This window comes from Ranitomeya variabilis, chromosome 7, assembly GCF_051348905.1.
Source record: "Ranitomeya variabilis isolate aRanVar5 chromosome 7, aRanVar5.hap1, whole genome shotgun sequence".
NCBI lineage: Eukaryota > Metazoa > Chordata > Amphibia > Anura > Dendrobatidae > Ranitomeya > Ranitomeya variabilis.
The window spans coordinates 155,370,754-155,659,111 of record NC_135238.1 but is presented as its reverse complement, the minus strand read 5'-3'; the positions used below and the strand labels follow the sequence as shown (position 1 = coordinate 155,659,111).

The 288,358-nt window shown below is 44.6% G+C and overlaps 1 protein-coding gene and 1 long non-coding RNA gene across 4 annotated transcripts; both read left to right on the top strand.

Moving 5' to 3' along the window:
• Positions 1-12,926: 12,926 nt before the first annotated feature.
• LOC143785700 (uncharacterized) lies at positions 12,927-66,803 on the top strand. The gene is made up of 3 exons (XR_013218053.1): positions 12,927-12,957; positions 20,641-20,723; positions 66,509-66,803. It is a non-coding gene; the product is annotated as an uncharacterized LOC143785700 (long non-coding RNA).
• Positions 66,804-163,363: 96,560 nt separating this feature from the next.
• Positions 163,364-286,458, top strand: C7H3orf70 (chromosome 7 C3orf70 homolog). Of its 3 annotated transcripts, XM_077272123.1 has the most exons (4): positions 163,370-163,667; positions 169,129-169,188; positions 173,640-173,893; positions 279,268-286,458. In XM_077272123.1, exons 3-4 carry the CDS (start codon positions 173,710-173,712, stop codon positions 279,840-279,842), a joined length of 759 nt encoding a protein of 252 aa, XP_077128238.1. In that variant the 5' UTR covers positions 163,370-163,667; positions 169,129-169,188; positions 173,640-173,709; the 3' UTR covers positions 279,843-286,458. The 3 variants fall into 3 exon arrangements, with proteins under 3 accessions (XP_077128239.1, XP_077128238.1, XP_077128237.1); XM_077272124.1 differs by lacking the exon at positions 169,129-169,188 and having other exon boundaries at positions 163,364-163,416; XM_077272122.1 differs by lacking the exon at positions 169,129-169,188 and having other exon boundaries at positions 163,371-163,667.
• Positions 286,459-288,358: the final 1,900 nt, after the last annotated feature.

Genomic DNA, 288,358 nt, shown 5'->3' with positions numbered 1-288,358 from the left:
TAAAGGCCTCATGTACACCCTCACTGGTACATGCTTCTTGCACCTCTTCTGGTACCTCTATCCCACACTTGAAGAATGAAGTCTCATTTTCTTCTTGGACGGAAGGCTCTCGTTTTGCGTCGGACATTTCCATCAAGACATCTGTCACAACTGTGTGACTGTCTTAGTCTGCTAAGAAGACCTTTGGCACTCAACAAGTCCACAATTCTTTGCTTTTGAATTCAAATTTATTTTGGCAGCCAGCAGAAGTATATAACAGACAAATCCGACGTTTCAGCATACATTGCCTTTTTCAAGGTAGTCTATAATAACAACATAGAAAGAAATTTTTCATAATTTACAACAATTTATTTTTGCAAGGGAAAAAAAATAAGCTGACCGCACAATAGGCTGAATAAGCTTCACCAAAAGTAGGTGCAAGATTGGAAAGAATCCTTTTCTATGGAGCAGTGTGTAACCCAGAAAAAACCATGAAAAAGTGATGGTTAATATTAGGAAAAAACCTTAGTTACCAAACTGTTCCAGGGTACAAGTAGGTGAGATGCACAAAAAGAATAGGTGAGATGCACAAAAAGAAATGTGAATAGAGAAAACCACCTATCCAGGAATTGTATAAAAAATGTGACTAAAGGAAGAAGGCGTAAGCCAATAGATGATATAAATGTACACATATATGTATACATATACATACACACATATATACATATACATACACAAGAAGGTGCATACAGCCATATGTCCGCTAACATCCATATAAAAGAAAGAAGAGATACGGTCTGGTAATGTAGAAAATACCTGCACATAGTATATAGCGCTCCTAATGGGTTAATTAGTCAAACATGACTGGGAGACAGGGCGCATACTGCAAAAATAAGGCACATAGCTGTAAAATTAACATATTGGTAAATACAGCACCCAAATGTCAAAAGTAAATCAAAAAAAGTCCACGAGGCAGGAAATATAAAGCATCGGGCATATCCACCCCGCATATACAAGGAAGGCATATGGAGAAACCCGGTCTCCCATTGAAAGAAACAGAACCAACAATACAGTAAAAATAGGGAACCGCCGATACCTGAAGAGGATGAGAGGCTGGCGTGTGTCCAGTGGCCCAGAGCAAGATGTCATGTGAGTGCCGTACTTCAAGCATAAATATCGTAAAGTGTATGATGTAACTTCCGGTAATACGAGTGAGAACTCGTGTCAGGTCCGGAAAAAGCCGAATATGGAAGTCGGCGCAGGCGCACCACATAAGCTGTACAACGCAAGGTGCGTTTGAGACAATCCACATGAAAGTAATATACGTTGAATTAGCACAACATTATTACGGCGCATGCGCACTAGAGCCGCATATTTAAACTACTGAAAAATAAAAAACAAGAGAAAAAAAACAAGTTTCTATGCATAATAAATCATGCCCGGTACGTTAAATAGAAAAAAAGAGAGGTTTGAATAAAAATATAATAAACTGAAGAGGCATATTATCATGACGCATGCGTACTTGATTCAAGTAAATATTCAAGCCCGCTCGGACTAAATGGTAGGAAATATAGAAGAAAAAAGACAAATAACTATAATTACTCAAAAAATAACTACTCTATACGGGTGCCTATCTAAATAAAGAAAGTAAATAGTATAAATCTATGGACAATATGGCATACACCGTAATGAGAAAAAAAACAACATCCATACCACATATACATATATATATATATACATACATATGTCAAAGAGAAGGTATAGTCAGTATGTAAATTAGTAGAGATTCATGCTCAAGAAGATCACAAAATAGGTATACTCATGATATAGAAAATAGAGAGAGTGGGAAAAGGCATACCACCGCAAGAGAACCAGATTGGAAAGAAAGATGAAGTCACGTTGGCACCTAGAAAAAAAGGGAATCAAAGAGGTACCGTAAGTACATAAAATAATATCATATATTTAGTATATTAAATATTGCAACATATATCAATAGTATACAGCCTCATATTCCTTATTCATGCCTCGTGGATGAAGCGTCTGGAGAGTAAAAATCCAGAACGCTTCTCTCTCTTTTAATTTCTGGATCCTGTCCCCACCACGACTGGAAGAAGAAATACTCTCAAGTACTTGAAACTTTAATTGAGAAATCGAGTGTCCCGCTGAGATGAAATGAAATGGGACCGGTAGCATGGTGCGCTTGCACCTAATAGTGGATTTGTGTTGAGAAATACGGTCTCGGATATGTTGGGTAGTTTCCCCAACATATCCGAGACCGCAAGGGCACTTAATCAAATAAATGACATATGTAGAGTCACACGTAAAGAAACCCTTTATCGGGAATAACTTGCCCGACCTAGGGTGGGAGAATGTACTGCCCCTGGTTATATTTGAACACTGTGAGCAATGTAAACAGGGGAATGTGCCCTGTCTCTGTGTGGCCAAGAGAGTTTGCCGGTGCTCTGCTCTAGCAGAACCAACATCGGCTCTTACGAGCATGTTCTTGATGTTCTGTGGTCTCTTATAACAAATTAGCGGTCGATTTGTAAATTCTGGTATGGAAGGGTAAGACTTGCCCAAAAGTGGCCAATGCTCTAATATACATTTTTTAAACAAATTGGTATAAGGATGGTACGTGGTAACAAAAGTTACTCTCTTCTGTTTCTCCCTCCGCACACCATCTGATGAAGTAGCTTTCTCTAGAATCGACGATGGATACCCCCTTTCAGAAAATTTTCTATTCATCTCACTCACACGTTGAGTTATTGTACAGGGATTCGTAACTATGCGTTTGACTCGTTGTATTTGAGATTTTGGTAGTGATAATTTCACGTGAGATGGATGACAACTAGAGTATAATAACAGGCCATTACGGTCTGTTGGCTTCGTGTATAAGTCAATCTCAAGTGAACCATCTTCCTTAACTATCACTAGTGTATCGAGAAAGTTTACACTATGATGGTCCTTTGAAATAGAAAATGTTAAATTAGGAATGCATGAGTTCATATCTTGAAAAAACTCTGACAATGATGTTTCGTCGCCACTCCACAGCTTGAATATTTACTTGAATCAAGTACGCATGCGTCATGATAATATGCCTCTTCAGTTTATTATATTTTTATTCAAACCTCTCTTTTTTTCTATTTAACGTACCGGGCATGATTTATTATGCATAGAAACTTGTTTTTTTTCTCTTGTTTTTTATTTTTCAGTAGTTTAAATATGCGGCTCTAGTGCGCATGCGCCGTAATAATGTTGTGCTAATTCAACTTATATTACTTTCATGTGGATTGTCTCAAACGCACCTTGCGTTGTACAGCTTATGTGGTGCGCCTGCGCCGACTTCCATATTCGGCTTTTTCCGGACCTGACACGAGTTCTCACTCGTATTACCGGAAGTTACATCATACACTTTACGATATTTATGCTTGAAGTACGGCACTCACATGACGTCTTGCTCTGGGCCACTGGACACATGCCAGCCTCTCATCCTCTTCAGGTATCGGCGGTTCCCTATTTTTACTGTATTGTTGGTTCTGTTTCTTTCAATGGGAGACCGGGTTTCTCCATATGCCTTCCTTGTATATGCGGGGTGGATATGCCCGATGCTTTATATTTCCTGCCTCGTGGACTTTTTTTGATTTACTTTTGACATTTGGGTGCTGTATTTACCAATATGTTAATTTTACAGCTATGTGCCTTATTTTTGCAGTATGCGCCCTGTCTCCCAGTCATGTTTGACTAATTAACCCATTAGGAGCGCTATATACTATGTGCAGGTATTTTCTACATTACCAGACCGTATCTCTTCTTTCTTTTATATGGATGTTAGCGGACATATGGCTGTATGCACCTTCTTGTGTATGTATATGTATATATGTGTGTATGTATATGTGCACATATATGTGTACATTTATATCATCTATTACGCATTCTTCCTTTAGTCACATTTTTTATACGATTCCTGGATAGGTGGTTTTCTCTATTCACATTTCTTTTTGTGCATCTCACCTACTTGTACCCTGGAACAGTTTGGTAACTAAGGTTTTTTCCTAATATTAACCATCACTTTTTCATGGTTTTTTCTGGGTTACACACTACTCCATAGAAAAGGATTCTTTCCAATCTTGCACCTACTTTTGGTGAAGCTTATTCAGCCTATTGTGCGGTCAGCTTATTTTTTTTCCCTTGCAAAAATAAATTGTTGTAAATTATGAAACATTTCTTTCTATGTTGTTATTATAGACTACCTTGAAAAAGGCAATGTATGCCGAAACGTCGGATTTGTCTGTTATATACTTCTGCTGGCTGCCAAAATAAATTTGAATTCAAAAGCAAAGAATTGTGGACTTGTTGAGTGCCAAAGGTCTTCTTGACTATATTTTGCTTTTTTCCTTTGAGCACCACGGAACAATTTAGAGTGCACCACTCCTGACCTGATCATTTGTCTTAGTCTGCTTTTAGTGCCAACTCTTCGGCACGAGCCTTCGCCAAGATGGGCATTGGCAGCTCTGCCTCATTACCACTCTGGCACTGCCGCTGTAAGTCTACGACCACCATCTTCTCCTCTGACAGAGGACCTCTTAATGCTTCTCTGAGCACTTTCACATCTTCCCTTAGGGCCTTTTACACACTTTGCCACGTGGACAGGTGACCTTTGAGCTCAGAGACTTCCTTCTCCAGCTCATCCACCCTGTGCTCAGCCACTTGTCTCAGGACCCTTTCTCGTTCGACATGGTCTTTCATGGTCTCTTTAATCATCTCTATTTCGTGATCCTGTTCTCTTTTGGCTAGCACGTGTCGCACCATCACTTCTTTACATATAGTTTGAGATGGGCCAGCTTGCTCACCCACACTCTGCCGATTCAGAGTTTTACCAATTTCTTCATCAACAGGTTCAGCTTTCTCTTGGGTATCTGAGTACCCCAGCTCCCCCGCATCAATCTTCTCAGCGGGCGCAATTTGTACAGCCCCTTTGCCTCTTTTTCATCTCCAGCGATGGGAGGATGACTTGCCACTTGTACCCGAGTCAGGTTTACTGCACTCTTCTCCGCTTTGGTCATCGTCTGAATGGGAGTCACCACCACCTGATCGATCACTCTGAAACCGGCAGTCCCCATATCTTATGGTGTTGGACCCCATTCCTGGAGCTTCCCCGTCTTCCACGGTCACTTCTGCCAAGTCCCAGAGTTGCTCAGACCCACACTTCCGTCTGGTCATACGTGCTGGGATGGCTACCACCGTCACCCTGACTTCACCTTGTGGAGCACTGTCGTTCCACTGCGTCAGTGCTTCTGTCAGCACACCATTATACTCAGCCCTAGTGGTTGCCACTGGCAATGACACGTCACAGTCACCCCCGGAGTCTATGTCACATCCCACAGTATGGTGCACCCTCAAGTCACTCTCTAACTGGGTGTCAGCTCCACTTGTTTTATCCACCACACCACTATCAGTCATATTGTGGCACACGTCAGGTGACATCATGTCTGTAAGTTGGGCAGACGCACCCTTCCCGCTGGTCAACCTGACGTCTGACCCATCAGTTTTGGAAGGTATTAATGCTTTTAAGTATGACCCCATCAGCCGAGAGCCCTCCATTCTCCTGCTGTAGAGAAGCTCCCCTTTCCCACAAGTCTGCAAACAGCCCAGAGTCCCAGCCTATTATCACTGGACAGGGTAAGTTTGAGACTATTGCAACATCATGGATTGCACTGTCCCTGGCCATCTCGAGGACCACCCTGGCCACTGGATAGTCCTTAGTGCGCCCATGGATGCAGGTGACCCTGACCCTCCTATTGGGAATTTCAAATCCCTAGGGTGCAACCATCACTAGAGTCACCGGGCTCCCAGAATCTATCAGTCTGCACATTTTTTTCTCGTGCATCCACAGGGCACCCCCCCGTAAACTCTCGTCGGGTTGATAGTTCACATAGCAGACTGGACACACATAATTCACATGCCCCTGGCAATAGTTTGTCTGTGGCACCCCCTTTTGGGAAACTGCCATTCCCTGGGACTCCACCCCATTTTGGGCAACTATCCCTGTTTGGGTTACCGCCCCCTTTTGCGATTCCACTCCTTTTTGGGCAACTATCCCTGTTCGAGTTACATCCCCTTTTAGGGACACCACCCCTTCCCTGGGGTACACCCCGTGGACTCCCCACGGTACTCTCAGCCACCAGTTCGCACAGTACACACACAAAAAAAGTCTCTTTGGGTCGGCACTGGCCCTTTAAGGGTCTGCATGATATGGACAAATGTCTTTTCACGACAACTCTCCAGCTCCTGCTGGTGCTACCACAGCTCCTGCTGTAGTCACGGACCACCGGCACCTCCGCCTGCCGATCACAAGCCGCTGCTGCTGCCACTGTAGCTCAGGCTGCTGCGGAACCCCTTGCTGCAACTGCAGCTCCTTTCTACAAGGCTCTGCACGGCTCTGCACCGCAGACTTCATGGACCGCTGATCCACAGCAACTCTTCATAACCCCCGCCGAGTTACAGCCAGATGCTTGTAAGCTTCATGGACCCGCAAATCCACAGCAATCTTCGTAACCCCGCTGATTTACAGCCAGATGCTGGCAATCTTTGTGGCCCCGCCAAGCCACAGCAATCAACTCCACTCTTGCTTCTTGGACTGTTGCCCGCATTCTCCACCATATGTGAGATAGCGCTTACTGCATGTGTTTGGGGACACTCGCTTAGCAACGGGAGTCAGTCACACAGGCACGTTTTTCTCACAAAAACAGTCCATGCAGTTTATTATGGCATCATAAACTGGGTCATGCACAGTCCATTAAACTTAATGTAACACAATAGGCACCAACAATAGGCATATAACGCACACGACATTGATTCGTCGTCTCTAAACACGCTAGACCTTACTTTGTCCAGTTACCGTGGGAGACCACACAGTTCATTACTGACCCCCTATCAGTGCACACAGTTCCCCATACTCTGGGTTACCTTCCAGGAGCTCCTGCTCCACACACTGACTCTTGTCAGTCCTCTCTCCTCCAGGGAAACTGCCGAACAGGGATCACCAACTTGCCTGGCAGGCACATATCAGTTAGTCCAGATCCTCAGATGGACTGTAGCTCCCCCAGTGCAGTACCATTGCAGACTCTGTATCCACTCCTTCCCATGTGGTCTTCAGAAGGTCCCACTCCTAGGACTTCCAACACAGGTTGTGCTATTCAGGAAGGTCCTACTCCCAGGACTTCCAACACAGGCCACTGCGTGTGCTGTTCAGGACGTCCATCCCCACCTGGGACCATCCAACACACAAGTCTCTAAGTGCGCTGTTCAGGGATCCGATCCTACTCCCAGGATCTCCCAACACACCAGTCTTCAGATCCACGGCCTTAGAGTGCGCTATTCAGGGATTCAGTCCACACACAGGACCTACCAACACACCAGCCGTCCAGAATCTACACACTCTCCATTACAGAGAGCACAGAGACCATTTCAGTCTCCATTGCAGATCCATACACAGGAATCACTTCAGACTCTATTGCAGGAACCCACTACAGACCATGTGACCCACACCCTGGTCACATTATGTAGTTGTAACCACTCCCATAGATGGGTAGTGAGTGTGTTTGGCTAGTTCAACCCACCCAGATCTTGAACTAGCCCAGTAAGCCTCCATTGACTATTATACAAACACTTGTGGGACTACAGGTCCCAGAACAACAACATTGCTTCAGGCTTACAGCGCAGACTCCCTCTGCGACACATATCAGTCATTTACAACTCTGCCAGTCACTGTTTCACCATCATTATAACCATAGATACGTCTCCATGCATATCCTGAGGAGCACACACAGCGCCCCCTAGCTGTAACAAGGGTCACTGCATTGCAAAATATAGAAATATTTTTGTTAGTTGCTTTCTACAGACTTAAAAACACCATCTGTACTGTACAAAAAAATATATATATATATTTATTACAGATATAGTTCAAAAGAAAATTAAGAAACACAATGCCTAGCGCAATGCCAGGGAAAGCAGCACAGGGCATTGTAATTCACAGCTCACCAAAGAGAGAATACCTGTCATATACCATCTCCTCAGGCCTTGAACTAGGAATGTTTTGATATAAAGGTTCACCTTTCAACTCAGTAGTGTGTTAGATCCAAGAATCTCTGCTGAATAACTTCTTAATGCTGTATATATTTCCAATGATTAAAGCTGACTGTATAACACTGACTGTACATATATTGCATTAAATCACATTAAGGGAACCTGTCACTTGGTTTTTGCTAACCCATATGAGAGCAGCATTAGGAAGAGGGAAGAGACTCTAATTCCAGCACTTATAGGGTTACCTGGTGCAGTTTTGATAAAGGAAACGTGTATATTTTGTAGCGGTGCTAATGTTGGTGCATAGAGTCAGCTGCATGTATAATCCCAAACCACATAGGGAAGTAATAAAGCTAAAAAGAGAGATATAATATAATACCTGTGCTCCAAGTCAATATGCACTTGTAGGACACCAATAAAAAATTAATTGATTACCTGTTAGATATAGAGATGGCTGTCTAGCGCTGTATGCTGAAGGTGGATCAAATGGGTGTATGTTGACTCAAACTAGAGTGAGAGGGAGAAGGGGTGATTACTAATCCACACACACCAACTATCCAAATGCTACGTGGCAACTAGGAGATGCTGGAGTAAAAATAAATTTATCTATGTATAAACCGTACCCTGCTTTTGCTGGCCAATATGAGAGGACTTAAACAACAAGAATGTAATAAAACTTAGTGAGGGATGCACCTCCTGGATATAAATGCAATAAAACGGTGGGACTTCTGGTATTTAAAAGAGCGGTAACTGTGTTGGAGTTACACGCTGTTTCCGGAGGAGGTGTCCTTATTAATAGAAATAATGGAGAGATACTTAGCTCCTTTTTCCTAGACAGTCTGCTTGTAATGAAGTTCTGAGCGCACTGCCCCGGCCGGTGACAGGCGCTCGTTCAGTAGGAGATGTATCGCTCGTAGTGCTTTGCTGTGCTAGGGATATCTCTAACACTCTCCCGTGTTTCTAATAGGTGCCAAATACAGGACCGTTCTTGAAGAAAACCTGTTGGAGTCTGCAAAAGACCTGAGACTGGGATGGAGATTTGTCTTCCAACAAGACAATGATCCCAAATATAAAGCAAAATCTACAATGGAATGGTTCACAAATAAGGTGTTAGAATGGCCAAGTCAAAGTCCAGACCTCAATCCAATCGAGAATCTGTGGAAAGAGCTGAAAACTGCTGTTCACAAAAGATCTGCACCAAACCTCACTGAGCTCGAGCTGTTTGCCAAGGAAAAATGGGCAAGAATTTCAGTCTCTCGATGTACAAAACTGATAGAGACATACCCCAAGCGACTTGCAGCTGTAATCGCAGCAAAAGCCGGCGCAACAAAGTATTAAGTTAAAGGCAGTGGCGTATCTAGGGGGGCAGCCGGGGCATGTGGCCCGGGCACAGCCGGCAGGGGGGCGCAGTTGGGCCGCCTAATGTGGAGGTCTGCAGTGTCTCCCCCGGCGGCTGCATTCTGCCACCCCCAGTCTGGGAGTCAGCTGTTCTCTATGCCGACTGTCAAGCTGACAGCCGGCACAGAGAAGCTGCAGAGCGCCGGCTCCCAACGTGTGTGGAGATGGAGGGGGGCCCCTGCAGGGCGGCTGCGGCAGGCACAGAGAGATCCCTGCAGCTCTGCTGTCTACAAGACAAAATAGCAGCGGAGCTGCAGGGATTTGTCTTCCTGCCAGCACTTCCTCTCACACAGACACGCTGCTGGATGATGTCATCATTCAGCGGCCGGCTGTGTCAGAGAAAGGCGATGGAGATGCTGCGGTAGAGCGCGAGGAGAGGTGAGAGGAGTGTGTGTGTGTGTGTGTGTGGTGCGCTGCAGGGGAATGTGCAGAAAAGTAAATGGTGTGTGTGTGGTGCGCTGCAGGGGAATGTGCAGAAAAGTAAATGGTGTGTGTTTGTGTGTAGGGGGAGGAGAGGGCAATGATGGAGATGGTGGGGAAGGAGAGGACAATGATGGGGCTGATGGGGAGAGGGCAATGATGGGGATGGTGGAGGAGGATAGGGCAATGATGGGGCTGACGGGGAGAGGGCAATGATGGGGATGGTGGAAGAGGAGAGGGCAATGATGGGGCTGACGGGGAGAGGGCAATGATGGGGATGGTGGAGGAGGAAAGAGCAATGATAGGGCTGATGAGAGAGAGCAATGATGGGGATGGTGGAGGAGGAGAGGGCAATGATGGGGCTGACGGGGAGAGAGCAATGGTGGGGGAGGAGAGGGCAATGATGGGGCTGATGGGGAGAGAGCAATGATGGGGATGCTGGAGGAGGAGAGGGCAATGATGGGGCTGATGGGGAGAGAGCAATGGTGGGGGAGGAGAGGGTGATGATTGGGATGGTGGGAGAGGAGAGGACAATGATGGGACTGACGGGGAGAGGGCAATGATGGGGATGGTGGAGGAGGAGAGGGCAATGATGGGGCTGATGGGAAGAGAGCAATGGTGGGGGAGGAGAGGGCAATGATGGGGCTGACGGGGAGAGAGCAATGATAGGGATGGTGGGGGAGGAGAGGGCAATGATGGGGCTGACGGGGAGAGAGCAATGATGGGGATGGTAGGGGAGGAGAGGGCAATGATGGGGCTGACGGGGAAAGAGCAATGGTGGGGAGGAGAGGGCAATGATGGGGCTGACGGGGAGAGAGCAATGATGGGGCTGGTGGGGGAGGAGAGGGCAATGATGTGGCTGATGGGGTAGAGCAATGGTGGGGGAGGAGAGGGCAATGATGGGGCTGACGGGGAGAGAGCAATGATGGGGATGGTGGGGGAGGAGAGGGCAATGATGGGGCTGACGGGGAGAGGGCAATGATGTGGATGGTGGAGGAGGAGAGGGCAATGATAGGGCTGATGAGAGAGAGCAATGATGGGGATGGTGGAGGAGGAGAGGGCAATGATGGGGCTGACGGGGAGAGAGCAATGGTGGGGGAGGAGAGGGCAATGATGGGGCTGACGGGGAGAGAGCAATGATGGGGATGCTGGAGGAGGAGGAGAGGGCAATGATGGGGCTGACGGGGAGAGAGCAATGGTGGGGGAGGAGAGGGCAATGATGGGGATGGTGGGGGAGGAGAGGACAATGATGGGACTGACAAGGAGAGGGCAATGATGGGGATGGTGGAGGAGGAGAGGGCAATGATGGGGCTGATGGGGAGAGAGCAATGATGGTGATGGTGGAGGAGAAGAGGGCAATGATGGGGCTGACGGGGAAAGAGCAATGGTGGGGAGGAGAGGGCAATGATGGGGCTGACGGGGAGAGAGCAATGATGGGGCTGGTGGGGGAGGAGAGGGCAATGATGTGGCTGATGGGGTAGAGCAATGGTGGGGGAGGAGAGGGCAATGATGGGGCTGACGGGAGGGAGCAATGATGGGAAGGTGGAGGAGGAGAGGGCAATGATGGGGCTGATGGGGAGAGAGCAATGGTGGGGAGGAGAGGGCAATGATGGGGCTGACAGGGAGAGAGCAATGATGGGGCTGACAGGAAGAGAGCATTGATGGGGATGGTGGGGGAGGAGAGGGCAATGATGGGGCTGACGGGGAGAGAGCAATGATGGGGATGGTAGGGGAGGAGGAAATGATGGAAGTGTAGAATGGGCAATGATGGGGATGGTAGAGGAGGAAATGATGGAAGTGGTGGAATGGGCAAAGATGGGGATTTTGAGGGAGGAGGAAACGATGGATGATGTGAAAAGGGCAATGATGGGATTGGTGGAGGAAATGCTGGAGGTGGTGAAATGGGAAATGATGGGCGTGACGGAGAAGGCAATTATGGAGGTGGTGAAGAGAGCAATGATGGGGTGGGGTAGAGGACAATAATATGTGTGTGGACAATTTGAGTGGGGATAGGGGGATTTATTATGTGTGGGGAGAATTTGGGGATGGGGCAATTTTTTATTCAGGGGCACTTTAATGACACTTGTATCTTTAAGGGCATCATGTGGAGATTTTCTGCAAAAGAGCGGAGAAGATGGAAGTCTGCAGCGACGAGTGTTGTGAATTCCGTTCTCGGACTCCCTCCTGTGGTCATGAATGGTACTTCGGTGAGTTCTGTCCGTGGACTCCCTCTGGTGGCTTTGAGTGGAACTGCTGGTTCTTGAGGTTGGCTTCCTCAGCTGCCCTCGTTTATTGCTAGGCTGGCTTCTCTATTTAACTCCACTCAGATCGTTACTTCATGCCAGCTGTCAATGTCTCAGTACTGGTTCAGATCTCTCTTGGATCTTTCTGATGACCTGTCTACTCCAGCAGAAGCTAAGTCCCTGCTAGTTCATTTGTTGTTCATTGCGTACTGAATATGTTTCTTAGTACTTGCTAAGTTCTAGTCCAGCTTGCTATCATGATATTGCCTTGCTAGCTGGAAGCTCTGGGGTGCAGAGTGGCACCTCCACACCGTGAGTCGGTGCGGGGGTCTTTTTGCACACTCTGTGTGTTTTTTTGTAGTTTTTTGTGCTGACCGCATAGATCCCTTTTCTATCCTCTGTCTATTTAGTGAAGACTGGCCTCCTTTGCTAAAACCTGTTTCATTCCTGTGTTTGTGACTTTCCACTTAACTCACAGTCAATATTTGTGGGGGGCTGCCTTTTCCTTTGGGGAATTTCTCTGAGGCAAGGTAAGGCTTTATTTCCTATCTTTAGGGGTAGTTAGCTCTTAGGCTGTGAAGAGGCGTCTAGGGAGAGTTAGGTACGCTCCACGGCTATTTCTAGTGTGTGTGATAGGATTAGGGTTTGCGGTCAGCAGAGCTCCCACTTCCCAGAGCTTGTCCTGTCTTCTAGTCTAACCATCAGGTCATTCCAGGTGCTCCTAACCACCAGGTCCATAACAGACGAGCTGTGGATGAGAAAACGCATCATGCGATCTGGACAAGATGAAGAAAACAAGGAGAACGACTCCAGAGGCGACGTCATCTATAAGGTACCTGGATGAAAATTTTATTTGTGATACTGACTAATTCTCATGTTTTTATTTATGTTAGGAGCATTAAAGGGGATGTCCAGGTTTGTGATGAGTCTGCAGTCATTCTTTGTGACTGCAGACTTCTGAGTTCTCACAGTACGCACTGCACACTGTCAGGATTCTCTCGTGCTGGCGATTTACATACATGCGGTCATGTGCTGACTAGACATGTGTGGCCTCACTCAATGATAATGAACTGAGCGAGGCCGGGCACGCCTAGTTGGAATGTGGTCAGAAGTATACAAATCTCATGCTTGTGCTGACATGACCGTCTACCAGCAAGGGAGAATCCTAAAAGTGTGCAGTGCATTCGTTGTGAGAATTCAGAAGTTTGTGATGTCAGGATTCAGCTCTGCAGGTTCCAGTAGTCGTCACATGGACACTTCGCTCATATGCGATTTTCATACTTATGGTCCTGTGACAACAAGCTTCTCTTTCTGCTTCTCTGTTTTTCACTGATCATTGAGAGCATTAGGGAGAGGAGTTCGTCAGTACATGACTAAGTGTGCAAATCGCATATGTCCTTGGTTGGGGGGAGGGGGCGCCAAAATGAATTCTTGCCTCGGGTGCCAGAAACCCTAGATACACCTCTGGTTAAAGGGGCCGAATAATATTGCACGCCCCACTTTTCAGTTTTTGAATTTCCCCAAAAATGTAAAATAGCCAATAAATTTCGTTCAACTTCACAATTGTGTTCCACTTGTTGTTGATTCTTCACCAAAAATAATTTACATTTGGTATCTTTATGTTAGAAGCATGATATGTGGGAAAAGGTTGAAAAGTTCCAGGGGGCCGAATACTTTCGCAAGGCACTGTACATGTGTATTTCAAAAGAAAATCAGAATTTAGTTACTAGTAAACAATGAAATTAGGCTGATTCAGCTACAATTATTATATAATTAAATATATATATTATTTATTTTTTTTAAATAAACATATTCAATATCACCGAGAATTCCAACCTTAACATAAACTTATTTAATCCATTCCGTAAATTTTGTGTAATGAAAAAAATTTAAATTCCAAAAATTTAGTATTTTCCCAGAAGTGTTATACAAAAAAAGCAATCATTCCCAGCAAAAAGCAATCTTAATTGGTGAAAAATACTCGCCAACCTAAACCCCCCCCCCCCTCCCGGTGTGAGTATAATAAAAGTTATTTTTCTTCTCTTACAGGTCGGATTGGCAGCTTTTCTACAGCATTATAGAATGCTGTATATAATCCCTGAAAAGAGGTGGCCGTAACTCGTATCGGCCAAACCTGGTGACAGGTTCATTTTAAATTATTTATAATAGGGGAAAAGGAAAATAATTTGAATTTTAAGAAACTTTTTTTTTCTTTTTACTTTCTTTTAGCACCCTTTAGGTTACTTGCAATCATTTGATCGCTTGTTCTATATAATTCAATACAAATGTATTGGAATATACAGTGAAAGCAGTCTTTTAGTAAGACCAAACACAAGTTTGTCTTAACAGGAGCACTGTCATGGCAGGTATGGAAACTTCTGTAGTCTCCCCCATCAGCACCCCGCCACCATATTATGGGTGGGTCAACTGGCACATGGAATGGCGTAATCCCTGTACCACGAGTCTTAAATGCTGCTGTTAGACATTGACAGAGGCACTTAAGGAGTTACGAGCAGTGACTGGAGATCATCTATTGCTGCTATTAGAAGCAGCGGCTGTCACATAACCCAAGGGCGTACTGGACACACCATTGGTGCCACCTGTGCAGCAGCACAAGGGCCCAAGAATAAGGGCCCACTTCTACCTCCAAAGCAGTAAACCACTTCTGTTGCAGGCATACTGCACTAGAAAGGACCTATATGGTGTTCCTGCACAGCAACCGTCTCCTGTCTGTGTCTCCCCCTAACACAGCATATTTTAGTTATGGTGTGAGCTCAGTTCATGAGCCCGTTCCAAATACCCACACCTCACATGCTTCATACATGTATGGTGCTTGTCACAAGGGGTGAAAAAAATACCACATAACATAGTTAATAAATCACATTTCTCTTATACATTTTTATTAGTTTTTATTAGTGATGATCACTCACTAAAGTATTCGAGTCCTAAGTACTCAAATTAAAGAGGTCAAACACTCGGACGGGCTTGATTGAGTACCGAGTATTATGAAAGACAATGGGAAACTCAAGCATTTTTCCGGAAGTAAAGAAAAAGGGGACTGAGGAGGCAGGAAAATTGTGAAATGAATGGAAACAGCTCTCAAATGGAATGTAACAGCATGGGGAGGGCGCATTTCTGACTCCCAGGTCGCTGTTGGGAACAATATTGTTAGAGAATTACACCATTTTTACTGACTGACAATAAAACATACAAAACCAAAGATAAAATTAATGTTATAGGAAAAAATGTTAGGAAACAGTATTTCCTGTATAATGTATTGTATATAAGGCAAAACTAAAAATAGAAAAAAACCATCTCCTCCACCCCTTAGGCTGCCTGCCCTTGATCATCAATACTAGCCTTCTCGGCACAGTGTATTTTTGCTGTGTCCAAAATGCTGCATTGTACAATACAAGCTCAGTGGATGGGATTGATAGAATCCACAGTTTAACAAAGCACGGGCGTTTACGCCAGTTGTTTTTAGTCTGTGTCACGGGAAGCCTAGGTAGGCAAGAGCTAATAACCCAGGCCCCTGCGATTTCCCTCAACTCTGGGAAACCCTGACTGACCCTCTCCCAGAGTTTACACTGATGGTGTGCATGTCTGGGCCTCCACCCTCTCCCTGTCTCCTGTTTCAACCCTAGGCTGAAACCACCACCCACCACCCAGTGAAGAGACCACACACCAATACCCACAGTTAGCACAGACAAGGATAACGGAAAATATGCACCACGCCGCAGTCACACAGGAATACACTATAAGTGCACAGGGCAAAACAATACAAATAAAGGAAGGAGAAAATATGACAAAGGGAAATACACCACCGGATATGAAACTCCTACTCCTAGACCACCACTCCAGACCAAGATAACCCAGCACACGACAGAAGCTATAATCGGCGACGCCCAAAGCCCAGCAAAACTATTTAAAGGCAGTGGGCGTGACTCAGCCCTCAACCCGAGTACCAGCCAGATTAACCCCGGATAATCTGGATCAAATCTTACCGGCACCACTGAGCATATAGTGAACAAATGAGGAATTACTGCTGTCTGTCGGACGCCCTAGTGTGAACAGCGTCCGACATGACAGTCTGGCTTTAATAAATGAGTAATTTAAAAAATGACGTAGGGCCCCCCTATTTTTGATAACCAGCTAAGATAAAGCAGAAAGCTGGGACTGATATTATCAGGCTGGGAAGGATATTGGGCCATTCCCAGCCTACAAATACAAGCCCACAGTCACCCAAGAATTGATGCATCTATTGGCATCTAATGGCAATAAGGGTAATGTTAATTAGTGTAACGAATGGAAACGGAGGCACAGATATTGCAGTGTACATTCGTTTATTGCAATTTTGTGGAACCACGGGACCACTGTCCAGGGGGCTCCGAAGGGGGCGTGACTATGCGAGCCCAAGACACCCATAATAAGACCCCTCAAACAAGGTCGGATTGGGATGCCCGAGGGACGCCGGTGCTACCTTCAGTTAGACCCCGAACATGTGGAAGCTTACCCAGCAGAACAGGTGAAGTGGCAGGTATTGCGGGTAGCGAAGCTCTCAGGGGGAGGGACACATGGGACCAGAGCCGGAAACCCCGGAGAAGACCTCTGACAGGTAGCAGGGAGCGGACCGGGAGCAGGAACCGGACCTGAGCTGGGGTGCTGATGCTACAGTACCCCCCCGTATGCCCCTTTTCTTCAAGCCTGCAAAAAATCTCTCCAGAAGGAGAGGGTCCTGGATATTCTCTTTGGGCTCCCACAACCTATCCTCAGGACCGAAGCCTTTCCAATCTACTAAGAAAAAGATCTTTCCTCTTACCCTTTTGGTGGCCAAAATATTCTCTATCTCAAAGACTTCCTCCTCACTGACAAGATCGGGAGTGGTACCCAGGTCCTTAAAGAAAGAGCTGAAGATTACTGGTTTGAGGAGGGAAACATGGAATTAGGCACACGCAAAGAAGCAGGCAATTTCAATTTGTAAGATACAGCATTAATTTGCTTTAAGACGTCAAAGGTACCAATGAAGCGAGGTTCCAATTTGTAGGATGGCATCTTCATATGGATGTACTTGGAGGAGAGCCACACTTTATCCCCAGGCTGAAAGGTCAGAGCATCCAGGCATCTCTTGTCAGTATGTTTCTTCAAACGCTGCGATGTCTTCTCTAGAATGGTCTTGGTGTCTCTCCATACTTTAGAGAATTCCTCCAAAAAGGTGTCAGTGGATACCAAAGTCTTTCTAGGAGGAACCTGAGACAGATTGATTGAGGCTACTGACACCATCCTGAATGGCTCGATGATGTGTTGAGGCTCTTCCTCCAAGTCGGGAGGCAGAAAGGCCCTAGAGAGTGCATCAGCCTTGACATTCTTGCTGACAGGGCGGAAGTGAAGAAGGAAGTCGAATCGAGCAAAGAACAAGGAACACCTGGCCTGGCATAGATTCAGCCTCTGTGCAGACTGGAGGTAGGCTAGGTATTTATGGTTGGTGAATATGACGACTTGGTGGACTGCTCACTCGAGGAGATCACGCCACTCTTGCAGAGCCAGGCAGGGTCCCTGAGGAAGCTGAAGTGAAACGCGCATTGGGGCGTGTGCTTTCATTCACAGACATGGACATAGACATGGGTAAGAGCCACTAAGGGATTACTCTGCCTTTTTTTTGCTATGTAGATAGGGTGCTTGAGCAGTCACTGACTTTTACTTAAAAAGAGATGTTATGATGTTGTATCTAGCGCTACCTATGTGGCAATAGGGTTTTTGTTACCCCCTAATGATACCCCAAAAAAAATTCTGACATTGTAATTGTACATAATTTAGTGGGGTTTTCTGATTATACGATTGGTTATACTATGGCCCTTATGTCCGTGATGTAACACCATTTTTTTGGTGCACCCTGATCTGTACTCAGATAGCTCTGATGTGCTTTGTGTTTTATGTGATTTACTGTTTGTCATTATTTATTGTTGCTATTAAACTTCTAATTTTTAATTATTACTCAAGTGTTTTGCGGTTGATATGCTCCATATTTCTCTGTGTATTGATGCTATTTAGGAGCTCCATTGGGTATTTACCCACATTAATCCTGGTTGAAAAACCCAGGATTACATTTTCTTTATATTATGATATCTGTATCTGAGATTCTGTATTGTACCTGCGTGCTGGGTCAGGAACTGAAAAGGGTGCATCTCCTGTTCCAGTGAGAAGCAATAGTGAGCGGGACCTTCGTCCTGACAGTGGGGGGGAATAAGAGGAGAAAGTGTGAGCAGCAGAGCAGTTTGGAGCAAATGGAGGGCAGTGCGCAGTCAGGCGAGCGGCGCACTCCGCTTCCCCTCCCCACTGAGCACCGGCGCTGCAACAGGGCCCCACCATCTACAGAGAGACCGCTGCCAGGAAAGAAGCCGGCCATTCTGCAGCAGTCCAGAGAGAGGGACCGCTGCGCTGAGGAGAGCCGTGGACCCAGCAGCAACTCTGAGAAAGACTTGGCAAGAACAGATAATGCACAGCAGGGACCAGTGAGTGCTGCGACCACGGAGCATCCGTACAGCGCAGGCCCATGCTTTATTATCCCTGCTGCCACTTACAGAGACTGTGAGGAGAGTCGTTCCGGGTGCCCGTTGGTCACCACGGAGTGAGGTGTGAAACGTTTCGGGCAGGTGAGTACTATGATCGTGCTGCCAGAGAGAGATTGGGTGCAACACCCTGCCGGAGAAGCAGCGCGCCAGTGGTTGTCAGTGCTTCAGTCTCAGTAGGAACAGGCAGCGCACATCATAGAGAGAAGAGAGCAGCGCGCAGCATAGAGAGAAGAGTGCAGCGTGCAGCATAGAGAGAAGAGTGCAGCGCGCCCAGTAGCTGACAGAGATCAAGGTGCCATGTGCTTCATGACCGTGAGTACACCGCACGTGCCGCAAAGAGAGAACCGAGTACTGGATAGACTTGCGCAACCCACCTTACCAGCTCATACTTTCCCGCTCACGGGAGACCATGACTTCAGCTGTGTATATTTGCAGAGCCACGTTGCGCTCGTATAGGACTGTGGCCCGTACCCTTGTCAGCCACTGCAGTACATAGACTAGGCTCAGCGGAAGGTACCGGAGACCAACTGCTGCTGCCAGAAGACGGGGCAGTGATGCCCATAGGACCCCATAGGAAAAGAAACCGCGTCAGCCGTTGCCGATGCCATTGACTTCCCAGCAGGAGTCACAGTTTGTGGAACTTCTGATACAAGTGTTTCACAAGAACTGGCGTTAATTGATCCTTTCTTTTTGAACTCTGCATATATTTTGCAAATTGAACCGTTTGTTCCCCTGTTTAACCCATTGCCCCCTGCGTGGAATATTCCCCTGTTATTAAACTTGTTAACCCTTGCTCTGCCTCCGATCTGTTACTGCATCCCACAACCTGCTCACGTGTACATACTTTGGTATTGTCCAAACCCTGCTGACAGCAATAGACTATGTAGGGACACACCTATTTGACAACAGAAATGCTTACACTCATTTGCCAGTTAATTCATACATTTCTAGGATGAATAAGAGTGGAACGGCACAATGTAAGAAAAGATGTTCCAGAATTGATCTTTCATGGAGAAAACAAGTATTTATGAAAATAGACATGTCTCTGCTGTGTGCTGTGTGCAGGGCTCACACAAATAACTGCAAAATGTGTGTAAAATAATTTGGCTACATGATAAAGATAGGCTCAGAGCATCATTTGGCTTTAGTTTCAAAGACACGTTTACATTATCCTAGGAACGTTGCCAAGTTTGAGGATTTTGCCCCCTCAATGACCACCTTCCAGATCCCTTGCTTTGCCTCTCCATAATGTAACTTACAATTATTAATCAAACTCTGGAAGTAGTCCAAGCGCACAGCCAGCTGTAGTTAAGGTTTCTGCATATTCTAAATGTTTTGTGTATTTAATAATCAAACCACAGGGGACTGGGGAACAAGTAAAGGTCTAGATAAGCCAAAGATGTCTGTTTCCACATGAGTAATGTTTAGATCTCAGAGCTTATGTTAAAAAAAAACACCTTTCCAATTAGACTGAATACTATGTAAAGATGTATAATCTGACTCCTAGAACAGAAATGGATAAAACCACGTATTATAAAACATCTCCCTTACCCAATTCACACTTTGTATGGAATAAAGATTTAGTTTTACAATCTAACAGCAATTGAAAACCAAGAATTTACTATATAGGACACAAATCTTAGTCATCAATGATAAAGAAGGCATTTGTAAACTATTGTAAATTCTCATATTTTTTTGTAGGTTACATTTTGTAGGAAAACTATAGGACACAATACATTTTTAAGGATGTTACTTTTTGTAGGAAATTAACACAACCAACAATAAAGGAGGGCCTCTGCCCTTGAATGACACATGATACATTGGGTAAGAAATCTTCATTTTGCTTTGGAAGGCAGGAAAGTAAAAGTCAATCTATAAAAATGTCTATAATAATACTGGCCTATCTCGTTATGACGTGTATTCAATATTTTTTGTGCCATACACAGATGGATATGTTATCACTAACCTCAGTGAGCAAGAAAAAGTGAGCCAAGATGGTACTGATGACTGTACCAGACAGTGAGCCATGGTAATAAACTTTATGGATAACATACAATAGATTGAAAGATTTTAACTGGCGTGTGAGGATGTGACCACATGAAATGTGCGATGGGGCAGCGGGAGCACCTTTACTATACCCTGTACTATTATGTTTGTCCTACTACCATTATTATATTGTACTGTACATGCACCCTATTAAGCAGCACTTTATACTATATGCACTATTTTGTACTTAGGCTGGTTTCACACTTGCGTTTTGATCTGCAGCGTTTTAGCGCTAAAAAACGCATGCGTTTTTTTTTCTATACTTAACATTAAAAAACGCATGCGTTTTTTAGCGTGCGTTTTCGGCAACGCATGCGTTTTTTGACGCGTGCATTCATTTGCAGAAATGCAACATGTAGTAATTTCTAGCGGCGTTTTTTTGCCGCAAAAAACGCATGCGTTTATTTGCGGCAAAAAAATGCATTGCTGTCTATGTAAACGCATGCGTTTTTAAGCACATGCGTTTGCTTGCGTTAAAAACGCATGCGTTTTTATAGAAAAACACAAGAAAAAACAAGAAAAAACAAGAAAACCCTAACCCTAACCCTAAACACAAGAAAAAACAAGAAAACCCTAACCCTAACCCTAAACACAAGAAAAAACAAGAAAACCCTAAACCTAACCCTAACCCTAGGGTTACTAGGGATCCTAACCCTAACCCTAACCCTTAGGTTAGGATCCCTAGTAACCCTAGGGATCCTAAACCTAACCCTAACCCTAGGGATCCTAACCCTAACCCTTAGGGTTAGGGTTACGATCCTAACCCTTAGGGTTAGGGTTAGGGTTAGGATCCCTAGGGTTAGGGTTAGGGTTAGGATCCCTAGGGTTAGGGTTAGGGTTAGGATCCCTAGGGTTAGGGTTAGGGTTAGGGTTAGGATCCCTAGGGTTAGGGTTAGAGTTAGGGGTAGGGTTAGGGTTAGGGTTAGAATCCCTAGGGTTCATAGGGATCCTAACCCTAACCCTAACCCTAGCTATTTCTGTTTTTAGTGGGTTTTCTAGTTGATTTTGATGATTGGCAGCTGTCACACACTTCTCAGCATGCGTTTAAAAACCGCAAACGCAGGAAAAACGCATGTAAACGCCGCAAAACGCCGCGTTTTTTTTTCTGCATTTAAAAACGCATGCATCTAAAAAACGCTGCTTTTGCCACGTTTACATGCGTTTTTTCACCACATGCGTTTTTTTTTAAAACGCTGCAGATCAAAACGCAAGTGTGAAACCAGCCTTAGATTAATGTTCAACCTACACGTATTCCAGTATGATGGACATATAATAGGATTTTAAACAGAGCAAAATAAGTAACATGCTCTCCTGCAACTAATATATGGCATTTCAGCCTCTGATATTACATTTGTATATTCTATATGGTTTCTTTTTTTAATATTTACTAAATAAAGATCAAAATATGTTTTATACGGTACTTATACTCTTTCTTCCACAAAGAGTTTCAAACATAAACAATGCCAGAGTCTGGAGTCATCAGAATATCAGTTGCAGGGTGTGAGAATTAATTTTATGAATACTTCCTATAGTCCTTTACTGCTGGCAGTGGGTGTGATGTCAGTACTAGTGTTGAGCGATACCGTCCGATACTTGAAAGTATCGGTATCGGATAGTATCGGCCGATACCTGTTATGAACTGTACTTTTGGGCTCCCTCTTTTGGTCACTCGCGGTATGGCTCTTGATTCTCTTTCCTCAGTTTGGTAGTCACCTGTTCGTTAAGACTCTGGGTGTTTCTATTTAAACTTCCTGGAATCTTAGTTCAGTGCCTGGCACCCATGTAATCAGTCCTAGTCTGTTTGCTCTTGTCTGCTGGTCCTGATTTTTGCAACATAAGCTAAGTCCTGCTTTCTTGTTTTTTGTTTGTTTATATTACACTGTTTTTTGTCCAGCTTGTTCATAATGTGATTCCTGATTTTGCTGGAAGCTCTTGGGGTGCTGATATTCTCCCCCCGTGCCGTTAGTCGGTACGGGGGTTCTTGGATACTCAGCGTGGATATTTTTGCAGGGTTTTTCGCTGACCACATAAGTCCTCTTTCGATATTTCTGCTATTATTTAGTGGGCCTCTCTTTGCTGAATCTAGTTCATACTTACGTTTGTCCCTTCCTCTTACCTCACCGTTATTATTTGTTGGGGCTTGTATCTACTTTGGGGTATTTCTCTGGAGGCAAGCGAGGTCTGTATTTTCTCTGAAAGGGTTAGTTAGATCTCCGGCTGGCGCAAGACGTCTAGAACCAACGTAGGCACGTTCCCCGGCTGCTATTATTTGTGGGCTAGGATCAGGTATGTGGTCAGCTCAGTTACCACCTCCCTAAGAGCTAGTTGTTATGTTTGCAGACTTTTGCTTAAGACCCTGAGATCCTTTTGCCATTAGGATCACAACAGATACCCGAAAAGTATCGGATATCGCCGATACCGATACTCAATACCAATACAAGTCAATGGGACACCAAGTATTGGAAGGTATCCTGATGGTTCCCAGGGTCTGAAGGAGAGGAAACTCTCTTTCAGGCCCTGGGATCCATATTACTGTGTAAAATAAAGAATTAAAATAAAAAATATTGATATACTCACCTCTCCGGATGAGGAGTTTAGGGCCTGAGAATGACGTCACGGCTTGTGATTGGTCACGTGGCGGTCACATGAGCGGCACGCGACCAATCAGAAGCCGTGACATCATGGAAGGCCCTAAACGCGCTCATTTTAAGCAAAGAAGGCTGCCGGTTACCAGCGGTGATGTCCAGGGGCCTCCGGAGAGGTGAGTATATCAATATTTTTTATTTTAATTCTTTATTTTACACAGTAATATGGATCCGATACCGATTCCCGATACCACAAAAGTATCGGATCTCGGTATCGGAATTCCGATACCGCAAGTATCGGCCGATACCCGATACTTGCGGTATCGGAATGCTCAACACTAGTCAGTACCCTTTGATGTACAGTTGATCTCTCCTGAACCTGTAATTGCCCTCGCTGATAAATTTTCAGGAGAGAAAGACCAGTTTTTAGGGTATTCAGTGAGAGCTGGAGGTCATTTTTTACCCTGCATTCCCTGTTGTCATGGGATGAGTTCCAGTGAGTGGGAATAATCATGTCCTTACTGCAGGGGGGCCCTCAGACCTGGGAATTTTGCTTGTCCCCACAAGCGCCAGAACGGTCTTTGGTTGACGCCTTGTTTGACAGTTTAGGTCTCATCCAAGATGAACCCAACAGGATCCAGGTCGCAGAGGCTAAGATCATGAACCTAGCACAGGGGGGTCGCACAGCTGAGGACTACTGCACTGAGTTCTAGCAGTGGTCCACTGAAGTTCTGTGGAATGATGAAGCTCTCAGGTGCCAGTTCCACAAAGGCCTTTCCGAAATTCTTAAGGATGCTCTGGTCCTTCAAAATGCACCTTGTTCTCTGGGGGAGCCATGATCAAGGCACCATACAAATTGACTGCAGAATCCATAAGAGCAGGTGCATTTACCGGAGGTGGAGCCAATGGAAGTTAGAGTTGCCAGTCTTCATGTTAAGGAGTAAACAATGTAGGCAAGATGTTGGACTCTTTTTATTACAATTTTGTGCATTTGACACTTTAATAAGAATTATTTCACTGTCTTTGATACCTCTATCGCTCTGTTGTGGATCTTTGGTTAAACCAATATTCCTGATGGTCATTGGATCTATTGACATCTGTCTGCTCCATAACTTAGTGTGACTTTATAGGTTTTCATGTTTTTGGCTTAGAGGTATGCCCTCTGCTGGCCGAGAGGGCATTTTCTGTTTAGGTGTAAGATGTTGGACTCTGTCTGTACTGTGGTCTCTCTGGGCATTTTCTCAAGGATTGCCCAAATTGTCAAACCATCGGGAGAACTTCGGGGTCTGGGTAACAGCCCAGGAGGTCACCCAGACTCTCAGGTACCTTTTTCTTCATCTGAATAAAGTACTGATAAATGTGGAGTTATCCTTCAAGAGCCAGAAGTTATAAACATTGATGCTTATTGACTGTGGGTCTGCTGCTAACTTTATTGATTTGAGACTTGTTCTGAAGATAGGATTAGGGACAATTAATTTAGAAAGACCCATTCAAATTTTCGCCCTTGACAGGACACCGTTAGCGCAGAATTTAGACAAAAGGGCAACGGTGGATTTCACGCTCCAAGTGGGAGCACTCCACTCTGAATTCATCTCTTGTTTTGGATAGTTTACCCGCTGAGTTGATTCTAGGGCATATACATGGTGGCATATTCACAAACCAGTTATTGATTGATGTCAAAAGGAGATTGCTAAATGGAGCCCCAATTGTTACAGGAAATGTCTGAAATCTGTACAAATATGCTCCGCTAGTCTGACAGGTCAGCTGGGGTACCTGAAAGACTTTGGAGATGTGTTCTTGGAAAAAGAGGAGAAGATACTACCTCCCCATAACCTTTATGATTGTGCTATTAATCTTGTCCCTAATGCCAAATTACCTAAAGCACACCTTTACAATTTGTCTGGGCCTAAAAAGTTGAAATCCCAAAAACTTTGTCTGGGCCATGAAAGAGTATGTTAAATTAAGTTACAGAAGGCTCATATCCATCCTTCCTCCTCCCCTGTAGCTGCCAGATTGCTCTTTGTAAACAAGAAAAATGTGGGTCTCCGTCTTTGCCTCGATTTCCAAGAACCAAACAAAATCACAGTTAAAAATAATTACCCGCTTCCTCTCATCCTTGACCTACATATTCAGCTTCTGGGGACCAGAGCGTTTTCCAAACTTGATCTTAGAGGGACTTACAATTTGATACGCTTCTGCAAGGATGATGAGTGGAAGACAGCGTTCTTAACGTCTGAGGGTCTATTTGAAAATCTTGTCATGCCGATTGGATTACCCAATGTACCGGCTGTTTTTCAAAATTTTACGAATTATATTTTCACTGATTACATTGGAAGATATGTTGTGATTTATCTAGATGATATTATAATTTTCTCACACGATTTGGACTTTCACCAGGAACATGTGCATATTATATTATGAAGGTTGAGGAAGAACTCTTTGTGAAATTAGAAAAATGTGTTTTTTTCTGTTCAGAAAATGTCATTATTGGAGTTAATTTTGTCAGCAGAAGGGTTTAAGATGGACCCTGGGAAAGTGGGTCCAGGCCATAATTGATTGGGTTCAACCTCAAGATCTTAAAGCTTTGCAATGTTTTCTGAGATTCACCAACTATTGTAGGAAATATATCAAGGGTTTTCCTCAGATTGCAAAACCTCTCATTGACGTTACACGTAAGAGGGCGAATCTCAAGATTTCAGGGCTTTCGAAAAATTAAAAGAATATTTCATGCCTGTTCCCATGGGGTAGGACAGGTTTTGGTAAGCAATATAAGTATGATGTGTGTTGATAAGAGGAAAATGTAATGCATAGTGTAGTATAGTGACCTATGTTGTAGGTAGGGGGCGCTGTATGAGCTTCCCAGAGTGTGCATAGAGGCATATGGAGGCCATAAGAATGCATGATAATCGCAGATATAAGTGTGGTGGTGAGTCAAAGTCCGGCATTATGGTGAATGGCCGGTGTGTGTGTTGCAGAGGGTGCCACTCTGCACTGTCAGCCTGAAGCAATGGTGTTCTGGGACCTGTAGTCCTACATGTGAATGGTGTTGTTTAGCTAGGGAGGCTGGCAGCGCTAGTTCTGAGAGATGGGAGGGTCAGACTAGCCAAACACACTCCCATCTAGGGGAGTGGTTAGTTCCATATAATGTGACTGAGGTCTGGTCACATGGGCTCTGAGTGTGGACCTGAATGGTCTGTGCTGGAAGGTCCTGGAGAGCCCCACGTGTTGGGAGTGTCGGCTCCCTGAAGAGCACATGGCGGGGCTCTGGACCTCGCACAGACCAGACTGTGGAACGGATGGAGATCCGTGTTGTACTGACCGGGGTCAGAGTGAGAATGTCTGAAGGATACCTCTGCGGAAGAGAGGTATCCGAGAACCTGTGCGGCAATGGCAGGTAACGAATGGAGATTCGTGTTATGCTGACCGGGGTCAGAGACGAACTGTGGTAAAGTTGAATATGTCCAGATACTGTTCAAGCTGTTACTAAGTTCCTGTGGATGTGGTTTATGTTGTGCGAAATAAACCTAAGAGACTGTGTTTTTGATAGAAAACCGTGCCTGAGTGCATTAATCCCGTGCCAAGCGAGTGTTCCCCAAGACACGTAGTAGGCGCTATGTTACAATAGCAAATAGTGTAAGATAAGTGATACAGTTGTGCTCAAAAGTTTACATTCCCTGCAGAATTTTTACTTTCTTGGCTTTTTTTCTGGGAATATGAATGATAACACCAAAACTTTTTTTCCACTCATGGTTAGTGGTTGGGTGAAGCCATTTATTGTCTAACTACTGTGTTTTCTCTTTTTAAATCATAATGACAACCCAATGTTTCTGGAAACCAAGAGCCGGATAGCCCAGTAATTTTATTCATAATTTTATTAATTCTATTAATTCTAAAATTGATAAATTAAAATTTTATTACAATTATTATTCCATTTTTTTACCTTTTTAAATTATTCATTTTTGTTTTTATTTTATACTTTTTTAATAAATCATGTTTATATATAAATAACTTTCCTTTATTATTATTCTTTCTTCTTCTTTTCTTGTCCATCGGTGAAATTAGCTCAACAGGTAAGACAAGCTGTGGGGATTTCTATCCTTGGTTTTTTTCAGCGTGGGTTCTCCTCCAGTATTGCCAAAACACTTTTTTTTTCTCTCCCTCCATTCTCTCTTTTTTCTTTAATATGTGGTCTGGTCATGTTGTGGCAGTATTTCTCTCCTGTATGTGGTATTATTCGATCACTATGTGGTAGTAATATGTGGTCCGGCCATGTTGTGGCGGTATTTCTCCCTTGTATGTGGTATTATTCAGTCATTATGTGGTGGTATTATGTGGTCTGTCCATGGCGTGGCGGTATTTCTCCCTTGTTTGTGGTATTATTGTTCATATTAAAAAAATGTATGTGACTCATTCCCTTAAAGAAAAATAAATAGAACCATACCTAAAAATAGTACAGGATATTTTAACAAATGTTTAATAGGTTATAGTAGGGCCCTGCCAAAAGTCTGCTAGAGTCTACCTTGTTGTGGTGGCAGCTTAAGAAATCTTTTGGCCAAAACAGAACCTGCTGGCTTTGTATGTGATCTGTGGTCTATGGGAAATGTGAATGTGTGATTGATGAGGATGTAGTGCAGAAGTGGAGATTTCCCAAGATTAGGCGGTGGGACTGTTGAATGTTCAAGGGGTAGAGGCAGAGCTAGGGTGGAGCCTGGGCGTAGTCTCCAGGCGGCTCGAAAAATGTTGCCACTATGTGGCCCTGAAATTCCTAGTGGCAGCCCTGATCGGGTGACAGAGGTTTTTGAAACACCTTTAACACTTCCAACCTCTGCTGCTTTAACTGCAACTGAAACTGTCAAATCAGTCACTACAGATTTAGGGCACTTTTACGTGGCGATATTTTGCATCGGTTTTTTATATCAGACGCCAGGAGTGAATTCAAAACACAGAAGAGGTTTCAGTGATTCCATTATTATTTTTCTCTGTTTGTTCCTCTCTGGTTTTTAGAGGACAAATATAATGTAAATTACTGCCCAAATACTCACTGTGTGAATGAGGCGAGGAAGCTGCTTGAAATCCTGTAATATAAGTCCGTCCTTATTCTGAGGATGAGTGCACACTCGCATGTGCTGTGCTGTAATGCTTGTCTTCTCTGATCCATCATACTCCCCAGAGTAAGGGCAACCCCTGGGGTAAAACTACAGCTGGCAAATGTCCAGACATCAGACTCAGTGATGTGTGATGGACCCCGACTTCCAAACAAACTGAATCAGACAAAAGCACAAAATAAATACACGAAGCGTTGCAATTAGGTGTCAAACATTCTCAACTTTATTTAAATTTACATGACACCAAAAATAGCACAAGCCCCAACTCACGAAAAGTCTCCAGCACTCAGGAGAGGAAAACCCCCTGTGGAGGAAACCTCTAGGGAACCAAGGCTGGAGGATCGTCCTTCCCTTTGGCTTAGAGAGTTAGTGTGATATAACAGATGGACTGGCAGAATTTTACAATTTTTATATTTTACCAGATTTAAAGAGAATGACATAACAAATATAGACTATAAATGTGATAAACCAGATGTGGGAGAGATCCGGCTGCGATATCTGTCACCACATCGGCGGCTAGACCCAATTTGCCTTATCTGATTCCCAGGTGGATGAATCATTTCTCCCTTACAGATCCAGGTCCAAGTCTCAAGAATTTGGACACTCGGTTACAAGGATTGGTCAATATGAACAACCCCTAATAGTATAAATACCACCTCTACCCATCCTCCTTCCCATCCCAACACAGCACCCATGAAAGTCATAGGTCTGTCCATGAACTAACAAAGGAGAGCAGCTCTTTGTAGAGGGTAACAGAAGGGGATCCTGCTCTGGGGACCGCCATGCTCTGTTACTTTCACATGCTCTGGACATGTCTAAAGAAGACATCCCCTTTCCCTGCTAGAACCTCCAAATTATACCAATGTCAGCATATTACACGGGGTGGATAAGCTCAACATCCTCAGGCGCATTAGTAATGGCGCTGATCGTGGCAGCAAGCCCTTCTGTTATGGAATCTTGTTTATCACACATGTTTATGACCTTTTAACAGTTGTCATGGTTACTACAGGGGCTATTACTGATACCGGGCTCAGGTATTAACCCTTTCATTATTGGAAATTCACCTTATCATTATGGCTTCCCTTAGGCACCATAAGAAATGCAGATTACAGATTAAACGTGCATGTGTTTCAGGAGGGTTTTTTACTTTTTAGATCCAGAGATTGGGCTTATATCTAGCATTTTACAAGGAAAAAGAAAGAGGAAATTACTTGCAAAATAATATTATAGGGAATTGCATTTCAGGCATTTTCTTTCTCAAAAGTATACATTTTCTATTGCTAGATTATTTATAACTCACAATGTAATGTTTTGTTAAAAAAGTATCCAGACATTTTTTAAATGCTGCCATAGCGTCTGCCATTACTTCTTATGGTCGGGCATTCCACAGTCTGACTGCTCTAACTGTAAAGAACCCTTTCTTATTTATCTGACAGAATTGACTTTTCTCCATGTGTAACAAATGTTCCATTGCCCTTTGTAAAGTCTTGGAAAGTGATGTCATGTGCCAGTGCTATACATTGACCACATATGTATTTATACCTATAATGTAACAATAGATTTTCCACCTTTAAACTGACTCTAAATTCCAAATATCTTTTTTAAAATGTGGAGCCAAAATTGGATCCAGTATCCAAGTTGTGGCCTTACAACGGATTTATAGAGGGCAGCAGAAAAAAGGCAGAGATGTTTACCTGCCCAGGCCCCCAAAACATGCACCATCAGGATGCAGTGGCCCCATGTAGTTAAGATGGCGGCAACACAGGTGCAGTAATACTGATGAGACAACCAATCTCAGCCTGCCAATCCATGGAGGGGGTGGTTGCTTGGTACATTAATGCACAACAGAGGTTTGTATGCGGTGCTGTACACATACAGGGGATGCACAGCATCTGGCTTACAGCCTATTAGTGACGCCCATATTATTAGATCAGGCGGGCTACCCCATGCTAACCAAATGCATCCCGTGAGAACAGACACCACAGCTTACAAGACCAAATGGTCCCAGCTGCACCCTGAAAAAATAAAGTGCAGAAAGCACATACAAAAATATGTGAGATATTAGTCGATATTTTGGCCAAGATATGCAAGCTCGCAACCCACGTCAAGGGTCCTAACGCTTGCGAGTCCTATCACTAAATAGCAAACCCACAAAAAAAGGACTTAAAAATACTCCAAAAATTCAAAAAACAGCAAAAAAAAGGATTTACAGAGGGGTAACAATACATTGAGATCACATGATTTTATTTATCTTTTTATACACTCTAAAATCTTGTTTGTTTTTGCAGCTGCTGATTCACATTGCGTACCGCTGCTCATCTTACTTGTAACCTCAATACCGAAGTCCTTCTCATGTTCTGTAATCTCTAATATATTTACATTTAAGATTACTCCTGTTGCAGTTCATTACTCTACATATATTAACATTAAACTTCATCTGTGTTTGCCCTTGCAGGGATCTTCTACAGATCCTTTTGTAATTTTATGTCAGACGTTAATAATCGACATATGCAGTTTGGAGAGTGCCTTGATCCATTGAAAAAGGTAGGAATATCCATCTGTTTTGGGATAAAAAAAATTTGAAAAAATGTTATTAGTAGAATTTAATAAAAACAGAACATTTTGGAAAAGGTCTCACGTTTTTTTCTATAATACTGGGAATGTTCTGTTTTTATTGAATTACAAATAAAATTGTTTTGATTTTTTTATCCAAAAAACAGTTGGATATCCCCATATTTTTGTAGCACTATTGCCGGCGCCCTTGCATGGTGTCCCATTCTCCTTCCATGCAGGGATGCTGGCTTACTCACCGCCCCGGCCCTTCCATGTGGTCCTTGGCATGCTTCCTGGTTGTGTGTTGCCGCAACTCCAGGCAGTGCATCTAGTGCGCACACTCATACTTCCCTGCTCTTAAATAGAGATGAGCATACATCGTCAGCTCCTCCTTATTTGGCAAGCTATAGCACTTACCAAAGAAGCTGCATTGGGAACCCAGATACCTGGAGAGCTCCCGATAACCAGCTGTTCGGCACCGCAGCTGCATGTGTTGTAGCTGTGTGACAGTCACAACACATGCATGGAGAGCCTGTGTGTTGTGACTGTCACACAGATGCAACACATGCAGCAGAGGCGCCGAAAAGCTGATTATTTGGAGCGCTCCAAGTATCTGGGTTCCCGATGCAGCTTCTTCGGTAAACACTATAGCTAGCTGAATATGGAGGGAGCCAATGATGTTTGCTCATCTCTACTCTTAAAGGGGAAGCATGCTCATTTTGCTGAATGCCCTTAGCCTGTTGCTGTTAGGCATTTAGCATAATAAGTTCACCTGCAAGATGGCTCCCAGTCAATAGCTGGGAAGCATCTTATATAAAAGACTTCCTGTTCCGTAGGGAGTCACCAAGTAATGAGTTGAGTCTTTAGGTAGTTGGTGTTCTACCAGTTCAGTTGTGAGGTCCCCTGGTCCTGATGCGGCCAGTGTGCTGAACCTGAATTCCTGCTCCTGATGTGGCCACTGCCTTGAACCTTATCACCTGGTCTTAGTGTGACTAGTGTCTGAACGTTGTTCCCTGGTCCAGGAGTGGTCAGTCCTGTTCCCAAAGTCCCCTGGTCCTGGAGTGGCCAGTCCTGTTTCTGAAGTCCCCTGGTCCCGGTGTGGCCAATCCTAGACCAGTGTGCCTGAACATAGCCCTAACCAATGTTAACGATCTTCACCAGCTACAGTATCGGGTTCTGCCTAGGAGTGGTACCTGGTGGATACCTGCTGCCCAGTCTGTCTCCACCATCGGGAGCTCCAGTGAACACCTGGTAGCCGCTTAGCTAAGCCCCTTCCTAGGCAGACCCGGCCCTGTGGAAGAGTGGGTCCACAAACTCATATGCGCCACCGTTGGGTGTAACACTTTTACCATTGCTACAACTGAGTATGAGTGGGTTTTCATCCAAGCTGAGGATTCACTGGCTACCTCAACTTGGAGGAGTTGGATCACTCTCTCTTATTTATTGTTTTGATCCATTACTTTTTGATTCAGAGCAGCTGAGAAGTTAAAATCATTTTTACTTAAAGGGAATCTGTCAGCAGTTTTGTGCTATTTCATCTGAGAACGATATAATGTAGGAAAATAGATCCTGAAGGCCACGATGTATCACTCAGTTTATTGGATTCTGACACAATCAGAGTTTTTAGATTTAGCAATACAGCAGAGCTGAGAAAGCTAACCCTGCCCACACCACATCTAACCCAGCCCACACCAGGCTCTCAGTGTACATAGCTATAGACAGTGAAGTGCTTATCACAAAAGGGGGTGAGGTCGAACCAGGACTCACAAGGCCAGCTAGTCACAACAATGTCAATCACAAGGTGATTAAAGCTTCAGTCTAAGTAAACAACAACACACAGCTGAGTTCAGTGTTTTAACCCCTACCTCATGGTGTCCTCAGATTACATAGCAAAAACTTGCTGACAGATTCCCTTTAATGCATACTTCTCTGCCGCTGTAGCCCACACTTTCCAGACAGACTATAAAAGGGAACCTGCCAGCCTGATTGTGCTGAGTAGCCTACAGACAGGGTCAGATCGGTGCCATTATACTGATTACAATGATACCTGGATGATGAAATCCGTCTTGTGGTTTTTGTTTAATCTTTATTTGTAGTTTTCAGTTAATAAGATTCTTGTACTCCGAGGCAGCCTGTGGGGGAGGGGGTCTTCATGTGGTGGTCTGCTTAGGTACTCATCTGTATGGCTTCTGACAGGTCACTGATCCCTCAGTGTCCTGCCCCCTATTTTATATACTGTATATCTTATTGTTTGGGAAAAAAATTACATTCATTCGGCAGATCGCCGATAGATGCTACCGCGCAGGCGTGGTCAGAGCCATCTTGGTGGAGATACATTTTTAACTCTAGAAAAATGGTACCGACGGTGGCGCCTGTGCAGTAGCATCTATCATGTTCCGGATTATGCTACTGCGCAGGCGTGGCTGGAGCCATTTTGAGGAAGACTTTTTTTTCTTTCTCCAGAAATTAATAATACTAAATAAAATAAAAATATGGTTCTTATAGATCCGGTCATGGTACAGCTGAGGCGCTGCTGCCGGCGCCTGCATGATGAATGTAATTTTTTTTTCTCATGTGGTGATGACAAGGTGATATCATAGTTAGTGGTTCAGGACCATTAATTTCCAAGCACAGGGATAACAAACACAACATCACAAAGTAATAATAATAATAATAATAATAATAACAACAACAAATCATTAGGTGTAAAGGAGGTTCTGATTGGGGTCTAAACCATGGACCCCCTTCCTACACAATGTATTTTTGAATTCTGACTGCCAGTGAAGTAACTGATATCTATGCACGACATGACAAAAGCTCCTTTTATGTTATACTTGTGGCATGTGCCATCTAGCACCTTCTAATGGTGGCATTACACCAAAATGATTTAAATAGAGACCTCTTAAAAAACAGGCAGTAACTGTATTATGTCTTTGATATGGCCCTTTATAAAAATACCAGGTCCACAACATTATTCATACTGTGTTTAATAAAAATATACCCATATTTAATTTTGTACTTGATGCATTTAAGGTGGAAAAACATGTACCGGTGTGATTGCAAGTTGGCAGGGTCAGAATATAAGAACATGTGGAAGCCAAGCATTGTGCCGTAAAGGGTTTTTGTAAGGTGGGACCAGAAAATCGAATTGCAAGCTGTTAATGTGCTCCTGTCCTGAGTTAGAGCAGTGAGGTGACTTGCCAAGAAGAGTGGTGCCCAGAATATCTAACAGGGCGGTTATTCACAGTAGAGAATTGCCGCCAATGCCATGAACTTGTTCTAGACTTCTGGTACACTTGATGGAGTCAGTGTTCCTAGAATATGAATGACCCTAGCTATTGCATGTGTTTTTGGACCACTTACTAGCGATATTCATTATTATGGTATGGTTTACACTAAGATGCCCTGAATTGTGAGAGTAACCTGCTTGCCCAACAACTACTAATGGGAGATAAGATTATCGGCCAGAGTGAGTTACAGTAAGTACTGTATTATGAGACTTTTCCTATTTCTATTAGAAACTACCAAGCTCTGTGCTTCAACACTGAGTGTAACTATCAAGTTTATGCTTGAAGTAAGAAACTTTAACCACCATGCAAGTTTTCTACTATATAAATGGTGTTCCAGGTAAACCTTGCTGTATATGGTGTCAGTCACTCTGGTATTCTTCAATGTGATGCTAAAGGTCCTAAGCTGCACATCTAAAACTTACCCTGTCACATAAGTGTTGGGCTCCTCTGTCCTTAAGATCTGTGCAACTTCTATCGTACCCAATATGGCTCCATCTTGATGTCAAAGATGACGGTTGCATACTAGTGTTGTGGAGTCGTGTGGTTTGTATTCTGACCAATAAAAAGTAAACAATAATTCAATCAGAGATGTAACTGAAGGTTACTGTTCGTGCTTCAAAGGAAATATACAAATCAATAATAATAGCTAACCTTTGGCACTCAATTATCACAGTCCGTTGTTGATTAAGCAAAATTAACAGCCGAAATATGAACAAAACATAAAAAAGTATCCCAACTTTTGGGCCTTTATGGCCTTTTTCATGGATTTTCTATAAAACAGAAACAAAAACAAAACCACTATCTCATGAATAATGAATACTAATGCTTAGTCAAGTATGTAACTCAAACATTTATAACAAAACTATAGAATCAAAAACCAATACATCTACAATCAGTAGAAACAGCTAATGTGAATTCACCTAGAAGAAAAAATAAAGAAAAGAAAAAGAAAAAAGTTTGGGGACAAACACAGGCCAATATGAAATTTAAAGCCAGTCATGTGTTCAAACAGAGGTATTTATCTCTAGCAATGGCACAGATAAAGGAATAATATTAATTTATATAATATATATATATAAAAATACATACATACTTATATGTATCTTCATGTAAGACCGTATCCATAACCCATTGGGGAGAGAGGTTAAAGGGAACCTGTCACCTCCCCCCCCCAGGCGTTTTTAACTAAAAGAGCCACCTTGTGCAGCACTAATGCTGCATTCTGTCAAGGTGGCTCTTTTAGTCCGGGTCCCTGTGAACGCTGAAATAATCGTTTTTAGAATTTGCCCCTCATACCTGCAGTTTGTCAGGGGGGCATGTCTTTTCCCCCCTGACACAAACACCTCCCAGCCGTCACTCAGGGCCTCCGTGCGCCGCCTCCATTTCCTTCCTGAACGTCCCCGGCGCCTGCTCTGTAAGTTACCATCATGTGATGGGAGTCGAAGGGCAGCACAAACTGCGCATGCCATAAAAAAAAACTTAGAGCGCAGGCGCCGGTGACATCAAGGAAGGAAGTGGAGCTGGCGCATGGAGGCCCTGAATGATGGCTGGGAGGCGTTTGTGTCAGGGGGGAAAAGACATGCCCCCCTGACCCGAACTAAAAGAGCCACCTTGACAGAATGCAGCATTAGTGCTGCACAAGGTGTCTCTTTTAGTTAAAAACGCCTGGGGTGACAGGCTCCCTTTAAGAGATAAGTCAGTCTTGAGTTGAAAAGTAAAAACATTTTAAAGGCAATAAACAACCATTTATACATAGACAGCATAATAACCAACATCTCTGCTGGACAAATATGGGTGTTGATCCCCAGGAGTGCCCCAACCAGAGCAAAAATAGTCACTTTTATAGTCATGGCAGATAAAGCCAGGATTGTTTTTGAAAAGTCAGGACTATGGGCAACTATGTGACTAGTTCGACCTGGTATACTGCGTATTAGTGTAGGGAGATAGCCTGGGCTAGTAATATCTCTCTCGTGTCAGGGCCGGAACTGTCGGGGATGTCACCATTGTTGCCGGGGGAAGCACTTTTTGACTGGAAGAGACCTTTGCACCTGACTTTAGGGGCGGGTCTGAGATAAAAGGGACGGGGCGCGTCAAGACGAGGTCTTTGGTGGGAAGACAGCATGTGTTACAGGAGAAGGTTGACTCCCTCTCCACAGACCGACTCCAATGAGCAGGCCTGCGTTGCACTTTTTTATCCCCCATGCATATAGACTGTGTACCTTCAGAGTCCATTACTCCTATTGCATCCGACGTTACTATTATAAACCGGACTGTACCGCTGACTGCTGCGACACAGTACCCTCCAGACAGTGCACGCTGAAGTAAGTAGCGTGACTGCAGCCTCCTCTCTGGGCCTTCGTTCATCAATCGCGGTGCCACAGACAACCACTCGTGCAGTTCCTTGTTCCAGGACCACAAGACTATGCGTGGAAAGGCCAGGATACATCGCTGCCGTAAAGAGACAGTGCTTCACCTTTCTCCGGGATCAGTTCAGAGACTTCTCACGTCACCTACGGCGCCATTGTGGGATTTTCCAGCCTCCTCCGTCCGGGAACCACAGACTGATAAGTTAACCCGTTATTTAAATCCATATTATTGCTTTATAATTGTATATGCTTTGTTCACCTATATTACTTCACTATCTCTCTCCCTGCGTGGAGTATTAACTGTTATAATAACTCTTTATTATTATTATTATTATTATTTATATAGCACCATTGATTCCATGATTCTGTACATGACAAGGAGTTACACACAAATAACAGATATCACTTACAGTAAGCAAACTGACAATTACAGACTGGTACAGAGGGGAGAGGACCCTGTCCTTGCGGGCTTATGCAGCGCCCCAGAGTCCTGGTCGTTGCAGTACTGATGCTCCGCTGCAAAGGGGAGTGATGGTACGCCTGATGGCACTGAAAGAGTTCACCTGACCAGGTATCACAGACACCAATACACTTCATAGTCTGGCCTCCAGGGGGAGCTAAGGGCGCTATGTATTAGGCCACTCCTCAAAATCTGGTAAAACTGGGGGTTAGATAGAAAGTTAGACAGAAAGCTGACTGGGTTGGAACCAAGCAACATGGCAGAGGGTGTTGCAGGGGAAGATTCAGGGGGGTCCCTGTCAGGGGTGGGATCCTGACAGAGGCCTAGCGAACAGGAAAGAACGTTAAGGAACCGCGCCTGCACTACATCGCGGCGGTATCTCAAGAAAGGACAAGAAGCGAGGTTTATTGTGGAGAGTGAGAAACGAGATCAAAGCAAAAAGGAGATAACACCAGTAGGAGTCGTGCTGTAAGATCGAGGCAACATCCTATTGAGGCGCGTAGCCGGTGGCCAGAACGGCGAGGAAGTATTAGACTCCGAGCAATGCTTCAAACAGAGGCAGGACAGTTGATTTTAGGTTGGCTGTCTCACCAAAATCACCTAAGAAGACATAGGGGGCAACTGTGGGAGAGGGGCGACGCTAGGGTCCCGGAAGAACTCCAGGCCTTCCCGTCATACGGGTGCATCCTATCCATATCATCTGGGGGACGGAGAAGAACTTCAGAACAGACATAAGTTGTGGGAAATAACATCAGAAACAGACACAACAGTTGTGAGGACTATCCCGTGGTGCTCAGCAGGGAAGTACTACAACACACAGGCGCTAGAAGGTAGGCACGGATTTCCACCTGCAAAGGGAACTCTGGAGGTGCCATCGGACCGGCCGGTCTCTTGCAGCCCTGTTAACCGTACTCTGGATTGAGGACCTTGAAGCCTTCAGTAAAGAGGTAAAGAGACTGCAACCCTGTGTCCTCGTTATTCATCGCGACTTGCACCACGCACCACCACTTACAACTTTCATTGGACGCCCCTTAGCAGGGTCACGGACCGGGCCAGGCACCGTGACCACCCCAGAACTGAGACAGAGAGGCCCGGTGCCGAGTGTCCTGCGGCCCTGCGTCTGGGGGCGCTCCACTTACATTCTACAGGATGGTGGGGAAGGAGACAATAGGTTGGGGGGTTGCAGCAGCTCTGGTGTTGGTGAGGCGGTAGCTCTGGTAGTGATGAGGAGGCAGCAGGGTCAGTGCAGGCTGTAAGCTTTCCTGAAGAGGTGGGTTTTCAGGTTCCGTCTGAAGGATCTGAATGTGGTTGATAGTCAGATGTGTTGGGGCAAAGAATTCCAGAGGATAGGGGATAAAAAACTCGTTAACTCGTCACTGCATCCCGTGTACCTTCTAGAACCTTACACTAGCACTGCAAAAAGTATTAGAGCAAATATAAAAGGAGGCAAATATTTCTTGAGCAATTATCACATCGTTAACTGCACAGAACCGCTTGTGAAGTGTGTAATAATTTTGTGACAAGATGCTAATTGTGTAAAAGCTCACAATAAGAATCTGGCAGGGTGCATTGTGATACTGAATGATGTTTTGTGAAAGAATAAAACATAATTACCCCATATTTCTCAATGTATATGCAGTCACAATGTTACTTTAGAAGATAAGTGTTTTTGTATGGACTTTAGAGCAGGGTTATTATTGCAGATTTTCCCTGAGGATTTGAGTCCCCGGCGCCTTTAATCAGTCTCCATTCAAGCACTCCATTAATTGCAGCAGTTTGAAAATCCTTCCACGTTCACAGCTGCAGAATAATTAGAGGGAAGGGTTTCACCCCAGTCTATGAATTAGAGCAGAGCTGTATTTACACAACACGCAGACACACACACACTTCTTGTCCTTTTCTTTCAGCATCATAAGGTTGTCACTTGATGTTATTGCCTCTCCAAATACCAGAGAAGGCAACGTTTTACAATATCAGTTTATTCGCATCTAGGGCATAACGAGAATCATGGGAAACAAGTAGTCGAAGGTTAAAAGACTGAGTTAAGTGTCTAATGTGTAGCTATGTTTAAAGGGGTTAGAGACTTTTCAGTTAAATTTGTAAAATACTATGGACCCTAGCCATCAAAGTTCTTGAATTATGGTGCAAATCACTTCAAAAAGTAGAAAAATTTAGTTTTGTCCAGCTCCCCCTAAATGGGTGGGAATGAGGTGGGGAGGAACACAGGAGTGACACCACAGCTCATCTAATTAATGACGAGCTGTGGCATACTTTATACCAGAAATCTATCCATTGCAAATGGTGAAGATAACTTGCACACACTGGAAGTGTCGGCTCTACAGGCTAGAAGCCTTGACTGTGTCTATTACACCTTATTTAAATGATATAATATATAATGTTTAATAAACTTAACACATGAGTTGAATCAACCCTTTTTTCTCCCTCCACTCTGAAAGCCCCAATATATGTAGATGAAATACATGAATGCTCAGTCAAGCAATTATGTTTAAGGGGAAGTCACTGCCCAAACGATTTATATGTATTTATATGTAGCTCTTTCAAACACAAGTCCAGCAATAGCTTTATCTAGACAGGCCGTTCCCCCACTACTGAGAAATCAGTATTTGAACCAATAAACAGGCTGAAGAAACATGGATCTGAAGCCTCTGTCACTCCAGTTCTATTCCCCACTCAGCTGTCATGTCGGACGCTATTCACACTAGGGCGTCCGACAGACAGCGGTAATTCCACATTCGTCCACTATACGCTCAGTGGCGCCGGCTAGACTTTATCCAGGTTGTCCGGGGTTAATCTAGCTTGTAATCGGGTTGGAGGCTGGGTCACGCCCGTGGCCTTTAAATAGTCATTCTGGACTGGGCGTCGCCGATTATAGCTTGTGTCTTGTGCCTGGTGATCTTGGTCTGGAGTGGTGGTCTAGGAGAAGAAATATCGTATCTGGTGGTGTATTATCCTTTGTCATATTTCTCCTTCCTATATTTGTATTTGTTTTGCCCTGTGCACATTATAGTATCTTCCTGTGTATCTGCGGCGTGGTGCGTTTTTAGTTTTCCCTGTCTGTGCTTTCTGTAGGGGTTGGTGTGTGGTCTAATCACTGGGTGGCGGGTGGAGGTTTCAGCATAGGACTGAAACAGGAGTCAGGGTCAGGCCTGGCGGCCCAGACAAGCGCACCATCAGTGTAAATTCTGGGAGAGGGACAGACAGGGTTTTCCCTAGTCTGAGGGATATCGCAGGGGCCCGGGTAATCAGCTGTAGTCTACCCAGTACCCGCATGACATTATAATCAGCCAAAATAAATTTTGGATGCCATGGATCCCATGACTTCCATAACCCGCCAGTTGGAGGCGCTGTCCTTACAGGTCACTGAGTTGAAGGGGGCAGTTCAGCAACAGGGTCTTGTAGTATCTAATGTGCAAGCTGAAAATGCAGCTAGAGTTGCAGAGCCAAAGGTTCCTTTACCTGAGAGGTTTGCTGGGGAATGCAGTAAATTTGTTGTTTTTCGTGAAGCTTGCAAATTATATTTTTGTTTGCGTCCGGTTTCCTCAGGCAATGAGGCTCAGCGTGTGGGCCTGGTATTGTCTTTACTGAACGGAGACCCCCAAGCATTGGCATTTTCATTACCATCTGATTCAGCTGCATTTAACTCAGTGGAGTTTTTTTTTCTGCTCTTGGGCTCATATATGATGATCCTGACAGATTGGCTCTAGCAGAATCTAAAATACGCACTCTCCACCAGGGGGAGCGAATGGCGGAGGATTACTGTTCTGAATTTCACACAATGGACACACAATGGACACACAATGGAATGACCCGGCGCTGCGGAGTCAGTTTGTACATGGGGTTTTGAGAAGGGTTAAACAAGCCCTCCTGATGTATGAGACTCCTGCTTCTCTACAGTCTGCCATGAGTCTTGTTGTTCGCATTGATCGCCGTTTGCGTCAGGGGGTGCAAGAGACACCGCCTATGGGGGAGGGCGTAGGTGCACGTGAGGTTGCTGCAGGTGAGCCCACAGAGCCTATGCAAATCGCAGGGGTGTTACATCATTGAGCCCCCTCGCTCAGGAAGCAGGGAGCCTGTTTTTGCTGTGGTAAAAAAGGGCATTATGTTACTGCTTGTCCTCTGTTTTCTAAGAAAAGCGCAACGGCGGAAAACTACTAAGCTCAGAGGGTGTGGAGGAGGCCAATCTGAGCTTATGCATATCCTCCATGGTGGCCTCTCAATGTATGCTTCCTGCCAGAGTTATGGTCGCTGGCAGAGAGCTGCCAATCACTGTTTTTGTGGATAGTGGGTCGGCCACTAATCTCATTGATGAGGAGTTTGCACGTACGGCCAGGTTCACGGTCGAAAAACTGCCTCATCCTATCCGGGTGGTCACCATCAATGCTACTCCACTCCCACAGGGGGATAATACTGAGTTTGTGACTGAGGTTAAACTCCACATTGGAGTCCTACATTCTGAGCAAGTTACATGTAGGTGTCAGGACTCTGAACATTTTTTACCTTTTGTGCATTACTGCCCTTTTCCAACATGGCGTCTTTGGTCTCATGTGCACTTGTCTTCCTGCTATAAAACTCCACCCCAGCCTTCAGTCTGTGCTAGATTATTCTGCTTTGCATCCAGCTCCTGATTACTCCCTGGTCTTGCACCTGCACCTGCTCCTGTGAACCTGTGTTGGAGATCCTGCCACTCTGCTCTGAGTTCCTGCTGCATACACCAGTGTTCAGTAATCCTCCTTCATCTGCTGCTCGTGTTACTTCCATCTGCATTTGCTGGACATGTAAGCTGTTTGCTGCTCTGCAAAACCTGAGACTATTAACCAGGCCTCCCTGGTTGAGCTAAGATATGATTTGAACTGCCTTATAGCATATCTATCTGTGTCTGGACTAAGTCAAGGATCTATTTGTGTCAAGTTTCCTCAAGAATAGCTGTGATTCATAGACTTTCTGTTTGTTTGCATCTACCTCTGAAGTTTCCTATTGACTGCTAAGCTGCATTTATTATTTGCACCAAGTGTTGTGGACTTGAGTTTCTCTCTGCACTCGTTTGAATCACCGTGTGATAATATAAACTTTACCACTTATAAAACTGTGTCCTGTTGTCTTGTTCCATGCAAAGAGTCTCCTGAATTATCCCCTATAATTATTACAGGATAATCTAGCCATAAAAAAAAGGAGACTGCTGGAACAATGACTGCAGAGAGCAGATTAGAGCAGGTGTTTTCCATAATTAGATCACTGCAGAAAGATGTGGAAGGTCTGCAAAAGAAGTTTGGAAGCTTTGAACTCAAGCAACAAGTGTTTGGACAGACTTTGCAGGACTTGAACAACCGCATGGCAGCCCAGGAAAACAAACTTGCTGGCATAGAGTCCCAGTATGGACGGGCTTTTCAGGACATAAGCACGCAAATAGCTGCACAAGTGACTTTACCCTCTGGGCAACCGCCACCAGCTAGCCCACCTAAGTTGCCCCCATTCAGATTTAATTGTGATCGCGACAAATTTCGTGGCTTTGTGAATCAATGTATGCTATATTTTGATGTGCATGCTGACCGTTTTCCTAATGATAGATCCAAAGTATTGTGTGTAATAATGCTACTGATCTCACGAGCGCTCGCCTGGGTGAATCCGATGATTGAGTCTCGTGACCCACGGTTAAATGACTTGGATGATTTCTTGGCCGCTATGGCATTAATGTTTGATGACCCTAATCGCTGTGCAACCGCTGAATCTGCTTTGTTGTCTTTACGCCAGGCTAAACGTTCTGTTATTGAGTATGCCACTAAATTCAGGAGATTGGCGGTAGATACCAATTGAGACAGTTATGCACAATTGCCTATTTTTAAAAGGGGTCTGTCTAGTATTATAAAAGATGAACTAGCTCGCTCGGAGTCACCACAAGAACTAGAGACATTTATACAGCATTGTGTGCGCATAGACATTCGCCTTACTGAGCGTAGGCAGGAGAAATTTGCTGCATATAACCGTATTTCTAACTTTTCCCTTCCTTCCAAAGAGCCTGCAGGTAAAACATCTCGGGAAGTGGAGGAGGTGCCCATGCAAATTGATTCCGTTCAGAGACACGAGATCAATGAGCGCCAGGAGCATCGCCTTCGTGAAAGTCTATGTTTCTACTGCGGAAAGTCTGACCACTTCTTGATCAATTGCCCGAAGTGTCCTAGACGGCCTAACAAGGTGCTAGCAGCAATAGGGGAGTATGACAACTGTGATGATGAATCTGACATCTCTGAATGTAGCCTGCCTTTAAACTCTGTATTCCATTCATTTTCTATGACTTCACCCCCCAAGGAGCTGAAGGAAAAGAACTCTCACTGTTCTCTCCCTATTAAGATCCTGTGTTCAGGACAGTGGATTTCCAGTTCAGCTATGATTGACTCTGGTGCAGATGGCAATTTCATGGATATCGCATTTGCCAAGGAACATGGTATTAAAATTCAGCAAAGAGCCTCTCCAATTACCATGGAAACAGTGGATGGGTCACCTTTAATCTCTGGGCCTGTGGATCAGGAGACCGTACCCCTTGAAATTTTGTTGGAGCCTAATCATCAGGAGCAACTTTCTTTCTTGCTAATTTCTTCACCTCATTTTCCTGTGATTTTAGGCATTCCTTGGTTGCGTTCTCAGAACCCAATTATCAACTGGGAGACAAAGGAGATAATCTTTCCAACAAGGAGCAACTCAGCGTTAACAGAAGCTGTCTCTGAGTCCACGGCTACGGAACCACATGTACAGGTATTTTCTTTACCTCCAGCATATAAAGAGTTCTCTGACCTCTGTGACAAGAAGAATGCAGATCAGCTTCCTCCACACAGGCACTATGACTGTTCCATTGAGTTGCTTCCTGGGGCAGATATTCCTTTTGGTCATGTATACCCTTTGGCGGCACCTGAGCTTCAAGCCTTAAAGGAGTATATTGATGAAAATCTGGGCAAAGGCTTCATACGTCCTTCTTCCTCACCAGCAGGGGCACCCTTTTTTTGTAAAGAAGAAGGATGGGACACTGAGACCCTGTGTTGACTATCGGGAACTCAATAAGGTAACCGTACGAAACCGTTACCCTTTGCCTCTGATTCCCGAATTACTGGAAAGAGTCCGCCATGCTAAGGTGTTCTCTAAGCTGGATCTTCGTGGGGCTTATAATTTGGTGCGTATTCGTCCAGAGGATGAGTGGAAGACAGCATTCAGATGCCGTTATGCACACTTTGAATCTCTTGTGATGCCCTTCGGGCTTTGTAACGCCCCTGCAGCATTTCAACACCTTGTTAATGACATCTTCAGAGATTTGTTGGACCAGTTTGTGGTGATCTATTTGGATGATATACTAATCTTTTCTGACTCTCTACAGGAACATGAAGAACATGTCAAAACTGTTTTAAGACGTCTGAAAGAGAACCAACTGTATATCAAGCTGGAGAAATGTGAGTTCCATCGTTCTGAGATACAGTTCTTGGGTTATATCATCTCTTCCCAGGGGCTGAACATGGAATCTGGTAAGATTCAGGCTATCCTTGACTGGCCGGCACCCAAGAACCTTAAGGAGGTCCAACGTTTTATTGGTTTTGCAAATTTCTACAGACGCTTCATTCGAAATTTTTCTGATATTGTCCGTCCCATTACTTCCTTGACAAAGAAGGAAAAGCCCTTTAAGTGGTCATCACAGGCTCAAGAAGCTTTTGATCGGCTGAAGATCTGTTTCACATCAGCACCGCTGTTGATACACCCAGATCCAACACATCCTTTCATTGTGGAGGTGGACGCTTCTGATAATGCTTTGGGGGCTATTCTCTCCCAAAGAACTGGAGAGAAGGGTCTGCTACATCCTTGTGCTTTCTTTTCCCATAGACTAACCTCAGCAGAGAAGAATTACGACGTGGGAGACAAGGAATTGCTGGCTATTTTTGCGGCTTTCAAAGAATGGAGGCATCATCTGCAAGGAGCTGCACAACAGATCATAGTGCTAACTGACCATCGCAATCTAGAGTTCTTTAGATCCGCTAGATGTCTTTCTCCTCATCAGGCTCGTTGGAACTTATTTCTAAATCAATTTAACTTTGTTATCTCGTACTGTCCAGGTTCTCGTAATGGGAAGGCTGATGCTTTATCCCGAATCCATGCTGCGGATTCCGTACCTGGAGCCCCGTCCAAGACCATTCTATCTGATGCCAATTTCATCGGAGTTATCCACGATCAGGACTTGTGGAAGGAGAGCAGGGAGGCCTATGACGGTGATGTATTTCTGGCCAACCCACCTGTGGATATTAATCTTGTCTTTAAGGGTGGCATGTGGTTCAGAGATCGAGGTATCTATGTCCCGGAGGTCGTCCGTCTGCAGATCCTCAAGTTGGTACATGACTCCAAGTTGGCTGGTCACAGGGGGTACAGAAGACACAAGACACAAGAGTTCCTGAGCCGATTCTTCTGGTGGCCAACTTGCCTGAAGGATACCAAGGACTATGTTCTCTCTTGCGAGGTATGTGCCCGTTACAAGACTCCTCATGTGGCACCTACGGGTCTTCTACAACCATTACCTGTTCCATCCCGCCCTTGGGGGTCTATATCAATGGATTTTATTGTGGAGCTGCCTACATCGGGGGGCATGAATACAATCATGGTCGTAGTTGATCGCCTGACTAAAGCTGCTCATTTTGTTCTGTGCACCAGCCTCCCCTCAGCTAAAGATACAGTGAACTTGGTTATACAGAATGTCTTTCGGTTGCATGGGGTGCTGGATGAGATCATCGCTGACCGTGGAGTACAGTTCACTTCAAGATTCTGGAAGGGGTTTGCTCTGCACTCAATATTAATGTCTGTCTCTCTTCTGCTTACCATCCCCAGACAAATGGTCAGACTGAGCGTACCAACCAGACGCTGGAACAATATCTAAGATGCTATGTCAGCCATCTCCAGGATGATTGGTTGGAGTTGTTGCCGTTAGCCGAATTTTCATATAATAATTCTCACTCCACTAAATTCACACCTTTCTTTGCCAATCTAGGTTATCATCCGTGTATTTTACCTAGGTCTCCAATTAATTCTCCGGTTCCAGCAGTGGAGGAAAGGCTGACTGCGATGAGACAAAATCTGGAGGTTCTGAAGGAATCCCTGACCACGGCTCAAGAACGTTATAAGAGATCGGCTGATAGATTCCATAAACCTGCACCCATGTTCAAGGTAGGAGATTCCGTGTGGTTAGCAACTAAGAATCTGAAGTTAAACGTTCCTTCACAAAAACTTGGACAGAAATTCATTGGCCCTTTCAAGATCAACGGTATTGTGAGCTCTGTGGTCTGCCGGCTGAAGCTACCTAGGACAATGAAGGTACACCCAGTTTTTCATGTATCTTTACTAAAGCCTGTATCTCCTAATACCTTCCAGGGACGTGTTGTGCCACCTCCGCAGCCTGTGTTGATTGATGGGCAAGAACAATTTGTGGTGGAGGAAATTATTGATTCCAGGATTCGCAGGAATTGGCTCCAATATCTGATAAGATGGCAGGGATATCCCCCTGAGGAAGACTCTTGGGAACCTGTGGAAAACATCAATGCCCAACAGAAGATTTCTCCTTTTCATCAGAGTATCCCTGAGAAACCAGGTCCAGGATCGTCCTGAGGCCACTTCTAAGGAGGGAGTAATGTCAGGAGTCTGAACATTTTTTACCTTTTGTGCATTACTGCCCTTTTCCAACATGGCGTCTTTGGTCTCATGTGCACTTGTCTTCCTGCTATAAAACTCCACCCCAGCCTTCAGTCTGTGCTAGATTATTCTGCTTTGCATCCAGCTCCTGATTACTCCCTGGTCTTGCACCTGCACCTGCTCCTGTGAACCTGTGTTGGAGATCCTGCCACTCTGCTCTGAGTTCCTGCTGCATACACCAGTGTTCAGTAATCCTCCTTCATCTGCTGCTCGTGATACTTCCATCTGCATTTGCTGGACATGTAAGCTGTTTGCTGCTCTGCAAAACCTGAGACTATTAACCAGGCCTTCCTGGTTGAGCTAAGATATGATTTGAACTGCCTTATAGCATATCTATCTGTGTCTGCACTACGTCAAGGATCTATTCGTGTCAAGTTTCCTCAAGAATAACTGTGCTTCATAGACTTTCTGTTTGTTTGCATCTACCTCTGAAGTTTCTTATTGACTGCTAAGCTGCGTTTATTATTTGCACCAAGTGTTTTGGACTTGAGTTTCTCTCTGCACCCGTTTGAATCACCGTGTGATAATATAAACTTTACCACTTATAAAACTGTGTCCTGTTGTCTTGTTCCACGCAAAGAGTCTCCTGAATTATCCCCTATAATTATTACAGTAGGGTGCTCAGTAATCTTCCTGCACAAATGGTTCTGGGTTTTACAAGGTTGTCTATGCACAACCCAGTGATTGACTGGATATCTCAGGACATAATTCAGTGGAGCGGATTCTACCAGGAGAATTGCCTGGCCACATGTGTGTCCGCTGTGACTCCTAGCATTCCTGAGTCACTGCTGGATTTCGCAGATGTGTTCTCTGAGAAGGGTTGGTCAGAATTAACACCACATCGACCCTATGACTGTACTATTAGGTTTAAACCAGGGGCCAAATTGCCGAAAGCTAGGATGTTTAACATCTCTGGTCCTGAGAGACAAGCTTTAAATGACTACATTGCTGAGAGTTTGAGCAAAGGGCACATCAGGCCTTCGTCCTCGCCGGTGGCAGCAGGGTTCTTCTTCGTTAAGAAGAAAGATGGCGGACTACGCCCGTGTCTGGATTTCAGGGAGTTAAACCAGATTACGGTTCGTGATCCATACCCTATGCCACTGATACCTGATTTGTTCAACCAGGTGGCTGGTGCTAAGTTGTTTTCCAAGCTTGACCTCGGGGGGGGGGGGGGGGGGAAACAACATCAGAGTAGTCCGTCAAGGTGATGAGTGGGAGACGGCTTTTAATACTCCTGAGGGTTATTTTGAAAATTTGGTGATGCCATTTGGGTTGACAAACGCGCCTGCTGTATTTCAACATTTCATAAATGATGTGTTCTCGCATGTACTGGGGAAATTCGTTATTGTGTACCTAGATGACATTCTCATTTATTCATGCGACTGTGATACTTATTTAGAGCATGTGAGGCAGGTGTTACAGCTACTCAGAGAAAATAAGCTCTATGCAAAACTGGAGAAATGTGTTTTTTCGGTTCAGGAGTTGCCTTTCTTGGGTTATATTGTGTCTGCTTCAGGGTTTAAAATGGACGCCGCTAAGGTGCAAGCGGTGCTGCATTGGGAACGGCCTGATAACCTAAAAGCACTCCAGCGGTTCCTTGGATTTTCTAATTATTATACAAAATTTATCAAAGATTTTTCTACCATTGCTAAACCGCTTACGGACATGACGAAAAAGGGTACCAATTTCTCCGCCTGGCCTGAGGCTGCTGTGCGCGCGTTCGAATTTCTGAAGAACAGTTTTGCTTCGGCCCCCATTCTGGTGCAACCGGACGTATCAAAACCGTTTACCATGGAAGTTGATGCGTCTGAGGTTGGAGTGGGGGCGGTGCTGTCACAAGGCTCATCCTTGGGCGAGTTGCGTCCAGCACTTTATTCTGCACTAATTTTGCACTTTGTATGTCTGTGTCTCTCACCCTATCAAAAAAACATATATATTTGTTTGCCCTACTTACCAGTGGGTAATTCTGATTACTGATATCTAGTTACCCTAATCTTATTTCCTGTTGGATATTTGGTTGCCCGGCTGTTACACATCTATATATAGGGCAGCAATAGGAGATTTAGGGTAAGTCGTCGTTGAGTGGGGGCGCCAATCTCGTTATATGTAGGGTGCCAACCTCCACTGCTAGGCAGTAGGCATCCAGTGTCCCCAGGATAGGATATAGTCAGAGAGCACGGTTGTTTAGTGTTGGTATGTCTGTGGTTGTGTTTTATGGTTTTAATTAATAAAGTATTGTTTTATATAGTTTATTGAGAGTTATAGGTTATTTGGTTATACTTTGATTCTCTCTTGACCTATAGGCATTATTTATTTCTGGTTTATAATATACTTTGAGGTGGCATGGCAAGTTTTTTGTCAGGTCCCGTGAACACAGAAGCATGGGTAGAGGAAGCCAATCAGGCCTTTAGCACTAATAGTGATTTGGGGCCGAACAGCAACAGTCAGTCACTTAAATCATTATTTGGAGACCTATACGGAGATTACAAAGAACACATTAAATCTTGGTGGGAGATAAAAGCCCTGGAAAACTACATTAAAAATAGAGTGATACCCAGAGGCCTGAGAATTAATCTAAATCCATCTCCCAGGACAGCTTCATCTGAACTACTGACCAAGTGGCTAAAAGAGTCTATTGAGTCATCAATTAGATTTATGTGTTTACTCCTTGAGGAGGAAAGGAAGCTATTTGAGCTTTCCTCCAAGCAGTTGAATAAATCAATTGACAACATTTTGAAACATAAGGCAGATCCCGATTTTAATAGAAGGGAGGGCCTTTTACAAACTTCGGTTGAGAAATACCAATCTTTCATCAAAGATAGAAAGCAACAGCAGTTTCAAAGAGACTTGAGGGCGTTCAGTGATAATCAGGCATACAGCTTCAGTTGCAATAGTATCTCTGACATTTCTTCATCTGATATTGAGACATCTGACACAGAACGCCCTCAAGGGAATTTCATCCCGAGAGTAAACAGACGCTTTAGACAGGGATGGAGAGGCAGAGGAAAATATCATCCCAGAGGGCACCAAAGAGGGGGTCAATCACAACAGCCAGGGAGAGGCCCTCCCAATGGCAACAATGTGTCCTCATCCTCAGCATCCTCATCGGTCTCTTTTTTAGAGAGGAATGCACGGACAGGCTATTACCTACGACCCAAGGTCTAAATAGGGGCCAGATAATTAACCTCTCCAAATATGTCCTAACTAGAGATGATTATAGTCTCCTTTTGAAGGGGCTCAACTTTGTACCTACAAACAGATATGATTGTTTTAGCTGGCTGAAAGACATCAATCTGTTTTGTAGAAAACTAAAGTGGAAAAAATTCTTTGCAGCCAATAATAGACTTGAATGTGAGAGACTAGGTCTGGCTAATGAGGACTTAGAGGGGTACATGGCTCTGATGGGCCTATTGGAAGAAAATAGCCAGGAAAATGATCTATGTCCTTTCACCAAACTTAAAAACAAAAGTAAGAAAATGCCACCACAAGGAGACGTAACCAGTATTGATATTTTTTTAAAACTGGTAGAGAGGGATCTACGGAAAATTCCCACGGGGCCATATGGTTCAAATTTGACACAGAGGGAACATGAAGCACTGTCCAGGCTTATGAAAAGTAATGATCTAGTCATCAAGCCCTCCGACAAAGGAGGTAACTTGGTGATTATGACAATAGAGGACTATTTACACATGTGCTACACTATATTGAGAGATACTGGCACATATGAAATAGTACCTAAAGACCCATCTCTCATTTATAAGCATGAGTTAGAGAATCTGTTGACAACAGCTAAAATGAGTAACTTGATATCTAAGAGTGAATTTGAATTCTTGTTACCAACTTATCCTCTTACTGCCACCTTTTACACAACACCTAAGGTGCATAAAGGGTTGAACCCAATTAAAGGACGGCCAATAGTATCAGGCTCTGACTCTTTAACACAAAACTGTGGTGTGTACATAGATGAAATTTTGAGACCATTTGTTCAAGCCCTTCCGTCCTACATTCGAGACACCTCAGATCTGCTACTTAAATTGGATGGCATACATGTAGCTGAGGGCTCCTTTTTGGCCTCGATAGACGTGGAGGCTCTCTATAGTAACATCCCACATGACTTAGGCCTAGCGGCAGTGAACCACTTCTTAAAGACAAGAGCAACCCAGTGTATGGCACACAATCGCTTTGTACTGGATCTCCTACACTTCACACTCACGAGAAATTATTTTATGTTTGACAGGAAGTACTTCCACCAGCTCAGGGGCACAGCGATGGGGAGTCCCTGCGCCCCATCGTATGCTAATTTGTTCCTGGGCTGGTGGGAGGAAACGATTGTCTTTCCTGACGATGTGAGATGGTGGAATCAACATGTGGGGGTCTGGTACAGATTTATTGACGATGTCTTCATTATATGGCAGGGGACGCAGGAAGCCTTTGGTAATTTTATTCAACAACTAAATGATAATGCCATAGGTATGCTTTTTACCTGCGAAATTAATTCACAAGCACTGTCATTCCTGGATGTGTCTGTTCAGATAAATGGTGATGGCTCACTTAAAACACAGATCTTTCGTAAACCTACAAGTAGCAATAGCCTACTAAGATGGGAGAGCCACCATCCGCAAGCTCTCAAACGAGGTATTCCGAAAGGTCAGTTCTTAAGATTAAGAAGAAATTGCTCAGATACCAACACGTTTATAGACCAATCAGGGGATATGAAAAATCGCTTTAGGGAAAAGGGATACCCCAGAGGTGTTGTAGAGGCAGCTTTCAATCATGCCCTTGTGCAGGACAGGAATGCTCTGTTACAAACTCAGAGCAAGAGACGAACTACTGATTTGGAGACCATCAGGATCATTGGTACCTATGATTGTCAGCATACAAGAGTGGCCAAGATCCTGGAAAAACACTGGGATGTTTTATCTGCTGACCCAGATTTGACCCATATGATTGGAGTAAAGCCCCAAATAACATACAGAAAGGGCCTCTCCCTAAAAGATAACTTAGTGCATAGTCATTTTAAAAGACCTGCTATTGAGGGCACATGGCTTGACAGAAAAATCTGTGGCTTTTTCAAATGTGGCAACTGTGTCAATTGTAGACATATGAAACCATGTAAATCCATCACTAGTTCATCTACTGGCAAAGAATATTATCTTCGTGATTTTTCAAACTGTAAGACCAAAGGCGTGGTTTATATTGCTACCTGTGGGTGCCCTAAAGATTACGTGGGCAAAACGAAGAGGGAATTTAGGAGAAGAGTTGGTGAACACATAGGCGATATAAAACATGGACGTGATACACCTATCGCCAAACATATGAATGACACACATCGGGGCAATTTGCAGGAGATTGCTTTTAGTGTAATAGAGGTCTATACGCCAAATCCAAGAGGTGGCGACTTTGATAAACTGCTGTTACAGAAAGAATGTGCATGGATCCATCGTATAAATTGTATAGCACCAGCTGGACTGAATGAAAACCAGTCCTTTGCATGCTTCCTATAATAATCTATCTATCCTCTTCGTGGCTTATTTCTATTTTGTTCATTCATTTATTTATTATTCTCTGATTGATTTACCTTTTACTTATCTTGTCCCTTCTCGTGCTAATTAGGCCACTAGATACAAAAAACTTACTGAGTGTCCCTACTATGCGACTGTTGTTTCATGAAGGGCTACCTGGACTACTGTATCTATATATATATTTGCTACGTTACTTCTACTGACCCATGTTTATAGAGGGTACACGGTATTTACCGTGAATATCAATATTTATTATTTTGTGTATACGTTATTCTTCCTCACAAACTATTTATATAGTAATATAATTGTAGCACTAGAAATATATGGTGCTTCATAGCGCTATGAATAAATTGGGTGTAGTGGGTGCCTTATTATTAATATATTAGACCTTCTACAACAAAGTATTTACATGACAAACTATAGTGCGCTTGTATAAGCTTTAGAACAGGTTTCCCTATGATTAGCATTATATTTATTAACATGATCGCTGCTATTTTATGAACCTCTCGTTACTTAGCAACCATAGACGCTGTGCAGTGAAGCCGATGAGTCCGGCGCAGTGCTGCTGACGCGGATATGTGCGTCCTAGTGGGATCTTCCGGCTGTAGCAGAGGTTTGTTTGAAGCATTAATACACACCATGTGGGCATGCGCAATCATGGTCCTGGGTAGCGCTGACCACTTCCGGTCATGCGCTCTATGGAAGGCGCGGCTATGTGCGTTCCAGCTGTAAAGTACGCCTAGTAAATACATACCATCGGGCATGCGCAATTACGGTCCTGGGCAGCGCTGACCATTTCCGGTCATGCGCCCCATTGAAAGCGCGGTCATATGCGCTCCAGCTGAGACGCACGCCAAGCACAGCGAGGCCCAACTGGCGCACAAGAGATAACAGGAATCGGTATGGAGTACATTGAATGTATATACCAGAGGGGCCACAACAACATGGCGGCTAGTATATGCACAACATATACCTTTCAATAGACTCCCGTGTTATAAAAGGTTCGATATAGCAGACATGTTAAAGATAGGGGGAGTCATGCCTCTAGTAGCTACTACTATCTATTAACTTCAGAATCTATATAAGTATGAGTGAGCTGGTTATTCCATGACACATCCATACATCAAAGCCTCCTGATGATCCGTAAGGTGAAACGCGTAGAGGCGCACCATGACATCTTTTGAACTACGATGAGTACCCTTTCTAGTCTACTGCTCCATTGCACTGTTATTCATATATATGTGCCAAAATAATCTTGATAAGAACTATAAATGAGGCAGATAGTCCCATATAAGAGTGTTATATGATTGTTCTCTTGGGATAACAGCCTCTTTGAGAGAACTGCCTCTCTAAAATAATTCATATGGAATTATATATATGAGTGTTATGATATCTTTGATTTGGTTATACACTCTATAGGTGCATTGTCAGCCTGTGGCATGTGGTACTGACTATTTAATCAGTGTGTTCATCTATTTCTGCCTTTCCTGATATAAATCTATCAAATATATCTATATTAGTTTGTGGGACTGCTTAGAGCTACCCATAGGGTATCCAAGGGACAGCCGTCGCAGAGTGGGGGCGCCAATTCCGCTGTACAGTAGGGTGCCAACCTCCACAGCAAGGCAGATACTGAGGCTAGGGAGCAGGTTAGCTAGGAATATTTGTTCACTTTTTCAGCACTTTATTCTGCACTAATTTTGCACTTTGTATGTCTGTGTCTCTCACCCTATCAAAAAAACATATATATTTGTTTGCCCTACTTACCAGTGGGTAATTCTGATTACTGATATCTAGTTACCCTAATCTTATTTCCTGTTGGATATTTGGTTGCCCGGCTGTTACACATCTATATATAGGGCAGCAATAGGAGATTTAGGGTAAGTCGTCGTTGAGTGGGGGCGCCAATCTCGTTATATGTAGGGTGCCAACCTCCACTGCTAGGCAGTAGGCATCCAGTGTCCCCAGGATAGGATATAGTCAGAGAGCACGGTTGTTTAGTGTTGGTATGTCTGTGGTTGTGTTTTATGGTTTTAATTAATAAAGTATTGTTTTATATAGTTTATTGAGAGTTATAGGTTATTTGGTTATACGAGTTGCGTCCATGCGCCTACTTTTCCAAGAAGCTGTCGCCCGCCGAACGTAACTACGATATCGGCAACAGGGAGTTGTTGGCTATCAAGTTGGCTTTTGAGGAATGGCGACACTTCTTGGAAGGGTCGGTCCACCAGGTTACAGTTATCACCGACCATAAAAATCTGCTTTATTTAGAGTCAGCTAAGCGTCTGTCCCCCAGGCAGGCTCGCTGGGCATTGTTTTTCACGCGATTCAACTTTTTTGTTACGTACCGACCGGGGTCTAAGAACACTAAGGCAGATGCTTTATCCAGGTGTTTTCCGGGGGGAGAACCTTGGGAAGATCCGGTACCCATCCTCCAAAAGGGTGTAGTGGTCTCGGCTCTCACGACAGAGGTTGAGGCTGAGATTGCCGAGGCTCAGGAGGAAGTACCACCAGAGCTTCCCATTAACAAATCATTTGTACCACTCCATCTTCGCCTAAAGGTGTTGGGTGAGCATCATGATACTGTTCTGGCTGGCCATCCAGGGGTTAGGGGTACCTTGGAGTTGGTGTCGCGTCGGTTTTGGTGGCCCAAAATCCGACAGGATGTGGTCTCGTACGTATCAGCATGTACCACGTGTGCTAGGGCAAAGACACCTCGTTCCCGTCCTGCTGGCTCATTACATCCTCTAGGGGTACCCAGTAGGCCATGGACGGAGATCTCCATGGATTTTATTACAGACCTACCCTCCTCAGCTGGGAACACGGTCATCTTGGTGGTTGTTGATCGGTTCTCAAAGATGTCGCACTTTGTGTCCTTGCCTTCGTTGCCTAACGCGAAGACTCTGGCTCGGGTTTTTGTGTAGGAGGTGGTCAGACTTCACGGGGTTCCATCTGACATAGTGTCTGATAGGGGTACTCAGTTTGTGGCAAAGTTTTGGAAAGCATTTTGCTCACGGCTGGGGATCAAGTTGTCGCATTCTTCGGCATTTCATCCTCAGTCAAATGGTCAGACCGAGCGTATGAACCAGAATTTGGAGCAGTACTTACGCTGCTTTGTTTCTGACAACCAGGAGGAGTGGTCGACGTTCCTTCCTTTGGCTGAGTTTGCCATTAATAATCACCGCCAGGAATCGTCTGGGGAGTCCCCGTTCTTTTGTGTTTACGGGCACCATCCTCAATTTTGTACTCTGTGTCAGGTTGGCTCTGCTGGCGTTCTGGTGGAGGACCAGCTAGGAGCACAACTGTCATCCGTTTGGAAGAGAGTGAAACAGCGCTTGCTGTTGTGAATTTGGATTCTGGGCTCCCCCGGTGGCTACTGGTGGAATTGAACTTGTGACATCATCTTCCCTGTTCACCTGTTCTGATTAGATCTGGGTGTCGCTATATAACCTGGCTTCTCTGTTAGATGCTTGCCGGTCAACAATGTTATCAGAAGCCTCTCTGTGCTTGTTCCTGCTCCCAGACATCTACTAGATAAGTTGGACATTCGTCCATGTTTTGTTTTTGTATTTTGGTTCCAGTTCACAGCTGCAGTTTCGTTACTGTGTCTGGAAAGCTCTTGTTGATCAGGAATTGCCACTCTGGTATTATGAGTTAATGCCAGAGTCCTAAAGTAATTTCTGGATGTGTTTTGTTAGGGTTTTCTACTGACCATGAAAGTATGCTTTCTGTCTTCTGCTATCTAGAAAGCGGACCTCAAATTTGCTAAAACTATTTTCCTGCTGCGTTTGTTGTTTCATCTCATATCACCGCCAATATATGTGGGGGGCTTCTGTCTCCTTTTTGGGCATTTCTCTAGAGGTGAGTCAGGTCTTATATTTTCCTCTGCTAGCATTATTTAGTTCTCCGGCCGGCGCTGGGCATATAGGGATAAAAAGTAGGACATGCTACCTGGCTACTTCTAGATGATGCGGTAGGTTTAGTTCATGGTCAGTACAGTTACATCTTCCAAGAGCTTGTTCCTATAGAGGCTTATGCTAGTTCTCTGGCCATGGAGATCATGACAGTTTGACCGGCCCACTAAAGGGTTAAAATCCTTGGCTGAGAAAGGAGAGAAATAAGAAGTCTGCTGAGAGTTTTTTTTTTTTTTTTTTTTTCTCTGTGCTCTTAATTGGATCACTTGCCAGTCTGTCTATGCTGCAGTCTTTCTTTTTTTTCTCTCTCCTTATAATCTTTGAATGGCTTTGTGTTCACCTGTTAATAATGGATCTTCAGAGTGTAACTGCAGGTTTGAATAATCTCACCACGAAAGTACAAAATTTGCAAGATTTTATTATTCATGCTCCGGTATCTGAGCCGAGAATTCCTTTGCCGGAATTCTTCTCAGGGAATAGATCTAGCTTTCAGAATTTTAGAAATAATTGTAAGCTATTTTTGTCCCTGAAATCTCGTTCTGCTGGAGACCCTGCACAGCAGGTTGGGATTGTGATTTCCTTGCTCCGCGGCGACCCTCAAGACTGGGCTTTTGCATTGGCACCAGGGGATCCTGCGTTGCGCAATGTGGATGCGTTTTTTTTGGCCTTGGGCTTGCTGTATGAGGAACCTCATTTGGAACTTCAGGCAGAAAAAACTTTGATGTCCCTATCGCAGGGGCAAGATGAAGCTGAAATTTACTGCCAAAGATTCCGTAAATGGTCTGTGCTTACTCAGTGGAATGAGTGTGCCTTGGCGGCTACTTTCAGAGAGGGTCTCTCTGATGCCATTAAGGATGTTATGGTGGGGTTCCCTGTGCCTGCGGGTCTGAATGAGTCCATGACAATGGCCATTCAGATCGATAGGCGTCTGCGGGAGCGCAAACCTGTGCACTATCTGGCTGTGTCCACTGAGAAGACGCCAGAAAGCATGCAGTGTGATAGAATTCTGTCCAGAAGCGAGCGGCAGAATTTTAGACGGAAAAATGGGTTGTGTTTCTATTGTGGGGATTCTACTCATGTTATATCAGCATGCTCTAAGCGTACTAAAAAGCTTGATAAATCCGTTTCCATTGGCACTTTACAGTCTAAATTTATTTTGTCTGTGACCCTGATTTGCTCTTTGTCATCTATTACTACTGACGCCTATATCGACTCTGGCGCCGCTTTGAGTCTTATGGATTGGTCCTTTGCCAATCGTTGTGGGTATGATTTAGAGCCTTTGGAAACTCTTATTCCTCTGAAGGGGATTGACTCCACCCCATTGGCTAATAATAAACCACAATACTGGACACAAGTGACTATGTGTATTAATCCGGATCACCAGGAGACTATTCGTTTTCTAGTGCTGTATAATCTACATGAGGATTTGGTGCTGGGATTGCCATGGCTGCAGTCTCACAACCCAGTCCTTGACTGGAGAGCTATGTCTGTGTTGAGCTGGGGATGTAAGGGGACTCATGGGGACGTACCTTTGGTGTCCATTTCATCATCTATTCCCTCTGAAATCCCTGAGTTCCTGTCTGATTATCGTGACGTCTTTGAAGAACCCAAGCTGGGTTCACTACCTCCGCACCGTGAGTGCGATTGTGCTATAGATTTAATTCCGGGTAGTAAATACCCAAAGGGTCGTTTATTTAATCTGTCTGTGCCTGAACATACTGCTATGCGAGAATATATAAAGGAGTCCTTGGAAAAGGGACATATTCGTCCATCGTCATCTCCCTTAGGAGCCGGTTTTTTCTTTGTGTCAAAAAAAGACGGCTCTTTGAGACCATGTATTGATTATCGGCTTTTGAATAAAATCACGGTTAAATATCAATACCCATTGCCGTTGCTGACTGATTTGTTTGCTCGCATAAAGGGGGCCAAGTGGTTCTCTAAGATTGATCTCCGTGGGGCGTATAATTTGGTGCGGATCAGGCAGGGGGATGAGTGGAAAACCGCATTTAATACGCCCGAGGGCCACTTTGAGTATTTGGTGATGCCTTTTGGTCTTTCTAATGCCCCTTCAGTCTTCCAGTCCTTTATGCATGATATTTTCCGCGATTTTTTGGATAAATTTATGATAGTGTATCTGGATGATATTCTGATTTTTTCGGATGACTGGGACTCTCATGTCCGGCAAGTTAAGAGGGTTTTTCAGGTTTTGCGGTCTAATTCTCTGTGTGTCAAGGGTTCTAAGTGCGTTTTTGGGGTTCAGAGAATTTCCTTTTTGGGATATATTTTTTCTCCCTCTTCCATTGAGATGGATCCTGTTAAGGTTCAAGCTATTTGTGATTGGACGCAGCCCTCTTCTCTTAAAAGTCTTCAGAAATTTTTGGGCTTTGCCAACTTTTATCGTCGATTTATTTCTGGTTTTTCGGATGTCGTTAAGCCATTGACCGATTTGACTAGACAGGGTGCTGATGTTGCTAATTGGTCCCCTGATGCTGTGGAGGCCTTTCAGGAGCTTAAGCGCCGTTTTTCTTCTGCCCCTGTGTTGCGTCAGCCTGATGTGACTCTTCCTTTTCAGGTTGAGGTCGACGCTTCTGAGATCGGAGCTGGGGCAGTGTTGTCGCAGAAAAGTTCTGACTGCGCCGTGATGAGGCCTTGTGCCTTCTTTTCCCGTAAATTTTCGCCCGCTGAGCGGAATTATGATGTTGGGAATCGGGAGCTTTTGGCCATGAAGTGGGCGTTTGAGGAGTGGCGCCATTGGCTCGAGGGGGCCAGACATCAGGTGGTGGTATTGACTGACCACAAAAATTTGATTTATCTTGAGACCGCCAGGCGCCTGAATCCTAGACAGGCGCGCTGGTCATTATTTTTTTCTCGGTTTAATTTTGTGGTATCGTACCTACCAGGTTCTAAGAATGTTAAGGCGGATGCCCTTTCTAGGAGTTTTGAGCCTGATTCACCTGGCAACTCTGACCCCACAGGTATTCTTAAGGAGGGAGTTATCTTGTCAGCCGTTTCTCCAGACCTGCGGCGGGCCTTGCAGGAGTTTCAGGCGGATAGACCGGATCGTTGTCCGCCTGATAGGCTGTTTGTTCCTGATGATTGGACCAGTAAAGTCATCTCTGAGGTGCATTCTTCTGCGTTGGCAGGTCATCCTGGAATTTTTGGTACCAGGGATTTGGTGGCAAGATCCTTCTGGTGGCCTTCCCTGTCACGAGATGTGCGAGGCTTTGTGCAGTCTTGTGACGTTTGTGCTCGGGCCAAGCCTTGTTGTTCTCGGGCTAGTGGATTATTGTTGCCCTTGCCTATTCCTAAGAGGCCTTGGACACACATCTCGATGGATTTTATTTCAGATCTGCCTGTTTCTCAGAAGATGTCTGTCATCTGGGTGGTGTGTGACCGTTTTTCTAAGATGGTTCATTTGGTTCCCCTGCCCAAATTGCCTTCTTCTTCCGAGTTGGTGCCCCTGTTTTTTCAAAATGTTGTTCGTTTGCATGGTATTCCTGAGAATATCGTTTCTGACAGAGGAACCCAATTTGTGTCTAGATTTTGGCGGGCATTTTGTGCTAGGATGGGCATAGATTTGTCTTTTTCGTCTGCTTTTCACCCTCAGACTAATGGCCAGACCGAGCGGACTAATCAGACCCTGGAGACATATCTGAGGTGTTTTGTGTCTGCTGACCAGGATGATTGGGTTGCTTTTTTGCCATTGGCGGAGTTCGCCCTCAATAATCGGGCCAGCTCTGCCACCTTGGTTTCCCCGTTTTTCTGTAATTCGGGGTTCCATCCTCGATTTTCCTCCGGTCAGATGGAATCCTCGGATTGTCCTGGAGTGGATGCGGTGGTGGAGAGATTGCATCATATCTGGGGGCAGGTGATGGACAATTTAAAGTTGTCCCAGGAGAAGACTCAGCTTTTTGCCAACCGTCACCGTCGTGTTGGTCCTCGGCTTTGTGTTGGAGATCTGGTGTGGTTGTCTTCTCGTTTTGTCCCTATGAGGGTCTCATCTCCTAAGTTTAAGCCTCGGTTCATCGGTCCGTATAAAATATTGGAGATTCTTAACCCTGTTTCCTTCCGTTTGGACCTCCCTGCATCCTTTTCTATTCATAACGTTTTTCATCGGTCGTTATTGCGCAGGTATGAGGCACCGGTTGTGCCTTCCGTTGAGCCTCCTGCTCCGGTGTTGGTTGAGGGTGAGTTGGAGTACGTTGTGGAAAAAATCCTAGACTCCCGTGTTTCCAGACGGAGACTCCAGTATCTGGTCAAGTGGAAGGGATACGGCCAGGAGGATAATTCTTGGGTCACTGCATCTGATGTTCATGCCTCTGATCTGGTTCGTGCCTTTCATAGGGCCCATCCTGATCGCCCTGGTGGTTCTGGTGAGGGTTCGGTGCCCCCTCCTTGAGGGGGGGGTACTGTTGTGAATTTGGATTCTGGGCTCCCCCGGTGGCTACTGGTGGAATTGAACTTGTGACATCATCTTCCCTGTTCACCTGTTCTGATTAGATCTGGGTGTCGCTATATAACCTGGCTTCTCTGTTAGATGCTTGCCGGTCAACAATGTTATCAGAAGCCTCTCTGTGCTTGTTCCTGCTCCCAGACATCTACTAGATAAGTTGGACATTCGTCCATGTTTTGTTTTTGTATTTTGGTTCCAGTTCACAGCTGCAGTTTCGTTACTGTGTCTGGAAAGCTCTTGTTGATCAGGAATTGCCACTCTGGTATTATGAGTTAATGCCAGAGTCCTAAAGTAATTTCTGGATGTGTTTTGTTAGGGTTTTCTACTGACCATGAAAGTATGCTTTCTGTCTTCTGCTATCTAGAAAGCGGACCTCAAATTTGCTAAAACTATTTTCCTGCTGCGTTTGTTGTTTCATCTCATATCACCGCCAATATATGTGGGGGGCTTCTGTCTCCTTTTTGGGCATTTCTCTAGAGGTGAGTCAGGTCTTATATTTTCCTCTGCTAGCATTATTTAGTTCTCCGGCCGGCGCTGGGCATATAGGGATAAAAAGTAGGACATGCTACCTGGCTACTTCTAGATGATGCGGTAGGTTTAGTTCATGGTCAGTACAGTTACATCTTCCAAGAGCTTGTTCCTATAGAGGCTTATGCTAGTTCTCTGGCCATGGAGATCATGACAGCTTGCTGAGCGTGGGTGCAAGGTACAAACGAGTGGCTGACAGTAGACGTGTGCCAGGTCCGGACCTGAGTGTGGGTGATTGGGTGTGGTTGTCCACAAAAAACATAAAACTCAATGTACCATCCCTGAAATTGGGTCCAAGGTTTATTGGTCCATTTAGGGTCGCCGCCATCATTAACCCGGTAGTCTACCGATTGGAGCTTCCTACGGTATATAAGATACACAACGTGTTTCACAGATCTCTTTTAAAGAAGGTGGTGGGTTCCGTGGACACGGCACCGATGCCACCTCCAGTCTTGGTGGATGGCAATTTGGAGTTTGAAGTCTCCAAGGTGGTTGACTCTCGTATAGTGCGCCGTAAATTACAGTACCTGGTACACTGGCGTGGTTATGGGCCGGAGGAGAGGTCTTGGGTACCAGATTCGGACATACATGCGGATCGGCTGGTCAGTATGTTTCACCGTCGCCATCTGGACAAGCCGGGTCCTATAAGTCGTGAGGGCCCTGGGGTCCCTCGTAGAAGGCGGGGTACTGTCATGTCGGACGCTATTCACACTAGGGCGTCCGACAGACAGCGATAATTCCACATTCGTCCACTATACGCTCACTGGCGCCGGCTAGACTTTATCCAGGTTGTCCGGGGTTAATCTAGCTGGTAATCGGGTTGGAGGCTGGGTCACGCCCGTGGCCTTTAAATAGTCATTCTGGACTTTGGGCATCGCCGATTATAGCTTGTGTCTTGTGCCTGGTGATCTCGGTCTGGAGTTGTGGTCTAGGAGAAGAAATATCGTATCTGGTGGTGTATTATCCTTTGTCATATTTCTCCTTCCTATATTTGTATTTGTTTTGCCCTGTACACATTATAGTATTTTCCTGTGTGTCTGCGGCGTGGTGCGTTTTTAGTTTTCCCTGTCTGTGCTTTCTGTAGGGGTTGGTGTGTGGTCTAATCACTGGGTGGCGGGTGGAAGTTTCAGCATAGGACTGAAACAGGAGTCAGGGTCAGGCCTGGCGGCCCAGACAAGCACACCATCAGTGTAAATTCTGGGAGAGGGACAGACAGGGTTTTCCCTAGTCTGAGGGATATCGCAGGGGCCCGGGTAATCAGCTGTAGTCTACCCAGTACCCGCATGACATCAGCACCACATCTTCCTGCTTCCATGACAGCTCGTTTGCCTGAAGTAACTTAGCATAGAGGCTGGCAGTCAAGCAGAAAGAGGCCCTAGGTGGGAAATAGAGCTGGAGTGACAGAGACTGCAGATCTAAAAATAGTTATTCATCATCATTTCTATAGATAGAATATTTCCTCTATCCAAATGTATTATTATTGGTAACAATTAAAATAGTCTGAATGTCATCAATGTTTTTATCAGAGTCTCATCACCAGCTGTGATCTTTGTGTCAAACAGCTCTCTGCTGCCCCCTATCGTCCAGACAATTACTCGATTGACCGACAATTAACAAAGGAGGCCACAGGCTGCTTCCACTAATAGGCTGGTTATTGAGGAACTTACAGTGAGTGTTTGGTATATACCCATCTGATTCTAAAGCATGCAATATGTTTATACCTCCATTACGGTCACTGTGACCTCTACAATAACCTAAGACAGATTATTAGACGCACCAGCTGTCTTTTTTTTATATTCAGGCCAACTGGATGCCTGGTAGGTAGCATATGGCAAGAGTTTTTAAAAAGGAATAAAACAATCCAGCATGTACAGTTACATAAAATAAAATAGGTAAAATAAAGGAAAATTACTACATCGATCATAGACATGATTCGGCCTAGAGAGTACTTCTTTTGAAGAATGTCCAGCAGACAGGAATCATGCATACATGATGTCTATTTCTCTACAGGAATCAAGATCATAATTCGGCTTGACCTTTTATGAGTACCTGAGTTAGGCTAGATTGACATTTGCGGTCTGGAGGGCTGCGGATGGCGGCTTAGTTCCTCCCTTCTTCCTCCTTGAAGCCCCGCCTACTCTCCTCCTACTTCTCCATGCATCCTGCGTTACCCTGAGTACCTATCTTTAACATTGGGTACGCAGGGACATGCATTGTATGAGGATGCGGTCGCTGCACACGTCAAATCATTGCATGCTGATGCATCCGCATACAACGCATACAAAGCATGTCCTTGCGTACCCAATGTTAAAGATAGGCGTGCAGAGTAGGCGGAGCGGAGACGAGGCTTCAAGGAGGAAGAAGGGAGGAAGTACGCTGCCATCCGCAGCCCTCCCGACTGCAAATGTGAAACCAGCCTAACACCGACACCCTCCTTGATAACTTCCCATGGGCCGGGTTGTGGGTTCTTCTCAGCCCCTCAGGATTTTAGGAAATTCTTGATTTATGTAACTCCTGATGATCACAGAAGTTTGAGATTGTCACCATATTTTTCAGCGAGTTTTTACCTTTCCCTATAGATTAAGCATGACATGGCTGTTGTCAGTTATCTGGCCACTATGAATTTGGGGCTTAAAGGCATGGGTTACAGTTATGAAAAAACATGCATCTTCTTCCCCAATTAGTCATGAAACTGAAAATGTATGTCCCATTCATACTTTTCTAAGATGTTTGGATGACAAGAATTTGCATCTCTGAAGAACAATAACTATCTTTAAAGGGTGTGAGATATTCGTTTCAATCCTCTCAAAACTTAAGAGGCTTTTCCTGTCTTAACTCTTTGCCCATGCACAATAGACATCCTCGTTCAGTCACCTGGGTGCTATCGGGGTCCCTCACTTCACAAAGTAGCTGCCTGCATGTTAATTAGGATGGTTCACTTCCCTTTGTCTATTGCACAAGCCTATCTCTAGGAGACTTAACCTGTCAGCTCACATTGCAATCTCTTGTCCTGTGCTGCAATTCTGTGTGACAGAGGAGGAGGGGGGTTAAATGTCTCCTGTCTAATGTGGCTTACAGATTTTAATATTTTCTATGACAGTCAGTTCATGTATCTAAAAATCAATAAATACTGCACATTACAAAGCTTCTCCTATTCTTTACAATCTTAATTACAGACAGCATACGGATTGCACGCTGACAATATCTATGTGATTTTCACGGACTTATTGACTGGTATTGGTAATTGTGATTTTAATCCACAGTGCAAATAAAACATGGACATATTTCCATAATTTTATTTGCAGTCATACTGTCCACAAAAGACACGCACATGTGAACAGCCCCGTAGACTATAATGGTTACATGTTCTACCTGTGAAAACCATGGATAGAACACATATATGTATAACAGACGCCTGAATGAGGCCTTAGTAAGTATGCTGCTAATGTCATGTCAATTGACATTATGTGCAGCTGCAGTAAAAATTATTCAACCCCCAATGAAAATTCAGTTTATTAGCAAACTTTTTATTGTTTTCAATAAACCAATCAAATAGCAACAATGTAAATAGATCAACACACATAATAAGTGGTTTCTCCAACTTCAACTCAAAATAACGACTAATCCAGACAGAGAATTATTTACCACTTCATGACAAGGGACTTTAGCACTTAGTTGAGGCCTTTGGCTCAAGGGCAGACATAAGGTGGGTTTATATCACCCAGTTTTGAAGCATTAAACAATCGTAGATCAGTAATTATTTGCTTCTCTGTGGCTGTTTAACCCTTTCACGACGCATACCATTTTTGTTTTTTCGTTTCCGATTTTTCATCCCTTCTTCCCAGAGCCATAACTTATTTTTTGTCCACATAGACATATGTGGGCTTGTTATTTGCAGGACAAGTTATACTTTTGACTGACACCGTTCGTTTTATCACACAGTGTACTTCGAAAACGGGAAAACAATTCCAAGTGCGGTGAAGTTGTGAAAAAAAACAATTCTGACATTCTGACATTGTTTTGGAGAATTGTTTTTATGGTAAAAATTACCATGCAATATGATTTTCCAATACCATGACGGCGATAGCAAATATGTCCAGTTTTTTTTAATCATTTTAGCGTTGACAAAAAAATAAAATTTGGAGTTCTGACTCCATTTTCTGCCACCTTAACATTTTTATTTTTGTCCTACGAAGCTGTATGATAGCTTATTTGTTATGGGGTGAGATGACGTTTTTATTAGTATCATTTGGGGACAGATGTTACTTTTTGATCGCTTGTTACAGCACTCTTTGTAGAATTGTGGCCACAAGAAAAATTTAATTTTGGCGTTCTTGAATTTTTTCCATTTGCGGTGTTTACTGGTCGGGTTAATTGTTTTTATATTTTGATAGATCATACTTTTCTGAATGCGGTGATCTCATATATGTGTATTTTTTTAATATCTTTATTTTCACTGGGGGGAAAGGAGGGTGATATGAACTTTTTTTCATATTTTTTCAAACATTTTTTTTTAATTTTCACTGATTTTGTTAACCCCTAAGGGTATGTGCACACGTAGGTAGGATCTCTGTGGATTTTTCCGCACCTGTTTTTGTAAATCCGCAGGTAAAACGCACTGCGGATTTACTGCGGAATTACCATGGATTTACCGCGTTTTTTGTGCGGATTCCGACTGCGGTTTTACACCTGCGGATTCCTATTATGGAGCAGGTGTAAACCGCAGTGGAATCCGCACAAAGAATTGACATGCTGCGGAATAAACAACGCAGCATTTCCGCATGGTTTTTTCCGCATATGGGCACTGCGGATTTTGTTTTCCATAGGTTTACATGGTACTGTAAACTCATGGAAAACAGCTGCAAATCCGCAGCGTCAAAAACGCTGCGGATCCACAGCAAAATCCACAACGTGAGCACATACCCTTAGGCTTGAAGATACGATCATGCAACCACTTGTACTATATGCCGCAATCCTTTTTTTGGTCACACACTGAGTTAAATTAAAGCATGCTGCCAATTTTTCCTCATGCCGAATATTGTTGAGGAAAAGAAAATGCAGATCTGCTCTGCCTCATTGAAGAAAATTGATCCAAGTGCAATCCCTTTTTTATCAGATTGCACTCGTCAAATTTATACGCTCATGTGAGCGAGCCCTAGGTGTGCCCGTTATATAAAATATGAAGGAAAATGCTTATATAATGACCTTTGTATGGCCACTTTATGTTAAACCAGGGGATTTTCACCTGATTTTGTCTTTACAGAATTCAGATACAGAGAGGGAGATACAACTACAAGACTTCTTCACTGTCGTGCAGTCATCATCCGAATCCAATCTAACACCTATGGGGAATTCTAAAGAGACAAGTTGAGCGTCACTCTCCATCCAGAATCCAAGCTCTAAGAGAGGTCATTCTTGAAAAGCAGAAAGATAGATGTTGCAATATGTTGTCAACTTGTTGATTCCATGCCTAGAAGACTTTGTGCTGTCCTTAAAAATCATGGAGGTCATATAAAATACCAGATGTAGATGTTTTTGATGTGGGATGTATTCATTTATGCTTCAACTAATTTGAGTAAAACTGAACATTTCTAATAAAAGTTATATTATTCAGCTTACTGTCATGTTATGAGTTAAACAATGTTCTATGAAATTCAATATTATCAAAATGTAGAAAATTGTTCTTGTATTCAGTGAGATATTGATTAAATTCTCTCTCATCAAAGGGGTTGTATTCATTTATGCTTAGCACTGCATATGGAAAATAAATTGTTATCACCTATCTTTATAGACAAATTCACAATTTGTATGTATAAAATATATTTCTAAAGATGATTTTTATATTTACTTTGATATTCATGACCTAGTCTTAGGATAGGTGATTAATGTCAGAACTGTAAAGTTCCGATTCCCTACATGCCCACAATCAACTGATTGGTCTGCCTTAGGCCTCTTTCACACGTCCAGATAATTCCGGTACCGGAGAAATTGGTACCGAAGTTATCCGTGTACGTGTGTCAGTGTGCTCACGTGGCACATCAGTGTGGCACAAGTGCGGCATCCGTGTGCCGCCCATGTGCCGCCTGAGGACCACATGGACCGTGCAGGAGAGACAGCGCTACACTAAGCGCTGTCCCCCCTGTGTGGTGCTGAAGGCGGCATTCATCTCTTCTCCCCCGCAGGAGAGAAGAGATGAAAGATCAAGTTTTTGTTATTTTTTGTGAAAAATAAAGTTTGCATGTGACCCAAACCCAGTGCGCCGCCCGGCCCCTTGCAGAAGAAATACTAACCCAGCTCCCGCGATGTCTCCACTCTCTTCTCAGCGCCGGCAGCCTGTCCTGTGTGAGCGGTCACGTGGGACCGCTCATGACAGTGAGAAATATGCGCATATTCATCACTGTAATGTTGCAGTCCGGGTACAATCCAACACATTGGATCACACTCAGACCAATGTTATTCTATGGGGCTGTGCACATGTCATAGTTTTAATTTGAACAGGGCCTGGCCAAAGGAAAAAAATTTTTAAAAATCACTGAATGCCCAAGTTTGATGCAATATTTGGATCGCACTTGGCCATGCAAGTCAATAAGTCTATGTAAAACATTGGACTGCACCTGAATGACATGTGAGTGAAGTCCGATTTCCATGGACTCACACATTGGAGAAGATGGAGACATTTTTTTCTCCATCTTCTCGTCATTTGAGAGAATGGGATTATACTCTGATCAGAGTTTGATCAGAGGGGGATTTGCATAATTGACCAGATTCTCTCGGATGAGAGAATATACAGTTGTCTGCACCTAGCCTTACTCTGACAAGCACTATGTCCTCTTTATTGTTTACCAGGCACAGCTCACATCATATAAAGGCTGCGTCTGGTTGCAGCAGTCTGCAGTTTAGTCCCAGTTAAGTGTTTTGGAGTGAGTTGTAATACTAAATGTACGTGCTGTGCCTAGTAAACAACCGATGGGATGATGCACGTGGCGGAGCACCACAGCTCCGTCAGGCTGCTGATTTGTGGAACTGCCAGAAGACCTTTACTAATCTTACAATGATGACATCCTAAAGTTCATCAATATCAGTGTCCCAGTAAACCCCTTTACAGGTAGTCCTCAACTTACGACGTTGATCTGTTCTTACTCGGCGTCGTAAACCGAATTTTGACGTAAGTCGGAATATACATTCATACAGTACTGTACTGTACCATAATAACAGTACAGTACTGCAAACACTTAGCCTATCCAAACACCTATCCTAACACAGTACCCTACATAATTATCAATAAACATAGGTACAGTAAAATATTGTGCAGTACAGTACATTTAGTAATTAAATACTGTACTGTAAGTGCACTGGTATCAGATGAGTCTAGCTTACGTTTGGGAGGCATAATGTTATGGCGTGCAGGAGTCTCGCTTTCCTCGTGTAACAGGGTACAGTACTGGAATCTAGTTTTCCGCCGCTGCACGTAGTTCGACTTACGCGGTTTTGCATCGGATAAAGCGTCGTGACCACGAAACTACTTAACTCGAGATTGTCGAAACCCGAGGACTAACTGTAATTGTGAGCACAAATAAAGTGAAGAAATAAGATTTTCAGTAGTGTTGAGCGATACCGTCCGATACTTGAAAGTATCGGTATCGGAAAGTATCGGCCGATACCGGCAAAGTATCGGATCTAATCCGATACCGATACCCGATACCAATACAAGTCAATGGGACACCAAGTGTCGGACGGTATCCTGTATGGTTCCCAGGGTCTGAAGGAGAGGAAACTCTCCTTCAGGCCCTGGGATCCATATCAATGTGTAAAAGAAAGAATTAAAATAAAAAATAGGGATATACTCACCCTCTGACGCGCCCTGGACTTTACCGCCGTAACCGGGAGCCGTTGTACCTAAGAATGCGCGCTTGAAGGGCCTTAGATGATGTCACAGCGCTCTGATTGGTCCGTAGCGGTCGCGTGACCGCTACGCGACCAATCACAAAGCAGTGACGTCACCTAAGGTCTTTCAAGCGCTTGAAATACCTTAGAAGACGTCCGCAGCTTCTGATTGGTCGCGTAGCGGTCGCGTGACCGCTAGGCGACCAATCACAAAGCCGTGACGTCACCTAAGGTCGTTCAAGCGCTTGAAACACCTTAGGTGATGTCACGGCTTTGTGATTGGTCGCCTAGCGGTCACGCGACCGCTACGGACCAATCAGAGCGCCGTGACGTCATCTACGGCCCTTCAAGCGCGCATTCTTAGGTACAACGGCTCCCGGTTATGGCGGTAAAGTCCAGGGGCCGCCGGAGAGGTGAGTATATCCCTATTTTTTATTTTAATTCTTTCTTTTACACATTGATATTAATCCCGATACCGATTCCCGATACAACAAAAGTATCGGATCTCGGTATCGGAATTCCGATACCGCAAGTATCGGCCGATACCCGATACTTGCGGTATCGGAATGCTCAACACTAATTATCAGGCAAATCTAAATACTGAATCGTGTCAGCAGGAAGCGTGCGTAAAATGTATAATATTTTAAAGGACAATACAGGTAATAATAAAAATGAATAGATGAGTGTAAATCCTTTCAAAAATACCAGACTTGAAAATGCTCCATAGAGGAGCTGAAATGTAGTCCTGTGAACAACGGCCCGCCAGTAACATTGATTCTTGGGGTACCTTGTTCAGCTACATGCAAAATGAACCTGACCCTAATACCCAAATTAACTTTCGCTTATACATAATATTGCTTGTTTAATGAATGATTAGATGACACCTTTTTTTCAGCAAATTGTGAATCAAGTGTAACAGCACTGCTCCTCAGCACTCCTTCACAAGGGCCTACCGGAGGATTCTCCTGCTCTCCTGTGGGCCAGTCTGAGCCTGTATCTACACAATTGGGCCACATGCACATGGTATCTGGTGAGCTATTTACCTAAGTATTTGTAAGCCAAAATCAGGAGTGGGACAGTCAGAGGAAAAATATAATAGAAACACTTCACCACTTCTGTATTTATCACCCACTCCTGGTTTTGGCATACAGATACTGAGGTAAAAATGTCACCGAATACTCAGCATGTGCACGTGGCCTTACTCTTTAGACACATATTTGGTCTGGGACATCATCACTGCTTCCACTGGACTCCAGTGCCTAGTGGTTAATACGACTCTGTCAGTGAGCTAGCTATGACGGTAGAATTGATACCTCTTGTCTTTTACTGAGCTGATTTATCACTATAAACCGCATCAAGGGGGAGCTGAACCTTCATGTGATCATTCATGATAGATTCTTAGTTAACTCTTTCTGCAGCCAGCATTGGATACTGTAGAACAGAGGTTATAGAATGCAAATGGCACTATTTTTTAAATAAAAGCCTAATTGCAAAAATTAATTTTAGCCCAAAATATATGCATTCAGGTAAAGAAAAATGCCCTGAAGATGTTCATATCCTTATCCAGTGTTCAATTAAAAAAAAAAAGACACAAATGAAAATTAAAAAAAAAAAAACAGTACTCAGTCACCTAGCCAACCAGGTGGGGCAGTGGTCATGTGCCATACTGCTGACATCACCTCTCAGCAATGGGAGCCATGATTCCAATAGTGTTGGACATGACAGCTACAGCCACTGATTGGCAGCAGTAGTCACGTCAGAATCATTTAAATGAAGACTGGCTGTCCCATTAAAGGCTTCACATTGGATTGCCGGGGAGTGATCAGGAAGGAGTGTGTTTTTTGTTTTTTACATCATTTTTTAAAAAATCTTTAAGTAGGATAACCCCTGTAAAATATGTAAAATAATAAAACATGTGTAAACATGATGATGTCTCGATCTTTTCATATCAGATGGACATAAGGAATATTCGACTTAGCCGTGGTTTTTAACATCATCTAGCAAATAATAGGTTAAATCAATTTTTCCATAATGGGTGAGATTGAAAGATCAATTAGTGAGCCCAAAGCAGTCATATGGCTGTCAGATGATCAAAGACAGCAGCAAAGGAGAGACACCACTTCAGACAAAGAACGCTAATGTTCTTCCCGGTTCAGAACGAGGTATGAAGCCAGAGAGGGTTCGGATCAATATTTTACATCACCTCATTGTGTATTGTTTGATATGGTATTGATGGAATAGCTGGAGACGCCGTAATGTTTGTGCATACGCTAGTTACTATAAAAGGCTGTCTTCTTTTACCGGCACTATTCAGGATATTGCTTTGTAATCTCTTTAAGGTCATACAAACCATTCATGATTTTTTTTCAACATACCGGTATATAGGAAACAAGTATTGACATTACCTACAGCCAACAAAGAAAAGCAGCAATTTTCCCTTTTTATATATTTTCTAGTATTTGGCTAACAAAGAGCAAAAGGACTTGAATTTACAAAAAGCAATAATTGCCAATGTTTAAAGGACTAATAATAATAATGAAATAATAATAATAATAATAATGATAATAATAAATGGGGGTCCTATATGAATATTGTTAACTGCATAATTTATTTAAATTCATTGAATAATAAGAACATATACGTGTTCTCATCCAATAAAGTGATTGTATAATCACTTCAATATTTCTGGAACCCTCATCAATCCTTAAAGGGGTTGTCCAGGATTACGGCTCAAGTATACAGTCACTCTATGTGACTGCAGACTTGTGAATCCTCACAGCATGCAATCTGCGTGCTGTCAGAGTTTTCCAGTGCCAATGCAGGAGTGTGACCGCCAGCATGCAATTTGCATACATGCGGTTCCATGCCGACTAAACGTACACGACCTTACTCAATACAAGAGCGAAGCTGGACCTGTCTAGTTGGAATGTGGCTGAAGTATAAAAATCGCATACTTGAGGTCACATGACCGCCTTTCCCCGGCACTAGAGGATCCTGACAGTGTGCGCTGTTGGGATTCTTATGTCTGCAGTCACATAGAGTGACTGCAAACTTGAGCTCCAAACCTGCACAATCCCTTACCTTTTTTAATACACACAGCAGTGCTTGGTGCTGAGTTCAGTTCTTGATGCAATCAGGGGCTCTAGGAGCACAGCTGTGCAGTAACAAGTGCAGCACTAGGAGCGGAATCAGCACAGTGGTCCTTATATTTTCATGATAGGTGGGTGGTCGCAGCAAAATGCCATCTTGTGATAAGATGGGAATAACTTCTTAATAAGATCTGGAAACTCTGTATACTTTCTACCAGGCTTTCATACCAATGTTTGGAGTTTGAGGCTATGTGCACACGTTGCAGATTTCCTGCAGATCTGCAGCTTTTTTTTCCGCACAGAAACGCTGCAGTTCCGCAAGTGATTTACAGTACAATCAATAGCAAAAACAAAATGCTGTGCTAATGGTGTGGAAAAATCTGCACGGAAAACGCAGCAGATTCAAAAAAGGAGCATGTCAATTCTTTTTGCAGATCTGCTGCGTTTCTGCACTCATTCCATAATAGAAATCTGCAGGGGCAAAAAAAGGAAGAAATCCGCACAAAAATCTGCAATGTGAGTGCAGCGCCCCAGAGTCCTGGTCGTTGCAGTACTGTGGCTCCGCCGCTAAGGGGGGCTATGGTACGTCTGATGGCACTGAAGGAGTTCATCTGACCAGGTATCACAGACACCAATACATTTCACAGTCTGGCCTCCAGGGGGAGCTAAGGGTACTATTCATTAGGCCACTCCTCACAGTCTGGTAAAACTGGGGGTTAGGCAGGAAGTTAGAGAGAACGCTGACTGGGTTGGAACCAGGCAACATCTTGTGGCAGAGGGTGTTGTAGGGGAAGATTCGGTAGGGTCCCTGTCAGGGGTGGGATCCTGACAGAGGCCTGGCAATCAGAGAGAAGGCTACGGGACCGCGCCTGCACTTCATAGCGGCGGTGCCCTAAGAAAGGACAAGAAGCGAGATTTATTGTGCTGAGTGAGAAACGAGATCAAAGCAAGGAGGAGAATACCAGTAGGAGTCGTGCTGTAAGATCGAGGCAACATCCTACTGAGGTGCAAACAACCGGCGGCCGGAACGCCGAGGAGGTACAGAGCTCTAAGCCATACTTCAAACCAACGGCAGGACAGTCAGTCACAGGCAGGCTGTCTCACCTAAATCACCTACGCAGACATAGGGGGCAACCTTTGGAGAGGGGCGACTCTAGGGTCCCGGAAGAGCTCCGAGCCTACCCGTCATACGGGTGCGTCCCAAACATAACACCAGGGAGGGACGGAGGATTAGCAGAAGATCATCTAATCGAGTTGTGAGGGAACACGAGAAATAGACACAACAGTTGTGGGGACTATCCCGTAAGCACAGCAGGGGAGGACCACAACACACAAGCGCTAGTAGGAAGGCACAGATTTCCACCTGCAAAGGGAACTCTGGAGGTGCCATCGGAACGGCCGGACTTGCGCAGCCTGGTTAACCGTATTCCGGATTGAGGACTTTGAGACCTTCAGTAAAGAGGTAAAGAGACTGCAACCTGGTGTCCTCGTTATTAACTGCAACCGGCACTACACCGCACTACCAACACCATCCACACCTATTATTTATTTGGAGCGCCCCTCAGCAGGGTCACGGACCGGGCCTAGCCACCGTGACAACCCCAGAGCAGAGACTAAGAGGCCCAGTACCGGGTACCCCTCGGCCCTGCGGCAGTGGGGGCGCTGCATGTGCACATACCAAAGGAAGGCGCAGATTCTGACCTGCGTTTTCTGCCAATAAATTCAAAATCTGCACAGAAAATTCCACAGTCAAATCTGCAATGTGTGCACATAGCCTAAAGGGAACCTGTCAGCAGGATTGTGCACAGTAACCTACAGACAGTGTCAGGTCACCCTTATACTGATTCAAATGATACCTGGGTGATGAAATCTGTCTTGTGGTTGTTGTTTAATCTTTGTTTTCAGTCTTGAGTTAATGAGATTCTTGTGCTCTTGGGCGGCCTATTTTTTAAAGAAAACACCTTCCGCAGGCAAGCGCCGGCGGTGGCGCCTGTGCTGTATCATGATCGCATCTATAATGTGTGTTAATTTTTTTATGGTATACATAAATTAAAAAAAAAAAAAACAGTCACAATAGCAGCGATCCGATAGCTGCTACTGTACAGGCACCGGCAGCGCCATCTTGCTAGAGAATAAAAATTGTCTCCTCCAAGATGGCGCCTCTGGCGCCCGCACTGTAGCATCTATTGGATCTCTGATAGCTGCTACTGCGCAGGTGCCGGCGGCCCCATCTTGCTAGAGAAAAAAAAATCTGACTTTTTTCTTTATTATTTATGTATACCATCAAAAGAAATAATTAAATAAACATTATAGATGTGATCATGCTGCAGTGCTGGCCCTGCCTGCAGAAGGTGATTTTTTTTTTTAAATATATGTATATAATATTCATTATGTAAACTAGGGGGCAGGTCAGTGAGCGATCAGTGACCTGTCAGATGCCATACTGGTGAATACCTAGTCAGAGCACCACATGAAGACCCCCCTACAGGCCGTCCTGGAGCACGGGAACCTCATTAACTCAAAACTGAAAATAAGGATTAAACAAGAACCACAAGACGGATTTTATCACCCAAGGTATCATTTTAATCAGTATAATGGCGCCGACCTGACACTGTCTGTAGGTTACTCAGCACAATCCTGGTGACAGGTTACCTTTAAGAACACCCATTTGCCATATCGACTGATTTAAACTGATATTTGTACAAGTGATCCAAGGGTGAGGGAGAGATAGCACGATTATAATGTCACTTTCCAGCACTGTGGAATATACGAGATACATAAAATAAACATGTTCTACTCATGTCAGAAAAAAACCTTCTAATATCTTCTCACACTTAGCTGCATAATTTTTGTCATTACTTTCTTGACGTGAATTCCAAAACACCATAGCGGGATATTGTAACCCACATACTGCCCATCTCACCCATGACTGCATGTGTGGTTATGTAGGATATGTTCATTACAATCAAGCATTACAGTGTTAGACATAAACACAAGGACCTGGTGAGTGGACTGAAGTGGTTTTCTGCCATAAACAGCTGTGTATGCTCTCATTACGGTGACATAAATCCACTCACAGAGGCTCCAGATGACCCCTTCTAAGTACATTACCGTGTTGTATTGCTTGGTTTTATCCTTTGCTGGTTCACTGCGCTGCAGCATCAATTTCATTGTTAATTATGGGCTAGCAGTGACAGTCTCCTCTCTGGATTACTAAGACTCATTTCGGATGGCATGTATAATAAGCAAGTGTCATGGGCCACCTTAGTCATAGCTAACCCCTTCACTGCACATCTGGACATGCTTTCTATGGATGCAATGCGTAAAGATCTTCATTTTTGGTATGGGACTTTTAAAATGTTTTATTACTACATTTTCTGACATATTTAATAGAACTTTATTGGCGACAATGAGACCACACTAAAGGGAATTTATCAGCAGGACTTCACAGCCCCCTTCCCCAAAAAATATTTATATGAGTATGTAGCTCTTTTAATCTTTTAAAGACAAGTCAAGCAATACCTTACAGTCCGTTCCTCCATTGCTGAGAAATCAGAGTTTGAATTGATTTGCAAATTAAGCTAAAGAGCTATTTGTAGATTTGAAGCCTCTGTCACTCCAGCTCTATTCCCCACCCAGTGCCACCTCCTCCTGCTTCACTGACAGCCTCCATGCTGTGTGACTCCAGGCAACGGAGCCATCATTCACGCGAAAGGAGGCGGCACTAGGAAGGAATAGAGCTGGAGTGACAGAGGCATCAGATCTGCCACAGTTTTTCCAGCCTCATTTGTATAACATTGACAAAATTGCACTTAAGAAAACTATAGCTCATCTCACAAAAAAGACCACATTTAACAAGGCTTATGTAAAAAAAGAAGTTACTATGTATATGTGTGTGTAATGTGTAAATGCACATGTGTAACATCTTAGCATATGACATTTTCACCACTGACAGCAGAAAAGCCAGATTCGCTCCCACCTGTGGCATGCGACTGAGAATCCAACAGTGTCGCATTTTTGCTGCGATAGTCATGCTGCTGTCAAGTCGATATATGATAAATTCTGATTATTGGCCAACCCATATAAGATTGAAGATCAATGGCTTGGCTCAGATGATAATCTATCATTACCTTTCACATTTTTCACAAAAAAACTTTTGTGTAAATGACATCAAGTGGTTTATAGAAGACCAGCACAATCCACTATCACTCGAAACTCTGCTGCCGCATGAATTTCTGTAATAGATATTGATCAGCAAGACTCAAAAGCTCACTTGGGCATCTGGGGAAGGGAATAAAGAATCTTAAAACACTAATTCAAGCAACGTTTTCAGTAGCAGGAAAATGGTTTCACTGTAGGGTGCTTTTAGCAGGCTGCATGTCCTGCTGCTATTCTGCCTGGATAGTTGCTGTTCCTATTTACAGCTACGGTACATTATACAGTACAATCTAAGATTATTACAGAACCCACACAGGCACTCCTGAACATGTATTATTTTACTGTGTGAGAATATTATTTATATATATACTGTATATATATATATACACTCACTGGCCACTTTATTAGGTACACCTGTCCAACTTCTTGTTAACACTTAATTTCTAATCAGCCAATCACATGGCGGCAGCTCAGTGCATTTAGGCATGTAGACATGGTCAAGACAATCTCCTGCAGTTCAAACCGAGAATCAGTATGGGGAAGAAAGGTGATTTGAGTGCCTTTGAACGTGGCATGGTTGTTGGTGCCAGAAGGGCTGGTCTGAGTATTTCAGAAACTGCTGATCTACTGGGATTTTCACGCACAACCATCTCTAGGGTTTACAGAGAATGGTCCGAAAAAGAAAAAAAATCCAGTGAGCGGCAGTTCTGTGGGCGGAAATGCCTTGTTGATGCCAGAGGTCAGAGGAGAATGGGCAGACTGGTTCGAGCTGATAGAAAGGCAACAGTGACTCAAATCGCCACCCGTTACAACCAAGGTAGGCCTAAGAGCATCTCTGAACGCACAGTGCGTCGAACTTTGAGGCAGATGGGCTACAGCAGCAGAAGACCACACCGGGTACCACTCCTTTCAGCTAAGAACAGGAAACTGAGGCTACAATTTGTACAAGCTCATCGAAATTGGACAGTAGAAGATTGGAAAAACGTTGCTTGGTCTGATGAGTCTCGATTTCTGCTGCGACATTCGGATGGTAGGGTCAGAATTTGGCGTAAACAACATGAAAGCATGGATCCATCCTGCCTTGTATGGAGCATCTTTGGGATGTGCAGCCGACAAATCTGCGGCAACTGTGTGATGCCATCATGTCAATATGGACCAAAATCTCTGAGGAATGCTTCCAGCACCTTGTTGAATCTATGCCACGAAGAATTGAGGCAGTTCTGAAGGCAAAAGGGGGTCCAACCCGTTACTAGCATGGTGTACCTAATAAAGTGGCCGGTGAGTGTACATGCTCCTGCTGGCCCATAGGGGAATAGGGGAATCCCCAGTGGGCCCCTGTGCAAATATGGGCCCCATCCCCACTATATGGAAAGTACTTGGCATAATTCACATGATTTACTGTGTAGAGAAAAAAGCAGCATCTCACTACCTAGTTTATTATTATATAGCGATAAAGGTAAATTTGTGAATGAGGGTAGTGTAATATTTGCATGCAGGTGAAAAGTGGGCCCCCAAAGTCATTGTTACTGGTGGGCCCTTGGCACCCCAGTCCAACACTGTATATATATATACACTACTGTTCAAAAGTTTAGGGTCACCCAGACAATTTTGTGTTTTCCATGAAAACTCATACTTTTATTAATGAAATGAGTTGCCAAATTAATTTAAAATGTAGTCCAGACATTGACAAGGTTTGAAAAAAAGATTTTCATTTGAAACTAGATGGTGGCCCGAATCTATCGCATCGGGTATTCTAGAACATGTATTGAAAACACACAAAAAAGTAAGTGATTTTTTGGGTTTTCAAGTCTCTTGGTGGTGCGAACATGTCTCTACGGGCTTGTTCACTGTGCGCGCAGCTCATGTGTTCTGGTTTTACATAATTGTTTTCTTGTGTCCACAAGACTGGGGAGGCCTCCACTACTCTTTCTTTGAGATGTGCGCACAGTAGCCGTTCTGTCCAGCGTGTCCACATGGACATTCCTTTTCTGAATCCTGCTCATACAGGTATTGTACATATTACCAGGTTTTAAATACATAAGATAGGGATAACATACATTAGTTAGGACTGCTCTGATATGGGTATACCTTGACGTTTGGTAGAGCGGCTTAATATACATTTTTTGCAAAAAACGTATCAACCAAATACTCTGTTTTTTCCATCTTTTTACTAGCAATTGCTGTCCACTGTGATTTTTATGGAAACAGAGTGTTTTTGGTTTTACTCTGCTTTTTTGTGTTTTCAAGTCTCTTGGTGGTCTGAACATGTCTCTACGGGCTTGTTCACTGTGCGCGCAGCTCGTGTGTTCTGGTTTTACATTCTAGAATATGTATGTAGTTTATTTAGGAAGATTTAAGAATAATGCAATGAATACACAGGATTTTCCAGGTAAAATATATACATTATCATTAAATCATTAAATTTTATTGCTCATAGAGCCCACGTAGTATATTGCACAGCCCACGTAGCATATAGCACAGCCACGTAGCATATAACACAGCCACATAGTATATTGCACAGCCCACGTAGCATATAACACAGCCCAAGTAGTATATAGCACAGCCCACGTAATATATAACACAGCCCACGTAGTATATAACACAGCCTAGCGTAGTAAATAGCACAGCCACATAGTATATAAAACAGACATGTAGTATAAAGCACAGCCATGTAGTATATTGCACAGCCATGTAGTATATAGCACAGCCCACGTAGTGTATATAACACAGCCCACGTAGTTTATAACACAGCCCATGTAGCATATGGAGCGCCCCCACGTGTAAGGACAATGGGGTACTCGGTACCGGGTCTATCTCTCTCGGTTCTGGGGATGTCACTGTGGCCCGACCCGGTCCGTGGCCCTTCTGAGGGGCATCCACTTAAAGGAGTAGTTGTTTGTACGGTGTTCGTGACGCCACCTCTGGTATTCGGTCAGGGTGACCGACGCTGCTAAGGGTCCGCTGGTGTGATGGAATGGCAGCTAGATGATATACCTTCCCACAGGTGAAGTATGTCCCCAGGGCTTCGCAGTTGTCTAGGTGGTGATGATGGACGTTGTAAGGCGCAATGAATAACGAGGACACAAAGGTTGCAGTCTCTTTACCTTTTACTGAAGACTTCAGAGTCCACAGTCCAGAGTACCGTTCACAGGGCAGGCAGAGTCCTGCCGGTCCAAAGGCACATCCAGAGGTCCCTTATCCAGGTGGAAATCAGTAGCCTTCCTACTAGCGCCTGTGTGTTGTAGTACCTCCCTGCTGAGCACCACGGGATAGTCCTCACAACTTTCGTGGATGTTTCTGATGTTCTCTCTCTCTCTCTCTGTCCCCCAGATGATATGGATAGGACAACCCGTATGACGGGGTAGGCCTGGAACTGTCCTGCCGGTCTCTGAAGTAATGCATAGAGCCTATTACTTCCTCGGTGTTCCGGCCACCGGCTACGCGCCTCAGAAGGAGGCTGCCGATCTTGGGGCAGAACTCCTCCCGGTATTATCTCCTTGTGCTGTGACTTTGTTTCTCACTCTCCACAATATACTTCACTTCGTGTCCTTTCTTAGGATGCTGCCGCAATGAAGTGCAGGCGCAGCTCCGTAACGTTCTATCTCGTGCTTGGCCTCTGTCAGGATCCCACCCCTGACAGGGACCCTCTGTCTGCAGCTCAGATGTTCCTCCTTTCCCCCTGTCTGCCTGACAGGTCCTCTCTGGGTCTAACCCAGGCAGCTTCTGACTGACTTCCTAACCAACCCACCAGTTTTACCCGTGTGTGAGGAGTGGCCTAGTAGATAGAACCTTTGCTCCCCCTGGTGGCCTGGAGTGTGAAGTGTAGTGTGTTGTGAATTTACTTTTTGGCTCCCTCTAGTGGCTACTAGTGATTTGACTCTGGGTTTGTCAGTCATTCATTTTATGCTCACCTGGGTCGTTAGGTCAGGGGTGTTGCTATATAAGCTCCCTGGACCTTCAGTTCAATGCCTGGCAACGTTGATATCAGAGCTAATCTGTAGTGCTCTTGTCTACTGATCCTGGTTCCTGCTTGATTAAGCTAAGTCTGCTTTTTTGCTTTTTGCAATTCGTTATTGTTTGCATTTTTTGTCCAGCTTGTATATTATCTGTATCCTGACCTTGCTGGAAGCTCTAGGGCGGCTGGTGTTCTCCCCCCGGGCCGTTAGACGGTTCGGGGGTTCTTGAATTTCCAGCGTGGATTTTTTGATAGGGTTTTTGTTGACCATATAAGTTATCTTACTATATTCTTCTATTAGTAAGTGGGCCTCTCTGTGCTAAACCTAGTTAATCTCTGTGTTTGTCATTTCCTCTTACCTCACCGTTATTATTTGTGGGGGGCTTGTATCCTACTTTTGGGGTCCTTTCTCTGGAGGCAAGAGAGGTCTTTGTTTTCCTCTTCTAGGGGTAGTTAGCTCTCCGGCTGGCGCGAGACATCTAGCGACCAACGTAGGCATGTTCCCCGGCTACTTCTAGGGTTGGCGTTAGGAGTAGATATATGGTCAACCCAGTTACCACTGCCCTATGAGCTGGATTTTTGTACTTTGCAGACTTGCTGATATCTCTGAGACCCTCGCCATTGGGGTCATAACAGTTTGCCAGGCCAGTACTAAATGTTAAATGCATTGCAGAAGTGGGATTATAAGAAAGAAAGTTCTGAGGTTTTTTTTTTCTCTCTCTCTCATTTTTTTTTTTTTTCTTTTCCCCTTTACCTTTGAGTGGCTTGTGATTGCTGCAGACATGAATGTCCAGACCTTGATTACATGTGTGGACCAGCTTGCTGCTCGTGTGCAGGGCATACAAGATTATGTTACCAGAAATCCTATGTCAGAACCTAAGATACCGATTCCTGAACTGTTTTCCGGAGACCGATTTAAGTTTAGAAATTTCAGGAATAATTGTAAATTGTTTTTGTCCCTGAGACCCTGTTCCTCTGGAGACTCCGCTCAGCAAGTGAAAATTGTTATTTCTTTTTTACGGGGCGACCCTCAGGATTGGGCTTTCTCGCTGGCGCCAGGAGATCCGGCATTGGCTGATATTGATGCGTTTTTTCTGGCGCTTGGTTTGCTTTATGAGGAACCCAATCTTGAGATTCAGGCAGAAAAAGCCTTGCTGGCTATGTCTCAGGGCCAGGACGAGGCTGAGGTGTATTGCCAAAAATTTTAGAAATGGCCTTTCTGAAGCCATTAAGAATGTGATGGTGGGTTTTCCCATTCCCACAGGTCTGAATGATTCCATGGCCCTGGCGATTCAAATTGACCGGCGGTTGCGGGAGCGCAAAACCGCAAATTCCCTCATGGTGTTATCTGAACAGGCACCTGATTTAATGCAATGTGATAGAATCCTGACTAGAAATGAGCGGAAAATTCATAGACGCCAGAATGGCTTGTGTTACTACTGTGGTGATTCTGCACATGTTATCTCAGCATGCTCTAAGAGTCTTACTAAGGTTGTTAGTCCTGTCGCCATTGGTAATTTGCAACCTAAGTTCATTCTATCTGTAACTTTGATTTGCTCACTGTCATCGTATCCTGTCGTGGCGTTTGTAGATTCAGGTGCTGCCCTGAGTCTTATGGATCTGTCATTTGCCAAGCGTTGCGGTTTTGTTCTTGAGCCATTAGAAAATCCTATCCCTCTTAGGGGTATTGACGCTACGCCATTGGCAGAAAATAAGCCGCAGTTTTGGACACAGGTTACCATGTGCATGACTCCTGAACATCGGGAGGTGATACGTTTTCTTGTTCTGCATAAGATGCATGATTTGGTTGTTTTGGGGTTGCCATGGTTACAGACCCATAATCCAGTCTTGGACTGGAAGGCAATGTCAGTGTCAAGTTGGGGCTGTCATGGAATTCATGGAGATTCCCTGCCCGTGTCTATTGCTACTTCTACGCCTTCGGAAGTTCCGGCGTATTTGTCTGATTATCAGGATGTCTTCAGCGAGTCTAGGTCAAGTGCATTGCCTCCTCATAGGGAATGTGACTGTGCAATAGATTTGATTCCAGGCAGTAAGTTTCCTAAGGGAAGACTGTTTAATCTGTCGGTACCTGAACATACCGCGATGCGTTCATATATCAAGGAGTCTCTGGAGAAGGGGCATATCCGTCCTTCTTCTTCCCCTCTTGGTGCGGGATTCTTTTTTGTGGCTAAAAAGGACGGATCTTTGAGGCCTTGTATTGACTATCGGCTTTTGAATAAGATCACTGTCAAATTTCAGTATCCTTTGCCGTTGTTGTCAGACTTGTTTGCCCGGATTAAAGGTGCCAAGTGGTTCACCAAGATAGACCTTCGTGGTGCGTACAACCTTGTGCGCATTAAGCAAGGAGATGAATGGAAAACCGCATTCAATACGCCCGAAGGTCATTTTGAGTACTTGGTGATGCCATTTGGGCTCTCTAGTGCACCTTCAGTTTTTCAGTCCTTTATGCATGACATTTTCCGGAAGTATCTGGATAAATTTTTGATCGTTTATCTGGATGATATTCTGTTTTTTTCTGATGATTGGGACTCGCATGTGGAACAGGTCAGGATGGTTTTCAAGATTTTGTGTGAAAATTCTTTGTTTGTTAAAGGCTCAAAGTGTCTCTTTGGTGTACAGAAGGTTCCCTTTTTAGGGTTCATTTTTTTCCCCTTCTGCTGTGGAGATGGACCCAGTCAAGGTTCGAGCTATTCATGATTGGACTCAACCCTCGTCAGTTAAGAGTCTTCAGAAGTTCTTGGGTTTTGCTAACTTCTACCGTCGTTTTATCGCTAATTTTTCTAGCGTTGTTAAACCGTTGACGGATATGACCAAGAAAGGCTCTGATGTGGCTAACTGGGCTCCTGCTGCCGTGGAGGCTTTCCAGGAGTTGAAGCGCCGGTTTACTTCAGCGCCTGTTTTGTGCCAGCCTGATGTCTCACTTCCCTTTCAGGTTGAAGTGGATGCTTCGGAGATTGGGGCAGGGGCCGTTTTGTCGCAGAGAGGCCCTGGTTGCTCTACTATGAGACCTTGTGCCTTTTTCTCTAGGAAGTTTTCGCCGGCAGAGCGAAATTATGATGTGGGCAATCGGGAGTTGTTGGCCATGAAGTGGGCATTTGAGGAGTGGCGTCATTGGCTCGAGGGTGCTAAGCATCGTGTGGTGGTCTTGACTGATCACAAAAATCTGATGTACCTCGAGTCTGCTAAACGCCTGAATCCTAGACAGGCCCGCTGGTCATTGTTTTTCTCCCGTTTTGACTTTGTGGTTTCGTATTTACCAGGTTCTAAGAATGTGAAGGCCGATGCTCTGTCTAGGAGCTTTGTGCCTGATGCTCCTGGAGTCGCTGAACCTGTGGGTATTCTTAAGGAAGGAGTTATCCTGTCAGCTATTTCTCCAGATCTGCGACGTGTGTTGCAGAGATTTCAGGCTGGTAGGCCTGACTCTTGTCCACCTGACAGATTGTTTGTGCCTGCTAAATGGACCAGCAGAGTCATTTCCGAGGTTCATTCCTCAGTGTTGGCAGGGCACCCGGGAATTTTTGGCACCAGAGATCTGGTGGCCAGGTCCTTTTGGTGGCCTTCCTTGTCAAGAGATGTGCGGTCATTTGTGCAGTCCTGTGGTACTTGTGCTCGAGCTAAGCCTTGCTGTTCTCGTGCCAGCGGGTTGCTCTTGCCCTTGCCTGTCCCGAAGAGACCTTGGACACACATCTCTATGGATTTCATTTCGGATCTTCCGGTGTCTCGGGGCATGTCTGTCGTCTGGGTGATATGTGATCGTTTCTCCAAGATGGTCCATCTGGTTCCTTTGCCCAAACTGCCTTCCTCTTCTGATCTGGTTCCTGTGTTCTTCCAGAACGTGGTTCGTTTGCACGGCATTCCTGAGAATATTGTGTCGGACAGAGGATCCCAGTTTGTTTCCAGGTTCTGGCGATCCTTTTGTGGTAGGATGGGCATAGATTTGTCGTTTTCGTCCGCTTTTCATCCACAGACTAACGGACAAACGGAACGAACTAATCAGACTCTGGAGGCGTATTTGAGGTGTTTTGTCTCTTCTGATCAGGATGATTGGGTGACCTTCTTGCCGTTGGCTGAATTTGCCCTTAATAATCGGGCTAGTTCTGCCACCTTGGTTTCGCCATTTTTCTGCAACTCTGGTTTCCACCCTCGTTTTTCCTCGGGACATGTGGAGCCTTCTGACTGTCCTGGGATGGATTCTGTGGTGGATAGGTTGCAGCGGATCTGGAGTCATGTGGTGGACAACTTGAAGTTGTCACAGGAGAAGGCTCAGCGTTTTGCCAACCGCCGCCGCGGTGTGGGTCCCCGACTTCGTGTTGGGGATTTGGTATGGCTGTCTTCTCGATTTTTTCCTATGAAGGTCTCCTCTCCCAAATTTAAGCCTCGATTCATTGGTCCTTACAAGATATTGGAGATCCTTAATCCTGTATCCTTTCGCCTGGATCTTCCGGTGTCGTTTGCCATTCACAATGTATTTCATAGGTCCTTGTTGCGGCGGTACATTGTGCCTGTGGTTCCTTCTGCTGAGCCTCCTGCTCCGGTGTTGGTTGAGGGCGAGTTGGAGTACGTGGTGGAGAAGATCTTAGATTCTCGTCTCTCCAGGCGGAGGCTTCAGTACCTGGTCAAGTGGAAGGGCTATGGTCAGGAGGATAATTCCTGGGTGGTCGCCTCTGATGTGCATGCGGCCGATTTAGTTCGTGCCTTTCACGACGCTCATCCTGATCGCCCTGGTGGTCTTGGTGAGGGTTCGGTGACCCCTCACTAAGGGGGGGGTACTGTTGTGAATTTACTTTTTGGCTCCCTCTAGTGGCTACTAGTGATTTGACTCTGGGTTTGTCAGTCATTCATTTTATGCTCACCTGGGTCGTTAGGTCAGGGGTGTTGCTATATAAGCTCCCTGGACCTTCAGTTCAATGCCTGGCAACGTTGATATCAGAGCTAATCTGTAGTGCTCTTGTCTACTGATCCTGGTTCCTGCTTGATTAAGCTAAGTCTGCTTTTTTGCTTTTTGCAATTCGTTATTGTTTGCATTTTTTGTCCAGCTTGTATATTATCTGTATCCTGACCTTGCTGGAAGCTCTAGGGCGGCTGGTGTTCTCCCCCCGGGCCGTTAGACGGTTCGGGGGTTCTTGAATTTCCAGCGTGGATTTTTGATAGGGTTTTTGTTGACCATATAAGTTATCTTACTATATTCTTCTATTAGTAAGTGGGCCTCTCTGTGCTAAACCTAGTTCATCTCTGTGTTTGTCATTTCCTCTTACCTCACCGTTATTATTTGTGGGGGGCTTGTATCCTACTTTTGGGGTCCTTTCTCTGGAGGCAAGAGAGGTCTTTGTTTTCCTCTTCTAGGGGTAGTTAGCTCTCCGGCTGGCGCGAGACATCTAGCGACCAACGTAGGCATGTTCCCCGGCTACTTCTAGGGTTGGCGTTAGGAGTAGATATATGGTCAACCCAGTTACCACTGCCCTATGAGCTGGATTTTTGTACTTTGCAGACTTGCTGATATCTCTGAGACCCTCGCCATTGGGGTCATAACAGTAGTGTGTGACTGTGATACCTGGTCAGGTGAACTCCTTCAGTACCTTCAGACGTAACATCACTCCCCCTGGTGGAAGAGCGGCGTTACTGCAACGACCAGGACTCTGGGGTGCTGCACTCCCCCCCCCCCCCCCCCGTTACATCCAGTACTCCCATACTGGGAAAAGAAGAACAACAATACATGTTAGCAAAAGACATACAAAATTTTTGGAATGCTGTAAACAAGTAAATATAACAATGCTTCCCTTTATGGGAGGTGAGAACACTTGAATGTTGCAAACAAAAACATATTTACATTGTGCAAAAGCAAATTGAAAACAATTATTATCTTTCTATAGAACCAAGTACCCATACAGGTATTCTATCTATTAAATACTAAGTGCAAGGGCCCTTTGAGGGTGTATTATAAAGCGTCTTTCACTTTCACGTATGCAGGACTACCTGTCTACCCCTACGGGCTTACTGCATTTCTCTTTCCAAGAGCTTAGCGTATTATTCTCAGCATTATCACTATCTAACCTTTTAGCTACATACTATCACTATGTAAAACATTATCACTATCTATCTATTCAAGGCAACATTATCATGTTTTAACTAAGTGCAACAAGTAAACATTCCCTTTAAGAGGAAATCTCAAGTCTCTTCTGAGGTAGTGCAAACAATCAACAAGTCAGTTATTAACTTTCAAGCAAAAACTTTCGCGCTGTATTCAGAAACAGTCTCTTCAAAAATCTCTTCTTTGTAAAACCAGTAGAGAGCACCTTTAAGAAGGTGCAAACTATTTACAGCAACAGTTTGTGACCCATTCACCGTCCATGATTCGGCAGTCTTTTAGAAAAAGTGGAAAAACTTAACTTGAAACAATAGGGATCCCGGGTAAACTAAGGGATCCCTGTTAGAAGAATAACCCTAGATGGGTTTTAGCAGCAGAAAACGAGAAAACAAACAGTTTTAAACGAAACTATGTACATTATTCGGTTCTCCGAGGTTTATTCTGGTGGTCTCCACCAGGGCTTTACCTGACAGGTAGCCCTCTGCGGCTTAGGAAGACTCAAATCCAAGTCCACTCCCGGTGCCAGGTGCACTCCATGCATTCGTTCTCTCTGCACGGTCAGGTCGTGCGCGGCAATGAAGGTCTGCGTGGTCCGGTGGATGATGCCAGGGACGGTAGGGATTGTTGCGGCTGCGTCAGCGGTAAGTTCTTCCTCCAGGGTCCTGGATACCGCCAAGAGGGCTGTGCATCTCTGTACGTCCCGGGCCCACCAGCCGTTCCCTTTTTGGTACCGGCGGTAGGTTAACGCGTCTCCAGGTTTCAGGACGGGATCTTCACCATTTCCACACAAGCAGGACTCTACCTCCTCCCGGGTGATGTGGACCCTCACCGACGACCCGATCTCTTGTACAAATCCCTTCCCTTTCTGAGCTTGGTAGACTATCACAACACCCCCCTTCGGCAAAGAGCCATCCAGCAACTCGCCTCGAACTTCCCCCTCCACTTCTCTTGCGTACGCGGCAATCAGGTGCCTCCGGTATTCCCCCCATGGGAAGGGCCCAAGGTCATGCCCCCCGGTGGTCTGGGGTCAGGCGACGGGTACGCTGTGTCTCCAGCAGTCGCGGTGATGAACGGATCAGGTGCGGAGGGAAGACGATCCCCCTGGTAACCGCGGCAACGGGTACCTGCGCTGGAAACGACTCCTTCAGCGCCACTACACTCCTCCGAGGAAGGCACCAGGGCTGATGACGGTGCAGGCAGCGGACTCCCCATAGGCAGCTCCCAGGGGTCGAGGCTCTCCAGCAGTGGCATGTTGGAGTAGTCCTCCGGTGACGGGGGTCTGTGCGGGGCCATTCTTTTTCGGAGTCCCCTCTGGTCTCCAGCTCCATTCCTTCTGAATCATGGTTTCGTTTCTTCGGTTTCCGCCCGCCATAGAGAATTAGGAGGCGGACCTCGGCTGTTGACGGACACGTCCTCAGGATGCAGAAATATTTAGACTGGGCGGCCATTATTTTTCACCCTTCTCAGTTCGTTCACGCCCACAGCTCCACACCCTTCTTCTTCTCCTGCGCTCCTCGTGGCGCGGTAATGGCGGCAATTTTTGGCGGCAAATGGCAATACACAGTCTTTCAACAAATCACAGTTCCAATACAGTTCTGACACAGTTCTTAGGCACACATGACCCGATTTTCAGGCTTAAGTAGATCCTGTTCGTGACGCCAAAAAGATGGAGCGCCCCCACGTGTAAGGACAATGGGGTACTCGGTACTGGGTCTATCTCTCTCGGTTCTGGGGATGTCATGGTGGCCCGACCCGGTCCGTGGCCCTTCTGAGGGGCATCCACTTAAAGGAGTAGTTGTTTGTACGGTGTTCGTGACACCACCTGTGGTATTCGGTCAGGGTGACCGACGCTGCTAGGTGTCCGCTGGGGTGATGAAATGGCAGCTAGATGATATACCTTCCCACAGGTGAAATATGTCCCCAGGGCTTCCCAGTTGTATAGGTGGTGATGATGGACGTCGTAAGGCGTAATGAATAACGAGGACACAAAGGTTGCAGTCTCTTTACCTTTTACTGAAGACTTCAGAGTCCACAGTCCAGAGTACCGTTCACAGGGCAGGCAGAGTCCGACCGGTCCGAAGGCACATCCAGAGTTCCCTTATCCAGGTGGAAATCAGTAGCATTCCTACTAGCGCCTGTGTGTTGTAGTACCTCCCTGCTGAGCACCACGGGATAGTCCTCACAACTTTCGTGGATGTTTCTGATGTTCTCTCTCTCTCTGTCCCCCAGATGATATGGATAGGACAACCCGTATGACAGGGTAGGCCTGGAGCTATTTTATAGGGACCCTAGAGACACCCCTCTCCCACAATTTGCCTCCATGTCTTCATAGGTATTAAGGTTGGGCAGCCAACTTGGAATCAACTGTCCTGCCGGTCTCTGAAGTAATGCATAGAGCCTATTACTCCCTCGGTGTTCCGGCCACCGGCTACGCGCCTCAGAAGGAGGCTGCCGATCTTGGGGCAGAACTCCTCCCGGTATTATCTCCTTGTGCTGTGACTTCGTTTCTCACTCTCCACAATATACTTTGCTTCGTGTCCTTTCTTAGGATGCTGCCGCAATGAAGTGCAGGCGCAGCTCCGTAACGTTCTATCTCGTGCTTGGCCTCTGTCAGGATCCCACCCCTGACAGGGACCCTCTGTCTGCAGCTCAGATGTTCCTCCTTTCCCCCTGTCTGCCTGACAGGTCCTCTCTGGGTCTAACCCAGGCAGCTTCTGACTGACTTCCTATCCAACCCACCAGTTTTACCCGTGTGTGAGGAGTGGCCTAGTAGATGGAACCGTTGCTCCCCCTGGTGGACTGTAGTGTGAAGTGTAGTGTGTGACTGTGATACCTGGTCAGGTGAACTCCTTTAGTACCATCAGACGTAACATCACTCCCCCTGGTGGAAGAACGGCATTACTGCAATGACCAGGACTCTGGGGCGCTGCACATAAGGCACAGCCACATAGCATATAACACAGCCACATAATATATAACACAGCCACGTAGCATATTGCACAGCCAAGTAGTATACTGCACAGCCCACATAGCATATAACACAGCCCACATAGTATATGGCACAGCCACGTTGTATATCGCACAGCCACGTAGTATATAGCACAGCCACGTAGGATATAACAGCCCACGTAGCATATAACACAGCCCATGAAGCATATAGCACAGCCACATAATATATAGCACAGCCAGGTAGTATATAACACAGCCACATAGTATATAGCACAGCCACATAGTATATTGAACAGCCACATAGTATATTGCACAGCCCACTGTTGTGAATTCCGTTCTGGAGCTCCCTCCTGTGGTTGCTAATGGTATTTTGTGAGTTCTGCCCTTGGGCTCCCTCTGGTGGTTTCGAGTGGAACTGCTGCTCCTTTAGGTGGCTGTAGCAGCTGCCTTCACTAATCGCCTTGCCTGGGTTTGTTATTTAAACCTGCTCTGGGCTTTAGTTCATGCCAGCTGTCAATGTTCTTGGTTGGATTTGGTTCTCTCCTTGGATTTCTCATATGGCCTGTCCTTGTCAGCAAAAGATAAGTTTTTGCTAGTCCTTGTTTGTCCATTTGTTTTGGACTTTATTGCTCTGCAAATATGTCTCTTTTTGTCCAGATTGTCACTATGTCATATTCAGGCTAGCTGGAAGCTCTGGGAAAGCAGATTTGCCCCTCCACACCGTGAGTCGGTGTGGAGTTCATTTTTGTAAACTCCGCGTGGATTTTGTAGTTTTTAATACTGACCGCACAGTATCCTTTTCTCTCTGTCTATCAAGTTTAGTATTGGCCTCCTTTGCTGAAACCTGATTTCATTTCTGTGTACGTCATTTCCCTCTCCACTCACAGTCAATATTTGTGGGGGGCTGTCTTTCCTTTTAGGGTTTTCTCTGAGGCAAGATAGCTTTCTATTTCCTTCTTTAGGGGTAGTTAGTTCTTAGGCTGTGAAGAGGTGTCTAGGGAGAGTCAGGAACATCCCACGGCTATTACTAGTGTTGTTGTTAGGATTAGGGACTGCGGTCAGTAGAGATACCACCTTCTCAGAGCTCGTCCCATGTTGCGTTTTAGCCACCAGGTCATATCAGTGCGGCCTCTTAATCACCAGGTCATAACAGTACAGCTGGCCCACAATGTGTTAAATGCATCTCAAAAGAGGGAAAAGAAAGTTCTGAGTCATTTTTTTTCCATTGTAGCTTGTTTTGTCTTTTTTTTCCCCTTAATCTCTGGGTGGTTCACGATTTTGGTGCTGATATGGAGGTTCAGGGTCTGTCCTTGCGTGTGGATCAACTCGCTGCAAGGGTACAGAGTATCCAAGATTATGTTGTCCAGACTCCTGTATTAGAGCCTAGAATTCCTATTCCTGATATATTTTCTGGGGATAGATCGAAATTTTTGAACTTTAAAAATAATTGCAGATTGTTTTTTGCTCTGAGACCCCGTTCCTCTGGTGACCCTATTCAGCAGGTGAAGATTGTTATTTCCTTGCTGCGTGGCGACCCGCAGGACTGGGCATTCTCCCTTGAGCCAGGAAACCCTGCATTGCTCAATATTAACGCATTTTTTCAAGCGCTCGGATTGCTGTATGACGAGCCTAATTCTGTGGATCTGGCAGAAAAAACTTTGCTGGCTCTGTGTCAGGGTCAGGAAGCAGTAGAAGTATACTGCCAGAAATTTAGAAAGTGGTCTGTGCTCACAAAATGGAATGAGTATGCCCTGGCAGCGATTTTCAGAAAGGGTCTTTCTGAAGCCCTTAAAGATGTTATGGTGGGGTTTCCCACGCCTGCTGGTCTGAATGAATGAGTCAATGTCTTCGGCCATTCAGATTGATCGGCGCCTGCGTGAGCACAAGGTGGTGCACCATATGGCAGTGTCCACTGAGCAGAGTCCTGAGCCTATGCAATGTGATAGGATTTTGACTAGAGCAGAAAGGCAGAAATTCAGACGTCAGAATGGCCTGTGTTTTTACTGTGGTGATTCTGCTCATGCTATTTCTGATTGCCCTAAGCGTACTAAGAGGGCCCCTAGGTCTGTTACCATTAGTACTGTACAGCCTAAATTTCTCTTGTCTGTTACCCTGATTTGCTCATTGCCGTCCTTTTCTGTTATGGCATTTGTGCATTCTGGCGCTGCCCTGAACTTAATGGACTTAGAATTTGCCAAGCGCTGTGGTTTTTCCTTGGAGCCTTTGCAGAGTCCTATTCCCTTAAGGGGGATTGATGCTACGCCATTGGCCAAGAATAAACCTCAGTACTGGACACAGTTGACCATGTACATGGCTCCAGCACATCAAGAAAATATTCGCTTTTTGGTGTTGCATAATTTGCATGATGTTGTTGTGCTGGGTTTTCCATGGTTACAGGTACATAATCCAGTGCTGGATTGGCGATCTATGTCTGTAACTGGTTGGGGTTGTCAGGGGATACATAGTGATATTCCTTTGATGTCCATTTCCTCATCCCCCTCTTCTGAAGTTCCTGAGTTTTTGTCGGATTTCCAGGATATATTTGATGAGCCCAAGTCCAGTTCCCTGCCTCCTCATAGGGACTGCGATTGTGCTATAAATTTGATTCCTGGCAGTAAGTTCCCTAAGGGCCGACTTTTCAATCTGTCTGTGGCAGAGCATGCCGCTATGCAGAGTTATGTAAAGGAATCCTTGGAGAAGGGGCATATTCGCCCGTCTTCGTCACCGCTGGGAGCGGGATTTTTTTTTGTTGCCAAGAAGGATGGCTGCTTGAGACCCTGTAAAGATTATCGCCTTCTCAATAAGATCACGGTCAAATTCCCGTACCCTTTACCTTTACTTTCTGATTGGTTTGCTCGGATTAAGGGTGCCAGTTGGTTTACTAAAATCGACCTTCGAGGGGCATATAATCTCGTGCGTATTAAACAAGGTGATGAATGGAAAACAGCATTTAATACGCCCGAAGGCCACTTTGAATATCTTGTGATGCCATTCGGGCTCTCTAATGCTCCATCGGTATTTCAGTCCTTTATGCACGATATCTTCCGGAATTATCTGGATAAATTCATGATTGTGTATTTGGATGATATTTTGGTGCTTTCCGATGATTGGGAGTCTCATGTGAAGCAGGTTAGGATAGTATTTCAGGTCCTTCGTGCTAATGCGTTGTTTGTGAAGGGGTCTAAGTGCCTCTTTGGAGTTCAGAAGGTTTCTTTTTTGGGTTTCATTTTTTCTCCCTCGGCTATTGAAATGGACCCTGTTAAAGTCCAGGCCATTCATGATTGGACTCAACCCACATCTGTAAAGAGCCTTCAGAAATTTTTGGGCTTTGCTAATTTTTATCGCCGCTTTATTGCTAATTTTTCTAGTGTGGTGAAGCCTCTGACCGATTTGACGAGGAAGGGCGCTGATGTGATGAATTTGTCCTCTGCGGCTGTTGAGGCCTTTCAGGAGCTTAAACGTCGTTTTACTTCTGCCCCTGTGTTGCGTCAGCCAGATGTTTCTCTCCCTTTTCAGGTTGAGGTTGATGCTTCTGAGATTGGGGCAGGGGCCGTTTTTTCTCAGAGAAATTCTGATGGCTCTTTGATGAAACCATGTGCTTTCTTCTCCAGAAAGTTTTCGCCTGCTGAGCGTAATTATGATGTCGGCAATCGGGAGTTGTTGGCTATGAAGTGTGCATTTGAGGAGTGGCGACATTGGCTTGAGGGAGCCAAGCATCGCGTGGTGGTCTTGACTGATCATAAGAATCTGATTTACCTCAAGTCTGCTAAGCGGTTGAATCCTAGACAAGCTCGGTGGTCTCTGTTTTTCTCCCGTTTTGATTTTGTGGTCTTGTATATTCCGGGATCTAAGAATGTAAAGGCTGATGCCCTTTCTAGGAGTTTTTTGCCTGATTCTCCAGTAGTTCTTGAGCCGGCTGGGATCCTCAAGGAGGGGGTGATTCTTTCTGCCATCTCTCCTGATTTGCGGCGGGTACTTCAGGAGTTTCAGGCTGATAAACCTGAATGCTGTCAAGTGGGGAAACTGTTTGTTCCTGATAGATGGACTAGCAGGGTAATTTCTGAGGTTCATTGTTCGGTGTTGGCTGGTCACCCTGGGATTTTCAGTACCAGAGATTTGGTGGCTAGGTCCTTTTGATGGCCTTCCTTGTCACTGGATATGCGTTCGTTTGTGCAGTCCTGTGGGACCTGTGCTCGGGCTAAGCCTTGCTGTTCCCGTGCCAGTGGGTTGCTTTTGCCTTTGCCTATTCCTGAGAGGCCCTGGACGCATATTTCCATGGATTTTATTTCTGATCTTCCTGTTTCTCAGAAGATGTCTGTCATCTGGGTGGTTTGTGACCGGTTTTCTAAGATGGTCCATTTGGTACCGTTGCCTAAGTTGCCTTCCTCCTCTGATTTGGTTCCATTATTTTTTCAGCATGTGGTTCGTTTGCATGGTATTCCGGAGAATATTGTGTCTGACAGAGGTTCCCAGTTCGTTTCTAGGTTTTGGCGGTCCTTTTGTGCTAGAATGGGCATTGATTTGTCTTTTTCTTCAGCATTCCATCCTCAGACAAATGGCCAAACGGAGCGAACCAATCAGACCTTGAAAACCTATTTGAGATGCTTCGTGTCTGCTGATCAGGATGATTGGGTGACCTTTTTGCCGTTGGCCGAGTTTGCCCTTAATAATTGGGCTAGTTCGGCTACCTTGGTTTCGCCTTTCTTTTGTAACTTTGGTTTTCATCCTCGTTTTTCTTCGGGGCAGCTTGAGCCTTCTGACTGTCCTGGTGTGGATTCTGTGGTGGACAGGTTGCAGCACATTTGGACTTATGTGGTGGACAATTTGACGTTGTCTCAGGAAAAGGCTTAACGTTTTGCTAACCGTCGTCGGTGTGTTGGTCCCCGGCTTCGTGTTGGGGATTTGGTCTGGTTGTCCTCTCGTCATGTTCCTATGAAGGTTTCTTTCCCTAAGTTCAAGCCTCGCTTTATTGGGCCTTATAAGATTTCTGAAATTATCAATCCGGTGTCTTTTCGTTTGGCCCTTCCAGCTTCTTTTTCCATTCATAATGTGTTCCATAGATCCTTGTTGCGGAGATATGTGGTACCTATAGTTCCCTCCGTTGATCCTCCTGCTCCGGTGTTGGTTGAGGGGGAATTGGAATATGTGGTGGAGAAGATTTTGGATTCTCGTTTTTCGAGGCGGAAGCTTCAGTATCTGGTCAAGTGGAAGGGTTATGGCCAGGAGGATAATTCTTGGGTTGTTGCCTCCGATGTTCATGCTGCCGATTTGGTTCGTGCTTTCCATTTGGCTCGTCCTGATCGGCCTGGGAGCTCTGGTGAGGGTTCGGTGACCCCTCCTCAAGGGGGGGGGTACTGTTGTGAATTCCATTCTGGAGCTCCCTCCTGTGGTTGCTAATGGTATTTTTGTGAGTTCTGCCCTTGGGCTCCCTCTGGTGGTTTCGAGTGGAACTGCTGCTCCTTTAGGTGGCTGTAGCAGCTGCCTTCACTAATCGCCTTGCCTGGGTTTGTTATTTAAACCTGCTCTGGGCTTTAGTTCATGCCAGCTGTCAATGTTCTTGGTTGGATTTGGTTCTCTCCTTGGATTTCTCATATGGCCTGTCCTTGTCAGCAAAAGATAAGTTTTTGCTAGTCCTTGTTTGTCCATTTGTTTTGGACTTTATTGCTCTGCAAATATGTCTCTTTTTGTCCAGCTTGTCACTATGTCATATTCAGGCTAGCTGGAAGCTCTGGGAAAGCAGATTTGCCCCTCCACACCGTGAGTCGGTGTGGAGTTCATTTTTGTAAACTCTGCATGGATTTTGTAGTTTTTAATACTGACCGCACAGTATCCTTTTCTCTCTGTCTATCAAGTTTAGTATTGGCCTCCTTTGCTGAAAACTGATTTCATTTCTGTGTATGTCATTTCCCTCTCCACTCACAGTCAATATTTGTGGGGGGCTGTCTTTCCTTTTGGGGTTTTATCTGAGGCAAGATAGCTTTCTATTTCCTTCTTTAGGGGTAGTTAGTTCTTAGGCTGTGAAGAGGTGTCTAGGGAGAGTCAGGAACATCCCACGGCTATTACTAGTGTTGTTGTTAGGATTAGGGACTGGGGTCAGTAGAGATACCACCTTCTCAGAGCTCGTCCCATGTTGCGTTTTAGCCACCAGGTCATATCAGTGCGGCCTCTTAACCACCAGGTCATAACAGCCCACGTAGTATATAACACGGCCCACGTAGTTTATAACACAGTCCACGTAGTACATAGCACAGCCCACGTAGTATATAACGCAGCCCACATAGTATATAGCACAGCCACGTAGTATATAACACAGCCACATAGTATATAGCACAGCCACGTACTATATTGCTCTGCCACGTAGTATATTGCACAGCCATGTAGCATATAGCACAGCCACATAGCATATAACACCGCCACGTAGTATATAACACAGCCACGTAGCATATTGCACAGCCAAGTATTATATAACACAGCCACTTAGAATATTGCACAGCCATGTAGTATATTGTGCAGCCACATAGTATACAGCACAGCCCACGTAGTACATAGCACAGCCCACATAGTATATCGCACAGCCCATGTAGTATATAGCACAGCCATGTAGTATATAGCACAGCCCACGCAGTATATAACACAGCCCACATAGTATATAGCACAGCCATGTAGTATATAGCACAGCCACATAGTATATTACACAGCCAAATAGCATATAGCACAGCCCATGTAGTATATAACACAGCCCACGTAGTCAATAACACAGCCCACATAGTATATAACACAGCCCACGTAGTATATAGCACAGCCCCGCAGTATATAGCACAGCCCACGTAGTATATCGCACAGCCCACGTAGTATATAGCACAGCCCACGTAGTATATAGCACATCCCATGCAGTATATAATACAGCCACGTAGTATATAGCAGTGTGGGCACCATATCCCTGTTAAAAAAAAAGAATTAAAATAAAAAATAGTTATATACTCACCTTCCGGCGGCCCCCGGATCCAGCCCAGGCCTTTAGCAATGCTCCTGCCAGCTCCGTTCCCAGTGATGCTTTGCGGCAATAACCCGTGATGATGTAGCGGTCTCGCGAGACCGCTACGTCATCTGGGGTCATTACCGCAAAGAATTACTGGGACCGGAGCATTGCAAGGAGTGGGAAAAGCTGCCGGGGATGCCGGAAGGTGAGAATATCACAATTTTTTTTTTTAATTATTATTTTTAACATTATTTCTTTTTACTATTGATGCTGCATATGCAGCATCAATAATAAAAAGTGAAGCGGTGTTTAAATCCCACCCCAATATCGCTGATTGGTCGCGGCCGGACACCAGACAAACAGACAAACAGATCGAAGTGGACCTTAGACAATTATATATATAGATAATAATTTTCTGCTTCAAACTTTGCTTACGTCAAAGAATGCTCCGTTTGCAGCAATTACAGCACTGCAGACCTTTGGCATTCTAGCAGTTAATTTGCTGAGGTAATCTGGATGGAGAAATTTCACCCCATGCGTCCAGAAGCCCCTTCCACAAGTTGGTTTGGCGTGATGGCCACTTTTTGCATATCATACGGTCAAGCTGCTCCCACAACAGCTCAATGGAGTTGAGATCTGGTGACTGTGCTGGCCACTCCATTACAGATAGAATACCAGCTGCCTGCTTCTTTCCTAAATAGTTCTTGCATAATTTGGAGGTGTGCTTTGGGTAATTTTCCTGTTGTAGGATGAAATTGGCTCCAATCAAGCGCTGTACACAGGGTATGGCATGGAGTTGCAAAATGGAGTGATAGCCTTCCTTATTCAAAATCCCTTTTACCTTGTACAAATCTCCCACTTTAAAAGCACCAAAGCAACCACAGACTATCACATTACCTCCACCATGCTTGACAGATGGCGTCAGGCACTCTTCCAGCATCTTTTCAGTTGTTCTGCATCTCACAAATGTTCTTCTGTGTGATCCAAACACCTCAAACTTGGATTCGTCTGTCCATAACACGTTTTTCCAATCTTCCTCTGTCCAATGTCAATCTTCCTCTGTCCAATTTGCCCATATTAATCTTTTTCCTTTTATTAGCCAGTCTCAGATATGACTTTTTCTTTGCCACTGTTCTAAAGGCCAGCATCCCGGAGTCGCCTCTTCACTGTAGACGTTGACACTGGTATTTTGCGTGTACTATTTAATGAAGCTGCCAGTTGAGGACATGTAAGGCGTCAATTTCTCAAACTACAGACTCTAATGTGCTTGTCTTGTTGCTCAGTTTTGCAGCGGGGCCTCCCACTTCTCTTTGTACTTTGGTTATAGCCTGTTTGTGCTCTCCTCTGAAGGGAGTAGTACACACCGATTTAGGAAATCTTCAGTTTCTTGGCAATCTCTCGCATGGAATAGCCTTCATTTCTAAGAGCAAGAATAGACTGTCGAATTTCACATGAAATTTCTTATTTTTCTGGCCATTTTGAGAGTTTAATGGAACCAACAATTGTAATGCTCCAGATTCTCAACTAGCTCAAAGGAAGGTCGGGTTTATAGGTTCTCTAATCAGCCAAACTGTTTTCAGCTGTGCTGACATGCAAGGGTTTTCAAGGTTATTTTAACCATCCATTAGCCTTCTTACGCAATTAGCAAACACAAAGTACCATAAGAACACTGGAGTGATGGTTGTTGGAAATGGGCCTCTATACACCTATGAAGATATTGCATTACAAACCAGACGTTTGCAGCTAGAATAGTCATTTACCACATTAACAAAGTATAGAGTGTATTTCTGAATCATTTAATGTTAGCTTCATTGGAAAAAACAGTGCTTTTCTTTAAAAAATTAGGAAATTTGACCCTAAACTTTTGAACGGTAGTGTATATATATAATATCTTAATATGTCAATGTCTTAAGTATATAAAGTGAGCCTTCCTTGCATCTTGAATTACCTTTTATGTTTTTTCTGTATATATAGGATTTACATACAGAAGAAAATATAATAGTATTGATATACAGTATGTGCATATATTAGGCAGGTGTGGAAATAATATTTCAAAATAAGAATGCTTTAAATAATGTGTTAATATTTTTTTTAGCAATCAACAAAATACGTAGTCAATGAACAAAAATAAATATAAATTAAATCAATATTTGGTGTTACAACTCTTTGGCTTCAAAACAGCATCAAGGTGTCCACTCTTCTAAATACATTTGCACACAGATTTTGAAGGCACTCTGCAGAGAGGTTGTGCTGTACATCTTGGAGAACTAAACAAAGATCTTCTGTGGATGTAAGCTTGCTCCAATCCTTTTTTTTCTTTCATGTAAGCCTAAATAGGCTCAATAATGTTGAGATTAGGGCTATTTGATGGAAATATCACCAATTTCAGACTCCTTTTTCTTCTTTATGCTAAAGATAATTCTTAGGCCGGAGTCACACTAGAGAGTTTTACGGACAAGGGAGAGGCGCAAAAACAACGCATTGCACACAGACCAATGTTTCTCTATGGGGCAGCTTCCATCAGCCATATATTTCTCGGGCTGAAAAAATCGCAGCATGGTGCATTTGTCAGCGTATTGCGCAAAAAAGCCGCCAATGAAAGTCTATGGGGGGGGGAGAAAAATACAGATTACACACAGACCACGCGTGTGACTTGCGAGAAATACTCACCGGTGTTTTATAGAAAAACAGGTAATTCAGTGCGGGGTATAGTAAAATCATACTGACAGGTTAGAATCAAATAGCTAAAATAAATGTCTACACATAGAATAGGTATATGTATATATATATATATATATATATATATATATATATATATATATATATATATGTCATTGACACCTGTTGTGAATTCTGCTCTTGGGCTCCCTCCGGTGGTTATAAGTGGTAGCGCTGCTGTCTTTGGATCGCAGCATTCATCAGGTGTGTCCACTTATTGCAATTCTGACTGGGCTATTTAGTCTTGCTTGACCCTTTAGTTAGTGCCAGTTGTCCATTGTTTCCTGGAGGATTCACTTCCCTGCCTGGTCTCTCTTGCTTGCTGTTCATTTCAACAAAGATAAGTTCTGGCTTTGTTTCTTGCAGTCCACATGCTGTGGGCCTGATCGTTCAAGTTATTTTCCATGTTTTGTTTTGTCCAGCTTGGTCTGTATAAGGATTTGTTCAGCCAAGCTGGTATCTCTGGAGATGCAGATATACCCTCCATGTCTTTAGTTAGATGTGGAGATTTTGTATTTTCTGTGGTGGATATTTTCTAGTGTTTTAATACTGACCACATAGTACTCTGTCCTATCCTTTCTATTTAGCTAGAAGTGGCCTCCTTTGCTAAATTCTGATTTCAGTCTGCGTATGTTATTTCCCTCTCCTCTCACAGTCAATATTTGTGGGGGGCTGTCTATCCTTTGGGGATTTTCTCTGAGGCAAGATAGTTTTCCCTTTTCTATCTCTAGGGGTAATTAGTCCTCCGGCTGTGTCGAGATGTCCAGGGAGTGTTAGGTGCATTCCACGGCTACTTCTAGTTGCGGTGTTAAGTTCAGGGTCTGCGGTCAGTACAGGTACCACCTTCTCCAGAGTACATCCCATGCTGCTCCTAGGCCAACAGATCATAACAGACACCCAAATATATATATTTATATTTAATACAGAGCTAGATAGCAGAAAAGCCGGTAATTCAGTTGCCGCCTTTTGCTATCTCCTTATCAAACCTGACAGGATATGAGACATGGTTTACATACAGTAAACCATTGCATATCCATTATATTTTTACAAATTCTTCACCACTAATGTTAGAAGTGTCTGTGTGCTAAATTTGGGCTCTAGGTGTTAAAATAAAGGGTTAAATCATGGAAAAAACTGGCATGGGCTCCCGCGCAATTTTCTCCGCCAGAGTGGGAAAGCCAGTGACTGAGGGCAGATATTAATAGCCTAGAGAGGGACCATGGTTATTGCCCCCCCCTGGCTAAAAACATCTGCCCCCAACCACCCCAGATAAGGCACATCTGTAAGATGCGCCTATTCTGGCACTTAGCCACTCTCTTCCCCGTCCCGAGTAGGGGTGGTGTTATGATCCAGTGACCTTGGAGCCGCATGAGACTTCCTCAGGAGTAGGTGGAACCTATACTGACCGCAATCCCAAAACTGACACCGCAACTAGAAGTAGCCGTGGGATGTACCTAACAATCCTAGACACCTCGACACAGCCGCAGGACTAAATACCCCTATAGATGGAAACGGGAATCCTATCTTGCCCTCAGAGCAGAACCCCAAAGGATAGACAGCCCCCCACAAATATTGACTGTGAGTATGAGGAAAGACACACACAGGCAGAAAACAGGGTTTAGCAAAAGAGGCCACTCTAGCTAAACAGGAAAGGATAGGACAGAATGCTAAGCGGTCAGTAATAAAACCCTGAAAATATCCACAGCAGATAATACAAAAATTCCACCATCTAACTAAAGACATGGAACGTATATCTGCATCTCCTGAGAATCCAACTTGACTGGAAAAATCCTGGCACAGTCTAAGCTGGACAAGAAAAAACAATGAATAGCACTGATCTGTAAAGCACACAGCATGCGTGCTGCAGAAACAAAAACCAGACACTTATCTTTGCTGAATTGGCAGCAGGGCAGGAGGAACCAGACTGAGATCCAAACCTTCCAAGAACAATGGACAACTGGCAAGGACTAATGAATCCTGCAACCTTAAATACCCCAGTCAGCACTGCAATCAGCAAGGACACCTGCCCAGGATTGCAACCCAGGGACAACTGTATTACCACCAACAACCACCGGAGTGAACCTAAGAGCAGAATTCACAACAGTACCCCCCCCTTGAGGAGGGGTCACCGAACCCTCACCAGAGCCCCCAGGCCGATCAGGACAAGCCAGATGAAAGGCATGAACCAAATCAGCAGCATGGACATCAGATGCAAAAACCCAAGAAATATCCTCCTGGCCATAACCCTTCCATTTGACAAGGTACTGAAGCCTCCGCTTCGAAAAGCGAGAATCCAAAATCTTCTCAACCACATACTCCAACTCCCCATCAACCAACACCAGGGCCGGAGGATCAACAGAGGGAACAACGGGCACCACATATTTCCGCAATAAACATCTATGGAAGACATTATGGATAGCAAAAGAGGCTGGAAGCGCCAATCGAAAAGACACCGGATTAATAATCTCAGAAATCCTATAAGGACCAATAAACCGAGGCTTAAACTTAGGGGAAGAAACCTTCATAGGAACATGACGGGCAAACAACCAAACCAGATCCCCAACCCGAAGCCGGGAACCAACACACCGACGACGGTTAGCAAAACGTTGAGCCTCCTCCTGAGACAACACCAAATTGTCCACCACATGAGCCCAAATCTGCTGCAACCTGTCAACCACAGAATCCACACCGGGACAGTCAGAAGGCTCAACCTGCCCTGAAGAAAAACGAGGATGAAAACCAAAATTACAAAAGAAGGGCAAAACCAAAGTAGCCGAACTAGCCCGATTATTAAGGGCAAACTCGGCCAATGGCAAGAAAGCCACCCAATCATACTGATCAGCAGACACAAAGCATCTCAAATAAGTCTCCAGGGTCTGATTAGTTCGCTCGGTTTGGCCATTTGTCTGAGGATGAAATGCAGTAGAAAAAGACAAATCAATGCCCAGCCTAGCACAAAAGGCCCGCCAAAACCTAGAAACAAACTGGGAACCTCTGTCGGACACAATATTCTCCGGAATACCATGCAAATGAACTACATGCTGAAAAAACAACGGAACCAAATCTGAAGAGGAAGGCAATTTAGGCAAAGGCACCAAATGAACCATCTTAGAGAACCGGTCACAAACCACCCAGATAACCGACATCCTCTGGGAAACCGGAAGATCAGAAATAAAATCCATAGAAATATGCGTCCAGGGCCTCTCAGGGACCAGCAATGGCAAAAGCAACCCACTAGCACGGGAACAACAAGGCTTGGCCCGCGCACACGTCCCACAGGACTGCACAAAAGGAAGCACATCACGTGACAAAGAAGGCCACCAAAATGACCTACCAACCAAATCTCTGGTACCAAAAATACCAGGATGGCCAGCCAACACAGAACAATGAACCTTAGAAATCACTCTACTAGTCCATTTGTCAGGAAGAAACAGTTTCCCCACCGGACAGCGGTCAGGTTTGTCAGCCTGAAATTCCTGAAGAACCCGTCGTAAATCGGGAAATGGCAGAGAGGACCACCCCTTCGTTCAGAATGCCGACCGGTTCAAGGACCTCAGGAGAATCAGGCAAAAAACTCCTAGAGAGGGCATCAGCCTTAATATTCTTAGAACCCGGAAGATACGAGACCACGAAATCAAAACGGGAAAAAAACAAGGACCATCGAGCCTGTCTAGGATTCAGCCGTCTGGCAGACTCGAGGTAAATCAGATTCTTATGATCGGTCAAGACCACAATACGGTGCTTAGCTCCCTCAAGCCAATGTCGCCACTCCTCAAACGCCCACTTCATAGCCAACAATTCCCGATTGCCGACATCATAATTGCGTTCGGCAGGCGAAAACTTACGGGAAAAGAAGGCACATGGTTTCATCAAGGAACCAACAGGATCCCTCTGGGACAAAACGGCCCCTGCGCCAATCTCAGAAGCGTCAACCTCAACCTGAAACGGAAGAGAAACATCCGGTTGACGCAACACCGGGGCAGAAGTAAATTGGCGTTTAAGCTCCTGAAAGGCAGAGACAGCAGCAGAGGACCAATTCGCCACATCAGCGCCTTTCTTCATCAAATCGGTCAAGGGTTTAACCACGCTGGAGAAGTTAGCAATGAAACGGCGATAAAAATTAGCAAAGCCAAAAAATTTCTGAAGGCTCTTCATGGATGTGGGTTGAATCCAATCATGAATGGCCTGAACCTTAACCGGATCCATCTCGATAGATGAGGGAAAAAAAAATGAAGCCCAAAAAAGAAACCTTCTGCACTCCAAAGAGACACTTAGACCCCTTCACAAACAAAGCATTATCACGAAGGATCTGAAATACCATCCTGACCTGCTTCACATGAGACTCCCAAACATCGGAAAAGATCAAAATGTCATCCAAATATATAATCAAGAATTTATCAAGATAAATCCGGAAGATATCATGCATGAAGGACTGAAAAACAGATGGAGCATTAGAGAGCCTGAATGGCATCACAAGGTATTCAAAATGGCCTTCGGGTGTATTAAACGCAGTTTTCCATTCATCACCCTGCTTAATACGAACAAGATTATATGCCCCCCCCCCCCCCCGAAGGTCAATTTTAGTAAACCAACTAGCCCCCTTAATCCTAGCAAACAAATCGCAAAGCAGAGGCAAAGGGTATTGAAACTTGAAAGTGATCTTATTCAAGAGGCGGTAATCAATACAGGGTCTCAAGGAGCCATGCTTCTTAGCAACAAAAAAAAATCCCGCTCCCAACGGTGAAGAAGATGGCCAAATATGCCCTTTCTCCAAAGACTCCTTAACATAACTCCGAATAGCGGTATGTTCAGGCACAGACAGGTTGAAAAGTCGGCCCTTAGGAAACTTACAGCCTGGAATCAAGTCAATAGCACAATCACAGTCCCTATGCGGTGGAAGGGAACTGGACTTGGGCTCATCGAATACATCCTGAAAATCAGACAAAAACTCAGGAATTTCAGAAGAGGAAGAAGAGGAGATTGACATCAAAGGAACGTCATTGTGAACCCCTGACAACCCCAACTAGTCACAGACATAGACTTCCAATCCAACACAGGATTATGTACCTGCAACCACGGAAAACCCAGCACGATAACATCATGCAAATTATGCAACACCAGGAATCGACAATCTTCCTGATGGGCTGGCGCCATGTGCATGGTCACCTGTGTCCAAAACTGAGGCTTATTTTTAGCCAAAGGTGTAGCACCAATCCCCCTTAAAGGAATAGGATTCTGCAAAGGCTGCAAGGGAAAACCACAACGCCTGGCAAACTCAAAGTCCATTAAGTTCAAGGCGGCGCCTGAATCCACAAACGCCATGACAGAAAATGAAGACAATGAGCAGATCAAGGACACAGATAACAGAAATTTAGGTTGTACAGTACTGATGGTAACTGAACTAGCGATCCTCTTTGTACGCTTAGGGCAGACTGAAATGACATGAGAAGCATCACCACAATAAAAACACAACCTATTCTGATGTCTGAATCCTTGTTGTTCCGTTCTAGACAGAATCCTATCACATTGCATTGGCTCAGGCATCTGCTCTGAGGACAACGCCACAGCGCGCACAGTTCTGCGCTCTCGCAAATGCCGATCAATCTGAATGGCCAGAGACATAGAATCACTCAGACCGGAAGGCGTGGGAAACCCCACCATAACATCTTTAACGGATTCAGAAAGACCCTTTCTGAAAATTGCCGCCAAAGCATCATCATTCCATTTAGTCAACACAGACCATTTTCTAAATTTCTGACAATACAATTCTGCCGCTTATTGACCCTGAGACAGGGCCAACAAGGTCTTCTCTGCTTGATCCACAGAGTTTGGTTCATCATATAATAATCCTAAAGCCTGAAAAAAGGCATCTACATTAAGCAAGGCCGGATTCCCAGATTCCAGGGAAAATGCCCAATCCTGAGGATCGCCACGCAGCAGGGAGATGACAATTTTAACCTGCTGAATGGAATCACCAGAGGATCGAGGTCTCAGAGCAAAAAACAGTTTACAGTTATTTTTAAAACTCAGAAATTTGGACCTGTCACCAAAAAACAAATCAGGAATAGGAATCTTAGGCTCTAAAGCCGGAGTCTGAACAATATAATCAGAAATACCCTGTACCCTAGCAGCAAGCTGGTCTACACGAGAAGCTAATCCCTGAATATCCATGCTAGCACCAGACTCCTCAGCCACCCAGAGAAAAAGAGGGAAGAAAAGACAAAGCAGGCTACAGAAAAAAAAATGGCTCAACACCTTTCTTCCCTTCTTCTGAGATGCATTTAACTCATTGTTGGCCAGTTGTACTGTTATGATCCGGTGACCTTGGAGCCACATGAGACTTCCTCAGGAGTAGGTGGAACCTATACTGACCGCAATCCCTAAACTGACACCGCAACTAGAAGTAGCCGTGGGATGTACCTAACAATCCTAGACACCTCGACACAGCCGGAGGACTAAATACCCCTATAGATGGAAACGGGAATCCTATCTTGCCTCAGAGCAGAACCCCAAAGGATAGACAGCCCCCCACAAATATTGACTGTGAGTATAAGAGGAAAGACAGACGCAGGCAGAAAACAGGGTTTAGCAAAAGAGGCCACTCTAGCTAAACAGGAAAGGATAGGACAGAATGCTAAGCGGTCAGTAATAAAACCCTGAAAATATCCACAGCAGATAATACAAAAATTCCACCATCTAACTAAAGACATGGAACGTATATCTGCATCTCCTGAGAATCCAACTTGACTGGAAAAATCCTGGCACAGTCTAAGCTGGACAAGAAAAAACAATGAATAGCACTGATCTGTAAAGCACACAGCATGCGTGCTGCAGAAACAAAAACCAGACACTTATCTTTGCTGAATTGGCAGCAGGGCAGGAGGAACCAGACTGAGATCCAAACCTTCCAAGAACAATGGACAACTGGCAAGGACTAATGAATCCTGCAACCTTAAATACCCCAGTCAGCACTGCAATTAGCAGGGACACCTGCCCAGGATTGCAACCCAGGGACAACTGTATTACCACCAACAACCACCGGAGGGAACCCAAGAGCAGAATTCACAACAGGGTGGGATATGGGGTAATAAGGGGTTAATGTCATCTTTCTAATGTAATTTTAACACCTAGAACTCCCATATTTTTCACACACACACTACTAACATTATTAGTGAGGAATATGTAAAAAATAAGGGATATGAAATGGTTTACTGTATGTAAACCATGTCTCATATCCTGTCGGGTTTGATAAGGAGATAGCAAAAGCCGGCAATTGAATTACCTACTTTTCTGCTATCTAGCTCTCTATGAAATATAAATATATATATATGTGTGTGTGTGTGTGTCTCACTGATATATACATTCACCGGCAACTTTATTAGGTACACCATGCTAGTAACGGGTTGGACCCCCTTTTGCCTTCAGAACTGCCTCAATTCTTCGTGGCATAGATTCAACAAGGTGCTGGAAGCATTCCTCAGAGATTTTGGTCCATATTGACATGATGGCATCACACAGTTGCCGCAGATTTGTCGGCTGCACATCCCAAAGATGCTCCATACAAGGCAGGATGGATCCATGCTTTCATGTTGTTTACGCCAAATTCTGACCCTACCATCCGAATGTCGCAGCAGAAATCGAGACTCATCAGACCAAGCAACGTTTTTCCAATCTTCTACTGTCCAATTTCGATGAGCTTGTACAAATTGCAGCCTCAGTTTCCTGTTCTTAGCTGAAAGGAGTGGTACCCGGTGTGGTCTTCTGCTGCTGTAGCCCATCTGCCTCAAAGTTCGACGCACTGTGCGTTCAGAGATGCTCTTAGGCCTACCTTGGTTGTAACGGGTGGCGATTTGAGTCACTGTTGCCTTTCTATCAGCTCGAACCAGTCTGCCCATTCTCCTCTGACCTCTGGCATCAACAAGGCATTTCCGCCCACAGAACTGCCGCTCACTGGATTTTTTTTCTTTTTCGGACCATTCTCTGTAAACCCTAGAGATGGTTGTGCGTGAAAATCCCAGTAGATCAGCAGTTTCTGAAATACTCAGACCAGCCCTTCTGGCACCAACAACCATGCCACATTCAAAGGCACTCAAATCACCTTTCTTCCCCATACTGATGCTCGGTTTGAACTGCAGGAGATTGTCTTGACCATGTCTACATGCCTAAATGCACTGAGTTGCCGCCATGTGATTGGCTGATTAGAAATTAAGTGTTAACAAGAAGTTGGACAGGTGTACCTAATAAAGTGGCCAGTGAGTGTATATATATAGAGAGAGAGAGAGCGAGAGATTGTATATATGTTTTCACGAATATTTGAGCCCATGGATCCATTCTATGTCCGTTTTGCAAGCCAGCGAGAAAATCTCGCAAAAACGGATGACACACGGATAATTTTTGGAGAAAAAATCACATCCTCGCATTGAATACGGATCACTGTTCAGGAACTTTTCTGCGTATTTCGGCCGAAAAAAATGGACCATATTTTGATACGTTAGGTCTGACCCCGGCCTTAATAAGGACACCAAGAATTGGGCAATGATGTGGACCACAGCCGCACTGGTTGGAAAGTTAGTGCAGCAGATGAAAGATATATCTTAGTTATTTCCCTTTGAAATTGGAAGATGTTCAGCAGTGAATCAGCTCAGAATGGGCAGCAAACAGTGGGACCCAGCTACACCCATTTACTGTTCCGGCAAGAAGTGTTATTAGTCCTCTCTCCCATTAACGTATAAATACGCCAAGTGCAATAAGAGAAAAAATTGCATTGCACTCGCACCAATGTTATTCAATGAGGCAGTGTTCATCTTAGAGTATTTCCTCAGCTGTAATAGGGCTGAGGAAAAAATTGCAGCATGCTGTGAGTGGCCGATTATATCGAATGAGACTCGCCAATGTAAGTGAATGGGTGTGAGAAAAAAAACAGACGGCACACGGACCATGTATGTGCCGCCCGATTTTTATGCACACATCTCAAAGGAAACACAAAATTTCATCAACCAAGTAAAATAAGTTAACAGCCAGAACCCTCAGAATAGATGTATACAATAGATACAGTTGTAAATTATGATTTAAAAAGAGTAGTAGTTTGACAATAAATGACTTCACCCAACTACTAATCATGAATGGATAAAAAGTTTTAGTGTTACCATTGATATTCTCTGAAAAAAGGCCAAAAAAGCAAACATTCTGCCGGGGTATGTAAACTTTTGAGCACAACTGTAGAATAGAATAGAATTTCTGATCCCAGGGACCCCAGAGGAAGTAGATGTAGAATGCCCTGTGGACTAGCTGTTAGAGGGATAGTGGTCCCCACCTGGCTTACCTACCTTCCAGCTCCATCCCGATGTCTTCCAGGCGTCTGGCATCATATTAGCCACTTGAGTAAGCAATCTTTGCATCCTGATCAGCAGGCTTTGGCTCTCGATTGCAGACACATTGTCGTACATCCGTAGGACAGACATGGAGGAATTGATCCTTGACCATAAGTTCCTCTAGTTCCTCAAAGCTGGTAACAGAAAGTCTTCGGATCCATTGGCGTAACATGGTCCTCAAGGTGCTCATGACATCCACATAGCTGTCAGTTGATCCCCGCTGTAGATTCTGGGACTTTCTCCAATACACGTCTGGGGTGAGGTTGTATCTCCTGACCAAGGCCTCTTTTATAGAGTGATAATCCCCATCTAGCTGTGGTGAAAGGTCAGCAAAAACTTCCAAAGCTTTGCAATTCATCCCTGGAGTTAAGTATTGTGCTGATCACAGGGGAGATTGTACTGCCTGCATGCTTTTTTCAAACTCCCGAAGAAAGAAATCTAATTCTCTATCTTTCTCTATCACAGGTGAGTTTTCCAAGCACGGTCTCCTTGGATTTATATCCTGGGAATAGGGTAGCTGAGAACTGTTACCCCTTGGTAGTTGGGCCATCCGAAGCTGGAAATCCCTCTCAGCCTGATGCTCTGCAACAACAACAGTGGCTCTCTTAGACTGTTGGTACTGTAGAATAAGCTGCAGGCACAAACTGGCATCACATTCTCCCAGCTGTTATAAGGCATCTTGCAAAAAAGGTCCATGCTCTGCCCAGAGCCCAGATATTGTTCCTGGGACAAGGTCTTTTGCTTGGCGCAACTGAGTCGGGCTTTCTCTTTGTTCAGGGGCCACGGTACTCTGCTCTGAGTCCAGCTCCATCAGGGAACCAATCAGCAGATCTTTGGATTTGTCTGTTGTCTCTATTCCTCTGTGCTCACAGAGGTTAATCAGAGCCTTCTTACTCTACTTCTTGTATATGGCTGCCATATAGGTAAACAGCCTTTCACCAAATAAAAGATAGAAAAGAAAAACAGAAAGGGGAAACTGTTTGCAAGTATGTCTACATAAGCACTGAGTTGAACCTTGTAGAACTGGTGCACTCCCCACAAGGATACCACTAAGAATCTTTTGCCCAGGGCCCTGAAAACCTGGAGCTTGCCCTGGAAATAGGGACAAATTGTGCAGCAATAGGTTTATAATTGGGAGCAGGGCTGCCACCAGGAATTTCGGGGCCCCACACTGGCAAAATTTTCGGACGACCTTGAGACTCCACCCCAGCTCCGCTTTCAAACCTCTAATGTACCCCATAGTCATACCTAGTAGTATATGCACCCCCATAGTCATATATAATAGTATAATGCACCCCATAGTCATCCATAGTAAAATAATGCACACCCATAGTCATACATAAAGTATAATCCACCCCCATAGTTATATATACTAGTATAATGCACTCCCATAGTCATATATAACAGTGTAATACACCCCATAGTTATATATAGTAGTATAATGCACCCCTAAAGTAGTATAATGCAACCCCATAGCAGTATAATGCACACCCATAGTAGTATTATGCACCCCCATAGCAGTATAATGCACCCCTATAGAAGTATAATGCACCCCTATAGAAGTATAATGTGCCCCCATAGCAGTATAATGCACCCCCCTAGGAGTATAATGTACCCCCATAGGAGTATAATGCACCCCCATAGTAGTATAATGCACCCCAGAGAAGTAAAATGTATCTCCATAGTAGTAATGCAGCCCCATTGTAGTAAATGCACCCCCATATCAGTATAATGCACCCCCATAGTAGTATAATGCACCCCTATAGTATTATAATGCACCCCTATAGCAGTACAATGCGCCCCATAGAAGTAGAATGCACCCCATAGCAGTATAATGCATCCAATTGTAGAATAATGCACCCCAATAGGAGTAAAATGCACCACCATAGGAGAATAATGCATCCAAATAGGCGTATAACGCACCACCATAGCAGTATAATGCACCCCATAATAGTATAATGCAATCCCTTAGCAGTATAATGCACCCCCATAAAAGTATAAAGCACCCTATAGTAGTATAATGCACCCCATAGCAGTATAATGCACCCCCATAGGAGTATAATGCACCCCCCATAGAAGTATAATGCACCCCAATAGCAGTATAGTGCACTCCCATAGTAGTATAATGCACCCCTATAGTATGATGCACCCCAATAGGAGTATAATGCACCCCCATAGTAGTATAGTGCACCCCATAGTAGTATAATTCAATCCCTTAGCAGTATAACGCACCCCCATAGAAGTATAATGCACCCCATACTAGTATAATGCACCTCATAGGATAATGCACCCCCATAGTAGTATAATGCACCCCATAGCAGTATAATGCACCCCCATAGGCGTATAACGCACCACCATAGCAGTATAATGCACCCCAATAGCAGTATAGTGCACTCCCATTGTAGTATAATGCACCTTTGGGAGTTGTTGTGCGGTCTTTTTTGACATTTTGGATGAGTCGTCGCTGCTCTCTTGGGGTAATTTTGATGGCCAGCCACTCCTGGGAGAAGGTTAACCACTGTTAAATGTTTTTGCCATTTGTGGATAATGACTCTCACTGTGGTTTGCTTCAGTCCCAAAGTTTTAGAAATGGCTTTATAGCCTTTTCCAGACTGATAGATCTCAATTATTTTCTCATTTGTTCCAGAATTTCTTTGGATGGCGGTATGATGACTAGTTTTTGAGGTCTTTTGGTCTGCTTCAGTTTGTCAGGCAGGTCTTATTTAAGTGATTTCTTGATTAAAAACAAAAGTTTGAATTTCTTTTCCCCTTAGTAATAAAGACCTTCATTTAAAAACTGCATTTTGTTTTTTCTTGTGTTATATCTGTCTATTATTTAAATTTGACTGGTGAACTGAAACATTTAAGTGTGACAAACGTACAAAAGAATAAGAAGTCAGGAAGGGGGCAAACACTTTTCACACAACTGTATATAATATGATGATTGCAATATATTAGGAGGGTATAAATTTTGATGGAAGTGCTTCTTTAAAGGGGTTGACAGGGACTTTAATATTGTCTATCCTTAGGATAGGTCATCAATGTATGATCCCTGGGGGTGCAATACCGGCACCCCGCCAGTCAGCTGTTCCCTGTCTTGGCGGCAGCCAAAACTGCTCAATTGCGGAGCTTCACAGTACAGCTCCGTCAACTGTATAGTGGTCATAGTTGGGTACTGCACATCCGCCCCTATTCAAATCAATAGAGGGTGGATGTGCAATACCCGAACGCGGCTACTAATCAGTCAATGGAGCAGTCAGCAGATACACAGTAAATATATAATTTACATAACAGGTACAACATGCGTTGAACCAATGATATGTCTGGCCCTGGAGACCGGACGGTCACATGACCACAGGCATACTTACGGCTACATTCCAACTAACCGGACTCAGCTTCTCTCAATACTTTGCTGCCAAAGGCCGCCACAATAAATGTAGTAAAGTCAGAATCAGGAGAATATTTCTGAACATTTAGAAAGAGACAGCAAAGCCCTGTATAATTAGCAGAACTTCTCTATTGCATTTTTTCGAGATCCAAAAGGACACACCTGCATTTAGGAATACACTTTCTTGTTAGTGCAATGTTTCAGATCACAGACCTTTCATCAGCCAAGAGTGAGCGGCAGGATACCAAAGGATCACGGTGGTTGTAGTGAGATCCAACGGTGTCCGCTGCTCAATTCATCTGAGGCACAGACTGACATATAGAATAGAATAATGAGTAACTTCACTTTAAGTCTCAGGCCACGTAGAAGTATAGCCAGAGGGGTGGAGCAGTGTGCAGCCTCTATACTACTACACGGTTTAGAAGGAAATGTCTCCATCATACTTTGCAAAACGCAAGGATGTCATCAGCTCCTCAGACCATAATAGTTACGTGTTCAATCTGAGAAAAACTTGCAACTACCTGTCAGTTCTTACCCTCATGTGAAAAAAAAAAAAAAATAGTCCCGAATAACCCCTTTACCAAATGCTGTGCCCAGCGCTGGCTCAGAGCGATCTCTGACCGCTCCTGTTGGTGATTCTGCTGCTTTACATCAACAGAGCAGCTCTTCCTCTTCCAGGCTGCTCTCTCAAAGGGGTGTGACTAACATCATGCTGATTGTCAGCTGTTCCCCGCTGCCTAAATGTGGGAGGCGGGCTGTCAATCAGGATGACACTGGCCTTTAACAGAGCAGAGTGGAAGAGAAGCAGCTGCCCTGCGATGTGATGTCACTGGAGGCCACAAAATTGCTGTTAGGAGTAGTCCGTGACTGTTCTGTGCCAGCAGAGATCGGACAGGTTAGCAACTACCTGTAAGTTCTTAGGCTCATAAAAAAAAAAAATAATATTCTGGATAACCTATTTAAATATAATGGTCTACATGCTTCTTGAGGAGCAGGCAGAACGTTTATTCTTTGTCTCTCTATATTACCCCCAGCAATGTCTTTCTTACTACAACATCATATAAGACGTCTGGCATAAGACTGAGTAGAATGTGATGGAAAGAAACTGCCTGAAAAACCAATACCTGCTAAAGACGAGCAGCCATGAGAAGAGCTGCCTTGAAGTCTGTGGTAAATGGGGCGTTAAATCAAATTAAGTACAAGGCATGAAGGTGGTTTTAGAAAAAAACTAAAGCAATGAGCTAGAATAAAAAAAAAAAGAGAAAATGGAGAATTCTTCATGGATGAAATTGTGACTATTTGTATACATTTGCATTTAAAGGGAATCTGTCCCCAGAGTTTTTGATGCTCCCACCTGATAGCATTATATAAGGGAAGAGACCCTGATTCCAGCAATGTATCACTTACTAGGCTTCTTCCTGTAGTTTTGATAAAACACTAGCTCTTTTTGCCCACTCAGTGATGAACTCCTGATATGTAGTCTTCTCTATACATGGGTTACACCAGGGTCAGATAAGCATGAAAAATCGTCCAAGTTTCATCCAAAAAACTCAGATTTTCATTCATAATGTCATCCACGTGCCCTGGGTTCTCAGCCGTCCAGAAATTCCAGCACAGTCCATAAAAATACTGCACTTTTTTGCCCTGACCGTAAAAAAAAAATTAAGGGTCCTTGATTTTTTTGGAAGCTGAAGAAACTTATACATATTATTTTGACAGCAATTATCATAATTTTACAGTTCACAGTGAATGCAGCTGATGTCTTCATATAATTATGAGCTGTAGATGTGGATCACTTCTAATCATAATGATTTATTGTGGTTTTCCAATGTGCCCATAAAAAATATTGTCTGTCTGTGATTTTCGATAAGCGGTCCAGGAAAAATAAAAAGTCAAGTTGGCAACTCTGCATGTGCCATCCAAATTTTTTCACACACCCATAGACATGAATAGGTGAGTCTCATCCGAGCCTAAGTAAAGAATAGTGCATGCTGTTATTTTTGTCACACGGACACTCGATCTATGTGATAAACAGTCTTGTGGTCGGCTCGGTGAAGGTACATTGCTCAGTGAGCTGTCCAGTTTTTACTTGGTCAGCACTAGTGATGAGCGAGTATGCTCGTTACTAGAGATTTCCGAGCATGCTCAGGTGGTCTCCGAATATTTCGGTGTGCTCGGAGATTTAGTTTGTGTCAACGCAGCTGCATGATTTGCGGCTGCTAGACAGCCTGAATACATGTGGGGATTTCCTAACAAACGGGCAATCCCCACATGTATTCAGCCTGTCCAGCAGCCGTAAATCATGCAGCTGCGGTGACACAAACTAAATCTCCGAGCACACCGAAATACTCGGAGACCAACCGAGTAACGAGCATACTCGCTCTTCACTAGTCAGCACGCTTCAGTATAATACGCAGGTATGAACAAGCTCTATGCCAGCGCTCATCATTGTGAGAACCAGCAGAACTGCAGCAGGTAGAAACTGTGACTTTAGTAAAACTACAGCAAGTAGCCCAGTAAGTGATAAATTGCTCCAAACAGAGTCTCTACCCCTACTTATGTTGAATCAGTTTGAGAAACATAAACCTGGTGACATGTCCTTTTTACAGATATTTGAGAATTTAATGCCATGCTGTAAGTTTAATTTTTAATTTCCCCCTTTAAAATAATTTAAGAAACTACCAAGAAAGCTTCAATGGTTGTTGTGATCAGTGATCACCCAGTAATTTTACAATATTACTGGAGTCCTGGACTCAAATCTCACCAAGAATAATGCTTGCAAAGAGTTTGTATGTTCTCGCCATAGAGAATAGATGGAGTATTGTCAAGAGGAAGATGAGAGACACCAGACACAACAATGCAGACAAGCTGAAGGCTGCTATCAAAGCAACCTGGGCTTCCATAACCCCTCAGCAGTGCCACAGGCTGATCACCTCCATGCCACGCCACATTGATGCAGTAATTGATACAAAAGGAGCCCTGACCAAGTATTGAGTGCATTTACTGAACATACATTTCAGTAGATCAACATTTCAGATTTTAAAATAATTTTTCAAGCTGGTGTTGTAAACTATTCTAATTTACTGAGATAATGACTTTTGGGTTTCATTGGCTGTAAGCCATAATCATCAACATTAACAGAAATAAACATATGTAATAGATCGGTCTGTTTGTAATGACTCTATATAATATATGTGTTTCACTTTTTGTATTGAAGAACTGAAATAAATTAACTTTTTGATGATATTCTAATTTTGTGAGAAGCTCCTGTACATGAAAATGGCCCAATTAATCATTGCCTTTGTGTTTGTTTTGTTCCTTTTTTATTATACAATGTGTGTCTTTTTGAAGTCTATTTTATATGTGCTTGCCTATTTTTTCTCCACTTTGTGAGTTGACATTAGCTATTCCAGATGTTTTTCACCTGATTCATTAATTGCAAATTTTTTAAAAGTTGAAAAGTTTACGCAACTCTACTCCAGTCACCCCTGATATATTTTTGAGTAGACCAGAATTTTGGCACAAAAAAGGAAAGTGACTTGAAAAAAACGTGAAATAATGAATTGAGGCCAATGTCTGTAGAATGTCTTGGCGCTATATAAACGAGCATAATAATTAAATAAATGATCAAATAGCAGATCTGCTTACTTTAGCAGTGATATATTATCATGGGATGCATTGCTGTAGAATTAAACAGGTTCATCACTACATAGAGCTATAATTGAACCACTTTAGTTGCCTGTGGCTTTCCCAAAAAAGATTTTCTTTTATAAATTAATAGGTCATCAATTTATATTTACAGATACTCTCAATGTGTACATTCTAATAATATAAGATATGGACACATCAATTTTTTTTATCTAAGTAATGCTGAATAAGCAGTTATCAGGTGCAGAACAATTTCCTTCTGTTTTTCTGGCATGACTTCTCTTTAAATTGGCCTATTTAGTTGTTTCACTTTACATCTTGCCTCTATTAGAGTGAAAACAAGATGTAAAATATGTCATTCTTAAAGGGGTGGTAAAAAACGCAAATTAATTTTTATCCTAAATCCCTGTCTATTTGATGTCATCATAATCTAATCTTTTTTCTAATACACTTTAATTAAAAATTCCTTATCCTTCCCTAACTACTCTATCTAACTGCTTAATTTGTTTTCTACTTCCTCATTGATGATTCTTCATTTGAGAATCAAAGTACATGCTGGGATACTCAAACACGTACTTTGGGGACGAAGGCTGTGGTCACTGCTGCAGCCTCTGCTCCCTCCCTGACATGAAGCGTCATCAGTAACCTCTGTTTCAGGGGCTGAGCTAGTCCCTGCTCTACTGAGTATGTGTTGTCTGTCAATTCCAATGTATGCGCAGTAGATTCTTGTCACTGTGCACTATTCTCAGTGCACAGTGACAACTTGCTCTCTCACCGGCTCTGATCAGAAGTGAAGAGTCGGTAACAGAGCGCACTGTCAGTGCACATTGTAAGAATACTCGGTGTGCAGAGACCTGTGCCGTGCTCGCAAGTGATGTCACTTATGGGACCGGCATTAATCTCTGCTGCCTGTTCTCTGTGCTGATCTCTGCCACTCCACTGCCGCAGCCCCTGCCCCCTTACTGAAAAAAGGGTCATCAGTGACCTTCTTTTAAGGGGCTTGGCTACTCCCAGCTCTGTCACTGTGCAATGTGCACAATGTCACTGCGTTCTGTCACTGGTGCAGATCAGATCATTAGAAGATGAATATCCAACTTGCAGAGACCAGCACCACCACAGCAAGTGACTTCACTTGTGGGGGCAGCGTTGGTCTGTGCACGCCAAGTATTCTGACAATGCACACTGACACTGCGCTCTGTTGCCAGCTCGTTACTGCTGATCTAAGCTGGCAAGAGAATGCAGTGTCGATGTGCACATTGTACAGTGACAGAGTAGGGAATAGTTGAGCCCCTGAAATGAAGGTCACTGATGACACAAGCCTCTGCCCCCCGATGATGATGCTTTGCTGAGTATGCCAGCATGCACAAAGTGTCATCAAAAAATAAGTTGTAAAAAAGAAAAGAAAAATAAATCAGTTAGTGTAGTTTTTGAAGAATAGTGAATTTTTAGCTAAAGTACTGTATATTAGAAAAAAATTGTATACATTATAGTGTAAGGAGGTGCCTTCTCTCTCCCGGGCGCTGTTCACACAGTCATCTGCGGCACCTTGTGGCTTATTAATACAAATGTAGTTTTCCAATGTTATTGATGTAATATGTGATGTTTACTTATTGTGATGTTATGTACTCTTTATAGGATTGGGGCTAGAATAGGATCTTAGGTAATATAGGACAGTAGTGGAATAGAATAGAGGGAGGCACAATAGAGATAGAAAATAGAATAGAGTAGGAGATAGGCAGGGGGTTAACTAGATGGGAGGGGCAACACAGAGCAGGGACTTGTAGTGGGGTTGCTTCCTGGTTGGGGTCAGTCTGTTGTGAATTCTGCTCTTGGGCTCCCTCCGGTGGTTGTAAGTGGTAGCGCTGCTGTCTCTGAATCGCAGCATTTATCAGGTGTGTTCACTTTTTGCAATTTTGACTGGGCTATTTAGTCTTGCTTCACCCTTTAGTCAGTGCCAGTTATCCATTGTTCCTGGAGGATTCACATCCCTGCCTGGTCTCTTCTGCTTTGCAGTTCATTTCAACAAAGATAAGTTCTGGCCTTGATTTTGCTGTCCACATGCTGTGGCCTTATTGTTCAGTTCTTTTCCATGTTTTTGTCTTGTCCAGCTTGGTCTGTATAAGGATTTGTTTAGCCAAGCTGGTATCTCTGGAGATGCAGATATACCCTCCATATCTTTAGTTAGCTGTGGAGATTTTGTATTTTCTGTGGTGGATATTTTCTAGTGTTTTAATACTGACCGCATAGTACTCTGTCCTATCCTTTCTATTTAGCTAGAAGTGGCCTCCTTTGCTAAATTCTCATTTCAGTCTGTGTATGTTTTTTCCCTCTCCTCTCACAGTCAATATTTGTGGGGGGCTGTCTATCCTTTGGGGATTTTCTCTGAGGCAAGATAGTTTTCCCTTTTCTATCTCTAGGGTAATTAGTCCTCCGGCTGTGTCGAGATGTCTAGGGAGCGCTAGGTACATTCCACGGCTACTTCTAGTTGCGGTGTTAAGTTCAGGGTCTGCGGTCAGTACAGGTACCACCTTCTCCAGAGTACGTCTCATGCTGCTCTTAGGCCACCAGATCATAACAGTACAACTGGCCAACAATGAGTTAACCGCATCTCAGAAGAAGGGAAGGAAAGTGCTGAGCCATTTTTTTTTCTGTAGTCTGTTGTGTTTTTTTTTTTTCTTCCCTCTTTACCTCTGGGTGGCTCAGTAGTTCGGCGCTGGTATGGATGTTCAGGGATTGGCTTCTCGTGTGGATCAACTTGCTGCTAGAGTACAGGATATTTCCGATTATATCGTTCAGACTCCGGTTTTAGAGCCTAGAATTCCAACTCCTGATTTGTTTTTTGGGGATAGGTCCAAATTTCTGAGCTTTAAAAATAACTGTAAACTGTTTTTTGCTCTGAAACCCCGTTCCTCTGGTGATCCCATCCAGCAGGTTAAAATTGTTATATCTCTGCTGCGTTGTGACCCCCAGGATTGGGCATTTGTCCTGGAACCTGGGAATCCGGCGTTGCTTAATGTAGACACCTTTTTTCAGGTGCTTGGGTTATTGTATGACGAACCTAATTCAGTGGATCATGCTGAGAAGACCTTGTTGGCCCTGTCTCAGGGTCAAGAAGCGGCAGAATCATATTGCCAGAAGTTTAGAAAATGGTCTGTACTGACTAAATGGAATGAGGATGCCTGGCGGCAATCTTCAGAAAGGGTCTTTCTGAATCCGTTAAAGATGTTATGGTGGGGTTCCCCACGCCTGCTAGTCTGAGTGATTCTATGTCTCTGGCCATTCAGATTGATCGGCGCTTGCGCGAGCGCAGAGTTGTGCACACTATGGCATTGTCTTCCGAGCGGAGTCCTGAGCCTATGCAGTGTGATAGGATTGTGTCTAGAGCTGAACGACAAGGATTCAGACGTCAGAATAGGTTGTGTTTTTACTGCGGCGATTCTGCTCATGTTATTTCTGATTGCCCTAAGCATACCAAGAGAATCGCTAGTTCTGTTACTATCAGTACTGTACAACCTAAATTTCTGTTATCTGTGACCCTGATCTGCTCATTATCGTCATTTTCTGTCATGGCATTTGTGGATTCAGGCGCCGCTCTAAACTTAATGGACTTAGAATTTGCCAGACGTTGTGGTTTCCCCTTGCAGCCTTTGCAGAGTCCTATTCCTTTGAGGGGCATTGATGCTACACCGTTGGCTAAAAATAAACCTCAGTTTTGGACACAGCTGACCATGTGCATGGCGCCAGCCCATCAGGAAGATTGTCGTTTTCTGGTGTTGCATAATTTGCATGATGCTATTGTGCTGGGTTTCCCATGGTTACAGGTGCATAGTCCGGTATTAGATTGGAAATCTATGTCTGTGACTAGTTGGGATTGTCAGGGGGTTCATGGTGACGTTCCTTTGATGTCAATTGCCTCCTTCCCCTCTTCTGAAATTCCTGAGTTTTTGTCAGATTTCCAGGATGTATTCAATGAGCCCAAGTCCAGTGCCCTTCCACCGCATAGAGACTGTGATTGTGCTATTGACTTGATTCCAGGCTGTAAGTTCCCTAAGGGCCGACTTTTCAACCTGTCTGTGCCAGAACATACCGCCATGCGGAGCTATGTTAAGGAGTCCTTGGAGAAGGGGCATATTCGGCCATCTTCTTCACCATTGGGAGCAGGTTTTTTTTTTGTTGCCAAAAAAGATGGCTCCTTGAGACCCTGTATTGATTATCGCCTCTTGAATAAGATCACGGTCAAATTCCAATACCCTTTGCCTTTGCTTTCTGATCTGTTTGCTAGGATTAAGGGGGCTAGTTGGTTTACTAAGATTGGCCTTCGAGGGGCATATAATCTTGTTCGTATTAAGCAGGGTGACGAATGGAAAACTGCGTTTAATGCGCCCGAAGGCCATTTTGAATATCTTGTGATGCCATTCAGACTCTCTAATGCTCCATCTGTGTTTCAGTCCTTCATGCATGATATATTTCGGAATTATCTTGATAAATTCATGATTGTATATTTGGATGATATTTTGATTTTTTCGGATGATTGGGAGTCTCATGTGAAACAAGTCAGGATGGTATTTCAGATCCTTCGTGATAATGCCTTGTTTGTGAAGGGGTCTAAGTGCCTCTTTGGACTACAGAAGATTTCTTTTTTGGGCTTCATTTTTTCTCCCTCATCTATAGAAATGGATCCGGTTAAGGTTCAGGCCATTCATGATTGGATCCAGCCCACATCCGTGAAGAGCCTTCAGAAATTTTTGGGCTTTGCTAATTTCTATAGCCGTTTCATTGCCAACTTCTCCAGTGTGGTTAAACCCCTGACCGATTTGACGAAGAAAGGCGCTGATGTGACGAATCGGTCCTCTGCGGCTGTTTCTGCCTTTCAGGAGCTTAAACGCCGATTTACTTCTGCCCCTGTGTTGTGTCAGCCGGATGTTTCTCTTCCTTTTCAGGTTGAGGTTGACGCTTCTGAGATTGGGGCAGGGGCCGTTTTGTCTCAGAGGAATTCTGGTGGTTCCTTGATGAAACCGTGTGCCTTCTTTTCTCGAAAGTTTTCGCCTGCGGAACGCAATTATGATGTCGGCAATCGTGAGTTGTTGGCCATGAAGTGGGCATTTGAGGAGTGGCGACATTGGCTTGAGGGGGCCAAGCACGTATTGTGGTCTTGACTAGTGTTGAGCATTCCGATACTGCAAGTATCGGGTATCGGCCGATACTTGCTGTATCGGAATTCCGATACCGAGATCCGATATTTTTGTGATATCGGGTATCGGTATCGAAACAACATTAATGTAAAAATGTGTAAAAGAGAGAATTAAAATAAAAAATATTGCTATACTCACCGCTCCGACGCAGCCTGCACCTTACCGAGGGAAGCGGCAGCGTTCTTTGTTTAAAATTCGCGCTTTTCTTTCCTTTACGTGAGTCCCGGCTTGTGATTGGTTGCGTGCCGCCCATGTGACCGGGACGCAACCAATCACAGCAAGCCGTGACGTAATTTCAGGTCCTTCAGGATTTTAAAATTACGTTCCGGCGTTGTGATTGTTTGCGTCGCAGTCACATGGGAGACGCAACCAATCACAGCAAGCCGTGACGTAATTTCAGGTCCTTAAGGATTTTAAAATTACGTCCCGGCTTTGTGATTGGTCCGCGTCCCGGCAACATGGCCGCCATTAACCAATCACAAGCCGTGACGTCACGGGAGGCTGGACACGCGCGCTTTTTAAAATGGGCGCGTGTCCAGCCTCCCGTGACGTCCCGGCTTGTGATTGGTTGCGCCCATTTTAAAATGTTAAAATGCGCGCGTGTCCAGCCTCCCGGCTTGTGATTGGTTGACCGCGGCGCAACCAATCACAAGCCGGGACGTCACGGGAGGCTGGACACGCGCCCATTTTAAAAATCGCGCGTGTCCAGCCTCCCGTGACGTCACGGCTTGTGATTGGTTAATGGCGGCCATGTTGCCGGGACGCGGACCAATCACAGCAAGCCGTGACGTAATTTCGTCACGGCTTGCTGTGATTGGTCCGCGTCCCGGCAACATGGCGCCGTGACCAATCATAAGCCGGGACGTCACTGGAGGCTGGACACGCGCGCTTTTTAAAATGGGCGCGTGTCCAGCCTCCCGTGACGTCCCGGCTTGTGATTGGTTAATGGCGGCCATGTTGCCGGGACGCGGACCAATCACAGCAAGCCGTGACGTAATTTCGTCACGGCTTGCTGTGATTGGTCCGCGTCCCGGCAACATGGCCGCCCTGACCAATCACAAGCCGGGACTTCACGTAACCAAGTAAAAGCGCGAATTTTAAACAAACAACGCTGCCGGTTCCCTCGCTGAGGTCCAGGCTGCGTCGGAGGGTGAGTATAGCGATATTTTTTATTTTAATTCTTTCTTTTACACATTTATATGGATCCCAGGGCCTGAAGGAGAGTTTCCTCTCCTTCAGACCCTGGGAACCATCAGGAATACCGTCCGATACTTGAGTCCCATTGACTTGTATTGGTATCGGGTATCGGATTGGATCCGATACTTTGCCGGTATCGGCCGATACTTTCCGATACCGATACTTTCAAGTATCGGACGGTATCGCTCAACACTAGTCTTGACCGATCATAAGAATCTGATTTATCTCGAGTCTGCCAAACGGCTGAATCCTAGACAGGCCCGATGGTCCCTGTTTTTCTCCCGTTTTGATTTTGTGGTCTCGTATCTTCCGGGTTCTAAGAATGTTAAGGCTGATGCCCTCTCTAGGAGCTTTTTGCCTGATTCTCCTGGGGTCCTTGAGCCGGTCGGTATTCTGAAGGAAGGGGTGATTCTTTCTGCCATCTCCCCTGATTTACGACGGGTTCTTCAGGAATTTCAGGCTGATAAACCTGACCGCTGTCCAGTGGGGAAATTGTTTGTTCCTGACAGATGGACTAGTAAAGTGATTTCGGAGGTTCATTGTTCTGTGTTAGCTGGTCATCCTGGGATTTTTGGTACCAGAGATTTGGTTGGTAGGTCCTTTTGGTGGCCTTCTTTGTCACAGGATGTGCGTTCTTTTGTGCAGTCCTGTGGGACTTGTGCGCGGGCCAAGCCTTGCTGTTCCCGCGCTAGTGGGTTGCTTTTGCCTTTGCTGGTCCCTGTGAGGCCTTGGACGCATATTTCTATGGATTTTATTTCGGATCTTCCGGTTTCCCAGAGGATGTCAGTTATCTGGGTGGTTTGTGACCGGTTTTCTAAGATGGTTCATTTGGTACCTTTGCCTAAATTGCCTTCCTCTTCTGATTTGGTTTTGTTGTTTTTTCAGCATGTGGTTCGTTTGTATGGCATTCCGGAGAATATTGTGTCCGATAGACGTTCCCAGTTTGTTTCTAGGTTTTGGCGGGCCTTTTGTGCTAGGCTGGGCATTGATTTGTCTTTTTCTTCCGCATTTCATCCTCAGACAAATGGCCAAACCGAGCGAACTAATCAGACTTTGGAAACTTATTTGAGATGCTTTGTGTCTGCTGATCAGGATGATTGGGTGGCTTTCTTGCCATTGGCCGAGTTTGCCCTTAATAATCGGGCTAGTTCTGCTACCTTGGTTTCACCCTTCTTTTGTAACTCTGGTTTTCATCCTCGTTTTTCTTCGGGGCAGGTTGAGCCTTCTGATTGTCCTGGGGTGGACTCTGTGGTTGACAGGTTGCAGCAAATTTGGGCTCATGTTGTTGACAATTTGGTGTTGTTTCAGGAGGGGGCTCAGCGTTTTGCTAACCGTCGTCGGTGTGTTGGTTCCCGGCTTCGGGTTGGGGATTTGGTCTGGTTGTCTTCCCGTCATGTCCCTATGAAGGTTTCTTCCCCTAAGTTTAAGCCTCGGTTTATTGGCCCTTATAGGATTTCTGAGATTATCAATCCAGTGTCTTTTCGTTTGGCCCTTCCAGCCTCTTTTTCCATCCATAATGTTTTTCATAGATCTTTGTTGCGGAAATATGTGGTGCCCGTTGTTCCCTCTGCTGATCCTCCTGCCCCGGTGTTGATTGATGGGGAGTTGGAGTATGTGGTTGAGAAGATTTTGATTTCTCATTTTTCGAGGCGGAAGCTTCAGTATCTTGTCAAATGGAAGGGTTATGGCCAGGAGGATAATTCTTGGGTTGTTGCCTCCGATGTTCATGCTGATGATTTGGTTCGTGCCTTTCATTTGGCTCGTCCGGATCGGCCTGGGGGCTCTGGTGAGGGTTCGGTGACCCCTCCTCAAGGGGGGGGTACTGTTGTGAATTCTGCTCTTGGGCTCCCTCCGGTGGTTGTAAAAGGTAGCGCTGCTGTCTCTGAATCGCAGCATTTATCAGGTGTGTTCACTTTTTGCAATTTTGACTGGGCTATTTAGTCTTGCTTCACCCTTTAGTCAGTGCCAGTTGTCCATTGTTCCTGGAGGATTCACATCCCTGCCTGGTCTCTTCTGCTTTGCAGTTCATTTCAACAAAGATAAGTTCTGGCCTTGATTTTTGCTGTCCACATGCTGTGGCCTTATTGTTCAGTTCTTTTCCATGTTTTTGTCTTGTCCAGCTTGGTCTGTGTAAGGATTTGTTTAGCCAAGCTGGTATCTCTGGAGATGCAGATATACCCACCATATCTTTAGTTAGCTGTGGAGATTTTGTATTTTCTGTGGTGGATATTTTCTAGTGTTTTAATACTGACCGCATAGTACTCTGTCCTATCCTTTCTATTTAGCTAGAAGTGGCCTCCTTTGCTAAATTCTCATTTCAGTCTGTGTATGTTTTTTCCCTCTCCTCTCACAGTCAATATTTGTGGGGGGCTGTCTATCCTTTGGGGATTTTCTCTGAGGCAAGATAGTTTTCCCTTTTCTATCTCTAGGGGTAATTAGTCCTCCGGCTGTGTCGAGATGTCTAGGGAGCGCTAGGTACATTCCACGGCTACTTCTAGTTGCGGTGTTAAGTTCAGGGTCTGCGGTCAGTACAGGTACCACCTTCTCCAGAGTACGTCTCATGCTGCTCTTAGGCCACCAGATCATAACACAGTCACCCAGGCAACCTGCCCACGGGCAGGATGTGTGAGCAGTGATAGAGCAGAGGATTGTAGCCGTGTGGATAAAGCTGTTGTAGCAGTAAGGGTACCCAGGCAGAGAACAGTGCAGACGGGCACCAGCTCGATAAGACCATCCCCAATCAAGATCTGGGGTCCATGACCGGCGCAGGAGCTGCAGTGGAAGCGTACCTGGCACCTCTTCCCACTGGAGCCGGACAAGGGGCTGATAGGGAGCTGGTGATGGCAGAGAACAGGAGGGACACAGACTGTCCAAAAGATATGGCCGAGATTGCCAGGCAGACAAAGCTGCTAGTAAGAACAGGGCCTGTCCGGATGACAGGGAAAGAAAGGAAGATGACTCTGTATGTGATGTGTGCTGCCAAAGTAAAGACTGTTTTAATGTTCAGTAAAGTTTCACTGTTGAGCAAGAATATGGAGTACAGAGTGATTTATGGGACTCCTGCATCAGAGGCTGAAGTAACGAGGTCGCAGAGACTCCAGCAGCTGAAGTGAGTACAGTATTGTGTGCAGAGCTGACAGGACTTGGTTGATCTGTGAGGCGCCAGTGTGTGGGGACAGTACAGCCAGTTGCCACAACTACCACCCTGGCCGCCTTACAATAGCATTACGTAGATAGGAATTTAGGATGAAAATTAATTTGTATTTCCGACCACCCCTTTAAAAAGGTTTTTTCAGTTTCAGAAAATCTTTAGCTCCAGTCACATAAAACATTGCATAGCACTCGGACCAGTATTCATCTATGGGACAGCTCCCATCACCGTTTTTTTCCTTGGCCGTATTGTACGTGCGAGTGAAATCGCAGCATGCTGCGATTGTCACCGACACTTGGCCGAGTCTCGGCTCACTCGCACCCATATAAGCCTATGGGTGGGAGTGAGACAACGCACATCACTCAGATATCATGAGTGATGTGCGATATACGCTGACCCGGCAATGGAGGAGATGGAGAAATTCATTTTTCCGCCTCCTCTACAGCTGTGCTCCGATTCTCTCTGTGCGAGAGGCTTGGAGCACAGACACATGACACTTGGCTCCCACTCGCAGCAGAGCAGGAGCAGAGGGTCATTAGCATATCGCATCAGATGCCATACTGTTGTGAATTTGGATTCTGGGCTCCCCCGGTGGCCGCTTGTGGAATTGGACTTGTCATCCTCTTTCCTGTTTCACCTGATTCCATCAGTAGTGGGTGTCGCTATTTAAGCTCATTTCTCTGGTGGTTTCTTGCCGGTCAACAATGTTATCTGATGCCTCTCAGTGCTTGTTCCTGCTTCTAGACTACTACTAGATAAGTTGGACTTTTGTCCATGTTTTGTTTTGCCTATTTGTTCCAGTTCACAGCTGAAGTTTTGTTACTGTGTCTGGAAAGCTCTCGTTGATCAGGGATTGCTACTCTGGCGTTATGAGTTAATGCCAGAGTTTAAGGTACTGTTGTGAATTTGGATTCTGGGCTCCCCCGGTGGCCGCTTGTGGAATTGGACTTGTCATCCTCTTTCCTGTTTCACCTGATTCCATCAGTAGTGGGTGTCGCTATTTAAGCTCATTTCTCTGGTGGTTTCTTGCCGGTCAACAATGTTATCTGATGCCTCTCAGTGCTTGTTCCTGCTTCTAGACTACTACTAGATAAGTTGGACTTTTGTCCATGTTTTGTTTTGCCTATTTGTTCCAGTTCACAGCTGAAGTTTTGTTACTGTGTCTGGAAAGCTCTCGTTGATCAGGGATTGCTACTCTGGCGTTATGAGTTAATGCCAGAGTTTAAGGTAATCTCTGGATGGTGTTTTGTTAGTGTTTTTCTGCTGACCATGAAAGTATACTATCTGTCTTCTGCTATCTAGTAAGCGGACCTCAAATTTGCTAAGACTATTTTCCTGCTGCGTTTGTTGTTTCATCTGAACTCACCGTCATTATATGTGGGGGGCTACTGTCTTCTTTGGAATATTTCTCTAGAGGTGAGCCAGGTCTTATATTTCCCTCTGCTAGCTATTTAGGTCTTAGGCCAGAGCTGGGCATCTAGCGTTAAATAGGAAATGCTACCTGGCTATTTCTAGTTGCGCGGCAGGCTTAGTTCATGGTCAGTATAGTTCCATCTTCCGAGAGCTTGTCCCTCTATAGGCTTGCTATGATCTCTGCCTGCAGAGATCATGACAGTACTAATCAGACCCTTGAGACATATCTGAGGTGTTTTGTCTCTGCTGACCAGGATGATTGGGTTGCTTTTTTGCCATTGGCAGAGTTCGCCCTCAATAATCGGGCCAGTTCTTCCACCTTGGTGTCCCCGTTTTTCTGTAATTCGGGGTTTCACCCTCGATTTTCCTCCGGTCAGGTGGAATCCTCGGATTGTCCTGGAGTGGATGCGGTGGTAGAGAGATTGCATCACATTTGGGGGCAGGTTATGGACAATTTGAAGTTGTCCCAGGAGAAGACTCAGCGTTTTGCCAACCGTCATCGTCGTGTTGGTTCTCGGCTTTGTGTTGGAGATTTAGTGTGGTTGTCTTCTCGTTTTGTTCCTATGAGGGTCTCTTCTCCTAAGTTTAAACCTCGGTTCATCGGCCCTTATAGAATATTGGAGATTCTTAATCCTGTTTCTTTCCGTTTGGACCTCCCTGCGTCCTTTTCCATTCATAACGTTTTTCATCGGTCGTTATTGCGCAGGTATGAGGTACCTGTTGTACCTTCAGTTGAGCCTCCTGCTCCGGTGTTGGTTGAGGGTGAGTTGGAGTACGATGTGGAGAAAATTTTGGACTCTCGTGTTTCCAGACGGAAACTCCAGTATCTGGTCAACTGGAAGGGTTACGGCCAGGAGGATAATTCTTGGGTCAATGCATCTGATGTTCATGCTTCTGATCTTGTTCGTGCCTTCCATAGGGCTCATCCTGGTCGCCCTGGTGGATCTGGTGAGGGTTCGGTGCCCCCTCCTTGAGGGGGGGGTACTGTTGTGAATTTGGATTCTGGGCTCCCCCGGTGGCCGCTTGTGGAATTGGACTTGTCATCCTCTTTCCTGTTTCACCTGATTCCATCAGTAGTGGGTGTCGCTATTTAAGCTCATTTCTCTGGTGGTTTCTTGCCGGTCAACAATGTTATCTGATGCCTCTCAGTGCTTGTTCCTGCTTCTAGACTACTACTAGATAAGTTGGACTTTTGTCCATGTTTTGTTTTGCCTATTTGTTCCAGTTCACAGCTGAAGTTTTGTTACTGTGTCTGGAAAGCTCTCGTTGATCAGGGATTGCTACTCTGGCGTTATGAGTTAATGCCAGAGTTTAAGGTAATCTCTGGATGGTGTTTTGTTAGTGTTTTTCTGCTGACCATGAAAGTATACTATCTGTCTTCTGCTATCTAGTAAGCGGACCTCAAATTTGCTAAGACTATTTTCCTGCTGCGTTTGTTGTTTCATCTGAACTCACCGTCATTATATGTGGGGGGCTACTGTCTTCTTTGGAATATTTCTCTAGAGGTGAGCCAGGTCTTATATTTCCCTCTGCTAGCTATTTAGGTCTTAGGCCAGAGCTGGGCATCTAGCGTTAAATAGGAAATGCTACCTGGCTATTTCTAGTTGCGCGGCAGGCTTAGTTCATGGTCAGTATAGTTCCATCTTCCGAGAGCTTGTCCCTCTATAGGCTTGCTATGATCTCTGCCTGCAGAGATCATGACACCATACACTCATCTGACCCCGGGCTTAATCACATCCCCTTTGCTTAGACATTTAGATAGTGTTCACTTGTCGCTTAAATGCTGCAGGGTTTTTGCAGATTTTTTTTTCACAGAAATTTTGCTGTGTTCATAGCTCCCAACCATCCCTCATACTGCGGGACTGTCCCGATTTTGAGGCTGTGCCCCGCAGTCCCGCACGGGACTCTACTTCTACCGCACAGCCAGCAGGAGAAGCAGCCCACACGCCCTCTCCATATCTTCTTCTTCCGGGACAGTGGTAATATATGTATCCTTTATATACTACAGCAGTTATGGAGTGGAGCCAATAGATAGTGGTGTTGTCTGAGTGCATGCAGAGTTTGCAGATCTGGGCTACATTGCAACGTGCAGGATCTGTGAGGCAGCAGTGTGGACAGTGACAGGTGATGAAATCTTTGCCTGCATAGTAAGCAGAGCTGCTGGGACATCTACAGCCCTGACTGTACACTGGCATCGTCATGTGGGGCCATTATACTGTATGGAGCATCATGTGTTGTCATTATACTGTACACAGCATCATGTGGGGCCATTAAACAGTATGGAGCACTGTGTGGCCATTATACAGTATGGAGCACTGTATGTCGATTAGACAGTATTGAGCATCATGTGGGGCCATTATACAGTATAGAGCACTGTGTGGCCATTACACAGTATTGAGCATCATGTGTGGCCATTATACAGTATGGAGCATTATGTGGGGCCATTACACAGTATTGAGCATCATGTGGGGCCATTATACAGTATGGAGCATCATGTGTGTCCATTATACAGTATTGAGCATCATGTGGGGCCATTATACAGTATGGAGCATCATGTGGGGCCATTATACAGTATGGAACACTGTGTGGCCATTATACAGTATTAAGCATCATGTGTGGCCACTATACAGTATGGAGCACTGTGTGGCCATATTTTTTTCTGTTTATAATTACTGTTTATGAAACATTGTGATCAGTAGTGCTAAATGGGTGTGGTTGGGGTGTGGATATGGGTGTGGTCAGGGGCGTAGCCTAAATTTTGCCATGGCGCACTGAGCGCACCGCTGCCTTTGTCCCTCTTGGCCTTCTTCAAAGGTTGGGAGGTATGCTGTGTTTAACTGTCCAAGTAAAGTGGATGTGATTTCATGAAAACTGCGCCCACTGTGGTCTAAGGGTATGTGCATACGTTGCGGATTTACTACGGATCCGCAGCATTTTTTTCCGTGCAGAAATGCTGCAGATCCGCAAGTGATTTACAGTACAATGTAAATCAAGGGGAAAAAAATTGCTGTGCTAGTGGTGCGGAAAATTCTTTATGGAAAACGCTGCGGATCAAAAGAAGGAGCATGTCATTTATTTGTGCGGATCTGCAGCGTTTTTGTACCCATTCCATTATAGAAATTTATAAAACCAGAACACATGAGCTGCGCGCACAGTGAACAAGCCTGTAGAGACATGTTCACACCACCAAGAGACTTGAAAAAACAAAAAAGCACAGTAAAACCAAAAACACTCTGTTGCAAAAAAATCACAGTGGACAGCAAGTGCTAGTAAAAGGATGGAAAAAACAGGGTATTTGGTTGATACGTTTTTTGCAAAAAATGTATATTAAGCCGCTCTACCAATCGGTTTTAAATACATCAGATAGGGATTACATACATTAGTTAGGACTGCTCTGATATGGGTATACCTTGGCGATTGGTAGAGCGGCTTAATATACATTTTTTGCAAAAAAAAGTATCAACCAAATACCCTGTTTTTTCCATCTTTTTACTAGCACTTGCTGTCCACTGTGATTTTTTTGCAACAGAGTGTTTTTGGTTTTACTGTGCTTTTTTGTTTTTTCATTATAGAAATTTGCAGGGGTAAATACGCAGTAAATCCGCATAAAATCCACAGTAAATCTGCACAAAATCAGCACAAAATCCGCATAAAAAAAGCATCATATCCGCACCTGCGTTTTCTGCCAAGAGATGCAGAATCCGCACAAAAAATTCCAGAGGCAAATTCACAACGTGGGCATATAGCCTAAGAACTCTGCTGAACAGTGACGTTTTGATGCTTTTTTTCTCTAGCGGCTTCTATGTGGAGCCTAAAAAAATGCATGTGATCAGATGTTACAGCATAGCGAATGGGATTTCGAGAAATCACATGTCCACTATGCGACTCTGTGCGCATGCGGATGACCTGCGAAAACTGACATGACAATTCTGGAGCTTTGCCTGGCTCATCCCCATTGCCATGGTGAGGTGGTAATTGGGGTAATATATGGATTTGATGACAGCGATGATTTGTCAAAAATCACAGCTGCCATCAAGCCCTGGAGTTTGTAATGGAGCGGTGTCAGTCAGACACCCCCATTACTAAGGCTACGTCCCCACGGTCAGTAATCAGCAGCACTTTGGATGCAGCACATGTCCGCTCCATCCAAAGCGCTGCCAGCTTTTGAACGCAGGTGATTCCACATGTGTTCATTGAACCAGGCGGAATCACCGCGCCCAATATATTGGACAGGTGATATTTATCTTGCGGAGACTGAGCATCTCCGCAAGATAAATAGACATGCTGCGGTCTGGAAAGACGCACTGCATGTCCGTCTCTGCAGGGAAGCCGGAGGGTTCCGTGCACGCATAGTGGAGATGGGATTTCTTGAAATCCTATCCACTATGCTGTAACATAGTGATTTTGATTTTGCCTTACAAATACTGATATAAAATAGTGACCAAATACTGAAAGTGTGAACATGGCGTAATTCTGTCCCTACACTAATGCCAACACCTCCTCGTGCAAACTGGCAGTCAGTAAACTAGGGCAAGAGATCAAAACATGTAAGCAGTACCAAGCCTGCAATTTTTGGACTTCTTGATTTAAATTGTGTTACTAATAAAATAGGACTTTTTTCTTCCCTATGCTGGACTTGGCTTTCTATTTTTTTAAGTCAGGAAACTATGATTTCTGCTGCACAGCAACTCTGAAAGGGAATGTCCATTTCTTACCACTTAAAAAGCTATTTTGTTCTACTTGTTTTTTTAACATGTTGGAATTACAAGGACTCTGTCCATAGGATCAACCCTCCTAAGCCATCTATATGGTTATGTGGGTAATAAGGAGTTGAATAAAAGGAAACTTTGATATCTGGTGTTAAAACAATCATTGCATGTAAACAAAACCACTAAACTTGATAAAAGACACATCACTGAATTCTGAATTTTAACCCCTACATCATGTTATCTTTAGGCTACATAGCAAAAACCTGCTGACAGATTCCCATTAAATCTTATGAAATTAGGAATTCAGATATTTTTTTATCTTTAAAGACAAGTTCTGGAACTTAGTGGTTACTCTCCTAACTGCTTCTTACCACTACCTGCCAGCCCATCACTATGTGCTACCATAAATACACAATAAATACATAATAATCTCATCATATGTACATATTTAGAAGGCATAGATATTCAACATTTACAGTAATATGTTCACAATCCGTGCTCTTAATAGGACATACAGCAGCATGCTTTAACACAAGTGGGAAGGATAATATTTGCTTCCTTACAAATTGCAACTTACCAACAAGTATACAATATTATATTTATATTTTATGCCTTTTTCCCAACAGGTTTAGTTATAAAAAATCATCTATGTAAAAACTTATACAAAAAGAACAAATAGATTAAAACGGTTGAGCCTCTATTAAAAATGCCCTTTTCCATTTCTAAAAAAATAGAATAACTGCTATTAAAACAGGTTTAATATGAAACTAGAGATAGGGAACAAATCAACAAACTATAGTCATCAGTATAGGCTGGAGCACTAAGATAATTCATGCATTTTGCAACCATGGTAGATAGATAGTAGCCTATGGGGGGGTGAATAAACCACATGTACACATTACTGTGACTCCCCAGCTGATATTAGCAGTGATTGCGGAGCCTAATAACTCCTTGGACCCTCAAGTCTTGGCTTGAAGGGCAGATGTGGTGTATGTACTATTCCTGCAGCAGGCAATGAAATATCTTAGGGACTGAAAGAAAATGTATTTCCCTAATCTGTCTATATGATTATCTTCAAACTGGAAGAACACTTCAGATTTTAAACGTTAATTAAATATAATGGATGTGATTCCTTAGCTTTGGAGAAATAATATTATTATTGCTCTTTAAACACAGAGTTATATCAAAGAAGAATATTACAATTCAGGGACACTTCATATTGAAATTCATGCATTCCAATAAACAGAATGCGCTTCATCATTTTAGATGGGCTTGAATATAAATAAGACTTTAAAGACAAGATGGAATATTCACTGAATATAATAACCTTGAAAATATTTCCGTGTGTCTCTTACAACGGGTTCTTCAAAGAGGCATGAAATCAGAGCTCACACAAATGACACCATTTAATGCAATACTTTAGATACAAAGTAGATGCTATTTCTTCGCACTTACACATTTTAGGGAGTTTTATCAGAATCCAGAGGGCATAATAGGACTGTGACTTGCATTCTTGCCTAGGACTTTGTAGGGCTTTTTCTAGGGTTGACAAAATCCATTATGCTGTGGATCTGAGTTACGGTAACGTATACTAGCTTAGGTTAATTTGATCTCATTTCATAATGTGCTAAATAGACAATCTTAGTATATCGTTACTTGAAAATGTGGCTGTTTGCAATGTCCTGGCTATGACGTGTCTTCCTTTTTGTGTCATTTTCTTCCTCTTCCTGTTTTCGAGTCCATCGACTTGGCTGCCGAATGAAGCTTTGGCCAAACAATCGACTGGTGGCCATCTTGGCTTTCTCTTCCACACACAGGAGACCTCATTTCGCTCACCGCTACTGTGTTTCTTATAAGAAAGCTGCCAGCTGACATGTCGGTGGTGGCTTATCTCTTGGAGAACAAATCTATCAGCAGTCTGAAATGGGACAAGTGCAATCAACATCTCTCCCGACAATCAGTTGGCCCGCGTTCCCATACATATTAGGCTGTCATCTGAACCAATCAATATCAACGGGTCAGGCCAACATTAATCTAATGTGTATGGGGGCTTTTGCCTCTATGTTCCTGCTCTCCGGTCAGACTGCATACAGGTATTACAGAAACAACCATGTTCAGTTCAGAGAAGACAAGCTATTGGGCCGCAAGGTAACTCAATGGTTAGCACAACCACATCTTCAAGGAGTTTGTATGTTCTCCTCATGTTTGCGTGGGTTTCCTCTAGGTTCTCCAGTTCCCTCCCACACTCCAAAGACATACTGATAGGGAATTTAGATTGTGAGCCCCAATGGGGACAGCAATGATAATGTCTGTAAAGCGCTGCGGAATAAAATAGCGTTAAATAAGCAAAGCATAATAAATAAATAATATTGGACAATGGTGGCAGAAGCAATGCATGCTCGGAAGTGAGTGCAAGAAAGCTCCAGCACCTATAGCACTGGCAGAATGGTGATAAATAGAAACTGCCCACTTAAAAAAGAGTAAATACATAACATGAGAATTCCTGGAGATATTAACCAGGTATAGCCTTCAATTAAAGTTGTAATAAGGAGTAGAAAAAGAAGGCAGCAAAATTATAACTTTCTACAGGTTTTGTGTGAATCAACATGTAGACCTTTTGGGTAAAAGCTATAAATCCATAGATATTTTACACCTGTAAAGTTACTCTTACATAATTGATTCTGGAGCTTTTTCAAGACCTTTCTGCATGCATAAGGTTTTCTTTTACAAAGTTTTGGCCACCTACTGCTAACAGAAGTGACCTACATGAACACCAATCAATAGGGACAAGGTATTACTTTAGAGGTGTATAGTAGACCCTTACTCCAGCGGTCACTTTAGTATAGTGGACTCCTGCTTCAGAGGTCACTTTAGTATATGTGGACCCCAACTCCAGAGGTCCTTTTAGTATAGTGGACCCCTACTCCATAGGTCCCTTTAGTATAGTGGACCCCTGCTCCACAGGTCACTTTAGTATAGTGGACCCCTGTTCCAGAGGTCACTTTAGTATAGTGGACCCCTGCTCCAGAGGTCACTTTAGTATAGTGGACCCCTACTCCAAAGGTTACTTTAGTATATGTGAACCCCTACTCCAGAGGTCACTTTAGTATAGTGGACCCCTACTTCAGAGTTCACTTTAGTATAGTGGACCCCTGCTCCAGAGGTTACTTTAGTATATGTGAACCCCTACTCCAAAGGTTACTTTAGTATATGTGAACCCCTACTCCAGAGGTCACTTTAGTATAGTGGACCCCTACTTCAGAGGTCACTTTAGTATAGTGGAGCCCTGCTCCAGAGGTTACTTTAGTATATGTGAACCCCTACTCCAAAGGTTACTTTAGTATATGTGAACCCCTACTTCAGAGGTCACTTTAGTATAGTGGACCCCTACTTCAGAGGTCACTTTAGTATAGTGGACCCCTGCTCCAGAGGTTACTTTAGTATAGGTGAACCCCTACTCCAAAGGTCACTTTAGTATATGTGAACCCCTACTTCAGAGGTCACTTTAGTATAGTGGACCCCTGCTCCACAGGTCACTTTAGTATAGTGGACCCCTGCTCCACAGGTCACTTTAGTATAGTGGACCCCTGCTCCACAGGTCACTATAGTATAGTAGACCCCTGCTCCAGAGGTTACTTTAGTATAGTGGACCCCTGCTCCAGAAGTCACTTTAGTATAGTGGACCCCTGCTCCAGAGGTCACTTTAGTATAGTGGACCCCTGCTCCAGAGGTCACTTTAGTATAGTGGACCCCTGCTCCAGAAGTCACTTTAGTATAGTGGACCCCTGCTCCACAGGTCACTTTAGTATAGTGGACCCCTGCTCCAGAAGTCACTTTAGTATAGTGGACCCCTGCTCCAGAGGTCACTTTAGTATAGTGGACCCCTGCTCCAGAGGTCACTTCAGTATAGTGGACCCCTGCTCCAGAGGTCACTTTAGCATAGTGGACCCCTGCTCCAGAAGTCACTTTAGTATATGTGAACCCCTACTCCAGAGGTCCCTTTAGTATAGTGGACCCCTGCTCCAGAAGTCACTTTAGTATAGTGGACCCCTGCTCCAGAAGTCACTTTAGTATAGTGGACCCCTGCTCCAGAAGTCACTTTAGTACAGTATATGAGAACCTATCTAGAATAAGCAACAATACTGTACGTTTTCTATCATAAAATTCCATTTAGCGCACACAACAGTAATATGTTATAATTCACACATACAGAAGTGGCAACAGATTTTGCGGCAACATTGATAAAGAGTATTTTTTCTGCTGTATGTCAGCCACAATTTTCTGCTCAGTCATTTGAAACAGGAATCTTACAATTACCTAGCTCCCTCAGCACAAGATTGACATAGATGAGAATTTGGTTCATTTGCATAGCAGGTGCCAACTGTACCGGTGATGATCTCTCTGGATAAGCATGAGTAAGACAATAAATGGATACTCAAACTGATGCTTAAATGTTACCTAACATTTTGCTATTTTTAAAAATGATATTTCCTCTTAAGCGTGCTGCACATTGACGGGGGTCAGAGTAGTTATATTCCTACCAATTGATCAAAATAATTCTCACAATTTTTCACTTCTCCAAAGCAGTGTATGTACCCATAGACTTACCCAAGAAGACTTTGCAGGTGTTTTTGTTAACTTACTGAGATAAGGACTTTTGGGTTTTCATTGGCTGTAAGCCATAATCATCAACATTAACAGAAATAGATCACTCTGTTTGTAATGACTCTATATAATATAGGAGTTTTGTATTGAAGAACTGAAATTATTTAACTTTTTGATGATGTACAATAACAAATTGTATTGTGGTACCGTGTTAGCCAGAAAAATCGATGTGAACACTTTTCTGCCCAATGATGACAGAAGTATTCTAGGAGTGATACCTTTATTGGCTAACCAGAAAATAATATGTTTGCAAGCTTTCAGAGCACAGTGGCTCCTTCTTCAGGCAAGATTACAAATAGATTATTAAGAAAAGAACAACTTTTAAAGAATATTACAGGAGGACATTTGCTATGGGGTGGGAAGTCTGATGAGTCAATAGATAAGCCATGGTAATCCAATTAGGCATTTTCTTACAAATGGAGAGGCAGTGGGAAAAATGTTCTTAAGGCTGAGTCACACATAACGATATCGTTAACGATATCGTTGCAACGTCACGCTTTTGGTGACGTAGCAACGATCCCGCTAACGATCTCGTTATGTGTGACAGCGACCAACGATCAGGCCCCTGCTGGGAGATCGTTGGTCGATGGGAATGATCAGGACCTTTTGGTCACTGATCACCCGCTGTCATCGCTGGATCGGCATGTGTGACGCCGATCCAGCGATGTGTTCACTTGTAACCAGGGTAAATATCGGGTTACTAAGCGCAGGGCCGCGCTTAGTAACCCGATATTTACCCTGGTTACCATTGTAAAAGTTAAAAAAAAAAACAGTACATACTCACATTCTGATGTCTGTCACGTCCCCCGGCATCCACAGGGTTAAAACTGCTTTCGTCAGGAGCGCTGCTAATATGCACGCGCTGCTGCTGAGAGCTTCCTGCACTGACTGTGTCAGCGCCGGCCGTAAAGCAGAGCACAGCGGTGACGTCACCGCTGTTACTGCCGGCGTTGACACATTCAGTGCAGGGAAGCTCTCGGCAGCAGCGCGTGCATTAGCAGCGCTCTTGCCGAAAGCAGTTTTAACCCTGTGGACGCCGGGGGACGTGACAGACATCAGAATGTGAGTATGTAGTGTTTTTTTTTACTTTTACAATGGTAACCAGGGTAAATATCGGGTTACTAAGCGCGGCCCTGCACTTAGTAACCCGATGTTTACCCTGGTTACCCGGGTGCTGCAGGGGGACTTTGGCATCGTTGAAGACAGTTTCAACGATGCCGAAGTTGTTCCCCTGATCGTTGGTCACTGGAGAGAGCTGTCTGTGTGACAGCTCCCCAGCGACCACACAACGACTTACCAACGATCGCGGCCAGGTCGTATCGCTGGTCGTGATCGTTGGTAAGTCGTTTAGTGCAGAGGTCCCCAACCGCCGGTCCGCGGACCAGGACCGGGCCGTTGGGGTTTTTCAGCCGGTCCGCGGCGCCCCTGTTCAGCGGTCACGTGGGACCGCTCATTAGAGAAATTAATAGGCTGCTCCACCTCCCATAGGGGCGGAGCCGCATAATTCATTTCTCTAATCAGCGGTGCCGGTGACCGCTGACAGAGGAAGAGGCTGCGGCACCGAAGACCCGCTGTCCGGGGGAAGGAGCGGGACGCCGGGAGCAGGTAAGTATGACATATTCACCTATCCTCGTTCCACACGCCGGGCGCTGTCTCCATCTTCCCGGCGTCTCTCCGCACTGACTGCAGGCAGAGGGCGCGATGACGCATATAGTGTGCGCGGCGCCCTCTGCCTGATCAGTCAGTGCGGAGAGACGCCGGGAAGATGGCGCCGAGGAGCTGCAAGCAAGACAGGTGAGTATGTGTTTTATTATTTTTATTGCAGCAGCAGCACAGCTATGGGGCAATAATGGACGGTGCAGAGCACTATATGGCACAGCTATGGGGCAATGGTGCAGAGCACTATATGGCACAGCTATGGGGCAATAATGGTGCAGAGCACTGTATGGCACAGCTATGGGGCAATAATGGTGCAGAGCACTATATGGCACAGCTATGGGGCAATAATAAACGGTGCAGAGCACTATATGGCACAGCTATGGGGCAATAATGGTGCAGAGCACTATATGGCACAGCTATGGGGCAATAATGGTGCAGAGCACTATATGGCACAGCTATGGGGCAATAATGGTGCAGAGCACTATATGGCACAGCTATGGGGCAATAATGGTGCAGAGCACTGTATGGCACAGCTATGGGGCAATAATGGTGCAGAGCACTATATGGCACAGCTATGGGGCAATAATGGTGCAGAGCACTGTATGGCACAGCTATGGGGCAATAATGGTGCAGAGCACTATACGGCACAGCTATGGGGCAATAATGAATGGTGCAGAGCACTACATGGCACAGCTATGGGGCAATAATGAACGGTGCAGAGCACTGTATAGCACAGCTATGGGGCAATAATGGTGCAGAGCACTATACGGCACAGCTATGGGGCAATAATGGTGCAGAGCACTGTATGGCACAGCTATGGGGCAATTATGAACGGTGCAGAGCACTATATGGCACAGCTATGGGGCAATTATGAACGGTGCAGAGCACTGTATGGCACAGCTATGGGGCAATAATAAACGGTGCAGAGCACTGTATGGCACAGCTATGGGGCAATAATAAACAGTGCAGAGCACTGAAGGCACAGCTCTGGGGCAATAATAAACGGTGCAGAGCACTGTATGGCACAGCTATGGGGCAATAATGGTGCAGAGCACTATATGGCACAGCTATGGGGCAATAATGGTGCAGAGCACCAGGGAAACAAGCATGGTGCTCCCACTCATTCTGAACCTATGGTAAGTTGAATCACATTCTCATTATAAATGTCATAATTATATGATAAGTATGCACTAAGCTCCATCCCTCCATAACCCCACCCCCATATGACCAAAGCCCCGCCCCTGCCCCACCCCCACCGGGCCATGGAAAACTGGTCTTGCTTCAAGCCGGTCCCTGGTGCAAAAAAGGTTGGGGACCTCTGGTTTAGTGTAACGGTACCTTTAGTTATCTGGAGTCCTTCTGGTGGAGGTGTGAATTGTATCCATGTAATGACTCATAAATCCAGGTGTTAAATTGAGTCCTGGTGTCAACAAATTAAACATATTCATTAGTTTGTATTCCCAAATTTTTCTTTCCCTGTGGTCCTTAAAATTACCTTTTAGTATTAAGATTTTAAGTCTATCATACTGTGTCCAGGTCCAGATAAATGTTTTCCCACCGGTGTGTCCATTTCATTCCTGATTGTATGTCTGTGTAGATTCATCCTAGTTTGTAGTCTTTGCATAGTTTCCCCAATATAGATACTTCCAGGGCACCTCGTACATTGTATCATGTACACCACGTTGGAGGATGTACAAGAAAAGGAACCCATGACCTTATAGTCCTGATTTGTGTTTGGTACACGGACTATATCGGTTGGTAATATGTGGGTACACGTTTTGCATTTTTTATTGTAAAAAGGGGAATGTGTCAGTCACTGATGGTGATGACAGGACACTTCTGACAAGCAGCTTCCTTAAGTTAGGGGGCTGTTTATAGGAGAGAAGTGGTAGTTCTGGGAATATGTATTTCAATTTGTGATCTCTATGGAATATGGGTTGGAGGTCAGCACCAATTTTCCTTAGGATGCTCATGTGGGGGTTGTATGTTATCCTCTCTCAGTTTGTAATCCAGGAGGCTGTTTCTTGGGATCCTTGTAGCCCTGTGGATCTGCTCATCTATTACCAGTGGATGGTATTGCAGCGCCCCAGAGTCCTGGTCGTTGCAGTTCTGATGCTCCGCCGCTAAGGGGGGCTATGGTACGTCTGATGGCACTGAAGGAGTTCACCTGACCAAGTATCACAGACACCAATACACTTCACAGTCTGGCCTCCAGGGGGAGCTAAGGGTGCTATGTATTAGGCCACTCCTCACAATCTGGTAAAACTGGGGGTTAGATAGGAAGTTAGTGAGAAGCTGACTGGGTTGGAACCAGGCAACATCCTGTGGCAGAGGGTGTTGCAGGGGAAGATTCAGGGGGTCCCTGTCAGGGGTGGGATCCTGACAGAGGCCTAGCGAACAGGAAAGAACGTTACGGGACCGCGCCTGCATTTCATCGCGGCGGTACCCCAAGAAAGGACAAGAAGCGAGGTATATTGTGCTGAGTGAGAAACGAGATCAACGCAACAAGGAGAAACACCAGTAGGATTCGTGCTGTAAGACGAGGCAACATCCTACTGAGGCGCGTAGCCGGTGGCCGGAAACGCCGAGGAAGTATTGAGCTCCAGGCCTTACTTCAAACCTACGGCAGGACAGTCAGTTATAGGCGGGCTGTCTCACTCAAATCACCTAAGAAGACATAGGGGGCAACAGTTGGAGAGGGGCGACACTAGGGTCCCGGAAGAGCTCCGAGCCTACCCGTCATACGGGTGCGTCCTAGCCATATCATCTGGGGGGATGAAGAAGAACATCAAAATCGAGTTGTGAGGGAACTTCAGAAACAGACACAACAGTTGTGGGGACTATCCTGTAAGCACAGCAGGGGAGGACCACAACACACAAGCGCTAGAAGGTAGGCACAGATTTCCACCTGCAAAGGGAACTCTGGAGGTGCCATCGGACCGGCCGGACTCCCGCAGCCCGGTTAACCGTATTCCGGACTGAGGATCCTGAAGCCTTCAGTAAAGAGGTAAAGAGACTGCAACCTGGTGTCCTCGTTATTTACTGCGACCTGCACCGCACCACAACAGCATCACTCTCCACCTTCATTGGACGCCCCTCAGCAGGGTCACGGACCGGGCCTAGCCACCGTGACAACCCCAGAACTGAGACAGAGAGGCCCAGTACCGGGTGCCCCTCAGCCCTGCGACAGTGGGGGCGCTCCAACTTGGCGTCACGAACAGGATCTACTTAAGCCTTAAGAATCAGGTCATGTGTGCCTTGGAACTGTGATTTATTCTGCTTGGACTGTGACTTATTGCAAAGGCTGTGTGTTGCCACTTGCCGCCAAAAGTTCCTGCCAAAAGCCGCCGCCATTGCAGCGCCACAGGGAGCGCAGAGGAAGTAGAAGGGCGTGCCATGGGAGGAGACTACCAAAGTGGCGCCAAAAGTAGCGACCGCCCCCTCCGACTTCTGCTGCGAGATGATGACCTGCCCAGCAGCAGAGGAGAACCGCCCCCTGATTTGCAACGGCGGGAACGAGGTGAAGGGGGAGCTTGGAGAAATGGCGGAGCCAGGTGCATGCGTTGCCTCCGAATGCCGGACAGCGATGATGATCAGCAAGTGCCCGAGCGACGGCGAAGTGATCCCGGCTTGCCCTCACCCACCAGAGGCGGATCCGCATCTACTGCAGCTGAAGGATCTGAACTCCTTGGAGCCGCCGGCAGAGGATCCGAGCCTGCCTATCCCGACCACGGAGCCATGGCGAGCGGAGCCACATTGGGAGGCCGCCTTGGAGGAGCCGCGGTCCGGGCTGCAGCCGACTCCAGTGTCCTTGTCAACGGAACAGATCGACATCGGTGGAATCACATCAGGCGCAGGTATGGAAGGCGCCCCTACTCCCCCGACCGATCCTGTTCCCCCGACCGATCCTGCTCCCCTGACCGGTCCTGCTCCCGCGACCGCTCCTCACCCTGTTGTGAATTTGGATTCTGGGCTCCCCCGGTGGCCGCTTGTGGAATTGGACTTGTCATCCTCTTTCCTGTTTCACCTGGTTCCATCAGTAGTGGGTGTCGCTATTTAAGCTCATTTCTCTGGTGGTTTCTTGCCGGTCAACAATGTTATCTGATGCCTCTCAGTGCTTGTTCCTGCTTCTAGACAACTTCTAGATAAGTTGGACTTTTGTCCATGTTTTGTTTTGCCTATTTGTTCCAGTTCACAGCTGAAGTTTTGTTACTGTGTCTGGAAAGCTCTCGTTGATCAGGGATTGCTACTCTGGCGTTATGAGTTAATGCCAGAGTTTAAGGTAATCTCTGGATGGTGTTTTGTTAGTGTTTTTCTGCTGACCATGAAAGTATACTATCTGTCTTCTGCTATCTAGTAAGCGGACCTCAAATTTGCTAAGACTATTTTCCTGCTGCGTTTGTTGTTTCATCTGAACTCACCGTCATTATATGTGGGGGGCTACTGTCTTCTTTGGAATATTTCTCTAGAGGTGAGCCAGGTCTTATATTTCCCTCTGCTAGCTATTTAGGTCTTAGGCCAGAGCTGGGCATCTAGCGATAAATAGGAAATGCTACCTGGCTATTTCTAGTTGCGCGGCAGGCTTAGTTCATGGTCAGTATAGTTCCATCTTCCGAGAGCTTGTCCCTCTATAGGCTTGCTATGATCTCTGCCTGCAGAGATCATGACAGTTTGACCGGCCAATAAAGTGTTAAAGACCCAGGTCGAGAAAGGAGAGTTATAAGAAGTCTGCTGGAATATTTTTTTTTTTTTTTTTTTTTTTTTTTTTCCTCCAGTCTGCCTTGCTGCAGTCTTTTTTTCTCTCTCTCCTCCTAATCTCTGTATGCTCTGTGTGCACCTGACAATAATGGATCTCCAGAGTGTAACTGCGGGTTTGAATAATCTCATCACGAAAGTACAAAATTTACAAGATTTTGTGGTACATGCTCCGGTATCTGAGCCGAGAATTCCTTTGCCGGAGTTCTTCACAGGGAATAGAGCTAGCTTCCAGAATTTCCGAAATAATTGTAAGCTTTATTTGTCCCTGAAGTCTCGTTCAGCTGGAGACCCTGCTCAGCAGGTTAGGATTGTGATTTCCTTGCTCAGGGGTGACCCTCAAGATTGGGCCTTCTCATTGCCAGCAGGGGATCCTGCGTTACGCGATGTGGATGCGTTTTTTCTGGCCTTGGGCTTGCTTTATGAGGAACCTCATTTGGAACTTCAGGCAGAAAAAACTTTGATGGCACTATCTCAGGGGCAAGACGAAGCTGAAGTTTTCTGCCAAAAATTCCGTAAATGGTCTGTGCTTACTCAGTGGAATGAGTGCGCCTTGGCGGCAACTTTCAGAGAAGGTCTCTCTGATGCCGTTAAGGATGTTATGGTGGGGTTCCCTTTGCCTGCAGGTCTGAATGAGTCCATGACAATGGCTATTCAGATTGATAGGCGTCTGCGGGAGCGCAAACCGGTGCACCATCTGGCGGTGTCTATGGAAAAGACGCCAGAAAGTATGCAGTGTGATAGAATTCTGTCCAGGAGCGAGCGACAGAATTTTAGACGGAAGAATGGATTGTGTTTCTATTGTGGGGATTCTACTCATGTTATATCAGCATGCTCTAGGCGTACAAAGAAGCTTGATAAGTCTGTTTCCATTGGCACCATTCAGTCTAAGTTTATTTTGTCTGTAACCCTGATTTGCTCTTTGTCATCAATTGCCACGGACGCCTATGTTGACTCTGGCGCCGCTCTGAGTCTTATGGATTGGTCCTTTGCCAATCGTTGTGGTTTTGATTTAGAGCCTTTGGAGACTCTTATTCCTCTGAAGGGGATTGACTCCACCCCATTGGCTAATAATAAACCACAGTACTGGACACAAGTAACCATGCGTATCAATCCGGATCACCAGGAGATTATTCGTTTCCTGGTGCTGTATAATTTACATGACGATTTGGTACTGGGATTGCCATGGTTGCAGTCTCACAACCCAGTCTTGGACTGGAGAGCAATGTCTGTGTTGAGCTGGGGATGTAAGGGTATTCATGGGGACGTACCTTTGGTTTCTATTTCGTCGTCCATTCCCTCTGAAGTCCCTGAGTTCCTCTCTGATTATCAAGACGTCTTTGACGAACCCAAGCTTGGGTCGTTACCTCCGCACCGTGAGTGCGATTGTGCCATAGATTTGATACCGGGTTGTAAATATCCAAAGGGTCGTTTGTTTAATTTGTCTGTGCCGGAACATGCTGCTATGCGGGAATATATAAAGGAGTCTTTGGAAAAGGGACTTATTCGTCCATCTTCTTCTCCCTTGGGAGCTGGGTTTTTCTTTGTCTCAAAAAAAGACGGCTCTTTGAGACCATGTATTGATTATCGGCTTCTGAATAAGATCACTGTTAAGTATCAATACCCATTGCCATTGCTTACTGATTTGTTTGCTCGTATAGAGGGTGCTAAGTGGTTCTCTAAAATTGATCTTCGTGGGGCGTATAATTTGGTGCGGATCAGGCAGGGGGATGAGTGGAAGACCGCATTTAATACGCCCGAGGGCCACTTTGAGTATTTGGTCATGCCTTTTGGTCTTTCTAATGCCCCTTCAGTTTTCCAGTCTTTTATGCATGATATTTTCCGCGATTTTCTGGATAAATTTATGATAATATATCTGGATGATATTCTGATTTTTTCTGATGACTGGGACTCTCATGTCCAGCAGGTCAGGAGAGTTTTTCAGGTTCTGCGGTCTAATTCTTTATGTGTGAAGGGGTCTAAGTGCGTTTTTGGGGTCCAGAAAATTTCCTTTTTGGGGTATATTTTTTCTCCCTCTTCTATTGAGATGGATCCCGTCAAGGTGCAAGCTATTTGTGACTGGACTCAGCCCTCCTCTCTTAAGGGTCTTCAGAGATTTTTGGGCTTTGCCAACTTTTACCGCCGATTTATTGCTGGTTTTTCGGATGTCGTTAAACCACTGACTGATTTGACCAGACAAGGCGCTGATGTTGCTAATTGGTCCCCTCATGCTGTAGAGGCCTTTCAGGAGCTTAAGCGCCGTTTTGCCTCTGCCCCTGTGTTGCGTCAGCCTGATGTGAATCTGCCTTTTCAGGTTGAGGTTGACGCTTCGGAGATCGGAGCTGGGGCAGTGTTGTCGCAGAAAGGTTCCGACTGCTCCGTCATTAGGCCTTGTGCCTTCTTTTCTCGCAAATTTTCGCCCGCAGAGCGGAATTATGATGTTGGGAATCGGGAGCTTTTGGCCATGAAGTGGGCGTTTGAGGAGTGGCGCCATTGGCTCGAGGGGGCTAGGCATCAGGTGGTGGTATTGACTGACCACAAAAATTTGATTTATCTTGAGACTGCCAGACGCCTGAATCCTAGACAGGCGCGCTGGTCTTTATTTTTTTCTCGCTTTAATTTTGTGGTGTCATACCTACCGGGTTCTAAGAATGTTAAGGCAGATGCCCTTTCTAGGAGTTTTGACCCGGACTCTCCTGGTAATTCGGAACCCACAGGTATCCTTAGGGAGGGAGTAATTTTGTCGGCCGTTTCTCCTGATCTGCGGCGGTCCTTGCAAGAGTTTCAGGCGGATAGACCGGATCGTTGTCCGCCTGATAGACTGTTTGTTCCGGAGGATTGGACCAGCAGAGTCATCTCTGAGGTACATTCTTCTGCATTGGCAGGTCATCCCGGAATTTTTGGTACCAGGGATTTGGTGGCAAGATCCTTCTGGTGGCCTTCCCTGTCACGAGATGTGCGAGTCTTTGTGCAGTCATGTGACGTTTGTGCTCGGGCCAAGTCTTGTAGTTCTCGGGCTAGCGGACTGCTGTTGCCCTTGCCTGTTCCTAAGAGGCCTTGGACACACATCTCGATGGATTTTATTTCAGATCTGCCTGTTTTCCAGAAGATGTCTGTCATCTGGGTGGTCTGTGACCGTTTCTCTAAAATGGTCCATTTGGTTCCTCTGCCCAAGTTGCCTTCTTCTTCTGAGTTGGTTCCTCTGTTTTTTCAGAATGTTGTCCGATTGCACGGTATTCCTGAGAATATTGTTTCTGATAGAGGTACCCAATTTGTGTCTAGATTTTGGCGGGCATTCTGTGCTAGGATGGGCATAGATTTGTCTTTTTCATCTGCTTTTCACCCGCAGACTAATGGCCAGACCGAGCGGACTAATCAGACCCTTGAGACATATCTGAGATGTTTTGTCTCTGCTGACCAGGATGATTGGGTTGCTTTTTTGCCATTGGCAGAGTTCGCCCTCAATAATCGGGCCAGTTCTTCCACCTTGGTGTCCCCGTTTTTCTGTAATTCGGGGTTTCACCCTCGATTTTCCTCCGGTCAGGTGGAATCCTCGGATTGTCCTGGAGTGGATGCGGTGGTGGAGAGATTGCATCACATCTGGGGGCAGGTTATGGACAATTTGAAGTTGTCCCAGGAGAAGACTCAGCGTTTTGCCAACCGTCATCGTCGTGTTGGTTCTCGGCTTTGTGTTGGAGATTTAGTGTGGTTGTCTTCTCGTTTTGTCCCTATGAGGGTCTCTTCTCCTAAGTTTAAACCTCGGTTCATCGGCCCTTATAGAATATTGGAGATTCTTAATCCTGTTTCTTTCCGTTTGGACCTCCCTGCGTCCTTTTCCATTCATAACGTTTTTCATCGGTCGTTATTGCGCAGGTATGAGGTACCGGTTGTGCCTTCCGTTGAGCCTCCTGCTCCGGTGTTGGTTGAGGGTGAGTTGGAGTACGTTGTGGAGAAAATCTTAGACTCTCGTGTTTCCAGACGGAGACTCCAGTATCTGGTCAAGTGGAAGGGATACGGCCAGGAGGATAATTCTTGGGTGAATGCATCTGATGTTCATGCCTCTGATTTGGTTCGTGCCTTTCATAGGGCCCATCCTGATCGCCCTGGTGGTTCTGGTGAGGGTTCGGTGCCCCCTCCTTGAGGGGGGGGTACTGTTGTGAATTTGGATTCTGGGCTCCCCCGGTGGCCGCTTGTGGAATTGGACTTGTCATCCTCTTTCCTGTTTCACCTGGTTCCATCAGTAGTGGGTGTCGCTATTTAAGCTCATTTCTCTGGTGGTTTCTTGCCGGTCAACAATGTTATCTGATGCCTCTCAGTGCTTGTTCCTGCTTCTAGACAACTTCTAGATAAGTTGGACTTTTGTCCATGTTTTGTTTTGCCTATTTGTTCCAGTTCACAGCTGAAGTTTTGTTACTGTGTCTGGAAAGCTCTCGTTGATCAGGGATTGCTACTCTGGCGTTATGAGTTAATGCCAGAGTTTAAGGTAATCTCTGGATGGTGTTTTGTTAGTGTTTTTCTGCTGACCATGAAAGTATACTATCTGTCTTCTGCTATCTAGTAAGCGGACCTCAAATTTGCTAAGACTATTTTCCTGCTGCGTTTGTTGTTTCATCTGAACTCACCGTCATTATATGTGGGGGGCTACTGTCTTCTTTGGAATATTTCTCTAGAGGTGAGCCAGGTCTTATATTTCCCTCTGCTAGCTATTTAGGTCTTAGGCCAGAGCTGGGCATCTAGCGATAAATAGGAAATGCTACCTGGCTATTTCTAGTTGCGCGGCAGGCTTAGTTCATGGTCAGTATAGTTCCATCTTCCGAGAGCTTGTCCCTCTATAGGCTTGCTATGATCTCTGCCTGCAGAGATCATGACATCACCCCGACAATAACCATTTCCTCTCAGTGGAGCGGGTGGTGCTGACTCCAGATACGATGGGGAAACTGGTGCCTCCACTACCGACCAAGATGGGGGAACCCCTAGACGTGAGCTCAGACGGGGTGATCCTCCAGTGGGACACCCCCTGGATCGGGCCAGATGGGGCTCGGGAGGAAGGCCTCACCCTTGCTGTGCTCACTTGGGAACAATATAAACAATGCCTGATCCTACATTGGAAAAACCGAAAAGAGACAGAACAGACTGATGCGCCGAAAGTACAACACCCAAAGCCTGCGCGCGGCAGGAAAGACGTGGTAAAGCGGGGAACTGTGCTGGCCTTTCACCCAAAGCGGGGTTGGGGCTCCATACAGGAACCGGGACTACCGACTGACGTCTTCGTTACTAGTCACGATGTGAAGACTCCTTTCCGCAACCGATATGGTGACCCACTATTGCAAAGGGGGGATCAGGTGACCTACACCCGCCACCAGAGTGCACAAGGATGGTGCGCTCGGAACGTCCAACGATGTGGGCCTGAGGGGGCGTCACCTGTTGCCTCGACCATGATTGAACCAGACTTGACAGCTCTTGCTACTATTGCCACCGTACGCCTTGTTGTGGCTACTGAGCTCGCAGCTAGGGTTAGCCTTCGAATCCAGACACCGGGTGACCTGACTGCACCCGAGAGACCAATCACCGATACTGACACCGCATCAGCCGGAGACCAGGGACTGAAGCCGCCACGGTCAGGAGATGTCCACTACCGGCTGATGTCTTGTAACATACTATGAAGCCCTAACGTTCGACAAAACTGTATATAGTTAACTGTTCGTTAGTGTTGAGCATTCCGATACCGCAAGTATCGGGTATCGGCCGATACTTGCGGGTATCGGAATTCCGATACCGAGATCCGATACTTTTGTTGTATCAGGAATCGGTATCGGGATTAATATCAATGTGTAAAAGAAAGAATTAAAATAAAAAATAGGGATATACTCACCTCTCCGGCGGCCCCTGGACTTTACCGCCGTAACCGGGAGCCGTTGTACCTAAGAATGCGCGCTTGAAGGGCCTTAGATGACGTCACGGCGCTCTGATTGGTCCGTAGCGGTCGCGTGACTGCTAGGCGACCAATCACAAAGCCGTGACGTCACCCTAAGGTCTTTCAAGCGCTCGAAAGACCTTAGGTGACGTCACGGCTTTGTGATTGGTCGCGTAGCGGTCACGCGACCGCTACGCGACCAATCAGAAGCTGCGGACGTCATCTAAGGCCCTTCAAGCGCGCATTCTTAGGTACAACGGCTCCCGGTTACGGCGGTAAAGTCCAGGACGCGTCAGAGGGTGAGTATATCCCTATTTTTTATTTTAATTCTTTCTTTTACACATTGATATGGATCCCAGGGCCTGAAGGAGAGTTTCCTCTCCTTCAGACCCTGGGAACCATACAGGATACCGTCCGATACTTGGTGTCCCATTGACTTGTATTGGTATCGGGTATCGGTATCGGATTAGATCCGATACTTTGCAGGTATCGGCCGATACTTTCCGATACCGATACTTTCAAGTATCGGACGGTATCGCTCAACACTACTGTTCGTCCTTTTATGTGTCTTCTTGCTGCTACAACCCGTACGGGGTTAGTCGGTGAGTCCTCCTAGGAGCCATACAGAGATGGCTCAGTGATCTTGAACTGAGAGAAGGTTGATAAGTTCTATACTGTGTATAGTAGCAGAAAGGCAGTAGGCCTGGGCGGAAAGGGGCGGTCCTGCAACAGAACGAGAGGCAGTAGGCCTGGGGCAGATAGACAGGCGGTCCTGCAGATGTAAAGGTGGAAAATGAAGAAAAGTTGATTAGCCTTATAGTGTTTTATAAGAGGGTCTTTAGTGGATTCAGTGTGTACATCCTTAAAGGCAATGTTAAATTATTGTTCAGAAATTGCACTAAGTAGAATACCCGGTTGGGTAAGAGAAGTTATTTATAGTGTGTTATTTAAAATATTTAACCATGTTTGTAACGTTCAAGTGTCCTCACCTCCCATAAAGGGAAGCTCTGTTCAAGTTTACTTGTTATTGCATTTCAAAATTGTATGTCTTTTTGCTGACATGTATTGTTGTTTTCTTCCCAGTCCAGGAGTACTGGGTTTAACCGGGGGGGAGTGCAGCGCCCCAGAGTCCTGGTCGTTGCAGTACTGATGCTCTGCCGCTAAGGAGGGCTATGGTACGTCTGATGGCACTGAAGGAGTTCACCTGACCAGGTATCACAGACACCAATACACTTCACAGTCTGGCCTCCAGGGGGAGCTAAGGGTGCTATGTATTAGGCCACTCCTCACAATCTGGTAAAACTGGAGGTTAGATAGGAAGTTAGTGAGAAGCTGACTGGGTTGGAACCAGGCAACATACTGTGGCAGAGGGTGTTGCAGGGGAAGATTCAGGGGGGTCCCTGTCAGGGGTGGGATCCTGACAGAGGCCTAGCGAACAGGAAAGAACGTTACGGGACCGCGCCTGCACTTCATCGCGGCGGTACCCCAAGAAAGGACAAGAAGCGAGGTTTATTGTGCTGAGTGAGAAACGAGATCAACGCAACAAGGAGAAACACCAGTAGGAGTCATGCTGTAAGACGAGGCAACATCCTACTGAGGCGCGTAGCCGGTGGCCGGAAACGCCAAGGAAGTATTGAGCTCCAGGCCTTACTTCAAACCTACGGCAGGACAGTCAGTTATAGGCGGGCTGTCTCACTCAAATCACCTAAGAAGACATAGGGGGCAACAGTTGGAGAGGGGTGACACTAGGGTCCCGGAAGAGCCATGTCAGTACATGCCCATGTGTGTGTACTATTGTGTATATTATTGTGTGTACATGCCTTTGCTGTGTACTATTGTGCGTATTATTGTGTGTACATGCCCGACTGTGTGTATTATTGTGTTTATATGCCCTTGTGTGTGTGTGTACTATTGTGTGTACATGCCTGTGTGTGTGTACTATTGTGTGTACATGCCTGTGTGTGTGCATTATTGTATGTACAGGCCTGTGTGTGTATTATTCTGTGTACATGCCTGAGTGAGTGTACTATTATGTGTACATGCCTGTTGTGAATTCTGCTCTTGGGGTCCCTCCGGTGGTTATAAGTGGTAGCGCTGCTGTCTTTGGATCGCTGCATTTGTCAGGTGTGTTCACTTATTGCAATTCTGACTGGGCTATTTAGTCTTGCTTGACCCTTTAGTCCGTGCCAGTTGTCCATTGTTCCTGGAGGATTCACATCCCTGCCTGGTCTCTCCTGCTTTGCAGTTCATTTCAACAAAGATAAGTTCTGGCTTTGTTTTTTGCAGTCCACATGCTGTGGGCTTTATTGTTCAGTTATTTTCCATGTTTTTGTCTTGTCCAGCTTGGTCTACATAAGGATTTGTTCAGCCAAGCTGGTATCTCTGGAGATGCAGATATACCCTCCATATCTTTAGTTAGACGTGGAGATTTTGTATTTTCTGTGGTGGATATTTTCTAGTGTGTTAATACTGACATCATAGTACTCTGTCCTATCCTTTCTATTTAGCTAGAGTGGCCTCCTTTGCTAAATCCTGATTTCAGTCTGCGTATGTTATTTCCCTCTCCTCTCACAGTCAATATTTGTGGGGGGCTTTCTATCCTTTGGGGATTTTCTCTGAGGCAAGATAGTTTTCCCTTTTCTATCTCTAGGGGTATTTAGTCCTCCGACTGTGTCGAGATGTCCAAGGAGCGCTAGGTACATTCCACGGCTACTTCTAGTTGCGGTGTTAAGTTCAGGGTCTGCGGTCAGTACAGGTACCACCTTCTCCAGAGTCTCATACTGCTCCTAGGCCACCAGATCATAACAGTACAACTGGCCAACAATGAGTTAATCGCATCTCAGAAGAAGGGAAGGAAAGTGCTGAGCCATTTTTTTTTCTGTAGTCTGTTGTGTCTTTTCTTCCCTCTTTACCTCTGGGTGGCTCAGGAGTTTGGCGCTGGCATGGATGTTCAGGGATTGGCTTCTCGTGTGGATCAACTTGCTGCTAGAGTACAGGATATTTCCGATTATATCGTTCAGATTCCGGTTTTAGAGCCTAGAATTCCAACTCCTGATTTGTTTTTTGGGGACAGGTCCAAATTTTTGAGCTTTAAAAATAACTGTAAACTGTTTTTTGCTCTGAAACCCCGTTCCTCTGGTGATCCCACCCAGCAGGTTAAAACAGTCATCTCTCTGCTGCGTGGCGATCCTCAGGATTGGGCATTTTCCCTGGAATCTGGGAATCCTGCTTTGCTTAATGTAGACACCTTTTTTCAAGCGCTAGGGTTATTGTATGATGAACCTAATTCAGTGGATAATGCTGAGAAGACCTTGTTGGCCCTGTGTCAGGGTCAAGAAGCGGCAGAATCGTATTGCCAGAAATTTAGAAAATGGTCTGTGCTGACTAAATGGAATGAGGATGCCTTGGCGGCAATTTTCAGAAAGGGTCTTTCTGAATCCATTAAAGATGTTATGGTGGGGTTCCCCACGCCTGCTGGTCTGAGTGATTCTATGTCTCTGGCCATTCAGATTGATCGGCGCTTGCGTGAGCGCAGATTTGTGCACACTATGGCGTTGTCTTCCGAGCGGAGTCCTGAGCCTATGCAGTGTGATAGGATTGTGTCTAGAGCTGAACGACAAGGATTCAGACGTCAGAATAGGTTGTGTTTTTATTGCGGCGATTCTGCTCATGTTATTTCTGATTGTCCTAAGCGTACCAAGAGAATCGCAAGTTCCGTTACCATCAGTACTGTACAACCCAAATTTCTGTTATCTGTGACCCTGATCTGCTCATTATCGTCATTTTCTGTCATGGCATTTGTGGATTCAGGCGCCGCTTTAAACTTAATGGACTTAGAATTTGCCAGACGTTGTGGTTTCCCCTTGCAGCCTTTGCAGAATCCTATTCCTTTGAGGGGCATTGATGCTACACCATTGACTAAAAATAAACCTCAGTTTTGGACACAGCTGACCATGTGCATGGCGCCAGCCCATCAGGAAGATTGTCGTTTTCTGGTGTTGCATAATTTGCATGATGCTATTGTGCTGGGTTTCCCATGGTTACAGGTGCATAATCCGGTATTGGATTGGAAATCTATGTCTGTGACTAGTTGGGGTTGTCAGGGGGTTCATGGTGACTTTCCTTTGATGTCAATTTCCTCCTCCCCCTCTTCTGAAATTCCTGAGTTTTTGTCAGATTTCCAGGATGTATTCGATGAGCCCAAATCCAGTTCCCTTCCACCGCATAGGGACTGTGATTGTGCTATTGACTTGATTCCAGGCTGTAAGTTCCCTAAGGGCTGACTTTTCAACCTGTCTGTGCCAGAAAATGCCGCCATGCGGAGTTATGCTAAGGAGTCTTTGGAGAAGGGGCATATTCGGCCATCTTCTTCACCATTGGGAGCAGGTTTTTTTTTTGTTGCCAAGAAGGATGGCTCCTTGAGACCCTGTATTGATTATCGCCTCTTGAATAAGATCACGGTCAAATTCCAAAACCCTTTGCCTTTGCTTTCTGATTTGTTTGCTAGGATTAAGGGGGCTAGCTGCTTTACTAAGATTGACCTTCGAGGGGCATATAATCTTGTTCGTATTAAGCAGGGTGACGAATGGAAAACTGCTTTAATACGCCCGAAGGCCATTTTGAATACCTTGTGATGCCATTCGGACTCTCTAATGCTCCATCTGTGTTTCAGTCCTTCATGCATGATATATTTCGGAATTATCTTGATAAATTCATGATTGTATATTTGGATGATATTTTGATTTTTTCAGATAATTGGGAGTCTCATGTGAAACAAGTCAGGATGGTATTTCAGATCCTTAGTGATAATGCCTTGTTTGTGAAGGGGTCCAAGTGCCTCTTTGGAGTACAGAAGGTTTCTTTTTTGGGCTTCATTTTTTCTCCCTCATCTATAGAAATGGATCCGGTTAAGGTTCAGGCCATTCATGATTGGATCCAGCCCACATCTGTGAAGAGCCTTCAGAAATTTTTGGGCTTTGCTAATTTTTATCGCCGTTTCATTGCCAACTTCTCCAGTGTGGTTAAACCCCTGACCGATTTGACGAAGAAAGGCGCTGATGTGACAAATTGGTCCTCTGCGGCTGTTTCTGCCTTTCAGGAGCTTAAACGCCGATTTACTTCTGCCCCTATGTTGCGCCAGCCGGATGTCTCTCTTCCTTTTCAGGTGGAGGTTGACGCTTCTGAGCAGGGCCGGACTGGGACTAAAATTCAGCCCTGGCATTTGAAGTTACACAGGCCCACTTGTCACATGGTGACTGTATAATACCTTTGTACACTTGTAGGCAGGGCCGGTTTTAGGCAAAGTGGGGCCCTAGGCAAAGTTTAAAATGGGTCCCCAAATGCTAACATATTGCACATCACACAGAAGCCTTTCTGTTGTATTTACGTGCGCTGAGTTCAGGCCGCTAAACAAGTTTGATCGACAATACTGAAGTTGTTCAACGCTTGTTTCCCGGCCTCTTTCCACCAGCTGAGGAATAATGATGAGACAGAACGATCACTAATAGATCACTAACAGATCACCATACAGTATCATGTTTTCAGCAGCACATCTACAGTTTACACTGGCAATGTGCTGCTGACAACAAGGCTTTTAGTTCCAGCAAAAACAATCCGAATATGCAGCATTTTACTTGTTTAGTAAAATACACCCCATAGTCCTCCATATATTATAATGTGCTCCATAGTCCTCCATATAGTATAATACACTCCCTATAGTCCTCCATATATTAAAATACACTGCTCAGTCCTCCACATAGTATAATACACTCCTCATAGTCCTCCATATAGCATAATACAATCCTCATAGTCCTCCATATAGCATAATACAATCCTCATAGTGCTCCATATAGTATAATGCACCGCCACAGTCATCCATTTAGTACAATTCACTTCCCATAGTATAATGCACCCCATAGTTCTTCATATAGTATAACGTATTCCCCATAGTCCTCGATACAGTATAATGCAGCCCACATATAGTATAATGCAGCCACCCCAGAGTATAATGCAGCCACCCCAGAGTATAATGCAGCCACCCCAGAGTATAATGCAGCCACCCCACAGAGTATAATGCAGCCACCCCAGAGTATGTAACCCCCATAGAATATAATACAGCCCACCTCCCCATAATATATAATGTAGCCCCCCATAGAATATAATGCAGCCCCCCATAGTATATAACGCAGCCTCCCCCATAGAATATAATATACCCCCACAATAGTATATAACACAGCCACATAGTACATAACATGGCCTCCCCCATAGAATATAATATACTCCCCATAGTATATAGCAAAGCCCGCATATTATATAGCACAAACCGCATAGTATACAGCACAGCCTGCATACTATAGCACAGCTCGCGTAGTAGATCACACAGCAGTATTCAGCACAGACCACACAGTAGTATACAGCACAGACCACACAGTAGTATACAGCACAGCCCACGTAGAAGTATACAGCACAGTCCACACAGTAGTATACAGCACAGCCCACAGAGTAATATATACAGCACAGCCCACAAAGTAATATATACAGCACAGCCCACAAAGTAATATATACAGCACAGCCCACAGAGAACTATATACAGCACAGCCCACAGATAACTATATACAGCCCACAGTAGTATACAGCACAGAGCACAGCCCACAGAGTACTATATACAGCCCACAGTAGTATACAGCACAGAGCACAGCCCATAGAGTACTATATACAGCCCACAGTAGTATACAGCACAGCCCAGAGAACTATATATAGCACACAGTAGTATACAGCACAGAGCACAGCCCACAGAGTACTATATATAGCACAGAGCACACAGTAGTATACAGCACAGAGCACAGCCCACAGAGAGCTATATACAGCCCACAGTAGTATACAGCACAGAGCACAGCCCACAGAGAGCTATATACAGCCCACAGCAGTATACAGCACAGAGCACAGCCCACAGAGTACTATATACAGCCCACAGTAGTATACAGCACAGAGCACAGCCCACAGAGTACTATATACAGCCCACAGTAGTATACAGCACAGAGCACAGCCCACAGAGTACTATATACAGCCCACAGTAGTATACAGCACAGAGCACAGCCCAGAGAACTATATATAGCACACAGTAGTATACAGCACAGAGCACAGCCCACAGAGTACTATATATAGCACAGAGCACACAGCAGTATACAGCACAGAGCACAGCCCACAGAGAGCTATATACAGCCCACAGTAGTATACAGCACAGAGCACAGCCCACAGAGAACTATATACAGCCCACAGCAGTATACAGCACAGAGCACAGCCCACAGAGAACTATATATAGCACAGAGCACACAGTAGTATACAGCACAGAGCACAGCCCACAGAGAGCTATATACAGCCCACAGTAGTATACAGCACAGAGCACAGCCCAGAGAACTATATATAGCACACAGTAGTATACAGCACAGAGCACAGCCCACAGAGTACTATATACAGCCCACAGCAGTATACAGCACAGAGCACAGCCCACAGAGTACTATATACAGCCCACAGCAGTATACAGCACAGAGCACAGCCCACAGAGTACTATATACAGCCCACAGCAGTATACAGCACAGAGCACAGCCCACAGAGTACTATATACAGCCCACAGCAGTATACAGCACAGAGCACAGCCCACAGAGTACTATATACAGCCCACAGTAGTATACAGCACAGAGCACAGCCCAGAGAACTATATATAGCACACAGTAGTATACAGCACAGAGCACAGCCCAGAGTACTATATATAGCACAGAGCACACAGTAGTATACAGCACAGAGCACAGCCCACAGAGAGCTATATACAGCCCACAGCAGTATACAGCACAGAGCACAGCCCACAGAGAGCTATATATAGCACAGAGCACACAGTAGTATACAGCACAGAGCACAGCCCACAGAGTACTATATACAGCCCACAGTGGTATACAGCACAGAGCACAGCCCACAGAGAACTATATACAGCCCACAGTAGTATACAGCACAGAGCACAGCCCACAGAGAACTATATACAGCCCACAGCAGTATACAGCACAGAGCACAGCCCACAGAGTACTATATATAGCACAGAGCACAGCCCAGAGAACTGTATATAGCACACAGTAGTATACAGCACAGAGCACAGCCCACAGAGTACTATATATAGCACAGAGCACACAGTAGTATACAGCACAGAGCACAGCCCACAGAGAACTATATACAGCCCACAGTAGTATACAGCACAGAGCACAGCCCACAGAGAGCTATATACAGCCCACAGCAGTATACAGCACAGAGCACAGCCCACAGAGAGCTATATATAGCACAGAGCACACAGTAGTATACAGCACAGAGCACAGCCCACAGAGTACTATATACAGCCCACAGTGGTATACAGCACAGAGCACAGCCCACAGAGAACTATATACAGCCCACAGCAGTATACAGCACAGAGCACAGCCCACAGAGTACTATATACAGCCCACAGCAGTATACAGCACAGAGCACAGCCCACAGAGTACTATATACAGCCCACAGTAGTATACAGCACAGAGCACAGCCCAGAGAACTATATATAGCACACAGTAGTATACAGCACAGAGCACAGCCCAGAGTACTATAGATAGCACAGAGCACACAGTAGTATACAGCACAGAGCACAGCCCACAGAGAGCTATATACAGCCCACAGCAGTATACAGCACAGAGCACAGCCCACAGAGAGCTATATATAGCACAGAGCACACAGTAGTATACAGCACAGAGCACAGCCCACAGAGTACTATATACAGCCCATAGTGGTATACAGCACAGAGCACAGCCCACAGAGAACTATATACAGCCCACAGTAGTATACAGCACAGAGCACAGCCCACAGAGAACTATATACAGCCCACAGCAGTATACAGCACAGAGCACAGCCCACAGAGTACTATATATAGCACAGAGCACAGCCCAGAGAACTGTATATAGCACACAGTAGTATACAGCACAGAGCACAGCCCACAGAGTACTATATATAGCACAGAGCACACAGTAGTATACAGCGCAGAGCACAGCCCACAGAGAACTATATACAGCCCACAGTAGTATACAGCACAGAGCACAGCCCACAGAGAGCTATATACAGCCCACAGCAGTATACAGCACAGAGCACAGCCCACAGAGAGCTATATATAGCACAGAGCACACAGTAGTATACAGCACAGAGCACAGCCCACAGAGTACTATATACAGCCCACAGTGGTATACAGCACAGAGCACAGCCCACAGAGAACTATATACAGCCCACAGCAGTATACAGCACAGAGCACAGCCCACAGATAACTATATACAGCCCACAGCAGTATACAGCACAGAGCACAGCCCAGAGAGAACTATATACAGCCCACAGTGGTATACAGCACAGAGCACAGCCCACAGAGAACTATATACAGCCCACAGCAGTATACAGCACAGAGCACAGCCCACATCTCTTCTCTTCCTCCCCTCACCTCCTCCGAGAATGGCCCCACAGTCCAGAAAAAAAAAAAACTCTCCTCACCTCTCCTCGTGCCCAGCGTTGCTTCCTGGTTCCTGCTCCTGTCTCAGCAGCTGCAGTCTGCCCGGGACACAGCAGGTGCGCGATGATATGACATCATCGCGCACCCGCAGTGTCAGAGGCAGAGCGGGGAATGATGGGAGAGGAGCGTCTGTAGACGCTCTCCTCCATCATTGCATTCAACTGTACCGGCGTCTATACGCCGGTGTAGTTGAATGCGACGGCGGGGGCGGCGGATTGAGCGGCCCTCCACTGGCACCGGCCCTTCTGGCATTTGCCAGAAGTGCCCTATGGCCAGTCCGGCCCTGCTTCTGAGATTGGGGCAGGGGCCGTTTTGTCTCAGAGGAATTCTGATGGTTCCTTGATGAAACCGTGTGCCTTCTTTTCTCGAAAGTTTTCGCCTGCGGAACGCAATTATGATGTCGGCAATCGTGAGTTGTTGGCTATGAAGTGGGCATTTGAGGAGTGGCGACATAGGCTTGAGGGGGCCAAGCACCGTATTGTGGTCTTGACCGATCATAAGAATCTGATTTACCTCGAGTCTGCCAAACGGCTGAATCCTAGACAGGCTCGATGGTCCCTGTTTTTCTCCCGTTTTGATTTTGTGGTCTCGTATCTTCCGGGTTCTAAGAATGTTAAGGCTGATGCCCTCTCTAGGAGCTTTTTGCCTGACTCCCCTGGGGTCCTTGAGCCGGTCGGCATTCTGAAGGAAGGGGTGATTCTTTCTGCCATCTCCCCTGATTTACAACGGGTTCTTCAGGAATTTCAGGCTGATAAACCTGACCGCTGTCCAGTGGGGAAACTGTTTGTTCCTGACAGATGGACTAATAAAGTGATTTCTTAGGTTCATTGTTCTGTTTTGGCTGGCCATCCTGGGATATTTGGTACCAGAGATTTGGTTGGTAGGTCCTTTTGGTGGCCTTCCTTGTCACGGGATGTGCGTTCTTTTGTGCAGTCCTGTGGGACTTGTGCGCGGGCCAAGCCTTGCTGTTCCCGCGCTAGTGGGTTGCTTTTGCCTTTGCCGGTCCCTGAGAGGCCTTGGACGCATATTTCTATGGATTTTATTTCAGATCTTCCGGTTTCCCAGAGGATGTCGGTTATCTGGGTGGTTTGTGACCGGTTTTCTAAGATGGTTCATTTGGTACCTTTGCCTAAATTGCCTTCCTCTTCTGATTTGGTTCCGTTGTTTTTCCAGCATGTGGTTCGTTTGCATGGCATTCCGGAGAATATTGTGTCCAATAGAGGTTCCCAGTTTGTTTCTAGGTTTTGGCGGGCCTTTTGTGCTAGGCTGGGCATTGATTTGTCTTTTTCTTCCGCATTTCATCCTCAGACAAATGGCCAAACCGAGCGAACTAACCAGACTTTGGAAACTTATTTGAGATGCTTTGTGTCTGCTGATCAGGATGATTGGGTGGCTTTCTTGCCATTGGCCGAGTTTGCCCTTAATAATCGGGCTAGTTCTGCTACCTTGGTTTCACCCTTCTTTTGTAATTCTGGTTTTCGTCCTCGTTTTTCTTCAGGGCAGGTTGAGCCTTCTGATTGTCCTGGGGTGGACTCTGTGGTTGACAGGTTGCAGCAAATTTGGGCTCATGTTGTGGACAATTTGGTGTTGTCTCAGGAGGAGGCTCAGCGTTTTGCTAACCGTCGTCGGTGTGTTGGTTCCCGGCTTCGGGTTGGGGATTTGGTCTGGTTGTCTTCCCGTCATGTTCCTATGAAGGTTTCTTCCCCTAAGTTCAAGCCTTGGTTTATTGGTCCTAATAGGATTTCTGAGATTATCAATCCTGTGTCTTTTTGTTTGGCCCTTCCACCATCTTTTTCCATCCATAATGTTTTTCATAGATCTTTGTTGCGGAAATATGTGGTGCCCGTTGTTCCCTCTGTTGATCCTCCTGCCCCGGTGTTGATTGATGGGGAGTTGGAGTATGTGGTTGAGAAGATTTTGGATTCTCGTATTTCGAGGCGGAAGCTTCAGTATCTTGGCAAATGGAAGGGTTATGGCCAGGAGGATAATTCTTGGGTTGTTGCCTCCGATGTTCATGCTGACGATTTGGTTCGTGCCTTTCATTTGGCTCGTCCTGATCGGCCTGGGGGCTTTGGTGAGGGTTCGGTGAATTCTGCTCTTGGGCTCCCTCCGGTGGTTATAAGTGGTAGCGCTGCTGTCTTTGGATCGCTGCATTTATCAGGTGTGTTCACTTATTGCAATTCTGACTGGGCTATTTAGTCTTGCTTGACCCTTTAGTCAGTGCCAGTTGTCCATTGTTCCTGGAGGATTCACATCCCTGCCTGGTCTCTCCTGCTTTGCTGTTCTTTTCAACAAAGATAAGTTCTGGCTTTGTTTTTTGCAGTCCACATGCTGTGGGCTTTATTGTTCAGTTCTTTTCCATGTTTTTGTCTTGTCCAGCTTGGTCTGTATAAGGATTTGTTCAGCCAAGCTGGTATCTCTGGAGATGCAGATATACCCTCCATATCTTTAGTTAGATGTGGAGATTTTGTATTTTCTGTGGTGGATATTTTCTAGTGTGTTAATACTGACTGCATAGTACTCTGTCCTATCCTTTCTATTTAGCTAGAGTGGCCTCCTTTGCTAAATCCTGATTTCAGTCTGCGTATGTTATTTCCCTCTCCTCTCACAGTCAATATTTGTGGGGGGCTGTCTATCCTTTGGGGATTTTCTCTGAGGCAAGATAGTTTTCCCTTTTCTATCTCTAGGGGTATTTAGTCCTCCGGCTGTGTCGAGATGTCCAGGGAGTGTTAGGTACATTCCACGGCTACTTCTAGTTGCGGTGTTAAGTTCAGGGTCTGCGGTCAGTACAGGTATCACCTTCTCCAGAGTACGTCTCATGCTGCTCCTAGGCCACCAGATCATAACACATGCCCGTGTGTACTATTGTGTGTACATGCATGTGTGTATTATTGTGTGCACATGCCCGTGTGTGTACTATTGTGTGTATTATTGTGTATACATGCCAATGTGTGTGTAGTATTGTGTGTACATGCCTGTGTGTGTACTATTGTGTGTATATGCATGTGTGTGTATTATTGTGTGTACATGCCCATGTGCAGGGCCAGCGTCAGCACTCGGCACACCCGGGCAAGTGCCAGGGCCCTAGCGAGACGGGGGGGGCCCATTCACGGTACAGTACACTGAGGCTTCGGGGGGCCCTGCAGGCAGGGCCGGCGTTAGGGGCAGGCAGCTGCCTAGGGCCCCCACTCTCCCAGGGGCCCTCAGCTAGCGGCACATCACGCAGCCTCTATGGGGCCCGTGAGGCAGGGGGGCCTGCCTGCCGCCAGCGCCGACTCCTCCTCCGCCGCATTGAACTAGACGCCGGTACAGTTCAACGCAATGATCTAGGAGAGTACGTCAGCTGACGCTCCCTATTCCATCATTTCCCACTCTGCCTCTGACATTGTGGGTACGCGATGACGTCATCGCACACTCACTGTGTGCCAGGCAGTGCAGCCGCTGAGACAGGAGGGAGCAGCGCGGGCACGAGGAGAGGTAAGGAGTGTGTTTTTTTTTTTTGCTTTTTTAACTATAACAGTGAGTACTGGACTGTGGGGCCAGGCTCGTGGGGGGAGGGGAGATGCGGGCTGTGTTATATACTACGTGGCTGTGTTATATACTACGTGGCTGTGCTATATACTATGTGGCTGTGCTATATACTATGTGGCTGTGCTATATACTACATGGGCTGTGTTATATACTGCGTGGCTGTGCTATATACTACGTGTCTGTGCTATATGCTACGTGGGCTGTGTTATATACTACATGGGCTGTTTATATGCTACCCATTTTGCACTTTTACAAATGTTCTATGTTAATACTTTCTAATGTTTACTTTTAAAAGTTTTCCATTAAAAAATGTCATATTCAATGTATGCAGTTTTTTCTTAGCAGCAAGTTCAGCTAACAATAAAATGCCTACTGGTAACTGAGGAAGAGGAAGTAGGTCACAAAAATTGGCATATAAGGGGTTGACTTATATAAAGCCCCTCTGCTGTATGGTATTGTAGAATTTACAATAGCTATCACTTGTGTAAGAAGTGAAATCTGGCATTGTACTCTACCTATATTTCTCTACTGTATCTGTGCATCATGAATCGTGGTATGTGTTACAGGGGGCCCACTGAGACTCTTTCGCCCGGGGCCCTCAAAAACCTGGAGCCGGCCCTGCCCATGTCTGTGTGTACTATTGTGTGTACATGCCCGTGTGTGTGGATTATTGTGTGTACATGCCTGTGTGTGTACTGTTGTGTGTACATGCCCGTGTGTGTGTACTATTGTGTGTATTATTGGGTGTACATGCCTGGGTGTGTGTATTATTGTGTTTACATGCCCGTGTGTGTATACTATTGTGTGTACATGCCTGTATGTGTATTATTGTGTGCACATGCCTGAGTGTGTGTATTATTGTGTGTATATGCGTGTTTGTGTATTATTGTGTGTGCATGATCGTGTGTGTACTAGTGTGTGTACATGCCCGTGTGTGTAGTATTATTGTGTACATGCCCGTGTGTGTAGTATTGTGTGTACATGCCCGTGTGTGTACTAGTGTGTGTACATGCCCGTGTGTGTGTAGTATTGTGTGTACATGCCCGTGTGTGTACTAGTGTGTGTACATGCCCGTGTGTGTGTAGTATTGTGTGTACATGCCCGTGTGTGTTGTATTATTGTGTACATGCCCGTGTGTGTGTAGTATTGTGTGTACATGCCCGTGTGTGTACTAGTGTGTGTACATGCCCGTGTGTGTGTACTAGTGTGTGTACATGCCCGTGTGTGTAGTATTATTGTGTACATGCCCGTGTGTGTGTAGTATTGTGTGTACATGCCCGTGTGTGTACTAGTGTGTGTACATGCCCGTGTGTGTGTAGTATTGTGTGTACATGCCCGTGTGTGTACTAGTGTGTGTACATGCCCGTGTGTGTGTAGTATTGTGTGTACATGCCCGTGTGTGTGTAGTATTGTGTGTACATGCCCGTGTGTGTACTAGTGTGTGTACATGCCCGTGTGTGTGTAGTATTGTGTGTACATGCCCGTGTGTGTGTAGTATTGTGTGTACATGCCCGTGTGTGTAGTATTGTGTGTACATGCCTGTGTGTGTAGTATTGTGTGTACATGCCCGTGTGTGTACTAGTGTGTGTACATGCCCGTGTGTGTGTAGTGTTGTATGTACATTCCTGTGTGTGTGTATTATTGTGTGTACATGCCCGTGTGTGTGTAGTATTGTGTGTACATGCCCGTGTGTGTAGTATTGTGTGTACATGCCCGTGTGTGTGTACATGCCCGTGTGTGTGTAGTATTGTGTACATGCCCGTGTGTGTGTGGTATTGTGTGTACTAGTGTGTGTACATGCCCGTGTGTGTGTGTAGTACTGTGTGTGTACATGCCCGTGTGTGTGTAGTATTGTGTGTACATGCCCGTGTGTGTAGTATTGTGTGTACATGCCCGTGTGTGTAGTATTGTGTGTACATGCCCGTGTGTGTAGTATTGTGTGTACATGCCCGTGTGTGTAGTATTGTGTGTACATGCCCGTGTGTGTAGTATTGTGTGTACATGCCCGTGTGTGTAGTATTGTGTGTATGTACATGCCGGGTGGCAGCCGCCAGTGCTTTGTGCCCGTCGGCTGCTCCTGTCACTTTGTGAGTGGAGGGGAATGCCGCGCCTGCGCAGTGCCGCCTCTCCCCGCACACTGAGCTGGGTACAGGGAGAGGAGCGGCCGGAACTTCATTGGTGAGTGCCCGGTGTGGAGTCAGCAGCTGCCGCACATCGTCCTGTCTCACACAGCGGACCGAGGGCTGCTCCTAACCTGCTGCCGGGATGTACCGCTGAGCTGCGGCTGTCACTGCTGAGCGCCCGGGGACGTTCGTGGCTCGGAGATCCCGGCGCTCTGAAGTTCCGCGCTCCCCGGGGAATAAGAGGAGCTGTCTGGGTATGGAGCTCCTGCCTCTCCCGGCTGCCTCACACCCGTCCGGGTGAGATCGGTGAGAGTTTGGTCACTTTGTGTCACCTCCAGATCCATCAGCATTTTCTGTGTATTTGTGTGTGGAGTACGACCCCCATCATGTCTGTGGGAGCTGTGGTCCTAGGACATGAAGGGAGGGTCCTGGGCTGGGGTCTTGTGCTGGGCACCCTGTGGGCATACAGATGGGTGCGGAGCGCCCTGCCAGTCAGCTGTGTATGGGGATGGCTGCTGGGATGGACTGGACCACTAAGTGTTAATATTCATCCCCTGAGCCCCCGTACTGTGTGCAGCCCGAGGGTCTCTCGTTTGTGTGAGTGCTGGCAGATGCCAGTGTGACTGGGTGGTGGCGGAGGTGTCCCCGGGGCTGCTACATTTAGGGTCAGGACTGTGACCCCCCCCCAGGCGGCCACTCAGACCCTCGTGTCATTATCCCCGGCATCTGCTCCATCTCCGGGATTGGGACCGGTCTCAGCCGCCGATTATTGTCATCAAATTACGCAACAGTTAAAAGCCACCGTGCTGTCCTAGAAAAGAGTGACCCGGTTTATTGCGGAGGAGCGGGATTTATAGCCAAAGCCCTCAGAGGAATGTCCGGCGTAGTGGAGGGGCTTTATTTGGAGGCCCCCTGTACCCTGACACACCTGGAGCCCTTGGTGGCACATACACCGGGCACTACATGGGGACTTAATTTCTCTGATCTGCTCCAGCAAGAAGTCACCGTGAGAGCCGGAGACCTGAGGATGCGGGTTATGTGCCCGCAGTAGAGGAATCCGTGCCACTGGCCCTTCCCAGAGATGACTCTCGGCCATCAGGCGGCTCCTGTGGGGTCCTGCTGGCATCATCAGACCTAGGCTGGTGCACAAGTAATTTACAGACCTGTCTGCACGGAGACCTAGGATGTGGGTGAGGGTGCCAACCTCCAGGAGACACCGGCTCTGCTCAGAGACCTAGGATGTGGGTGAGGGTGCCAACCTCCAGGAGATGCCGGCTCTGCTCAGAGACCTAGGATGTGGGTAAGGGTGCCAACCTCCAGGAGAGGCCGGCTCTGCTCAGAGACCTAGGATGTGGGTGAGGGTGCCAGCCTCCAGGAGACGCCGGCTCTGCTCAGAGACCTAGGATGTGGGCGAGGGTGCCAACCTCCAGGAGACGCCGGCTCTGCTCAGAGACCTAGGATGTGGGTGAGGGTGCCAACCTCCAGGAGACGCCGGCTCTGCTCAGAGACCTAGGATGTGGGCGAGGGTGCCAGCCTCCAGGAGACGTCGGCTCTGCTCAGATACCTAGGATGTGGGTGAGGGTGCCAGCCTCCAGGAGACGCCGGCTCTGCTCAGAGACCTAGGATGTGGGTGAGGGTGCCAGCCTCCAGGAGACGCCGGCTCTGCTCAGAGACCTAGGATGTGGGTGAGGGTGCCAGCCTCCAGGAGACGCCGGCTCTGCTCAGAGACCTAGGATGTGGGTGAGGGTGCCAACCTCCAGGAGACACCGGCTCTGCTCAGAAACCTAGGATGTGGGTGAGGGTGCCAACCTCCAGGAGACGCCGGCTCTGCTCAGAGACCTAGGATGTGGGTGAGGGTGCCAACCTCCAGGAGACACCGGCTCTGCTCAGAGACCTAGGATGTGGGTGAGGGTGCCAACCTCCAGGAGATGCCGGCTCTGCTCAGAGACCTAGGATGTGGGTAAGGGTGCCAACCTCCAGGAGACACCGGCTCTGCTCAGAAACCTAGGATGTGGGTGAGGGTGCCAACCTCCAGGAGACGCCGGCTCTGCTCAGAGACCTAGGATGTGGGTGAGGGTGCCAACCTCCAGGAGACACCGGCTCTGCTCAGAGACCTAGGATGTGGGTGAGGGTGCCAACCTCCAGGAGATGCCGGCTCTGCTCAGAGACCTAGGATGTGGGTAAGGGTGCCAACCTCCAGGAGAGGCCGGCTCTGCTCAGAGACCTAGGATGTGGGTGAGGGTGCCAGCCTCCAGGAGACGCCGGCTCTGCTCAGAGACCTAGGATGTGGGCGAGGGTGCCAACCTCCAGGAGACGCCGGCTCTGCTCAGAGACCTAGGATGTGGGTGAGGGTGCCAACCTCCAGGAGACGCCGGCTCTGCTCAGAGACCTAGGATGTGGGCGAGGGTGCCAGCCTCCAGGAGACGTCGGCTCTGCTCAGATACCTAGGATGTGGGTGAGGGTGCCAGCCTCCAGGAGACGCCGGCTCTGCTCAGAGACCTAGGATGTGGGTGAGGGTGCCAGCCTCCAGGAGACGCCGGCTCTGCTCAGAGACCTAGGATGTGGGTGATGGTGCCAGCCTCCAGGAGACGCCGACTCTGTTCCTCACCTGATGATTGGAGATGTTTGAGGGCTGCAGGTGTCTAATGTTCCTGCCAGCAGTAAGGGCTTCTTCACATTATTCACCTACAGAGAAATTCTGGCTTCTTCCATCGGTGTTTTGGATCAGGTTTCCATTAGTGTTGGGTCGGTGTCAGACTTCACCATCTCACAGGTGTTTTTTTTGTGTGTGAGAAGTTTTCTGAAGCTCTCGTCATCCCACAAACCTGAAGATCAGATGGCAGATCTCACCTGAGTGCTGCCGAGTATTTTCACAGACACACATACTTTCATTGTCGAGATTGGGTCTTAGTCAAATCAAAAATTGGATATATCTCCATGTTTCGTGCAGCTTGGAAAAATACTCACGTGTGTGAACAGTCCCATAGACTATGATGGGTGCGAGCCGCCTCTGAGCAAAGCTGCAGTGAGTGAGCCCCAAGGCTGGTGCGGGCTGCGTCCTAGACCGAATTAATGTCCCAAACAAGTGTCATATCTGACACAAATGGAAGCAGAGGGGCCCCACTGATTATTACAGGGTCTGTCTGGGTTCCGTTAGGTGTCAGTTCTTAGAGTGGAAGAAAAAATACAATATGCAGAACTTTTTTCTTTTCTAAAAATGGACAAGTAATAACAAGCAGACAAAGCCATAATAGTCACGGGGGTTTGTACCAGTTACACAGCCGATCGGTTTGGACAGTCATGAAAATGGAATAGACGATCAGAATTGGTGACCAGGAGTGGGTGCAGCCGCGGGGCGGAGTGGGTGCAGCCGCGGGGCGGAGTGGGTGCAGCCGCGGGGCGGAGTGGGTGCAGCCGCGGGGCGGAGTGGGTGCAGCCGCGGGGCGGAGTGGGTGCAGCCGCGGGGCGGAGTGGGTGCAGCCGACTTGTCTCATGCATTTCTGTGACTAATACAACCCGTGATTAGTGTTACTTCTGGAGCATGTACCTGCATTCCCACAGTTGGCATAAAAGGGACAGTTCGGGTATGTTCACACTGGTATTTTCCTACTGGCTTAAATATGTTTCTCAATTGTAAGATGCTTTAGGAATCGCTGCTTTTCTCTGCTGTTTTCTTGGCATTTCTGTTATCATTTTTTGTTAGCATTTACACCAACGCTTTAGCTACTGGTTTCAGCATTTTTTGGCCGGTACCCTATTCACATGATGCTGATTTTTTTATTTATTTTTTTTCCTGCACCAAAATTGCCCTGAGGTATAGAATATTAAATTTGCACCACATTTTAGGGTATGTGCCCACGTTGCGGATTCCCTGCTGATTTCGTGCGGTTTTTGTGCGATTCCCAATTTTTTTACACCTGCGGATTCCTGTAATGGAATAGGTGTAAAACGCTGCGGATTCCGCACAAAGAATTGACATGCTGCGGAAAATAAACCGCTGCGTTTCTGCACAGAATTTTCCGCAGCATGTGCACTGCCGATTTGGTTTTCCATAGGTTTACATGGTACTGTACACCGCATGGAAAACTGCTGCGGATCCGCAGCGGCCAAATCTGTAATGTGTGCACATAGCCTAAAGGGGTTTTCAGAGTTTGGAATAACCTTGTGCCCAGGCGCAGTTTGTTTTAACAAAAAATCATCTGTCATTACTTGCCCTCCTGAATCTCCACTGCTGCTCCCATCATCTGTTATTATCTGCAGTTCTACTGTCTTGTCAACAGCGCTGCAGTCAATCACTGGGCTCAGCGGTTCTTAGTGGCTTGTGCCACCAGTTTGGGCAGAGCCTCTGACTTCAGTTACTGGCTGACATGTTCTTGCCGTAATCTCAGGACGATAACAGAACCAGCGGTGAAAACTCCATCCTAGACTCGGGGAAGGTGACAGTTTGTTTTTTAAAGACAAATTGTAGCCGGTTAGAGTGTTTTCCGAAACAACTTCCATTTTTCCTGCATATTTTCATTGCGAATTTCGCCTTCTGTATGGAATGTCACCGTGTTTTTGCCATGTAATCTAAGAGCTGGGTAATGTAGAGATAGAGACCCTGATTCCAACGATACGATGTGTCACTCACAGGGCTGCTAGTTGTAGTTTCAATAAAATCAGTGTTTTATCAGCAGGAGATTATCACTACAGGACTATGTGTCTAGTGCCATGTAGTCCTGCTCTGTAACCCACCCACATTACTGCTTGTCACTGTGCATAGGCAGAAGGCTACCAACAGTGATGTGGGCGGGGTTATACACAGCTCAGCACTTAGAGAACTGCTAAATCTGCAGCAGATAAAACAAGGATTTTGCAATAATTCCTCAGAAACCGCTCAAAACAATGAACATAAGCATTTCTGTGTAAAAATGGCTTACTGTGCAGATGTCCAGGCTTTTCCACGTTTTTTGACCTGTTCAGATTTCTAAAAATGTGAAACTGTTTAAAAAAAAAAACAAAAAAAAAACGCTCAGTACTTTACAATACAAGCCAATGGGAAAGCTCAGAGATGCCTGCATGGTTTGCCATTGTATTTGCTTATCGATAAATAAATTGCCTATTTGCTGATGATGATTAACCCTCTGAAATCTGTCCCTGATAAGTCAGTCAGTATGAATCTAAAAGAGACAATTTTTACACTGGCCACTAGAGCTATTTTAGAGTCATAACCTTCTATCTTTTCAGGAAGAGTTGTCAGCAGCCTCTCTTATCTTAAGAGGCATGATTACAGTGACAGGTAACCCCTCCATACTGATAACACTGGATCATCAATCACAATAGGTTATATCACAGCTCCTCCCGCTCCTCTTTTTACAGTGACCTTTACACACGCCCATTAGATGCTTCAATAAAACATAAGGGTCAGGATCTGACTATTATGGTTAATGTACATGTGTTGTTTCCTGAAACATGAAGTCTACAAAAGCACCAGCGGCCATTATGAAAACTATAAGATTTCAACTTTTTTTTTTTTAAAATAAAGATTTTAATATGAGAAAAAAAACAATTGCCAAAAATGAACTAAAAAAATAAATTACACAAAAACCTGATTTAAACAATATCATATTTTCTGTGCACTGGCATTTGCCCCGTTTTGCCAGATGCTGAAACCCTGTATTTTACAGAGGAATTTAGTTATGTTTGTACTTTTATTAATTTGTGTTTTATCGTTGGCTGTTGCTGCTTTGTTGTGATTGATAACACAGTATTCTGACTTTCACCATAGGGCACAAGAAGATATACTGTAGGTGTCTCCAGTGTAACCGATGATTTTTATAATTTTAAGGTATGACGTCCCCTAGTAAGGAGCAGATAGTTCAGTGTAACCTAATCCCAACCCCTTTGTCTGAACTATTCACAAAAGTAGCTTTGTATTATTTATATATGAACCTATGAGAACTTTTTTTTTTGAATTATGTAAGTTTCTGGACAGTTGTTTCCAGTACTTAGAGCTGTATAACTAAGGTTCCTTTTAAAGTGGTTCTTATAATGGTAATTGATGTTTTTTGTCTGGTGCCATTTCCTAGCTCAAGTAGAGGTTGCCGTAAAGGATTTGCTGGTATAATGTGTCTACACTCGTGTAATGTGATTGTTCATTGCTCTTTTTTTTTTTTTCTTGTAAAATGTGTAATTGATGTTATGGGGGTTTAATTAAAAACTCTTATTGATGCAGTTCCCCAGCATTTAAAAGGCACAAGGCATGTAGCTATTGATGCTGGGACCTTTGTGAAGGATAGCCAGAGGGAAATTCTATGTTTTGGATAGTTGATTACGGTACTTTGTTCACATCTGCAATAGAAAACTATTTTTTTTTCTTTTATAGTGATAGACACCTTGGCAGAACCAGAGACTTCCTTGCTGGTTTATAGGGTTAGTCTATGCTGGTGGTGTCTGTCGTTTAACAGATGGTCCTATGTATTGAGGTTTATATCATCTGTATGGCATGACCCAATATGACAGGGGCGTCTCTAGGCACGGACATAAAGCAGCGTTGGCTTCCTCAGGGGACACAAAGGGACACTAAGGTTTGTTAGTGTGCAGTCCTGGTGCTTTGTTAGTGTGCAGTCCTGGTGCTTTGTTAGTGTGCAGTCCTGGTGCTTTGTTAGTGTGCAGTCCTGGTGCTTTGCTAGTGTGCAGTCCTGGTGCTTTGCTAGTGTGCATTCCTGGTGCTTTGCTAGTGTGCGGTCATGGTGCTTTGCTAGTGCGCGGTCCTGGTGCTTTGTCAGTGCGCGGTCCTGGTGCTTTGTCAGTGCGCGGTCCTGGTGCTTTGTCAGTGCGCGGTCCTGGTGCTTTGTCAGTGCGCGGTCCTGCATGCTTGGAGATACAATGGCTTGTGAATGTATTCATCCCCTTTGGCTTTTTACCTGTTTTGTTACATTACAACCTGTGTTTAAATACTTTTGTAATCAGATTTGTGTGTGATGCATCAGCACTAAATAATGTAAGTTGGTGAAGTGAGAATAATATGGGCCGCATACATTAAATTTGTGAGATCATATGACTAAAAATTGGCATGTGCATATACTGTATAGTCTCTAGTGATGAGCAAGTATACTCATTGCTCGAGTTTTCCCGAGCACGCTCGGTTGATCTCCGAGTATTTGCTAGTGCTTGGAGATTTCGTTTTCCTTGCCGCAGCTGCATGGTTTACGGCTATTAGACAGTTTGATTACATGTGGGGATTCCCTAGCAACCAGGCAACCCCCACATGTACTCAGACTGGCTAGCAGCTGTTAGGCTATGTGCACACGTTGCAGATTCATGTGCGGATTTTCCACATCGTTTTTGCAAAATCCGCAGGTAAAACGCACTGCGGATTACCTGCAGATTTTGTGCGGATTCCACCTGTGGTTTTACACCTGTGGATTCCTATTATGGAGCAGGTGTAAACTGCTGCAGAATCCGCACAAAGAATTGACATGCTGCAGAAAATACAACGCAGCGTTTCCGCGTGGTATTTTCCACAGGATCTGCACTGCGGACTTCATTTTCCATACATTTACATGGTACTGTACAATGCATGGAAAACTGCTGAGAATCCGCAGCGGCCAAACCGCTGCAGATCCGCAGAAAAATCCACAACATGTGCACGTAGCCTTAATCATGCAGCTGTGGCAAGGAAATCTCTGAGCAGTCACAAATACTCGGAGACCACCCGAGCAACGAGTACACTCACTCATCACTAATTTTTATATATTGATAGATCGGGCAATTCTGAATGCAGCGATGCCAAATATGTGTGTTTTTAATTTATTTATTTTGAATGGGCCAATTGGGATGATTTAGGCTATGTGCACACGCTCAGGATTTTTCGCGTTTCTTTTTTTTGTTTTTTTGGCTGTTTTCCGTGGAAAAAAACGCTTAAAAAAAAGCTTACATTAAGCATCCCATCATTTTAATGCATTCCGCAATTTTTGTTCATGCGTTTTTTTTCCGCGAAAAAACACGCTTCGCTGTAAGAAACGCATCATGTTAAATTAATTTTGCGGATTTTTCGCGGATTTTTCGCGGATTTGCTGCTATATTATTGCATTGGGAAGCTCTAGAGAAAAACGCGAAAAATCCGCAATAAAAACACGAAAAAAACGCTAGCAGATTTCCTGCAGAAAAAGTCCAGTTTTGTTCAGGAAAATTCTACTGACATTCCTGAACGTGTGCACATAGCTTAAAACTTTCATATTTTTAAAAACTTTTTTATTTTACCAGTTTCAGTAATCTCCATGGGAGACTAAAAGTGGCGCCTCTACTACACATAGCAGGGGTTCAACCAATGCTGTGTGTAGCTAAAATGATCACTTCCTATGGGTGGCGCTCATAGCAAATCGCTGGCAATGACAACTACAGGGGTCTCCTGCAGACCCCGGGTTGTCATGCCAACCAAGTGGTGACCCATGGTCATGTGACACGGATGCCGATGGGTGGGGTAAGTGACGTGCTTTCGACGCGTGCATGTTAAATGGTGCTGTCAGAGATTGACAGCAGCATTTAACATTTTAACAGCTGTGGGTGGATCACAATTCCACCCGCGGCTGTTAAGTGCAAGTCAGGTGATGAAAGATGCAGGTATGTCGCTGGAGACTACATGAAAGGGGGAAGACCTGACATGCGCCGTACATGTACGGCGCATGTCGTGAAGGGGTTAAGCAAGAGGCACCACTAAGGCTACGTTCACATTTGCGTTGTTGGGCGCAGCGTCGGCGACGCAAACAACAACGCATGTACACAACGCAGCGTTTTGCGACGCATGCGTTGTCATAAGATAGTAAAGATCAGGAGTTTCGGCGCAGGGAAAACGCTACAAGTAGCGTCCTCTGCGCCCGGTCTTGTGCGTCAATATGACGCATGCGTTGTAAAACGCATTACAACGCATACCGGCGCATGTCCATGCGCCCCCCCATGTTAAAGATAGGGGCGCATGACGCATGCGTCGGTATCCGTTGATGACGCTGCGCCCAACAACGCAAATGTGAACGTAGCCTAACCAAACGCCATGAAGACCAAGGAGCTCTCCAAACAAGTCAGGGCTAAACTTCCAGTGGCAAGATGTGAAAGCTCAGAGACTTACCCAAAGCGACTTGCAGCTGTAATTGCTGCAAACGGAGGCTCTACAAAGTACTGACTTTAGGCGGTGAATAGTTATGCACATTGGAGTTTTCAATAATTGTATCCTATTTGTTTTTTGCTTCACAATAAAACAAAAACCAAATGTTCTTAAGGCCTCTTTCACACTTCAGTTGTTTGGCGTCAGTCTAAAACCGTCATTTTCCTCAAAAAACGGACCCGTTTTTTTTTTTCGACGGATCCGTTTTTTTCCCCATAGACTTGCATTAGCGACGGATTGTGACGGATGGTCGTCCGTTCCATCCGTCATGCGACGGATCCGTCAAAATTTAGCGGACGTCATCTAGACATTGACGTTCATCTAGACGTTTTCTGTCTCCGTTGAAATGGCGGATCGCGACGGATCCGTCGCGTCCGTCATTTCATAGAATGGCCACCTATGGGCGACGGATCCGTCGCGATCCGTTTTTTGGCGGATCCGTCGCCCCAATCCGTTTTTTCAAGTTTTTTCAATTGCGCATGCTCCAAAAAGTATATACAACCCCCGAGTAACGGATCCGTCAAAAAAACGGATCCGTTACATCCGTTTTTTCAACAATTGTGATGGATCCGTCACTTTGTCGGAAGTGACTGACGCCAAACGACTGAAGTGTGAAAGAGGCCTTATATGAACTAATACAAACTCTCAGAAAAAAAAAACTCTGAACGTCCAGGTGTTGAGGTAGCAAAACACTAAAAATGCCAAGGGGGATGACTACTTTTGCAATCTGCTGTAGACCTGTGGGTGAATATAGAGGACAAAAAGTAATGCCACTGCACCTACTGGTAGAAAGGTGGTATTACCTCAAGCTTCGCGTAAAAAAATCACTCTGATTAGAGGCTATATAAGTATGAAGAATAGAATATATGCGGAAAAGATTTACTGGTTTCAATATGACACCGGACATCGGGTGCAAAGTGTGAACAGCAGGTCGCTAGTGCGATCAGTGCTCAGCTTGTTATACAGAGTGCAGCCCTCTAGGGGGCATGTGTATTCAGCCTTCCCCATGTGCTGGCAGTGGCACTTCTCTGTCTGCTGGGGGCTTTGTGTTTTCTCTCTCTGTGAACCTGTATCTCTCTTGTGTGACTCTTCTCATTCGATTTGTCATTTTATTCTAAAAGAACATTTCCTTCCAGTTTCAGGCGTCCTGCGTTCACTCAGCCTTCGGCCCATCTCTCCTGCCTCCGAAGAGGCGTCTAGGCAGAGATGACAGCCACAGCTGCCCAAAAGTGCCTGAAAAACGATAAGGTGGATGAAGCGCAAGCGTTGGCCCGGAGCTGTGCTGGGCGACCGGATTTCAAGCCCTGTGACGGACTATCCATCTGCGCTACCCACAGCCATGGCAAGTGCTTCAGACTCCACTGGTGCTGTCACCTGGGCTGGTGCCACTGTAAGTCCACACTGAGTTCTTCTACTTTTTCGGATGTGATGCTCTTGCCTGCAATGTAGCCATTCTGGCTTGTTATAACAACTATACAACTTTCATAGACAATCGCAATCCTGCATACTTGCCAAAATTTAACTCCAACTCTTATGAATGTCTGCAGAATGCCCACTGCTGGGCACAATATTCATAAGCCCCTTGAGTGGTTGTTTTTGTGCTTTCTGCAATCCTGATGGTAATTGGTGATGAGGGAACCTGCTGGATAAAGTGTTATCTGCGCATGCTCGGGTGCTCTCCAAGTGTCTTTGGCATGCTTGTATATTATGTTCCGAGTCCCTGCGGCTGCGTGATTTGCAGCTGTTAGACAACCTGAACACGTGGGGATTCCCTAGCAGACAATCACAACACATGCAGGGATTGCCTGTTTAACAGCCGCGAGACGTGCAGCCCTAGGGAGGCGAACATAATATACGAGCGCTACAAGATACTGAGATAACCCTGGAGCATGCTCAGATAACACATTATATGAGCAAGGACGCTCATCACTAATGATAATACAAAGTATCTCATTTCCATAAATTTGTATCAAATATATCTGGTTGTTCACGACTAATAGAATTGTCTATAGGTTTTATTAGTTGGGTGAGAACATGTAGAAGATCTGTACAATTAAAATCCTGAAATGAAAGACTCCCAGTTATCTCATTACTGACAAATATTATATTGTTACAGGATAATTGTTAAGCCCCCCTCATACACATTACACTGACATCAGCCAAACCCACTAATAGTGACAGGTTTGCCTGACAGTCTTATGTATATGGGACCCTGACATGTCTGCTAGCAGCTCTCATACAGAGCTCGGGTGTGCGGCAGAGAGGGCCCGAATGAGCGCTCCCGTGTGTGGCAGAGTGGGCCCAAATGAGCGCTCGGGTGTGCGGCAGAGTGGGTTGTATGAGCGCTCCCGTGTGCGGCAGAGTGAGCCAAATGAGCGCTCCCGTGTGTGGCAGAGTGGGCCCAAATGAGCGCTCGGGTGTGCGGCAGAGTGAGCCAAATGAGCGCTCCCGTGTGTGGCAGAGTGGGCCCAAATGAGCGCTCGGGTGTGCGGCAGAGTGGGTTGTATGAGCGCTCCCGTGTGCGGCAGAGTGAGCCAAATGAGCGCTCCCGTGTGTGGCAGAGTGGGCCCAAATGAGCGCTCGGGTGTGCAGCAGAGTGAGCCAAATGAGCGCTCCCGTGTGTGGCAGAGTGGGCCCAAATGAGCGCTCGGGTGTGCGGCAGAGTGGGTTGTATGAGCGCTCCCGTGTGCGGCAGAGTGAGCCAAATGAGCGCTCCCGTGTGCGGCAGAGTGAGCCAAATGAGCGCTCGGGTGTGCGGCAGAGTGAGCCGAATGAGCGCTCGGGTGTGCGGCAGAGTGAGCCGAATGAGCGCTCGGGTGTGCGGCAGAGTGGGCCGAATGAGCGCTCGGGTGTGCGGCAGAGTGGGCCTGAATGAGTGCTCCCGTGAGCGGCAGAGTGGGCCCGAATGAGTGCTCCCGTGAGCGGCAGAGTGGGCCCGAATGAGTGCTCCCGTGAGCGGCAGAGTGGGCCCGAATGAGCGCTCAGGTGTGCGGCAGAGTGGGTCGTATGAACGCTCCCGTGTGCGGCAGTGAGCCAAATGAGCGCTCGGGTGTGCGGCAGAGTGGGCCCGAATGAGCGCTCAGTTGTGTGGCAGAGTGGGTAGAATGAGTGCTTGGGTGTGCGGCAGAGTCAAGCAAATTTATCCGCCAACCTAACGATCCAGTTGTCTGTAGTGTCTGTTGGGCCTTGAGTTCCCATACACTTTAAGGTACCTTCACACGAAGCGACGCTGCAGCGATAGCGACAACGATGTCGATCGCTGCAGCGTCGCTGTTTGGTCGCTGGAGAGCTGTCACACAGACCGCTCTCCAGCGATCAACTATGCCGAGGTCCCCTGGTAACCAGGGTAAACATCGGGTAACTAAGCGCAGGGCCGCGCTTAGTAACCCGATGTTTACCCTGGTTACCAGCGTAAAATCTAAAAAAACCAAACAGCACATACTTACATTCACGTCCCCCTGCGTCCACTTCCTGACTGACTGAGCGCCGTACAGTGAGAGCAGAGCGGTGACGTCACCGCTGTGCTGCTTTCACTTTCACTTTGCGGCGCTGAGTCAGAGGAGGAAGCAGACTGCAGGGGACGCAATGTGAGTATGTGCTGTTTGTTTTTTTTACATTTTACGCTAGTAACCAGGGTAAACATCGGGTAACTAAGCGCGGCCCTGCGCTTAGTAACCCGATGTTTACCCTGGTTACCAGTGTAAAATATCGCTGGTATCGTTGCTTTTGCTTTCAAACACAACGATACACAGCGATCGGACGACCAAATAAAGTTCTGGACTTTATTCAGCGACCAGCGACATCACAGCAGGATCCTGATCGCTGCTGCGTGTCAAACGAAACGATATCGCTAGCGAGGACGCTGCAACGTCACGGATTGCTAGCGATATCGTTATAATGTCGTTTCGTGTGAAGGTACCTTTAGACTAATGTTAGCTGAACCTGCTGATATCAGTGGGTTCATCTGACACTCTGTGTAAGCGGGAGCCATTCACAGAAATCTTGGCTGAACTAGCACTACTGTGTCTGGGAGAGATGAGCGAGATGGCTGCAGGCTGAATGATTGGAGCGATATAATGTGTATTCTCAACCTTTGGGAGGGTCCGCTTTCTGTCTGCCTGGTGTATTGCTAAGGAAACAAGTTGTCACTCAAACTTTCCATATGTTCCTTCTTGGACTACAAGGCAGGGGAAAGAAACATGTTCTCTCTCTAGTGCGTGAATAAAGTCTTACCTGCGGGAAGCAGGATAAATGACCTGCAGGTCCTGTACCAGGCAGTCTACTTGTGCTGCTATACAACGAGCTAGTGCAATATAATTAGGGATAATGGAAGGACATCTTGGTGTTCGCTATTTTAAAAATAATCTGTCAGCAGGTTTTTGCTATTTTATTTGAGAACAACATAATATAGGGTAAGAAAGCCTGATTCCAGAGATGTGTCACTTATTGGGCTGTGTTCTGTAATTTCAATACAATCAGTCTCTTATCAGCAGGAGATTATCACTGCCGGACTAGGTCTCGCCTGCACTGCAGTCAGGCTAATCTGTGTAACCCCTCCTCCACCACTGATTAGCAGCTTGCTGACAATGTACAGTGTACACAGGTAGCTGCCAATCTGGAGTGTGGGTGAGGTTAAACACAGCTCCGCATTCTGAGCACTGCTAGATCTACAGCAGAGAAAACGGGGGTTATAACAAATCCGCAACAAAGCAAGCAGCCCAGTAAGTGACACGGCTGGAATCAGCCTCTTACCCTATATTATGCTACTCTTGGATTACATAAAATCTTAGATTCCATTTATCTAAAATACCAGCGCCGTGAGACGGTGTAACTGCGTCTTGTGTGTATTTTTTTAGTATGGAAGGTAAGATAAGTATTTGTTGCATAGTTTGCACTTGGAGCTGTGTTTTTGTCACCATTCTTCTTAGCTGAGTATATACACAGCAGGATAGCAATATAATGTAGCTGGTATCAGTGGATACATGCTTGCGGTCGGTGAATAAAAACATTATTTACATCCAGAGGCTGAAAGCCCAGGAGATGTTCCCTTGGTACATTGTAGGGAATGTTTTGTGGACCCCGACTGATACATTGCACATAAGTCGATACTCCGTAGCAAACAGAGGATGGGGCAGACACTTGTTCTGGTCTATAGCTGCTGCAATGTAAAACCTGATTATTGTTGTTCCACCCGTTAGAATGAGTAACCATGATGTCAGTGTGAACAAGGTTGGACAATCATCCAGAAGCCATGGATATCTGTTGTCCTCCCTCATATACACGTGTGCTCTGGTGGAGAGGGTGTGTGTTTGTAATGGGGAAAGGAGCGTAGCTGCTGTCAGACACCTCTGCTTCTATGTCCAGCCACCAAAGGCTGGTGTTACGACTGCACGAGCACCCATAGAGATGAAGGTGAGCGAAAGCCCCGCAGTTACAGCAGTAGCCTGGGTCTCTCTGCTAGGGCGCTTCTGTAACTCCCATTCACTTGTTTGGGAGATAAAGGGGCTATCTGGGACTATTTTATTTTTTTGCTATTGGACTCACAATAGGCTGGTAATTGGTAACTACCTGACTTTTCTGCCGCCTTAGAGCAATCACACATCGCTCCTGCCTGCGATTCTTCGGCTTCTGCTGATATCTCGCCGACAGAGCAGCTGCCTCTCTTCCTCTCTGCTCTGTTGACAGAGCGTTACTTCCGATGTCATACTGATTAACGGCCAACTCCCCACTGCCTAACTGCAGGGAGCTGTATGTCAATCAGCATGATGGTGCTAGTCATGCAGTTAACAGAGCAGCTCTTCTCTTCCCAAGTGCTCTCTTGACCAGTAGGAGCAATCCAAAACCGCTCTGAGCCGGCACCAGGTAATACAGGAAAGATATCAGATCTTAGACCCATAATAAAAATTAAAAAAAATAACTTACCATGTTTTTGTAACCCAGCCTCTGATGGTCGGGACATAGAAACATCAATCCCATCTTGGTCATTGGGTTTTTGGCATGTAATCTGAGAGCAGCATAATGTAGACAAAGACCCTGATTCCAGTAATCCTCCATATTCATGAGCTCTGTATAACCCCGCCCCCACCACTGGCTGCTTTCTGTGTACAGGCAGAAAGCAGCCAATCAGTGGTGTGGGAGGGGTTATGCAGAGCTCAGCATTGAGAACACTGATAGATCTGCATCAAATAAAACAATGATTTTATCAAAACTGCGGCAAGCAGCCCAGTAAGTGACAAATCACTGAAATCAGGGTCTCTGTACCTACATTATGCTGCATTATGAGATGGGTCTGGTAACAGATTTTCTTTAAAGACATAGATGGGAATAACCCTTTAAATGCTATAAGGTGGCACGGTTCTTTATATCTGTTCTCTGTGACAAGTAACGTACAATGTCCCTCTTGTTCTCTGTGTACCATATTGGGGTGCTCCGCTTATGCGTCCTGTGCTATATATCACTCCCATCCATGGCTCCTGATGCTTATTATGGGATATCCAGATAGATCTTTAACAAACGACTGGTAAAACATTTGTATATATGCACACGTGTGTGTATATATGGAAACCAAAATATGTGAATTCCGCAGTAATAAAGGATTGCAGCGGAGGCTCTGCTATTCCGTGGTGATCAGACTCCCACGCTACATATGGCTTACCGTTCAGGGCTGAGTGACAAGCGTGCCATATGTGCCCAGTTTCCAGAACAGCGAGGACACACTGGGCGCAGTACCACAATCCGTGCTTTACTTTCGTGCAGATATACTGTACTTTACAGCTATCTTTTGGAAGGGAAGGGTTAACCCAGGACCGGCGGATCCTGCCATCGGGGCATTATTCTACACACCCATGAGAGTGCAGATTCCCGCAGTTAATAGGCTTTACACATCAGGACAGTGTTCGGTTTAATGGGCTGATAAAAATGTAAAATATTGTATATTTCTGGTGTTTCCCTTACATTTCTTCCGGACAGTGCTGTGTGTAATGGCCCATTGTTGTATGGTCCTGCCGGCCATGTCAGCCAGCAGCGGCTCGCCATTGTTTATTTCTCTACACCCAAAGAGAATCTGTAATGCCGGAAGGTTATTGCCAGTGGGTTAACATAAATGGGTGGGCGCCAGAAATTCCAGAGATGACAGGAAATCTTTAGCTGAGACAAATGGATTCTATTAGTCTCTCCCCGGATCCATCCATTTGTAGCTCTTAATGCTGCTTGTTAGAAGATCGTGTTCTCCTAATGAACTTACTGGAAGAAGATGCTGAACGTGTGTAATTTAGCCTCACCATGTTCTAGAAAGTCCAGCACCGCCGCGTCCAGATAATGGAGGCATCCATCCTGCGTTTGTCACTTTTGAAAAGCAGATTTACCAATAAGAAGCATTAAAAGCGCCTTTAACATGTGCAAGGCTGTGTTCTGTAAAGATGGAAACCACAACACATTTCTTTTACACTATTGAATATAGTATTTAAAGGGAATTGGTCACGAGGTTTTTGCTACCTCATCTGAGCGCAGCATTATGTGGGAAAAGAGACCATGATTCCAGTGATATATCAATTAGTTTACTGGGTGCAGCAATCAGAGTTCTTAGATGTAGCAGAGTTCAAAAGCTGCCTCCACCCGAACCACAGCTTTCTGTGTACTGTGTATTGTTTATTAACAGTTTGCTGCTAATCAGTGCTGGACCAGGATGCACATGAGCTGTAGTCCTCTAGTGATAATCTCCTGCTGATAAAACACTCATTGTATTGAAAGAGCAGCCTTATACAGCTCTGGCAAAAATTGAGACCACTGCAAAATGTTCAGTTTGTCTGATTTTTCTCTATATAGGTATATTTTTGAGTAAAATGTAAATTGTTATTTTATACTTTAAACTACTAACAACATGTCTCCGAATTTCCAAGCAATACATTTTGTATTTTTTATGAAAAGGAGAAATGGTCAAAATAAAAAAACAAAAAAAACCCCAGTGCTTTCAGACCTCAAATAATGCAAAGAAAACTAGTTCATAATCATTTAGAAACAACAAAACTAAAGTTTTATCTCAGGAAGGGTTCAGAAATCAATATTTTGTGGTATAACCATGGTTTTTAATCACAGCTTCCATGCGTCTTGGCATGCTTTCCACCAGTCTTTCACACTGCTTCTGGTGCAAAAATGTAAGCAGTTCTTCTTTGTTTGATGGCTTGTGACTATCCATCATCCTCCTGATTACATTCCAGAGGTTATCAGTGGGGTTCAGGTCTGGAGATTGGGCTGCCCATGACAGGGTTTCGATGTGGTGGTCTCTTAACTTTTGCCAAAGCTGTAAGTGACACATTAGTGAAATCCGTGTCTGAGCCCCTACCTCATTCTGCCCTCGGATTGCACAGCCAGTGTCTGCTGACAGATTCCTGTAAAGCAGGGGTCCCCAACCTGTAGCTCGGTAGGCACATGTGGCTCGCGGTCCCATGAACTGTTGCTCGCGGCTGTCTGCCAGCTTGGTGCATTAGCTCCAGGTCTAGCAAACAGGTATAAGGAGCACATCGCAAAATGGTGAGTAGCCCTGCACAGAAGAGCAGGTCTGGGTGCACATCTGCTGGTTTTGGGGGTTCAGAGATAACTTGGGTATGGTACGCTGGTGACAGGATGATACTACCGGTCAGAGGAGCTGCTTGAAGATGGATGTGACCGTGTTGGGAGTGTGTGATGGGAGAATGCTGAATGTGGTGGGAACCCCTGGATCTTGGTATACTGCTAGGGGTGATTTGTGTGGAAAAGCTTTGGTTATCATTATCCCCATAATGGGGGGCTTTGGTTGCGCTCCTGTGAGGGGGCAGGAGCTGGATGTGGCTCTCAGGGTCAGAAAGGTTGGGGGCCACTGCCTTAAAGGTTAACGCTGTTATCCACTACTTGGACAGCCCCGTCTTAGTGCGTTTTCCAGATATCCTCTCTATCCCCTAGAAAAACAGACACACTGCAACCCCCATCCTCCTCTAATGTGTGATTGCAGAAGTTGTGTGACTAGGTTGATTTCTGCCCATTTACAGAGAAAGAGGAACCATAAAAAGAAATGTGAATAATCCACAGGAAAACTTCTTCACTGGTTCATTTTAGCAGCATTTTTAAAAATCAGAAAACAAGCTCCATATGGAAAGCGTTGCAGAAAGAAAACACTACAGTAACCAACATGATTTGGACGTATTCTTGTCCTTGTAAAAATGTTGCTACAATTGTTTATTTATTATGCTTATTATTATTTATGATGCTTCCTTCTATAGCACCATTGGTTCCTCAGCACTTTACAGACATTATCATCGCTGTCCCCATTGGGGCTCACAATCTAGATTCCCCTGTCTTTAGGAATGTGGGGGAAACTGGAGTATCCGGAGGAAACCCACCCAAACACAAGGAGAGTATCCAAACTGAAGATTATTTTATCCATTTCGACTGGACTATTCTCATTTGTTTCTACTGTTCACACATCCAAAGAAGCGCAGTCTGTGCCCTGGATCACACTAATCCTCATAATGGACAAACTGGTTTTTCCTTTAACTGTTTTTCTTCTAAAGAGGATGCTGGAGGGTTGTGAAGATGCCACTTTCCCCATATACAGATGTACTACTGACTCGTAATAGAATGAATCGATGGGGTCACTAGTGACCGGCCAGAAGTTGTAATCAGATCGCTATGATTGGCTGGAATTAAAGGGGTTGTCCACTATGATATTAGTGACTTATCTTTAGGAGAGGTCGGTGGGGGTCTGGTACTTCATTGGTCAGCTTTTATCAGCTTTGCTGGGTACTTTTACACATATAATAGGAAATGTTCATCAGTACCTGGAAGTAGTCACTAAACGGAGTGAGCGGCAGTGTCTGTGCTGTATACATCTGGCCTCTGGAAGTAATAACTGCTGATCCGTGGGGGTCCCAGCTGTTAGGCCCCCAGTGAATAATGACCTATCCTAAGGATAGGATATCAACTTGGAGTATAATACCCATTTAAGGGCGGTGGCACTCAGCTACAGTAATTGCTTTGCCCCTTTAGCTTCTGTCGGCTTTCCTGCTTTTTCCCTAATTTGATTGCACCAGGTATATTTTTTAAAGTGCTGCTCTGAAATGCTGCAAAGTTTCAGCCAAAACATACTTTGAGAAGTCTGAGTAGCCTGAGGCAGGTCCCCATCCCGCCTCTTCCCATCCCGCCTCAGTTGATTGACAGCAGAGACCTACTGCGGAAAGGGCTAAGGGGAAACTAATTCTTCTTGTTGTCGTCTCTGCATAATGTACGCAGCTTGCTTGTGCTTGCAGACTGGGCAAGCGCACAATTTGGGCTATGTCACTAGCAGGAAGCCTGGAGGCTGGGGAGCAGGGCACTCCTGAAGACAGTACATTGGACAACCCCTTTTAAATATGGGATTCTTAAGTGCTGATTGCGGGGTCTGACCTGTGCGGTAGCAGCGCATCTATCTTGTCTGTAATCTATAGAATGAATGAGATACCTGTTCTGTAATGTGAAGTGAGCACATCTCATGATTTAATATGAAACCCACGCAGGTCATAATAACAAATTGGAGAGGTCTGTAATTTTTATCGTAAGTTTAGTTCAACTGTGAGTTAAATTGTGAGAAACAGAATATAAAAAAAAATTATGAAAATCACATTGTATGATTTTTATATAATTAATTTGCATTTCACTGCACTAAAGTATTTGATACAGTAGAAAAACAGAACTTAACATTTGGTACAGAAACCATTGCAGTTAGAGGTTAAATGTTTCCTGTAGTTCTTGACCAAGTTTGCACACACTGCAGCAGGGATTTTGGCCCACTCCTCCATACAGATCTTTTCCAGATCTTTGAGGTTTCGGGGCTGTTGCTGGGAAACATTGAGTTCCTCTCCCTCCAAAGATTTTCTATTTGGTTCAGGTCTGGAGGCTGGTTAGGCCACTCCAGGGCCTTGAAATGCTTCTTACAGAGCCACTCCTTAGTTGCCTTGGCTGTGTTTTGGATCAGTGCCTTGCTGGAAGACCCAGCCACGACCCATCTTCAATGCTCGTTGGCCAAAATCTCGCAATTCATGACCCCATCCATCCTCCCTTGAATACAGTGCAGTCGTCCTGTCCCCTTTGCAGAAAAGCACCCCTAAAATATGATGTTTCTCCCACCATGCTTCACAGTTGGGATTGTGTTCATGGGGTTGTACTTCTCCTTCTAATTCATCAAAGCGCGGCGCGTGGAGTTCATACCAAAAAGTTCTATTTTGGTCTCATCTGACCACATGACCTTCTCCCATGCCTCCTCCGAATCATCAAGATGGTCATTGGAAAGCTTCAAATGGGCTTGGACATGTGCTCACCTGAGCAGGGAGACCTTTCGTGCCCTGCAGAATTTTAATCCATGATGGCGTAGTGTGTTACTAATGCTAATGTTTGAGACTGTGGTCCCAGCTCTCTTCAGGTCATTGACCCAGTCCTCCCATGTAGTTCTGGCCTGAATCCTGACCTTTCTCAGAATCACCCTTACCCCATGAGGTGAGATCTTGCATGGAGCCCCAGACCAAGGAAGATTGACAGCCATTGTGTTTCTTTCATTTTCTAATAATTGCGCCAACAGTTGTTGCCTTCGCACCAATCTGCTTGCCTATTGTCCTGTAGCCCATCCCAACCTTGTGCAGGTCTACAGTTTTGTCCCTGGTGTCCTCAGACTGCTCTTTGATCTTGGCCATGGTGGGGAGGTCGGAGTGTAATTGAGTGCATGTAGAAAAGCCGCGGAGACACCATCACGTGTTTCTCAACGCAAGCAATGAACAGCCAGGTCTTTCACCGGGATGGAACAACCACGGGAAGGGCAGCATCCAATAAAGGAAAACCACATATGCAAAAACATGGTATCCATCCACGTTTGTAGCGTAATTGAGAGCCAGAATTCTTGCTGCTTGGTAGATGATTAAATACTTAATCTATTTCATTATTTAAAAATCATATAATGTGATTTTTTTTGGTTTTAATTTTTAGATTCTGTCTCACATTTGAAGTGTACCTACAATAAAAATTACAGATCTCTCCATCCTTTGTAAGTGGGAAAACTTAAACTAAAATATCTGCAGACTACCAAATACTTATTTTCACTGCTGTATGCACAAATATCTCCTCTGCAATTGTTATTTACCACAGGAGGTAGGTCGCATCATGGTTGTGGCAATTTTTAGATTCGGCAGCAGAAATTGCTGCCTTTTGGTTGTTGGCACCGGCCATACTTGGCCATCCCTGCTTGCGGCACATGAATGTTCACTCAGTCGAACACCCTGATGATAAAACTGTCCGTTATTGCAAGGCATGACAAAATGCTTATAAAACACAATAGTAATCATAGTAATTGGTTTATTCCTTCTGTAGAGCAGGGGATTTGGCCACTTGACTCTGATCACATTTTGATTCTCCATTGTCTTATGCAATCTCTCTCCTTAAGCTTCTAATAAAATAATTAGTTTCTTTTTTGATGAATTGGGGCTCAGATTTTCCCAGGCTTGGGAGAAAGGGACATCTAGGCTATGGTACGTTTTTGCTGCATTTTTTGTTGTGTATTTTCTGTATTTCTGTTGTGCTGATAGTTTACTGCCCCCAAAAAAATTTGTGATGCAACTTCCTTAAGATTTTTTGCAGTAAAACCTGATGCCTGCGTTTTTGCACTTACTCATTGCTTTCTATGGATGAAAAAAATGAAAAATGAAAAAGAAGTGACATGCTGCAGTTTTCAAAAACAAAGCCGTTTTCCAAATTGGTCAGGAAAAAAAAACAACCAAAGTGTGTGCATGAAATTTCTGAAATCTCATAGCCTCTGCTGGTACTGGAAAACACCGCTTTAAATTTGCATTTTAAATAATGTAGCAAAAACACAGCGTGTGAACATAACCTCAAAGTGGATGGGGAGTGCCATATTTCTCTGGGATTCCTCTATGTGCACTTGGCTCCTGGAAGAAAAGTTTAGTTTGACTTAGTTACAATCTGTTTTTGGTTCTGGATTTTTATGGAATAACAGGCAAATAGGTAGTGGCAGGCCTGCTATCCATATCTGTCCTGGGTTTTATATTTTCCGTAGCAGTCACAGTCAGTCAAGCCCCAACTTGTTACTGGGCTGATGGAGGTGCTGGCTGTGCACCCTGTACATGGCGGGGTCATGTGAAAGAGACGGTGCTTGTGTTGCCATGGACGGCTAGCCTCTAGTTGGACATTGGTGTAAGAAACACATCATTATTGTTCCTGATGGTTGGCATTTGCCACCTCTGTAGTCAGGAAAGCTGTCCCTGGTTGCATTTTATTTTATTTATTTTTAATCAAAACTGTATGCATCCCTCACCCTCCCGGGGTCCAGCACTGAGTCTTTGCCGCTGCTCCCAATGTCTGTTATTTTCTGCAGCGCTGACTTCGCAGCGACAGTGCTGCAGCCAATCAGTGAGCTCCGCATCTGAGCAGCTTGTGCCGTCCTCTTTGCTCGAGCTAAGGTATTGACTGCAACACTATCGATGTAAGGTATTGACTGCAACACTATCGATGTGAGAACAGTGCTGCAGACAATAACACACTAGGTGCAGCAGTGGAGACTCAACGTTGGACCTGGGGAGGGTAAGTAAAGTAGAGTTTGTTTTTAAAAAAGAAACTGCTACCCAGGGAAAGGGGTTTTTAAAAACCAGGAAACGCCTTTTAACCCCTTAGTGACCGGGCCAAATTTTTAAAATCTGACCAGTGTCACTTTATGTGGTAATAACTCTAGAACGCTTCAACAAATCCCAGTGATTTTGAGAGATTTTTTCGTGACACATTATATGTTATGGTAATGGTAAATTTAGGTCGATAGGTTTTGTTTATTTATAAAAAAAATATCAGAAATGTAAAAAAATGTGCAATTTTCAAACTTTGAATGAGTATCCCTTTAATTCAGATAGTCATACCACTACAAAACATTAATAAATAAAATTTCCCTCACATCTGCTTTTCATCAAGGCCATTTGTAAAATGTTCTTTTGTTAGCATCTTAGGCCGCTTTCACATTTGCGGTTGTGTCCGCAGCGTTTCTTCCGCAAATATCTGCATGCGTTGTGTATTCCTATCTTTAACATTAACGACGCATGCGTTTTTCTATGTTCGCGTTTTGCCGCGTTTGACGACGCATGCGTCGTCTAGCCGTCTGCGTCTTGGCGCGGAAATGCAACATGTAGTAATTTTTAGAGGCGTCAATTTGCCGCCTGGAAACGTATGCGGCTGATTGCGCAAGGTTTGCGCCCCAAAAACGCATTGTAGTCTATGTAAACGCATGCGTTTTTCAGTACATGCGTTTGCTTGCGTTTACCGACGCATGCGTCTCAATTGAGAAAAACATGTCTAGACACTGATAAGCCACCCCCCACATACAAGGTGATAAAGGGAGGTAGTGGACATTTGCAGGTCACTAGTCAGCAGACTGCCTTGCAGACGAGACGCCCCACAGCCCCTTGGATCAGCAAACAAGCCTCAGAACTATGTGAGTATATCCTATCCAATGCATTTCTTTTCTATAATCTGTGTCTATGTGCCCTAATTTCTGTCATTCCTTTCTTTCTGCACACATCAGAATGTCGTCTTCTTCTGATGAGGAAACGCCTGGGCCTGCACAAGGGGAACATGTCAGCGAAGTGAGTATTCACCTCCTCAGATTGTATTCACTGTCACATCTACACATATGACAATGTATATTTTCCCTTTTTCAGACCACTTCTTCTACAGCGGAAGAGACTGGGCAGGAGACTGGGCAGGAGCAGCGTAGTCACGGCCGGGCAACACGGCGGCATCGTGTAAGTATAGCTGGCTGAATGTGTATTGTATCCTCACTTTATAATTCTTGAATCTTCATTTCTTTCTACTTCTCTCTTTCTTTCCCTTTTGCTTCAGCACCAGTGTTTTTTTTTACTTCAATATTCATGCCATTCCTCTGATTCTGTTTTCTGTCTTCCGTATGTGAACGCCTCCTATATTAATGTACTTTTTGTTGTTAGGTTCCAGAGGAGGATGAGGACCTAATTGAGAATGAACACCTCATCTCCCTGGTTCACGAGCGAGTCGCATTGTGGGACACCAGGGATCCACTGCACGCCAACAATGTGACGATCCGGAGGCTTTGGAATGAGGTGGCCGCAGCGTTGTGGGATGGCTGGGCCAATGCCCCGGCTCGGGTCCGTTCTGCATTTGGTAAGTATCGCAATGCAGTGTGATGTAGTCAATACCTTGGCCATGCTCACACAACTGTGTATGATGTCAGAAAGTCATTACTTTTTCACAGCACATACAGTTGTGTGACCATGGTCAAAAGACCATTGTCCTAACTATTATGTTTTGTTTTGCCAACAGTGTCAAAAGTGAAAACACGTTGGAGATCGATGAAGGACCGCTTCAACAAGGACCTGCGCCAAGAGAGCCGGCTTCCAAGTGGTTCTGCAGCAAGGATACGCAAATACAAGTACCACCGCATCCTTGCGTTTTTGAGACCAGTCCTTGCACGAAGAACATAAGTATATTGGTTAAAAAAGAAAAGAAAATGGTGTATAATGCAATTTGTTGTTGGTCATTATTTCCCATCAGTATTTGTAATCCGAAACCTTGATTGATTGATAGATGCAGCAGTGGGGTACGTGTTCTTTGAATACTTTCCCTCACATAGTTCCTCTCCAGGTTTTGGCATACCAATACTGATTTGAAATACTGATCAAATACTGAGAGTGTGACGGCAGCCTGCACAACAGATCTATACTCAGCAAGTTAGGTGTCAGAAATAATGAATTCAGGATGCCAATGGCTCCTCAATTCATTTTTCCTGACACTTGTCCTGGTGAGTATACAGGAGGCTTGTATGTCCTCTGTCGTCAATTCGTATTTCCCATCAGTATTTGTAATCCGAAACCTTGATTGATTGATAGATGCAGCAGTGGGGTACGTGTTCTTTGAATACTTTCCCTCACATAGTTCCTCTCCAGGTTTTGGCATACCAATACCTTGTATAGAGATATGGCTTGTATTGTCTCCATCATCTCTTCATAGTTTACATCAGTTTTTTTAATCCCCAAGGACTGGTCGATGCATGCAGAAGTATAGCATGTTGTTTTATGAAACTTTTATTCCTACTGTTGAACTCCTGGCTTGCAAATTCTGATGTAAAATTCACTACAAATAGTAGTGTGACCTTTCCCTATCTGAATGTGTATCTAACTGTTCAGTTATCTTTTTGTAAATGTTTTGTAATATTTTTTTTTTTTTTTCCGCAGCACTTGGAGCTCCACTGTTGGCCCAGGTTCTGGAGCGGTCCTTCATCAGTCAGCCACGGACCCGTCCCAGCCATCCTCCAGCGCTGCAGCAAGTGGGCCTGCCACACAACCTGGAGACCAGGAAGCTGGTCCATTAGGTGTTCCCCTTCCCCAGTCCTCTGCCTCTAGCCAATTTTTTATGGGCTCCTCCCGGCAGCGGCAGAGGGCCGCGGACAGGTCACTCATGCCCGAGTTTTTGCACTTGAGCTCGGTCTTCCATGAGGGACTCAAGGCGATGGGTGACCGACTGGATACTGCCATTAGTCATATGAGCACACGTATCCAGGAGGTAACCACAGCCCTTGCCCAAGTGAAAGCCGACCTCCAGAGGCCAGCACATCATTTTTTTAATCAGATAGAACAGGGCATGTCGGAACACCTTAGTCCTGAGCTCCAGATTACTGTTATGCAGGCCTGCAATGCTGCTTACGTGCAGGCTATGCAGCAGAGTCGGTATTTTCAGCAGACAGTGGGGACATTTCCAACAGTGCCCACACTGTCACGCTTTACATCAATGCCGACATCTGCTGCATACCACTGCACGGCCACCTCCATTCCAAACACTTCCGGACCGTATTATAGCACCACCACCATGCCCAGTGCAGTGGGTCAGCCCACCGCCACCACCATGACAACTGCTGCTCCTGCTTGGGCCTCCTCCACTGCCACCAGCATGCTGCCGCCGCCGGACCCTGCCCTGGTGTTTCCTGGCACCACCACTACCAGACTGCCGCCGCCGGACCCTGCCCTGGCGTTCTCTGGCACCACCACTACCAGACTGCCGTTGCCGGACCCTGCCCTGGCGTTCTCTGGCACCACCACTACCAGACTGCCGTTGCCGGACCCTGCCCTGGCGTTCTGTGGCACCACCACTACCAGACTGCCGTTGCCGGACCCTGCCCTGGCGTTCTCTGGCACCACCACTACCAGACTGCCGTTGCCGGACCCTGCCCTGGCGTTCTGTGGCACCACCACTACCAGACTGCCGTTGCCGGACCCTGCCCTGGCGTTCTCTGGCACCACCACTACCAGACTGCCGTTGCCGGACCCTGCCCTGGCGTTCTCTGGCACCACCACTACCAGACTGCCGTTGCCGGACCCTGCCCTGGCGTTCTCTGGCACCACCACTACCAGACTGCCGTTGCCGGACCCTGCCCTGGCGTTCTCTGGCACCACCACTACCAGACTGCCGTTGCCGGACCCTGCCCTGGCGTTCTCTGGCACCACCACTACCAGACTGCCGTTGCCGGACCCTGCCCTGGCGTTCTCTGGCACCACCACTACCAGACTGCCGTTGCCGGACCCTGCCCTGGCGTTCCCTGCCACCACGACAACGTGCCCGCGCAACAAAAAACCATAGCTATCCCTCCCCCCTCACCTCCCAATGTGTCTGTAATGTCTGGTTTGTCTCACCCTTCCAGTGTGTCTCAACCCTCTCATGTGTCTAGCCCTATCCCTGAATATCCTGACCCCAGTAGTTTCATAGCGCCTTCTCCTGCCACCCCTATGTCGGCTACAGTAAGCCAGACCTCACTACTCAACACCCCACAATATCGGCACTCAACCCCAAGCAGGAGCAGTTAATTTTTTGGTTTGTGTGTGTTTAATAAACCTGTGTTTTTTGCCCCAATAAGGTTTGGTTAATTGTGTATTTCGCCACCGTCACCACACAGCATGCGCCAATAACAAATTATGCGTCAAACACATTTTTGGGGGCCACCTCCAACCTCCAGTACCTACTTAGCAGAACACTGAAGCTTGGTGTGTTTGGTTGAGAGATATGAGGTTGCCCCCAAAAATAACACTTGTATTTTCTCCAAAAACAGTTCTTTCTGTTTACTCCGTGACTTTTGGTCGCACACAGAAGACAAAATGGTGGTAATACACAGCACAACTATACTCAACAGGTCCTTTCTTATCCGAAACATTATTTATGACCCCTGACCTGCTGATTTTAGAAATGCATTGTATTACCTCCATTTTATCTTATTGGTACATATACATATATTTCACACAAAGTGAAGGAACAATGTACATGGCATATCTATACTCACCCGGACAAGTGTCAGGAAAAATGAATTCAAGAGCAAATAGCATCATGAATTCATTAGTTCAGACACCTGACTTGATGACTATAGATCTCTGGTGTAGGCTGCCATCACACTGTCAGTATTCGCTCTGTATTTTACAGCACTATTTGTAAGCCTAAACCTGGAGTGGAACTATGTGAGGAAAAGTACATTAAACAGATATGCACCACTAAAAGAATTTAACTACCGCTCCTGGTTTAGGCTTACAAATACTGATGTTAAGTACTGGACAAATACTGCGACAATAACGGACATCGTCTATACAGTCTGCGGCAAAAAGCTAATGGTGAACCAAGACAGGACTCACGTCAACAACCTAAGCCCAAAAACCCAAAGTGGTTTGTTAAGGAAATAGATAGGAGACATGGTGAAGAAAGTAAATCACAATTATTTTATTTGAAAAAACATTAACATTCCAAACATAAATTTGCAGACCCGAAACCAGCAGTACATTTTACACCATATTGTCCTGCCATGGCACACGTCCAATGTCAGAATCAAAAAACGCTGCAAATTGGTCCCGCATGTGGCCTACTTCAACTGTTGACCGCAGCGGGTGATGACGGTAATCAGGCAAAGGGTTGGCAACAGGTTCATCAAGTTCTATGGTGGGTCGCTCCTTAGCCAGAATGAAATTGTGGAGAACCACACAGGCTTTAACTACCTCATCCACTGTCTCCATTTTTAGATTTATTGCAGTTGCTAGAATGCGCCATTTGGACACCATAATCCCAAAGGCACACTCTACTGTTCTGCGTGCCCTGGTTAGTCTGTAGTTGTAGATCCGTTTTGTGCGGTTCAAGTCCCGACTTGAATAGGGCTTCAGGAGATTTTCACTCATCTGAAAGGCCTCATCCCCAACCATTACAAATGGCAGCGGTGGGCCTTGAGTGTAGGGGAGTGGTCGTGGCTGTGGGAAATTAAAATTTTTGCCATAAACACGTCGGCCCATATCAGAGGTTTTAAAAGTCTGTGAATCGTTGCCACGGCCAAAAGCACCAATGTCCACAGCAATGAAGCGACAGTCCGCATCGGCTATTGCCATAAGAACTACTGAAAAATATTTTTTGTAGTTGAAGAACTGTGATCCCGTTCTGGCTGGTTTGGTAATCCGGATGTGCTTCCCATCCACCGCACCCAAACAGTTGGGAAAATCACAAACAGTCCAAAATTTGTCAGCAATTTCTTTCCACATGTCCTCCGTGGGTATGGGTATAAATTCCTCACGGAGAATGGTCCATAAAGCCCGGCAGGTTTCAAAAACAATTCCGGACAGCGTGGAAATCCCAAGGCGGTACTGGAAATGAAGGGATGACAAGCTCTCTCCAGTTGCAAGAAATCTGTAGTAAGAATAAATAATTTACAAAATAGGCAAAAAAACATCAGACCTGCAAAAAATTTTGGTTAGCTTTTGTTTAGAATTATTACGTACCTTAAGGTAACCAGGAGACGTTCCGCTGGTGGAATGGCTCTACGGAGCTGTGTGTCCTGTCTCCGGATGGCTCCTTGGACACGATCAAGCAAATCCCGGAAAGAGTCTTGTGACATCCTGGTATATTCTGGGAATTTTTCTGGGTTCTCATTGAGCTCGCCATACAGGGTGTGATATGTACCACGGCTCTCCCGCAGTTCTACAATGGGGTGTTGCCAAAACCGCCTACGCCTTGTCCTTCTCTGTCTTTCCCGGTTTCGGTGTTGCTCCCAAGCAAACGCACATGCCAGAAAAATCTTGATGCTCAGATCTAGTTTAAAGTAATAGCTATCCATGTGAAGATCCATCTTCTCACAGGACACAGGAGCAAAATCTGAAGATTTCAGCTGTCCTAGGGTCTATATATAGATTTCACATAATACACGCCCTCTGTAGTCCCATTGGCTGGTTCTTGCATCTAGAATTTTTCTCTGGTAAAATTTTGCGACATGCGCACAAAAAACTCAAACGCATAGAAAACGCAAGCAAAAGCATGTAAACGCTGCGTTTTAATGACGCATGCGGTAACCGTAAGCGTTTTAAAAACGCTGCGTTTACACGCGTTTTCATGCGTTTTTCGTGTCCTTGCGTTTGCGGATTAAACGCTGCAGATTCAAACGCTAATGTGAAAGTAGCCTTAGGAGGTTTAAAAATGTAGCAGTAATTTTTCATTTTTTCAAGGAAATTTACAAAAAACATTCTCTTGGGGACCGATCGATGTTTAAAGTGACTTTAGGGGTCCCATATATTGGGAAACCCCCAAAAGTGATACCATTTTAAAAACAGCACCCCCTGACATATTGAAAACTGCTGTCAGGTAGTTTATTAACCCTTCAGGTGATTTTCAGGAATTAATGCAAATTGGCATTTCAGAAATGAAAATGTGTATTTTTACCACCTAAATGCTGATAACTTCTGAACAAGTTACAACAGCCGGCAGACTCTAAGGCTGCTATTTGGTCGTGAGTTGTCATGGCAAATATCAGGACCACACAATCATGATCTGAGGTTGCCGATGGGGATAAATAGGAACCCCCCTACACTCTGTTAACCATTAATAATGATGTAGTCACTATTGACAGCAGCATCTAAGGGTACCGTCACACATTGAAATTTCCATCGCTACGACGTTACGATTCGTGACGTTCTAGCGATATCGTTACGATATCGCAGTGTCTGACACGCTACTGCGATCAGACACCCTGCTGAGAATCGTACGTCGTAGCAGATCGTTTGGAACTTTCTTTCGTCGCTTGATCACCCGCTGACATCGCTGGATCGTTGTGTGTGACAGCGATCCAGCGATGTCTTCGCTTGTAACCAGGGTAAACATCGGGTAACTAAGCGAGGGCCGCGCTTAGTAACCCCATGTTTACCCTGGTTACAAGCGTAAACGTAAAAAAACAAACCGTACATACTCACCCGTCGGTGTCCTTCAGGTCCCTTGCCGTCTGCTTCCTGCTCTGAGTGCCGGCCGGAAAGTGAGAGCAGATCACAGCGGTGCTGCGATCTGCTCTCACTGTACGGCTGCACTCAGAGCAGGAAGCAGACGGCAAGGGACCTGAAGGACACCGACGGGTGAGTATGTACTGTTTATTTTTTTACGTTTACGCTGGTAACCAGGGTAAACATCGGGTTACTAAGCGCGGCCCTGCGCTTAGTTACCCGATGTTTACCCTGGTTACCCGGGGACTTCGGCATCGCTCCAGCGCCGTGATTGCAACGTGTGACCGCAGTCTACGACGCTGGAGCGATGCTTATACGACGCTGCGACGTCACGAATCGTGCCGTCGCAGCGATGAAAATTTCAATGTGTGACGGTACCCTAAGGGGTTAAACAGATATGGACAGTGCAAACACTGATCGTGGCTGATACAACAAGTTATCAGCTATAGTGGACCCTGGATTGTCACCTGCATGGGGATGCTATTCTCTTATATCTCAGGTCAGTTAAAAGACAGATTGTTGGTCATTAAGGGGTTAAATCATCTAGAGAAACCTTTCTATGAAGTTTAAACCCAACAGGGCCCAGTTGTAGAAAAGTGTAACCTACCTTTGGCAATACAGTAAGAAATGTCCTTTGTTTTGGTCTCCTATTTGGCAGAGACGGACGGCACAGCAAACACAACCAACGGGAATGAAAAAAGGGAGCGAGGGATGAGGCACCTCCTAACACAGCCTGTGCCTATCCCTAAGCTCCCCTATTGCCCTATGCAGGTCCTTCCCCCCCCCCCCCCCCCCCAAACGCCGTCACATGCCTAGTCCCTAGCTGTCACCTCACTATACCTTGGCCAGTGCACTGGCCGGCAAGGACGCGAACCTCACCGCTGCAGATGGTGTAAACACAGGGGATAGTGCAAGCACGAGACAAAGACCGGGAACAGGAAAACTTGGCTTTCAAGCTTCTGCTACAAGCTCCACACAGCAGAGGAGACACAACCAGGACCTCAAGCAGCTGATACACGCTGGCACAAGAGGGCTCCCAACTCCTCGACTGATCTCCAGAGACAAACTCTATCATCAACAGACAGCTGATGCATCAGGTGACGATTTAAACGATGGTGGGAGTGGTCACCACCCACATCAGCTGACCAGCAAACACAGCAGCTGCCAGCAAGGAAACTGACATTAACCCTTGCTGGTCCAAAAGGAAAAACGATGTTTAAATTAAAGCAGAACCAGAGCTGTCACGACTTCCACAACATTAGTCGTGACATATAATGTGCCCAACAAAACATTTTGACCCACGGAGTTCCTAATTTGATTTGGCTGGTGCTAGACCATGGAGCAAAGATCAATAGATTGTGTTCTCCGCAGGTCACTGCCCCCCAGATAGCTGTCTTTAATTGCGACTCATGTAGAAGGGCTGAAGACGCCTAGACGCAAGTGGAGATTGGTTCAATTTCTAACTTCATTCTGTGAAGTACGACACCCCTCCCATTTATGATAATAGGGAGTATAGATTGGGGTCATCCCAAAAACCATTTAAGACTATTTCCCTCTCAAAGTAAAAATAACCAGCAAAATATGAATCACTGTGTTGCCATTTGTTACTGGAAAAGCATCACTAATGCCACCACTAGGACGCCACTGACCACAAGAACGAGTCCAGTACAGGGGCTGCCATACTATTGGTGCTACCTTGCAACCGCGCAAGGGCCAAAGAGGTAAGGGGGGCCACTGCTACCTCCAAAGCAGGAGGGATTGTGCTCAAGCTATTGGACTGAGCAGGGCCCGTATAATGTTCTTGCACTGGGGCCCTCTTCTGTCTGTGTCCAGTCCTGGTCCAGTATCCCCCATATGAATGAAGCGGCAGTCACCCATATTCACTGCTCATTCAATTATGTCCACAGAACCAGCGAGGATACCCAAGAGCTGGACTGGTCTACCTCCTTTAGTCCCATAGACCATGAAGGGAATCTAGATGATTTTCCGAATGTCACATTTTGTGTTTTTTCTATCTGCTGCTGTTCATGAAGTAGTTGTCAAGAAAAAACACATACACGAAGACATTAAAAGCTGTTAACATTTTATGAGACTCTGGAAAATATAAAGGAAAGTTCTTTTTTTTTGTGTGTGTGCTGAAAAGCCCATGAATTATGTACCAACCTTATGAAATGTTTGTCGGGGTATTTCAGAACATGCTGTCAAGTGATTGCAATTGTGTTTTATCGAGGGCTATAGAAAGCAAGAGCCTTGAAAAGCAGCTTGCATAGGAAATATGGAAGGCCATGAAATGTGCCGCAGCCTTAACTCCTTTATTTCCAATAGAGATCAAGACCCGCTAAACAAGACAACTGGCAATATGGGAAAATACAGTACAAATGATTGTCCCACTGCTATGGCCAGCCTGACTATTACCCTGCAATTCTTGCTATAGGTGAAATGTTATTAGATGTTGTTATATGATGGCCATTTAGATGACTGGCCCTCTATGTAGTGCAACGATGACTTACGGTAGATCCACCAAAGCCCGAACCGTTCCATCAGGCAGATGCTCTGTTTTCACTTAAAGAAGGGGTACTATGCTCATTGAGTCCCCACGGATGCCCATATGATGAAATTGATAACTGGTACTGTTGGCTCAACTGGAGGTTTGCAGTGGTAAGATTTAATCCATGAAATATGAGAGAAACCAATGCACTCAACTTGAGATGCAAGAAGTAATTTATTTTATTGATAGGTGCGGTGGCCAAAAAACGTAACTCTGGCTTTTTTTTTATATATATATAATTTATTTTTTTTATTTCCCCACTTTTTACTGTATTCAATAGTCCCCCTAGGGTACTTGAAGCTGCAAGCAACTGATCACTTTTACTGTACATAGGAGTGCATCAGAACTTAGAACTTCTATATAACTTTCAGAAAGGGGGAACGCAGCAGCCCTCTGTAGAGACCAATGCATATGCAAACACAAAATCTATCATAATTGCTGAGTAAACTGTAATAAATAGTAAAAAAATTTTTAAAAAAATTACTTAGAAAAGTGAAGGTTCTTAGCGCATAAATTGGCCAATTCATGTGAGCCTATCAACCGCGACAAGGTGACACTTCTCTGACGGGTCCTATCGTCTAACACATGCCTCTCTTGTGCTAGAAGTCTACAGTGTGAATGGGCAAACATGCCTCTCCTGGGTTACTAACCTGCACATTTAAGTAGGCTGGTAGGAACCAGAGCTGATTACAAACACCATCAGCACTTCTATGTATAGCAGAAATAATGATCTCCAATGAACACCGGCCATTGAATGGTGTTCACAAGAGGGTCGTAATGACAGGCATGGGGGTCATCAGCAGACCCCCTGTTGTCATGACAACCCATTGACGCCCCATGGTCTCGTCACAGGCACACTGATGGGAGCGTGGAATGACGTACTCCCCTGTCGACGCATGTTAAATGCCGCTGACGGAGATTGACAGCGGGATTGTGCTTGCAGACATTGAATAACGGCGATCACAAAAAAATAGGTTTTTCATTAATTTCTCTCTCCTTTGATATGACACCCCGATACCTCCACCATCTTATCCACCTGCTCCATCCCCCGGCTTTCCACGTCATCTTCCCGGAAAAAAATGGCGGACGCATGCAGGTACCTGGCAACAATAGGATTATTTTTCTGGGGTTGGCGTTAGAATTGAGGGGTTCCACTGTTTTGGCACATCAGTGGGTCTCCATTCGCGATATGGCGCCACCATCGATTCCAGACAATTTTGTGTTCAAAAAGTCAAACGTTGCTCCCTCCCCTCTGAGCCCTGCCATGCACCCAAACAGTGGTTCCCCCCCCACATATGTGGTATTGGTGTACTCCAGGAGAAATTGCACAACAAATTTTGTAGTCCATTTTCTCCCGATACCCTTGTGAAAATAAAATAATTTGGGTCTAAAGTAAATTTTTTGTGAAAAAGTTAAATGTTAATTTTTTTCCTTCCACATTGCTTTAGTTCTTGTGAAGCACTTGAAGGGTTAATAAACTTCTTGAATGTGGTTTTCAGCACCTTGAGGGGGCAGTTTTTAGAATGTTGACACTTTTGGGTATTTTCTGTTATGTTGACCCCTCAAAGTCACTTCAAATGTGAGGTGGTCCCTAAAAAAAAAAATGGTTTTGTAAATTTTTTTGGAAAGCTGAGAAATCGCTGTCCAACTTTTTAATCCTTATAACTTCACAACAAAAAAAAAGTTATGTTTCCAAAATTGTGCTGATGTAAAGTAAACATGTGGGAAATGTTATTTATTAACTGTTTTGTGTGACATAGCTTTGATTTAAGGGCACAAAAATTAAGTTTGAAAATTGCAAAATTTTTAAAAATTTTTACCAAATTTAATTTTTTTCATAAATAAATGTAAGTTTTATCGAATAAATTTTACCACTAACATGAAGTACAATATGTCCCGAAAAAACAGTCTGAGTCAGTGGAATCTGTTGAAGCATTCCAGAGTTATAACTTCGCTAGATGGTGGCCCGATTCTAACGTATCGGGTATTCTAGAATATGTAGGTAGTATATAGCACAGGCTACGTACTATATTGCACAGTGACGTAGTATATAACACAACCGACGTAGTATATAACATAGCTACGTAGTATGTAACACAGCGTACGTAGTATATAGCAGAGCAACGTAGTATATAACATAGCCACGTAGTGTATTGCACAGATATGTAGTATATTGGTCAGCCACGTAGTATATAGCAGAGCCACGTAGTATATAACATAGCCACGTAGTATATAACATAGCCACGTAGTATATTGTAGAGCCACGTAGTATATTGCACAGGCACATAGTATATTGCACAGCCATGTAGTATATAACAGTCACGTAGTATGTAACCCAGCCACATAGTGTATTGCACAGCTATGTAGTATATTGGTCAGCGATGTAGTATATAGCAGAGCCATGAAGTATATAATATAGCCACGTAGTATATTGTAGAGGCACGTAGTATATTGCATAGCTACGTAGTATATTGGACAGTCGACGTAGTATATGACAGAACCGACACAGCCACATAGTATATTGCACAGCTACGTAGTATATAACAGAGCACGTAGTATATTGCACAGCCACGTAGTATATTGGACAGTCATGTTGTATATTGCACAGTCACGTTGTATATTGCCCAGCTACATAGCATATAGCACAGAGATGTAGTATATAACAGAGCCCACGCAGTATGTAACACAGCCCATGTAGTATATAGCAATGTGGGCACTATATGCGTAGGTAAAAAAGACTTAAAATAAAAAATAAACATATACTCATCTTCCGAAGGCCCCTTGAAGTACTGGCGCCTGTGTGTGGTGCACGTGGCAGCTTTCGGTCCCAGGGTTGGTATGAGCGCAGGACCTGTGATGACGTCGCGGTCACATGACTGTGACGTCATGGCAGGTCCTTCTCGCATAGCATCCTTGGCACCGGAACCTGCCGCTTGCACTGCCGAGGACAGCCGTGATGTCGGAAGGTGAGAATAACCTTTTTTTTAAAAAAAAAAAAAAAATTTATTATTATTATTTGTAACATTAGATCTTTTTACTATTGATGCTGCATAGGCAGCATCAATAGTAAAAAGTTGAGGACACACAGGGTTAATAGCAGCGTTAACGGAGTGCGTTACACGCGGCATAACGCGGTCCGTTAACGCTGCCATTAACCCTGTGTGAGCACTGACTGCAGGGCAGTAAAGCAGCGGCCATTTCGCTGCCAGACTATGGCCGTCGCTGATTGGTCGTGACAAAACGCCCACGACCAATCAGCGACTTGGATTTCCATGACAGACAGAGGGTGCGACCAATGAATATCCGTGACAGACAAAGACGGAAGTGACCCTTAGACAATTAATTATATAATAGATAGTGACAGTGGTCAGAATTGTAAAAATTGGTCTGGTCATGAAGGTCAAAATTGGCTCTGTCACTAAGGGGTTAATCATCGAAAATGCAGATTTCTTAATAATGGTGCACATGGCGTAGTCTGAGGCTGTTCTTTATGTCCAGTGCCATCTTTGTTCTGTCTGTTTTCCATTGACTGTTTGATTTGAGAAGCCTCCATCTTGAAAATGACAAATAGCATACGGATGCCACTTGTGCGTTATTCCATGTGTTGTCCATTTATAACAATGATAGAAGATTCTAGGCATTTTTTTTATCTGAGTAAACACTGACCTGATCAAATTTGTCTTTTCATAGAAGACAAAAAACCTCTGACGTCCGAATCTTTGCATGTACTCGGCCACAGCACAGGAACGGTGATTTTAAAAGGAACCTGTCACCCCCAAAATCGAAGATGAGCTAAGGCCACCAGCATCAAGGGCTTATCTACAGCATTCTGTAATGCTGTAGATAAGCCCCCGATGTAACCTGAAAGATGAGAAAAACAGGGGCGGTCCCACTGCGGTCCGGTCCAGGGCCTCCCATCTTCATAGGATGACGTCCTCTTCTTGTCTTCACGCTGCGGCTCAGGCACAGACGTACTTTGTCTGCCCTCAACAGGGCAGACAAAGTACGCCTGAGCCGCAGCGTGAAGACAAGAAGAGGACGCCATCCTATGAAGATGGGAGGCCCTGGACCGGACCGCAGTGGGACCGCCCCTGGGTGAGTATAATCTAACCTCTTTTTCTCATCTTTCAGGATACATCGGGGCTTATCTACAGCATTCCAGAATGCTGTAGATAAGCCCCTGATGCTGGTGGGCTTAGCTCACCTTCGATTTTGGGGGTGACAAGTTCCCTTTTAAAAAAAAAAAAAAAACATTTTTTCGCTGGGACAAGTCATTCATGTGCTGTTATGTACTGCACAGAGCCTTGGAGGTCGTTCAGTGCAGAACTAGTAAATTGTTGCGTGGCGCTCGCGCCAGGCGTGAGCTGTAATTTGCTCTCATTCCGGGAACCAGTACATTTCGATACAGAAAGCGCTGTCGCTGGAGTTTAGTTTGGAAGGTGACAGAGTTACAGCGCAGGGCAATTATTTTCAGCGGCTGTTTGCTCCGCATGAACTCATTTAGCTAATTAGCATCTTCTGACTCTTGCTCAATGCTCGCGGGTTGGATTCTTTGGGTTGGTGTTTAGCCCGTTATTGGGCAATTGTACATTGTATGTAATTATTCTAATTCCTACAATAAAGCCACGATTACAACCTCTCGCATGTTAAATGCGGCACGTTGTGGGTGAACGTTAATGGTGCCGTTAAAGCCCTGCAAATGGTCCAGATAAGTACCGTGATGTCCGGGCAGCCACCTTTTAAGTGTAACTTTAACTGCTCATTTTTGTGCCAGTCCTGCTGCCAGCACATTACTGGGTAAAACAGAATGAAATGGGTAACAGAAGTGCCTGGCACAGAAAAGAGGTGGCATGATGTGGAAGATAAGCCAGATATTTCCCTAATAGCAGTGCGGCTTATGTGGGGGCAGCAGTCATATCTCAGAAATGTGGGGGGCTGATACTGCGTGTTGGGGGCACTGTACCTCTGTATGGGTATGTTCAAAGGTAACGTCTTTAATGCGTTTTTTTTCCCTGCAGAAAAATCGCTATGTAAATTGTGGTGGTTTTTTTTGTCTGTGCTTTTTCATGGTAAGCCATTTTTCATCTCAGTAGGGAAAAACTGCAGTATAGCTGCTAAAAGATTTGGCACGCTGCAATTTAACAAAAACGCACCACCAGTGAAACCAACGCACCGTGTGAAAGAGAATGTAGAAATGGTGTTCTTTTTGCTGTTACTGTAAGGCTATGTGCACACGTTCAGGATTTCTTGCACAAAATTCCTGAGAAAAACCTGAAATTTTCTGCAAGAAATCTGCATGCGTTTTTTGCGCGTTTTTGCCGTGTTTTTGATGCGTTTTTTTTTTAGGACATTTCCCAATGCATTTTATAGTGGGAAATCCGCAAAAAACACGCAAAATTAATGAACGTGCTGCGTTTTTTTAGCGGAAAAAAAGGCATCATGTGCACAAAACATGCGGAATTCATTCTAAATGATTGGATGCATATTGTATGCTGTTTTTTTGCGAAAACGCGAAAAAAAATGCGGAAAAATCAGCAACGTGTGCACACAGCCTAAGGGTTTGTTCACATTGTACATTTTTGCTGACTTTTCTTTTCCCTGACTTTTCTTTTCCTTCACATTTTTCAAAACCATCGTGTTTTACAGTACCAGAAAAGTGAATGAGATTTCTGAAATCTCACCCACATGATGCTTCGTTTTTCCCTTGCAGATGTGAACCATTAGAGCTTCTTTTTTTTTCGCTCAAATCTGCAACGTGTCAATTATTTCTGCAATTTTGCAGCTTTTTTCACATGTTCAATTTAAATGGGGGAAAAAACACAATTAAAAATGCTTTGAACCACATAAAAAAAGTGTGTATTTTATCCAGGATTTTTCCTACCAGCACTATCTGGTTTTGGTGCAGAAAAATTTGCTGGAAATACTCACCATGTGCACATACACTTAAATGCATAAAACAAATTAGTGTAAAAAACGCATCAAATATGCTGCATGTGAAGAAGCTCTAGGTCTCCAATTTCTCCATATTCAGCAGAAAAATACAGTCGTACAGTGCCAACCGTTCGATGAAGAATAGCCACATGAACTCGTGCTCTCTACACAACCTCCGTGAACCTGATCCTGCCCCTGGAAATGGATGGGGCATATCTAATGGCTTATTTTCAGCACAAACTAACATCTTGACTATCATTCTTATTCCTCATGATTAGTCCACCATAACAGTTTACCTATAAGAGTACAGAAATTAATTTAAGTATCCCTTATGTGTAGGCCCTATATTGATGGAGCAATGGGGAGAGATTGTAGAAACTTCCCAAATTATCTCCCTGTTAGGCCCAAAGGCTCTCAACTACAGGGTGGGCCATGTATATGGATACACCTAAATAAAATGGGAATGGTTGGTGATATCAACTTCTTGTTTGTGGCCCATTAGTATATGGGAGGGGGAAAACACTTCAAGATGGATGGTGGCCATTTTGAAGTCAGACATTTTGGATCCAACTTTATTTTTTCAAATGGGAAGAGGGTCATGTGAGACATCAGACTTATTGAGAATTTCACAAGAAAAACAATGGTGTGCTCGGTTTTAACATAACTTCATTCTTTCGTGAGTTTTTTTTTACAAGTTTATGACCACTTATAAAATGTGTTGAAAGTGCTGCCCATTGTGTTGGATTGTCAATGCAACCCTCTTCTCCCACTCTTGGCACACCGATAGCAAGACCGCAGAAGAAATGCTAGCGCAGGCCTCCAGTATCTGTTGTTTCAGATGCTGCACATCTCGTATCGTAAGGCAATTGTCTATGCTGTGAAGATATGTATATTAGGTTTATTTGAAGATGGTGTGGATCCTGACTTACCTATGAATAGGGCCATCTCTCATGTTATTTCAAGCACAGAAACTTCTTGCATTTCATTGGTTAGCTACAGAACCTCCATCTGTGGGAGAACTACAACAAAGGATAATATTATCTGGTTGGAAAGAAAAGTCTATCATAAATGTAACTCTATTTGCTAATTTGAAAAGCTATGGCATCCTTGGGGCTGCCCACAAATCTTCTAATTAAGAGAGAAAATATTTACGATGCTGTCCCTTATTAGTCCTCCTTTTTTTCTCCTTTTCCCCACTTCTACAAATTGTGTGTTCCGTTATTCTAGAACTGCTCTGAAAATGAAAATGGTCCTCTCTGAAATGTTTGGATTTGGGTTTAGATGGGTTACGGAATTGAAGTTGAGTTGTCCTTGTATGCATGGCTCCCCATCTCTGTCCTTGTATGCATGGCTCCCCATCTCTGTCCTTGTATGCATGGCTCCCCATCCCTGTCCTTGTATGCATGGCTCCCCATCTCTGTCCTTGTATGCATGGCTCCCCATCTCTGTCCTTGTATGCATGGCTCCCCATCTCTGTCCTTGTATGCATGGCTCCCCATCCCTGTCCTTGTATGCATGGCTCCCCATCTCTGTCCTTGTATGCATGGCTCCCCATCCCTGTCCTTGTATGCATGGCTCCCCATCATCCCTGTCCTTGTATGCATGGCTCCCCATCATCCCTGTCCTTGTATGCATGGCTCCCCATCCCTGTCCTTGTATGCATGGCTCCCCATCATCCCTGTCCTTGTATGCATGGCTCCCCATCCCTGTCCTTGTATGCATGGCTCCCCATCTCTGTCCTTTGTATGCATGGCTCCCAATCCCTGTCCTTGTATGCATGGCTCCCCATCTCTGTCCTTGTATGCGTGGCTCCCCATAATCCCTGTCCTTGTATGCGTGGCTCCCCATCTCTGTCCTTGTATGCATGGCTCCCCATCATCTCTGTCCTTGTATGCATGGCTCCCCATCATCCCTGTCCTTGTATGCATGGCTCCCCATCATCCCTGTCCTTGTATGCATGGTTCCTATAAAAAAAAAACAACTCATCCTACTTACCTTCCCTGCGCGCCCTTGCTGCATCTCGTTCCGGCCGAGCGATCACGTGTTCCCGCTCATTAATGTCATGAATATTCACTCCATGCCTATGGGAGCGGAGAGAGGTGAATATTCATGACCTTAATGAGCGGGCACCCGTTGTAGCCCGGCCATTGCTGGAAGCCGGTGGCTGCATTTGTAACTGTGCGCGCTATAAGAGAAATGAATATTCATTTCTCTTTAGCCGCAGATGCTGGCTCCTGCCTCTGTGAACCGCTGCTCCTCCTCCCCCACTGGCTTTCTTGGACAAGGACTCGTATATAAGCCGAAGGGGCGTTTTCAGCACTAAAAAATGTGCTGAAAAATTCTGCTTATACACGAGTATATACGGTACTTTGTTTATGTATTATACTATGGAATTATTATGTCATTTATGTTATTTGTAAGATTGAAAATTTGTATTTGGAGTTTTTCAGTAACCAATGGTTTGATTTAAAAAAATAAAGTATCCCTTATGTACAGGAGGTAATGTGCTTTAAATCTTGTACTTGATGACTTCTTTCCATTACATTGTCCCTATTGTAGCTGCCTCTTTCCAGCCTGAACTCTGTGCACATCCAGAGAATAGCCTCCTGCCTGATGATCTAGGTCAAGGATTACCGTATATCCAATCCAAGTCGATAAAAAGTCAGTCTTGTGCTTCCGGACGCCTGCTGTGATCATTTATATCAGATGGTTCTGACAGAGCAGATCTGAGAAATAAAACGTGCTGCAATCCATCACCAATTCACTCTATGGCTGTTTAGTATGACACCGATTCTGATCCTAAATCATTCAGGATGTTTTATTTTAGTTCCTATTGCAGTTACACTTTGTTAGGCTGAGTACAGCAGGTTTGGGGGGTACACTTTTAACCTTTACAGTACAATGCAAAGGTTTTAGGCAGGTGTTAAAAAAAAAAAATGCTGCAAAGTATGAATTCTTAAAAAAAAATAGTCTTAATGGCTTACTTTTATAATTTAATAAAATGCAAAGTGAATGAACAAAAAGGAAATCTACCATAAATCAAATCAATATTTGGTTTGACTCGCCTTTTGCCTTTTTAAAACAGCATCAATTCTTGTAGGTACATTCACACACCGTTTTTGAAGGAACTCTGCAGAGAGGTTATCCAAACATCTTTGAGAACCAACCACAGATCTTCCGGTGATCATGATTGTACAAATCGTTCTTTTTCTTAACCCATTCAGTACTAGTACTGCGCATATTGTGTCTCTCTCTTTGATGTGGGCTCCGGTGATGAGCCCACAGCTTTCCCAGCAGATGTCAGCTGTTTTGAACAGCTGACATGTGCCCCTAACAGCGATCCACCCGCGGCTGTTAACATGTGAAATGCCGCTGTCAATCTGACACCAGCACTTAATGTGATCGAGCGGGAAGCATGTCACTAATCCCGTCCATCGGCGCCTGTCACATGACCGCGGGTCGCCGATGGGTTGGCATGACAACCCGGGGTCTGCAGCAGACCCCTGTGGTTGTTATTGCCGGATTGCTATGAGCGCCGGCCAACTGTCGGCGCTCATAGCAAGTGATCATTTCTGCTGCATAGAACAGGGCTGTAGCACAAGCGATCGGATTAAAATGCTATAACAGGCAATCAAAAGGTTGTATCTACACCAAAAACATCAGCTCGGCTTGCAAAAAATAAGCCCTCACCCAGCCCTAGATTACGAAAAATGGAGACGCTGCGAGATACTCAAAAATGGCACAATTTTTTTTTTTTTACAAACTTTGGATTTTTTTTTCACTACTTAAATAAAAAACAACCTATACATGTTTGGTATTTTCGAACTCGTGATGACTTGAAGAACAATAATGGCAGGTCAGTTTAACATTTAGTGAGCATGGTAAAAAAAAATCCCAATAAAACAGTTGTGGAATTGCACTTTCTTTGCAGTTTCACCGCACTTTAAATTTTTCCCCCATTTTCCAGTACATGATATGGTAAAACCAATGGTGTCGTTCAAAAGTACAGCTCATCCCGCAAAAAACAACTTCTCACATGGCGTTATTGACAGAAATATAAAAAAAGTTATTGCTCTGGGAATCGGGCTTGCAAAAAAGATAAACACAAAAATGAAAATGGGCTTCTGCATGAAGTTGTTAATGTAATCCCAAACAGACTCGATGTTGAGATCAGGGCTCTGTGGGGGCCAGATCATCACTTCCAGGACTTGCTGTTCTTTTTCACGCTGAAGATAGTTCTCGATGACATTGGCTGTATATTTGGGGCTGTTCTGCTGCAGAATAAATCATGAGTTGATCAGACGTCTCTTTGATGTCATTGCACGATTGATAAGTATCTGCCTGTATTTCTCAGCAGTGAGGACACCATTAATCGTGATCTAGTCTCCAAATCCACATACAGAAAAGCAGTCCCAAACTTGCAGGGAACCTCCTCCATGCTTCACTGTTACCTGCAGTCACTCATTATTGTACCGTTCACCAGCCTTTTGGTGAACAAATTGCCTTCTGCTACAGCCAAATATTTCACATCTTGACTTTGGTCCAGAGCACCATTTTTTTCTACTTTGTTGCATAAATCAGTCACTTGGCCTTGTTTCCATGTTGAAGGTATAAGTTTCTAGCTTCATTTCTTCCATGAAGACCGTTTCTGGTCAGACTTCTCCGAACCGTAGATATGTGTAACTGGCTCCCACTAGTTGTCCTTTTTGAGCTGATGGCACTGCTGGACAGCTTCCAATTGTGAATGGAAGGAAGCATGGTGTGTCTTTCATCTGCTGCACTAAGTTTTCTGGTCTGAACACTTCATCTACAGTCCTCAGCCTTGCCCATTTCTTGGTGTTTTATCAAAAGCGCTTGAACTGCACACTTTGAAACCCCAGTCTGCTTTGAAATCTTTGCCTAGTAGACACCTGATGCAAGATGATGTTGTTTTGAAGGTAGAAGTTGCTCACATCAAATTTTGATTTTGATTTAGATTTCTCTTTTTCACTTGCCTTAAAATGAACAATGTAATCGATAAAAAAAAAACTCTTAAAACTTCTATTATTGAAAGCATTCTTACTTTACAGTATTTTTTTCCTGCTCCTGCCTAAAGCCCTTGAATAATACTGCAGGAGAAGATTGCTCTTATGTGCCGGTAGTATATAAATAAAGAAAAAACGTTTCCTTTGGCATACATTACATTGATACGTCCTGAATTCTCAACTGACTTGAATATCACTCATAGACCTGATGTACTTGCTTTTATAATTGTGGACTCCTAAAATGTTCATTATAAGATCAGTATTATGCAGCCATTCTATCATGGAGTTTCAAAGAAAGTAAATTAGCCCCATCAGATCTAAGAGATCTATCTAGCTTTGTATCCAGTAGTGAAGAGCAAGTCTGCCAAAATAAAAACTATTTTGACAGTTCGCTGAAATGTGGCCAGGAAACTTGATTCAGAGAAGTTCCTGCCTAGGTTTCATATGTCAGGAGGTCCAGACGAGGCCTATTCAGCACAGAAAGGAAGAGGATGAAGAGAACATTGGCTGTCATGAAGACCAGAAGAGACTGGAGCCAGCTAAGGACCATCTAAGGACATACAGGTAGATGAGTATAGTCTTTTTTATTTTTTTTACTTTGTACGTCATTTTGCTAGATTCATACAAGACAAATCACAGAAAAAATTGTATTTGGCCGAAGGTGTAATTTTCAAGAAACTAGAGGTGACTTTGAATTGTCTCAAACGCTTCTTCATGTCTGGTATACAGTTTGCTCTGTGAAATCTGGAGGTAAATTCTTTGTAATTCTCAGGAACATATCTGCAAATACATAACTGTATATTGTGGCATATGGAAACAAGATGATTATTTGCTGGAGAACCTTTACAGAGAGGCTGTCAGTTCTCCTGACATGCCTATTTCAGTAAACACCTAGATTTCTCATGAAATGACTGTAGCGTCTTTTCTTGGATCTTTACTCTACGATGTTCCTTCTTTATTCCTCTTTATAATTTAGCATGTTAAAGGAGTTGCATGAAATGATGCCCTTGTATTTAATATCAGACGTTCCTGAAGAAGTGTCACGTCCTCTCAAATAGGATTATAATGTCATATATAGTGACAGGTGGGTAACATTTTCTTTTCTTTTTTTATAACATGTGAGAAAAATGTTTTCTTAAAGGGGTTGTCCATTCCACAGACAATCCCTTCCTGTTCTCAATCCTTGATCCCCTCCCGTAAAATAATAACTTTGACTCTCTCCTCCGGTGGCGCTCCACCGCTGTCTGTTCTGTCTCTCCCGGGGCTCGCGTGACGTAATAGTGCTGCTGCTCTCTCACTACCTCCATATGTATGTGTTACGTCCGAAGGCAGGTAAACTGATTGGCCTCAGGGATCACATGATATAACGATGGTCCCTGCAGCCACCTCGCTGTCCCTGCCTTCGGACGTAATACATACATATGGAGGTAGTGAGAGAGCAGCAGCACTATTAGGTCACGCGAGCCCTGGGAGAGACCGTGCTGCCATCGGAGGTGAGTGTATAAGTGTTATTATTTTACTCTGGGCAAACTTATGGATTGAGATGGGGTTGTCCAAGTTATGGACAAGGCATTTAAAATGTATACATATTTGTTTATTTTTTATTTTTTTGCATTTTAGGGCCTCCAATTGACAATTCCTCATTGATACTGGAACAGTTTTAGTATTTCTTCTGTGCCCGATGTTAAAAAGTTATGCCCCAGTAATAATGGTGCAGATTTTCTCGTCAGCCAACTAGGCGTATACCACAGAACATCTCTGTGGGCGTGTTTTGATTAGCCTGTGTCAGAGGAGAAAAAGCAAACGCCCACAGAGCAGTTCTGGGGTGCACACCCAATTGGTTGAAGGGAAAATGTTCACCATTATTAGCAGAGGTCGTAATGCTCAATGGTGGGGCACATTGGGAAAGGAACAACTGTTCCAGAATCAGTGGAGCAGCGACAATTGGGGTAGATACTCAATTAACAGTTGAAAAACCCGAAGACAAATCCTCTTTTAGGGTATGTGTCCACGTTCAGGATTGCATCAGGATTTGGTCAGGATTTTTCATCAGTATTTGTAAGCCAAAACCAGGAGTGGAACAATTAGAGGAAAAGTATAATAGAAACATATGCTCCACTTCTGCATTTATCACCCACTCCTGGTTTTGGCTTACAAATACTGATGAAAAATCCTGACCAAATCCTGATGCAATCCTGAACGTGGACACATACCCTTAGGGGATTGACTGATCACTGAACTGGCAGAGATAATTAAGACTGATGGTCTCATATGGATCCCATAACCTATGTTGTATTTACTACCTACTGGGATTTAATACGTTCAATTCCTTATTGCTTACTCCGGCAGAACAGTGTAGGGTGCAGCATAAATTTTGTTTTTCTAGATCCATGATCTGCTATGGACTAGCTGGCTGCCAGACAACATGAAAGTGGGAATCCCATTAGTTTAAAGTCCATCACATTTCCATTTCATATGATAAAACTCCCCATTATATCATCTTTTAGGAATGTCTAATATTCATTATTTTCTCATAAAGTAGCATCAGGATTGTGAATTCCAGAATTGTACTCAAAGAGCTTAATATAGGGTCCGAAGAATAAATCTGTAGGGGCGACGAATGAAGGCGCCATTGTGCTGGGTACTTAGCCAGACATCGTCAGTTCTGCTAGGAGATATCTCTTACAGACAGTGCCAGCTATAAAAAGCCATTCATTAGGATTACTTCCTATTACATATGCCGGCCTTAAGACATAAAAAGAAATGTTCCTATCATAAAGACTGTCAATGAAAGAGGCAGGAGCAATCGAGAGGTTGAAATGGCCATGACCTAAACAATGTGTTATACGCAGACTAGGACTGGCCCACAGGAGAACAGCTGAATCCCCAGGTGGGCCCCTGTGCGGGAATAATCCACTTACCCCTGCAACAGGAGCTGTAGTTGGCCCAATACATTTCCTTCATTATGTACAGACAGAAGCAGCATATCAATCCTGTAGAATGTAAGCCCGCAAGGGCAGGGTCCTCGCCCCTCTGTATCAGTCTGTCATTCTTAGTTTTACTGTAAGTGATATCTGTAACTTTGTATATAACCCCTTCTCATGTACAGCACCATGGAATCAATGGTGCTATATAAATAAACAATAATAATAATCATTCAGCTAACAAGCTGCTTAGTGTATTATATAGAAGCACAGGTAAATTTGTAACTTGTGCATGTAACTGACCAGTGGGCTCCCAGAGTCAGTTACTGGTGGGCCCCTGCCCCCCCACGCTAGCACTGGTTACATGTGCAGACTGATCATCACTATCCAATAATCCAAACTTTATTAATCTGGATAAAAAGAATGTTTTAGAAATCTAGAATATTAAAAAATAAAATGGAAATTAAAAAATGGATTCCAATTACATCATACAGCAATAAAATATTGAAATATTTGTACATAACATTAAATAGCCATCAATTCTCTTTCTTTACTTTGTACATGTACCGTTGACTATGAACCTTCAGCATTTTATATCAGATTTTCAGCAGTGCTTGGTCAGGTTTTTATCAGTTTCATAAGTTTTTCTTCCTTGCAAAAAAAAAAAAAAAAAACAGCAAAAAACGAATGAAGGTTTCTCAAGGTCCTCCGAGCAAAAAGTCAGTATAAAATGCACAGCTCAGCTAGAATACCATCTGAATGCTGTCTGAGGTCTTCACTTATCCGTAGCTTTGAATGGCTAAGTTTAAAGTTTGATCCGTGTCTCAGATATGTCTTTCTCTTCTTCTTTTCGTTTATTTTTTTTTCTTCCTCCTACATGTGGTCAGCAAAAAAGACAGACATGTGAACTGCCCCATAGACTATAATGGGAACATGTTCTATCTTTGAAAAACATGGATGTAACACGTAAGCGAAAATCAAATGAATGAAAGGGGCCAAAGGAGCGTCTCCTAATTTCCAGTCTGAGCACCGCAAGAGGGGGGGCTGTAATGGCCGCAGCTTGATGGAAGCCCCCACATGACTGCGTTGCTGAGAGGATGGGTTTGCAGTTTGAATAAAAACAGGGATCGTCACGGGATTGGTGGGAATTTTAAATAGGGGGGCGTTTTTTAGAGGGACAAGAAGGTGGGGGCCGGAATAGTGCGGGAAGAAATCACTTCTGCGGTGACTGAGGAGGAGAGAACACCTGTCACAGCCAGTACTGTTATGATCCTTAGTGGTTGAGGATCACAAATACTCCAGCTAAGTAACAAAACATAGGACAAGCTCTAGGGAGGTGGTAAACTGGACTGACCGCAAATCTGAACCTATCCAACACACTAGAGGTAGCCGGTGAACGTGACTAAAATCCTAGACGTCAGCAGGCGTTTGTTTGCTATTTTGGCCAGTGTGATAGGGGAAAAATTCCCGGAAAATTGCTCTGGTCTGTTTTGTTACTTTGATTCCATTGGTGAAGCACATCATACGTACGGGGGCCAGGCTTGGCTGCGTTACGACGAGCAATTTAGACAGCAGAAGGCGGTTAGGCCCGAGATTAAATGGGATCAAAAGGACATAGGATTGTGGTTGAAGGTGATGGCCCCTGTGCGGTACGGGCAGTCCTTTCAGGGGAGCGGGGGGGAGTAGTAGTCAGCAGTCAGGATACGGGGGAGGAGGAGGACAGGGTTCACAGGGGGCAAAAGAAAAGACGGGTACGTGCTGGCAGTTTAATGACGGCCAGTGCAAGTATGGCAATACCTGCAAGTTCAAACACGTTTGCTCCCATTGTAGTGGGGCCTCACATGGGGCTTCCAAATGTTTCAAAAAAGCAAGGGGCAAGCCATCAGTGGGTAGAGGTCATGGGGGTGACGCCAGTGAGGCTTCAAAGGATGGCCCCTTATCTAAGTAGATATCCGGAACGGTTGAAGGCGGGGGTCATTAGAGACGGTTTTGCTGAAGGTTTTAGGATTCCTCGCCCGACTCATGTGGTCCCCTTTTCTATAAAAAATTTGAGGTCAGCAAGTTTGCATGCGGATGTTGTTTCGGCTAAGTTAGCGAAAGAGGTGGAGTTGGGGAGAATGGCGGGGCCGTTTAGTTCGCTGCCTATGGAAGGGGTGATTGTTTCTCCGTTGGGAGTGGTGGCTAAGAAGGAGCCGAATAAGTTTCGTTTAATTCAGCATCTGTCCTACCCTAAAGGTTGTTCTGTGAACGATGGCATCGCGGAGGAATTGTGCTCTGTTGTATACACATCGTTCGATGCGGCGGTGCAGTGGGTTCGTTTGTATGGGGCGGGGGCTTTGATGGCAAAGACAGACATCGAGTCTGCCTTTCGGCTTCTGCCGGTGCACCCTGAGAGCATTCCGTTACTAGGTTGCTGTTGGAAGTGAAGTTTTTATTTGGACAGGTGTTTGCCCATGGGCTGTTCCATTTCTTGTTCGTTGTTTGAGACTTTTAGTACTTTTCTAGAATGGGTAGTTAGAGACGTTTCTGATGTTCCTTCAGTCATTCATTACTTGGATGATTTTTTGTTTGTGGGTCCTCCGGAATCTGCTGTATGTGGCAATTTGCTGGCCACCATGGAATGGGTTGCTGGGCATTTTGGTGTTCCTTTGGCGCAGGAGAAGACAGAGGGCCCCTGCACGGTTTTAAGTTTTCTCGGAATTCTCATCGATTCAGGAAAGATGGAGTGTAGGTTGCCCGAGGATAAGTTGTTGTTGCTTAAGCAGGAGGTGCTTAGAATCGGAAAAATGAGAAAAGTGATGTTGAAGGAGTTGCAGTCGTTGCTGGGTCGACTGAATTTTGCGTGCCGTATCATGCCTATGGGTAGGATTTTTTGCCGCAGGTTGTCCAGGGCTACGGCGGGAGTCCGTGCAGCTCATCACTTTATACGCTTGAGCAGAGAGCATAGGGATGATTTGCTGGTTTGGCAACGTTTCTTGGAAAACTATAACGGCAGGGCATTGATTCAACAGGAGGATTTGAATGCCTTCGATTGCGAAATTTGTACGGACGCAGCGGGAGGAGTTGGTAATGGGGCCTATTGCAGAGGTAAATGGAGTGTCGGAGTCTGGCCAGTTGAGTGGCGACAAAACGGGCTTACCAGAAATTTGGCGTTGTTGGAATTGTTCCCAATTGTGGTGGCAGCGTTTATTTGGGGCGACGTTTTTAAGGATCGACGGGTTCGCTTTCATTGCGATAACTTGAGCGTGGTGTCGGTAATCAACAGTCTATCTTCTTCTTCCCCCCCTGTGATCAGGTTGGTTAGGGAATTGGTGTTGAGGTGTTTGGAATTGAATTCTTGGATTTCGGCGGTGCATGTGCCAGGTGTCCAAAACACTATAGCCGATGCTTTGTCTCATTTGCAGTGGGATCGATTCCGGGAACTGGCACCAGATTCGGAACTTACAGGAGCGGGATGTCCTTCGCATCTGTGGCAGATTGTTGCGGACGGGGAGGTCGGTTGATCCAGGTCTCACTATCTAGCCGGAAGTGGTCAGATTATGAAGCTGCTTGGCATATGTGGGAAGGTTGGTTGGTCCAATGCGGCCCCGTTGAGTCTGACGGCGATAGGACTATGGTGTTGTTGGCATTGATGGGTAAGGCGGCTGAATGGGGATGGTCCGTGTCAAGGTTAAATAAAGTTATTGCGGGTCTGGCATTCGGTTTTCGTTTACAAGGTTCAGCTGATGTGACAAAAGATTTTGTGATAAGACAGGCGTTGAAGTGTTTTCGGAAAGGCAATGTGTCTTTTGATAAGCGCAGGCCGATTTCTTTTGGTATGCTGGAACGGCTTGGGGAGGCTTTGGGGGGTATTTGTAGTTCTCAGTTTGAGGTCTTACTGTTTCTATTGGCTTTTTCTTTGGCGTTTTTTTGGGCTTTGCGCTTGGGGGAGTTGGTTTCCCCGAATAAAGATAAGGCGGGTGGTCTCTTAGCGGAGGATGTCGATTTTTGGGCAGGAGGTATTGTTTTTTGGATCAGGCGTTCTAAGACTGATCAGCTCGGTAGGGGTAAGCGAGTGGTACTGGGAAGAGTTGGAGGTAGCGGGATGTGCCCGCAGTACTGTTTGGAGGCTTACTGGAGTCTGTGGTCGCTGAGGGCAGGCCCGTTGCTGCAACACCAGGATGGGCAATTCTTGTCACGTTTCCAGTTTACGGCTATATTGAAAAGAGGTTTCGGTTTGTTGGGTGTTAACCCAAAGAATTTCGGGTCGCACTCATTTAGAGTTGGTGCAGCGTCCGAAGCTGATGGTCTGGGTTTGGGCGCGGATGTGATCAAGAGAATAGGCAGATGGAGTTCGGATCGCTATCTGTCCTATGTTAGGCATTAAGTATGGGGTTCTGGTGGCGAATTATGGCATGGTGTTAACCGTTGTTATGTTTTTTCAGGTCGAACCTCCCTCCTTGCCTGGATTGTCGGACATTCATTTGTTCACTGGGGTGCTCTTCGGGCGGATGCTAGGCCAAATGGTAGGCAATTGGGTTTTGTCCGGGATTCCGTGGTTATTAGATGGTTGGGCTTTCGGGGTATGTTGTGGAGGAGTTTGTTGGCGGAATTTTCTAACGCCGCTAGACTTGATCGACCCCCGGACATTTTGGTGGTTTATCTTGGAGGAAATTATTTGGGTATGAGGCCAGTGAGGGAATTAATTCGGGATATATGTTTTGATTTGTTAAGGTTGTGGTTATCTTTCCCGGGTCTTTTGACAGTTTGGTCGGACATTGTGCCGCGGCGGAAATGGCGTGAAGCACGTTCTCATAAAGGGATTAATAGGGCCGGGTGAAGCTCAATAGGGCGGTGGCGAGTTTTGTGTCTCGGAACGGAGGTATTGCCGTGAGACATTTTGAGCTGGAGGCTGGGGTCGGCAATTTTTGGAGGGATGATGGTGTACATCTTAATGATGTAGGTATGGATTTATGGGCGCTCGGTCTACAGGAAGGAGTAGAGAGAGCCTTGGTGGCGGTGGGGCACTCACGAGCCTGAGGTGGTCAGGGCTGTTCGTGTGTGGCGGGGGGTGGGGTTCTTGGAGTTGGTGATGACGTTTTTATGGGGTTGATCTGGCTTTTGTTTACGGGCTCTGGACGGGGAGTTTACCTCGGGAGCTTTGGGGTTTGGTTTGCCCGAAATGGGTTACATGGTGCCCTCGTGCTGGTGGTCACGGCTGAGGGTAAAGAAGTGTTTGGTTTTAAGTTTGGTGGTGGCTTTCTGCCAATTTTTTTAGCCAGATTTTTCTTAGCTCCAAGAACCCTCCCCTCAAGGTTTTATATATGGTATACATGTTGTTATTCATGTTATTGTTTGTTTAATAAAATGGCCGCTGTGGCCAAATTATCCAAAGAAAATTATGTGTTGTGTCTTAATTTTAATGTTTGGCAGGAGGAGTGGTGAATGGTGCATAGGGTATGGGGGGTTAGGAAGATTGGGTACGGAGAAGACCCAATCTTGGCGATACGTGGTCATGGCGCATGCCGTTAGTGTCTGTAATAACCTCTAGTGTCTACTCCGCTACTCTGACATCACAGAGGCCTGGGAGCCCTGCGGGGTGGAAACTACCATAATTACTATGGTGAAGTAATGGCCGCACATTCCTATACTACAATGCATCCCCCACAGAGTACCATGTAATGCTGACGTATCATATGTGGTTGTTACATGGCGGCCATGTGTTTGTGTGCTTGTACCGATGTATGCATGAGTGCTTCTGGAGGCAGTGGTTAAGGTCTTGATCCAGTAGATGAGATTGCATTAGTACTCATTACCAACCATACACCGAGAAGGCCGCTAATGAGAGCTAATGTCTCTTCGTATTACATAATTGCTGACTTCAAGGGAAAGTATTTTTTTAATCTTGTTTACCTTCAATCAGGGCTTAGTGAAATAAAATCATTTTCTCATGCCTGATGATTTACATAAAGTGTATTTTATAAGTAAAAGAACATAAATGGGAGGATGTCAGCACAAACTGACTGTTCAAACCAAGCTCGCACCTTGTAGCCATGAAAAGAATCAAATCTGTGGTGTCCAAATCTACAAACTTCTTCTTTATTTAAGAATGCTAATGAGATGGCCAAGCAAGGTCCTAGCACCGCCACATCTAGTTTTCGGCCCCTTACTCCGCCGTCCTCACGTATGATTGACAGCTCTGGCTTTCCAGGAAGCGGTGGCGGTGGGAGGACATGGATGAAAAAACACTGAACTGCTCGGCCAACCCAAGGGTGCATCCAGCGCCTCATCAGAATAAAGGAATAAAGGACAAATGCAGCAACAGGTATGGACAGTAAGGAAATGATTATTATGGCTTCATGCTGTACAAGATGCTGTGCTTGGTTTGGGCGGTCATTTTCTACTGACAGTCTCCCTTTAGTGGTTTCAATTTGTGAAATATTCACAATTTTAAAAGTGGCAACACTATCAGTATTTTTTGCACTGCGTAAAGATGTAATATTATATTACAGAGTAAAAAAAATTGTTGATTGCCACGTGCAAAAACATCTAAGGTATGGTCTAAAAAAAACATTAATTCTGTATATTGTGGGACCACTGTGAAACAGTCTCTCCCTTATCCCCTAAAAAGGGTCTCCTGGTACAATTTCTCTTAACAATATTCTTAATAAATCTAGCCATAATAGTGACTGGTCACCAAGCCACCCCAATATTTATTTTAAATGGGCTGTACAGTGTTATAGGGGAAGTAACCATCATAGCAGCCATACTGGCACTGGAGCGATTACTGGTACGGTGCCTGACAAAATAATCTTTCAAGTACAAACTTGGAGGTAAAAGTGGATGTAAACTAGCGCTGCCGAGGATCTAACATACTATAAGAGCCAAGATGCCATATGGATGCGTTTTTTGTCAATGTGTTTTGGGGTAATCCTACCTCTTCTTCAGGACAAACCACAATGATAGGCCCATTGTGCAGCAGTTGTTTTCATACAAGTGTACAAAGAGGTTGTGACTGTCCCAACCCCTCCAAGTGAGCAAATCCCATCTAAATAAAATAAATAATAAAATAATTTTAAAGACCTATGCAAATGAGGCACCCTCGGCTCGGCCAAGAGTTTGGTGCATTGTGATGCTTCCTCATTTGCGTATTGGGACCCTTCCCCTGCTTCTCAGCCATTGCTTCCCAGGGCGAGCGCTATCCGAATGCTCCCGGTGTGGGTGCAGTCACGCTCACTCTCCTCCCTGTCTCCTTCTGATGCCACACCAGAAGAAAGTGTAACAAGACAATCCATTTACATTTAGAAAGAAAGCTACTAGGGAACATGTTCTCAGAAATTGATCTATTGTTTAAATCTGATTTTTATGCCAAATAAAAATTAGAAACAGTTAAATTTTCACATTGGCCATTTGTGACTTTTTTAGACTTTTTAACTTTTTGTTTCAAAAAATCCAGATGGCCATTAGCCACAATGCATATGCTTACCCTGAAAAAAAATGTGGAAAATCCAGCAAACGCAAGGTTAGTTAAAACATTGCGTTCATTTGTAGATTGAAACATGAAAAAACAAAAGTTAAAAAGACGTATTAGCTACCGTCCATGCGTTTCGAGCTACTCTACTTCTTGATCCTGACATCCTTAATCCTTAACTTTTTGTTGTTTCAGAAAATCCAGGTGACCATTAGCCACAATGAACAAACCCTTACCCTATCTTTAGTATTTAAGCATTTATTGAGCTTGTGGAAAAGCCATTGTGAGGAGAGGAGGGTCAGGATCAGCTCTGACATCCTGTGTATAGAGGTGTTACCTGTCATTGTATTCCTGCCTCTGATAAGGAGCCTGCTGAAAGCTCTTACTGTAGTAATAGTCCCAGTAGACACTGTGAAAAGTGTATGATTGCTAATTTTTTTTTTTTTTTTTTTTAATTTAATGATTATAATATGAAAAAAAAAAAATTCATGTAACACAAGAACCTGATTTGAACAGGTAATTTTATGGCGACACATTCATGATATGACTATAATAGAGTAAATGAAATGCAAAGATTAAGCTTCCAGCAATGCAAAGCTTTTGGCGGACGTTAGATCGGACTCCCTTTAAGAGCAGCATTCCTCCTCATTTGTAAGGACTGCATTGTGGATCTCTTGCAGTGGTCATGGTCTCAGTACATGCCATAAATTTAGCTGGATTTCTAGCTTGGGCTCCAGCAATGTTTCATAATGACGGCGACAGCATGGTATTACTTCCCATGTAAGGTCAGAACCTGGCATTCTCAATCTCGCGGGTCAAGAAATAATTGCATGGAGGGTGATACTTCTCCGAAGACTTTGTAGTTGGATTTCTTAATTTTTAGCTGGCAGATACTTTGCAGGATAAAAAACAAGTTGTGAAGAAAAAAATATCATAAAGGAGCTATGAAAATTGTCGTCCCTCATAGGGAGAAAACAATATTTTCTCTCATTTTCCACCCGCTGGGATTTCAGCAGATGGTGCCACTGTTTGCCCTGTAGCGGAGTGCTATGTATTATCGGCATGAAGTGAAGGAGCCCAGGGTGGTGCCGTCTACCTCGCACAAGCCTGCATTTTATATTCACTACAAAGCTCAATTTCTGTCTTATTTCTGGTATAATAACAGGTGTCTGGACGCCCACAATGAGAGGGGATTATGTTTTCTGTGTAGGTGGGCTTGTTCTTGTATAAATGAAATGGGGAACCAAATCCGTTATCTTCACCAGCTTTTATAATTACCATGTATTTTAATAGTAGCAATAGATCCCTAGCACCCAATGAGTCACCGCCATAGTATAATTTAAGAAAATCACTACACATACTAGAAGATGTACACATGGGTATAAACACTTGCTCCAGTTTCATGGTATTCCAATTGAAGAGGTTTTCAAGGCAAAATTAAATATACAGAAATTTGCTTTAAATTTAATCTGTTATCAGTGTTTGCTACCCCATCTGAGAGCAGAAAAATGTAGGGACAGAGACCCTGATTCCAGTGATGTCACTTACTGAGTTACTTATTATAATTTTGATAAAATTAGTGTTTTCTCTGCTTCAGATCTAGCAGTGCTCTGAACCCCGTATAACCCCGTCACGCTACTGATTGGCTGCTTTCTGTGTACACTGTGCATAGGCAGAAAGTGGTGGGAGTGGAGTTATACACCGCTCATTAATAGGGAGGACCACACAGCAGCAAATGTACTAATCCTCTAATGTGGGGTTAATGCCGCTTAAAAAATATGTAATAATAATTCCATTTAGATATTCAAATACTTGTCATCACATTTTTACTTAATTTTTATGTTTTTATATTCCTTTTCTTTTTTGTCGATATCGGGGGGGGATGGGAGGAGGGGGAAATGTAAACAAAAATTATTTTTTTTTTTTCAATTTTTTCTAAATAAGTTTATTATACGGCTACAAAGGACAGAGAGGTCTGACTAATCAGAAGAATTCCGCCCCCCAATAAAAGATGATCTTTATTTATCACAATGAAAAGTAAAAAAAAAAATATCATTGAAGTTCCCAAATTATCCAAATATATAATGGCCAAGTGGTTTTCAGGGCAGCCAATCAACAAACTTTTAGATTATGGGCACTTCGGAGCCATCACAGCCATGTCCATTATTGGCATGGCTGTGACTGTCTGGCGCAGCATGTGATCCAGCCTGTATAAAGGCTAAATTATGAGCGCCGCTCCCCCATCCTTATTGTAAGGATAGAACGCAGAGGGAGTGAGGGACAGATTCTGACTATGCACTCTGCAATCCCCGCCTGTGGGGGCATTGTGCCAAAAAGCCGTTGTCTACTCTGTACCCCCACCTGTGGGAGTACTGTGCCAAAAAGCAGTTGTCCACTGTCCCCCCGCCTTTGGGAGTACTGTGCCAAAAAGCAGTTGTCTACTGTCCCCCCGCCTGTGGGAGCACTGTGTCAAAAAGCCGTTGTCTACTCTGTCCCCCCCGCCTGTGGCAGCACTGTGCCAAAAAGTCGTTGTCTACTCGGCCCTCCCTCTGGCAGTACTGTGCCAAAAAGTCGTTGTCTACTGTCCCCCTGCTTGTGGGAGTACTGTGCCAAAAAGCCGTTGTCTACTCTGTCCCCCCTTCTGTGGGAATACTATGCCAAAAAGCCGTTGTCTACTCTGTCCCCCCGCCTGTGGAGTACTGTACCTTTTAAGCTGCGGTGTGTACTCTAGTATTCTTGGAAATAAACAATTGGCATCAGCCGTCTTGTTGCCATTTCTAGGGCAAAGAAATAATTTTCCTAAACCGGAGTGTGGTTTTTATAGGAAAGACTAGAGGAATTACAGCAGCAGGCAGATTCGGGACATGTATAGAAACACATCTGCCAGACCTTTTAACCTCACAAGTGGTGGCGGGTGAGGTGTGTTGCAAATAAATAATTTGGCATCAATTATTTTGTTGCCATTTCAAGGCCAAAGAAAAAAAAAATTCAGTACCGATGTGTGTTTTTCTAGTAGTTTTGCAAATAAATCTACTCTTCTACCATCTCTTTGCGAGTAGTGTTTAGAAAAACTACTTCCAAAATTGAGGAAAGCATCAAATAGGGGACGTGGATGTGGCCGTGTTGATGTTGGGAAAGGACGTGGTCGTTCTGTATCAGCTACATGCCCAAACACAACACCTGGTGCAGGCAGGTGACGTTATGTGTCCTTTTATAGGCCAAAACTCCGCTGCACGAATGATGAGGCCGCAAGATATTGACAAGGTGTTAGGATGGCTGAAGTGGCTCCAGTTCCTTCGCTTTATATTCCACCCGGCCGGTCTACTGCAGAAAGTTCACAGTTGGCACCTGAGGAACATGGTCATCTTACTTCCACCTCACCCCCTTGCAAATCAGCCAAGCAGTCTGAGCCCCAAGTCATGCAGCAGTCTCCTCTGCTTTTTGATGACTCTGCTGGCTGTGGTTTCAGTGGCCCATCCACCTGGCCCTGACCCAGAAGTGGAAGAGACTGAGTGCACTGATACCCAACCACTTGTTATGTTGAAGGACAAGTACGTGGGAGGGCTAGTGCACACGATCAGTGGACCACCAAGGGACATGTCAGAGGATGACGAAATTCAGTTACCAACTGCAGCATCTTTATTCAGTGCGTAGACTGGCAAGTAGCTACGGTTGAGGAGTTGGTGGAAGATGATGTGGGGGATGATGAGATCCTAGACCTCAAATAAAGCGGAGGCCAACCTAGTGACGTGCGCTGTCCGGAGGAAGAGGAAGTCACCACGCTGCCACAGCAGCACGTCAAATGAGGGAGCAGGGTGTAAAGGCACAGCGAGCGGCCTCTACCCAGTACTCTACCCAGTATGTCGGCTGCTACTGCCCATTGCGCTGCTGAAATTGGCACACTAAAGACAACTCAAAGAGTTCCCTGTCATCATATTTCTTCAGGGAATGTGCTGCTAAGTGACAGGTGGTTTGCACGCTGTGCCGTCAGAGCCTGAATAGGGGCATAAATGTTTTGAACCTGAGCTCAACCTGTATGATGAGGCATATGAATTTGAAGCATAAAGTGCAGTGGAGTACACACCTCCTCCTGCTCCCTTTTCTGCTGTGGTCTCAACCTCTTCCTCCTGCTGATGATCAATAGCACCACCTGCCTCCCCACAAAGAGAGAATGTGACAGCATCACCATTACCACCAGTGTCCCCAAGCATCTCCACACCATCCCATGGAAGTGTTCAGCTTTCTATTCCCCAAACCCTTGAGAGAAAAAGGAGATACTCCCCCAAGCCACCCATGAGCCATGGTACTGAATGACAGCATTCCCAAATTACTAGCCTTTGAAATGCTGCCAGCCCGGCTGGTGGAGATGGTGGCTGACCCGCAGTACGTTGTTCCCAGCTGCCACTACTTTTCCAGGCGGGTCATCCTTGGCCTGCCCACATGTTGGGGCCAAATCAGGTGTGCACTGTGCAATCGGGGGCAAGGTGCACATAACCACCCATACACGGCCTGGGATGTTACATCTTCCTAACTGCCTACTGGTAAATACAGTGGCGGCTCAGACAGAGCCGGGAGGCATTGTAGCCCATGTGCTACCACTTAGGATTGCTGGAAGATTATCTGTTCAGGTTGCCTCCTACACCTCTTCCTCCACCACCTCATCCTGTCACCGTCAGACATACACCACAGGGGGAAATGACAGCAGGCTATTCTGAAACTCATCTGTTTAGGGGACAAATCTCACAACGCGCAGGAGCTGTGGCCTAGGATCAAACAGCAACAGTACAGTGGATGGTTCCAGTGAACCTTATAGGGAACCTGTTAGCAGTTTTGGCCGATATAAGATATGGCCATCACATTTCAGGCCTTATAATACATCATTCTATAAGCCTCTAACCCGACCTGGAAGAACTGAAAAAGTAGTTTCATTATACTCGTCTGCGGGGCGGTCTGTTCCGATGGGGTTCGCTGGTCTTGGTCCGGCGCCTCCCATCAAGTTCGGGTCTTGAACCAGACTTTTTAATAAGTCCGACAGAACCCGAACATCCACTGGTTCGCTTATCGCTATTCACAAGGGACCTAGTTTAAATAGAATCTGCCCCCTGCCCCCAACATATATGACCTATTAATATGGGCATACAGGTGATAGAAATGTTAAGCTAGTCCTACTTGTATGCTCATATTAAAGGGAACCTGTCACCCCCAAAATCGAAGGTGAGCTAAGCCCACCAGCATCAAGGGCTTATCTACGGCATTCTGTAATGCTGTAGATAAGCCCCTGATGTATCCTGAAAGATGAGAAAAAGAGGTTAGATTATACTCACCCAGGGGCGGTCCCGGTCTGGTGCGGGTCCGATAGGCATCGTGGTCCGGTCCGGGGCCTCCTATCTTCTTATGATGACGTCCTCTTCTTCTCTTCATGCTGCGGCTTATTCTGTTGAGGGCAGAGCAAAGTACTGCAGTGCGCAGGTCAGAGAGGCGCCGGAGACGCAGCGTGAAGACAAGGGAATGTCATCGTAAGAAGATGGGAGGCCCCGGACCGGACCGCGACGCCTATCGGACCCGAACCGGACCGGGACCGCCCCTGGGTGAGTATAATCTAACCTCTTTTTCTTATCTTTCAGGATACATCGGGGGCAAATCTACAGCATTCCAGAATGCTGTAGATAAGCCCCTGATTCTGGTGGGCTTAGCTCACCTTCGATTTTGGGGGTGACAGGTTCCCTTTAATGGTCGATTTGTGGAGAAATGTTATATTCTGCCTTTGTTAATGATTTCCTCCAGGCTCAGGGGCGTGCGGTACCTGGAAGAAATCCCTACCCCCTGTCTTCATTGTAATACTTACCCCCTCACATCAGCATCAGTTACAGCCCTGGAATCCTGCACTTACAGGTAGTACTGGTGTAGCACTTTTATTACCTGTATGCCCATATTAATAGGTCATATATGTCCCGAAGAGTGACAGATTCCCTTTAAAACCAACGACCCCTTTAAGTATTGAAAGCAGTTTCTCAGGTTTAATCCTTTAACAAAATCATTCAGTATTCAAACATTGTTCAAGAATACACTGCTTTACATGGGATTAACTGCAAATACATGTAACCTCCTGAGATGTCCTACAGTATAGACAGCTAGCAGCTCACCCAGCACCACCGGCTGTCCCTCCAGCAAAGACTCAGCTGTAATTCCAACACGCCGGCCCCTTCACAATGGCAGACATTGATACAGGAGATTGTATCCTGTGTGGAAAGCGATGCGCCTGTGACCCAGGACAGAGGCTACCTAAAGATGGGGCTATGGGCCTCACTCAGCTATTTTAAGTCAGTTCTATATCTTACTATTTAAAGTTGATTTATGTATTTTTTGCTGGGGAAGACATTCGGGCGCACCCATTGTATTAATTGTTTTGGATAAATCCGTAACACGAAACGAAGTATATCCTGTCCAGGGGAAGTGTCCTCTTCGTCACATCTTGGTTCCTCCATCACTGTCTGAGGAAGGTCTGTAAATGCCCAGAAACCTGCTTAGTCACCAAGCAAAAATGATTCTAGAAGAGCATGCGGAGGGGGATTCAGCTACTCCTGGGACAGGGTAAATATTCTGTTCTCGTTTTTGGTTTATTGCAAAAACAAATAGAAAAACACTATTAAGCCAAGTTCACACTAGACGTTTTTGCAGTGTGTTTTTTTAATTGAAATTTTCAGCTGCGTTCATGCACACACCTTGGGTTTTTTTTGTCATCAGGATTTTGTGCCTTGAATGGTTTTTTGCACAAACGTCTTTCAGCGATTTTTCATCCATTGACTTGAATGGGTGGTGAAAAAGTGCACCAAAAACGCAGGTATCGGGTTGTGCTGCGCTTTTTGTGTCAAAACCGGATTCTATAGAATAGGACTTTTGTTTTTCAACACTCTACTTTATCAGCATGCACAAGAGGCAAATCTGGCATGTCAGAACCGCATCAAAATACGCACACAATAAATAAAGAAAACCAAGGAAAACCTGCTTTTTTTCTGCAGCTTCTTTCCTGCCAAGAGATCGTGTTTTGCTGTGAAAAAAAATTAAAAAAAACCACTGAAAAAACTTGTGTGAACTTGCCTTACTCATTAGATAGAATTGACACAATTCAATGAATTGTCACAGGCTGGGGTTACATAGCGTTGTCGCTCATCATGTAGATAACACATGGGGTTAACAGTATTGCAATAGCAATAAGGGCCTTTTGAAGTCCCTTTCCACATAATGAATAGTAAAAGTCCTACCATGAGCTAGTCTGTCATTGTACAGCCACAGTATAAAAGGAGTTTAATCACAGTGTTAGAGAATCTATTGTAAAGACGGGTGATAAAGTGATTAATGGGGGTATTGTCATTGGCTATGGTAATTACAGAAACCACAGACTCCATTACTTGGTGCTTAAAGGAATACTCCAGGAAAAGCTGATATGCATGAGGTAGGGGCTGAGACACTGATTTCAGGGATGTGTCACTTATTAGACTGTGTCTGTGCTGTTGTTTCCATAATATGGGTGTATTAACACTGCCCGGACTGGTGCTCAGTGCCACATGGTCCAAACTCCGCTAATTAGCAGCTTAGTATCGATAGACAATGTACACAGAAAGCTGTGATGTGGGTGGGGGCAGCTTTCTGAGCTCTGCTACATGATGCATCTAAAATCTCTGATTGTTATTCGTTAAGTGTTCCTTTAAGATATGCTTGACTATAATTAAAGTAGTTATTACCATTTTATGTATTATTCAGCCGTCATTTTTAGCTACAAAGTTTGCTGTTCTTTCTTTTTCGAGGTTTTCCTGCTCAGGAGATTTTTCTGCAGTCACTCTGTGCCGGATGATGACGCTGTGCTCTGTTTATTACAGGACTTATTGCCCGACAGACCAGGCAGGGACAACATTAAATCACTACTAGTCAGAGACTGCCAGAGGCAAATAATATAAAGCTGACCTTTATTCCCATTAATAATAGTCGAGCGTGACTTATGGAATATGTATTCAACAATTGATTAAAACCACAATGCGAGACTGATCAGTTATTGGAATACTGCCAGCATTTGGTGCTACTCATTATTCCGACACGTTGGACCTTTCCCAGGTGCTGACAGTTCATTGTACTAGCACTGGTGGCCATTCACATGTGCTGGCATTGGGAGTAATTGTATGTCAGTGGCCTTGTATGCGAGACGGCTGATGACGCCGGGAGGCTAAGCATGTCGGGGAGGCTATGAGAGTTTTAGATTGCATGTGTGACTGACTCATACAGTTGTGGCTAAAAGTATTGACACCCCTGCAATTCTGTCAGATAATACTCAGTTTCTTCCTGAAAATGATTCCAATCACAAATTCTTTGGTATTATTATCTTCATTTAATTTGTCTTAAATGAAAAAACACAAAAAGAATTGTCCTAAAGCCAAATTGGATATAATTCCACACCAAACATAAAAAAGGAGGTGGACAAAAGTATTGGCACTGTTCGAAAAATCATGTGATGCTTCTCTAATTTGTGTAATTAACAGCACCTGTAACTTACCTGTGGCACCTAACAGCTGTTGGCAATAGCTAAATCACACTTGCAGCCAGTTGACATGGATTAAAGTTGACTCAACCTCTGTCCTGTGTCCTTGTGTGTACCACATTGAGCATGGAGAAAAGAAAGAAGACCAAAGAACTGTCTGAGGACTTGAGAAACCAAATTGTGAGGAAGCATGAGCAATCTCAAGGCTACAAGTCCATCTCCAAAGACCTGAATGTTCCTGTGTCTACCGTGCGCAGTGTCATCAAGAAGTTTAAAGCCCATGGCACTGTGGCTAACCTCCCTAGATGTGGACGGAAAGGAAAAATTGACAAGAGATTTCAACGCAAGATTGTGCGGATGTTGGATAAAGAACCTCGACTAACATCCAAACAAGTTCAAGCTGCCCTGCAGTCCGAGGGTACAACAGTGTCAACCCTTAATATCCGTCGGCGTCTGAATGAAAAGTGACTGTATGGTAGGAGACTGAGGAAGACCCCACTTCTTACCCCGAGACATAAAAAAGCCAGGCTGGAGTTTGCCAAAACTTACCTGAAAAAGCCTAAAACGTTTTGGAAGAATGTTCTCTGGTCAGATGAGACAAAAGTAGAGCGTTTTGGGCAAAGGCATCAACATAGAGTTTACAGGAGAAAAAAAGAGGCATTCAAAGAAAAGAACACGGTCCCTACAGTCAAACATGGCGGAGGTTCCCTGATGTTTTGGGGTTGCTTTGCTGCCTCTGGCACTGGACTGCTTGACCATGTGCATGGCATTATGAAGTCTGAAGACTACCAACAAATTTTGCAGCATAATGTAGGGCCCAGTGTGAGACAGCTGGGTCTCCCTCAGAGGTCATGAGTCTTCCAGCAGGACAATGACCCAAAACACACTTCAAAAAGCACTAGAAAATGGTTTGAGAGAAAGCACTGGAGACTTCTAAGGTGGCCAGCAATGAGTCCAGACCTGAATCCCATAGAACACCTGGGGAGAGATCTAAAAATGGCAGTTTGGAGAAGGCACCCTTCAAATATCAGGGACCTGGAGCAGTTTGCCAAAGAAGAATGGTCTAAAATTCCAGCAGAGCATTGTAAGAAACTCATTGGTGGTTACCGGAAGCGGTTGGTCGCAGTTATTTTGGCTAAAGGTTGTGCAACCAAGTATTAGGCTGAGGGTGCCAATACTTTTGTCTGGCCCATTTTTGGAGTTTTGTGTGAAATGATCAATGTTTTGCTTTTTGCTTCATTCTCTTTTGTGTTTTTTCATTTAAGACAAATTAAATGAAGATAATAATACCAAAGAATTTGTGTTTGCAATCATTTTCAGGAAGAAACTGAGTATTATCTGACAGAATTGCAGGGAAGTCAATACTTTTGGCCACAACTGTGGATGTCAAATTTGTAACCTGAAAGATAAGAAAAACAGGTTATATTATACTCACCCAGGGGAGGTCCGGTCCGATGGGCGTTGTGGTCCGGGTCCGGCGCCTCCCATCTTCATACGATGACGTCCTCTTCTTGTCTTCCTGCCGCGGCTCCTGCGCAGGCGTACTTTGTCTGTCCTGTTGAGGGCAGCGTAAAGTACTGCAATGCGCAGGCGACGGGAAAGGTCAGAGAGGCCCGGCGCCTGCGCACTGCAGTACTTTGCTCTGCCCTTAACAGGACAGATAAAGTACGCCTGCGCCGGAGCTGCGGCAGGAAGACAAGAAGAGGACGTCATCGTAAGAAGATAGGAGACGCCGGACCGGACGACGACTTCCATCGGACCCGAACCGCATCGGACTGCCCCTGGGTGAGTATAATCTAACCTCTTCTCATCTTTCAGGATACATCAGGGCTTATCTACAGCATTACAGAATGCTGTAGATAAGCCCCTAATGCCGGTGGGCTTAGCTTATAGGTGAATTTTGGGGGTGATAGGTTCCCTTTAAAGGGACTCTTGTCAACACAGAATGACTCTTCAGATTTTCTCTGCCAGGGGTGCATGGGGCTCCTGTACTTGGTTTGAACGCCGCAGGAGATAGAGGCTGAAACACCGAATTCAATGATGTGTCACTGCTGTTGTTTACTAACTGTGAAGGCTTTATGACAAAGTGATTAACATTGCTGGACTACCCTAGTCCAGCAACACCTCCTCGCCCTGTGATTAGCACCTCACTGTCTATGGACTATGTAGACAGAGCCTGGTGGGGAGCGGTGTTACAGCACATGATGGAAGGGATGGGTGCGCTGCTATCTCACACCTCGACATGCTTACCTCCTAGCGAAGCTGCAGTCAAGGTGCCAGATAGCAGTGCCCACATCCCTTCCATCATGCCCACAGGTAATGGATCATATGTTTGACTTTTCCTACCAGTGTACATGGCCTACTTGAGCCACTTACGTTTGTTAGCTTAATTGCATTTATGATCTATAATTGGTGTGTGCCATCACTGAGACTTTATTTATTCCCCGGTGTGTATCTAGTAATATTTGTGTAATTGATCCTTATATACACTTCGTGCCTAGTTCATATATTCTAGGATTCATAGGATGTGCGTCTCTTCTTTTTGGTGCCGGTTATGTCCCACTATGGCAATTAGTTTTTAACTCTATATTGTATATTTTTTATAATCTCTAAATAGAATGTATTTATTTATGATTGTGCTGCTCATTCATGGTCACTATAAGTTTATATTTCCAATCTTAGAAGGGATAATTTTCTATTCTTATGAGTAATTTTTTAGATTTCATATGTGGCCAAGGTGTTTATATCACCCTATGGGTTAGTAGAGGCACTGTTTGTTTTTTGTTTTTTACATTTTATGTTAACTTTTTTTTTTCCTTCACATACAGTAGATCCAAATACATATTTAGATGGCGTCACCAGATTAACAGTATATAATGGTGTCTGGTGCCTTTAGGCTATGAGACAAACCTACAAAGTGACATGAAATTGTTAAACTTTTCTCCAATATGCCTTATGTCATAAGCAGAAGAGCTGATTTCCCTCGGTATTGGGCCTGACATCCTTGAGTCATGTACGTGTTCTGTGGTTTTCACAGAGCGCATACCCATTATAGTCTATGGGGCTATTCATATGTCTGTGGCTTTTTGGGTTTTTGCAGTCCAAGTAGTGTGGACCAAAAAACTGAGGCAAAGTCTGTTTTTGATCTGAGTCATGGATCAAAATGACCCATATGTCTGGAGATCACGGCCACCACATTGATGGTATCGGTGTGCAGCCTGTGTGCGATCACTTATATTCTAATAATCTTGAGAAACTTTGCAGTTTTATTTTTTATTTCCTAAGTGGAAGTCGCTGAAGGAATACTGATGTAACAACTGACACATGGAGCAAACACCGATGAACTATGTACGTTGTGACAGTGTTTTTGCATAGAATAAAAATCACGGATGTCTTAATGAGGCCTTACTTTCTCCTGAGTGCTGAATTTGGTGAGGGTGTCATCTTTGGAAACTCAGATCTGTTTGTGTTTTGTCCAGTCGCTGATCCCGTAGAATACTATGGGAGATTTGGTTCACTTATTTTTATTCTGTCACCTATTTTTCTTGTAAATTCGCCAAAATAAAATAACAGACCTGTCAAATTAATTTCCCAGTACATCCTAACAGGCATTGAATCAGCAAAACTTAAATCAGGAGAAACTTTTACTCTCCTCCATCCAGGATCATAAACTTTACCTTATACAGAGAATTGTATTGTTATTTATCAGCCATGTAATGCCACTGTGTATTATGCAGCCCAGATAAAGGAGGCGCTTGGTAGCCCAATAGGGAATGAATGAACCACAGGTCAAGCTCCATATGGAATAAATGGGACGGGGGAACTTCTGATGATCAGAAAGCGTCCCAGCCTTTGAACTCCCACCAATCAACAAGGTATCACCTATCCAACAGATAGATGATAACATGTTGTAACTGGACAACCCCTTTAATATAATTCAGATTAATTTAAAGCGATTTATGTAAGAGAGAATTTTTCTATAGATACATGCACATCTCATTTAGATACTAAACTGCAAGGCTTTCCATTAGCATTGCAGGATTCACATTAGTCGGCCATTACATCTGGCTCAGCTGATTTTTCTAGCTCCTCTCTAATGTTCTCTTCCACACGCTACTCTCATTTGTTCCTCCAGCGACGCTTTTTTCTGTCTGGGTGTCAAAGCGCTATATACTTGCTGAGATGCCAGCAGTGTTTGGTAATGTTCCTTTAGGGAAAATTGTCTTTGTTCAGAAATGACAGATGGTTTCAGCTGAGCTGTCACTTTGTCTCCTCTGTGGATATGGCAGGTTTTACATTATTACTAATCAGTCATTTATGTAATATGTTGCAAGTTTTTTATGAAAGAAGGTCAGCAGAAGCTCATTGAAACTAAAAGCTGGGTCTGAAAAAAAAGTATCAGAGAGATTACATGGCTTTGTTCATTATGTGACCTGTACCTTGGGGTAGGGTATATGGGTAGGTTGGAAAGTGGGCAAGTATTGTATACAGACAAGTATCAGAAAATAAATATATGGTACCAGTCGCTGAATATCCTACAGATGCCAATACAAGATGAATGGCACAAATGTATGCAGAATGATACCAGGATATGAGTTATAGGTGGACAGAATGGAGATTCAGCCTTTCTATATTATACAGTAAGATCATGTGAAGGTTAGTCCAAGTTAAATACTTGTAGCTACTTCATTATATATTTGTGACGCCCCAGCCTCCTGGTTGTCACAGGGGCATTGCTTTCCTCATGGGGAGAGTGATGTCACGCTTGGAAGCAATGGAAGATTCCTCTTAACAGGTAATTAGTAGTGATGAGTGAGTGTACTCATTGCTCAGGTTTTCCCGAGTATGCTCGGGTGGTCTCCCGAGTATTTATGACTGCTCGGAGATTAAGTTTTCATCGCCTCAGCAGCATGACTTACAGCTATTAGCCAGCTTGATTACATGTGGGGATACCCTAGCAACCAGGCAACCCCCACATGTACTCAGCCTGTCTAATAGCTGTAAATCATTCAGCTGCCGCGATGAAAACTAAATCTCCGATCACTAACAAATACTCGGAGGTCACCCAAGCGTGCTCGGGAAAACCCGAGCAACGAGTATATTCGCTCATCACTGGTAATTAGCACATACAACACCGTTCTGACTCCAGGCCAGAAGGGGGAGCTCTACACCTGACTTCAGGGGAGCTGCTCTCTCTGGTCGGGAGGAGGAGTTAATTGCTAGGCAGTTGTTTGGCAGTTAGACAGTTGGTGCCAAAGAGCAGACTGGAGCAGTCTGAGGCAGAAGGACGAGTGAGGGGCCGTACAGCCTGAAGTCCTGTAGCTCCTGGATAGCGATATACAGAAGGAAGAAGAACAGCTTTTAGTGAACGTGTCAGAGCGAAGCACAGGAGAGTGACAACAAGGGGGATTAGCTGCGACTGGACTACCTCCCTGATACAGCACAGATACCGGTAACCGGAAGACCGAGGTTGTGTCATACTCTAGGTCCGCCCTAATGCCCAGGAGACACAGTGACACATTATTTCTACAACCCCTTTAAAGACCGTCCCTTTTACTTGGGCGGACCAGGTCGCTTCCACCATGACACCCCTTTAATTGCAACCGGACCCGGTACCGAGTACCCCACTGCCCTGATGGGCAGCTCAACTGTATACAGTTGTGGCCAAAAGTATTGACACCCCTGCAATTGTCAGATAATACTCAGTTTCTTCCTGAAAATTATTGCAATCACAAATTCTTTGGTATTATTATCTTCATTTAATTTGTCTTAAATGAAAAAACACAAAAGAGAATGAAGCAAAAAGCAAAACATTGATCATTTCACACAAAACAAAACTCCAAAAATGGGCCAGACAAAAGTATTGGCACCCTCAGCCTAATACTTGGTTGCACAACCTTTAGCCAAAATAACTGCGACCAACCGCTTCCGGTAACCATCAATGAGTTTCTTACAATGCTCTGCTGGAATTTTAGACCATTCTTCTTTGGCAAACTGCTCCAGGTCCCTGATATTTGAAGGGTGCCTTCTCCAAACTGCCATTTTTAGATCTCTCCACAGGTGTTCTATGGGATTCAGGTCTGAACTCATTGCTGGCCACCTTAGAAGTCTCCAGTGCTTTCTCTCAAACCATTTTCTAGTGCTTTTTGAAGTGTGTTTTGGGTCATTGTCCTGCTGGAAGACCCATGACCTCTGAGGGAGACCCAGCTTTCTCACACCGGGCCCTACATTATGCTGCAAAATTTGTTGGTAGTCTTCAGACTTCATAATGCCATGCACACGGTTAAGCAATCCAGTGCCAGAGACAGCAAAGCAACCCCAAAACGTCAGGGAACCTCCGCCATGTTTGACTGTAGGGACCGTGTTTTTTTTTCTTTGGATGCCTCTTTTTTTCTCCTGTAAACTCTATGTTGATGCCTTTGCCCAAAAAGCTCTACTTTTGTCTCATCTGACCAGTGAACATTCTTCCAAAACGTTTTAGGCTTTTTCAGGTAAGTTTTGGCAAACTCCAGCCTGGCTTTTTTATGTCTCAGAGTAAGAAGTGGGGTCTTCCTCGGTCTCCTACCATACAGTCCCTTTTCATTCAGACGCCGACGAATAGTACGGGTTGACACTGTTGTACCCTCGGACTGCAGGGCAGCTTGAACTTGTTTGGATGTTAGTTGAGGTTCTTTATCCAACATCCACACAATCTTGCGTTGAAATCTCTTGTCAATTTTTCTTTTCCGTCCACATCTAGGGAGGTTAGCCACAGTGCCATGGGCTTTAAACTTCTTGATGACACTGCGCACGGTAGACACAGGAACATTCAGGTCTTTGGAGATGGACTTGTAGCCTTGAGATTGCTCATGCTTCCTCACAATTTGGTTTCTCAAGTCCTCAGACAGTTCTTTGGTCTTCTTTCTTTTCTCCATGCTCAATGTGGTACACACAAGGACACAGGACAGAGGTTGAGTCAACTTTAATCCATGTCAACTGGCTGCAAGTGTGATTTAGTTATTGCTAACACCTGTTAGGTGCCACAGGTAAGTTACAGGTGCTGTTAATTACACAAATTAGAGAAGCATCACATGATTTTTCGAACAGTGCCAATACTTTTGTCCACCCCCTTTTTATGTTTGGTGTGGAATAATATCCAATAATATCCAATTTGGCTTTAGGACAATTCTTTTTGTGTTTTTTCATTTAAGACAAATTAAATGAAGATAATAATAACAAAGAATGTATTTGCAATCATTTTCAGGAAGAACCTGAGTAATATCTGACAGAATTGCAGGGGTGTCAATACTTTTGGCCACAACTGTATCTCAATAATTATCTTTATCAATGGGCTCATCCGATAGAGGCTAACATGGCGGACTAGTACACTGCCATCCTGTCCTCACTGAATTTTTTGATGTAGATTTTGGAGTGGATTCTGTTCCAAAATCCACAAGGAAATATACGGTACTTCAAATACTCTCTAAGGGCTAGTTCACGCACTGTGTTTTTGCCGTGGGAAAAAAATGCCGCATTCTACAGTAGAAGCAAAATGATTAAGATTTCTTAAATCTCATGCACATGGTGCTGCTTTTTCCTTGCAGATTTGAACCTTAATATTACTAGGTTCCCAAGATGAGCTTTTGATGATTTTTTTTTTTTGCACTGCTTATTTTTGAGAAAGTGCAAGTAACCTAGTTTACAAAATGGCGCCGAACATCTGTAACAACAAAAACTCACCCACAGCTCATCGTGGGGAATATAACCGTGGGCTGTGTGCATATGAGTTTTTTGGTGATTTTGTGACTGTGTATTTTCCCTGCGTCAAAAACGCAGTGTTACATTTCCAGCGAAGTAGATGGGATTGCTAGGTCCTCATGCCCACTGTGCTTCATTTTTCCTCAGCATAAACTGACCTGCATCCGCAATATGTTATATTCTATGCAGATTTTTCCTTTAAAAAAAAATGTGTATTTTAAGCAGCGTTTTTCCGACCAACATTTGTTTATAAATTTTTCTGTTGCAAATGCTAAATGAGGGCATATGCCTTATGTTCATATGACATTTTTTTTCAGACCAATTCTGCCTGGAGCCTGCCTGAAAAACGCTGCAAAACTGCCTCAAAAGGTGAACATAATGCACAGCAATGTATAAGCGACATTGCTGTGCACTAGTTTAATTATTTACTACTTTTAACTGCTTTGAGGGTCAGCAACCATGAAGCGGTTAAAAGTAATGATCATCCTGCCAACAGTGGAGTCCCCCCCAAAATGATGGCATAACTGCCAGCGAAGTTGCTTCATCAAAAAGACTGCTGGCTTTTTACTAGCTTAAGAGAACCTTGTTGGGTCCACCAGCATCTTAAAGAAGTCATGTGCACATGTCCTAAATAAATGGCCTATTCATTTTAATGTAAAACATGCCTATATATCGCGCTGTTTTTTTCCACAATGTAAAAGGTCAAATATATGTTTTTGAAGTGAGTTTTTCTGTCTGAATACTTTTTTGGAAGCATTTTTAGTGTATTTTTGGCCATAATTTTAGTGCAATGGGACTCTCTCTCCTTCAGTTAGATCAGTGGTCAAATTTGGTGCACCTTTTTTCAAGTACAAATGCCTCAAGAATTGTCATTTTGCTCCTTTTTGTAAACTGGAAAAAAACAGCACTGTGTGCACCATAGGCTCCTATTCCCTGCTAAAAAGTCACTGGAAAAGTAATGGAGGGGAGATATGTATCACTGCAGTTGTTAGCTTCAGTGATTTGAACCTAGAAAATGCTCCAGTACACCAAGTGCTGAGAGGGGTTAATTGGCCATTGTAGGGCTAGGAGGAGTGAACAGCTGTAGCGTGGGTGGAGTCCAGAGGATAAAAACCCAGCTTTCTGACTGAGGCCGGCGTCACACTAGAGTTTTACGGACGTATGAGATGCGCAAAAACTACGCATTGCACACTGACAAATGATTCTCTATGGGCCAGCTCCTATCTCCTGTATATTTCGCAGCCGTATTTTACGTGCGTAGAAAATCGCAGCATGCTGCGTTTGTCAGCATATTTCGCAAAAAATCTGACAATGAAAGTCTATGGGGGCGAGAAAAATATGGATTACACACGGACCATCAGTGTGACTTGCGAGAAATACGCAGCGGTGTTCTATAGAAAAGCTGGCAATTCAGCGCAGTGTACAGTAAAATCACACTGACAGGTTAGAATAGAATAGCTAAAATAAATGTCTACACATAAATAAATATATATATATATATATTTAATACAGCACTAGATAGCATAAAAGCCGGTAATTAAATTGCCGGTTTTTGCTGTCTCCTTATCAAACCCGACAGGATATGAGACATGGTTTACATACAGTAAACCATTTCATATCCCTTATTTTTTTACATATTCCTCACTAATGATGTTAGTAGAGTGTGTGCAAAATTTGGGGGCTCTAGCTGTTAAAATAAAGAGTTAAATCACGGAAAACACTGTCGTGGGCTCCCGCACAATTTTGCCCGCCAGAGTGGGAAAGCTAGTGACTGAGGGCAGATATTAATAGCCTAGAGAGGGACCATGGTTATTCCCCCCCCCCCCCCCCCCGGCTAAAAACATCTGCCCCCAGCCACCCCAGAAAAGGCACATCTGTAAGATGCGCCTATTCTAGCACTTAGCCACTCTCTTCCCACTCCCGAGTAGCGGTGGGATATGGGGTAATAAAGGGTTTATGTCACCTTGCTATTATAAGGTGACATTAAGCCTGGTTAATAATGGAAAGGTGTCAACAAGACACCTATGCATTATTAATCCAATAGTAGTAAAGGGTTAATAATACACACACACGAAGAATAAAGTATTTTAATGAAAGAAAAACACACATGGGGTTGTAAAATGTTTATTGTATGCTTAATCCACCTGAAGACCCTCATTCTGTAAAAGAAAAAAAGATAAAAGCAACAATATCCCATACCTCTCCGATGCTCAGTCATGTCCCACGCTGTAAATCCATCTGAAGGGGTTAAATAATTTTACAGCCAGGAGCCTGCTAATGCAGCTGTTGCTCCTGCTTGTAAAATCTGGGAAATGAATGGAAAGCAGGGGAACGTAGCATCGTACACTTGCGGTGCTGCGCCCCCTGCTGGCATAAACTTGAATGAACACGAGTGTGGGAATTTTTCTGAATGTTTTCTCAGCCGATGTACCACACCCCAATGAATTCAATATGATTCTTGTTCAAATAATTTTAAGGCGTTTTTGATGTGGATTATATAACAGAATTAGCTTCAAAATCTGTTTAAAAAAAAAAAAAAAAATTATTGTGAACACACCAAAAGACTCCCTATACCATCTGGAGGACTGTTATTGCACTAGACCCGTAAACCTCTCACAGCCAAGAGGCAAACCACAGAAACAACTGGTTTTTAGACTCAACTATAGTTTAGATTCTAGCCTTTTCCTTGTCATTAAGAAAATCAGACATTGACCTATAGGGTAGGTGCCTCCAATAGGTAGCATTAGAGGGTCAGTAATCTTTTTTTCTTGCGGAGAGCATACTTTCTTCCCAAAGCAGTTCCACACCTATTCACCGCAGGACTCTACAGCTTGGTTCCAAGCAGACCAGACTAAAACAAAGCAGTAGTGATCCTAAGGGAGGCCATCACAGTACACCCCTGAGGATTGCAATGAGAAATATCATAAACCTGACTTCAACCACCCTAACAAAAATTTGAGACAAGACTGAGGACAGAAGACACTGACGCAAAGGAAGGTGAAGGAGAAAAAGGGTTATGAAGGAGTTGGCTATTGTGTTGAGCCCAGAAATAATCCAATGAGGCCCATAAAGTCTACAATAGATCCACAACTGTGTTCAGGATAGCTGTCATATATTCCATCCGGCATATATATCGGAAGGAAATTCTCTAAGCAAATCCTGATAGGAGCAAGGATTCATCCTCTTCCACTGGAGAGCTATCAAGCACCTGGCCACAGATAACAAGTGCAGGGGTAGTTTAGAAGAATTTTTTACCATCCTTTTTAGGTGTAATGTTAAGGAGGTTAATCAAGGGATCTAATGGGACCTGTGTATATAGCACACTCTATCAGGGATTTGACTGCTTCCCTAAACCTAGCTAATTTGGAGCAGGACCAGAAGATAAGTCGAAGTGCCCGACAACTGCAGCGCCAACAAACATCTGAAAACTGGGGATTACGTTTGTGAAGGAGTTCTGGGGTATGGTACAAGAACATCAGAACCTTATATTGATTCTCCTTATACAAAGGGCATATAGAATTTTTTTGCCGCCTTCTTTCAGATAGTCACCCAGGTCTGAGGCGATAATTCCCTACCCAGAAAAGTCTCCCATTTAACCATCTAAGAACCTGTGGAGAGTTTATTATCTTATAGATGGCAGAAATCAGCCCTTCAGTAGATGGGCCTCTCCTACATAGCCTTTGAAACTCCTTTAATTGGGATACACGTGGAACCAAAAAGAGCGAAAATGCTAAATGCTAAATCTGCATGAATGGGAACAATTTTTGGATACGGAATAGTTAGATTTGATATAGTCAAATGAGTGAATTTACAATGAGTTTCTGTCAACCAAGTCGGCAAATCTAAACAATCCAGCTGAGGTCCATGGATGAACCATAGAAGATTGTAGACTTTTTGTAATTAAGGACTGAGAAATGGAAGAGATCATTAGTGAGTATGGAGATACAAGACCGAACCATCTCATGCAGGAAAGACAGATGTCTCTAGTGAACTGGATAGGGCCTAGAAGAGGAGATAATATATTAATGGGTTGAATAAACCACAAAAGGGAATTCGGGTGAATAGGAGCCAGCCACAGTTTCTCTGTCCCATTTGTTGTAAACCCATAATGAAGCCCAGATGGGGTCCTCCTTAGGTGGGTGGCTCAGTAGTATTTAGTAATGTCTGGGACTGAAAGGACTGCCTGCAGTTTGTGAGCAATGAGGATTTGCTTAGAAATTCTGTGGGTTTATCATTCCAGATGAATCTCATTACACTGGCTTGAAGTGATTTTAAGTTCTCCCAAAGGGACCTTACAGGGAGAGTCTCAATGTAGTGCATTAGTTTAGAAGGAGAAGGGACATTTTCAGTGCTGCAATGCAACCCAATTGATAGACTGAACATAATTTCCATTTTTCCATTTAACCTGCAAGTTCTTCAGGTCCCTAAAGAGGGAGGGGAAGTTGTTGGAGTACAAGGTTTTGTAGAAGGAGGTTAAGGTATTTCCTTGCTTCCATTTTCCAATGTAATTTATGATTTTTTTTTTTTTTAGATTGTCCATTATTTCGGGGGGTGGGGCGTTGAACTTGTACCCTGGCAGATGCCCATATTCCCTTAGGGCTACTTTTAAGATTGGGTGGTCTAATATGAAGAATAGTAAGGGGTAATAGGACATCATCTGCACACAGAGAGGTTTTGAAAATTGTATAATTTATTTCCATACTCGAGAAATTAGAGTTTTGACGACTAATCGCTGCTAATGGCTCAGCACACAATGCAAATAGAGGGGACAGGGGACACCCCTGTCTTGTTCCATTTAAAGCTAGCAGAAATGTGGTAGGGGAGTGTAATGGAAGCCAAAGGGTGGAGTCAGCCATCTTTTAATGAGACCTTCTATATTTGTGTGTTCCTGCGACCACCTATGTGAGCCTGCTGCTTCCATATGCCGGTGTCCACAATCGGGGCAGAACCAGCCACACCTAAGGGCTAGTTAGTAACTGCTGGGCTATGTATCAGGTAAAGGAAGTTCTCGTCCCTCCACCATCAGTTTCTTCCTCTCGTCATTGCAGATGTAGAACATTGGAGGACAAGAGGGACATAGAATTATGGAAAAAAAAGTAGTAAGAAACTTTCTGTGCCTTTCTTGCGTCCTGCTTTCTCCTTGGCCATCAGGACAGAATATTGCTAGATCAGCTATATCACCCTTATTGGATTTCAATGAGTCAAAGCCTGATCAGACAAGTGCTGCGTTGCACTTTTGTGTCATTACAGACTGCGGGGCGAGCTCTGAAAATCCTCACGCACCAATTTTCTCTGGAGAGGATTTTATACCAAAGGTAATACGACGATCTGCAGGGGCTGAATATATTGTGCATTATAGTCAGTATCCAGCTCCATAACTAGATAGTCTATAGCAATGTGCACCCCGGTTAATGACAGCCTCATATGTGATAGTCACATGCTCTATAGCTAGAACCCGTAAAATGGTGTTCAGTGCCCCTGCTACCTAAGAAGACATATCTTTGCTTCTGATTTATAATAGATCAGCCTGGCTCTGCTCATCACTGAGCCTACTCTCTCATCAAAGGGCGGCTTTTGGACAGATTTGCTCTTGCTTTGTCCTTTAGATGTGCAGTCCCCCTGAGCAGGCTTGTCCTTTCCTATTATATCTGTAAATGACGGTTTGCTGCACTCAGGCTTCTTTGCACTGTTCATCTCCCCTGGCTTTGAACTGCAACATATACTTAGTGCCACTGTCTTACGAATAAAGCACTGCTCTAATGGAAATCAGTGGGTGTTCAGATCTCCTGGCAGCCCAACTCCTGGGGTGCATCGTCACCATGGTAACATCGCAGCTGACAGGTACAGTAGGAACATTATTACACATGAGAGCTGACAAAAAGTCTCTTTCCTATCAGTAATACTTGTGTATGTATTGTAATGTCAGCATGGGCCTGCCCAATCGCACAGCCAGGAACATCCCTGCTCCGGGATTGTGGAACATCTTAGAGCGCGGCATTGTCCTGTTCCTCTGTAACTCCTCCTGGAAATATGAATTCATTTTTTCAAGATAAATGATGTACATTTTCATCACAGGGTTGGTAAGGGATGAATGAAGCCAAGCTGGCTCAGTAGCTGAGCCCGATTCATACCGGTTACATGATCAGAGCTTACTTCGGTCACTGCAGCATATCAATTAAAGAACCGGGAGTTCACTATAAAATGTAATAGTGTAGTATTGCAGTATAAGCGATCAAGCTCTTTACAAGTTCAAATCCCCTAAGAGAACTAAAAAGTAACAAAATATATATATTCATATTTGGTAATGTTGTCCCTGAAAAGGTAGGTCTATAAAAAATATAAAATGATTTAAACCTTAGGTTAAATGCTGAAAAGAAAAATCAGAACAGCCAGAATAGCAGTTTCATGATTCCTGCACTACCTAAAAAATACAATAAAAAGCAATCAAGATCATATGTATCTTCAAAATGGTGTAAATTAAAACACACAAAAAACAAGCCCTTATGTAGAGCAGTGGATGGAAAATATTAATAAAAAGGGTCTAAAAAAAAGTAAAAAACGGCATCTCAAACCAAATTGTTTATTGCTTTTTTTTTATTATTATTTAACAGAAACAAATTCTATAACTGTGCTATGGCATTGGCCTGGAGAGTCCTTTTCACAAATCGTTTTTACCTTACAATGAATACAGTAGAAAAAAAACAAGAAAAAAGCCCTCACCCAGCTCCATGGACGGAAATGCAGAAAAGTTACTGATCTCAGAATATGGCCACACAAACACATTTTTTGAGGAAACACTGCAGATTTTAGCCTTTGATGAATATGGAAGGTTTAGGCTATGTGCACACGTCAGAATTTCTTGCAGAAATTTCCTGACAAAAACCGGACATTTCTGCCAGAAATCCGCATGCGTTTTTTCCGCGTTTTTTGCACTTTTTTTGCGCGGTTTCTGCGCTTTTTTTTGTGGTTTTCCCCAATGCATTAAATAGCGGGAAAAACGCGAAAAATCCGCAAAATTAATGAACATTCTGCTTTTTTTTACCGCGATGCGTAAAACGCATCATGTGCCCAAAAGTTGCAGAATGCATTCTAAATGATAGGATGCATATGTATGCCTTTTTTATGCGTTTTTATCGCGAAAAAAATGCGAAAATTCCTGAGCGTGTGCACATACCCTCAGAACTCTTTGTATTTTGTCACTCAGACCGCGTTCACACAAAATTATGGCATTTGTGATTATTCCACATTTGGCAAACGCACTTTCTTCACCAAACTGTTCCCAAAAATACCAGTTTTATCACATGAAAGAGATATGGCTGCTTAATCGTTGCATATATATATATATATATATATATATATATATATATATATATATATAATTTATTTATTTATATTAAAGGGGTTAGCCACTATTTAGCTGTCATACTTCTAGAGCTAGTGGGACATAAAAAAGGAATTTCATCAATATACATTATTTAAATATAATACACCATGTATCTGCCCTATTTCCCGGCAACTTGCGCACCCAGGAGTGATTTGGACACATATTTGTCCATAAAGTGGCATCCGTAAGAGATCATGTGATCAACGTCCATGAAGAGATGCGCGTACACTAGTGGTCGTATGATCTCCTATAGCGGCTCTATCTCCACCCGCCCCGCGCATCCATTTATCCCGCGCACGCTCTTTTCTAACAGCACCGCCTCAGCAGAAGCCTGTTCTGGACGAGAGTCATGCGGTGACAGTGTTGGTGTTCATTACTAGTAAAGATTTATTCTCCTACAACACGCCCTCCCTTTGTTACCTCAGCTATTTGAGCTAGTGACCGTTTCAAGACATATTTCCACATAAATGATTTCTGTACAGTTTTATGTGGTAATGTGCTGTGAAAGGGTCACTACCCCGAACACCTGAGGTAAAAAGAAAACCTGGAGGGTGTAGGAGAGTAGATATTTATTTGTAATGAACGGCACGTAATTTTGTCATCCAGCACAGGCTTCCACTGTGAGAAAAGCGCATGCGTGGACGAGATGGATCATTCTTCATGGACGATGCGGTCACATGACCTCCTATGGAGGCCATTTTAAAAATCTGTGTCCAAATCGCTCCTGGGTGTGTGAGTTGCTGGGAAATGGGGCAGATACGCGGTTTATTATATTTAAAGGGAACCTGTCACCCCCCCCCCCCAGGGCCTATTAAGGTAAAAGATAAAAGAGCCACCTTCAGCAGCACTAAGGCTGCATTCTGTGAAGGTGGCTCTTATGTTTAGTATCCCTAGGAATGCTGAAATAATCAGTTTGATAAATTTTGCGCCATACCTCTATTGAGTCAGTGATTATTTCAGCATTCCTAATGATACTAAACATAAGCCACCTTCACAGAATGCAGCCTTAGTGCTGCTGAAGGTAGCTCTTTTACCTTAATAGGCCCTGGGTGAGTGACAGGTTCCCTTTAAATAATGTATTTTGATTAATTTCTTGTTTTATGTCCTGCCAGGTGCAGGATGAACAGATGAATGGTCCCCATTAAGTGTTCATAAAAGGTTTCCACCTTGGTCACTCTATAATGTATTTTATTTTGTCACATGACGATTACTTTTTCAGTTATACGATTGCTTCCTAATCAATTTCCATACATTAAGTATAGTCATCCATTACACAGAATGTCTTGTTAATGACGGACACCGGAGGATTTCTGTGCTATAGACAACAAGCAACTTACACCAAAATATTGCCGTAGACTGCATTTCACAAAGGATACCTAGCTTCATCTACATGATTGCAGCAGTACATGGCATAAAATATGTATAATTACCTCCTGAGGGATAAGCTACATTGCAGACAGTTGAGGCAATAGTGATTTTTAATCGGAAGGGAGCTAGTTTTGCATTTATTCAGCTGGAAATGAACAAGGATATGAGGAACCATGTCTCAGGCTTGTCATTCATCACCTCAGATGGCCCGAGTAGCACATTTAATGTGATCACGTCTTAGATGTCATCTTAGAAGATCAGGGCCATTCAAGCTCACAGCTTCTTTTTATTGATATATTTATGATGAATAGTTTTTAGAAACTGCTTCATGCACAATGAAATGCACATGAGCATTATGTAGATAGCGATCTTAAAAATACAAATATTGTGGAAGTAAAGGGACTCTGTCATCAGAATTTTGCTATGTAATCTGACAGAAAGATATGTAAGGATAGAGACCCTGATTCCAGCGATGTGTCACTTTATTTACTGTGTGCAGCAGTTTTGATAGAATCAGGGTATGTGCACACGTTGCGGATCTTTCCGCACTGTTTTTCAAAAATCTGCGTTTTACCTGCGGATTTACCACGGATTTCCTGCGTTTTTTGTGTGGACTTCACCTACAGATTCCTATTGAGGAGCAGGTGTAAAACGCTGTGGAATCCACACAAAGAATTGACAAGCTGCGGAAAATAAACCGCAGCGTTTCTGTGCGGTATTTTCTGCAGCATGGGCACTGTGAATTTTGTTTTCCATAGGTTTACATGGTGCTGTAAACCGCATGGAAAACTGCTGTCAATCCGCTGCGGATTCGCAGCCAAATCCGCAACGTGTGCACATACCCTCATACACATGCACATACAGTTTTCTCTGTTGCAGGTTTAGCAGAGCTCAAATACTGAGCCCTGTATAACCCCACCCACATCACTGACAGTTTTCTCTTTATGTTGTACAGTGACAGAAAGCTGCTAATCAGTGGTGAGGGTGTTGTTGGACTAGGAGGCCTGAGGCCAGTTGACCTGTAGTGATAAACTCCTGCTGATAAAATGCTGATTGTATTGAAATGGCAAAACACAGCCCACTAAGTGGCACATCACTGGAATCAGGCTTTCTTCCCCTACATCATGATGCTCTCATACTATATAGCAACATCCTGGTGTGACAGATTCTCTTTAAGGAGTTTTGTTTTTCCTCTCTCTAGCTAGCAAATCCTTAGAATTTTCATGGACTGAAGTAAATAAATGGTTGGCACTTGGGATAATTTTCTGGGATGCTCTATGGAAGGATGTAGTTTCAATGCACATGGAATAGATGACCACTGCACTCAAAATGCAGTCACCAAGATGAATTTGTGAAGAAATCAGCATTTTACTATCCATATAGAAAAGGAGACCGAATTTTCCAACGAGTCCAAAAGAAGGCAAGTCAAAAAATGTAGGCAGCAGCAAAAATCATTTTTGCACTGTGTGAGCTATATGGATCTTTGGATATGCCCAGCCTTGCCAAAATAACGGTGTCCACACACTAATGCATTACATGTACTATCACAAAATTCAGGGATTGCCACAGGTGTATAATATCCAGCCCCTCGCCATGCCGTCTGCCTTTACTAAAAGAACAAGCGTGTCATTGTAAAGATCACTGATACCAGCGTGGTGCTGTAATGGGACATCACCATTGTAACAAGTCAGTTCATAACACTACCTCCCTCCAAATATATTCCATGACCTGTGTGTAGTATTACTGAAAAGTGGAAGAGTTTAGGATCCAGAATAATTCCGCCATAAAGTTGTAGACCATGTAAAGTTACAGCTCCGGCTTTCCGAGCGTTGCAGTGAATTGCCTCCATAACTGCAAAGCTCCAAACTTCCTCTATCATTAACATCACCACTAAACTGTGCCGAATCACATTCCTCTTTCAGGAAAATGCCAGGGGAAAGTTACCCACCTGACTGTGCCAACTGTAAAGTTTGGTGGAAGAGGGATTATGGTACGAGGTTGTCTTTCAGGGGTTGACCTCGGCCCTATACTTCCAATGATGCTTTAGAATTGCAAAAACGTTTGGACTATTACATGTTTCCAACTTTATAGAAAGCGTTTCTGTTCCCAATTCTGCCCTAATGTAAAAAGCAAGATCGATGAGGACATGGTTGGGTGGGTGTGAAAGCCCTTGACAGGCCGCAAAGAGCCCGGACCTCTGCCCCATCCAGCACCTCTTGGATGAACAGAGATTGTGAACCAGGCCCTCTCGTCCATCATCAGTGTCTCGCCTCACAAATGTTCTTCTGAATGAATGCATAAAAATTCCTACGGACACCTCCAAAATCTTGTAGGAAACCTTCCTAGGAAAGGTGAAGCTGTTATACCCTCAAAGAGGGAACCAAGTTCATATTAATACCTATGAAGTTAAAATGGGAAGTCATAAAAGCTCCTATCTTCTATATATATAATTGTCTAAGGGGTACTTCCGTCTTTCTGTCGGCAACTTCCGTCACGGAAATCCCGCGTCGCTGATTGGTCTCGCCAGCTGCCTGTCAAGGCTGCCGCGACCAATCAGCGACGGGCACAGTCCGATTAGTCCCTCCCTACTCCCCTGCAGTCAGTGCCCGGCGCCCGCATACTCCCCTCCAGTCAGTCACCGCTCACACAGGGTTAATGGCAGCGGTAACGGACCGCGTTATGCCACGGGTTACGTACTCCGTTACCGCCGCTATTAACCCTGTGTCACCAAGTTTTTACTATTGATGCTGCCTATGCAGCATCAATAGTAAAAAGATCTAATGTTAAAAATAATAATAAAAAAAACAAACCTGCTATTCTCACCTTCCGTAGTCCGACGATGCGCTCGCGCCTGCAGGTTCCGGTGCTAAGGATGCTATGCGAGAAGGACCTGCCATGACGTCATGGTCATGTGACTGCGACGTCATCACAGGTCCTGCGCTCATACCAACCCTGGGACCGGAAGCTGCCGCGTGCACCGCACACAGGCGACAGGACTACAAGGGGCCCTCGGAAGGTGAGTATATGTTTATTTTTTAACCTGTGACATACGTGGCTGGGCAATCTACTACGTGGCTGGGCAATATACTACGTGGCTGGGCAATATACTACGTGGCTGGGCAATATACTACGTGGCTGGGCAATATACTACGTGGCTGGGCAATATACTACGTGGCTGGGCAATATACTACGTCGCTGGGCAATATACTACATGGCTGGGCAATATACTACGTCAATGGGCAATATACTACGTGGCTGGGCAATATACTACGTGACTGGGCAATATACTACGTGACTGGGCAATATACTACGTGACTGGGCAATATACTACGTGACTGGGCAATATACTACGTGACTGGGCAATATACTACGTGACTGGGCAATATACTACGTCGCTGGGCAATATACTACGTGGCTGGGGAATATACTACGTCAATGGGCAATATACTACGTGACTGGGCAATATACTACGTGACTGGGCAATATGCTACGTGGGCTGTGCAGTATACTACGTGGACATGCATATTCTAGAATACCCGATGCGTTAGAATCTGGCCACCATCTAGTCTATATAATCGTCTAAAGGGTACTTCCGTCTGTTTGTCTGTAACGGAAATCCCGTGGCGCTGATCAGCGACAGGCTTAGTCCGGCCGCGAATTGGCCCCTCTGTTGTGAATTTGGATTCTGGGCTCCCCCGGTGGCCGCTTGTGGAATTGGACTTGTCATCCTCTTTCCTGTTTCACCTGATTCCATCAGTAGTGGGTGTCGCTATTTAAGCTCATTTCTCTGGTGGTTTCTTGCCGGTCAACAATGTTATCTGATGCCTCTCAGTGCTTGTTCCTGCTTCTAGACAACTACTAGATAAGTTGGACTTTTGTCCATGTTTTGTTTTGCCTATTTGTTCCAGTTCACAGCTGAAGTTTTGTTACTGTGTCTGGAAAGCTCTCGTTGATCAGGGATTGCTACTCTGGCGTTATGAGTTAATGCCAGAGTTTAAGGTAATCTCTGGATGGTGTTTTGTTAGTGTTTTTCTGCTGACCATGAAAGTATACTATCTGTCTTCTGCTATCTAGTAAGCGGACCTCAAATTTGCTAAGACTATTTTCCTGCTGCGTTTGTTGTTTCATCTGAACTCACCGTCATTATATGTGGGGGGCTACTGTCTTCTTTGGAATATTTCTCTAGAGGTGAGCCAGGTCTTATATTTCCCTCTGCTAGCTATTTAGGTCTTAGGCCAGAGCTGGGCATCTAGCGATAAATAGGAAATGCTACCTGGCTATTTCTAGTTGCGCGGCAGGCTTAGTTCATGGTCAGTATAGTTCCATCTTCCGAGAGCTTGTCCCTCTATAGGCTTGCTATGATCTCTGCCTGCAGAGATCATGACAGTTTGACCGGCCAATAAAGTGTTAAAGACCCAGGTTGAGAAAGGAGAGTTATAAGAAGTCTGCTGGAATTTTTTTTTTTTTTTTTCCTCCAGTCTGCCTTGCTGCAGTCTTTTTTCTCTCTCTCCTCCTTATCTCTGTATGCTCTGTGTGCACCTGACAATAATGGATCTCCAGAGTGTAACTGCGGGTTTGAATAATCTCATCACGAAAGTACAAAATTTACAAGATTTTGTGGTACATGCTCCGGTATCTGAGCCGAGAATTCCTTTGCCGGAGTTCTTCACAGGGAATAGAGCTAGCTTCCAGAATTTCCGAAATAATTGTAAGCTTTATTTGTCCCTGAAGTCTCGTTCAGCTGGAGACCCTGCTCAGCAGGTTAGGATTGTGATTTCCTTGCTCAGGGGTGACCCTCAAGATTGGGCCTTCTCATTGCCAGCAGGGGATCCTGCGTTACGCGATGTGGATGCGTTTTTTCTGGCCTTGGGCTTGCTTTATGAGGAACCTCATTTGGAACTTCAGGCAGAAAAAACTTTGATGGCACTATCTCAGGGGCAAGACGAAGCTGAAGTTTTCTGCCAAAAATTCCGTAAATGGTCTGTGCTTACTCAGTGGAATGAGTGCGCCTTGGCGGCAACTTTCAGAGAAGGTCTCTCTGATGCCGTTAAGGATGTTATGGTGGGGTTCCCTTTGCCTGCAGGTCTGAATGAGTCCATGACAATGGCTATTCAGATTGATAGGCGTCTGCGGGAGCGCAAACCGGTGCACCATCTGGCGGTGTCTATGGAAAAGACGCCAGAAAGTATGCAGTGTGATAGAATTCTGTCCAGGAGCGAGCGACAGAATTTTAGACGGAAGAATGGATTGTGTTTCTATTGTGGGGATTCTACTCATGTTATATCGGCATGCTCTAGGCGTACAAAGAAGCTTGATAAGTCTGTTTCCATTGGCACCATTCAGTCTAAGTTTATTTTGTCTGTAACCCTGATTTGCTCTTTGTCATCCATTGCCACGGACGCCTATGTTGACTCTGGCGCCGCTCTGAGTCTTATGGATTGGTCCTTTGCCAATCGTTGTGGTTTTGATTTAGAGCCTTTGGAGACTCTTATTCCTCTGAAGGGGATTGACTCCACCCCATTGGCTAATAATAAACCACAATACTGGACACAAGTAACCATGCGTATCAATCCGGATCACCAGGAGATTATTCGTTTCCTGGTGCTGTATAATTTACATGACGATTTGGTACTGGGATTGCCATGGTTGCAGTCTCACAACCCAGTCTTGGACTGGAGAGCAATGTCTGTGTTGAGCTGGGGATGTAAGGGTATTCATGGGGACGTACCTTTGGTTTCTATTTCGTCGTCCATTCCCTCTGAAGTCCCTGAGTTCCTCTCTGATTATCAAGACGTCTTTGACGAACCCAAGCTTGGGTCGTTACCTCCGCACCGTGAGTGCGATTGTGCCATAGATTTGATACCGGGTTGTAAATATCCAAAGGGTCGTTTGTTTAATTTGTCTGTGCCGGAACATGCTGCTATGCGGGAATATATAAAGGAGTCTTTGGAAAAGGGACATATTCGTCCATCTTCTTCTCCCTTGGGAGCTGGGTTTTTCTTTGTCTCAAAAAAAGACGGCTCTTTGAGACCATGTATTGATTATCGGCTTCTTAATAAGATCACTGTTAAGTATCAATACCCATTGCCATTGCTTACTGATTTGTTTGCTCGTATAGAGGGTGCTAAGTGGTTCTCTAAAATTGATCTTCGTGGGGCGTATAATTTGGTGCGGATCAGGCAGGGGGATGAGTGGAAGACCGCATTTAATACGCCCGAGGGCCACTTTGAGTATTTGGTCTTTCTAATGCCCCTTCAGTTTTCCAGTCTTTTATGCATGATATTTTCCGCGATTTTCTGGATAAATTTATGATAATATATCTGGATGATATTCTGATTTTTTCTGATGACTGGGACTCTCATGTCCAGCAGGTCAGGAGAGTTTTTCAGGTTCTGCGGTCTAATTCTTTATGTGTGAAGGGGTCTAAGTGCGTTTTTGGGGTCCAGAAAATTTCCTTTTTGGGGTATATTTTTTCTCCCTCTTCCATTGAGATGGATCCCGTCAAGGTGCAAGCTATTTGTGACTGGACTCAGCCCTCCTCTCTTAAGGGTCTTCAGAGATTTTTGGGCTTTGCCAACTTTTACCGCCGATTTATTGCTGGTTTTTCGGATGTCGTTAAACCACTGACTGATTTGACCAGACAAGGCGCTGATGTTGCTAATTGGTCCCCTCATGCTGTAGAGGCCTTTCAGGAGCTTAAGCGCCGTTTTGCCTCTGCCCCTGTGTTGCGTCAGCCTGATGTGAATCTGCCTTTTCAGGTTGAGGTTGACGCTTCGGAGATCGGAGCTGGGGCAGTGTTGTCGCAGAAGGGTTCCGACTGCTCCGTCATTAGGCCTTGTGCCTTCTTTTCTCGCAAATTTTCGCCCGCAGAGCGGAATTATGATGTTGGGAATCGGGAGCTTTTGGCCATGAAGTGGGCGTTTGAGGAGTGGCGCCATTGGCTCGAGGGGGCTAGGCATCAGGTGGTGGTATTGACTGACCACAAAAATTTGATTTATCTTGAGACTGCCAGACGCCTGAATCCTAGACAGGCGCGCTGGTCTTTATTTTTTTCTCGTTTTAATTTTGTGGTGTCATACCTACCGGGTTCTAAGAATGTTAAGGCAGATGCCCTTTCTAGGAGTTTTGACCCGGACTCTCCTGGTAATTCTGAACCCACAGGTATCCTTAGGGAGGGAGTAATTTTGTCGGCCGTTTCTCCTGATCTGCGGCGGTCCTTGCAAGAGTTTCAGGCGGATAGACCGGATCGTTGTCCGCCTGATAGACTGTTTGTTCCGGATGATTGGACCAGCAGAGTCATCTCTGAGGTACATTCTTCTGCATTGGCAGGTCATCCCGGAATTTTTGGTACCAGGGATTTGGTGGCAAGATCCTTCTGGTGGCCTTCCCTGTCACGAGATGTGCGAGTCTTTGTGCAGTCATGTGACGTTTGTGCTCGGGCCAAGTCTTGTAGTTCTCGGGCTAGCGGACTGCTGTTGCCCTTGCCTATTCCTAAGAGGCCTTGGACACACATCTCGATGGATTTTATTTCAGATCTGCCTGTTTCCCAGAAGATGTCTGTCATCTGGGTGGTCTGTGACCGTTTCTCTAAAATGGTCCATTTGGTTCCTCTGCCCAAGTTGCCTTCTTCTTCTGAGTTGGTTCCTCTGTTTTTTCAGAATGTTGTCCGATTGCACGGTATTCCTGAGAATATTGTTTCTGACAGAGGTACCCAATTTGTGTCTAGATTTTGGCGGGCATTCTGTGCTAGGATGGGCATAGATTTGTCTTTTTCATCTGCTTTTCACCCTCAGACTAATGGCCAGACCGAGCGGACTAATCAGACCCTTGAGACATATCTGAGGTGTTTTGTCTCTGCTGACCAGGATGATTGGGTTGCTTTTTTGCCATTGGCAGAGTTCGCCCTCAATAATCGGGCCAGTTCTTCCACCTTGGTGTCCCCGTTTTTCTGTAATTCGGGGTTTCACCCTCGATTTTCCTCCGGTCAGGTGGAATCCTCGGATTGTCCTGGAGTGGATGCGGTGGTGGAGAGATTGCATCACATCTGGGGGCAGGTTATGGACAATTTGAAGTTGTCCCAGGAGAAGACTCAGCGTTTTGCCAACCGTCATCGTCGTGTTGGTTCTCGGCTTTGTGTTGGAGATTTAGTGTGGTTGTCTTCTCGTTTTGTCCCTATGAGGGTCTCTTCTCCTAAGTTTAAACCTCGGTTCATCGGCCCTTATAGAATATTGGAGATTCTTAATCCTGTTTCTTTCCGTTTGGACCTCCCTGCGTCCTTTTCCATTCATAACGTTTTTCATCGGTCGTTATTGCGCAGGTATGAGGTACCTGTTGTACCTTCAGTTGAGCCTCCTGCTCCGGTGTTGGTTGAGGGTGAGTTGGAGTACGTTGTGGAGAAAATTTTGGACTCTCGTGTTTCCAGACGGAAACTCCAGTATCTGGTCAACTGGAAGGGTTACGGCCAGGAGGATAATTCTTGGGTCAATGCATCTGATGTTCATGCTTCTGATCTTGTTCGTGCCTTCCATAGGGCTCATCCTGGTCGCCCTGGTGGATCTGGTGAGGGTTCGGTGCCCCCTCCTTGAGGGGGGGGTACTGTTGTGAATTTGGATTCTGGGCTCCCCCGGTGGCCGCTTGTGGAATTGGACTTGTCATCCTCTTTCCTGTTTCACCTGATTCCATCAGTAGTGGGTGTCGCTATTTAAGCTCATTTCTCTGGTGGTTTCTTGCCGGTCAACAATGTTATCTGATGCCTCTCAGTGCTTGTTCCTGCTTCTAGACAACTACTAGATAAGTTGGACTTTTGTCCATGTTTTGTTTTGCCTATTTGTTCCAGTTCACAGCTGAAGTTTTGTTACTGTGTCTGGAAAGCTCTCGTTGATCAGGGATTGCTACTCTGGCGTTATGAGTTAATGCCAGAGTTTAAGGTAATCTCTGGATGGTGTTTTGTTAGTGTTTTTCTGCTGACCATGAAAGTATACTATCTGTCTTCTGCTATCTAGTAAGCGGACCTCAAATTTGCTAAGACTATTTTCCTGCTGCGTTTGTTGTTTCATCTGAACTCACCGTCATTATATGTGGGGGGCTACTGTCTTCTTTGGAATATTTCTCTAGAGGTGAGCCAGGTCTTATATTTCCCTCTGCTAGCTATTTAGGTCTTAGGCCAGAGCTGGGCATCTAGCGATAAATAGGAAATGCTACCTGGCTATTTCTAGTTGCGCGGCAGGCTTAGTTCATGGTCAGTATAGTTCCATCTTCCGAGAGCTTGTCCCTCTATAGGCTTGCTATGATCTCTGCCTGCAGAGATCATGACACCCCTCCCTACTCCCCTCCAGTCAGTGCCAGTGTGTCGACCCATCCCGGACCAACTTTTTACTATTGATGCTGCCTATGCCCACGTAGTATTTTGCCCAGCCACGTAGTATATTGCCCAACCACGTAGTGTATTGCCCAGTGACGTAGTACATTGCCCAGCCACGTAGTATATTGCCCAGCCACGTAGTATATTGCCCAGCCACGTTGTATATTGCCCAGTCATGTAGTATATTGCCCAGCCACGTAGTATATTGCCCAGTTACGTAGTATATTGCCCAGCCACGTAGTATATTGCCCAGTTACGTAGTATATTGCCCAGTGACGTAGTATACAGCACAGAGCCACGTAGTATATTGCACAGCGACGTAGTATACAGCACAGAGCCACGTAGTATATTGCCCAGCCACGTAGTATATTTGCCAGTCACGTAGTATATTGCCCAGCCACGTATGTCACAGAATAAAAAATAAACATATACTCACCTTCCGAGGGCTCCTTGTAGTCCTGTCGCCTGTGTGCGGTGCACGCGGCAGCTTCCGGTCCCAGGGTTGGTATGAGCGCAGGACCTGTGATGACGTCGCGGTCACATGACCGTGACATCATGGCAGGTCCTTCTCGCATAGCATCCTTAGGACCGGAACCCGCAGGCGCGAGCGCATCGTCGGACTACGGAAGGTGAGAATAGCAGGTTTGTTTTTTTTTTATTATTTTTAACATTAGATCTTTTTACTATTGATGCTGCATAGGCAGCATCAATAGTAAAAACTTGGTGACACAGGGTTAATAGCGGCGGTAAAGGAGTACGTAACCCGTGGCATAACGCGGTCCGTTACCGCTGCCATTAACCCTGTGTGAGCGGTGACTGACTGACTGGAAGGGAGTATGTGGGCGCCAGGCACTGACTGCAGAGGAGTAGGGAGGGACTAATCTGACTGTGCCCGTCGCTGATTGGTCGCGGCAGCCATGACAGGCAGCTGGCGAGACCAATCAGCGACGCGGGATTTCCGTGACGGAAGTTGCCGACAGAAAGACGGAAGTACCCCTTAGACCATTATATATATAGATTTATTTTTTTTTTAAAGGGATATGGTGCCCACATTGCTATATACTGCATGGCCTGTGTTATATATACTGCGTGGCTTGTGTTATATATTACGTGAGCTGTGTTATATACTACGTGGGCTGTTATATACTACGTGGGCTGTTATATACTACGTAGGCTGTGCTATATATTACGTGGGCTGTGTTATATACTGCCTGGCTGCTATATACTACATGGGCAGTGTTCTATACTGCGTGGGCAGTGTTCTATACTGCGTGGGCAGTGTTCTATACTGCGTGGGCAGTGTTCTATACTGCGTGGGCAGTGTTCTATACTGCGTGGGCAGTGTTCTTTACTGCTTGGGCAGTGTTCTATACTGCGTGGGCAGTGTTCTATACTGCGTGGGCAGTGTTCTATACTGCGTGGGCAGTGTTCTTTACTGCGTGGGCAGTGTTCTATACTGCGTGGGCAGTGTTCTATACTGCGTGGGCAGTGTTCTATACTGCGTGGGCAGTGTTCTATATACTATGTGGCAGTCCTATATACTATAAAAATCACAGAAAAAAGCAGAGATGGTTACCTGCTGAAGCCTCCAAACAAATGCACCAGCAGGGCACATCGGACCCGATAAATGATGGCAACAACACAGGTGCAAAAAATACCGATGAAACAACCACTTTCAATCCAGTATTGGTTGTTTGGCATTAGTACACAAAAGGATAAACGATAATAGTCTGTATGTGGCATTGTTCACACAAGCAATGCAGAGCATCTGGTCTACAGCCTATTACTAACGCACATACAGGCGGGCTGCCCAGTGCTACAAAATGCATGCTATGTGAATAGAGGCCTACAGTTTACAAAGCCATCTTGGTCCGACTGCGCCCTGCAAGATAAAGTGCAAAAAAAACCACATATCAATTATGTAAGGTATTAGTTTATATTGGGGCCTCAATACGTAAGTCAGCAACCCACGTCAAGGGTCCTTACATTTTTGCCGGTCCTAACGCTAAACATTGAGTAAAAGCTCACAGACGCGCATTTGTTTGGAGGCTTCAGCAGGTAACCATCTCTGCTTTTTTCTCTGATTTTTTTTTTGTCAATTTTCTGGAGGATTTTTAAGTCCTCTTTGTGCGTCTGTGAGCTTGTCCTATATACTATGTGGCTGTCCTATATACTACGTGGCTGTCCTATATACTACGTGGCTGTCCTATATACTACGTGGCTGTCCTATATACTACGTGGCTGTCCTATATACTACGTGGCTGTCCTATATACTACGTGGCTGTCCTATATACTACGTGGCTGTCCTATATACTACGTGGCTGTCCTATATACTACGTGGCTGTCCTATATACTACGTGGCTGTCCTATATACTACGTGGCTGTCCTATATACTATGTGGCTGTCCTATATACTATGTGGCTGTCCTATATACTATGTGGCTGTCCTATATACTACGTGGCTGTCCTATATACTATGTGGCTGTGCTATATACTACGTGGCTGTGCTAAGAGCGACATACATACATACATACATACATACATACATACATACATACATATTTCAGAATACCCGATGCGTTAGAATCGGGCCACCATCTAGTATGTTATATAATCTCACTTAAGACTACTGATCTGTGTGTGTGTGTGAATGAATATGAATATATATATATATATATATATTTATTATATATATATTATATATATTTATTATATATATATATATATATATATATATATATATATATATATATATATATATATATATATATATATATATATATATATATATATTTAATGGAGTACTATTGGTCTGAGAAAGCCATGAGTTCGAGTGTGCTTGTCATTTCACCCAAAACCTGAGTAACAGCTTGAATAGCCTTGATCCCTTCAACCCCCTCGTAATAACTTAATAACTTACAACTGCTTTTGGTACACATACCAGTCTATTATGTCTATTAACTGGACTGTTCCTCATGCTATGTAACTTGACAACAATTTCCAACTGAGGGTTCTTCTTCAGTAGAATTCTGCCAGCACTATAGGTGTTGGAAGCTTCTTCCACTTTCCAGCATGCACTGTCCAATGGCTTGCCTGCTCTGACATGGATGTAGTTCCACGGACGATAGAGCAAGCAGAAAAGCTCATCACTTCTGTATTCCTTCTCTGCTGCTGGAGACAGATACAGTTGACAGCAGACAAGTTAAACGGAGAGAAGGCACCGACTAACTGGCACTTTAAAGTGATTTTGTTTTCAGCCCAAAAATGTTGTTTTGGGTAAATAAAGTACTTTGTGATATGTTAATCATTGTATTGGCCATCAGGAGAGACTAAGATTTTATAAAAAATTACAGATGATAATAGGAAATTTTTGATAAGAACTAAGGTCTATCCTCGTATTAAGAATGAGAATTTGGGAAGGTATACTCTCCACCACGTGTCTGTATGAGACCCATGAACAATTTACCAAAATGCACTGATCCAGGTGTGCTTTGGTTTGTCATTTTTTGGAGAGCCTGCAGAACACATCCTCATAGTGCTTCACCAATATTGCAGCGTACAAGTAGCGGGCAGGGATAACATTCTCCTGCCGGTCTATACTGAGTGCCCTTCTTCCAGATCTGCCCTTATACAGTATTTATATTCTGTGAGAGGGAATATATTTTTGTAACGTATTCCCACGCTTCCTCGTAGCAGATGCACTTCTGAAAGCATTACTGTCAGCTTACAGGGATATTTTCCATCAGATCCTGACATACGGTAATTAAACTTGCATCAGTCAGCTCAGGATAATTAAGTATATGCACAGGAGCTAAACTTACCCCAGATTTTTTTTTTTTTTTGTGGGGGGGTTCAAAATAGAGGAACAATGTTAGCCATATTAACCCCCTCCTGGAACTTCCATTCCAAGGATTGGATTCCAGGTGAGGGGGGAATCATTATTTGGAGTCCCCGCACCTGGAATCTGACTTATTGATCCTGAGACCCTATTTGGACCTTTTTTTAAGGAAAAATGGCATCTACTGCAACCAATCAAGGTAAAGCCACACTCTTTGTTTATAGGAGTTGTGCTCCGCAACCAAAGATGCTGGGAATATATCTGTAGATTTTTCTGGTTACTGTAGTACCAGTGCTTAAACTATATATTTGGATAGCACTGTCTGTTCTCTTCCATTTTTTTTCTGCAAATTTCTGTGTATTGAATTATCCCATGTGCACAGTTCTCAAGGTTATTTCAGTATTCGCCATGAAATAACAATTCTGGATCATGGGGTTTGCGGATAAAAATTCTATATGATACTCGAGAATAGTTTTTTAAAGTGTTAACGTGTAACTGTCGTTTCAGGAGAGCGTGCAGACGAATGTCTGTTTCTGCCTCTATCTCCTCACCTCCTCCACTTCCATAGAACATTATGAGCACCAACTATCATCTTCTATCTCCATAATGGAAAAATCTGTGTTCACTATAGACAGATCTTACCATAGAATTGAGAATTGTGACAAAAAATAATCAGTCCAGAAGGAGAAAGAAGCGGATTTCTCTGATAAAAACTTTTGTAAAACTTTCTCTTATTTTCATCTGTGTTATTAATTTCTTGGTTACTCTTTCATCTGTGATTACAGCGGGTTGGCACAGTAAGCAACAGTATAACCATGAGGGTACGTTCCCACGGTCAGTAAACATTGTGGGTTGAATGCTGCGTACCTCCGCAGCGTCCAACCCACAGCGTCCTGATGTTACAGCATAGTGGATGGCAGCCTCACTCCATTCTCTTGTATTGTGACGTGAGGGCCATTGCACACATATCCTCTGGTCCTGGCTCAGAAACTGGCGAATCCCCACAGCACACAGTGCGGGGTCTAGGGGGGGGATTCATAAGTCTGCACACACAATGACTGCAGACATATTGATTTGGACAGGACAACCCCTTTAAAGGGACCCTGTACTGTTTGCACATGCTCCGGTTTTACTTTGGGGTCATTGTTTTCTTTGGCCTATCTCAGCGCATGCGTATTATAGTACAGTGCTGTGCCCTCGGCAGGGCAGAGAGAATGTCTGTACTAGTACTGCCCCCTGTTGGCAGCTCGGACACGTTCTTCTTCCCATTCTGTACCATTTTGCTCTCCGCCCATCTGAGTATTTTACTTTTAATCCTCCCATTCCCTCACAAACCGCTGAAATGGAGTTGGAATTAGTTGTATAAGACGCTGTGAACGATGATTAATTCAGCTTTGGATAAGTCATGGAGAGGGGAGTGAATTTAAAGTGCATGCAATCCTCTTAAAGCTTTTATTTCAATTTACATTATAGATGAAGCTTTATAGCCGAGGACTGCGCTGCCGCATGGCCTTGGTGATTCTGGAATTTCTCGTGTGTGCAGTCATATATTAGACATGTATACGGTATATATAGACAGACCATGAAAGTCATATTGGTTAGTCGCCCTGAGCTCACTGTGCTGACTGGAGAGGGACGATGGTAATTCTTGGGGCTCACAGACAGAAGTGGTTTTTATCCTACTAAAAAAGCAGACCTTTTATCCTCTGTTTGGTCAGTGCAACAGATTTCGACATCAGCTCTTCTTTTAGTTTGTTAAAAAATAAATAAATAATTTCAAATCTTCTATCTATAAGTGTTAAAACCGGACAGCAAACGGATGGGAATGGCAACAGACCCATAGATGTGTATGGGGGATATTGGACTATGTCAAATCAAAAACAGATGTTTTTGGGTTTTTTTACACATGGACATGTGAACAGCTTCATAGACTGTGATGGATCCGTGATCTATGAATGCGAAGGATGGATGTCTCATTGAGGCCTTACTTAGAAAAACAGTCATCTTTCCTTTTTTTTTTTTCTTTTTTTTTATAAATCTTGATTGCTTACAGCAGTTGGATATTCATTATCTTTTTTTTCTGTACATAATTTACACATTGGTGCAGCATTTTCTGTGCTTTTTGTATGATGCAGTGATTGCTGCCATGTTAAATACATCAGTGCAGATTCTGTGCGAGAAGCACTTATCCTGAAACTGGGACACAGAATTATTACTGCCTTTTATGCAAAAACAACCATTTATTTTTCTGTAATCTAAATTATAGGTCCAAAAAAAAAAAACAGATTTCTTGTATGGGGTAGAAAAAAAAAAGGAAAGTTGATGGGTCCTCTTAACTGCTCGCCCCCTGACATGCATACTGGCAGGATTTGCACATGAAGACAACTCTATCCACCTCTAATGCAGAGGATGTGAGATAAAATGTATGAAAAAGAATAGCAAAGCTGTTTTACGTAGCGGAGATGAGATTTTGAAGCTGTAACTCTTATATTGCAGTCACATTGTAGTTTTTACTATGCGGTTTTTGTTGTTTCTTTACAAAAGCAACCAAAATATTTGATCTGAGCGCAATGAGTGACTGCAGGATGGAGTGAATACAGAATGTATTCACACATTGCACTCATCAGATATTTTGGTTGTTTTGGAAAGAAACAAAAAAATAACCATGGTAATTGGAGATCTGTCTCCAGATTTTTGCTTCCCCTTCTGAGAGTAGCATTATGTAGGGGAAGAGACTCTGATTTTTGCAATGTGTCATTTACTGGGCTGCTTGCCTCAGTTTTGATAAAACCACAGTTTTATCTGCTGCATATCTAGCAGTTCCCTGATAGCTGAGCTCTGTATAACCCCGCCCACAGCACTGATTTTCTGTGTGCACTGTGCAGAGGCAGAAAGCTGCCAATCAGTCTTGGGGTGAGGTTAATTGGAGCTCATGACATGAAGGACTAAATGGCAGCAGGTTTATCCGTTCTCTAAGGATAATCTCCTTCTGATAAATCAGTGATTATATCAAAACTACAGCAAGCAGCTTGGTAAGTGTCACATCTGAGTCTCTGTCTCTACATTATGCTGCTATCAGATTAGGTGACACAAACCTGGCGAAAGATTCCCTCTAAGGCTGTGCTTCCACGGTCTGGAAACGCTGCGGGTTTGACACTGCCTGCAGCTGCAGCGTCAAACCCGCAGCATCCAGATGTTACAGAATAGTGGAGGGGATTTCATGAAAACCCATCTCCACTATCCGTTCGGAGACGCAGGCGGCAGACCTGCATATTCGGACACGCGGCGTGTCATTCTAGACCGCAGCATGTCTATTTACGATGCGGAGACGCTCCGTCCCGCAGCGTAAATTTCCCCATAGACTAACATTAGATGCGGAAAACCGCATCTAATTATTAGTCACTTGTGTAATAACTGCGTAAATGCAGCTTACTAGGCATGCAAACTAATTTAAATAATCTCTTACCTTGTGACCGCCGGAAGTCCGTGTCCTCTGCAGTTCTCGTGATGGCTTTGCTCACCGTGAGAACTTCCGTGCACGTGACCGGGGATTACTACCTCTGGTCACTAGGCTGGTTCTCACAGTCAGCTGATTGTGAGAACTGCAGTGCAGGTGACCGCCGGAGAGATATCTCCGGTGGTCACCTACAAGCTCTGCTACATCTGGATATCAGGCACCCAGATGTAGCAGAGCTGGACTCGCCGTGGGACACTTGTTATTAAGGACTACTTCGGAACAAGGAGTATTTCGGAACAAGGAGTATGTGTTGGTTTATTATTTTATTTCTTTTGCAGGAGATCAAGGGATTCGGGGAATTAGCAGGAGAATAAAGATGGGAAAACTGTGGTGTTTCATTTCATTAAAATACTTTATTCTGGCTGTGTCTTTATTTAACCCTTTACCAACTATAGGATTAGTAATGGATAGGTGTCTTATTGATGCCTCTCCATTACTAACCGGGCTCGATGTCACCTTACAATACAAAGGTGACTTAATCCCTGAACTATTACCCCACTTGCCACCGCTACAGGGTAAGTGGGAAGAGCAAGTCTAAGTTTCGGAATTGGCGCATCTTTGAGATGCGCCATTTTTGGGGGCGGCTGTGAGCTGGTGTTTGTAGCCTGGGGGGGGCAATATCCATGGTCCCTTTCCAGGCTATTAATATCAGCCCACTAAAAAAAGGACATTACATATTGCTGTGTGGCCGGTGTCATATTTTCGAGCGTGATGTGAGAAACTCATGTGAATCTCTCGCATCAACACCCGGCACTCTGTAGCGGAGTATGCGGCTGTGTGTATTTGTATGCAGCTGCACTCATCGGTCCGAGTGCCGGCAGCAGTGCCAGGTGTTGATGCGAGACACTCGCGCATTACACTCAGGTGTGACACCGGCTCGTCACATACTTCCGGATGTGACACAAGATTCAACATATGTAAATTGGTACACATGCGTAGTAAGCTGCTAGCCTGCAGTTATTACGCATGTGACTAATAATTAGATGTGGTTTTACCGCATCTAATGATAGTCTATGGGAAATGTAGACTGCGGGGACGGAGCGGAGACGCATAGTGGAGATGGGATTTCATGAGATCCCCTCCACTATGCTGTAACATCTGGCCGCTGCGGGTTGGACGCTGCAGATGCACGCAGCGTCCAGCCTGCAGCGTTTACTGACTGTGTGCACGTACCCTATCTGCCAACAGGAAATCACTTTTTTTCATTTTCTTTCCCAGAAGCCAACTTTCAATAAGCTTTATTTCAAGTGACAAAAACGCATGCAATGAAAAACACATTCGGAAAAACGTTATGTAAAAAACACATGAAAAACGCAGGTGACCTGCCATTGACCTCCGATGCAGATTTCACCTGCGTCAAATCCTGAGCCATTCCTGACCGTGGAAACCTACCCTAGAGGTTTTTCACCTATGTTTCAAGTGCCCAGTGCTGTTGTGATCTCTGCCAGGACACACAAGTGGTCATGTCCCTTCCATACAGTCACCTGACTTCTGAGGCCACTGATTGGCTGCAGTGTTAGGTGACTAATGGACAGGACATCATCACTTCCGATAAGGGCGGAAGCCACCTTATTAATACCGCTGGAGACCCTTTATTTATTTTATAAAGAACTTAATTCTGGACACTTTGTCGTCCCAGTTAATCCAGTATGCTGCCACGTGGTCTAAATTCATGATCATGGGTTTCTGTTGGGATTTCTTCGTATTTATGAATGTGCCTGTCGTGCTGGGTTACATTTGTACTATGTTATATTCTCATGAATAACCTGTTGTAAGGGGACACCCACACACCATTTGCTTTGGAAAATGGGTTATTTTCCTTTTTAAAGTTCCAATTGTAATTAATTTGATGGTTATACTTTGATATAAAGCTAATATTTATCCTCATTTGTATGAGAAAGGAAGTGTTCATTGTTCTAGCTGCTGCAGAACCTCTTAATACACACCCTAGAGGTTCTGTAGCTACAGGCATGTGGTATAATAATGCTATTAGAAATAACCAGTCATCTTGGCAATCCCAACGTATATGTGAGTAATTCTGCTCCTGTTTAATCCTATAATTTTCTGTAGGTGGTACATAATCCGGTATAAAATGAACATACAGGTATAATGGGCATGTTGTAGAGTTGAGCTTTTTATTGAGGGGTATTTATTGGGGATATTTATGTTGCTTTTTTTATTGTAATCTGTAAGGCACATAAGTCTCTATTATTTGGTGTGCTCTGCTCGGCACCGGATTTTGCAGGCTGAATTGCGCACTACCTTTTTTTTTTTTTTTTTTAAAGAATAAAATAATGAAAGCCTAATCAGGTTAAAAAGAAAAAAAAAAAAAAACCGCAGTGCTTTTTTAAGTGATCCTTTCTGAGGTGCCATGGGAACAGAGCGCATAAATACACACATTTGTCCTAAAATTGCCAGGAAAATAAATGAAAGTATGCAGCTGGGAGAGAAAGCTGCCGGATTATCTATCATCAGGAATCATTTCAGCAGCCTGATTAAGTATAGTAAAAAACTGTTAGATTGTGTGGGGTTTTGGTGTGTAAATGCTTGTCAAATGAATGCCACATCGTGAAAGCGGGTATCCTGGTGAGATGGTGGCACAACTGATCCCCACCTCGCAATTTGTTGTACAGTCTTCACATAGGCATTAGATACCGTACTTTTATCACAATGTCCTGCCTATATAGATACACATATGAAACTTATAACATATACTAGCATTTACCTATCTGAAGCTGTGTTCTTGTGGCCCCAACAGGCTATGTGCACATTGCGTCACAGTTGGGTTCTGCCTGAAAAGCTGATGAAAACTGCCTCAAAAATGGACATGGTGAAAATCAATATCAAAACATTGCTGTTCACATATTATGTCTAAGGTCACGTTCACATGTGCGGTATTTGGTGAGTTTTTTTACCTCAGTATCTGTAAGGCTGGGTTCATACTGCGTTTTAGGCGTCCCTTAGACGGACTACGTTAGGCTTCTTTCACACTAGCGTTGTGTGACAAACGTCGCAATCCGTCGTTTTGGGAAAAAAACGGATCCTGCAAATTTGCCTGCAGGATGCGTTTTTTTCCCATAGACTTGTATTGCCGATGGATCGTGACATATGGCCACACGTTGCATCCGTCGTGCACTGGATGCGTCGGTATTTGGCGGACTGTCTGCATGAAAAAACATTCAAGGGAACTTTTTTCGTACGTTGCGTCCGCCATTTTCTAACACGCATGCGCGGCCGGAACCCCGGACTTTAGAATGGGCAGCGGATGCGTTGAAAAACTGCATCCGCTGCCCACGTCGTGCAACATTTTCACAATGTGCGTCGGCCCCACGCTTAGCGACGGACCCGTACCGACGCAAGTGTGAAAGAAGCCTTACACCGCGGCATAACGTGGTGTAACGCAGTCCGTTAACGCCGCCATTAAGTCCAATGTCGGATGCATTGCGGCCATGCGCTAGCGATGTGCCGTCATTGAGTGACGGACCCTGGGACGCGGGCTGCAGTGTTTCCGGGCCGTCACTGCTAGCGCAGATAGAGCTAGCAGATGCTCTATCTGCGCTTACGCGATGTCATGTCGGCACTTGCGTTAACGGCAGCCCGTTAACGCATGTGTTGTACGGGCTGCTGTTAACGCAATGTGAACCCAGCCTAAGCCAAAACCAGGAGTGGGTGATAAATAGAGAAGTGGTGACGTGTTTCTATTATACTTTTCCTCTGATTGCTCCTCTCCTAATTTTGGCTTACAAATACTGAGGTAAAATACTGACCAAATACTGAATGTGTGCATGTGGCCTTATGTCACTTTTAAATGCTTCAAGGTTTGGTAACATGCTAATTCTTCAGGCGTTTTCCTGAAGAGGCTTCACCAAGGAATACTCTGCAAATAGCCTCCATGCATGGCCAAAAATTGTGAGCCCATCCACCAAACGTCAAGGTAATCTCAGATCAGATGGGTACCTGACCTCTCTGCCTAGTGTGAACACTTACCTCTGGCTAATAACATGGTAAAGCCTGCATTTAAAGGAAGGTCGGAACCAACTGTGTTTGGATGTAATTAAAATCACAGCATGGTGAAGGGCGGGGCGTTCAATCTGAGATTACCTTGACGTTTGGTGGATGGGCTCACAATTTTTGGCCAAATCTTGTGCTAAGCATCTCATGTGTTTTTTCATAGATTTCACAAGCCAGTATGCTATTCACATTTCATGTTTCGCACATTTCCTTGCTTTAGTACAGTAAAATTGAGTGCAGCCATTGATCTATTTACTATACGATCAGTGAAGTAGAACATATGGCTAGAGTCTATGTGCAATAGTGAGAAAGAGCAGTAATAATAAAATCATCAGTTTTACTTTATTTCCAAACCTGTCCAGCAATCCATCATTTCACAATGAGGCAGCTTCATTATTCAGCACTTCAGGGTTGTCGGTGACATCGCTATTTTAAAGGCACATCGTCAGTCACCGTAAATATGTCTTTCCTAAAATTACTGTTAAAAGCAACTTTTAAATGGAATGTTTCATCAGAAAATGATCTGTTATATAAGGTTTTTGAGCACATCTGTATTAAAATTCTAAATTAGTAGCTTTGCAATTTTTACACTGGAGCTATGTTAGACCTATGCTACCTGTCTTTTCAGGAAGCGTTTTCAGCAGGCTTCTTATCATAGTCAGGGTTACAATGACGGACATCACCTCTTCACTGTCTGCACCTTTATTAGAATCGGGCCACCATCTAGTAGTCTAACGCACCGGGTATTCTAGAATATGTATGCGTAGTGTATAGCACAGCCCACGCAGTACATTGCACAGCCCACGCAGTACATTGCGCTGCCCACGCAGTACATTGCGCAGCCCACGCAGTACATTGCGCAGCCCACATAGTACATTGCGCAGCCCACGTAGTACATTGCGCAGCCCACGTAGTACATTGCGCAGCCCACGTAGTACATTGCGCAGCCCACGTAGTACATTGCGCAGCCCACGTAGTACATTGCGCAGCCCACGTAGTACATTGCGCAGCCCACGTAGTACATTGCGCAGCCCACGTAGTACATTGCGCAGCCCACGTAGTACATTGCGCAGCCCACGTAGTACATTGCGCAGCCCACGTAGTACATTGCGCAGCCCACGTAGTACATTGCGCAGCCCACGTGGTACATTGCGCAGCCCACGTGGTACATTGCGCAGCCCACGTGGTACATTGCGCAGCCCACGTTGTATATTGCGCAGCCCACGCAGTATAAAGCAATGTGAGCATCATATCCCTGTTAAAAAAAAAAAAATAGTTATATACTCACCTTCCGTTGGCGCCTGGATCCAGGAAGTGGTTACCGACGCTTGGGATCCACTGAAGCTCTGCCAAGCCGCTCGCAACGGCCGCCATCTTCCGTTCCCAGGATGCATTGTGAAATTACCCAGAAGACTTAGCGGTCTCGCGAGACTGCAAAGTCTTCTGGGTAATCTCGCAATGAATCGCTGGGGAACGTAAGATGGCGGCTGGCGTGAGCGGCTCGGCGGACTACGGAGTGTGAGTATAGCAGGTTTTTTGGTTTTTTATTATTTTTAACATTACTTTTTTTTACTATTGATGCCGCATAGGCAGCCTCAATAGTAAAAAATTGGGGACACACAGGGTTAATAGCAGCGGTTACGGAGTGCGTTACCCGCGGCATAATGCGGTCCGTTACTGCCAGCATTAACCCTGTGTGAGCGGTGACCGGAGGGGTGTATGCGGGTGCCGGGCACTGAGTGCGGGGAGTAAAGAGCGGCCATTTTCTTCCGGACTGTGCTCGTCGCTGATTGGTCGTGGCAATGGTCGTGGGCATTTTGCCACGACCAATCAGCGACTTGGATTCCATGACAGACCAAGGCCGCGACCAATGAATATCCGTGACAAACAGACAGACGGAAGTGACCCTTAGACAATTATATAGTAGATTGGTATGTTTGATTAATAATATCATTGTTGAACAGCTACAGTTCTGTTGGTCACTCCAAAGGGTAATAAATAGTGATGACCGAACGTGCTGGGATGAGGTGTTATCTGGGCATGTTTGAGTGCTAACAGAGTGACTTCGACGTTTTCCAAAAATATGTTCGAGTCTCGCGGCTGACAGACATGCGGGTGGTGGGATTGCCTAACAAACATCCCATCCCTGCATGTGACATGCAGCCGCATGCTGAGGATGCTGTGATAACGCCATGTACGAGCACATTCGCTCATCACTATTAATAAACCTTAATATTTAAGAAAGGAAAAGTGAGGTTTTGTCACTGAGAATGTGTGCAGAATTATGCAACTAAATGAAAAAACAAAAAAGTTCCCATCCTAATTGTTTATTTACATCTGTTAGTCAGAATAATCACTAAACAGCTCAATATATATAAAAATACATTTCACATGAAAAAATTATTTCAAAGCCTCAGTTGAAGTGGAGGTTTGTACCAGTTACTGATCCAGCCACAGACCCATCCATCTGGTCGTCCAGAGTCAGTCATCTCATCAGTCCATAAAACCTATGAAAAATCTGTCTTCAGATATTTCTTGGCCCAGTGTTGACATTTCACCTTCTGTGACTTGGTCAGTGGTGGTCGGATTTCAGCCTCCTTACCTCGGCCATGTCTATAAGCACTGAACACCTTGTACTTCTGGGTGCGTCAGGGAGGTTGCAGGTCTGGAATATGGCAGCACTGGAGGATAATGGCTTCCTGGTCGCTTCACGACGCATTCTTCTCAAATCTTTGGCTGTTAATGAGCATCTTTATTTCTTTTTATGACTTTTGTGACCCTGTTAACTATTTACAACAAATTTTTGATGGCTTTGTGATCTCCCCCCAATATCTTAGCAATGTTAAGAGCGCTGCATCCCTCTGTAATGCAATGTTCCCACAATGAGCTTTTTTTGCGTTTTTTGACACTGTGTATTTTTACTGCATCAAAAACGCAGCATCATCCAGTTCCAGCAAAGTGGATGGGATTTATAGACTCTTCTGCCCGCTGTGCTTCTTGTAAGCTGATCTACCGTGCGTGTTTCAAATTCTCTACATGTCAATTTCTCTTGCGGGTACGCTGATTTTTCTGTGCAGATTTTCCCCATTGACATGCATTACATGTGAAAATTCTGCTGTGGAAACGCATCAAAAATGCATGTAATCCGCACCTAGGTATGTCAATAAAGTTTTGTCAAAGCCAAAAACCAGGAAGAATCAAAAACAAAGAAACTTTATTTAACCCCTTAACAACCAAAGGTATTTTTGGTTTTGCGTTTTTATTTTTTTCTCCCATTCTTCCCAGAGCCATAACTTTTTTTTATTTTTTGGTCAAAATTGCCATGTGAGGGCTTGTTTTTTGCGGGACGAGTTGTACTTTTGAATGACACCATTGGTATTAACATATCGTGTACTGGAAAACGGGGAAAAAAATTCCGCGTGCGGTGAAATTGCAAAAAGTTTTTTTTTTTGTTTTTTTTTACCATGGTCACTAAATGCTAAAACTGAGCTGCCATTACGATTCTCCAGGTCATTACAAGTTCACAGACACCAAACATGTCTAGGTTCTTTTTTATTTAAGTGGTGACAAAAAATTCCAAAATTTGTAAAAAAAAAAAAAAAAAAAAAAATTGCACCATTTTCCAATACCCATAGCGCCTCCACTTTTCGTGATCTTCGGTTGGCTCAGGGCTTATTTTTTGCGCGCAGAGCTGACGATTTTAATGATACCATATTGGTGCAGATAAGATCTTTTGGTCGCCCGTTACAACATTTTAATGCAATGTTGCAGTGACAAAAAAAATGTAATTCTGGCATTTTGACTTTTTTCTTGTTACGCCATTTAACGATCGGGTTAATTCTTTTTTTTATATTGATATTGAAATATGTGTATGTTTGATTTTTTATTTTATTTTATTTTGAATGGGGCGAAAGGGGGGTGATTTGAACTTTTATACTTTTTTAAATTTTATTTTTATATATTTTTAAAAACTTTTTTTTTTAAACTTTTGGCATGCTTCAATAGTCTCAATGGGAAACTAGAAGCTGGCATAATCCAGTCGGCTCTGCTGCATACAGGCGATGATCAGATCGCCTGTATGTAGCAGAAATGCTCCGGCAGTGACAACCATAGAGGTCTGCTGGAGACCTCTGGTTGTCATGCCAACCCATTGGTGACCTGCGATCATGTGACGGGGTCACTGATGGGTGGCATTTCCGGTGCACTTGCCGAAAGCGCAAGTTAAATGCCACTGTCAGAACTTGACAGTGGCATTTAACTAGTTAATAGCTGCGGGTGGATCGCGATTCCACCCGCAGCTGTTGCGGGCACATGTCAGCGGTATACATCAGCTATGTGCCCGGAAAGGTGCGGGTTCAGCGCCAGAACCCCCATCAGACAGGGGGAGTCTGACATCATCGTACTGTTAATAATTCTGCACATCTTGACAAAGGGCGTTGTACCCTTAGGCTGCACCTCCCTATTTAGACAAATACACATCACCTGATCTGCTTCATCCAATAATCATTCATGTTTATACAGGTTGTAGTTGGAACATCTGTAAATACTCCCTTGCCTAATAATTCTGTAACCTCCATCTCCAGAGAGCATGCTGCAGTTTTACATGTTGCCGATTATCGGAGTGATGGCTGCTGGTTACAAGTTTGCCTTAATGGCAGGATATCCAGTTGTCTCTCCCATTCCCATGTTTGCTCCCTATACACAGTGTCTGGTCTTGTGTACAGCAATGACCCCAAATCCATGACTGGATTGTCCTGACTGTGTCCCTCACGGTGGTGTCCACAGTGTATTGTCCGGGACATTGCTCCCCGCACCTTCTTTATACTGGATTATAGTGAGCTTTTCGCTCCCCCCGTGAAATTACACTTTAGAGTTTTCAGACTCACACAGCAGTTTGTCTAGATGAATAGAGCTTCTGACAACGTCCCCTTTTTATTTTATTGCCTTTGTTGCTCTTTTGAAAGACATTTTAAAATCACTAGAATCTGCATTAGGAGCATTAGGACGGCCGTGTCGGGAGGATAGTGATCAGTACTCGTCTGCTGTGACGTCTCCACCAATGTGCATATGTCTATTTTAATTTTCTATGCACAGTTTCTGAGAAATTGGTGTCAGCACAGGACATTTATTGGCAATGCTTTATCGAATGACAAGGCTTAGAAAATCAATGGCCAGTTCTTATGCTATAAAATGCAGACACAAGGTTTCGGCAGATAGCAGGCTGAAATCACTGCCGTAAATCCACCGTAATGTACAGTAACCCTCTGTTATTGGCCGATCCGCATACTCCTCGCAGCAGAACCCTGCCTCCTTAGTATCCATTTTCCATGTGTAGCACGGGGTCTTTCTCTACCTGCCCTCTGTGTAGTGTGGGGTCTTTCTCTACCTGTCCTCTGTGTAGTGTGGGGTCTTTCTCTACCTGCCCTCTGTGTAGTGTGGGGTCTTTCTACCTGTCCTCTCTGTAGTGTGGGGTCTTTCTCTACCTGCCCTCTGTGTAGTGTGGGGTCTTGCTCTACCTGCCCTGTGTGTAGTGTGGGGTCTTTCTCTATCTGTCCTCTATGTATTGTGGGGTCTTTCTCTACCTGCCCTCTGTGTAGTGTGGGGTCTTTACCTGTCCTCTGTGTAGTGTGGGGTCTGTTACTCTCTACCTGCCCTCTGTGTAGTGTGGGGTCTGTTACTCTCTACCTGCCCTGTGTGTAGTGTGGGGTCTTTCTCTACCTGCCCTGTGTGTAGTGTGGGGTCTTTCTCTACCTGCCCTCTGTGTAGTGTGGGGTCTTTCTCTACCTGTCCTCTGTGTAGTGTGGGGTCTTTCTCTACCTGCCCTCTGTGTATTGTGGGGTCTTTCTCTACCTGCCCTCTGTGTAGTGTGGGGTCTGTTACTCTCTGCCTGTCCTCTGTGTAGTGTGGGGTCTTTCTCTACCTGCCCTGTGTGTAGTGTGGGGTCTTTCTCTACCTGCCCTCTATGTAGTGTGGGGTCTGTTACTCTCTGCCTGTCCTCTGTGTAATGTGGGGTCTTTCTCTACCTGTCCTCTGTGTAGTGTGGGGTCTGTTACTACCTGTCCCCTGTAGTGCAGGGTGAAGAATCTGGCATTGAGAAATTGGACTGGAGTCAGTAATGCCCAAACTACCCATGGCGTGAAATTGTAAGGTTGTTTTTCTGTGATTTTCTAGGACCATGGTAAAATCATTACAATTTTACCGCTGTTTCAGAACATTGTGGCAAAAAGACACATCACAAGCTCATCATGTGAACTATTCCTCACACAGTAAAAGATGTATAATGGTGTACACCATTTTGTTTTTTTTTAATCTTTGGGGAGTGTTTTAATTCCTACACATCATTACCAGGGCATTATCACACACAGTATGGTCCGATAAACTTTTATGGGTGCCATATTGCGGCGTTGGACATGCATGGTGGATCAATGCTGCTTTCTATAGTGCTGGAAACTCCATTTTTAGTGTCTAAGATATAATTTCTCTTGTTTCCACTAATTGTAGGATTTATTGATGCAGACATGATGGGACTGGAGAAGCGCGGAGTCTGTGTTGGCAGCCTGTCTGATTTGTTGTTCAGATTCACACACGTGCCTACTTTAACATTTGTTGTGCCTCCTCTTTCATGCTTCCCATCCCGCTTATTACTTTAATGCACTGTCCTCCCACCGCCATAATAACTCCGTTTATTGTAACTACATTAATGTTTATTCATGAGGACGCCATTACCCTGCGAATTGTAGTGTGCAGGGAAGGCTTAATGTCCGGGCCTGCTGCTATCTCTACATGGAGACTGCTGAACCAGCACAGATGCCAGGTAGATGGCATTCCTAGTTAGCAGCCATAACTAGCTATTAGACACAGTCTACGTAGTGCAGCGGTTTGGTGGTTGGAATTAATAGAAGTCAATCAGCCGTCTACATGTGTCAGGTTGTCCCAAATCTTGTTTACACAGGACCTTTCCATGGATTTTTTTTTTGTTGTTAATTTAAACCGATTACCTCCTCCAATTGCTGCTCCATTGATTTTTTTTTTCTTTTTTTCTGTGCCCCTCTGCTCCACAGTTATGTCCCTGGATAATAATGGTACAAATGATCTGTGCACGTAATACATAACTTCTCAGTGGGCATTTGCTTTTTCTCCGCTAATGCTGGGCAATCAAATCACAGCTTACACCAACAGGAAGGATCTTGTGGTATACGCCCAGATGGTTGAAGGGAAAATTTGCACCATTATTACCGGGGGGTAGGGGTATAACTTTGGAACAGAAGGGGAATAAAAAGCACATCAATTGAAGATGCTCAGTTTAAATTGAAAAATCCAATGAAAGGTCCTCTTTAAAGGGAATCTGTCCGCAGGATTTCACCCCCCGAACTATTTATACCTTTTTTTTCATGACCGGTCCGTACCACAGTTACTGAGAAATCCGAATTTGAATGGATCAGCTGAAGCAGGCTGAAGGACTATGGTAGATCTGAAGCCTCTGTCGCTCCAAGTTTACGGGCCGCCCAGTGCTGCCTCCTCCTTCGTGACTGACAGCTCCTTTGCCTGAAGTCACACAGCACAGAGGCTGTCAGTGAAGAAGGAGGAGGCGGCACTGGGCGGGGAATAGAGCTGGAGTGACAGAGGCTTCACATCTACCTTGGCCATTTGCATATTAATTCAAACACTGATTTCTCAGTAAGGGCTCATTCAGACATCAGTGATTTTCTCATGTTTGAGAAAATTAATCCTAGTTTTATCAGTTTTTTTTTGTTATCAGAGTTTGGTCTCTGTATTGGCTTTTACCCTTAATTTGGTCCGAGTTTCATCAGATGATAAACAGAAAAAAAAGTTTGTCTTATTCTATTTAACAGTCTGTGACAAACGGAGAACACTCAGAGGACTTCTGATTGCTGTCCAATTTTTTCCTAAGACCTATGGAACTTGCATTGCTGATTTTGAGTTGACACTTGATCAATATCAGACAAGTCTCCACAATTTTGCATAGACCACAGACATGTGAACGACGCCATTCACTATTATAGGTACAAGTGCTTTCCAAGAAAATCACAAACAGTCCTTCTGTGTTGCGCACACCCTTTAAGGGCCTCATTATAGACAACCACTTTCAAAATGCAGATGCTATGGGAAACTGCTTGTTTTGGCCGGGAAAGCTGCCGTCGTAGTGGGATGCAGATACATAGGTACCAGTCTGCTGATTGGAGTAATTGTGTCCCCCCAGAGCAGGAGCTGCTGGTACAGAACTGCCCTCCTTCCTGATTAGCTGTTCATCAGGGGTGCTCAGTTGCATAAACTGTGACCTGATGTGAAACCTCCATCCAGGCTTTAGATGTACTGTAGACCATAGATTAAATGTATCATGGGGTTTATGAGACCTCAAGTCTTTAATTTGCTTTGTAATGTTGCATCCGCCTTTCCGAATAATCCTATTGAAGTTTTTCCCCACGCTCTCCACTTTGGATTATTGTCAATATCTTTAGTTGACAAGTTACATTGGCATCGTCTGCTGACTTATGCTGTACGTATTTGTGGAACCTTTGCAATACGGGAACAAACAATGTATTCTGGCGTATCAGCAAGAAGAATTCATTATTGGCAGAGGGTAATTGTGATCATCATGCTGAATGTCGTGAATTCCTTTTTTGGAATGTTCATGACTATTCATGAGAGAATTCTTGGAGAGCAGGACATATTCACATCTCTGGCAAAGATCACATCGAGCGGCTTTAGAAAAATAAATTTAATTTATTCTTTGACAATGGGGCGTGTCCGTACGCAGCCTGACGGCACTGATTTTCTGGTGCATTTACACCGCACTGTTCTAGAGATCAAGCATTCCTAGGAACGCTCTTTGCCCCATAATCGTGCAGTGTAAACAGGCCGCCGATCACTTGATGAATGCGCAAAGCACTCGTTGGTCGATTGAAATGATCTTTTGGCTTGCTTAAAAGATCATGATTCTCGGCAGCATGAAGAGGATATGGGCGAACGAGAGCAAACCTATTATTACTGATCATACGGTTTACATTGTAAGCACGGTTGGCCTGTATGCACAGTCTATTAAACAACTGGCAAACATGAAGGCTGGTGTAAACCTGGCCTAGGGGACAAGTCAGTGATAACCTTCTCTAATCACTGTCCCCATCATGCTCACTGTAGAGCCGTGTGTTGGGAGCTGGAAGGTTGGTCCCCTAAATACCCCTGGTCCAGTAGGCGCTCTGCTGCGCCATTTGGGGATTTTTGGAAGAATTGTTCCTTGTTATATAATATGGCATCAGTGGCCGTTTTTTTTCTCTTAAATTAAGAGGAAAACCTTTATATAAAATTGTAAGCGTAGAAAGGTACTGACTGTATTTATTTGTGGGTGGTCGATTATGGTCGTGTACGACTTTCAGGTTGTATTAAGCTCAAACTTGTGTGCATGAAGTGTTATGAATGCGGGAGCAGAATGAGTTACGGGACTGTGACACCCAGCAGTTGGGGCCGTGATTGGCCTGAGAGCAGCTCTGCCAGTATGTGATCAGGATGACAAAGGCCACAACCATTAAAGGGAACCTGTCAGCATTTTTGGCCTATATAAGATACGGCCATCACCTGCCAGGGCTTATATACATCATTCTATAATGTTGTATATAAGCCCCCAACCTGGCCTGGAAGAACTGAAGAATAAGTTTTATTCTACTCACCTGCGGGGTGGTCCTGTCCGATGGGTGTCGCTGGTCTTGGTTCGGTGCCTCCCATCTTATGATCGCCGCCCTCCTGCTTGCTTCTTGTGGATGCCGTGACCCTGCATCATCCACACAGGCTCCCCGGCATCGCTCTCCTGCGCAGGCGTACTTTGTCTGCCCTGTTGCGGGCAGAGCAAAGTACTGCAGTGCGCAGGTGGCGGGGCTCTTTGACCTTTCCCAGCACCTGTGCACTGCAGTACTTTGCTCTGTCCTCAACAGGGAAGAAGGGTACACCTGCGCAGGAGCGCGATGCCGGGGAGCCTGTGTGGATGATGCAGGGTCAAGGCATCCACAAGAAGCAAGCAGGAGGGCGGCGATCATCATCCGAAGACCAAGACCAGCGACACCCATCGGACCGGACCGCCCCGCAGGTGAGTATAATAAAACTTATTTTTCCTCTCTTCCAGGTCGGGTTGGGGGCTTATATACCGCATTATAGAATGCTGTATATAATCCCTGACAGGTGATGGCCGTATCTTATATCGGCTAGAACTGCTGACAGGTTCCCTTTAACCCCTTCCCAACCTTTGACGCCACGTAGGCGTCATGAAAGTCGGTGCCAATCCGACCCATGACGCCTATGTGGCGTCATGGAATGATCGCGTCCCTGCAGATCGGGTGAAAGGGTTAACTCCTATTTCACCCGATCTGCAGGGAGAGGGGGAGTTGTACTTCAGCCCAGGGGGGGTGGCTTTGCCCCCACGTGGCTACGATCGCTCTGATTGGCTGTTGAAAGTGCAACAGCCAATCAGGGCAATTTGCAATATTTCACCTATGAAAATGGTGAAATATTGCAATCCAGCCATGGCCGATGCTGCAATAGCATCTGCCATGGCTGGAAATCATGTTCTGCCCCCCCCCCCCCCACCGCCCCCGATCTCCTCCCCAGTCCTCCGTTCTGTCCGGTACCCTTCTCCGTCCCCCTGTCCGCTCCCCCGTGCTCCTGTCCGCTCCCCCCGTCCTCCGATCCCCCCCATCCTGTGCTCCGATCCACCCCACCACCACCCCCTCATACTTACCGAGCCTCCCGAAGTCGGTCCGTCTTCTCCCTGGGCGCCGCCATCTTCCAAAATGGCGGGCTCATGCGCAGTGCGCCCGCCGAATCTGCCGGCCGGCAGATGCGTTCCATGTACATTTTGATCACTGTGGTAAACTTATCACAGTGATCAAAATAAAAAAAATAGTAAATGACCCCCCCCCCCCTTTATCACCCCCATAGGTAGGGACAATAATAAAATAAAGAAAATATTTTTTTTTCCACTAGGGTTAGAACTAGGGTTAGGGGTAGGGTTAGGGTTAGAACTAGGGTTAGCGTTAGAATTAGGCTATGTGCACACGGTGTGGATTTGGCTGCGGATCCGCAGCGGATTGGCCGCTGCGGATTCATAGCAGTGTTCCATCAGGTTTACAGTACCATGTAAACCTATGGAAAACCAAATCCGCTGTGCCCATGGTGCGGAAAATACTGCGCGGAAATGCTGCGCTGTATTTTCCGCAGCATGTCAATTCTTTGTGCGGATTTCGCAGCGTTTTACAGCTGTTCCTCAATAGGAATCCGCAGGTGAAATCCACATAAAAAACACTGGAAATCCGCAGTAAATCCGCAGGTAAAACGCAGTGCCTTTTACCTGCAGATTTTTCAAAAATGGTGCTGAAAAATCTCACACGAATCCGCAACGTGGGCACATAGCCTTAGGGTTAGGGTTGGAATTAGAGTTAGGGTTGGAATTAGGGCTAGGGTTGGAAATAGGATTAAGAATAGGCTTGTGGTTAGGGTTATGGTTAGGGTTAGGGGTGTGTTGGGGTTAAAGTTGTGGTTAGGGTTGGGATTAGGGTTAGGGTTGGGATTAGGGTTGTGGTTAGGGGTGTGTTGGGGTTGGGTTGTGATTAGGGTTATGGCTAGAGTTGGGATTAGGGTTAGGGGTGTGTTGGGGTTAGGGTTGGGATTAGGGTTAGGGGTGTGTTGGGGTTAGTGTTGGAGTTAGAATTGAGGGGTTTCCACTGTTTAGGCACATCAGGGGTCTCCAAACGCAACGTGGCGCCACCATTGATTCCAGCCAATCTTGCGTTCAAAAAGTCAAATGGTGCTCCCTCCCTTCCGAGCCCCGACGTGTGCCCAAACAGTGGTTTACCCCCACATATGGGGTACCAGCATACTCAGGACAAACTGGGCAACAATTATTGGGGTCCAATTTCTCCTGTTACCCTTGCGAAAATAAAACATTGCTTGCTAAAACATAATTTTAGAGGAATGAAAAATTATTTTTTATTTTCACGGCTCTGCGTTATAAACTTCTGTGAAGCACTTGGGGGTTCAAAGTGCTCACTATACATCTAGATAAGTTCCTTGGGGGGGTCTAGTTTCCAAAATGGGGTCACTTGTGGGGGTTTCTACTGTTTAGGCACATCAGGGGCTCTGGAAATGGAATGTGACGCACGCAGACCACTCCATCAAAGCCTGCATTTCAAAACGTCACTACCTCCCTTCCGAGCCCCGACTTGTGCCCAAACAGTGGTTTACCCCCACATATGGGGTATCCGTGTACTCAGGACAAACTGGGCAACAACTATTGGGGTCCAATTTCTCCTGTTACCCTTGGGAAAATAAAAAATTGCTTGCTAAAACATAATTTTTGAGAAAAGAAAAATTATTTTTTATTTTCATGGCTCTGCGGTATAAACTTCTGTGAAGTACTTGGGGGTTCAAAGTGCTCACCACACATCTAGATTAGTTCCTTGGGAGGTCTAGTTTCCAAAATGGGGTCACTTGTGGGGGAGCTCCAATGTTTAGGCACACAGGGGCTTTCCAAACGCGACATGGTGTCCGCTAACGATGGAGATAATTTTTCATTCAAAAAGTCAAATGGCGCTTCTTCCCTTCCGAGCCTTGCCATGTGCCCAAACAGTGGTTTACCCCCACATGTGAGGTATCGGTGTACTCAGGAGAAATTGCCCAACAAATTTTAGGATCCATTTTATCCTGTTGCCCATGTGAAAATGAAAAAATTGAGGCTAAAATAATTTTTTGGTGAAAAAAAAGTACTTTTTCATTTTTACGGATCAATTTGTGAAGCACCTGGGGGTTTAAAGTGCTCACTATGCTTCTAGATAAGTTCCTTGGGGGGGTCTAGTTTCCAAAACGGGGTTGCTTGTGGGGGAGCTCCAGTGTTTAGGCACACGGGGGCTCTCCAAACGCGACATGGTGTCCGCTAAAGATTGGTGCCAATTTTTCATTCAAAAAGTCAAATGGCGCTCCTTCCCTTCCGAGCCCTGCCGTGCGCCCAAACAGTGGTTTACCCCCACATATGAGGTATCAGCGTACTCAGGGCAAATTGGACAACAACGTCCGTGGTCCAGTTTCTCCTTTTACCCTTGGGAAAATAAAAAAATTGTTGCTAAAAGATCATTTTTGTGACTAAAAAGTTAAATGTTCATTTTTTACTTCCGTGTTGCTTCTGCTGCTGTGAAACACCTGAAGGGTTAATAAACTTCTTGAATGTGGTTTTGAGCACCTTGAGGGGTGCAGTTTTTAGAATGTGTCACTTTTGGGTATTTTCAGCCATATAGAACCCTCAAAATGACTTCAAATGTGAGGTGGTCCTTAAAAAAAATGGTTTTGTAAATTTTGTTGTAAAAATGAGAAATCACTGGTCAAATTTTAACCCTTATAACTTCCTAGCAAAAAAAAAAATTGTTTCCAAAATTGTGCTGATGTAAAGTAGACATGTGGGAAACGTTATTTATTAACTATTTTGTGTCACATAACTCTCTGGTTTAACAGAATAAAAATTCAAAATGTGAAAATTGCAAAATTTTCAAAATTTTCCCCAAATTTCCGTTTTTTTCACAAATAAACTCAGAAATTATCGACCTAAATTTACCACTAACATGAAGCCCAATATGTCACGAAAAGACAGTCTCAGAATCGCTAGGATCCGTTGAAGCGTTCCTGAGTTATTACCTCATAAAGGGACAGTGGTCAGAATTGCAAAAAACGGCAAGGTCATTAAGGCCAAAATAGGCTGGGTCATGAAGGGGTTAAGATCATCATTTCCTTAATTCTTGTTTTGGTTCAGACTAAAGTAGAGCAAAATCCCTGCGGATTCAGCTGCCAATTTACTTCTACCGCAGGAATCCAAATAAAAATCCTTCCTTAGAGCACAATGAAAATCCAATTATTTACCTGGATCAATCTCCCAAATTATCCTTTCATACTCCTTACAGACTGCAGAAGGCAGACATCTACCCATTTATTTCCAGAAACGGTTATTAACTGTTGTTCTCTTCACTGGCACCCACTTCCATATTATGCCATTGTGTTGGGGGCAATCGAATGGTCACAAACACAAGCTTCTCTATACTGTTTAAAAACTTTCAAGTATTTCACGCAGTTAACTAAGAAAAAGTTAGCATTATGGCACATTAGAATATGTTGTCACTTGCTGATTGAATGTGGAATTTTTAGACTCCCTCTGAACTTTAAGGACCTTATACACATGGGTGGGTAATCAGCCAAACAATAAAAGGCACCAATAGGAATGGCCACACCCCTTTATTAAAGGGAATTTGTCACCAGGTTTTAGCTATGTAATCTGAGACAACCATGATATAGGGGAAAGAAAGTCTGAGTCCAGTAATGTGTCACTTACTAGGCTGTGTTTAGCTGTTTCAATACAATTATTGTTTTATCAGCAGGAGATTATCCCTACAGGACAACTGGCCTCGTACATCCTAGTCCAATCTCGCCACCGGCACTGATTTGGCAGCTCTGTCAATGCTGCACTTAGTCTACGTTCACATTAGCGTTCAGCGCCGCATGCGTCATGCGCCCCTATATTTAACATGGGGGCGCATGGACATGCGTTGTGCTGCGTTTTGCGACGCATGCGTTTTTTTGGCCGCAAGCGTTGGGCGCAGAGAACGCAGCAAGTTGCATTTTTTTTGCGTCCAACTTTCGGCGAAAAAGGACGCATGCGTCGCAAAACGCAGCGTTTTAGCGTGCGTTTTGTTGCGTTTTTGTTTGCGTTGTGCGTTGCGACGCCGACGCAGCAGCGCACAACGCAAATGTGAACGTAGCCTTAGTAAACTAATACAATGCTGGAATCAGGATCTCTGTTCCTACTTTATGCTGCTCAGATTACATAGGTGAAACATACTGACAGATTAATTTTAATGTGTAAGGAACTGGTGTGCTTAGCCTACATACTGGGTGGTAACAATCTTGGGGTCTTCCCTGGCTAACATGAATTCTCTTCACTTGCTGAGATAGAATGATGCCATAATTACTTTCTAGGGAGATGACAAGGGCATCATTTCCCTTAGTTTAAGGTTGCGCACAGGATGCTCTGAATCCCCCCTGCACACTGTATTCCGGCTGTGGGACAGGAGGCGCAGACGGGCGCATGCGCAGTGCATTGACTTTGATGCAACCTCTCGGTCAGAGAAGGGAAGGTCAGTAACTCTGACATGAGCACTTGACCCGCCAGGATACCTGGATCGCATGCGGCAATGATGTATATGTGAAGGGCTTTGATTACATGATGATTGAAATGATTCACTTGAGTATGATTGATTATGAAATGTTGGTGTTAACACCATTGATTAATTGGGAATGCAGTGTGAAAGTTTATCGAGTAGCACTTATGTATAGCAATTGTATACCGCTGTGTATTGATTCTCACTCTCTGCTTTGCATGAATACCCATATGTTAATATAACTGAATCAATGATCATTGATGCTCATTAGTTATGCTGGATGGCTCACGCTGGAACGTTGCATAACGTGAATAAATGCTTACTATTCTGATAGAAGTTCTGTCTTCTTTTCCTACACTGTGAAGGAAAAAGTGCTAAACTTTAGAGTGAGACCCCATACTGTGATGGGCTCTATGCATCCAGATCTCTGACCACCGTGATGCCCATAGGCCATTTGGTCTCAGTTTCTTGCTGCAGTTGGGCATCACTGTGAGCAGAGTTTGGGGCGCATGCAGCCAGACTCAACCTGGGAGAACATTTTAAATTGTTATGAATGTGAAAATTTGTTTTTATAACGTGCTAGGTTTGAGGTAGATAAAATGTAATTACAGGCCCTTTTTTTGTGTTTCAGGCAAATATGTATACCAACCAATGACTCCCGTGGAACAGCTTCCAAGCACAGAAATCCCAGTGGAACCCCAGGAAGAAACCAACACAATGCAGATATCTGTCTCGCTGGCCGAGCAGTTTCTCAAAGTAGCTTCTTCCTTCCAGCCTCCATTTATACCAGAATCTCCACGTTACTGTACCATCTCTGACCTCTTCCTTGACAATTATCAGGTCAAATGTATCAATGGGAAGATGTGCTATGTCCAGCGCCAACCGCCACCACCACCACCTTCTATACCGCCCTGCATCAGGTCACGACCTGAAAGAGAGTTCCTTCAGGAGGTATATCCACCCAAAGACACAGAAGGACCAAAAATAGATCACTGCTCTTCACCTTCTAATTCCGAGGACTCTGGAATCAATGCAGTTGGTGTTCCATATCTAGAATCATGTGATGAAGATACAGAGGAAGGAGCAGACCTTAGTTCAGAAGAAGACTGCAGTCCAGATGGTTGCTGGGGGCAGGAGCCTTCTCCCTTGGTGTCACCTTCCAAGACTGATCTTGAGATCATCGAAACTATAGAGACCACAGTCTGAGTTGGACGTACAGAAGGAGATGATACATTTAGTGGATTAAGCACATTTCAGCAGTAACCAGCTGCTAACAGACCTAGCAATACAATCCTATTGCACACACCTACAAATATGGTTAAGTCACCAAGAATGTGTTTCCAGTTTATGGATCAATTCCTAAAGACTTGCACCGTGGAATAAAGAACATGGTTTGAGGCACTGAGAAGCCTCCAGATCGACATCCATGCATAAGAACACGTTTTATATTCATTAAGGCATATTCATTAGTGGTGTTATCCAGTTGTATAAGTGAGTGATGGCTGAATCGACGGATTTATTTGCACAATTTTGACAAATCTCTTTTTTTTTATCATGAGATAGTCTATTATAGCCTTGATGACAATGGTTGGCTGTGATTAATTTTTCTTAACAGGTTAAAGAAGTTGTCACAGCGTTTAACCCGCAGTACCATCTTCTGTATATGTGCTGGTCACAACATGGGGCCTTTATCTTGGGTATGCTGCAATGAATATAAAACTATACTGTGTACCAGTGTTATAATATTCCGATGTCTTGTAAGGGACGGTTCACTGTTAATAGATGTCTCACATTCCTCAAGTATTAATTGGATATAGTAAGTAACGATAAGGTCCAGAACTCAGTGTTCTTATTCAGAAGGAGCTACTTTGTACATATACTTGTCAGTAGCTGTTCACTGGGACCATCAGTAATTTACTAGTGGTGTACTGAAAAGTGTTAAAGGACCATTAACTTGGTGTTTTCCCTGTATACTAGACTGTAAGGATCGTGTGCTGACATGTCTCTGTATGATCCTGTGTACACATTTAGCTACCTTACCCACTCTTATCCAGAATTCATAGTATATAGATGTTCTTTAGGCATAACCTTCAAACTTGGCCTTTATCGCTAAAGGACCCACCTTAGGCATTGAAACCAAGTTGATCAAGGCAAACCATGTTTTGTTTACACCATGAGCAATAAAAGGGATTCAGTAGAAAAGATGAATCGTCTTAACACCCATAAGAAGGTTACTTTTCATGGCCCTGTCATAATAATTCTTTACAAGTCTTCACCAACAAATGGCCCATAAGATTAGAAGAGACTCCTATAATATCTCGCTCTTACCACAATGCACAACAGAGCGTAGAAAGCAATTTGTGACTGGCCGCGCCAAACGTGCTTCTTGTCTGCTAAGGTTTCGCAACGTTAAGCTCCTTAAATCGATATATTGACTGTTTAAATCAACTTTTAGCCTGTGATAAAAGGAAGGGAGCTGGCCTTATTTATTCTGGTTACACAGCTTTCGATAACCCACTTGAAGCTGAATTGTTTCACCTCTCAATCCTGTGCAGATAAATAGACCTGACACCTGCTCAGTACGCAGAAGACGGCTCTGGCTTCTGTCTCCTTCACTCTGCAATTACTGAATGGATGAGAGCAACCGGAGTCAATTATGATGCAATTAGGTTATTGTGACCTTTTAAGAGCAGCACGTCTTCAAAGGGAAATAGCAAACCATAGGTGGCCAAATTGTAATTGAGTCAGCGGCGGACAGAATAAAACCTTTAGAATGAGTTGTAGGAGCTCTGGATGGCCTCACGGGTTCTTCATTTACTGCAAATTATAGCGCAGGATTCCTGCAGTGCGAGTATTAATATTTAAACGTATTAGTAAGCTTAGACTACATGTTTGTTTTGGAGTGTAGGTTAAAACGCTCTGGGCTCCATTGCCCAGCAAGGATATGGATTTTCTCCAGATTTAAAGAAACTGCTGATAGGTCACATAGAATTATCGCATGCATATGTTAGAGGGGTATTCTTAATGTTAACCTGGGACATGATACTATGATTGGAACAGTGTTCTCCAGTTCCATGATGGCTATTAGGGGTTTTCCCAAAAATGCCAGGAATAGTAAATGTTATGGTTAAAATGTAGTAATTCTTCAAGAAGGGAACAGATTTTAAGGGACTTTCCTATTGTAAAGATTTAGAGAAGCATTGATCGAACATGTGGCGTTTTCTTGTTTGCCCTATCCTAATTATATTTTTCGGCTACTCTTTTAGTAACTTTTTCTTAAAATGTTTAGCCATAGTATTTGTTTCAAAGTAAGCCTAAGGACTGTTTGAAGAACTGAGAACATTTCTAGATGCTTTACTTGATTATTCCTTACATCATTGACAACTCTGTAAGGTTGGATCAACTACGTTGTTCCTATATCTGTAGTTGTTCAACTATACTAAATTATCAGACTTTATTAGTTTGATTCATTTAGTCTAAAACCAGCCACTAATAATAAAAAAAACAAAACTAGCGGTCCAGTAAAACTTTATTCCATTCCTGCATCCTCTACCTGATTGTCACACTCTTCATTTCTCTGATCTCTGTACTTACACCCATGCAGTTCAGTCGCCTCTTTCTTCTCTTTAGCCTCCACTTTCTTCTCTTCATCCTCCCTCTTTAAGTTCCAGATTTCATTTTGCATTTCTTTCCTCTATGCTCTGATATTAATCCCATGATGCATCACATGACCAGCTGCCTTGTATGCAAATCCATCATAAAGTTGTAATCATCATCAGTAACTGTGATAGGAGTTTCTGTCCCCTTCAACTGTGGAGAATTTTACTGGTTGCAGTCCTCCATGCTATTTCACTATACAGGCAGTTCTGGTGGCTGAGATTAATGGATTCCTTCTACTCAGTTGGGTCAGGTGTGACCCACCTTGGAATTACATGCCTTTACGTCACCACTACGTCACATGACCTAACTCAGGAGACTGAATACATGAATTTTTAGATAAAAACAACTAAATAAGGTAATGCTTTCTGAATTACATATATTGGGGGACTAGGTTCACAAATGAATTAAAAAAATAGTGGTCTGTTACTGTAATAATAATAATAATAATAATAATAATAAGATACTAAGCATGTAATAACATTGATCAGCCGTAACATTAAAATTCTGTTGCGTAATATTGTGTTGGGCCCTTAGAACAGATCTAACCCATCAAGACTTACTTTGACTTGACAAAATTAGTACAGCACATAGAGAGATTCTTGCTGTTCTTTCCTTTTTTTTATTTATTTAGCATATAGAGACAAGCAGCAGAAAGCATGGAGAACAATATACAGCAATCCTGAGCAATATGGATGAAAATTAAACTCTGGGGTGAGGTAAAAGACTTGTTGGACAGCTCAACACAAACTTGCTGTGTTTCCTCTGCCTGTTTCCTCACTGTGCTCCTCTCCATTGATTATAATGGGCTGTGTCACATGATATCACAATGTGGTGGCAGCAAGATGCATTTGAGGAGTTGTTTTCAGAGTGGATGACAAGTTCAGGCTTATACTCGTAAACGAGTCTTCTAAGTGGGGAAGGAAGCAGATTTCTCTAAGATGAGATACATTACAATTTTTTTTATATTTGTACTATTGATTTATGCAAAGTGTTTTGAAAGTACAGTTCCAAGATAATCCTCAATTTTTTTCCCATCAGAATAGTGAATGAAGAGCTCATCCACATGTATTTTAATACATACGGTATATAGATTTATATCCCTCTCCAGGAACCTGTTCCATCGTCTTAATGCAGTATCTCATTGAAACGTATGGTAAATGTAAATCCGAGCATTTGTTACTTTACAGAACAGTCGCCTTCCTCGCCTTTGTGTCTTTTCTAATCACTGGTTGCAGCTGGTAACACTTTCTGCAACAAGTTTTCCCTGTTGACTTCCTTAAGCCGGTTAGAGAAATACTTTCCTATATACCGTACTTTGAAAGTCAGTGCAGCAGGTTTATCTCAGCAAGCTTCTAGAAATAATTATGCCAGCATGGACTTATTTTTCATAGCGTCTTCTTTTACCGGCTGAAGGTTAAACCGTGCTGTGTTTTCCGTCTCTGAAAAGCTCAGTATGTGAGCGGCAGATGTAAGGAAAGATTCTTGCACGCAGCAGACTTTGCCTTGGCAATTGTTTTTAACCTGTGCGCTGTTCTATTTATGACCGGACGGAGGGAGCAAATTATGGAATGTACCTCTCTGCCCATTGTGACTGCTGTCGGAATTACGGTAGCCTTGTCCCGAGCACTAATATATATTTTACCACTAGTGGGACAAAGAATGGAGCGACACCACCCATGTGAGCAATTCACATTTATTCATGCTGCTCTATTTCTTTATTTTTACTCACTTATATAGTGCCATTAATTCCACATCGCTGTCCCATTGGGGCTCACAATCTAAATTCCCTATCAGTATGTCTTTGGAGTGTGGAAGGAAACACGAGAACCCAGAGGAAACCCACACAAACAAGAGGAGAATATACAAACTCCTTGCAGATGGTGTCCTTGGTGGGATTTGAACCAAGGACCCAGCGCTGCAAAGAAACAGTGCTAACCAATGATTAAAAGAACAATAGTACTGCCAAATGCATTAATGCCAATCTGTTTTAAAAATATATTTTTTCTTGTTCTGTTGAATATAAAAAAAACTTTAGCTTAACAGAAGAAGATTAATTGTCAAGCACAAACTTGGCAGACCCCTAGTCTCCCACGCCAAGTGGGTAAATGACTGTCCCTGTGGGTTGTCAGCATTGGCTGTACACTCGACGTTCATCTTGTAATTATGGCAGGTAATCCAGTAACAAATGATCCCAATGATATTAGCAGTCAGTATAGGATGATGGTCTTCACCCGGTTTGGCTCCAGCTATACCAATTCACAGTATGCTCTGTCACACACTAGATGTTTATACATTTTTGATGAATTTTGGTGCGTATCTGCTCTGCAAACTTCTATTCATTTCTCTAGGTAATGCACTGTGCTGTTCATAGGAGGAGGAGTTTTTCTTTCCTCCCCCCTCCTGTAGGCTTTTTTGAAAAATGTCCGGTTTGAAAAAAAAGTGCACAAAACAATCTCTGTCCAATCAAAAGGCTGCAAGAAAAAAACAAAAAAACTCTTCAAAAGCACATCAGGAAAAGAAAAGCTCCTCCAAAAATTCTGCAAAAAAAAAAAAAGGGGAAGCTGTAGTTTTCCAGCAGCTTAAGAACCACAAGTTCGCCGATCATAGACTGGTGGTAAACAAAATATTATAAAATATTTCACCAAATACCTACATCCAGTGAGTACCGTACAATGACGTAGGCCGAATATTGATGAGATGGATGATGAGTGAACATCAGTCAATGGCTTGCTCTCCTGACCACCATTATAAGTTCAAAAGGGTCCCCATACACATTAGATGGTCTAATATATATATATATATGGTCAGCTGTAGTGTTAAGGTTACAGAAATGTTTAACCAATAACGTTAACGGTTCTTTTTTTTTTTCTGGTAATTTAGTGAAACCTGTGAAAGACTGAATTGAGAATTTAGTAATGGGCAGATTTCACTGGACCAAACTCCAATCCTATATCAGTCATTGCACTTATGAAAACCCCAAAAGTTATTTGACCAAGTGTACAGTATAAATGGGCTTGGGCAGAGTCCCCGCTCAATGAACATATGTGAAGCATGGTTTTACACGGAGTTCTTCACATTAGACAATGCCTAAGTGTTAGAAAGGCGCACTCAATAAGCAGAAATGTCCCCCTGTATTGCACAGTTCCTATTTCAATCAATGGGTGTCAGGACACAGGACAGACTCTCCAGATGTCTTTGTATGGTATTTTTTGTAAAGCATGGCCAAGAGATGAGGCTCCTGAACCAAAGATCCCCCACGCACCTCTCTTAACTTAGTTATTTATGAGCTTCTCAAAATATTTAAATCAAGGGACACTCCAGTTTGGACAACCCAAGCTCAGATTACAAAGCTGATCACCATCAATGAGGTTTAACTGGGGGGCTAGGAACCGAGTGGAGCTCAAAACTGAGAGCCATGCTTATTTCATGCCACAATGATCTAATCAATCTACAAGAACTAGTGATGAGCGAGTATACTCGTTGCTCGGGTGACCTCCGAGTATTTGACTGCTCGGATATTTAGTTTTCATCACCACAGCTGAATGATTTACAGCTACTAGCCAGGCTGAGTACATGTGGGGGTTGCCTGGTTGCCAGTAAATCTTCATATGTAATCAAGCAGGCTAGTAGCTGTAAATCATTCAGCTGCTGCAATGAAAACTAAATCTCCGAGCAGTCATAAATACTTGAAGGTCACCCGAGCATGCTCGAGAAAACCTGAGCAACGAGTATACTCGCTCATCACTAGAACCAGTCTGCCCCATAAACTTCAATGAGGAATAGCTGAAAACACATTTCCCAACCTCTCAAGCACAATGACCCTATAGAAAAGCATTGGACAGTTGGTACATAGGACAGGTCCTTAGATACACTTTAAAGCATTGCTTTGTACAATTAACTTATACATATTGTAGATTACAGTTTGCTTTATTTGTTACTTTTGATTAAAAGCTGATAAACCTTTGGTTACTAGAGTGGGTATCAAATCTCGGATAGGAAACCGTTACCTTTCCTCTTGCCGCCCAGTATTTTTTATCGTATTGAATTCTCTCTTTGAAGCACAATGTAAACTATTAATACACATGCCCTATATGTAATTAGCCAAGCAAATGTATGTACATTTGATCAAATGTAATAAAATTTGCTGTTTTTTTTTTTTCTCTCCCTGCTTGTGCCGTGATCATATATCAGGTCGTCTTCTACACCAAAGTGCTGCAAACGAACAACGTGACATTGCGGTGTGATGCCGTTATCAAGACAAACTGATAGAGAACATTTTACGAGGTCCGATGATTGACTGAATGATGTTCATAGGACGTTTTATCATTGCTCCGTGTACATTTGCTAGCGATCAGCCAACAAATAAATAAATGATCGGTTCCCGGACGATTGAATGTTTAATGCAAACTTAAAATCATTGTTAGTTGGCAGCACATCTTCCCGTGTAAACGAGGGATACGCTGCTGACAATATGCACACTGTAAGGAGACTACTAAACCAAACCAAAACACAAGGATTCCTAAAATATAACTTTTAATATTCAAAGTTAAAATACAAAGTTCTAAAATTGAGGACAATACAATGAAAATAAGTAACAAGGGCACTAACTGACCCCTGTCAAAACCCTACTCCTATCCACTACCTATTTGCGGGGGTAGGCACCCTAAGTTTCTGCGGTTGGTGCCCCCGCTCATCGAAGACTGGCCCTGTTGGCCCTACAAATACCCTATAATGCCTAGAAAGGTAATGTCACAAATATGAACCCAAAACCAAAAATATCATAAAAAATTAGCAAAAATAGTATAAATAAATAAGAAAAAACCTAGAAAAAACAAACTAAACAAAAAAACCAAAAGTTAGTATTTTTTTGCCCAAGCTGAAGACCCTAAATAGGGTGTTCACATATCATATATTTTTGGGGTATATAGCGGGAGAGACAAGAAAGAGCCCCTCAGATCACAATAATACCAACATCTCCCCCTCCCTGCATAGAGTAAAGAACCCCAATCACCTCATTTACAATAATCTGCAGATTTGTCCTTAAGCAAAAATATCATAAAAAATAAACAAAAAATTGTATGAAACATAATATAAAAAATAATCAAAAACAAACAGAACAAAAAAACTGAAAAATAGTTCAGTAACCAACAGCTTGGATGCCCCAATAAGGTGTATAGACCAAGTATAACTTTTTGGGCCAATAGAGAGGGGAAATATTAATGTCCCATTTATGCAAAAAACTCAATTATGGGAAACCACTCAAATGACAAAAAATGTCTATATACGGTTCTCACACAATGGTGGGATCAGCAAAAACTAGGTCCATAAAAAAAGCCTCCTTTAGTACAACGGCTAGTTCAAAAAAGTCATTTCAAAGAGTGGAAATACCAGAGTATGATGCAATTCTTATCCCAAAAATATGGGTATATCATATATCAAAAAAGTCATTCTGATGGCTATATCATATATGAACCAGATAAAGCGTATTTCACACAGAGAAAAGATGAGGATATGGCCCGTCCAGTGTGTCGAGGTCCTTCAATCCTGTTGTAAATATGGATCCAGCAGTCATATAGATAGCCGCATATCATGCAGCAAAAGATAGTCATTAAACCATATCAAGCATATCGGTGCGGCAACCATTTATATGGCCATATCATATGCAGCAATAACAGTCATTAGGCCATATTAGGCACTTTACTCATCTGATTCACAGAGATCCTTTCACCAATGCTGCAGATATCGGTCCAGCCACCACGTCTCCAAGGTGTAATCATCAGGCCAAATCGAACCCTTTACTCATCTGATACGGAAAAAAATCCTTCAACAACGCTGTAGATATCAGTCCAGCCATCAGAACATCTTCATCCAGGATAACATCCCTTACAGTGCCCAACGCGTTTCCCCCCCCGTGGGAAAGCCGGGGGTTCATCAGGGGTACTGACCGTCCGAACAATACAGACGATGCAGAGATAGACACTGTAAGGAGACTACCAACCAACGTCCCCATGAAGCTTACACATGTAGGTGATTGCTCTGTTAGGCCTCATTCAGACTTCTGA

Bases quoted from the DNA above. Each gene is read 5' to 3' on its own strand.
- C7H3orf70 (XM_077272124.1), top strand. From the start codon at position 173,710: ATGACAGCCACAGCTGCCCAAAAGTGCCTGAAAAACGATAAGGTGGAT. The intron at 173,894-279,267 runs GTAAGTCCACAC...TTTGTGTTTCAG, and splicing joins TCACCTGGGCTGGTGCCACT to GCAAATATGTATACCAACCA.